At 36.9% G+C, this 219,662-nt stretch overlaps 12 protein-coding genes across 22 annotated transcripts; 7 read left to right on the top strand and 5 right to left on the bottom strand.

The window, feature by feature from the left end:
• The first annotated feature begins 4,939 nt into the window (after window positions 1-4,939).
• On the top strand, window positions 4,940-28,912 carry plekho2 (pleckstrin homology domain containing, family O member 2). Of its 2 annotated transcripts, XM_079842418.1 has the most exons (7): window positions 4,940-5,315; window positions 16,255-16,404; window positions 19,124-19,246; window positions 22,005-22,109; window positions 22,305-22,403; window positions 23,288-24,885; window positions 26,927-28,912. In XM_079842418.1, the coding sequence occupies exons 1-6, from the start codon at window positions 5,307-5,309 to the stop codon at window positions 24,881-24,883; spliced, it is 2,082 nt and encodes a 693-aa protein (XP_079698544.1). In that variant the 5' UTR covers window positions 4,940-5,306; the 3' UTR covers window positions 24,884-24,885; window positions 26,927-28,912. The 2 variants fall into 2 exon arrangements, with proteins under 2 accessions (XP_079698544.1, XP_079698543.1); XM_079842417.1 differs by having other exon boundaries at window positions 23,288-28,501.
• A 4,387-nt stretch (window positions 28,913-33,299) lies between these two features.
• On the top strand, window positions 33,300-51,454 carry ankdd1a (ankyrin repeat and death domain containing 1A). Its single transcript, XM_079810887.1, has 15 exons — window positions 33,300-33,488; window positions 33,903-34,006; window positions 35,211-35,309; window positions 36,886-36,984; window positions 37,154-37,258; window positions 39,507-39,605; window positions 39,795-39,893; window positions 39,970-40,068; window positions 40,161-40,259; window positions 44,625-44,723; window positions 44,822-44,920; window positions 45,027-45,122; window positions 49,377-49,578; window positions 50,276-50,407; window positions 50,740-51,454. Exons 1-15 carry the CDS (start codon window positions 33,449-33,451, stop codon window positions 50,799-50,801), a joined length of 1,533 nt encoding a protein of 510 aa, XP_079667013.1. The 5' UTR covers window positions 33,300-33,448; the 3' UTR covers window positions 50,802-51,454.
• Window positions 51,455-56,949: 5,495 nt separating this feature from the next.
• On the bottom strand, window positions 56,950-64,401 carry spg21 (SPG21 abhydrolase domain containing, maspardin). 3 transcript variants are annotated; one of them, XR_013816048.1, is made up of 11 exons: window positions 64,278-64,401; window positions 63,768-63,832; window positions 63,403-63,564; window positions 63,159-63,239; window positions 62,913-63,058; window positions 62,724-62,832; window positions 62,280-62,387; window positions 62,057-62,197; window positions 60,928-61,002; window positions 57,568-59,664; window positions 56,950-57,413 (listed from the first exon to the last, which is right to left on the bottom strand). XR_013816048.1 is itself a non-coding variant. In XM_079810456.1 (10 exons), exons 2-10 carry the CDS (start codon window positions 63,828-63,830, stop codon window positions 59,623-59,625), a joined length of 927 nt encoding a protein of 308 aa, XP_079666582.1. In that variant the 5' UTR covers window positions 63,831-63,832; window positions 64,278-64,401; the 3' UTR covers window positions 56,950-59,622. The 3 variants fall into 3 exon arrangements, 2 of the variants coding, with proteins under 2 accessions (XP_079666582.1, XP_079666581.1); XM_079810456.1 differs by having other exon boundaries at window positions 56,950-59,664; XM_079810455.1 differs by having other exon boundaries at window positions 56,950-59,664; window positions 60,900-61,002.
• A 1,174-nt stretch (window positions 64,402-65,575) lies between these two features.
• clpxa (caseinolytic mitochondrial matrix peptidase chaperone subunit Xa) lies at window positions 65,576-79,177 on the top strand. Of its 2 annotated transcripts, XM_079802141.1 has the most exons (14): window positions 65,576-65,949; window positions 66,554-66,705; window positions 66,860-66,977; window positions 67,415-67,569; window positions 68,480-68,642; window positions 69,350-69,391; window positions 71,669-71,845; window positions 72,071-72,235; window positions 72,352-72,440; window positions 72,773-72,937; window positions 74,136-74,438; window positions 74,840-74,932; window positions 75,049-75,155; window positions 77,727-79,177. In XM_079802141.1, the coding sequence occupies exons 1-14, from the start codon at window positions 65,895-65,897 to the stop codon at window positions 77,815-77,817; spliced, it is 1,875 nt and encodes a 624-aa protein (XP_079658267.1). In that variant the 5' UTR covers window positions 65,576-65,894; the 3' UTR covers window positions 77,818-79,177. The 2 variants fall into 2 exon arrangements, with proteins under 2 accessions (XP_079658267.1, XP_079658268.1); XM_079802142.1 differs by lacking the exon at window positions 69,350-69,391 and having other exon boundaries at window positions 77,727-78,774.
• Window positions 79,045-85,162, top strand: pdcd7 (programmed cell death 7). Its single transcript, XM_079802163.1, has 5 exons — window positions 79,045-80,714; window positions 82,172-82,310; window positions 82,527-82,757; window positions 84,653-84,740; window positions 84,835-85,162. The coding sequence occupies exons 1-5, from the start codon at window positions 79,749-79,751 to the stop codon at window positions 84,953-84,955; spliced, it is 1,545 nt and encodes a 514-aa protein (XP_079658289.1). The 5' UTR covers window positions 79,045-79,748; the 3' UTR covers window positions 84,956-85,162.
• A 541-nt stretch (window positions 85,163-85,703) lies between these two features.
• ubap1lb (ubiquitin associated protein 1-like b) lies at window positions 85,704-104,387 on the top strand. 3 transcript variants are annotated; one of them, XR_013818345.1, is made up of 7 exons: window positions 85,885-86,004; window positions 89,361-89,503; window positions 93,211-93,795; window positions 98,656-98,853; window positions 101,924-102,025; window positions 102,426-103,593; window positions 103,936-104,384. XR_013818345.1 is itself a non-coding variant. In XM_079841527.1 (6 exons), exons 2-6 carry the CDS (start codon window positions 89,372-89,374, stop codon window positions 102,558-102,560), a joined length of 1,152 nt encoding a protein of 383 aa, XP_079697653.1. In that variant the 5' UTR covers window positions 85,704-86,004; window positions 89,361-89,371; the 3' UTR covers window positions 102,561-104,387. The 3 variants fall into 3 exon arrangements, 1 of the variants encoding a protein (XP_079697653.1); XR_013818346.1 differs by having other exon boundaries at window positions 102,426-103,655; window positions 103,890-104,289; XM_079841527.1 differs by having other exon boundaries at window positions 85,704-86,004; window positions 102,426-104,387.
• A 2,837-nt stretch (window positions 104,388-107,224) lies between these two features.
• kbtbd13a (kelch repeat and BTB domain containing 13a) lies at window positions 107,225-109,419 on the bottom strand. The gene has a single exon (XM_079837196.1). The coding sequence runs from the start codon at window positions 109,330-109,332 to the stop codon at window positions 107,803-107,805; it is 1,530 nt and encodes a 509-aa protein (XP_079693322.1). The 5' UTR covers window positions 109,333-109,419; the 3' UTR covers window positions 107,225-107,802.
• Window positions 109,420-111,907: 2,488 nt separating this feature from the next.
• Window positions 111,908-118,471, top strand: rasl12 (RAS-like, family 12). The gene is made up of 6 exons (XM_079842606.1): window positions 111,908-112,151; window positions 112,251-112,363; window positions 112,583-112,639; window positions 113,470-113,543; window positions 113,709-113,899; window positions 117,881-118,471. Exons 2-6 carry the CDS (start codon window positions 112,252-112,254, stop codon window positions 118,212-118,214), a joined length of 768 nt encoding a protein of 255 aa, XP_079698732.1. The 5' UTR covers window positions 111,908-112,151; window position 112,251; the 3' UTR covers window positions 118,215-118,471.
• LOC307142065 (uncharacterized protein) lies at window positions 118,367-125,178 on the bottom strand. 2 transcript variants are annotated; one of them, XM_079842587.1, is made up of 6 exons: window positions 125,067-125,178; window positions 124,039-124,091; window positions 121,990-122,355; window positions 119,777-119,896; window positions 119,531-119,621; window positions 118,367-119,347 (listed from the first exon to the last, which is right to left on the bottom strand). In XM_079842587.1, exons 2-6 carry the CDS (start codon window positions 124,076-124,078, stop codon window positions 118,975-118,977), a joined length of 990 nt encoding a protein of 329 aa, XP_079698713.1. In that variant the 5' UTR covers window positions 124,079-124,091; window positions 125,067-125,178; the 3' UTR covers window positions 118,367-118,974. The 2 variants fall into 2 exon arrangements, with proteins under 2 accessions (XP_079698713.1, XP_079698714.1); XM_079842588.1 differs by having other exon boundaries at window positions 118,478-119,347; window positions 124,039-124,094; window positions 125,067-125,143.
• Window positions 125,179-133,324: 8,146 nt separating this feature from the next.
• On the top strand, window positions 133,325-180,816 carry abhd2a (abhydrolase domain containing 2, acylglycerol lipase a). Of its 2 annotated transcripts, XM_079810928.1 has the most exons (11): window positions 133,332-133,505; window positions 135,549-135,640; window positions 136,570-136,785; window positions 142,536-142,711; window positions 143,318-143,485; window positions 168,824-169,007; window positions 170,893-170,985; window positions 171,263-171,364; window positions 175,442-175,511; window positions 175,625-175,709; window positions 178,915-180,816. In XM_079810928.1, the coding sequence occupies exons 3-11, from the start codon at window positions 136,577-136,579 to the stop codon at window positions 179,127-179,129; spliced, it is 1,302 nt and encodes a 433-aa protein (XP_079667054.1). In that variant the 5' UTR covers window positions 133,332-133,505; window positions 135,549-135,640; window positions 136,570-136,576; the 3' UTR covers window positions 179,130-180,816. The 2 variants fall into 2 exon arrangements, with proteins under 2 accessions (XP_079667055.1, XP_079667054.1); XM_079810929.1 differs by lacking the exon at window positions 135,549-135,640 and having other exon boundaries at window positions 133,325-133,505.
• Window positions 180,817-184,346: 3,530 nt separating this feature from the next.
• rlbp1a (retinaldehyde binding protein 1a) lies at window positions 184,347-193,703 on the bottom strand. 3 transcript variants are annotated; one of them, XM_079839226.1, is made up of 8 exons: window positions 193,556-193,703; window positions 192,798-192,838; window positions 192,397-192,525; window positions 192,112-192,316; window positions 189,419-189,597; window positions 187,356-187,514; window positions 187,125-187,235; window positions 184,347-185,636 (listed from the first exon to the last, which is right to left on the bottom strand). In XM_079839226.1, the coding sequence occupies exons 2-8, from the start codon at window positions 192,804-192,806 to the stop codon at window positions 185,490-185,492; spliced, it is 939 nt and encodes a 312-aa protein (XP_079695352.1). In that variant the 5' UTR covers window positions 192,807-192,838; window positions 193,556-193,703; the 3' UTR covers window positions 184,347-185,489. The 3 variants fall into 3 exon arrangements, with proteins under 3 accessions (XP_079695352.1, XP_079695353.1, XP_079695354.1); XM_079839227.1 differs by having other exon boundaries at window positions 184,372-185,636; window positions 193,315-193,562; XM_079839228.1 differs by lacking the exon at window positions 193,556-193,703 and adding an exon at window positions 193,230-193,548 and having other exon boundaries at window positions 184,372-185,636.
• An 11,973-nt stretch (window positions 193,704-205,676) lies between these two features.
• On the bottom strand, window positions 205,677-210,735 carry slc39a1 (solute carrier family 39 member 1). The gene is made up of 4 exons (XM_079837038.1): window positions 210,194-210,735; window positions 209,294-209,424; window positions 208,906-209,211; window positions 205,677-207,603 (listed from the first exon to the last, which is right to left on the bottom strand). The coding sequence occupies exons 1-4, from the start codon at window positions 210,306-210,308 to the stop codon at window positions 207,250-207,252; spliced, it is 906 nt and encodes a 301-aa protein (XP_079693164.1). The 5' UTR covers window positions 210,309-210,735; the 3' UTR covers window positions 205,677-207,249.
• Between the last annotated feature and the right edge of the window lie 8,927 nt (window positions 210,736-219,662).

The following is a 219,662-nucleotide window of genomic DNA, read 5'->3' on the forward strand; positions in this document are numbered from 1 at the left end:
AAACACTGTAACAATTGTATTGCTCATTCTTAGCTCATGTTAGTTAGGCTAATACTGTAACCAACGTGTTCAACCTGACGCTGTGTTGCAGATAAGGAGGTGTTAATGTTGACGTAGGCCTATATTATTAATTTGCCGTTTGGGAACTGTTATTAAATGTCCAAGTTTAATATGGGAAGCTGTTGTGGTGAGGGGAGAAGGGCAGTGCCTCGCGGGTTCAAGTGCGGTTCTCTCTGAATAAGTCGGGGTGTGTGGGCTGTAGCCGACAACAGCCTTTAATAAACACCCTTTGCCTTCAAAACGCCTCGTCCTTGTCTTGAGAATGCTACAATACATTAACTAATGATAACAAACGAAACCTTATTGTAAAGTGTTACCATTTTTTTTTATATAACATTACATGTTAGATTAATGTTATAGTTCACCCCAAAATGAAAATTCTGTCATCATTTACTCACCCTCAAGTTGTTCCAAACCCATTTTCTTTCTTCTGCTAAACATAAAATATATTTTGAAGAAATACTATGGAAATCAGTGGGGTCCATCAACTATTTGGTTACCGACATTCTTCAAAATATCTTCTTTTGTGTTCAGCAGAGGAAGAAAAAAAAAAATTCGTACAGGTTTGGAACAATGAGTAAATGATGACATTTTTGGGTGGATGAATCATGAACAGATTATAAGTACCAGTAGGGGGCGCAATATGCTTCATAAACGCGAGCCAGAAAGATAAAGGAGGGTCTTTCTGTGCTTCCCCTGTCCTCTCACTGCGGATGGGTGCGGCTTCACATCGGTGCAAGATTCACCGCATATCATTTGAACGCATGCATGCTCACGTTTATCAAACCGCATGGAATAGTTAAAAGCAGTGTGTTATTTATGAGTAGATTGTTAAAAATGCATAAGCTAAATATACATATAAAGATATTAAAATGTCTTTAAGCAACATATATAAAGATGTTTTTTGAGGTATAATAAGCACTTCTTCGAAGAGCCTCCATTAATTGTGTTGTTGACATGCGAATAACTGCTGTGTTTTTGCAATGTGAAACAGGAACCCACACACTTTACAAGTGAAGCCACATAGCATGTTACTAAAATATTAACTTCAACCTGTGCACTAGTTGACAGTCACCATGCTATTACTTCCTCTTTTGTGGTACTCCAGTCTAAATGCATGAAACAATGTTGAGAATGGGCATTGATGCTTTAAAAAAAATACCTACATAGCCTTCCTGATAGCCCTCCATCAGAGAAACGCTGACACACTTCAAGAAAAAAAAAAAAAAAGCCTGAGGCTGAAAACAGAGCTGTGTGGTTTTAAAAGCAGCGTAAATGCTCATCTCAATGGGAAGAGTGTGTGGTTTGAGTGGTGTGGCTCAATGCTGTACAGGGGGAAACCGTGGTATCGAATACAAAGCAACAAAAGCTTTGTATTGAAGTAAAGACGGTGTAAATGTCCCATGCCATGCCAGATTTTGCATCCTTTCACTAAAAGTGTACTTATTCACATCTGTCATTGTGTTTGTTATGTGATGTGTGATTATTAGGAAACTGGTTGCATCCTCTTCCTATTCAGTAATGACACATTATGACACATATCTGCAGATATATCCTTTGGCCTGCTTGTGCAATCACAGGGAAGTATAAATTAAGGTTGTTTGTGCATCCTAAAAAATATTTTATGTAATTTTCTTTCTTTCTTTTTTTTGATAGTATACCAGTAGTTATATTTATACTGCATGTGTAGTTGTACTAGTTGTGCTAGTTTACAGTTGCATTTGCATCATGCAAACACAATTGTGCTTCGGTGAGAGTATTATGTGCAGCTTCTTTTTGTTACCAGTGGCACTTGTTTTGTTTTTTATGACACTAGTTTATTCATAGACAGCCTATATTTCCCTAATCTGTCAGTGGGTTCAAATTAAAGGTCTTAAGCAAATGCAAACATGTACATTTATAATAATATTTATTTAATGAATTGATAGAGTTCTTAAAAGACAGCATTTTTGGGCATTATAGCTTAGCAAGTTGTTTGAGGACCCCAATTTGAGGTCTGTGAAGGCCGTCAAAAACATACAATTTGAACGTATTGTTCAAGTTTATTTTATTTATAAATTTATATTCACTTTAAATGTTTTTTGGAACATTTCAGCAACCACAAAAGTTGTTTTACAAGTCAATCAGAGCAAGAGTGCATTTTCTCTTAGTGGTAGCCTACTAAAAGTCGCTTGACTGAGGAAGTAATCATTACAGTAGACAACTCCAGCATGTCGTAATTACTGTAAGGATTCTGAACTATACATAACTATGTTTTCAGTGGTTTATAAAGACCTAATGAACCGTTATGTTTTTATTACCTTAGAATGAACCATTTCTATCTACACCGGGGGTCCCCTTACAGTAAAGTCACCATTTTGTGCTGTCATGTTTCTACAGTAGCCCTAAACGGACAAACTGCTCTACAGAGTGCTAGCCAGTGGCGTAGGCAGAATTTTATATTTGGTCGGGCCTGGGCAAAACTGAGCGGGCACTTTTATGCAGGGTTGGGGGTGTCACTCCAGTCAGTGTCACTGTCAACATTACCCAAAACTGTAGCAACCTGTCCACATACAAGCAGCGGTTACAACACACTTTTGACCCTTTATTTCATAGACTGTAAAAAAATATGGACGACGTGTCTTCCGCTGAAGTAAGTGAAGCCTCCGGAGGCCTGAATATGGAGCTGACATCTTGCGCAGATTTGGGACAGAGTCTGCGCAGTAGTGATCTCGGGACCGGAATCTGCCCAGTAGAGAGCAGGAAGTAAAGGAGCAATATCAAAAGCTCGCCCACATTCTCGCAGATGCAGAACAATTCACTATGTTGGTGTGAAATAAACAGTTTTGGAGATGTAGAAATTAAAGCTAAATACTCTCCTCCCGAAAATCCAGAAAAAAGGCAGTTGGTGCCTCAGTTCACAACTTCACTCAGAGAAGCAATCTGTCAATCAAAATAACCAACTAAACTTATTTAAAAAATTAACACTTGAAAATGAAATCATTGTGATAACTGCTTAAAATGACAGAAACCAACTTTGGGGAAAAAATGATATGAAGTGTAATTTGATTGTTTAGTTTATCTCGCGTCCATTAGAATACACGGAGGGGCGGGTTATGACCTATACTGGGACCAACCACTTGGAGGCGATCGAGGCACGTAGGCTTCAGTTATTTACGAAAATATAATTTTTTGAAAATAAACGCCTTTCCGATCTGACATGTGATGGGAAAAGGAAGTAGAGTGAGTTCGGCAAAAGGCAGATTTGAACCTCAGTTCGAATTGCATCAAAACTTAATGCCACACACACACACCTTACCCCTACACTATCACTACTAACAGTTACGGTGTATTACCGGCTTTAAAGAATGCACTTGCAATTGAAAAGTCTTACAGTTATTTGCGGGCTGATGGATGGGTTCTCTCCATAGGTTCTCTCCCGCGTCAATGCGAGTTTTTAAAAGTAGAAAAAAGAATTTTGCATCGCTGCAGTTTATCTATCACATAACTGCAAATTATAGGCTAAGTGAATAGGCAAACACACTCCATGAACTCACAGGCGCGACAAAATAATATTTAAAATAATTTAAACAACTGTTAATAATAAACTGGGGGGGCCTACTCATCATAGTGGGCGGGCCCCTGGTGCTAGCTACTCTCATAGATATATATAATAAAGGCTAGATGTCTTACGGTGAAGTCTTTAACGTCATCACCGGCAGCCATCTTGTCACAGGCAAGCTTTCTGGCGGGCTCTGTGGTACCTGATGTAAGGTGAGTGATCTGCACGAACACAAATACTCTTATCTTGCTGAAATCTTGACGGATTTACAAATGGTTTCTTACAAACGTTATTAACGTGGCTATAATTCTGAATGCTTGAACAAATTATGAATAATTATTCATAAGTATGCAGTCAGTGTCATAACTACATCTCTGACGTTTATAACAAACCATACAGTTTGAAAATCGCTAGAAAATGTAGCAAGTTATGGTTATTTAAAAAGTACATGCACCATTAAAACACAATGTTACGAGTGAGCGAGCTGACTGTGACAAGATGGCCGCCAGGTGCGGACGTCGACCTCCATTGGCCAGCAGCGCGGACGAGACATCTAGCCTTTATTATGTATATGTATGGCTACTCTCTCAGACAATGACATCTTTATTCCGTGTCAGCCACCGTAGCTTCTCTATGCGCTCCGAAAGGGAGGGGTGAGCGGTGGTAATTCGCAACCTCACTTGACCTCACTGCTAGATGCCGCTAAAATTTACACAGTGCACCTTTAAAGGGTTAGTTCACCCAAAAATGATGTCATTAATTACTCGCCCTCATGTCGTTCCAAACCTGTCATCTTCGGAAAACAAATTAGATATTTTTGATGAAATCCACGGAAATCCATTTTTTCTGACCCCCGATAAACTGCAATGCTATTACCACATTCAAGGGCCAGACATTGTTAAAATGTCCTGGTTAAAAATGCTTATTGCTCTGGATTTAAATATTGTTGGAAACATTTGGTATAATGTAAGTACACAAGTCAACAAAATAAACATTGTTCTAGTGGTTTTTGGATATTTCAATATCTTTACAAAAAAATCTTACATATTGTGCCTTTAATTTCAGGAGGGAACACCACTGATCTAATGTATAGGCCTACATTAAACTGAATAAACATAAATACTGTCATTATTTATCACAACATTGTTAATTTTAAATATTATTAATAGCTCAAAAAAGACATTAGTGTTGTTGTGTTTAAAACAGCTTAAAAATATTTTGCTGCGCCAAATGGTGCGCGAGATAGGCTATAGTTCGATAACTATCGAAATAGTTCAATACAAATTTTAAAGTTTGTCCCCCTCAAAAATATAACGTTATACTTCGCACACTACGTCTGTCAAAGCATTTTTGTAAGAGAGCAAGAGCAGAGATGGAATTCTTGGCGTTCCAAGGCTATCTAGATAAGCAGCTCACTGTGTTGTGAGACGCGGCCGTGGTGTCTCTTGGCAGCGGCAGAGGCTTTTGGGGACTTACCGGAAACCAAACTTTTTTTCAAGCCTCAAACTTGTAACTGCTGAAGTCGAAAGAGGAAAAGAGCAGCTGAGTCCCGTTACATTTCAGCCTCACACACAGTTCCTTGTTTTTCATCGTCATGTTGGATGTGAGAAAGTTGAGACGAAGAGAGATCAACAGTTTTAACCCGAGATAAAGTCCTGCGTCGAGCGTTTTCTTTTGCACATAACAGGATCTTTGTTTTTATATCATGGAAGATGTGAGTATATCATATAGCTTTCTTTTTTTCGATATACATATGGTGTTTTACAATTGAAACTTAAAAACTGCATAACAAACTTTATTTAAATTAAACAATCTTTGTCACAACTTTTTATCAGTCATTGTTGGCGACGTGAAGTAAAACTCACTTTGACTCAGTGCAGATATTGTTATTCTCTCTCGGAAACTAAGTGTTAAAATGGTGGGTTGCATCACTTGTTTATTTGAAGCGTCTTTGTGCCCTGGGGAAAAAAACTCATCGTATAATGATCCAACAGAATCCGTGTCAGTTAAGAAGTATTAATATTCTGTTCATCAGATCGAGGTGATGTAGCTTTAGATCGTTACCAGGAAGTGAAGTACTTTAGCAGCATCCAACGCCCCTCTCAAGTCAAAGCTGGATAGATATATAGAGATAGATAGATAGATAGATAGATAGATAGATAGATAGATAGATAGATAGATAGATAGATAGATAGATAGATAGATAGATAGATAGATAGATAGATAGATAGTATTGACATGTTTTTGAGATATTTAGCTATCTCTCACTATATATCTGTCTGTATATTTATCATCTATCTGTCTGTCTGTCTCACATTTATGTATGTCTGTCTGTCTGTCTCATACATATCTATCTATCTATCTATCTATCTATCTATCTATCTATCTATCTATCTATCTATCTATCTATCTATCTATCTATCTATCTATCTATCTGTCTGTCTGTCTGTCTGTCTGTCTGTCTGTCTGTCTGTCTGTCTGTCTGTCTGTCTGTCTGTCTCATATTTATCAATCTGTCTCTCATATCTATCTATCTATCTATCTATCTATCTATCTATCTATCTATCTATCTATCTATCTATCTATCTATCTATCTATCTATCTATCTATCTATCTATCTATCTATCTATTTGTCTGTCTGTCTGTATTTTGTTTTAAACTAACTATAAGTGAAACAAAAGCGTAGATTTCTGCTAAAAGATCCTCTTATGTGAAGAAGTAGTTTCAGGAAATGTTTACTGAAATGAGGAAGTAACATGGTGGTCAGTGGTGCTGGAAGACAAGGCTGAACTCACATTGTTAATATGTAGTGTACACAGACATGGCTTTAATCTTTCTTTAGCTTTGATAAGATGAGACAGCATTACCTTGACATAAGTATGCCATCTTGGTCATCATTTATTAGAGCAGATGTGTCCTAAGTTGAAATGTGAATCAAGATGAATAGTGACAGATATTTGTGTCTTCATGGCAGCCTGAATGGCTTTTGTGTAAATCACAGCCAAGTTGATGCAATATTTGTCTGAACATAATGACAGCATGGAAAAACATTCCCAATGTAATGTGATGTTAAGACAAGTTGTGGTCACAGTACATTTTGGTTGTTGTGGGACTTCATCTGTGGTTTATATACTTCAGAAATACGTTTCACTGTTTACTGTTTTTAAAAAAAAATGAAGATCACCCAGTGTTTGCCTCGTAATGAAGCTCTTAATGAGGCTGCCCTCTTCTTTTTCAGCTTGTCATATACATTTAAAATCAGCAACAGTAAAAGAGCACTTGTATGGTAGTGTTAGTTATTTACATTTTCACTAGCAGCATAATGTCTGCAACACATTTGCAGCTTGTTTTGCTCAAGAACCACCCATTTACCATTATATAGAGGGACCAACCACAGTTCATTTAGTTTTTATGTGCTATTTAGCTGGTAAATATATGGTGGATACCACAATAAAAGGTCATTACACAATTGCACATCAGTATAAAAAATATAAATAGCAGAAAATGTTTAAGAATATTCAGAATTTCTGTCAATCCAAAAATAATTGGAGTCCGTATGTTTTATGTAATACTTTTATTCAGCCAGGATGCATTGAATTGATCACAAGTGACAGTAAAGACATAATGTTACAAAAGATTTATGTTTCATATAAATGCTATTCTTTTGAACGTACTATTCATCAAAGAATTACATGTAAGAATTACATGTCACAAAATTATTTTCAATATTGATAATAATAAATGTTTCTTGAGCAGCAAATCAGCATATTACAATAATTTCTGAAGGATAACGCGACAGCTTTAAATCACACTTATAAATTACATTTTAAAATCTATTTGTATAGAAAACAGTTATTTTAAATTGTAATAATATTTCATAATACTTCTATATTTGATACTATATTTTTGATTAAATAAATGAAGCCTTGGTGAGCAGAAGAGACCTTCAAAAACATTGTACCAACTCCAAACTTTTGAATGGTGTACATGTAATGGTAGTTTTTCAGCCATAAAAATGTTTGAATACGCAGTTCTGCTAACGCATACATCTAGTTTATTTGCTCATATGTGTTTCAAAATGTGTGCAAAATGTATCAGATGATCAGTGAATGGAATGTCTGAAGCTGAGAGCGTCCTGGGATTTGGTGACTTGCTAAAGGTTCCATGGTTCCACGTAGCTCTTGTCTATTTCCTTGCAGGCCTCAAACCAAGCAGCCTTTTACATTCTGGCCCTGAGTTTGAGCCACTACGCCACACCATACACCCTCTAAAAGCTGTAAGGTGCAAAATCACTTGCGCATTCCAATTGATTCCTTCTTTGTTAGGATTGACCTGGTTTCACGCTGACAGTTGTCCCTGCTGTACCCTTTTGTCAAGCTATTGCTAAGAACTAGTTTAGCGAGAATACTTTATTCCTGTAAATTCTCTAACGTTGGTTACTATTTCCTCTTTTATACTTCTCTGATTGGCATTCATGTTTTACACTTCCCTGATTGAGATTTAGCAAATACGCTACAATGATACTGCAACAGTTGTTTGAGTGGACAGATTTCCATTTGTCTTTAAGCAACTATTATTGGTCCATGGAAAGTTATATGCTCGCCAAAATTTGCAGTGTGAGTCTTTGAACAAGTTCAGTCGCTTTGGTCTCGATTGCAATGAGGTCTTGAGAAGAACCGCACAGATGATTCATATTTAGACGTGTGGTGAGTTGACACCGGCCAGGTCAGCGCACAGCATAAGGCTCTGATATTTGACCCAGATGGAGCTTTGTGCATGCATGGCCTTTTGTATGTATATGAAACGCATGATTGCTAAGGTGTGCTGCACCATACAATCATCCAAAGTAGTAGTTTATGAATTTTTGCATGGAACTTCTTGCATATTCTAAATTAGAAACCAGTTTTACAGCTTTTTCATTTAGGAACATTTTGGAAGTGTAGATTTCAGTGTCTGAAAGTCACTTATGTATTGTTTTTTTTATGTATTTGTCTTATGGTTACTGCTATAAGAAGCTACTTTAAAAGTAAAATTATTATTATTATTTAAAAGTTGTACTTTAATATTATTATACTATGTACTGTGGTTGTTTTTTGTCATCATGACTTGCGTAAACTGCCTTAAGAATGTACCTTTAATGCTTTATAAAATTATGATTTATTACTTGTATTATATAAATCGGGGGTAAGAAAATCGGGGCCAGAAATGTTCAAGTGGGCCGTTAAAAAAACAGGGTGGGCAAAGCAGAGTATGAAAACTGCACGCCAAATTACCAAGAAAAAATATATAATGCAGCATAGTTTAAGGTACAAAACCGCAAACAACAACCAATAAAAAAATTAATCTCAAAATTTCCACTTAACTTAAGTTCTGTTGCTTCTTTAATTCCAAAAATCTTATTGGCTGTACAAGTAATTTCAACTTAAGTTATATTAAAAGTGACTTATAAAACATATAAAACAATATAAAATAAAAGAGTCGAAATTGCTTCTATTATTTAGTAAAAAGTATGTTGCCATGACTTCACCTTATCATTTTTTACATTGCATGACAAGCACAATAAAATGGCTCGTCCTATTTTCCATCTAGTTTTCAGCATAAACATTATATAAATTAGTGTTTAGAATTTTTAGAAGTCAGAAGAGCCCAAAACTAAGGCTCTGATATTCTGGTTTCTTGATAGGGCTGGCTAATCATATTTCACTTTAGCACGAATGTGTGGGCCGAGGCACACTGCAAAATACAGTGGGTGTTAATGATCTGACCAAACCCCGGTGTGAGCTATAGCAATACTGATGCTAGCCTCAGCAGATACCACTAATGAAACTTCTCGCTTTCTTAAATTATCTCATCTAATACTGTGAGTTCCTGTTTGACTGAAGTGAGGTTAACGCATGTCTAACTCTTATTTTGTGCTTTATTATGCACTTTAAAACAGTGTATGCTCTGTCTCACTGTTTTCAAATGCGCTGCGCTTTGTAGGTCCAAACTGGCTCCACTCTGTTTTTTCACAATATAGATTTTTCCGTCCCACCCAAAGACTCTCTCTCTCTCTCTCCAGCGAGCGTGTTGTGATGGGATGTACCGTGCGCTTTGCTCCAATTTACACACAAACAGAATGAGAGAAACAAAGAGGCGCCCTCACACTCCATTCTCCTCCCTCAGCACAGAGAGTGTGAGGGCATGAGTGACCTGTTGCCCATGTTGGTTTCTGGGACAGGGCAGTGTGAGAAAGTCGTCCCCCTCCCCCCCATGGTACTGTGCTGCTCCTATTATTCTCCACCTGTACCTTCTATAGCACACGCTGCTTTTTCCAAAGGCCTAGTGAAAGTGGAAAAACAGCTCAATGACCCTCTAAAGGAACATCCTGAGGAATTTCCTCGCATTGAAAATTCCTAGGAGATTCCAAATACAGCTGCAGTATGGTGTATTTGATTTCTTAATTTAATAATATTTGCAAAACTTTATTCAAAAGGCGTACAACTATATTTGCCTGTATCTTTTTGCTCTTATAATCAACAAGATTTGGCTTGATAAACTAACTAAGAATGGCTCGTTTCCCACAATCTAAAGAGGAATGATCGGATGTAATTTTTCAACAAGACAACGCTCCTGTCCACACAGGGCTGGGCCCTAAGTAGAATTTTATCTGTGCCACCAATACGATTGACTATTGTAAATTCTTGATAATTCGCACACCCAGTATAAATTGTATTAGTTATTGCTGTGTTGCTTACATCATGTCTGGCTGTCATGTTTTTATCCTTATAAGGTTTTTAATTGTAACAGTAGCAAACCCACAAGAGTGCTCGAGTGTTAATATATTTAAATTCTTACAGTAAGTCTCACAATATAGTTCACACTGGGATATGTACTTGTTTAAGTAGTCTCTTATGCTGAATATGCTCACTTTTCCCCAGGATTCTTTGATGAATAGAAGGTTCAAAAGAACAGCATTTCTCTGAAATGGAAAGCTTTAAAAAAAAAAATCCTAAAATCATTGTTCAACACTGATAATCATAGATGTTTGTTGAGCATCAAATCCTCATATTAGAATGATTTGTGAAGGATCATGACACTGAAGACTGGAGTAATGATGATAAATTCAGCTTTGATCACAGGAATAAATTACACTGTACTATATATTCACATAGAAAACAGCTGTTTTACATTATAATATTATTTTACAATATTTCTGTTTTTACTGTATTTTAATCAAATAAATGCAGCCTTGGTGAGAAGAAGAGACTTATTTTAAAAACAAGAAATGTTGATTTCTTTCAAACATTAAACAGAGCTTTTATTTTGGCGGAAATACAATTTTATTTTTTGTATTCCATTCGACTGTATAGAAAGAACCTTTTTATTTTCTAAATAAAAACGTACAAAATGTAGGCTGCACAACTTATAATTTCAAGGGAGAAACTGGAAGCTATGCTGTCTACTCTGTCCAAAACATGCAGCATGTCAGGATATATTCGCACTAAACCAAATAGCGTATTCTCAAATCATCCATTCATAAAAAGGTTACCGGGCAACTGACGAGTACGTTTTTGCGCCGATTTTTCCGCATTTTGGACTTTGAACCCTGACTAACAAGCATATTGATTGCAATAATTGTTTAAGGCCATTTCGTGATTTCAATCATCATAAAATAACTTTGCCGGAGAGTAATTTCTTGTGCTCTTGGGGGCCCTCTGGTGGCCCTAAGCAGCCGCTTGGTTCGCTTATGTCTTGGGCCGACTCTGTGTCCATATTGTAAAGACAACCAAGAAGTGGCTTGAGAACAAGTCCATCAGGCTCATGTTTTGGCCTGGTCAGAGTCCAGATTTGAACCCTATAGTGAACATTTGGTCTCGCATTAAACTCAAAAGAACTAGGAGACTTTTTACAACCACTCATGAACAGTTTGAAGCCATTAATGGAACACTCCACTATTTTTGAATAGACTAAACTCTCCTAGAGTTAAACAGTTGAGTTTTACCTTTTTCGAATCCATTCAGTCGATCTCCAGGTCTGGCAGTAGCACTTTTAGCATAGTTTAGCTTAGATCATTGAATATGATTAGACCATTAGCATCTTGCTCAGAAACTGACCAAAATTCGAAATTTTTCCTATTTAAAACTTGACGGACGGACGGAAAATGAAAAGTTGTGATTTTCTGGGCCAATATGGCTAGGAACTATACTCTCATTTCTGCGTAATAATCAAGGAACTTTGCTGCCTTACCATGGGTGCAGCGACGCAATGATATTACGCTATTTAAAAAAAAATAGTGGCGTGTTCCTTTAAGATTGAATGGAAAACACTGACAATATTTGTTTAATTCTTGATCATTTCCTGACCAGTGATTTGTGATTTAAAATGGTTAAGACTATTAAAATACCAGTAAATATTTTGCCATTTTTGGCTTGGCCCATTTTTGCTAAGGATTGTATTTTCAATGTTTGTTTTAATTTCAGATAATTTTATAGTAAATTTGATATTTGGTTTTGTCGTTTTTATATATTTCTTTAAATTTTTCTATTTTAGTTTTTATTTATTTCCAATTAGTAATTTTAGTGATTTAACATTCAACAAGGCAACATTTTTAACTGTCAATTAGTCTTCATTTAGTTTTTAATCTAATATTTTTTCCCCCAGATGTATTTCATTTAACAAAAAGTTTAAATAGTTTTTAGTTAATGATAAACCTGATTCAATTAAATTTTTAAGGGAGTTATCATAAGTAATATTGCACCTACACAATTTTATTTTAAAGGTTAGAAGTATGTTTAAAGTCATTAACCCTAAACTATGAAAAATAATAAGAGTTGCCTTTGCAAACACCAGTACATGCTGAATAGGGGTGTAAATCGGACGGTTTATCACGATTTGATACGATATCGATTCTCATAATATTTTCTGATACCTCAAAAAGTTCTGTGATACAATTACGATTCGATTCAGGTATATCAATCAATATTTTGATATTATGATATTATGTGCCTATTTTACACAACCAGTTACATTTTTATTAACTCACAACTGCAACCAAAATATATAACACAAACATTTATTTCAAAATTTCACATCCTGCATCCTGATTGCTCACATCCACAAAAAATTCACACAGTAATCTAATGACAGCTTATGACATGACAACTGTCAAAAAACTGATAAACAAGGGTGGAAAATAATATATAAATACTATAAAATTAAAAGACATTTCTTTTAAATGTATAGCGCAGATTTCAATGAAGCAACAACATATTATTGGACAGAACAAGATATGCTATTAACCCATTTAATCAAAAAAATGTTTCATTTCTAAGGCTATAAAAATGTTACTGAATGATCTATCAATGCATTTCCAGCAGATATTGAAATTATAAAGGGTCTCAATGAAATATGTGCAGTGTTGCATGTTTACTGTAAATTGTCACATGACCAGAGCTGTTTACTTCCTGTTTGCGTCAAGAGAAGAGGATGGCAGCAAGAAAGCTCCCAAAGAAAAGATTAGTAAAGTATGTTAACATAAGGATGGAACATAGATTTTTGGTACACATCATGTTTAAGGTGTCTAGTATTGATATATGCATTTGCAATTACTCAACTTTGTTTAATGTGGTCATAGCACTCACAAACATGTCACCGGCAACAATAGTGACCGGTGGGATAACCCATTGTATCTACATGCTAATACACAAAGGCTAACTGTTCTACCTTACTTTCTGCTGCTATCTAACTTTCTACCTAATTTTACATAGACACACACACAGAAACACACACACACACACACACACACACACACACACACGCACACGGACCCTAGGAAGACTAGCTAGCTAGCTAATTCTGCTAGCTAATTCTGCTGCCACCTAACTTCCTACCTACTGCAACTGTCCACCACACACGCACGCACACACACACACACACACACACACACACACACACACACACACACACACACACACACACACACACACACACACACACACACACACACACACACACACACACACACACACACACACACAAAGACTAGCTAGCTAACTAATTCTACTTAACTTTCCACACACACACACACACACGCAATTACAGGTAGGCACACACACGCACACCACACACACACATGCAATTACAGGTAGGCACACACACGCACACCACACACACACACACACACACACACACACACAATTACAGGTAGGCACACACACGCACACCACACACACACACATGCACACACACACACACACAGACCCCAGGAAGACTAGCTAGCTAACACGATGCACCGGTTCCAGAGATGTCGCCATTGTGAGAAACGCACTACCTATGCATGTGAGAAATGTAAAGTACCACTGCACATTGAGTGCTTCAAGCTGTACCATGGAGTGTAGAAAAGGAAAAGAGAAAGACAGGAGAATGCAGTCGGACATAGAGTTTACAAGCATGCACACACACGCAATGGTTTTTATACCGTACATACCGTATATTCTATCCCCCTACACTGCCCCTGCCCCTAAACCTACCCATCACACACACACACACACACACACACACACTGCCCCTGCCCCTAAACCTACCCATCACACACACACACACATGTTGGGTTTCATGTTTTATGGGGACTTTCCATAGGCGCAATGGTTTTTATACCGTACATACTGTATATTCTATCCCCCTACACTGCCCCTGCCCCTAAACCTACCCATCACACACACACACACACACACACACACACTGCCCCTGCCCCTGCCCCTAAACCTACCCATCACACACACACACACACATGTTGGGTTTCATGTTTTATGGGGACTTTCCATAGGCGCAATGGTTTTTATACCGTACATACTGTATATTCTATCCCCCTACACTGCCCCTTGCCCCTAAACCTACCCATCACACACACACACACACACACACACACACACTGCCCCTGCCCCTAAACCTACCCATCACACACACACACACATGTTGGGTTTCATGTTTTATGGGGACTTTCCATAGGCGCAATGGTTTTTATACCGTACATACTGTATATTCTATCCCCCTACACTGCCCCTGCCCCTAAACCTACCCATCACACACACACACACACACACACTGCCCCTGCCCCTAAACCTACCCATCACACACACACACACACACATGTTGGGTTTCATGTTTTATGGGGACTTTCCATAGGCGCAATGGTTTTTATACCGTACATACTGTATATTATATCCCCCTACACTGCCCCTGCCCCTAAACCTACCCATCACACACACACACTGCCCCTGCCCCTAAACCTACCCATCACACACACACACACTGCCCCTGCCCCTAAACCTACCCATCACAGGAGACATTCTGCATTTTTACATTTTCAAAAAACATCACTTAGTCTGATTTATAAGATGTTTTCCTCATGGGAACCTAAAAATATTGGATTTTGGATATTGCCATCTTTGTGGGGACATTTTGTCCCCATAACGTAGGGATTACCAGTCCACACACACACACACACACACACACACACAGAGAGAGAGAGAGACAGAAACACACTCATAAACACACTGCACAGGTCAAATAGACCTATTCAGTCTGTCCAATGGTTGATACAACACAGTATCCCACCGGTCACAATTGTGACCGATCATAAAACACACTTTTTCACACACTTTTCCATGAAAATTTCAAAAAATTATGATTGATTGTTTCAAAGGGATACTAATGACACATGATTTGGATATTTTTGTGTCTGGGAAAAATTTGGGATTAAATGGGTTAATGTTCTTTCATTGTGCAAAAGTATTATAATATGAAAGAGCAATACAGAGCGGTTCAAACAAAGCATTTATGTGCATCCCGTGTGCAGAATGAGGCTCTTGAAGCAACACATAGTCACAGCCGCAGCGTTCCTATGCAGAAATTTGAGCATTTTCTTTTAACAGTTTCAAATTTCAGTTACTGTGTGTGTGTGAAGAACGATTCATAGTGCTCTATTCTATTTATATGCAAAACCATAGACCTTTATCTACTGAAGCACAAAAATAAGTAAATGAAGACTGAATTTAGTAGCCTATTTGTGTGCTGTCTGAGATGAGTGCGCGCTGGTTTATGAAAGGCTTTAAACACGAGCAAATTATAAACTTTCGTGAAGATTCAGCACTGGCCCGATCGGGACACTAACAGTTCCATCGACTGTCAAACGAGATTGCACGTATTGTTGATAAGATCAGATACATAGACTGACATAGTGTGAAAATGTTGAGAGTGTTAAAACAAATGTGCCTCTTAAATTTTTAAATAGCTGACAGGACCGATTTTTTAATGCGTTGCATCAATGCATTGTATCGTTAGATATTATTGATGTATCGATCTATATTGATGTATTGTTACACTTCTAATGCTGAATGATTAAATCAGATAAGATCCTCAAAAGTCATGAGAAGGCTGTGAAAAATGAAACACAACAGATGTGGAAATAAGGCGTCATCTTTTATTAAGTCTGAAAGGTGTTGAAGGTCACATGAAACCCAGACCGGCCAAAAATGATTATCAAGCTGCTACATACTTTGTCCTCCCATTTCAGGAATGCTCTCGCTGGACTCAGATCTCAATCCATGCCAAGTCAAACTGAAATGTTGGTTCACTAAGAAATGCTGATTCCTTCTTCCTTGTGAAAGCAGGGTGTGAAAGAGGAGCCAGCCAAGCCCACAGAGGTGAGGAGCGCTGGGAAGGCAGGTTGGTTGAAGAAGTCTTCAGGGAAGTTTTTGAGCAGCTATAAGGACCGGTACATTCAGCTGGAACGATCAGTCATTGAGGTCTATGAGAATGAGGTAAGTCTGCTAAATCATGGGGAAATCTAGACTAAAACGTCAACATAAAAACAACCCAGTTGTACTTCCATGTATTTCTGAGTAAAAGGTGATTTTGCACAAGAAAAAAGCCTGGGACTTGATTGTATATCCTATTGTATAAAGTTTTCATTCCTTTTGCTAAAACCCTTTTTATTTGTAGCTATTTGGCTGTTGGTTATCATCAAGCACAACACTGGCTAACAATAGCCTCCTGTGTCAACGGAAATGGGAAATGGAAATGGATTTTGTCCCCATAGGAATAATGTGCTCTCATTTTCTAGAAAGCTAGTTTTTGTTTTGGGATGGACCATTACTGAATTCCAGTCCAAATGCAAAGAATTTAGATTCATCGTTAGCCATCTATGCTTTATCAAGTCATTTAAATAGATTTCTTTTCTCCCCCAAGTTTTGAGTTGATTTTGGTGAAAGAAATAGTTTCACAGAATAAATCAATCACAACAGTGTACTAAAACATCTACCTTCACATGAAGAATGAAGCCATAACACCCCCTAAGAAAGCAAAATCACAAATGAAATCACTTAAATGTCTTTTTTTCTCTTAGACTGAATTGTATAGCTCAATACTCTTATGTGACGATGAACACATTTTTGTACTTTTTCCATTTTGTCTGTAAGGAATTGTATTTGACTAATTATGTTTAATTTATTTTTATTTCAGTTTTATTTTTTATTTTAATATAATTTGCTAATTTTAGTCAAAGTCTGCTTTATTGTCAATTCTGCCACATGTACAGTACATACATACAGATACTCTCAGTTAACACTAACAGTAGACATAAGAATACAAATAAATACAGTTTAATTATATGTTAATACAAAACTAGATGAAAAAAAGTGCAGGTATAATAATGAGTGTAGTGCAGATGAGCTTATACAGTCTGTTAAAGTGATAAAGTGCACAGAACAGTCTTTAATCCGTGTCAAGAGGTAGATTGCAGACAATGCTGGAGAGGTAGAGTTCAGTCCAATGCTGCACAAAGTGACTGGTGCGGGGCACAGTTGTAGAAGTAAGTGGGAGGGAGCGCGGGTGGGGGTGTGGAAGGTGGGGACTTTTTCAGTGCCTAAACTTAAACTTATTTAATTTAGTTGCCAAGGCAACACACTCAATTATTTCCATCAAATATTTATGTTACTTTATATTAGCTTTTGTTTAAAAAAATGAACAACATTTTTTTTTTAATAGTTACATTTTTAGTTAACGATAATTATGTGACACAAAGGTAATGCAGGGGTGAAAAACCCCCACAAAAATTCTTTCATTTACTCACCACCATCTTTTTAAATCCGAATGACTCTCCTTCATCTGTATAACACTTAAGTTATTTTTAGCAGAATGCCCCGGCTTCTTTTTTTTCATACAGTGTAAGTGAATGATGACCACTGTGGTCCAATTTTTGAATCTGTTTCTAACTCTCTTACACACACAAAATAGGACAAGTCATGATTATTTTTAGTCTTCGTGCAGTGTAAACATTGCTAACTGTTCTTCTCTGGAAGAAAGTCAGTCATACAGGTTTGAAACAACAGAGGATTGGTCTCCTCTCCACCAATCAGCTGGTGTGTGGTGGGCGTTCTGGCGCAATATGGCTTCCGTCACATCATCCAGGTGGATGCTGCTCATTGGTGGTGGTTGAGGAGACCCCCCCCCCCCCCCCCCCCCCTCTATATGTAAAGTGCTTTGAGTACCCAGAAAAGCGCTATATAAATGGAAGGAATTATTCATTCATTATGAATGGTAACAGAATTATTCTTTTTGGATGAACTATCCGTTTAAATAAAAAATAGCTAAAACTCTGTATGAGCAACTTCCGAATAATACATTTTGTTTTGATTTATACAACTTTTACAAATAAGCAGGGCCAGATTTACCTCATATTGTGACATAGGCAAAATAAACAAAGGCCAATGCCCACTGTCCCGCTGTCGGTCGCAATCCTCATATGACTAAAACGGCTGCTTTTCAGGAAATATAAAGAAAAACACTGTCATTTTTAAATGATAAAACACTGTGTTGTCAAAGTGTTGGTATTGTGGCTTTATATATGATCATATAATTGCATAAATGTATTAACATTTTCCCAAAATCAAACTTAAATGAAGGGTTTTTCTTTTCCTTCTGTCATTAGAACGGTCGCATCTGAGGCAGTAAGTGCATCGTTTCATCAAATTACACATTATAAAGTTTACTGTAGCTATGTGGCTGCTCAGTTTTCTTTTCTGTCATTTGGCCAAAAATATCATGTTAATAAAGATAAAGTGGTGCACACAGGCTATTTAAGACTTTATTGGCTACAACTTCAAATTCTAGATTGAGGCACTCTTCTCTGCTTCTCAAATATATAAAACATTAGCCATTTGAGTAAAGAAAAGGCTTATTCTACTTATACTTATTCAAAGAACCAGTTCTTGCATTGCCAATGAGCAAAGATGGTACAAATTGTGTGCGGCACTTAATTCGCAATAAAGGTGGGTGACCGAAGTTTGAGGATCCAGTGGAGTTAAGAGGTTTAGTCACACAGACATAAAGGGTGACCAATAGTAATGATTTATGAACAAAAATATTTAAAAAAAAATATATATATATTTCTCCTCATTGTAATTGGGCCACCCGGACGTCCAAGAATGCCAATGCATAAATCCGGCCCTGCAAATAAAAACACTTTTTCCTGTCGTGCAGGAATTAACAACATGCCTGGAGAAAGTGGACTTGGACAACTACGTAACGTGTCACGAGTTAAAGAGTCCTTTCAAGAAGAAACACAGACTGGTACTAATACGAAGCCCCAAGAGCGGTAACAAGGTAATAATAATGAACATTTCAGCACAGTACCATGTCAAATACATCAGTCTACCATTCCTTTTGTATGTGATATAAAGACTGGCTCACATTAGGATGACAATGCAATACACAGTTGTCGATGGCTGGCTTGCAGTCGTGACGTCAGTGGTTCAATATGGCACGCACTAGAGGCACACTAGGTCATTGTACTGAGTCTAATGAAACAGACACATAGCTGAACGGACACATGACCAATGATGAGCCAGTTACTCATGCCTCATGCTTGAGTGTCACTTCACTGGTTTCAAAGTTACTGTAAATAATGGCAGAAAGCGTATGTGAAAATCGGTGCTTGTCCCTGTGATTGGTGTGAAATATTGCAACACTTATAAAATGTAAGATAAGAAAAAATGATAAACATCCTGTGGTACAGGACTTCACCCAGGGTTATCTTGTTCCATGTTTCACATTTTACCTTGGGTTTGCAAATCATACAGTATGTTTTTGACACTGTACTTCACAATTAGCACCTCAAAGGTTTCATAGCCCAAGTTTATAAGTTTCCACATGTTTCTAACTCTTTGTTAAAAGTCTTCTTAACTCCGGTTTAAAAAAAGTTAACCCAGTCATCATGTGGAAAGCAAGTCAACCTTTAGCAGAGCATCATTTCCTGTTCTAGTCTTTATGTATTCAAAAGGCAGAGGCAAGATTTCCTGTATAACCTTGCAAATACTTGTGGTATATCAAAACAGCCGCAGACCATCGTTTTTCACTTTCTAGTGAAAAGTGGATTTTCCTCCATAGACTCTATGTAGAGTGTATGTATGTGAGGTGGATTTGATGAAATGTCAATCTTAAAATGCATGTACTATACCAAGTTCTTTGAAAAGTAATCTTTGTGTTCATTAGTTTTTGAAAACCTACTCTAACCATTTTCAAAAACGTTTTGATTTAATATCTCAAAAAATGGCAAATTAAATATGTAATATTATTTTTCTTACACTTTAAATACCAGTGTTATTATTATTCATATCATTTTTAAGTAATTATTGATATTTAAAATTTTATTTAATTTTTATCATTTCAATTTTAGTCATTTTATGTGCTTTTGTTATTTTTATTAGTTTTTGTTTTTAAATATTTGTATTTATCTTTATTTTTATTTGTTGTCTTTGTTTCAGTAATTTTAGTACTTCTACTTAAACTTATTTTTATTTCAGTTAGTTATTTAATTTTTAAGTTTCACTTAATTTATTTATATTTTATTCAGCTTGATTGAATAAAAACTGCATTAATTGTAAATAATAATAATAATAATGTAAATAATTATTTTAAAAAGAGTTCCAGGTGGTTTTACCAACTTATAATTTAATGTTAAGCCCCACAGAAATGCATTTTAATTCTGAAATTGAAAGCATGTTAATAATAGAAGAGGCGTTTTTAAGTCATTGCTTGTATGAATTGCATTATTAATGTATTTTTGAATAAATTAATAGACGCGTGAAAAAGAATGTCACGTAATTGACCCAGATACAGTTTTAAGGGCATTAAATGGTTTAAAAAATGTTAAGCATTCAGATACTTTTTGTTTTGACAAAAATATGTTTTTTTTTTATAGATTAGATTTCACGTTATGCTTGTAGACTATTGGATTGTGTTACTGTGTGTCAGAATGTTGTTTCCTGGCACATTATGGTAAATGGTGACTTCATCCTAAGGGGAGTGAAATGCACATGATATGTCATAACATTTGGACTCACAGTATGTGTCATACTGGTCTATGAGATCATATCTATTGCAAAAAAATCCAATTTGTTCTGTAAATATTGATATAATTCTTATATCATATATTTCTTATATCTGTAAAGTCAGTGTTTACTATACGTGAATCCATGTGCACTGAATCCAGGGAGCCTTGGAGGTGGGGAGAGGACTTAGAAATGCGGAAGATACCTAACAGGCGAAATATGCTTTATTACTAACAGATGACGAGAGCGAAGCGTTGGCGAACTGCAAAGAGCTCAGCAGATGTCAAGAGACTTCTCTAGAAGAGAAAATGTGTGTGCGCGCGTGTTTAAAGAGCAGCCAGACCAGCATGTCACTTTTTCCTCTCCTGAATACTGTGACCAGCCAGCTGAATGAGTCAGACACCACAGCCTAGTGTTTTATTTTATAATTAAACCTCACGTACTGTAGTTCTTGAAAAGAGTTTAAAGATTTAAGAGATTCCAAACCCTCCTGTTTCACTTTTTATGAATATTTTAGGCACACCCTACTCTAAGAACATAAATCTTTTCACTTGTAATTTTTCTTAAGGGTGAAGTGCACTTCGGAGGCTCATGCTGAGCCTGGCAAAATACAGGATGCTAGTAGACACACTTCATATAAAGCTAACACAGCTCAACAATGGGACATAAAAACAAACATCCTACGGACAAATCACTTTGTATTTTCCTGTTTCATTTTTCCAGTATTTAGGGATGTTCATTGCGAAACAGAAACTGGATATTTGATGATAACCTGTCAGATAATAATAAAGTGCAGAATGTATTTGTTAAAATGTGGTCTGTGGGTAACGCATGTGGTCCACCATAATATTAGGTGTGGGCAACATGACATTGAATCCAGCTAGGAGTATTTCAGAATTTTACTTTGTAAAGAAAAGTTAAATAGAATTAGCATGTGCAACTGAGGCTGTCGTTTTTTTCAGTGCTTCATTCATGTGTGTGCATATACTACTTTTTTATGAATAAATCTAAATTTGTTGTGTTCGTTTTAGGTCCAAGATGTCAAACTTCAGGCACAAACTCCTGAGGAGAAAGAAGCCTGGATCAAGGCACTCAGTGAAGGGATCAATAAGGCAAAGAACAAAATATTTGATGAGGTACTGTTCATTGTTCAGCCGTTGAATTTTACGGTGATATTTGAAGACATTTCTATATGAATAGAACTATACCATGCAAAAAAAAATTTTAAATAACAAACATGTACTAATCCTTACATTGTGTTGCATGAATGGCCATAATTACAATTACTTATATCAAGCTAGCTACTTATTTTTTTATGTTTTATATCTCAGGTAAAAGTTGATGAAGCCTGCTCATTAGAACATGTTACACGGACCCGACCTAAGGGGAACCGTGGAAGAAGACCACCAACAAGGATACACATGAAGGAGGTACGATATAATTGTTTCACACACACACACACACACACACACACACACACACACACACACACACACACACACACACACAAAAAAAAAACATTTTAACATTTATCATCCCTGTTGGAGAATAATTAGGGATGGATAGATACAATCCTGGCCAATAAATGGCTAATATTAAAATTCTATTATTTGTCTAAAACACATTTTTTTAAAACCTGAAAACTAAAATAAATTTATTAAAATTATTTAATTATAATAAATTAATAAATGCATTTTAAGTTAATTTAGGTATCACAACAGCATAATGTAATATAAGGTAATAAAGGAAATGAGCATGCACACTTAAGTATGCAATATTGAGATTTGTTTAATGTTTTTGAAGAATTTTTTTTATTTTCACCAAGGCTACATTTATTTGAACAATGAACATATTAAAAAATATTATTATTGTATTTTTCAATAAAAAAAAAATTCTATTGAATTGTATATTAAAATGCATTTTTCCCTGTGATACAAAGCTGAATTTTTGCATTATTACTCCAGTCTTCAGTGTGACATGATCCTTCAGAAATCATTCTAATATGCTGTTATTTTCAATGTTGGAATCCGTTTCTGTTTCATATTTTTGTGGAAACTGATTCTGTGGTGACTAGAAAGTTCAAAAGAATAGCGTTTATTTGAAATATAAATCTATATAAATACATTATATATGTCTTTACTGTCATTTTTTTTATGCAACTTAATGCATCCTTGCTGAATAAAAGTGTTAATTTCTATAAAAGAAAAAATCTTACTAACCCCAAACTTTTGAATGGTAGTGTATGTATTGTGAATCCCTGAGAACCATATTCCTGCAATAACCTCTAAATATACTATTCTGTCTGTTCTTACAGGTTGCAAATGTCTCAAGTGATGGAATATTGAGACTGGACCTTGATGGTGACGTTACCATACAGAATGGAACTCATTGCTTGAATACAGAAGGGGATAAACAAACTGAAACTTCTAAGCCAACTGTGAACAGCATTGCAGAGGAGGACATCAGTGAAGAGTCCACACCCCAGAAGAAAGTTACTAAGCCACCCATGCCGCCATCAAAGGACAACAAACCCAGTGAAATCCATAAAGAGGATGAGCCCAAAAATGAGGAAACTGCACCACAAAAGAAGATTCTTACGCCACCAATGCCTCCATCAAAAGAATCTAAACCCTGTGCATCTGTTGATGGAGCTGCTGTTGAGGAGAATATCTCAGACAGTAAAGTGGAGGTTGAAGCAGATGACTCTTCTGAACGAACCCCTTCCACCAAGAGCGTCCAGCCCCCTACTCCTCCATCCAAAATTATGAAACCCAACAAACCAGTAACACCAGCCACAGTTACAACAGAAGAAAAAGAACCTCAAGAGAAAAATGAAGAGGTTAACGGTGAAGGTACCAAAGTGGATGGAGCTTCAAGCGAGAAGGAAGACCAGAACAAGTCAGAAGAGGTAGAGACCTTTGTTGTATCCAAAAAGGTAATGAAACCCCAAGTAGTGATGTGGGATTCGCCATCGACCGAGCCTAGTGCTAAACAAGAAGTGAAAAATTCAAAGAAAGCCTCAGATACCACTGGAGAAGTGGCAACCTCAGTAGAACCTCACCAACTTAATCTTTCTCCACTTTCGACCCCTGAATCTGTAAAAAAGAGTCCCGGTCCCCCTGCTCCACCCAAGAAGAAGCCGTTAAAGGCACCTGCCAAAAAGGAAGACCCAATGGTCCTTAACAACACCACCGTTTTGTCTTCGGAAAAGATCTCGGAGCAGCCTTTAAAAACACATGAAATCAAATTGATGATAACAGAACCTAAAACTGAGCCTGTTGGTGATGTGTCAATCGAAGAGTTGGAGGAGAAGTCTTTAGACAGTGGTCAACACTCAGGGGAAGAGTCTGAGACTGGTGACCAAGTTACGCCATCCTCCGCAAAGCTCAAAGGAAGCTCCCAGGTACTAGATTTGGAGATCAGCGAGGATGATCTAGAACCATCCGACAGCAAAGCCGAGAGTTTGGAGGAGCCATCGTTAAAAACCCCGTCCACCACCCCAGAGACCTCAGCTCTCAATGCAAATCCAACCCCAAGCCATTGTGCCAACAATTCCCTGCACCCCACTACGCCTCTCAATCGTTCTTCCAAAACTCGCTCCGCATCCCTAGGAGACCTCCTTGCGGAGAACGCAGAGAAAGTGGAAAGCAAGGGAAAAGAGGTACAAATTAAACGGCATCGAAGTGACGTGAAGGACTTGCAAAGCAAAGTGTCTCTTGAGATAGAAGCGACGGGAGAGCTGCTGAATGCAATCGCAACTGGACAGAGTGGAGAGGCGGAAATGAAGGTGGAAGAGAGACCAGAGACCTTGCTCACTGCAGCAATGGAGAAGCTCAGGCAAGCTGATGAGTTCTTACGGGAAGCCAGAAGTCTTAAAGATCGTAACAAAATCAACAGATTTAGTTTGTAATGGTAAGTGTTGGTGGAAAGAACCTATAGGGATGATCTATGCTGAAAATGCATGCAAATGATCAAATGCAATTCTACCCCCAACCCTTTTCAAATCGCCAAGCTACTATTTAAACCTCGCAAGGCTAAGATGCCTTACAGTTTTGCTAATGTAGCTACGTAGCCTCTAGATCAGGGTTCCTCAAATCTTGCCCTGGATCTCGTGGGCCAGATTTGAGGATCCCTGCTCTAGATGATGATACCGCAGGCCTATGTATTGTTGCTAGGCTGACAAACCATTTTCTCTCCAAAATAAAAACTCTGAGCTAAATTTGTACATGCTACATTTTATTTTGTGGAGAAACGGTCAGTTAGCTGACCTGCTGTAATGCTTGCTTCAGTCTCACTTTAGGATTTTTTCTATTTCACAAATTCCTAATGATTTTGGACTTATATTTTGCTCTTTGTTCTGTAGATTTGAAGATTTGTTGTACACAAAATGTGTCAGATGACAAACCCCCATAATAACATGTGCACATAACCACTATTAGGATGTTAGCTTTTTACGCTAACATTTATGTTGTATTTTGAATTTTGCACTGTAACTCCTGTGTAAAAAAGGAGTTAAAAATGATGCGTGAAGTGACAGGCATTAAAGGATTAGTTCACTTTCAAATAAACTTTTGCTTATAATTTACTCACCCCCTTGTCATCCAAGATATCCATGTCTTTCTGTCTTCAGTCGAAAAGAAATGAAGATTTTTGATGAAAAGATTTCAGGATATTTCTCTATATAATGGAAGTCAATAGACCCCATACAGTTCAAGGTCCAAATGAGAGGTTCAGTACAGCTTCAAAAGGGCTTTAAACCACATCAAACGGTACCAGACGATCAATAAGGGTCTTATCTAGCGAAACGATCTGTCATTTTTTTTTAAATAAATAAAGTTTAAGTTTTATAAGCACAAATGCTCGCCGTGCTCTGTTCAGTGTTGCGCACTCGTGATGTCACGCAAAACGCAATTACATTGAAAAGGTCACGCTAGACGCAGGCGGAAGTACCGAGTCAGTGTTTACAAATGAGCGGAAGGAGGACCGTATCCACATATTCAAACGTCTTTGCTCCTGCGTCTAGTGTGACCTTTTCAACGTAATTGCGTTTTACGTGACGTCACGAGCGCGCATCACTGAACAGAGCAAGGCGAGCATTTGTGCTTATAAAACTTAAACTTTATTTTTTTTTTTAAAAAAAGACAGATTGTTTCGCTAGATAAGACCCTTATTGATCGTCTGGTACCGTTTGATGTGGTTTAAAGGTTGAACTAATCCTTTAAGGGCCAGATTTACTCAACAGGGAAAATTAGCCTGAGAGCGCAATTCCAAAAAAAGCGCAGGCGGGAGTGGAAATTTCTGTGCATGATCTACTAACGGAGCCAGATCATTTCCATAATGACCAACTTGTGCAATCTAAGCTCAAATTAGCATCTAAGGCATTCTTTTTTTGAGCCGTAAATAATGGTGTAAATACCAGTAAATGAACTAGCGCAAACCTTTTGATTTAAATGCGCTCCTCCCATAAATGTTGCGTCTGAAAGGGAAACTCATACAAATGCATATGTAATAAGATCAGCTGCCGTGTCCACGCCTTTTTCAGCGCTAATTTATCACTGCATGTCTTTAGTAAATCCTGACAGTAGTTTTTTAACTGCGAAAGAGGGTTTACGTTGAGGCACGCTGTTAGTAAATCTGGCCTTAAGTTAGTTAAAAAGATTATAAATCAATAAGGAGAGGTACCGTAGTGCTTTTTTAATAAAGTTGTACTTGTATGTATTGTTCACAAGCCCTACTTTCCCACTTTAAAAATACTATAAGCTATTGCAGCATTGCTGCTAACTAAACTGAATTAGACCACCCGTCCCTTTAACCACACGGCCTCTCTCCAAAACTCCGCCCTTCAAAGCCTTCTCAGCCAACCTGAATGTGCACAGGGAGATTTTTCTATTTGGCTTGTTTTCTGATTGGCTGCTCCCCTGACACTTTTTTCCTTTTTTTTTGCTGTTTACAGAGCCAAGACAAAGAGACAAGTGTGATATCTGAAGGAAAAAAAATAAAGCACCTTTAAACCTTGTTGATCATAAAATACCTTTATAATAAATAATGGTTAATCACATTTTAAAACAAAATCTATAGCATATGAATAGCAGTGTACAACTATATATTTCGTTGTGGAAAGTGCAGGCCAGAGTTTACAGTTCTGTTTTGAAGAATAGATTCTGAATGATTTGAAATGTATCATAGTAAAAGTAAATAATCATGACATTGTTAAAGAATAAACATTATTCCATGATCTAATGACTACCTAATCTAAAGAATATTCACATTATTATTAAAAATGTTCACCAATACAGTAACATTCTAAAGTTTGGTATTGGTACACCAAGACTGCATTTCTTTGATCAAAATAGAGTAAAAACAGTAATTTTGTTAAAAAATATTATTACAATTTAAAATAACTTTTCTATTTTAATACATTTTAAAATGTAATTCAGTCTTGTGATGGATATTATTTGATATTAGCAATGGCATCAACAGTTGTACAATGTTGAAGTCGTAATAGATTTTATTTTCAGGATTCTTTGATTAAAAGTTCACAAGCGCTTTGAAATAGAAATCTTTTGTACCATAATAAATGTCTTTACTGTGACTTTTGATCAATTTAATGCGTCCTTGCTGATTTTAAAAGCATTCATTTCTTTTCAAAAAATCTTTCTGACCCCAGACTTTTGAACAGTAGTGTAGGAGTTACAACTTTAAATTCAAAGTGTTTGCACATAGCACTGCGAAAAGACACATAATCATGCAAACACTGTTGGTATATAGTCTGTCCCTTGTGTTCTTTGTCATACTGTTGCTGTGGCCAGAGCGGTTCACTCTTCACACAGTCTATTAATAATCGACAGATAGCTTCCTGCTGCCGGGCTGAATCAGAATGTCACCTTTAGGGTTTTTTTACGCAGAGAGAGCTGGTTAGCACAGCCCATGTATAAATTTGGTTACTATGGGTAAACGGTTACTGAGTGTCTGTGTAGGAGATGATAACCTTTAAGTCAACTTATTCTAGGCCTAACAGAATCGAGAATATTCCCATGACGAAAAGTGTTTTTTTTGTGGTACCATTTTGTAAGATATAATCTTACATGTAAATAGTCCTTGATATAAAGTACATAGTCTTTGATAATGAGATTCTTCTTTGTCCTTTGCGCAGTACATTTCTTTTAGCGTTTAATTTCCTAATTTCCCTCTGACGTTTCGAATTGTATCATTTTTAATGCTTGGTGAATATTTGAACGTTGTTGTAAATAACACTGCTGCCAGTGAAATGCTTAATATTTAAGTTATTAATGTTCTGACATATTCATGTTTACTGTCTGTCTGAAACAAAGCTTAAGAACAAATTTAGAATGACTGTTTACGGTTAAATGTTTACTATTGAAGGCTGATGGTTGTATTGTCTTACAGTATCTGTTAATTGCATTCACTAACTGGACTAATGTTTTTTTATCTAAATGCATATTAAATGTGCAAAAATGGGAAATAATTGCTTTGCAAAGCATGTCTAAATAAAGACAGAATGTCTTTAATATTCACTTGTGTTGTCGGACTTTTTGTGGCTTCATCTGTCTGTTTTTAAATATGAAATATTATATGCAGGACTGTTGAAAAGTTTGTCATTTTTATGTTTTTTTAAGAAATTGGTACTTTTATCACTTGCATTAAATGAATCAAAAATGTTTCATACTCTGTTTCTCCAAAAATGTTCGACTTTCTTTATAAACAATGTTTTGCATGTTAGTGCGTTGGCTATTTCTAATGAAATCAACTGAGCCGCAACATATGATATACAAATGCAGTGTTCAAGCTGAATACATATACATATACAGTGGTAAACAAATACTTGGTCTGTTTAGAATTTACTAAACAGGAAGTGTTTTATATACAGAACTTTTTGCTTTTACCATGTTTTTTTGTGATGTCATTAAATGGATTACATAAACATAGTAAATGTGCGGTGTGTGCGTGTACATGTACACATGGGCTGGGTTTCTGTTTTTTAGCCTATAAAGAATCAGTTCCGCATCATGCTTTCAAAATGTGGAACTGATCAACAGAACGCTGGCCGCTTACACCACAACTACACAGGCTAAAGCTAGTCTACCCTTTTTACACATTAAAACAGCTCTAGGATGCAGTTTCAATGTTGCTTTGCAATGTCAAAAGTCAATCTGAAAATGTAACATTAAGATATAAGGAGCATGTATAGGTCGGTTGACCAATCCTGCACTTTATCCAGACATTTTCAATCAAGTTGGTATGTTTTGTTACGCATTGCATGTTCTATTTCCTCCATTTATAGAAGTGATCTGTATTTGTCCTTTTCCTTTTATGGTATCAGAATACCGTGTAGATAACAGGCCTTTGGCTAGTTTAAACTGAAAGCAACTTGAACTGACATATCTTAAAATATGTCAGTGCCTTTGTTTTGTCTCGAGATGTACATCAGTAAAGTTTTTTTTTTTTCTAAGGCACGTTTAAAAAGCTGCCCCCGGTTTCACAGACAAGGCTTAAGCCTATTCCAGACTAAAATGCATGTTTGAGCTTTAACTGAAAGCAACCTAAAATATCTCAGTGCCACTGTTTTGTGTCAAGTTGCACAACAGTAATGTTTTTTCTAAGGTACATTTATAAATGCTAAAATGCCCTAATTGAACTAAGGCCTAATCCTGGTTTAAACTAAACCCTGTCTGTGAAACCGGGCCTTTGAGTTTCACTCATCTCCCTCTGCTGGCATGATCGGAGTTGTTTTTTTGGAACAATGTCTGTTTTGTTTCCCTAGTGACATTTTTGGCATACTACAATGTCCACATGAAGTCAAATTTTGAACATATACATGCATACAGTATATATAAAAATGTAAGCAAGCATTGATGTTTTTGAGATGATAACTGAATGGCACGCTTACTATTTTAAATGTTGCAGGCAAACTGTTTCACAATCTATTTTTCAAAAGCTTGTTAAATATGGACAGTGTTGCTATAAGACAACATTTTATTGTTATTGGCAACATATAAAACATGTTAAATATTTGTATATATTTACTTTAATCACTAATCAAAACCTTGATGACTGCATTGCCACTTGCCCTTTGTCCACATTGGATGCTTCTCTATCCAGCATGCATTGCTTAAACATGTTATGCCACTATGCAACGAATCAACTCAACTCATGACTCACAAAGGTTAAATGGCCTATTAGCCCCAACAGCTGTGCATGGAAAATGAAATTGGCCAGAAATGAGTTTTTTGGAAGTGAAGCTAGCTAGAAACCATGACACACAAAGCAGTATGTGAGTCTGCAGCTCTCTCTAGTGGAGGTTTCTCACAATAATGCCACAGCTCTTAGTGTTCAAACAGGTCAACATTTGTCCAGCATTCATGTTGGTTTACCCAAAGCCAATAGGCAGACAAACAAGCTCAATTGCCTATTGTTGCACAACAAAGATCAAATCTGATAATAAAATAGATGCATCATAAATTAAGAATCAGCTGTCAAAGAAAATAGTCTGATAACAGTGAGTAATGGATGTAATTATGTGGAAAAGAATAGAAAATGAAAAGATGAGATCTCATAAATGAATAGTACCATGAGTAAATAAAAAAGAGTAGCCTATAAAAGTGGTATAGCACAGCATTTGTAGCTTACATTAAATCATATGTCCTTAAAATATTTTGTATTTATTTAGCAAGCAAATCAGGAAATCATTAAATAGGTTACTATATATATATATATATATATATATATATATATATATATATATATATATATATATATATATATATATAGTATAGTATAGTATAGTATAGTATAGTATAGTATAGTATAGTATAGTATAGTATAGTATAGTATATATTCCCCTTTAGGGGTACACCAGCTTGTCCCTGGGCAGTACCCTTAAAAGGACATCTTTGTACCTTTTTTTTTTTTACCACAAAAAGGTTCATAGTAGTATCTTAAAGGGATAGTTCATCCAAAAATGAAAATGCTGTCATCATTTAGTCACGCTCTAGTTGTTTCAAACCTGTATGAGTTCCATTGACTACCCCACCCCCCAAGGGCCTATAAAGCCTAATATGCACCTTTTAGGATGTACAAAGAAAACAAACACAAAAAAGGTACAAAGATGTCCTTTAAGGGTACTGTATGGGGGTAGATTTGTTGCATTATTCCAAACAAATAGATTGTTATCCACAAATAAATGTAAAGAGATTCACAAAAATGAAATAAATTCACAAATAAATAGAATGAGATCCACAAATATATGCAGGAGTTTCACAAAAATGAATTAGATTCACAAATAAATACAATGACATTTGTGAATAAAAAAAATATCCACACATATAAACATATGTGTGGATATTTTTTTTATGTCACAAACACAACTCTGCCTTGCATTCATTTGTGAATCTCTTCCTGTGCATTTGTGAATCGCTTCCTCTGCATTTGTGAATCGCTTCCTCTGCATTTGTGGATCGCTTCTTGCACATTTGTAAATCGCAGCACAGCGCGTGGATTTTGAAACATTTCTAGCGTCTACACTCAAACAAATCCACAAATAGGTAGACTCCACCCACCGTCTACTTGAGCCAATCAGAAAACGGCCATATTGTGCTGACCAATCGTAGCACATTCTCGCTCCAACCAATCACGTTTTGTCCAGAGCCGTTAGTTACCACTCCCATAGACTTAAAGAGTGTCATGGAGTGACCAATAATAGTTCCAACATTGAACCCTGAACCCCATTCATTTCAGTGTAGGTTATCTCAAGCACACTCCTGGCAAACTGATGAAATTTCTGCATATTTTGAGATTTTATGACATTAGTTGACCTCTCAGGAATTTTGATAGAAGATGTATTTTGTGAAGCACGTTAGAGGTAATGTTTAGTGTTATATAATATATCGTTAGACTTCAGTTAGATAACGTGAGCACCACTGCAACAGCTACTATATCCAGATGCTATCTGTCATTTCAACAGTTTTTAGATTCTCTGAGATCTTTCAGTCAAAAGCGTCTATGAGAGCTCCATGAACCACATGACCGCGCGTGCCGCTGGGAGATGAGAGCAGGTAGTTTTTCAACGCCTCTGACTTTACTCATCAATGCCACACCACTTTTTATTGTTTGAATTTCGTTTTAAAACTTAAAAAAATGTAAACGCTTAGACTTTGTTTCATATCAAAAGCAGGTTTGGCAATTTGAGAGCGAGAGACGCGCGTGAGTGACAGAGAGACGGAGGGAGAGCAGGGAAAGGAAATGCAGCTGAACGTTTTATATAGCGTTAAAAAAAAGTTAGTCTATGTGTGGGAAACACTGTGATTGGTTATTATTTTCAACAGAAATGCCCGTGATTGACTACAATACTCAACGATGTATATCATGTTGTACTGTCATGACCCAAATAAAATGACCAGATCACTCAAAAAAAGATTAACGTTGTCTTTTCTTTATCTCTCCCCAGAATAAAATGCTACTGTAAAGCCTAATCGAAGTCAATGCACATATTGTGTTAATATTCGACAGAAATCGCTGCAAATACAGTGAAAATGCTGTCTATCCTGCTAAATCCTATTAAAACAGACTGACAGCGCGGAGATGTTTAGAACTAGTGAGAGCTCTATGGCTTTAGTCAGCACAATATGGCCGTTATCTGATTGGCTCAAGTAGACGGTGGGTGGAGTCTACCTATTTGTGGATTTGTTTGAGTGTAGACGCTAGAAATGTTTCAAAATCCACGCGCTGTGCTGCGATTTACAAATGTGCAAGAAGCGATCCACAAATGCAGAGGAAGCGATTCAAAAATGCACAGGAAGAGATTCACAAATGAATGCAAGGCAGAGTTGTGTTTGTGACATAAAAACATATGTGTGGATATTTTTTTTATTCACAAATGTCATTGTATTTATTTGTGAATCTAATTCATTTTTGTGAAACTCCTGCATATATTTGTGGATCTCATTCTATTTATTTGTGAATTTATTTCATTTTTGTGAATCTTTTTACATTTATTTGTGGATAACAATCTATTTGTTTGGAATAATGCAACAAATCTACCCCCATAGTACTGCCCCAGTGACAAGCTGTTGTACACCTAAAGGTAAAATTCTGACTCATTTTTTCTGTGTGTGTAACTAACATTTTGTCTTTGGAACGTCACAAAGCAACGTCCACAAGTTATTTAATATTCATTACCTAACAATTCGCCATTGGAAATAACTTGTACACAATCTAATTAATATTTATAATCACAGCCTCCGCCATTGGAGGGACGCGAAGAAACGTCAGCATGTCGTATTTAATATTCATGAGGCTTCGTTCGCTTCAGCAGGATTCGTCATTTCCCAAAGCGGCAGGCTTGAGCAGGGCTGAGTGAGGATCACACAGAAACACAGACGAACATCACATCAAAAGATGAAAATGTAGACATATATCAGAAGATGCCCACTTCGGAGACATAACACACCATCATTCGATGACGATGGAAGACGGTCTGGTGTCCGAAGACGATATATGTGAGTGTTAAAAACAGTGAAGTGAAAGACTAGTGGCAGTGTTGTAGCCGTCCAAACAGAAACTGGGGCAAGTGAGAGAAGTATATTCAATGGCTAAACATGTATCATCTCAATGTATTATAAAACTAACTGTGGCTACTAAATAGTTACTATTGAAAATGTTACTATACTAGACAAATGAGAATCGTTTAGGGCTGAGCTGATCTGTCAATTACAACCAGTAGCCTACTGGTTATTTTCTAATAGTATTCATATGTAACTTGAATAGAAATAAATAATATCTGAAAAATGAACAGAAACATGAGATATGAATTTTGTTGATGCATGTGGACATCATGTATGCTGCTGAAGTTTGTACCTGTATACACCATACACATAAAACTCCTGTCACCTTCCACTTTAATTTCTCTCTAGTGCTTCGCTCAGAGAAGGAGTTTCATGATGCTGCGAAGAGGAATGACACTGACAGAATGGAGGAGCTGATAATAAGAGGAGTGGACATCAAAGTAAAAAATAAGGTGAGATATAGCCAATATTGAACCAATATAAATATACCTGAACATTGCAAATCTACAGGAACTGGTTGAGGACTGACACATGCACAGTTGGTTTTGTGCATTATGCACTATTGGCAAAAGTATTGGGACACCCCTTCAAATCATTGAATTGAAATCACTTCCATGTCCAAAGGTGTATCAAATCAAGCACCTATGCATGCAGACGCTTCTACAGACATTTGTGAAAGAATGGGTCGCTCTCAGGAGCTCAGTGAATTCAACCATGGTACTGTGATAGGTTGCCACCTGTGCAATAAGTCCATTCGCGAAATTTCATCACTACTAAATATTCCACCGTCAACTGTTAGTGGTATTATAACAAAGTGGAAGCCATTGGGAACAACAGCAACTCAGCCATGAAGTGGTAGGCCACATAAAATCAGAGCGGGGTCAGCGCATACTGAGGCGCACAGTGAGCAGAAGTCGCCAACTTTCTCAATAATTACAGACCTCCAAACTTCGTGTGGCCTTCAGATTAGCTCAAGAACAGCTTCATGGAATGGGTTTCCATGGCCGAGCAGCTGCATCCAAGCCTTATATCACCAAATGCAATGCAAAGTGTCAGATGCATTGGTGTAAAGCACACCGCAACTGGACTCTAGAGCAGTGGAGACGTGTTCTCTGGGGTGACAAATCACGCTTCTCTGTCTGGCAATCTAACTCCATATTGAGCCCTACGGATTAAGGATGGGATGTCATTAAAGCTCATGTGCATGTAAAGGCAGGCGTCCCAAAACTTTTGGCAATATAGTGTATTTACTTCTATTAAAGATGTTTATAAATGCCCCATGATGTGTGCTCCTTAACCAGATTTGGTCAAAATAAAATAAGTTTGGAATAAATATGTTCACACAAATGACAAAATAGACTATGGTGTACACTTCTGAACATGGTGACACGGCAAAGCACGCTGAACATACTGTACAGGAAGCTGTGTAAGAGGAAGTTATGTTGCCATTCACCATGCCAATTTCTCCGCCTGGAATGTTTTGTTTTTCCTAGATATACACCAGAGTGTCGGAAAACACGTTGTGATCCTCAGCACAGGATATGACCCTTATTTTACCCCAGACAACAGTATTATTCACCACTTAAAACCATGGCGAAGCATGGCTTGCGAGTTAGTGTGAGTGTTTCTTTTAATATTTGATTTTTTATTTTACAGATGGATCGTAAGGCCCTGCACTGGGCAGCTGGAGCTGGCAGTGAACAGGCACTGCGTCTACTGCTAGACCACGACATGGATGTGGATGATATGGACAGTGTACGTGTCAAATGCATTCCGTCTGTATGCTGCCAAACTGTAACAGGGAACAGGTTCAAATTCAGTTACATTTTAGGCTGAATGTTCTATAAAGTTGCATGTTTATTTACTGTATGAGCACAAATAATAGGAATATCGCTCCACTTTGTAAATCTTTAATGGGCTGATGTTCATTCACCATGTGGCCTGTAAATTGCTGGAGGCTATGAGCTTGTTACACCAACAACAATAATTGAAGAGACAAAGAGCGGCCCTGAAATGCAAGGCAAAACATTTTTAGATAAGTGAGTAGTGTGGTGAGTGATGGGGATTTTTTCCCCATAAAAATACTTTTAAATTGTAGATGAAAATGTATATACAATGTAAAGTGAAAGTGATTAGATGCTGTAACTGGTCAAAGTTTTTCTTCAAACCTTGTTTTTTTTTTTTTGACGTACACAAATAGTCCTGAGGGTGACAATTTATTTTATACTATGTACTAGGAGGTCATAAAAACTGTGCAGAATAATTTAATTATACAGAAAATTTTAATTATATGAAAAATACTGTTTATAAAAAAAAATCAAGTTAGATAAATTATAACATATCACATCAACTGGCCAGTTACAATCTGTCAAAGCATTTTAGTGTTATTCCATATGCATTTGGTGAATTGTTTTTGTGCACACAAGCTTGTCACACCAACAACACAGCGTGGCCATAAAATGCAAGAGATAATAAAGAAGTTGACCAAAAAATTAATTATTTTTTAGACATCAAAATTTGAGATTAAAATTAATGTATATGTATACATGAATGTGTATATTTTTCGATGCTCTAAATGTTTTTTTTTTGCAAAAACCACAATACACATAAATAGTCTGGAGTGGAGTGACATTCATTTTAAAAGTACAAATTTTCCATGCAGTCCCTCAAGTAATATGAGGTCATAATTAATGTAATTATAATGCATGCTGTTTTTATTTTATAAAATTTTGTAGATAATTTAAATAATATGAATATAATATTTTTTGTGAAGCTTTATTTTGCTTCGCCTTAGCTATGATAAAGAGGCATCCACTGTTGCATTGCGTATTCGTGAATTTTGGGGGTGGGGCAGTGAAGGGAGGGATGTGTTTGTTTGGATTGATTTCAAATATCAACAGTCCTCAACAATGATTCTCAGAAATCGCTTACTGCACCTTTAAGGAAAAGTCAATTTAGGCAAGTGTAAAGTTTTTATAGTTTTTGTTAATATCTCGGATTAGATTTTACTTTTATATTTTCTGATTTGATTTTAATTTTTACTTTTTTATTTAATTTTAATAAAAAAAAATAAAAAATAAAAAAAATTATATATATATATATATATATATGTCTATAGTTTTTATTAACTTTTTGATTATTTAGTTTCAGTTATTTTAAACTTTAAACTAAAATAAGTTATTTTATTTGTTATTTTGGTTAATGTTATTTTATTTCAAGGAATGGAAATGTTTTTTTATGGTAATAAATAAGTTATAATAAGCCTGCTTTAGGCTAGATTTCATTTTTCAAAAGTCGTGTGACCATATAGACATTCTTGCTTGTTTTCCAGTTTGGTATGAATGCTCTGCTCTTGGCGGCGTGGTTTGGTCACCTGTCAATCCTAAAGATTCTTGTCTCAACCGGGGCGAAGCTCACCTCTGAAAACAAAGTAAGACTCTTGGTAAAAATCCTTGACAAGTTTCAGATATCTTATACAGACAGTGGTAGCATCTCACTCGAGTGCTCGGGATTGTCCTGTGTACTGCCCTAGATACAGACTTCAACATTGATTTCAATGCATCACAGTGACTGAACTGTCTCATTTCTTTTGTCTTCAGAACGGCTTGAATCTTTTGCACTGTGCTGCCCAGAGGGGTCACATCAGTATTCTGGAGTATATCATGGAAGATCTTGAAAACGTGCAGCTTAATAAATGTGACAAGGTGAGAATTAAAAATGTTTCTCACATTAATACCCATGATCTTGAAGTGTAATGTCTTTTATTACAGAGAATTGCACCCTCAGTTCCCTGATATATGCTACATTAGAGAGTCCCGAAAGGGATTTGCTTTTCAATGTATTGCTACAAGTCACAATAAAATCAAAATAGATTTTTTTATAGAATGTTACATCATTTATTATATTATATGTTTCAGAATTTACATATTCACCTATGTTTGAACAATTTTTTTTATGCAGCATACACACAATGTTGTAAATGTTAACTGGTATATCGACACAATAAATGATCAACATAATAAATAATTGACAAGAAGCTAGAATAAATGTTTTTATCCAGGGTAGGGGGGTCCTGGAAATAATAATCACTCTGAAATGAAAATAAAGCCATCTTTTACTCATTCTGCTGTTGTTCTAATGCCATATGTCCTATGCCCTAATATATTTTTCGGACCTCAAAAGCAGAAATTTAAAAAAAATAGTCCTGCACGCGCTCCTTCCTATAATGGCAGTGAATAGCGACCAGGCTAAAACATTAAAAAAAATTATACAAAAGTATCATGCAATGATACAGTGAGACGCGCGCCATATATGGAATGTTCAGGAGGCATACTAAAAAGGTTTTGCAGGAAAGAAACCGTATTATTCAGTCAAAACACTGAGCTCGGCCGTTACTCTGCTCGTGTTCCTGTGATGAGTTCGAGCCGTCAGCACTGACTCAGCAGCCCGTCACGCAATGTTGTCATGACAACCGGTACGCAATATTCACTTCAGGAGGTTTTATTATTAGTATTATTGTGTTATTTCTTATCATATACCTTATAGAAAAGACGAGAGTCGCGTTTGTTTCTATTGAGCCTGATTTCTCAAAATGGTGTGTGTGTGTGTGTGCTTATCCTGGGTACCATGACAACAGTGCGAGTTATAGTAAGCATGAGCGCCGGCGCCTGCTGACGGCTCGCACTCTCACAGGAGCGTGCTCAGAGTAAAGACTGAGCTCAGTGTTTTGACTGAATAATACGGTTTCTTTCTCGCAAAACCTTATAGTATGCCTCCTGAACACTTTCCATATATCACTGTATCATTGCATGATACTTTTGTATATTTTTTGTAATGTTTTAGCCTGGTCACTATTCACTGCCATTATAGGAAGGAACGCGTGCAGGACTATTTTTTTTAATTTCTGCTTTTGAGGTCCGAAAAAAATAGAAGGACATAGGGCATTGGAACAACAGCAGGATGAGTAAAAGATGGCTTTATTTTCATTTCAGGGTGAACTATCCCTTTAAAGTGCCCTAATTTTAAAGGTTCCTAATTTTGTTTTGGAGGTCGCCTACAGCAGGTTTATATGCATCAAAGGTCAAAAAATACATTTTCCTTTTCTCATAATATACATTGCACATCACCATATTGGGACCCGCAGTGTATGTAGATAGAAATGGCTCATTCTATTACATTATTACATACATTATATTATTAAGTTGGCTTGAGAGAGCCAACTTACTGAAATCTTATTGTCTTCTGACCCTAAAATGTACATATCTCCTCCTAGAGCTTTAACTCTACATACTCCAAACTTGGCTCAGACCTTCAGACTGTTCTGACTTAGTGTGCTATATCTTTTCGAACTGATCGGACTTAAGAGTGTGTGTGTGTGTGTGGGTGGGTGGGTGTGTGTGGGTGGGTGAGTAAGCGTGAGAGAGAGAGTGTGTGTGTGTGTGTGTGTGTCTATCTATCTGTCTGTCTGTCTACTCACTTTCTTCAAACTTTCTGGTCCAGCTTTCTCAAGCCAACTTCAAAGTTTGTCTTGACAAATGTTTTTGTCTCATTATATTGCACTTCTGTCAATAGATCCTCATAAATATTACACACTGCACCTTTAAAACAAAGATTTGGAGCATTCTCTGATCTATTTTGTAAGTGCAGTGTAAGTTTTTGTAAGTCTTTTGAAGTCCTGAAATTATAGATTGTGGGACATTTATTATTTGTGAATTTGTGAATAGAATTATGCTATTCATTCATTACACACAAGTTTATGATGAGATTTGTGCTCTATTAGATGTTTTGCAAATTAAATAATTAATACCAAAATCACATCAAGATCAATATTTCATTGTGCTTTCTGTCGAAACTTTTTCATTACCTATTAAAATGTAATGTTAACAGCTGTAAAGTGCTTATGGAAAGTAGTACATTACGTCCTTTCTAAAGTGTCTCCATCTGTTGTGTCAGTCAGGTAAGACGGCATTTCATTCAGCCGCAGAGCATGGACACCTGGAGGTGGTGGAGTTTCTCATTGGTATGGGCTGTGCTCATGATCTCAAGGACAAGGTGAGGACCAGAACGAGTCACACATGCAGAGACGCCCCTCAGTGTGTGCTAATTAGATTTTCTCTACTACTAAACTCAGCAAAAAAAAAAGAAAATGTCCCTTTTTCAGGTTACAGCATTTTAAGTTGTGTGACACTGCCGTGATGATATGAGGTCAAAGACGTGAGCACTGTCAATATGATTCTGCAGGAGGAGAACACTGCACTGCATTTGGCAGCTAAGCAAGGCCACAGCGATGTCCTTCAGAAGATTATGGAGACCGTGGAGAACATTGATGAAAGAAATATTGTAAGTTTCACTCCAATTGTAAGAGCTCTTTTGGTTTGGTGTCGTTGATTTGCTTCACATTGTGCTCTTTTAACAGGACGGCATGACAGCTTTACATTTGGCAGCTGACGGGGGTCATTATGAGTGTATCAGACTGTTTCTGGAGGCTGGCTGCAATGTCAATGAACTTACTCATGTGAGTACAATGTGTTATATTATCAGCAGTCTCCATCTTAACTAATGAGAACTTGTTTTCAGTACAGCACATGGTAATGTGTTTTCTTATAGAGCAACAGAACGGCTCTTCATTTGGTGGCCCAGCATGGCTCAGGCAGAGAGGTCAGACTGCTGGTACAGGCTGGGATCAATCTGGATTCAGTAGACACAGTGAGTACTAAACAACTTCAGTTGACAGTCCAACACCACAACATGCTTGCTTTTCAAGAAGCTAAGAAGAAGTATAACATTTACTGTAGAGCAGGAGAGGATGTTGGAGGGCCAAATTCATTATTGTTAAACACTTGTAATAATTTCACTTTCGGGCCCACCCAGGGCCAATTATGTAGTGATTTTACCTTCGTCCATCCAAGGATGCTAAGTAAGGTAGTGATTGGTACTCACGTCACTGCTGACGTTGTGATTTTGGATCACACGTAAGGTGTAGTTATGAGTACATCAGATGACCACCTTCCTCCTCTCTTAATTTGGGACACTAGTCAAGGCCTTTTACCTTGGCTGTATGAGAACACTCCACATAGGAGGCTGTTCAATCATTTTAGATTGAATGTAAAGTGGGGAGAGTTGGTCAGCTGATTTATCTGAAAGATTGGTGAGATTTCTAACTTGTAGAGCCTTTTCTCTATTATCAGCACAAGTAAGACACAATTGATTTTATTAACAAAAGATAAACAAGAATAACTAACACAACTACTAAGTGAATACAATGAATGATAAAGGAATAAAGTGCATAAAATGCATAAAATACATGTGATTAAGTTGAGTGTGGCTATGGAAGAGTTGCGTTATCTTATGGAAAGATAAACTGTTGTTTATCTGGAAAGACAAGGTTTCTGGAAAGAGGTTTGGTTAAGTGATATTTATGTTCCACTTAGTTGAGTAAGCAGTCCGATGGAGGTGACTTCATCCACTGGTTATGCTGAGTGACAATGCAGTGGGAAAGGAGCTGGAATCCGTTTCAACGGTCTTGAACACGAAGATTTTAGGACACCAAAGGGTCCTAAAATCTGAAACATGCAGATGAGTCCCTGAAGAAGGTGCAGAAGGTCCTTAATCTGGAACACGCAGACGAAGGAACCTCGAAGTGAAGGTTTTGCTCTCCTGAGCTTAACCTTGTTGCAAATGTCTCTTTGTGTCTTCTGACTCTGTGGGTCAGATACTCAGGACTTGGTCAATCCGCTTTTGTCTCTCTGGCATGGAGACCCGGGACATGCTGTAGTCGTCTCGCTGGACTAAAACGCTGAACGTAGTGGTTGTTAATGTCTCTTTCCTCACAGGCTGGAGGCTCAGAACGTGGTCGTATCTGTTGCTGCCTCACAAGCTGCAGACTCAGATCCTCAGATCTTTTGTTGTTTCTCTGGATTAACCAGAGACTCAGAACTTGGTTGCTCTGTCACAGTCTCATCCTCGCCGGACAGACTCAGAACTTGTTGCTCTGTCACAATCTCATCCTCGCAGGGAGACTCAGAACTTGTTGAACTGTTACAGTCTCATCCTTGCCGGACAGACTCAGTACTTGTTGAACTGTTACAGTTTCATCCTTGCTGGGGAGACTCCGAACTTGGTGAACTGTTTGTCTCTCTCAAGGAGAAACTCAGAACAAGGTGTGTCTCTGAATAGGAGGAGATTGCAATTTGGCGCTTCTCCATTCCAGTGTTGCGATTGGCTGCAGGCATCAGAGGGGGCACATCGTGTGGCCCACCTTCCTTTCTCCTGTGGAACTCATTTGCATACTGTACACAGTTTTAAGTCTTTAAAGTGTCTTTAAAGTTTACCATTGCATTTCTCAGTTTCCAAACCACATTCAGAATACCTGTGGCAATATTCTAAACAAACAGAAACCAAACATGATGGAAAAAGATTGAAATGTCATGCATTCATTGATTTGTTCATTAACAGCTGAATCTGTGTAAGATTACAAATAGCTGTCACTGAGAAAACTTATTTCTCTGGATAAGTATGAAATGGATGTGTGTAGTTTACATCAGTCTTAAGTTTTAACATAGTTATGAATGGATTTGGATGTGGTCTTTCTTTCACCCACTACTGCTAAGGTCCTGTGGAATTTTTATGGCAGTAATAGACCAGGACATTAGAGATTTGGGTGAAAGGCAGAAACTGCATGTGGACCAATGAGATGTCCTGTCCTTCCTGGGCTTGGTACTAGAGGTGGTCTTTTTTGCCTCTAAGAGGTGTCTGGCTGTTGTCCTAGCAACTTTATCTGATGGCGTTGGACAGTTTGTTTGTGTCAGTCCACCAAGATCCAATCAAAAAGTAGCAAACCTTTGTCCACTGTTATGGACAGAGAGGGGCCCGGCCATAAACTGGGCCCTGGAATGTGCTGTCCGCTACACACCTTAGCATATGCATGGTGCTCACAATGCTAAGGCCACAGGTTTGATTCCTACCTGCCACCAGCTGGTACAGAAAGCTATTTACTCTTACGCAGGCGCAGAACGGATGTGCTACTTGGCCGTCAGATGTCGAGCGTCTGCTTGGTGTGTCAGGGCAACTTTGGACCCAGACGCTGCTGACGTGAGCCAACCTGAGCCAACTCAGCAGTCTGCTTTCGTTGCCACTAGTTGGTCGGCGTCGGTTTGGTGTGTTCCTTGGTTAAGGGCCCTATCATACACCTGGCGCAATGTGGCGCCAAGCAAACAAAAGTGTTTTTTGCTAGTTTCAGCCCAACGCATTTATCATTTTCAAGTCCAGCGCCACGTTGTTTAAATAGCAAATGCATTCGTGCCCATCTGTTTGCCCATGGGAGTGCAGGTCTGAAAACGAGGTGCGTTCAGGTGCATTGTTGGCACATTGCTATTTTGAGCTATCCACAGCGCGCGTACACCCTGCTTATTACACACACAGGGACGCGCAGCAGCACACAAACATTTTTAAATATTAAAAATAAAGGATTCCTCTCCAGGAGAAGGGTTCAGTCTTTCCGCCTGCAAATTCCACCATGTAAATAGCGAATCCGCCATGGCGCGAACGCAACTGGCGTTTAAAGGGAATGGGAGATGAGATTCTGATTGGTTTATTGCACGTTACGCCCAAAACACACCCATGACTCATTAAGAGAATAGGGACAACCCTTTTAGACCGCCGTCCATTTTTCCCGTTGTTAAACTAGCAAAAGTGAATTCGGACAAGCCCTAAGTGCACTTGCGTGTTCGCTTTAGACCATGTGCTCAGACCGTTAAAATAGGGCCCTTTAGTCACTTTGAGTTAAGTATCTGGCAGATGCATAAATTATATGTAAATGTACATTTCTTGTTGTGCTGCCTTCATTATGGAATCAGATCTTCTTGCCAACATTCGGTATAAAATAACATGATTCAAGGAATGCTGACTAGACATGTGCCGTTAAACAGTAATATGATATACCACAATAATGAACATGCACAATATTGTTATCGTGGGCACTTCAAAATACCGTGAATAATTATTTATTACGAATTATTCAGATTTTTAGAATGAATTTTAAGAATACTTTACCCATCAACCGTTTAAAATGAAAAACAGGTCAAAGAGGAACACGCACTGATGTAAATAGACCGTGCATGAGCCGAGCACATGGCGGAATGAGGAGACACGCTGAAGTGCACATTCATTCTTCGACAGCAGAGGGCGCTGACGGAACAGCAGAAATGCAGCCGTTTCCCCAGTAATCACATAACCTAATACATAATACTTAAAGACTTAAGGCTATTCATTTTCAAACTTGCATTTTATATTTTAATCTGGACTAAATTACATGCCCTAGATATTGTTTGAATATGTTCTGACTGTTGTTAAATCACACACTTTACAAGGCTCCAGTATTTAACATTAGTTCCTTCATCAACAAACTGACAATGAAAAATACTTCTAAAGCATGTATTAATCTTAGTTAAATGTACATTTCAGCATACCTATTGTTCTTTATAATTCTTTTGCACTTTAATCTGTTTTAAATATTTGTTTACTTTATACATTTTTGTGTATTGCTTTATTGTATTTAAATGTTTGGTTCTTTTGTTATAAGAAAGTGATTTAACCTGTTATAGTATGACAACACTTTTTTTGTGTACTTATTTCAATATCGTGATAATACCGTATACCGTGATAAAAGCTTCAGCAATTAATCGCAATATGAAAATTTGATACCGGCACATGCCTAATGCTGACGTAAAAAAAGAGTAAATCATAAAAACACGTGAATAAATTCCAGAGCAGATTCCATAATGCCCACATCCAGACAATAGACACTCCCATCTTCAGGACAAAATACAGAGATACAAGTAATTTGAGCAAGATTCTAATAAGTGAGGTTATCACAATGTGGAGCATGTGAAGAGGAATTGTGCCGTGCAAATTGTGGTCAGTGGGGCTAAAACATCACAAATAAGCATAAAAGATTACAATTTTTTGACTTCATGAAGTATGCCAAATGCCAAGACCATTTGCATTTTTAGATTCTGCTTTGTACTACCCATAGTATTCATTATTCTATACAATATGATTATTCCTTGCCAGCAACATATTTCAGCTCTACACCTGGCAGTACTCAACAACTCCACAGAAATAGTAAAGGATCTTATCGATGCTGGATGCGACCTGGACATCTTTGACAATGTGAGTGTGGTTCCTATCACATTTAAAAATGCAAATTATGTTGATTTCAGTGATTTATAAAAATGGCTTCCTAATTCATCAACAATTGTTCCTTACAGCGGCTTCAAACTGCTTTGCACATAGCAGCAGAACACGGAAGGCAAAACATCGCTGAGTTGATCCTGATATCTGGAGTCAACCTCAATCTACTCGACAAGGTGCAATTTCCTGTTATCATACTTCGGTGTGGATGATATATTTTCATATTGGAATACAATTCAAATCAAACAATTAAACAAAAGAAGTTTACTTTTAATGTTACAGCAGGGGAAGACGTCACTGGATGTTGCAGCACGAGGCAACCATGTGAATGTTGTTGACATGATTATCAAAGCTGACAGATTTTACAAATGGGAAAAGGTATGTTCAATGTACATTTAAAGGGATAGTTCACCCAAAAATGCCCTGGCTCATCCAAGCTTTATAATGGCAGTGAATGGCAGCCCAAAATTTAAAGCCCAAAAAAGAGCATCCATCCATTATAAACGTAATCCACGCGGCTCCGGGGGGTTAAAAAAGCCATTCTGAATCAAATTGATGGGTTTTTGTAAGAAAAATATCCATATTTAAAACTTTATCAATTAAAATAGGCCAGAGGAGAACGGGCACCCTGACTAAGCCTGGTTTCTCCTAAGGTTTATTTTTCTCCATTAGGTCACCTGATGGGGTTTTGGTTTCCTTGCCACTGTTGCCTGTTGCCTCTGGCTTGGCTTGCTCAATTGGGGAAACAAAATTTCACAAAATTTTTCTTAATTTTTTCAACTAAATATCCAAATAAATTTTCAATGTACATTTATGAAATGCACTTTCTGTAAAGCTGCTTTGAAACAATGTGTATTGTGAAAAGCGCTATATAAATAAAGTTGACTTGACTTGACTTGACTTATATCTAGCTTCCAGCGGATCGCCTTCCATATTCAACTTACGAAGAAAGTGTAACGCCTCTCGCAGTCAGTTGAATACGGAAAGCAGTCCGCCAGAAACTAGATGTTTTACTTTACAGGGAGTGCAGAATTATTAGGCACGTTGATTTTCTGATCATATTTTTTTTCCAGGCACATTTGACCAATTCCAAACCACAGTAATCCTAATAACTACTATTGATTTAGTATTTAATAATGTATAAGTGATATATAATTGTTAATGAAGGCTGGAAATGAAAATCACCTTATATTCAGGTGTGCAGAATTATTAGGCATGTTTTCTTTTACAGATAAATTGAGCCAAAAAAGAGATTTAACTCAGACTGAAAAGTCAAAAAGTATTAAATGCCCATGAGTAGGGGTGGGCGATATCTCGATATTTAAAATATATCGAGATATTTTTTAAACACGATATGGATTTTGACATATCGTATATATCGATATATTGTTTATATTTAATTCTGAATCCGCCACTTTGCTTGTTTGCCTTCTCTGGGCTGTGCTCGCGCCCGCTCGCTCGCCCCCCGCCTCCTTGCTTTTGTTCCCCCTCCCCTCGCGTGTTGTCATGGCGGCGTCCGCAACCAGCTCGGAGGCTGCAGAACTCGTCTTAAAAACAACTGGCTGCATTATATGGAGATACTTCGGTTTTAAGGCGTCGGACGAACAGCAGACAGATGTCTACTGCCATGAATGCCGACAGTTGGTTCTCAAACACTTGATCCAAGATACAGTTTACCAAGGCAGCATTACTTTGCGAGACAAGAACTCCCGCGACTGTACACTACGGCGAGAGAGCGGCTTGCTTGCTGGAGAAGGTTACTTACTATGCCCTTGATTTGAGTTGTTTTATGTTTGAATGAAAATTCATTATTTGCATGCGTTTTAAAGCCTTGCGTGTAGGGCACCATGTGCTTTCCCGAGCGCGCGCACTAAAAGCCTGTCAAACAAGTGTTACTGGACTAAATCTTGATTACTGGTTAACATAAACACAGTCGGTTATGTCTAAAGTGAAAGTAAAATCGGCGTGTGTTTGTATATTAGATGAGTGAACGTCTTAAATTGACAGCAGGGCAGCCTATAGTGAACATGCTGCCGCTTGTCCTTAAAGGGACAGTTCACTCTAAAATGATGTCATTATTTACTCACTCTAATGTTGTTCCAAACCTGTATTAATTTCTTCTGTTGAACACAGACAGCTGATGGTAGCGATTGGCATTCATATTATTATTTCCTACAATGGGGACCAGCAACTGTTTGGTTTCCAATATTCTTCAAAATATATGTTATGTCCAACAGAAGAAAGAACTTTATTCAGGTTTAAAACAACTTGAGCGCGAGTAATCAATGACAGAATTTTCATTTTTGAGTGAACTATGTCTTTTGTTATTTTATTAACCACTAAAGGAAAAGACAAAATCACTCACGGCTCCTGACTGAAAAACTAATACAGTAGCTTTAATAAGAATCAATGTATATTTTATAGGGAAGTCTATGTAGTGTTTTATTTTTACATTTATTAATTCAATTTCATACTTAAATGCTGCTGTACTGCTCTGAGCTGCCAGTGTAAATCTTTATAAATATATATTTATTTTATATTATACAGTACACTAGGAATGTGTACAAGGTTTTTTAAAAGTAAAGTTTTAAGTTTAAGTAAGGTTTTCAAGTCTTTTAAGTAAAATAAAGAAAGAGTATTGCAATAAAAAAATGTTATTTTTTCCTCCTTAAGCTCTTGATGTTCAGCTAAGAATAGAATAGCAAAAATCTGATACGACTAGCCATCAGAACCGAACCGAAAACCGTGGTAAAAAAAACCGAGGTATGTATTGAACTGTGGATTTACTGTATTGTTGCATCCCTACTTTGTTCCTACATGAACTGCCTAACTCTTTGCACTTCAATAAAAAAAAAAAGACTGTGGTATTTGGCACATTTGTTTTTGCAGTAGTTTTTGGGGGGTTATTTTTCCTGTAAAGATATCGAGATATATATCGTATATCGAGATATAGCAAAATATATCGAGATATATTTTTTGCTCCATATCGCCCAGCCCTACCCATGAGAAGGATGCAATACTAATGCAATACTAGACATTGCAGTTAAGGCATGACCATTGGACAGTGAAATGCTCGTTGGGTCAGCAGGATCTGACAAAAACATGTGGTGAAGAAAAGACACCTGTTAACTGCAAAAGAATTAAGAATTAAGGTGAAGAATTAAGGGTGAAACCATCAGGAACCCTTTAGTCTCCAGCGCCACCATTTTCCAAAGCTGCAACCTACCTGGAGTCTCCAGAAGTGCAAGGTGTCAGGATCTCAGAGACTTCAGTTAAGTAAAGAATCCTAAAAAATGACCCCCACTAGATAAGAATCACAAGCTGAAGTGTTGTAAAATACACGAAGAAGGTTTTTTTATAGGCTTTATGGACAGATAGGTTGAGAGTGACTCTTGAAGGACCAGCACCACATCCTCTAGTACCACTGTTTGAAGAATTCATCTTCCAGAATCTGGCAGTACGTTTTGGGAGTTCATTTTTAGTCCATCTCTGCAAAACGGACTTCAGGATGGACTAAAATGAACTCCCAAAACGTACTGCCAGATTCTGGAAGATGAATTCTTCAAACAGTGGTACTAGAGGATGTGGTGCTGGTCCTTCAAGAGTCATTCTCAACCTATAAAACCTATAAAGCCTATAAAAAAGCAGGCTTCATGTATTTTACAACACTTCAGCTTATGATTCTTATTTAGTGGGGGTCATTTTTTGGGATTCTTTACCTAACTGAAGTCTCTAAGATCCTGACACCTTGCACTTCTGGAGACTCCAGGTAGGTTGCAGCTCTGGAAAATGGTGGCGCTGGAGACTAAAGGGTTCCTGATGGTTTCACCCTTAATTCTTCACCTTAATTCTTAATTCTTTTGCGGTTAATAGGTGTCTTTTCTCCGCCACATGTTTTTGTCTGACCCTGCTGACCCAACGAGCATTTCACTGTCCAATGGTCATGCCTTAACTGCAATGTCTAGTATTGCATTAGTATTGCATCCTTCTCATGGGCATTTAATACTTTTTGACTTTTCAGTCTGAGTTAAATCTCTTTTTTGGCTCAATTTATCTGTAAAAGAAAACATGCCTAATAATTCTGCACACCTGAATATAAGGTGTTTTTCATTTCCAGCCTTCATGAACAATTATATATCACTTATACATTATTAAATACTAAATCAATAGTAGTTATTAGGATTACTGTGGTTTGGAATTGGTCAAATGTGCCTGGAAAAAAAATATGATCAGAAAATCAACGTGCCTAATAATTCTGCACTCCCTGTATAACGTATTAAATATGGATATTTTTCTTACACAAACCCATCGCTTCGCTTCAGAAGGACTTTATTAACTTCCTGGAGCCGTGTGGAGCACTTTTATAATGGATGGATACACTTTTATGGTCTTCAAATTGTTGGCTGCCATTATAATACTTGGATTAGCCAAGACATTTTTTAATATAACTCTGATTGTATTCGTCTGAAAGAAGAATGTCATATACACCTAGGATGGCTTGAGGGCGAGTAAATCATGGGCTAATTTTCATTTTTGGGTGAACTATCCCTTTAAGCTTAAATTAGTCTTATTTAATTATCTATCATAGTTAAAGATTGTGTGCTATATTTAATTTGTTAATTTGCCCTCCAGGAAAATGAGACGAGTGACTCTGACTCTCTAGTGGGAACGAGTCTTACCTTTAAGCAAGACCATCAACAGGAGACACAACATATCCGATCCGTCCTATGGAAACTTTCCACCAAGTATCTCAAACCAGGCGAGTGGAAAACACTGGCTCGGCACTGGAAGTTCTCTGAAGCACATATTCGAGCCATAGAGCACCAGTGGACAGGTACACCATCTAATGCTGTGATCTGCTGCTGATATATAAATTAGAGCTTTTATTTAGAAAGGGTGCATTAAATTGATCAATAGTGACAGTAAATTCTTTTTTTTTTTACTTTCTAATCATCAAAGTAATCATCGCGGTTTTTGCTAAAATATTAAGCAGCACAACTGTTTTCAACATTGATAATAATAAGAAATGTTTTACAGAACCAAATCAACATATTAGATATATTAGAATGATTTCTGAAGGATCACGTGACACTGAAGACTGGAGTAAATAATAAATCTAATAAATGCACTTTTGGGGAGCATAAGAGACTACTTTCAAAATCAGTTTTGATTTTTTAGTACAAAAAATATGATTCAAATGAAAAACATTATGAAATGTCACAGCATAACGGGATTGAAAAGAAAGTGACAATCAAAGACAATGCATATTCTCAGATAATACAAACAAATGGTTTACTGAAAATGCCAAATATCTTAATTTTAAAATATGTATAAAATGTCTCTAAATATATGAGTTCTGGAATTTGAAATAGACATTGCTTGGAAGTCTTCCTCACCACTACTACTCAGACTAAATGGAATATAGAAAGTTTAATTTGCATCATTGTTCTAGGATCATAGAGCAGGCAGCCTCAATGTGTCCGATGTGATAGATATGTGCCATAGTGATGACAAGCTCTGAATTTTAAAAGGTACAAAGAGCTACAAGGAGCATGGGCACAGAATGCTGCTCATCTGGCTGCACGGTGTGATCACCGCTGGAGAAAACCCCATCAAGGGCTTGTACGAAGGTCTGATCGGAATCTCAAGGATCGATCTGGCAGGTGAATTCATCATTACAGTTCATGTGTATAAGCTAGATGGAATTTCAATGCATCATATGTGCATTTCAGACTCAATCTGCCGATCTTTTAGGCAGAATTGCATGTCTTTTTGGAAGGCAATCCCAGAATGCATTGTAGTGAATTTGTATGCAAATTTTAAACAAAATCTGCCCCATTTGTAACTTATTTTAGCCAAGAACTGACAAAATATAGACATGTAAGGACCAACCAAAGTTTTTCATGCCATTTTGACTAGGATTGCGTTTTAGAAGATTGAAAGTTTCTCTGTCTTTCACCTTACCTCTTTTATAACTTTCTTTTCTTCCAAAAAGAAAGCATACGACGGCAGGCAAATGCGGACCCGTCTTCTGCTAAAAAATGCTCTGCAATGTGATGGGAGATTCATTGAGGTAATTCTGGATTGAGCGCAAACCAACCAGGAGATTGCTTTTGAAACGCAGAGAACTGAAGAAGCACAAATACTCCTTATCATACAACCTCAGTGATGTGACTAGGAAAACATTGCCTGTTCACAACAAGAGCAAATATGACTTTGGATTTAAACTATACATTTCTGTGGAAACATTGATATTGCGAAAAATTAATCTAATGACAGCGTTATTTTAGGAGAACAAGAAGATATTGTTTCTTTTCTTTGTCGAAAAACTCACAAAGCAGTAACATGTCAACTTTTTGGTCATGCTGGAAGAATTTTTTATGAATTTCAGAAGAATTTCTGATTCATTCTGCATGTCTTACTGTCCTTTATTTATTTGTAGATACAGTTTTTCTGCTAAAATAGTTATTTTTAAGAATAGAAGCAAATCTAATGCTAACACAGCTGCATTGCCCAGGATACTGGGAAACACATACTTTGTGTTTAAATGTGTCTAATATGCAGTACTGATCATCACCCTGAAAAGCCTAAACTTTTTATTGTGTAAATGTTTTATATGACTGTGGGACAAAAAAGAGAAGATTGTGGTTTGAAATTAAGAGAATAAACCACTGCAGTATTTTATGCAGATTATGGCTCGGTTAACAATACTGATTTCTCTATTTGAATCATTCTCATTTTGATATCCAATTATCCATTCACTAATTTGAAGCGTGCCTCACATCCAATAGATCACAATAAGCTTGGTGTTTTGTTAATTTCATGCAAAACAAAGTCTCAGCTTTCAAATGATGTCTATTTTATGATGAAATTCAAACAGTAGATACCGTTTGGCACTCTTAAATGTGGAATGACAGATTGTCAAGCAATGAACCGATCATCAGAAGGTATGTTGAAAGATACAGTACAACCAGGGCTGGAAATGGGGGGTAACACAGGGGGACAAGTGACTTTTATAAATGTATTTGTCATATAATAATTTATTCAAAAGATTTGTTCAAAATGACTGATTCATCCAGTAGTGAAACAAGTGAAGTCTTCATGAGTGAGTCATTGAAACCTTTATTGTGACCTGTTATATTCTGTATGCAGATTATGCAGATTCTTACGCAATATACACAGATCATTTTCTCCAAGAAGAGATTCTGTTGAATGAAGCGTTTGTGGCCACACACCATTCATAAATGTTGTTAATTGACCTTTCATGTGCTGTGACACTCAAGAAAAAATTGTTTGGGGGAAACATTAAATATGTTTAATGTTATTATAGATTAGGCCTATAGAAGATTTTATATTTAAATACACCTGAAAAGTCATTGAAAGTAAAAAACTAGAGTCCCCTCAGTGAATCTCAGCCATTGCCAGCCCTGAGTACAACTTACAAAAATGTATGTCTCATGTAATCGCTCAAACATTGTTTCAACAGCGGAAAGACGTGCAAATAATATGTTACGTAACGTTACATTTACACAAATCAATCATTCATATAAACGTAATGTCCTGCAGAGTTTAGCTCAGACCATGATCAAACTCGCTTACCTGCAATTTACTAGTAACTCTGAAGACCATAGCTGAACCCAAAATCGCCCCTATACCCTCAAATAGGGCATTTATATGAGGGGACAACCATTTATAGTGGTGTCCGAAACCATAGTGGACGTTATTGAGTGCTCTCATTCAATCCCACACTGCACCGCAATAACGAGTGTACAGCCGATGTACACTCAACGGCTGTCCGAATTCACTCACTCGTTTTCATTCACTCCTTCAAGTGAACTGTATTAGTGGACTAACGTAGGGAATAGTGAATGAGGGTTGGGGGGGGGGGGGGGGGGGTGATTGGATGCAGCCCATGACTAGCTTGTTCAGGTGTGTTTGATTAGCGCTGGAACTAAACTCTGCATGCAGGGCAGTGGCCCTCGAGGACCGGATCTGAGGAACACTGATTATTATTATTTGAGAGATTTTGTTTTTCTTTGAGAAAAATTGACTTGGGCTACTGTACCTGATATCCAAAGCAATATCGAATTGAAAACGAAAATGTACTGAATCTCAAGCTTGCGAATTGGAATCAAAATAGAATTGAATCGTGAAATTTGTGTCAATACCTGGCCCTAATGCAGATGTATTTAATTATTCATTCATAACTCATTCATTTAAAGGATTAGTTCACCCAAAAATGAAAATTAGCCCATGATTTACTCACCCTCAAGTCATCCTAGGTGTATATGACATTCTTCTTTCAGACGAATACAGTCAGTTTCTTCCAAGTCTTCCAAGCTTTATAATGGCAGTGAATGGCTGTTTCTGTTTTGTAGTCCATAAAAGTGCCTACAGTGAGGAAAATAAGTATTTGAACACCCTGCTATTTTGCAAGTTCTCCCACTTAGAAATGATGGAGGGGTCTGAAATTGTCATCGTAGGTGCATGTCCACTGTGAGAGACATTATCTAAAAAAAAATCCAGAAATCACAATGTATGATTTGTAACTATTTATTTGAATGATACAGCTGCAAATAAGAATTTGAACACCTGAGAAAATCAATGTTAATATTTGGTACAGTAGCCTTTGTTTGCAATTACAGAGGTCAAACGTTTCCTGTAGTTTTTCACCAGGTTTGCACACACTGCAGGAGGGATTTTGGCCCACTCCTCCACACAGATCTTCTCTAGATCAGTCAGGTTTCTGGCCTGTCGCTGAGAAACACAGAGTTTGAGCTCCCTCCAAAGATTCTCTATTGGGTTTAGGTCTGGAGACTGGCTAGGCCACGCCAGAACCTTGATATGCTTCTTACAGAGCCACTCCTTGGTTATCCTGGCTGTGTGCTTCGGGTCATTGTCATGTTGGAAGACCCAGCCTCGACCAATCTTCAATGCTCTAACTGAGGGAAGGAGGTTGTTCCCCAAAAACTCGCAATACATGGCCCCGGTCATCCTCTCCTTAATACAGTGCAGTCGCCCTGTCCCATGTGCAGAAAAACACCCCCAAAGCATGATGCTACCACCCCCATGCTTCACAGTAGGGATGGTGTTCTTGGGATGGTACTCATCATTCTTCTTCCTCCAAACAAGTTTAGTGGAATTATGACCAAAAAGTTCTATTTTGGTCTCATCTGACCACATGACTTTCTCCCATGACTCCTCTGGATCATCCAAATGGCCATTGGCAAACTTAAGACGGGCCTGGACATGTGCTGGTTTAAGCAGGGGAACCTTCCGTGCCATGCATGATTTCAAACCATGACGTCTTAGTGTATTACCAACAGTAACCTTGGAAATGGTGGTCCCAGCTCTTTTCAGGTCATTGACCAGCTCCTCCTGTGTAGTTCTGGGCTGATTTCTCACCTTTCTTAGGATCATTGAGACCCCACGAGGTGAGATCTTGCATGGAGCCCCAGTCCGAGGGAGATTGACAGTCATGTTTAGCTTCTTCCATTTTCTAATGATTGCTCCAACAGTGGACCTTTTTTCACCAAGCTGCTTGGCAATTTCCTCGTAGCCCTTTCCAGCCTTGGAGATGTACAATTTTGTCTCTAGTGTCTTTGGACAGCTCTTTGGTCTTGGCCATGTTAGTAGTTGGATTCTTACTGATTGTATGGGGTGGACAGGTGTCTTTATGCAGCTAACGACCTCAAACAGGTGCATCTAATTTAGGATAATAAATGGAGTGGAGGTGGACATTTTAAAGGCAGACTAACAGGTCTTTGAGGGTGTGAATTCTAGCTGATAGACAGGTGTTCAAATACTTATTTGCAGCTGTATCATAAAAATAAATAGTAAAAAAATCATACATTATGATTTCTGGATTTTTTTTTTTAGATTATGTCTCTCACAGTGGACATGCACCTACGATGACAATTTCAGACCCCTCCATGATTTCTAAGTGGGAGAACTTGCAAAATAGCAGGGTGTTCAAATACTTATTTTCCTCACTGTATATCCATCATAAATGTAATCCACACGGCTCCAGGAGGTTAATAAAGGCTCTTTTACAACAGTTAGCGCGTTCACGAGACTGGCGTTCCAGCGTATGACATAGGACGCTCCAGTGAGAATATGCTAGTTCTTGGGAAAAACCAAGTTTTGTTTTGCTCTATCCCCTACGTTTCCACGTTCGTCACCGGAACTTGCCTGCATCCTACACCATACGCTGGAACGCCAGTCTCTCATGAACGCGCGTACAACAGTTAGCAGAAGTAGGAGATTACAGTTTGTAAAGTTTTACATATGGATATATTTCTTACACAAATGCATCGCTTCGCTTCAGAAGGCCTTATTAACCCCCCAGAGCCGTGTGGAGCACTTTTATGATGGATAGATGCTCTTTTATGGACTTCAAAACAGAAACCGCCATTCACTGCCATTATAATGACTTGAGGGTGAGTAAATCATGGGCTAATTTTTCATTTTTGGGTGAACTATCCCTTTAATTATTCATTATAACATTCTGGATATGTTCAGCCTGCCTAAGCAAGAGATATGTAAATGTAGGTTGTGATGTTTTACTGAAACTGTTTGATTTGTAAGTGTACTTGTTTTAAAGTATTGGCAGAGTCACAGTAAGCAGCATGACTAGCGTTGTTGTTGTTTTTTAAATAAAATTATATTGTAGATTGCAGTTATCTTTGTTGTATCTAACCTACTGTATAATGGCTTTTCTAAGTGTTTTAGTGGATTCTGACTGAGCAGGAAATTTTGTGCTGAACTAAAGCAGGTCTTGTTAAAAGTTAATATTGACATATGAAAATGTTTTTGAGATAAGATGCAAATTTGCATACACCTGTGGTTCTCGGGTTTTACAGATGTCATTATGTACACAAACCCAAACGATAGGTGTTGTAGAAACCACCTAGTCAAGCATCACTGTTATGAGTTTTAAAAGAAGCTGTGCTGCCTGGGGCCCGTTCTTCATACATGGATTACTCCTTTATCTTATGGATCTTTATGGATTTTACTGTTTGACACGATGCAGGATTGTTAGGTTCTTCAAAGCTCACCCTGGAGTCCGTAAGCTCAAACCTGCTCGGGAGCAGGCTTATTTCATGCAAACGGGATTAGATTGCATTTTTGCTGTCCCAGCCACTTCAACTTTCTGTAACACTTTATTTTAAGGTGACGTAGTTTCATATTACTAGGCTACATTTACTTACTATAGTAATAACAACAAAATGCAAAATTACAAGCATTTAACCCTAAACCAAATCCTAACCCTAACTCTATAGCAAGTACATGTAGTTAATTAATATTACTCAGTGCTTATTTGAGTAAGTACAATGTAACTAAATCACCTTAAAATAAAGTGTAACCTTATGGACCCACTTTATATTAGGTGGCCTTAACTACTATGTACTAACATTTTATTTAATCATTTGATACAATGCACTTATTGTGTACATACATGTTTTTACATTATACTTACATTTTAAAAAATACCGCCATGTAATTACATCTGTAATTAATTTCTGTAGTTACATTTGTAATTACACAGTTGACACTTCCCTTACACCTAACCCTACCCTTAAACTTCAGCAAAACTGACAATTTGAACACAGTTAGTACATTGTACTTATTTTTTGATGTAAGTACATAGTACTTAAGGTCACCTAATATAAAGTGGGGCCAACCTTATATTATAATGTTTTGGTCTATCATAATGTAGACACAGCCAGTTTTACTCATTGAGGGATTTATTCATTAGGGAATAATTACCTAATAATTTAAGTGGCAGTTTGTCTATGCCGTGCATTAATTTGAACAGCGACCGCTATTATGGTTCGATGTAACACAGAAGATGCTGTCATCAGTGTCATGTATCAAATCTGCTTCACAGATCAAAGTAAATTAATTGCTAATTACAACATTGAAATAAAAATGCAAAGCCTTTACAAATACTAGAAAGCATGAAATAAAGGAAATAATCATGTAATAATAAGTACACATTTCATTTATCTATTATAACTTTTATGTTGTTTTGGTTGCTTGGCTGTTTCCTTATAAAGGTCCAGAAATCCGTCAGACGTGTGATGTTCTTTTTTAATAAGATGTCATTCAATGCTGTCTTGATGCCAGACAATCTCTGCATTGCTGGTCATAGTTTCGAGTATTAATGTATCTGTCCTTTCCAATGAACACAAGAACATGTAGTAACTTCCAGATATTTTAATCAAATCCACAAATTCGTTTGAAGAGCCAAATTAACCAGAGATCAGTTATGATGATTAGAAGATCTGAATCTGTCCAATCATCTCAGATATATTAAAAGGCTAGTTCACCCAAAAGTGAAAATTGTGTCATTAATTATTCACACTCATGTTGTTCCAATCCAAACCCGTAAGACTCTCATTCACCTTTGGAACACAAATTAAGATCTTTTTGACGAAATCTTAGAGCTTTCTGTCCCTCCGTTGACACTTACGCAACTACCATTTTGATGCTTCAAAAAGAGATTGTAAAGCTAAATTGAGCGGTTTAGTCCAAAGTTTCTGAAGAGACACAATCGCTTTATATGATGAACAGATTGAATTTAGGATTTTATTCACATAAACATTGATCAACTCACACATCAGTTGTGGTAAACCAGGGGTGTCCAATCCTGCTCTTGGAAAGCCACTGTCCTGCAGAGTTTTGCTCCAACCCCAATAAGACACACCTGAACTAGCTAATCTGTCTTACTAGGCATACTAGAAACTTCCAGCAGGTGTGTTGAGGCAAGTTGGAGCTAAACTCAGCAGGACAGTGACCTTCCAGGACCGAGTTTGGACACCCTTGTGGTAAACGGAAGCTCAAGCATGTTTGCTTGACATGCGAGAGCCAGTAAGGTTCCGTCTTGTGTTACGCAACACGTTTGAGCTTCTATAAAACCAATGAGGTTCATAATCGTGTGTTACGCAGCACCTTTGAGCCTCCGCAAGAACCAATGAGGTTCATTCTTGTGTGTTATGCAGCACATTTGAGCTTCCTCAAGAACCAATGAGGTTCATTCTTGTGTGTTATGCAGCACATTTGAGCTTCCTCAAGAACCAATGAGGTTCATTCTTGTGTGTTATGCAGCACGTTTGAGCTTCGGCAAGAACCAATGAGGTTCATTCTCGTGTTACGCAGCACGTTTGAGCTTCTGTAAAACCAATGAGGTTCATAATCGTGTGTTACGCAGCACGTTTGAGCCTCCGCAAGAACCAATGAGGTTCATTCTCATGTGTAACACAGCACGTTTGAGCCTCCGCAAGAACCAATGAGGTTCATTCTCGCGTTACGCAGCACGTTTGAGCTTCAGCAAGAACCAATGAGGTTCATTCTCGTGTTACGCAACACGTTTGAGCTTCTATAAAACCAATGAGGTTCATTCTTGTGTGTTATGCAGCACGTTTGAGCTACAGCAAGAACGAATGAGGTTCATTCTCATGTGTTACGCAGCACGTTTGAGCTACTGTAAAACCAATGAGGTTCATAATCGCGTTACGCAGCACGTTTGAGCCTCCGCAAGAACCAATGAGGTTCATTCTTGTGTTAAGCAGCACGTTTGAGCTTCTGTAAAACCAATTAGGTTCATAATCGTGTGTTACGCAGCACATCTGAGCTTCCTCAAGAACCAATGAGGTTCATTCTTGTGTGTTGCACAGCACATTTGAGCTTCAGCAAGTGAAACGTTTGAGCTTCTATAAAACCAATGAGGTTCATTCTCGTGTTACGCAACACGTTTGAGCTTCTGTAAAACCAATGAGGTTCATTCTTGTGTGTTATGCAGCACGTTTGAGTTACAGCAAGAACCAATGAGGTTCATTCTTGTGTGTTACGCAGCACGTTTGAGCTTCTGCGAGAACCAATGAGGTTCATTCGTGTTATCAAACACATTTGAGCTTCCGACAGAACCAATGAGGTTCATTCTCGTGTTACACAACACGTTTGAGCTTCTGTAAAACCAATTAGGTTCATAATCGTGTATTACGCAGCACGTTTGAGTCTCCGCAAGAACCAATGAGGTTAATTCTTGTGTTACACAGCACATTTGAGCTTCAGCAAGAACCAATGAGGTTCATTCTCATGTGTAACACAGCACGTTTGAGCTTCAGAAAGAACCAATGAGGTTCATTCTCATGTGTAATACAGCACGTTTGAGCTTCAGAAAGAACCAATGAGGTTCATTCTCATGTGTAATACAGCAAGTTTGAGCTTCAGCAAGAACCAATGAGGTTTGTTCTCGCGTGTCAAGCATGTTATGTTCACTGATCAATGTTTATATGTGTATAAAAGACTAAATTAAATCTTTTCAACATATAAAGCGATCACCATTTGTGTTATGAAGAGGAACGAAAGTCTTTAACGGGTTTGTAATAACCTAAGTGTAATTAATGACAGAATTTAATTTTTTTGATGAACTATCCCTTTAAGCAAGTTAATGGACCCCTGTTCTCATTCCATCTACAATCAACACCAACTGTATTTGAGGAACGTGCAGCTATTTTCTTTTGGAACGATGTTGCAAACTGTTTCCAAGCAAAACGAAAAACTTTTTTTTCTTTATTTTTGTTGCCAGGTTTCCTCCCAAAATAAGTATTAGTGGTGTTTGCTAAGGCATTGCTCATTATAAGGGTTTTGAACAACTGCAGCATACGTCATAGACACACAGAGCACCTTAGCCAAAGTCAGCATGAAATGGAAGTTATGATAGTCTTTTCTTCCCTATTGTGACGTATGTCCGAGTGAAACAGGTTCTTGAACAAGAAAAACTGTAGGGCAGGACTTGATTTTGTCCATTGGGAGATGATTGGTTGTGGTTTGCTATTGGTTGATCTCATGTGAGTGACAGGTTGTCCCGCCCTCACGCCAGTAAACACATCATCAGAGAAGAGAAGAGATGACGCTGCAAGAGGGAGAAGTTATTTTGTTTAAAGATTATAAAGGCACATTAATAAAAAAAAAAAAGATGTGCATAGATGAATCATTTATAATAAACACTGCAATATTCCCTAAAAAAAAAATAATAATTGTTCGTTTTGATTTCATGCCGACTTTTAATGTGATGGCTTCTTCAAAAAATATTGTGCCGTATGAGATGATAATATCATGGTACTCAATGAATACTATATTCATTTACCAGGATATTCAGATGATACTGGTCCAAAAAACATGCTTGTACTTCAAATTGGATCAATAATCTAAATTACTGTGGTATAGACTTGAATTTATTTGCATGCCATAAAATCCAAATGCATTGATCTGATTCTTATGTAAACACTCTGATATGACTTGAATAAATAATCTATAGCCATATAACAGTGTTTGTATTGTATAGTGCTTTAGTTTAGTGGATCATGTGATTTATAAAGGTATACTTGGGTTAACAAATGCTCCTTGTAAACTGAAAGGCAGATTTGCGCCCATGCAGAATTATTATTAAATATAAATGACTGATGAGTTTAACAAATGCAATACTTGTAACTGATTTACAGTCTTTTAAATTAGTTGTAAATCTATAACAATTATCAATAACTGGCTTTTGTGGTTAAACAGCTTTATTTTAAAGTAAATAATGACACATTTTGATTTGTTTCCAAATCAAGAACTCCTGAAAGGCCATTTGGAAAAAGTGAAAGTTTTATACAATCTGGTGTTGAAATGAGTTTCATTTTATAGCAGTGCATGACTCTAACAACCAACAGAGATAATGACACTGACAACATTCATACAAAAAACTAATACAAAACAGAAAATAACACCAACATACAAAAGGCAGAAAATTAATTTCAACGAGTAAAAAGTGCTCAATTCAACAAAGAAGTGTGTTTTATGTATATATTGTGTAAGGCAGCCGGGTCAAAATATGGCATTCTATGAAAGCCCTAACTATCAATTTCACTTATTTACAGTCATAATATTATATCAAAATATTGTTTATTGTCCATAAAGTAAAAATATGCTCTTTAAAGTCCATTCACATTTAACCGACTATAAGGTAATAGAAAAACAGGAATACCGTGAATAACGTGATCTCTGAATGGTGTGTAGCTAAATCAGGTCAAATTCAGGTCCTGATTCATCTATTCATCATTCAGAAAATGTTTACATGAAGCCTCTATTATTCATCATCACTCTCACTGTTGTTGCTCAGATTTGTCTTTTGCACCTCCAGCTCCTCTGCGCTGACCATTTCTGGATTGATGGCGGCGTACCGTGTCCCATGAAACTGACGCAGGTGTATCTACAGAGTAAAACCAGAGTGCAAATTAAGCACCTGAAATCACAACAACACTAGATATCATTTGTGTTGAAGCTGAAGTATCATAAAAGTGCTCCATGTCTTCCAAAACAGACTGAAATTTATGTTTTTATTCACTAGCTTTGTTTCCGTTTAACTTGTGCGTAAAACTGGAATTTCACTGGAACTGGAAATAAATCACTGTTTCTTCTCCAATGTGTTCAAGAGAACAAAATCATCACTTTCTGGGAAATTGGCAAAAAAATATCTGTAATAAAAATAGAAGTTGCTGCAATCGGAGAAGCCAGTCATTGAGGCTCTTTTTTCCTACATTATAAATGACTTTCGCCTCAGAGCGTGCAGATGAAATGCAATAAACGCTGTCATGTTATCTTGTGTTCGGAGGCAGATGACTGGTGTTTGAGAGCGCAATCGTGTGGGACAGTTCTGGAAGGTCATTATACCAAATCATTCGGTTGACAGACTTTGGCTCAGGCATTTCAGAATGATCAAACCAACATTTGAGATGCTGTGCAATGAAATTGGGCCACTTAATCCAGTCCAGTCCAATCACATCCTCCAGTTTTTTGTTGCACATCGAGGATTTATTCAGTAAAAGCGTTTCCACCATACTTTATGCACGTCAAGGTCCAGCGTTTTTTGTGATAAACCAAAATTCACATAAAAATAGTTGGATGGAAACAAAGCTACTGATAATCTTCCCCTCTTCTGCAACAATTAAGTCATCGTGATTTTGCAAATCCGAGAATAAATCATTCAGACCAGATTTCTGAATTAGATCAAAAGAATGATTTGTCCATAATTGTAGTCCATAGTTTCTCACATAAAGCTATCGTATGGCTAAGATTCGGAAACAAACATGACTACTCTACAGGGTTTTAGCTTCTTTTTTGAAGCTTCAAATTTTCTTCACACAAGTTCCACAGAAGAAAGAAAATCATTGGGGTTTGGAACAACACAAGGGTGAGTAAATACTGACAGAATTTAAAATTTAGGGTGAAATATTAATTCAAACAACTTGAAACGGACGACTCACTTGTATGTACAGGTTAACTTCTGCGCTTCTGCAGAGATAGGGGAAGTTTCCGCCGGTTTTGAGATGAGCTCTTCTAGCATTTGGGTACAGCTTATACATCTCTTCCTTTGCCTCATGTGACAGGGCACTCTGATCAAAAACCTAAGAGAAAAGAAGGTCAAAATCAACTGTTCTTAACAGTTCACTTATTTTTGTTTTCTTGCATATATATAAAAAGACCTACATCCATTATGGTGACAGCAACATCCTTTATCTTGTGAGGTTCCACGTAGGAGTTTTGGCAATTCAATGTGAGTCGAGAAGCCAGTTCACTCTGGTTCAGGCTTTCCAGCTGAAGCACAGATAAACAGAGCACGCTTTGTTGACAAATGAGCAAAGACTGAGACTAATTTACCTTCACACATCAGTACAAGATCTATTACTAACTACATCAATTCAGCTTAAGCACTATATTTAGCTTGATGTATGTATAATAATAACATATTTCAGTGTTAGCACACTTAAACGTTTAACAAAATCTGGGTAGTATTTCATGTTCATAATAAATGCCCTTACGACAAAAAATCTACATGGATATTTTTATATTTTTAAATTTTTTTCTGTGGCCATTTTTTAATGGAGTTACACTATTTAATTATGTCATAAAAACAGTCAGTATAGTACTCACTCTGTCAACCATAAAGTCAATTGCATCTGCCATTTTTGGGTCCACGGGTCCTTTGGCAAAGTTGCCAAGCACAATCTTTTTGAGCATGAACGCAGGCATCAACCAGAAACTAGAAAAGAAAGACAATGAGAAAAAGTCCACAAGGATGGAGACATTACCACAGGACAAATTATCAGTACATGTCCCTACCTGTTTGACGTCCATGTCTGGTTGAAGATCGATGTGTCACTAAATGAGTTGCAAAGGATGAGAGAGTGAACTCTGGGAGATTTATGCGTGACTTCAGCAAATTTCTGAGCCAGGAATCCACCGAGGGAGGCGCCAAACAAGTGCACCTGCACAGAGACAGACGGAACGATAGAGAAAGGAAAACAGGTTGTGAAAGAGACTTGTGATTTTCCATGTTGCATGCATAAGATAATACATTTTTCATACCTTGTCCAGTTGTAAGTGGTCTAAAAGCTTCCTAAATCCATCACAAAATTCCAGCAGATCCCAATAGACAGGATACTGCAGCTGAATATCAAGTTACATGTCATGGAAGAAAGCAATAATGTACAAGGGCATGTTAGTGACATAAATTCCCATGTTTGAAATGTCAAGCAACCGAATAAACCTATTAATTAACAAATATCTTTACCAGCAGGTCTGTCTCTAGTTTATGTGTGAGAGAACATACCGAGATGACGCGGTAGCCCCATCCAGAGAGAGCCAGCACCTGCTGGAAGAAAACCTCTGCGGTGCCGCTTACGGGCGGGAGGAAGATGATGGGACATCTGATATTTTTCGGCCCAGCATCATACAACGACCAGACTTTACTGTCATCATCATCCACAATTATCTAAAGAAGACACAGGCAGGAATTCTCACAAATGTGTTACAATATCACTGAAAAAAATACATATATTATTATCATTTACAGCAGTTCTATCATTTTAACTTTCTTACATGTCAATTAACAATGACAAATGACAATTAGCATCCTGTTTTCTACCTTAATTCAAATTAAAAAGATGAGATAGATAGATAGATTTTTTTTCTTACTCTTTTCAGAGGTACGGTGCTTCTGAACCAGTTATAATCAGGAGATACTCTTATCTCCTCCATTGCTGAAATGCAAAAGAAATGTCTGATTAAATAAGTGCAAGTCTCTCATAACAGTTATTCTGATGCTTGCAATTTAGATGAAAAGAAGAGGCATTTTGTGAAATTTAGTTTCATGTAAAAGAATAATTGTCGATCTATATTGATTTTACACCCTTTTCAAGTATTTCACCATAGAAAACATGTGACTGGAGTACAGAATGGTCTTGAGTTAATGCGACAACTGAACGCTCATACACAATTCCTGCAATCATAACACTATATACAAATGATGGTGTATCTCTAAAATAATCATTAAGACCTTCATACGAGCGTTTAAGATGTTCAAAAATACAGCATATGCCCCTACACAACTATTGTTTGTATACGTTTCACAGCGACGCAAATCAGGAGACCATTTCGAGCAATAGATGAGAGAATGTTACCGTGTTGATTCATGAAATAAATCACCTTTTAATGCCTTTCATCCACAGGTTTGAAAAAACATTGTATCCTTTCGCTGAATCACATGACAGCAGCTTCCGCAGCCAGAAAACGATTGACTGCACTCGATCACAACAGCCAATCAGCGACTGCTAACTACGCGCGTGCGCGGCGGAGAGCGCTTTTAAAGGGACAGTTCACCCAAAAATAAAGGAAACATAAATCTTTTTTTCACACTCATGTTGTTTTATTTTTTTTAAAAAATCATTTATCAGGATATTTGTTTTATGCTATGTAGATTGCAAAGTGTAATTTATTTTTAGGTTGTTTAATTAATAATTACATTCACCTTGAATAATCCCTGATAATGGCTAGTGTGCATTCACATGTACACCTTGTTCTTTCTCTGTCCACTGATTCACTTTCTTTAGTGATTTATCGATTCATTTGATTCACTATGGCTGTGTTCGAAATGGCATACTAACTTACTGCTTACTGCCCAGTACACAAAGCATAGCCTACTGCTACTTTTTTTTTTTTAAAGAAAAATGTGTGAAATAGTATACAATATGCAACAAAGAGTATGGTACAGTTTCAGAGTAGTGTGCTACAGTGTTGTCACATGACAAACATTGGACATTAATTCTGCACAGCTGTCCAGGTTGTTACCTTACAAAATAAATGTGCTAGGTTAGCTAATTTTAAGGGTTTGGGTAACAATAGAGCTCCTTACAGGCCAACCTACCACTGTTTACAGTGTAGAATACATAGGTAAAAAATAACTCATTAGAGCAAGGTTTTCCAAAACATCACAAATAATTAGCTTATAAGATGTACGGTAGATTATGTGCCATTAGTAGGCTATATTTTGTCAGCATAAAATTTATATGATAAAATATGGTTTTATTTGTCAGTTAAGAATATTTCATATGACTGACTCAACCCGGCCAGCATCAGAATTATAATTTGAAGTTTTACATACTTTACATTGAAGCGCACATTTTCCCAAAACAGATTGGTTGTCAATACGAAACCTGTAATTGTTGTGGGAATATATCATTACAGATGCTGGCAAATATAGTAGGTCATGTGGGTATTTCGTTCAGAAAATGTGCATACTACATACTGCAGAAATAGTACGAGTATGATAGTCTGCCATTTCAAACACAGCCTATTCGATTATTTCAGTGACACAATTTTTTTTCATTGATTAAGCGATTCACTGATCAATGATAGTTTTGTTTTGTAATTGTTGTTCAAGCATTCATAATAATAATAAAAAAATGACCCTAATGATTCGTTGAATCTTCACAGATTGATTCACTGACACAAATGATTCTCTGTCAGAATGATTCGGTGCCTCAAGAGTGTCATCGGTTGTTTACTTGTATTACAGTGCCTAGTTCAGACAGCAGTGTGTGTTTAGTTCAGCTGCACATAGCAGCTCCCAAAATAACGCATTTCGTAAATTAATATTTTTGATTGATTTTCATTTAATTCACAGACTCGGTTTAAGTCATTTATTATTGTTGGGCCTGTGTTGAATGGCTTTCAGTGGGTTAGCTCTCAGCTAGCGCTAACCGCTCAGCGCTCCTCAAAACCAACCGATTCAGTTCATCAACAAAAAAACAACAACCCTGAAACATGTCGTGTACGTGTGCTTCAGCAGCGAGAAAACTCATAAATTCTGCTCATAAAGGTAAGAAGAAGGTCGTATTTCGAGAAATATTGGAGTTTGTTTCTTAGCCTGGTTAGTTTTGCTAGCGCTGCTGCTGGTGGGCTAACAATATATAAACAAACCACTATGATGTATGATACGAAAACATTTACATAAACCCTCATAGAAAAATAGATATAAGTAGATGTTTTATAAAGTAAAAAACACACACACACATTAGAAAGTTCTTGACAAGTGCATCTATTGCTGTACATTCTCTATATAACCACATTGTTTATTAATATGTTAGACATTAATGGTTTTATTTAGCGATTGTGATGTTGTTTAAGGTGTCATTTTCTTACATATATAGTTGTTACTTTGGCCTGGTTGTTTTTTTGAAAGCGCTTTTAAGATTCATAATATGATAAATTAATGGATTTTTATTTGTCAAGATCCCATAGTCTGAAAAGAAACATTATTTTAATGGTTGGATATTTGACTTCTGTTCTAGTAAAGTTCTACTACTTTTGATGTCCTGTAGAGGCACTCTAAACAATATGATAATGATTTCGGAACAGGCGTCATGTTATTGTTATTTGGGGTGAATTTCTTCCTGATGGTCTCATGTTTGTGTATGACACAGGAATTTCCGGCTCCAGAGTCCAGTTACTGTCACTGAGCCACCCGGGAGCTCGGGAGGTTCGTCTGGCACGCCGTATCCCCGTGAGGTCGTTCTCCGAGACGGCTGTGTATTTTGCTTCAAAAGATGGGATGAAAGATGGAGATGGTGGAAAGGTATGATGATCGATATACATTGTTACTTGTCATACACTTCCTATTCTCTGACAACAAGGGTTTAAGAAGGAAATGACAACTTGCCAATGTAATTCAATTCATTCTCTTCCTGGAAATGTTTTTAATTTATTTTTTATCCTCGTCTTCCTTTAAGAAATCTGTCGGTGAAGGAAGTGGAAAGAGATCCAGCTCTAGTAATTCTGGCAAAGGAGGAAGTCAGCTGAGATGCCCTAAATGTGGAGATCCTTGCACACATGTAGAAACATTTGTTTGTGAGTACTTGATTGATTTTCTATTTTTTTTTTTTTTCACATAATTGTTTGTTTTATGTGTGTAATATGGAATCACTCGAAATTTTTTTCATTACTGACCTTGTTTCCAAAGAGTTATGGTTTCTTTTGGCCTTGTGCATGTTTAAGTAGGCCAAAGTGTTTACTGAACGAACTGTTCAATGCTAAAAATAAATCACACACAAGTTGCTTTTTCATCTGCTGGTGCTTTAATTAGTAACAAGGTTTAAAAGTTGCTTAGTTAAAAGTTAAAAAATTGAGATCGAAACGTAAAAAAAAAATATTTTCTTTTTTTCTCATATTATTGAATAAAAATGTATCATGCAGCTCTAGTTAAAGTGAGCTGAATGTGTATATCAGTCCTATTATTTTAATAAAATAAAAAAATTATTAAGATGATATTTCTTTCTCTTGTGTAGCATCAACTCGCTTTGTGAAATGTGAAAAATGCCACCATTTTTTCGTGGTGCTTTCCGAAACGGATACTAAGAAGAGTTTGAGTAAAGACCCGGAATCTGCAGCAGAAGCTGTCAAGTTGGCATTCCAGCAGAAACCCCCTCCGCCACCTAAAAAGGTATATATTCATTTAATAATTGGATAATAATTGGATTATTCACCCAAAAATGAATATTATATCCCATAATTTACCCTCCCTCACGCCATCCTAGGTGTATATGACATTCTTCTTTCAGACAAATACAATCAGAGGTATATTAAAATATGTCCTGGCTCTTCCAAGCTTAAAATGGCAGCCCAAAATTTGAAACCCCCATAAAAGAGCATCCATCCATTATAAAAGTGCTCCACACGGCTCCGGAGGGTTTTTAAAGGCCTTCTGAAGCGAATCAATGGGTTTGTGTAAGAAAATTATCCATATATAAAACTTTATAAAATAAAACATCTAGCTTCTGGCGGATCGCCTTTTGTATTCAACTTACGAAGAAAGTGTAGCGCCTCTCGCAGTTCAAAATGCTTGCGCTACGTCCGACATCCTACATTGCACCAGTTACTCTTTTTTTACACTACGTCCGGCGTCATACGTCGCATCAGTTATGCTTTTTTCCGCTACGTCCGGCGTCATCGCCGTGGCAGTTACGCTTTTTCCGTAAGTTGAATACGGAAGGCGGTCCGCTGGAAGCTAGATGTTTTACTTTGCTTCAGAAGGCCTTTATTAACTCCCTGGAGCCGTATGGATTACTTTCATAATGGATGGATGCTGTTTTTTGGACAGCCATTCACTGCCATTATAAAGCTTGGAAGAGCCAGGACATATTTTAATATAACTGATTGTATTCGTCTGAAAGAAGAATGTCATTTACACCTAGCTGGCTTGAGGGCAAGTATATTATGGGGTAATTTTCATTCTTGGGTGAACTATCCCTTTAACTTTGAGATTTTAGAGCAGTAAAACACCCCGTGACATGGTTATCTAGCTGGTTGTCTCCAGCTTTGTATTTTATCTCTCTGTTTTTGTTTTCTCACAGATCTTTGCTTATCTGGATAAGTATGTTGTGGGTCAGGAGCATGCTAAGAAGGTTCTGTCAGTGGCCGTTTACAACCATTATAAACGCATCTACAACAACATGCCGACAGGCTCCAGACCGCAGCAGGTGGAGGTGGAAAAACAGGCCTCCCTCACTCCTCGAGGTTTGTGCTACAGAGCGTGTGTGTGTGTGTGTGTGTGTGTGTTTGTGTGTGTGTGTTTGTATAACAAACATAGAAGGTAGGAACAGGTGGTCTTATGTAAGAGAATCATATCCATTAGGAAATTAATCTGTTACAGGATACAAATTAAATTCGCGTCCTCAGAAAGCCAGGTTTCACTCTGTCAGCTGAGAGCAAAATAAAGAAGTGACCCTTTGGTAAAGCACACAGATTTTTGTGCTTCAAAGACAATATCAAATTAAACGGGACCCATACAGCCATTTTAAATGTACATTTATTTAAATGCATATCAACGTTTTAGTAGTTTGTTCAAATTCCGGAACCTAAATTTGAGCAGTAGTAGTATTGATGATCACTGCGACTCCTATTTCCACCGAATATTTTGTTTTATTCAGAAATATGCCACATTAGTTAAGTGAAATTGTCTTTTTAAGCATTCTGGTTGTGCCATGTTTCAAATAAAGTTTTCCATTGTGTACCTTCTTGCCTCTTCAAATCTTCTCCTTCAGAAGCCAATATACAGTACAACCTCCATTGTTATGTGTACTCTGTCCATTAGTATCTAATCCAACAGCAGCATTTTACGATATCTGTCATCTTTTGGCATTTGTACAATTCAGAAGCATTTTTGCAGCAGAGTTTACTTAAATCAGTCAAGGTTTCTTGTAACTGCCCTCCTTTCTCTGTAGAGCTAGAGCTAAGACGACGAGAGGACGAATACAGGTTTACAAGTAAGTGTATGTCAACATCCATAATCTTATTGTCCATACAGTATGTCATTTAAACCATTTATTTTTCAAAACAAATCTGTTTTATGTTGTTTCAGATTGCTCTGATTTATGTTGGGTGTTGTACAAATGCCAAAAAAATCACATAGTCAGTTTCCTTCATTTCCGTTAACCTTTTTCATTGTTGAAGCGTTCTATAATTGATAAATTTCGTAAGTGGCAATGCATGTGTCAGAAAGAATGCTGTCATGTTTTACATTTGACTGCTAGTTCATGTGTCCCTTTTGTCATATGCTGCTTTCTGAGGTTCTTGTCACAGGAAATCCCTGTAGATCCTGTGATTAAAGCAGCTGTGCACACTAAGCAATTTGACCTTTCTTGTTAACGGTGCACGATGCAACTAGTCTTTACTGAAGAAGAGAGTAAACATTTCAGTGCTGTTATTTTAGTGTTATTCATGTACTTATTTGGGATTTACAAAATATTTGTATTTAAAAATTTTGAGCATTTAGTTTTATATTTTCAGTTTTCATTTAGATGTAGAACGTTTTAATGTTTTCTACAGTTTTTTATGTGCTTTTGTCATTTTTATTAGTTTTGTTTTATAATATTTCTATTTTAACTATTAGTTATGTTTTGTTTCATTTTTAGTTTTAGGAATTTTAGTACTTCAAATTAAACCTATTTTATTTCAGTTATTTGCCAAGACAACATATTTAAACATTTTTTTTTCATATTTAAAAGGTTTTCCAAGTCTTTTTAAGGGGTTAACAAACATTTGAGTTTTTGGATGCTTTAATTCAAACCCTCCTTGAAGGTCTTACCCTATAGACTATAGACCATTGTTAGTGCATTACTGTAAACATGTAATTTTGTAAATATTATACGTGAGGTGTAGAAATTGTGGTAATCAACAGTATGTCACTTAAAAGTTTAAAAACTTGTTAAAAATTCATTTTAAAGAGACCCTATATTGCCAAAAGTATTAGCACACCCCTCCAAATCATTGAATTCTGGTGTTCCAATCACTTCCATGGCCACAGGTGTATAAAATCAAGCACCTTTGCATGCAGACGCTTCTACAAACATTTGTGAAAGAATGGGTCGCTCTCAGAAGCTCAGTGAATTCAAGCGTGGTACTGTGATAGGTTGCCACCTGTGCAATAACTCCATTCGTGAAATTTCCTCACTACTAATATTCCACGGTCAACTGTTAGTGGTATTATAACAAAGTGGAAGCCATTGGGAACAACAGCAACTCAGCCACGAAGTGGTGCCACGTAAAATCACAGAGCGGGGTCAGCGCATGCTGAGGCACAACAGAGTGCGCAGAAGTCGCCAACTTTCTGCAGAGCCAATAGCTACAGACCTCCAAACTTTGTGTGGACTTCAGATTAGCTCAATCACCAAGTGCAATGCAAAGCGTCAGATGCCACTGGACTCTAGAGCAGTGGAGACATGTTCTCTGGAGTGATGAATCACGCTTCTCTGTCTGGCAATCCGATGGACAAGTCTTGGTTTGGCAGTTGCCAGGAGAACGGTACTTGCCTGACTGCATTGTGCCAATGGTAAAGTTTGGTGGAGGGGGGATTTTGGTGTGAGGTTGTTTTTCAGGGGTTAGTTCCAATGAAAGGAACTCTTAATGCTTCAGCATACTAAGACATTTTGGACAATTTCATGCTCCCTAACTTTGTGGGAACAGTTTTGGGATGGCCCCTTCCTGTTCCAACATGACTGCACACCAGTGCACAAAGCAAGATCCATAAAGAAATGGATGAGCGAGTTTGGTGTGGAGGAATTTGACTAGCCTGCACAGAGTCTTGACCTCAACCCGAAAGAACACCTTTGGGATGAATTAGAGCAGAGACTGTGACCCAGGGCTTCATCCAACATCAGTGCCTGACATCACAAATGCGCTTCTAGAAGAATGGTCATACATTCCCATAAACACACTCCTAAACCTTGTGGAAAGCCTTCCCAGAAGAGTTGAAGCTGTTATAGCTGCAAAGGGTGGACCAACTCCATATTAAACCCTACTGATTAGGAATGGGATGTCATTAAAATTCATGTGCATGTAAAGGTAGACGTCCCAACTTTTGGCAATATAGTGTATTATGTAAACAGGACTAATTGCATAAGAACTAAGGAAATAAAATGTTCATTAAGATGAGTTGTTCACAGATACATAATGAAGATTCCTTGAAAGTCCGGGATCATTCGTGCATGCCCTATGCTTCAAAAATTCATAATTTATGCTTGTTTTGTTTTTTATTTGTTCAGAGCTGCTCCAGATCGCAGGGATCAGTCCTCATGGAAACGCTCTGGGTGCCTCCATGCAGCAGCAGTTGAACCAGCAGGCAGCTCCAGAGAAGAGAGGAGGAGAAGTGCTAGACTCCACACACACCGATATCAAACTAGAGAAGAGCAACATAGTGCTGCTGGGCCCCACTGGCTCTGGTGAGACTGAAACACACTTTCGGTGTTGTGTACGATTTGATAGAAGTCTAATTTATTAAATGGAGCAGACAGTACTTTCAGCAAGGACACATTAAATTGATTTTGATCAAATAAATGCAGCCTTGGTGAGCATAAGAGACCTATTTCAAAAACTATTTTCCCACCCTAAACCATTTAATGTTAGTGTATGTTTTGAATGTGGTAATATGGAAAGTTATGTGATAGGGAAAACACTTCTGGCCCAAACGCTGGCCAAATGCCTGGATGTTCCCTTTGCAATCTGTGACTGCACCACCCTCACCCAGGCGGGGTATGTGGGAGAGGACATAGAGTCAGTCATCGCAAAACTTCTGCAGGATGCCAACTATGTGATCGAGAAAGCTCAGCAAGGTAACAGTTCTGGGAGACTTCCGTTGACATTTACCCACATGTATGAAATATCCAAAACCATGTTTTGCAAGAATTAGTTAAATGAAATGTTGAATTGCATGTTGAAATTGTTTTAGGTATCGTGTTCTTGGACGAAGTGGACAAGATTGGCAGCGTTCCCGGGATCCATCAGTTAAGGGACGTGGGAGGAGAGGGAGTGCAGCAGGTTGGTAGTTAAAAATGAAGCAGATTCTCTGTCCTAGATTACAAACTTCAGATGTGTCACTGATATTCAGCTAAACTTTGACCTAAATCACAAGAACGCTCACATGGCTGTTAAAGATTTACAGAAACACGGTCTGTTATTCTTGGAATCTCACTTCTGTATTTCTGGTGTACTTCTTTAATCACCAACAATATCTTGTGATGTACTCATTTTTGCAAAATTACAGATTTTTTTTTTGTCATACCTACAAATATGATGTCTTTACAGAAAGATATAAAAAATTGTGATTGTGCTTTTGTTGTGATGAATAACATGTTACATTATTTTTGTAGGGTTTACTTAAGCTACTGGAAGGCACTATTGTTAATGTTCCTGAGAAGAACACAAGGAAGCTGAGAGGTGAAACTGTGCAAGTTGACACCACCAACATCCTGTTTGTAGCATCGGGAGCATTTAATGGACTTGACCGTATCATCAGCAGGAGAAAGAATGAGAAGGTAATTTCTAAAAGAAGGCTTTATTCACAAAATGATGAAAGACTAGCTTGGTTATCTTAAATTTAATATTTCATTTCCTTCAGCAAAATGAATTTCTAATAAAACAGATTAATAAATTGACCAAAGGCCTTAAGAAGCATTTATGTTTTTGTATAGGGTTGTCAGGATTGTTGTTTTGGGTTAGTAAGAGGGTTTTTTTTCTGAGAAATTAATACTTTTATTCAGTAAAGATTAATTAAATTGATCAAATGTGACTGTGAAGACATTTTATAATGTTACAAAATAATTAAAAATAGAATATCATAAAAACATGTTTTGTTTTCAATAACACCTCAATAATAGTAACTTTATTAGGCCCATAGACAACTAAAAACAAAATGCTACAAACAATAAATAATTAGCAATCTGGAATTATTTGTGGATTTTGTTCTCTTTTGCGGCTTATTGCGCTATTAATATTTATTTTTAATATCAAGCACATCCCGCTCTTTACTTTCTCATTCATCCATGCTTCTTTATTAATAACTTAAAACAGTCCCGCCCACTAAAAGCTGCATGGATTATCATACGGACATAAATACGATACATTTATAGGACATAAAATGTCTCTGCATCAAAAGAGGACAGACCTGGTGAAATGTTTCCAATGTCTCTTGGCACAGCAGAGCACCAATTTCAATAAAAGTATATGTAATAGTTATTAAAATAAAAGGATATGTTTCTGTACAGTCATGTTTTTAATACACTTTTTCGCTGCTGTTCTAAAAATCTTTCATTTTCGCCGTGGTTTGCCATTGATTACTGTTGTGACACTGAACATGCACTTTGTCCGGTACAACTTGAAATATATAATTTTTTTATACTTTTCATAATTTCGATAAGCTGTACAACAAAGAAATTTTAATTGGCTGCCTTTTCTGCAGAATGCAGATCGATGTGTCTAGTTTTTTCATAGATCATTTGTTGGTAAAAGGTGAGAGACCTGGCTTGCGAGCCATAGGTTCTCAACCAGTTTTAAATTGTTATAATATTTCACAGTATTACATGTTTTTACTGTATTTAAGTAAATGCGTCCTTTGTAAGCATAAGAGACTTATTTCAATAACATTAAAACAATCTTACTGACGCTAAACTTTTGAATGGTTGTGTGTACATGTGTATAAATAATGTGCACATTACCTTTATATTCCATATCTAGTACCTTGGGTTTGGAACACCGTCTAACATGGGGAAAGGTCGAAGGGCAGCGGCAGCGGCTGACCTGGCTAACACCACAGGGGCAGAGGTGGATGCAGTGGCCGAGATTGAGGAGAAGGACCGACTTCTGAAACACGTGGAGGCCAGAGACCTCATTGAATTCGGCATGATTCCTGAGTTTGTGGGCCGTCTCCCTGTTGTGGTTCCTCTGCACAGTCTGGATGAGGAGACGCTGGTGCGGATCCTTACGGAGCCACGCAATGCTGTTGTGCCACAGTATCAGGCTCTCTTCAGCATGGACAAGGTTCGTACCTAATATAAACTAGGGGTCTTGTTTAACACATTTTATTTGCACATAAACGGTTTGACATAAATTACGTTAATGATGCAATTCTGCATGCTTCAGTAATTTATGTTAATAAAATAATAAATAAAAATAAAACAATAGACCCTTTTGCCCTTAATCTCCTTTTGAATTTTTTTTATCATTATTATATATATTTTTTTTTTTTAAATAGATAAATATTATTAATATTATATTTATTTGTTCATATAAGCAGATGGTTTATAGTGCTACAAATTGAGTAAATATATATTGAGTAAGTATAAATATATATATACAATACATAATGTAAATAAAATATGGCATAAATTAAAAGAGAATCATTAAGTGTTTCTGGGTGTGCTGTCTTTCTTTTGTATTAGTGTGATCTCAACGTGACGCCTGATGCCCTTAGAGCAATCGCCAGGTTAGCTCTGGAACGTAAAACCGGAGCCCGAGGGCTTAGATCCATAATGGTAGGAGAATGCCGTTTTTGTTGCTTGTATTGTATTCAGTTTCAGTTCCTCAAAGGCATGCTGGTATAATTACGTGTGCTCTTGTGATGTCATAAGCTGCAACTATTTCTTAACAGGAAACACTGCTGCTTGATCCCATGTTTGAGGTGCCACATTCAGATATTGTGGCAGTGGAGGTGAAGAAGGAAGTAGTTCAAGGAAAAGCACCACCTCAGTACATAAGGTGAGAGCTCACATGACCTAGTTTGTTATTCTTGTCATTTTTATCTGTCCAAAATTTAGATTAAAACCTATTCTGACACACCTGGAGCTATGGACTGTTTTCAGGCCTTAATGTATTTTGTTTTTTTTTTCTGAACAAATGTACTGAGAAGCTATTTTAAGAAAAACATAAAATTAAACTACTAAAATAAAAATAACTTTTTTCTAATTGGTAACACTTTACAATAAGGTCTCATTTGTTAACATGTAATAACTAACATATACTATATTTTTACAACATTTATTTATCTTTGTGAATGTTAGTTCATGGTGCATTAAAGCTACACTGTGTTATTCTTAGCTAAAAACACTTAGTTCTTTCAAAAATATATGTGCTCATTAATGTATATTTACTTCTTTCAAGTAATAAAGTATTCTCGTAAGTTTATAATATGCCATTGAAAATACATACGGGTGAGGGGTTCGAATGCCGGTCGCCATGTTGCCCCTCCATCTTGAAAGTACATTAGCCAAAGAGGGACATACCAGTAAATTCAAGCTTCGCCTTTTGCGTTTTAACACTCGATGGCACCGTGTCGAATGTGGACGAGGTCGAACTGGAAGCCATGTTAATCTTGGACTAAATCGGCCACCGTAGGAGTTAAAACGAAATCGGAATTGAGAGGAAGAGAAACTAAAATTCACTGGATGGTCATATACCTTTTAACCGCTAGATGGGGGAAAATATCACACAGTGTAGCTTTAACTAATGTTAACGGAATGCTTTGGATTTTTAAAAATTTATTAGTAAATGTTGAAATTAACTACATTTTACATCTTAGTTCAACAAATGTAGTCGACAAATGAAACCTTATTGTAAAGTGTTAGCAAAATTTTTTGAAGATGCCTTGATCTATTATTTATCTACAAAACCGAGATCCAGAAAATTTGGGACATTTTGTAAAATGTAATAAAATCAAGAATCTGTGATTTAATTCTCTTTAACCTTTAACAAGCTGCAACAAACTCCACAAAAGTTGGGACAGAGGCAAAATAAAAGTGAAAAGACTATAGAATATCCAAGTTAAACTGTTTTGAAACATCCACAATTAGCAGGTGAACTGGTGTCGTGATTGGGTACAAAATGAACATCCACCAAAGACTCTTGTGTTTGCAAGCAAAGATGTTTTTAATGGTTTATCACGTTGTGCCAAATTTCATGAGAGAATTGTCAAACAATTCAATTCAAATTGAGAATTGTCAAATCACATTTCTCAATGCAAGATTGCAAAGAATTTAGGTCTTTCACATCTACCATACCTAATATTGTGAAAGGATTCAGGGAATCCAGAGAAATCTCAGTGTGTGTGTGTAGGGCAAGGCAGGAGACCTCTGTTGAATGTGTGTGACCTTTGAGCTCTCAGACGGCATTGCATGAGAAACCGTCATGCATTAAATACACGGGCTCGGGTGTACTCTGAAAAACCGTTGTCATTTTAACACAGTCTGCATCAAAAAATGCAACTTGAATCTCTGTTACGCAAGATAAATCTATACAATGTGTTCAATGCAGAGATGCCACAGAGTTCTCTGGGCCTGAGCTTATCTCAGATGATCCAAAACACAGTGGAAATGTGTGCTGTGGTCAGAGGAGTCCATGTTTCAGCTTGTTTTTTGGGAAAAACTGACTTTGAGTCCTCAGTCAAAATTACGGAAAGGACCATCCAGACTTTCATCAGCGACAGGTGCAAAAGCAAACATCTGTCATGGTATTGGTCCGGCCCATCATGACAAGGAGAGTCAGACAACGATGACCATGAACTTTTGAGCAGCTGTCTTGTATCAGGCGACAGTTGTAAACATGCCTCTGTCCCAACTTTTTTGGAGTGTATTGCATCCATCAAAATGTATTTATATTTACAAAATACACTTAAAGGGATTGTTCACACAAAATTAGCCCATGATTTACTCACCCTCAATCCTAGGTGTATATGACATTCTTCTTTCAGAGTTATATTAAAATATGTCCTGGCTAATCCATGCATTATAATGGCAGTAAATGGCTGCCCAAAAAAGAGCATCCATCCATTATAAAAGTAATCCATACGGCTCCAGGGGGTTAATCGATGGGTTTGTGTAAGAAAAATATTAATATTTAAAACTCCGAAAGTAAAAAATCTAACTTCCGGCGGACCGCCTTCCATATTCAACTTTGATGACGTTGGATGTAGCGTAAGAGTTTTGAACTGTGAGAGGTGTTACACTTAATAAGTTGAATTTACTTTATAAAGTTTTAAATATTTTTCTTACAAAAACCCATCGATTCGCTTCAGAAAGCCTTTATAACACCCCCCCCCCCCATCTATATTTAAATCATTTTTTTTATCTGCTCAGTATAATTTTTTAATGCAAACAAATAATTGTTCCTCATTGTGGAAATTACTTACTGAACTGTCGTTATGTTTGTACATATTGAGAACTATCTACTCTAATTAAAGTAACACACGTTGCTTTCCTTTTGAATTTACTGCCTGATTAGTTTAATGGCACTTGGTGGTCATTTGAATTAGTCTTTTTTGCTCTCTCCACTCAGAGCTGCACCTAAAGACCCCTCTGAGGAGGAGTATGACTCTGGAATCGAAGAGGAAAACTGGACAAGACAGGCTGATGCCGCCAAGAACTGAAAACTACTCAAGACTTTTTCTTTAGTTGATTGTTTGCCTCCTCAGTTCTCCTAAGGGTCCATTTCTCACTGTATGCTTGTAATGATTGGTTACTCGCTTTGGAAAATCATATTCTGGGAACTTATGCCATCTCTACCCCGACGTTATGTAATCATGGCTTAGAGAAATAAGTTTAAAGTCCACCAAGTCTGTGGGAAGTCTCCCCTGAAACTATCCCTCTAATGATATGTGAAATGTAAAGAATTTTATTTTATTTTATTTCATTTTAGTTTCTCTTTTCCCTACTTGGAATAAAATTACACATTTGTGTCACACTGGTCATGTGCTGGTTATAGTTACTGTAGCAGACATTGATATAAATCCTGACAGCTTTCATAAAGTCTCCAATATGGCTGTGGTAAATCAATTTTTGTGATCGAACCATGAATAATAATAATTAGAACCCCACCAGAATATGTATCTGTTTGCCTCTTTATGAGCCGACTTTAAATTTGGCACACAATTTTTTTCCGTCATTCAATGCTGTTGATTAAAGTGGGATTTTTAGATGTCCCGTTTGCAATTACACCCAAGCTGCTATTTGTATTATGTTAAGGGACAAGAAAATCGGTAACGTACTGGAACTTCGAGGACATGCCTATTGTCACCCTGTCAATGTGTTGTCACAATATTCACAAAGTGGCCCAGCAATGGCAGATTTATTTGTTTCGGCCAGTTTGAAACAACCAAGTGACTGTCTCTGAGAAAGTTGCACATCAGCATCACTTCACAGAAATGGATTTCTTTTTCTTTTCATCTGCATTGTTAGAATATACTCCCATTAATGCGGTGGGAAGGGGTTACTATTTGCATAGAGTAGAAACATGTACTGTATGTTTTTGATCCTCACCCATCAAGTCAAAGGATTGATGTACAAAAAAATATATATGTAGGAATAAAATGTAAATATTAACACTGAACAATGCAGGTCTTCTGTTGTATTTCAAAGAACACAAAGAGCATTAGATAAAAACAGACAAACTAAATAGGACAAAATACATATAACACTGCATAAAATATATTATGAGACACTGCATTATTAAAAGGCATAGTTCACTCAAAATCTAAAATCTGTCTTATATTCACACATGTTTAAAACTAGCATTATTTCTATTATTTTCCATGGAACCATTTACTTTCACTGTATGACACATGACAAAAGTTAATGAAGATTGAGCCTGTCATTTAGCAAAACCTCTCCTTTTGTGTTTCCCTGAAGAATGAGCTAAAAGTTTATAACAACATGAGGAAGAATAAATGATTTTTGGAATTTTTTAGTTCATTTTTATTCATTTTAATACAATAAAATGTTAGAATAATGAATTAAATAGGCCAAGACTATTTTTTTATTAAACGAAGAAGGATATTATTGACTAAATCAAATATATAAATGTGTAGTTAAATATACTAACAAATGTTTTAATTAATGGATAAAAATTTAATTAAATACGCTTGTTTTCTAACAAGTCTCGTATGTTCATCAAGGCTGCATTTATTTGGTCAAAATGCAATAAAAACAGTAATATTGTGAAATGTCATTACAATTTAAAATGTTTTCTATTTTAATCGAATTTAAAATGTAATTTATTCCTGTAATGGCAAATCTGAATTTTCAGCGTCACAGACAGTGATCCTTCAGAAATCATTCTAATGTCGTGATTTGTTGCCATGTTGAAAATAATTGTGCTGCTTAATTTACAATCAGATTATACATTTCCCCCCGCGTCCTAAATGTAATACTTTCCATCCTGCTTTAACTTTGAAGGGGATTTTATTTTGAAGGCTTGTCGACCGGAAGTTCTTTCTTCATAACTTCCGGTTATACGCTGTTCTCGGGACGTTCCTCACAGCTGCGCGCTTCAACAACAACGAGTTGATTTTAGCATTAAATAATGGATAACTCTCAGCAGTTCGGATATATGGGCGCTCCGCCTCCTCCCTTCAATGCTCCTGCGTGTACAGACGGCACTGTTTATGCAGGAGGAGGCGCGGGACCACCGCCGATGCATCCTCCAGCTCCAGCGGGACAACCATGGAACATGTATCAACTTCCACCACCGCCAGTACAGCATCACTGGCCCCAATTTCCACCCTTCGACCCGAGCAGACCACCTCCAGGCCCTTTTGAACCTCCTCAACACAATGAGAACCCAACTCCGCCCTGGTCCCAGAACCAGTGGAATCCACCTGAACATAATTTCAGGGGACAATTCGCACCAAATCAACACCAATTTCCAAATTTAGAACCACCATCATATCAATCCAACATCAGGCCGGATAATTCAGCTCACATGTACACCTCCAACCGCCAAAATTACTCATTTACCGACCAGTCTGCGAATAGATCCTGGCTAGATGACAACCAAAACAACCGTCACACATCAGCTTCTGATGAGGAATCCAAGCAGAGGTTGAGAGATGAGCAGTGGGTTCAAAGTCTCTTGCTTAAGAGAATCGGTAAACCCAGGGAACCTAAACAAACCGACTCCAACCCATCCATCTCCCAGTTCAAAGAAAAGCTGTATGGCACTGTTAAAATGCTGTCTGAGTTAAATATCGTGTGCCAGATGCTAAAGGATAATTTGGAGAACGAAGATGTTTGGACTGACTTGCTCGCAAAAGCAGCAGAACTGAAGAACAAGCTCCAGGAGAGCCTGGCGGAGCTGAAGGACCCGGACTGCGTCAGCGGCGTCAAGAGGAAGTTCCTGCAGATCAACAAGAAGCGAGCCAGGATGAGGAGAAGAAAGATCGAACAAAAGGAGGAAATGCTGGAAGAGGAGGCTAGACGTGCTGAACGAGAGGCGGTGGTTGACAAATGGCAGATGAAACGCCTTCTAGAAGTGGAGGAGAAGAACAGAGTGAGGAAAACTGACGCATTATATCAGGGTCTTCCAGTAGGGGGCGCTACACGCCCAGTTTTGGTTTATCCGTTATGCATTGCATTTTCATGTCTCCATATATTAGGTTGGAGGTTAACCAAAAATTAAAATGGTCATTTACTCACCCTCAAGTTATTCCAAACCTGTATGAGTGTTTTTTTATTTTTTTTTGAAAAATGTTGTTAACCAAACAGTTGATGGACCCCATTGAACTTAAATAGTATTTTTTCATTCTGAAAATAAAAAAACAGTTTGGTTTCCCATATTCTTCAAAATATCTTATTTTGTGAAGAAAGAAATTCATACATATGTCCCATTAAATATTATTATAATATATTACAAAATATTATACTCATTAAGATGAATTCGTATTATACTATATTCATAGTTTTGTTATTAATTATGATTATTATATATAATTATATATATATATATCTTACTATATGATTTATTAAATTCTATATTATATAATTTTAATTAATTTATAAAAGTATGCTATTATATAAATATTATAATTATATTTTAAAATAATCTTACGTACTTTTCTTTTATCAAAATCTCAGTTAATATGGGGCCCATCAACTGTTCTTCAAAATATATATTTGTGTTCAGCAGAAGAAAGAAATTCATACATATGTCCTATGAAATATTATTATATTAAAATATATTATACTTAAGATGAATTAGTATTATACTATATGAATAGTTTTGCGATGAATTAAGATATATATATATATATATATATATATATATATATATATATATATATATATATATATATATATATATATTTAAATAAATGTTTTATTATATATTAATAATATCTTATTATATGATTTATTCAATTCTATATTATATAGTATTAATAATTACTAAAAATATACTATTATATAAATATTAGAATTGTTAAAAAAATATTTTAAATAGTATTCTTTTATCAAATTTTCTCAGTTAATGGAGCATACTTAAAATATATTGTGCATTTAAATAATTTCCCTACTTTGGTTAGGTATGAAAAGATGTTGCCTTTTTTGACAAAATGCCTGAATGCTTCACATAAAAATGGCAATTAATTTAGAACATTATGTTATTTTTATTTTTACCTTTCTGCAATTATTACCTTTCAAATCAGGCATGTTTTTTGGAGGGTAATATTGATTTATAATCAGTTTATTTTTGTTCCTTTGCTGGGTGTGCCCTTAATATTACTTTCCATTCTGCTAGTCTTTATTAATATCCCTTTAACTAACAAATGTTTCTTAATGACCTGTTCCTGTACAATAACTATTTGACATCTCTTATATGTTGACTAATTTTAGTTTTTGATATATATTTCTCCAGGTAGGCTATATATTTCAATATTATGTGTATTTCCTCTACTATATGAACATTTGTGAGTTTTTCATGCATGATCTAATTATTTTGTTGTTGTTCAGGAGAAAGAGTTGAAAATGGCCGCCGATGCTGTTCTCTCAGAGGTCAGAAAGAAACAAGCAGATTCCAAAAGAATGCTGGACATCCTCAAATCACTGGAAAAACTCCGGAAACTCAGGAAAGAGGCTGCGTCCAGGAAAGGTAAAACATAAAAATAAGATTTTATTTGCATGTTATAATGTAAAAGTTGTCCCTGAGAAATTGATCTTGACAGTTTATGGTTTTTATAAGCATATTGTTCACAACTTTTGGAGAAATCAGTCGAGCATTTGCTTATTTGTAGTTGTTTCTGTATGTTAAACTGATTACTTCATCTTTAATGCCTAATTTCCTTTCATTTATTTTCTATTTTAACAGGCATGTTTCCGGGAAAAGCGAGTGATGACATATTTGAGGGTCACTTGGAGCGGTTGAGAAGTCTGATCTGTAAACGCACGGCCGTGTACGCGGCGGAGGAGAAAGCTCTGAGAGTCATGCTGGAGGGAGAGCAGGAGGAGGAACGCAAACGAGACCGCGAGAAACGACTGAAGAAAGAAAAAGAGAAGCTCTTGCAGAAGAAGCGAGAGGTGGACGCAATGCTGTTTGGAGGTAATACTGGGTTTGAGGACAGACAGACAGACAGATTAAACTTTTTGGAATCATTATGATTTTTAAAAATGTTTTTGAAATAAATGTCTTTACTACGGTGGCCGAGAAGTGCAAAACAAATAATCATTAGGAAAACAAGTGAGGAAATCCTAAAACAAAACGACAAATTATAAACACAACAACATTTCCGAAAACAAAATAGAAAGTCAGAAGACACAACAAGAAGTCAGACAAAACAGAGATGGCAGGTATATTTTGTGAATGGAATATTGCCACTGATTGGACGAGACATCTGTCAATCAAGACTGGCCTCGGCAGTAGAAAGTAGATTCGCGTATGCATGTGTAAATATTAGAGCTGTATCGTCTAAGATAATAAATGTTGTTTTAACGATGTGCGAGCTGACGTTATTGAGTTTATCCACTTTGCAAAAAACAAACAAAAACACACCTTGAGACGCTCTCGCTGCACGTAGATTGCAGTTAATGCCCCTAAAATTCCAGATATGGGGGCAAAATGCCCATATTTTTGTCTTATGGTTATATTATATGGTATATTGTTGTTTTGTTTTTGGATTTGTTCATTTGTTTTCATACTTGTTATTTGTTTGGCACTTCTCGGTCACTTCTGCGTCCTTGCTGAATAAAATGAAAACGTCTGTATTTTGTTTTCCACATTGATAAAAGTAATAATACGGGCCCTATTATACACCCAGCGCAATGCGACGGCAAGTGTTTTTTGCTAGTTTTCGCCCGACGCATTTATCGCGTCCAGCGCCACGTTGTTTAAAGTCCCTGTAAAGTCAAAATTAAGTATGTGTTCTGAGTTTGTCAAACCACAGAAGAATGTGTTATTAACCACCCAGCCAAATTTGAATGATAAAAAAAGTCGCCAAGTAAATAAAATAAGCTATCAAAATCTTGAAAAAATGAGCGGTATTCTCTGCTCTCAAATGCACTCGGCCCATCTGTTCGCCCATGGGCGTGCTGGTCTGAAAGCGATGCGTGTTTGTGCATTGTTGGTGCGCTGCTATTTTGAGGCAACTGAAATTACCTGCGCCATTGACCAACAAAAACCTGGTCTAAAGTCAATAACGCAGTATTTTTTGTGTTATTTAAAAGGCGCGTTAGTTATGAGTCTATAGGCGGGTGCACAACGGTCATCATTGACCTCATTGGCACGCCGACTGTTTTTTTCCATCATTAAACTAGCAAAAGTAGATTCGGACATGCCAAAAGTGCACCTGTGCCATGTGCTTCAGACCATGTGCTCAGATTATTAAAACAGGGCCCTAAATGTTTTCTTAGCCTCAAACCAGCATATTAGAATTTCGGCTGACAATTCAGCTTTACCTCACAGGAATAAATTGCATTTTTAAATATACTAAATTCGCAAAACAGCTATTTTAAATTGTAATAATATTTCACAATATAATTATTTGTCACTTTTTTGATAATATAGATGCAGCCATGGTGAGCATAAGAGAAAACTTTAAAAACAATTGTTATGATTCCAATCTTTTGGCTGTTAGTGTGTATAATATATCTGCTATGGGACAAACACATCCAGGTCCAAAGCAATTTTCCTGATCATTAATCCATTAGGGTTGTTGTTTCTCTGAGGACACCACAAGTTGGCAGTATTGCTGTGTTACAGTCCTTGTACTATTTCAAGTTAGTGTATAAATAGTGCAGCACATCTTGAAATAGTACAGAATAAACCTATGCAGATCTTTTTGTTCAGTGGTATTTATATGGCGCTTGTTCCCCTATTTTTAGCGTTTGTAAATGCTGTTTCATAAACACCATAGCACAATAAGGAAGACCTAGGTTCATATGCAATGAAATGTGCAAGTGTTCAATTACATACATGTAAACTGTTTTCTTTTTCTATAGGTGAATTGCCACCTGATCACCCTCTTACACCGTTCCATGATTACTACACACAGGCTGAGCGCTCCCTTCATGCTCTTATTCAAATAAGGTCTATTTTCAAATCAGAAGTAACCTCTAAAAATAACTCTGTGAGAAAATGTGATAAAACTCAAAGAATGTTCCTATGGCATTTCTCCTGACAGGAGAGAGTGGGATCAGTTCCTGGTTTCTGTCGAACACCCTGACGGTACATCGGTTCCTCAAGGCTGGGTTCTGCCCGACCAACCGGCTGACGACGTCTGGGCCACGGCCCTGGAGAAATGACACTTTTAACCCGAAAGACTGTTCATTCATCTGGGGAAAAAAACATTTGGTGCTTGGCCAGATTAAGTGATGCTAATTTTGGTGAATTTTATGAAAACATTTCACCCTAAAACCAAAGAAATTATACTTTTGCATTTGACGACCATTTGGATTTTTTTTTCATGACAGTTAAGTGCATTTTCCCCATATTCTCATGAATATATATATAAAAATAAATAAATAAATGCGGTCAAATGATCAATCATGATTAATCACATCCAAAATAAAAGTTTGTGTTTACATATGTGTGTGTGTGTGTAATTATTATGTATATATAAATACACACATGCGCATATATATTTAGGATATAAATGTTTTAATATTTATATATTATATAAATAGTATATAGATGCAAATATTTCTTCAATATATACATGTGTGTGTATTTAAAAATACATAATAATTAACAGTACACATATTATGTAAACAAACTTATTTTGGATGTGATTAATCATTTGACAGCAGTAATATATATATATACATACGTTAATGAGAATAGGATGATGTGCTTAATTGTCATGGAAATAACTACAATTTCTTATTTCTTTTGGGGTGATATATGAACTGTACAGTGTATTGACTGACATTCACTCATTTATTTGGAGGATGATCAGTCTATTAGTAGTCCTTCAAAAGACGTCACATGCTGACTTCTGTGAAAAAGACCAATCACATCGGTGATTTCCTGTGATCTGCTTAATACAGCCATGCTGATTGTGGCGTTTCTTAATGAAAACACATCAAGATATGTTCTGATACCTTATCTGTGTGTAATATTTCACAAGACAAAATAATTCTTCACTTGTCAAGCGTAAAATAAAGTGTTCCCATGATGGTTTTCTAAATGTGGATGCTTCAGGTTGACTTCCTGTAGGTGTGAACGGCTCAGGTTAACAGCCAATGTCAGTGTGTTGTGTCTTTGGATTAGTGGAGCAAAGGTAGTCAACACACAGAGTGACGGTAACACAGTCCTCATCACACCACTGAGACGAGACACGCTCTGGAGACAGGTGAGGAAACATTATTAAAACTCTGTTGGTTTTTAGTTAAGTGAACTGGCTAATATATTTTAAATGAATACATTTTTTTATAAACTCAATGCTAGCTTAATGTTGGGTGTGGATGATTTAAAAAGTAATTATTTAATAAATGAATTGGCAATCTTTTGTACGTTATAATGAATGTCATACATGTCATTGTTTATCATGTTTCAATGAAGGCAGTTACACTGAAATTGGTGTGGGATTTTGAAACAATTTTCCCTCAGACAGTCATTTTGACAAGCCATTACAAAGATTTGGAAGTAACGCTGAATTAAACATGACATTTTAAAAGACGGAAATAGTATTTTCTTGTGAAACGTACTTCAATTTACAATTTCGAAAAAAATTACAGTGTGTATAATATAACATTAGCATATGATTTAAAGGGATATTTCACCCTAAAATTAAAATTCTGTCACCATTTACTCTCCCTCAACTTGTTCCAAACCTGAATGAGTTTCTTTCTTCTGCTGAACACAAAAGAAGATATTTGAAAGGTTGTCGGTACCAAATAGTTGATGGTCCCCATTGACTTCCATAGTGTTTTTTTCCTACTATGGAAAAATTAAAATAACTTTTTTTGTGTTCAGCAGAAGAAAGAAACTCATACGGGTTTGGAACAACTCGAGGGAGAGTAAATGGTGACAGAATTTCATTTTAGGGTGAACTATCCCTTTAATTGTTTTACATATTTATAAATGTTTTATAGTAATTAAAGAAATATCTAATATAAAACATTTTTAAACCAGTATAATATACTGCATCCTCATTTTAGCATAATAAAGGTTTACAACCAATTTTAAATAATAATTTTTGCTAATTTCTTATAAATGTTTATTTGTTTACGTTGTACACGAATCTATTCTGTTTTGTGAAATATCTGTGTAGTTTACTTAAAGGGATAGTTCACCCAAAAATAAAAACTCCATTTTACCCTCCATTCCTCTCACCAAACTTGACTGTCTTTCTCCTGTTGAACACAAAAGAAGATATTTTGAAGAATGTTGGTAACCAGACAGTTGACAGTAGCCATTGTCAACTGTTAGATTTTTCAAAATATCTTCTTTTGTGTTCAACAGAAGAAACTCATACAGGTTTGGAAAAACTTTAGGGTGAGTAAATGTTGACAATTATCCCTTTAAGCATTTATTTCAATAGGGGTTTGACTGAAAGCTGTTTTCTCTAGCACCAGGATAGCACATTGTACTAGACCAGATCTTTCATCTTTATTGTACAAAAGACCTCATACCATCATGATGGATTACTTTCTCACACCCAGTATCTCCTGTCTGTTCTACAGCAGCTTATTGAACTTTTCATTGTTCTTTCCTACACGAGATGGAAAACAACTTAAGAGCTTACCAAGCATCTGGCTGTTAAGACTCTTCTCAGTTTGAAAATCTAAAACCATCTGGTGTAAAAGGTGCGGAGCAGCATATTAGGATCAGATCTGAGCAGCTGTTCCAGCGCTCTGCCATAGTGAAGAGCTTCAGCAGGCCGTATGGAGCAGAACACATCAGACTACTATAGGAAACTTTTTCAATAACATTGGGCTAGGTTTTATGCAGATAATTTCTATAACCACTCTCAGACAAACCATCTAGAGAAAAATGCACTTTTCCCACTAAGGTTTCTGACAGGTAAACATATGATAGAGCATGTGTCATGGCACATGGCGGTGACGTTGAGACAGTCAGGTGGTCAAGTCTCAGTAATCCCTCTCTTTAATCCCTAATCCTCTAGTCTTCTTACTATTGAGTAACAGGTAAACAAATATAGAGAAGTTTCAGTCGAACGTGGAACAAGATGTTTTCTGAGAAGATAGAATGGGGGGGGGCAGTTGCAGCATGCAACTGTTGTTTTTGTCATGCATTGTTACTACCGAACGTTTGTAATAATTAGAGAACTGTTTTATATTCGAATATGTTTTAAAATGTAATTTATTCCTGTGATTCAAGGCTGAATTTTCAGCATCATTACTCCACTCTTCAGTCACATGATCCTTCAGAAATCAAATGCTGATTTGGCGCGCAATTATTGGTCCTTGACTATTAATAATGGTGGTTCTTATTATTATCAATGGTGAAATTTAAAATTTAATTGCAATAATTTTTCCCAATAATACTGTTGTACTGAATTTTTTATCAAATAAATGCATTCATGGTGAACATGAGACTTTACTAAAAAAAAAATAATAATCTTAATTATTGTAAACGTTTAATCAAGAGTGGAGTGGAGTATGGCAACCCATACTCGGAATTTGACAATACTCATTTGAACATACTCATTTAACAAGTTAATGCAATTTAGTACATACACATTAAGAGCAGTGAGTATTGAACCGTGGACACACACCCGGATCAGTGGGCAGGCATTCACTGCGGTGCCCAGGGAGTGTTTGGGGGTTAGGTGCCTTGCTATTGAGAATCGAACCCGTGACCTTCGGGTTACAAGTCCGACTCTCTAACCATTCACGCCTCAGTCTTTTCCTGCCGGTATTGAGAATCAAAACCGCGACCTTTGGGTCCTACAAGTCCGACTCTTCTCACCTCAGTTGTTTCCGGCCGGTTTTGAGAATTGAACCTGCAATCTTCGGGTTTAAAGTCAGACTCTCTAACCATTTGCACCTCAGTCCTTTCCTGCCAGTATTGAGAATCGAACCCAGGGACTTTCGGGTTACAAGTCATACTCCCTAACCATTCGCACCTAAGTCTTTATCTGCCGGTATTGAGAATCGAACCCGCAACCTTTGGGTCCTACAAGTCCGCCTCTCTTCTCGTCTTAGTCGTTTCCTACCGGTTTTGAGAATCGAACCTGCAATCTTCGGGTTACAAGTCAGACTCTCTAACCATTTGCACCTCAGTCGTTTCCTGCCAGTATTGAGAATCGAACCCAGCGACTTTCGGGTTACAAGTCAGACTCCCTAACCATTCATGCCTCAGTCTTTCCTGCCGGTATTGAGAATCGAACCCGCAATCTTTGCGTCATACAAGTCCGACTCTCTTCTCGCCTCAGTCGTTTCCTGCCGGTTTTGAGAATTGAACCTGCGACCTTTGGGTTACAAGTCAGACTCTCTAACCACTCATCTCAGTCATTTCCTGCCGGTATCGAAAATCGAACCCACGACCTTTGGGTCCTACAAGTCAGACTCTCTCACCATTCTCGCCTCAGTCGTTTCCTGCCAGTATTGAGAATCGAACCCGCAACCTTCGGGTTATAAATCCAACTCTCTAACCATTAGGCCACGACTGCCCACAAAAGTTGGTTGGTTGGTCAGTTTGGTTTCAGATGTTTCTTTATTTGCATGCAATTTCTGTTTTCAGATAGGGGTGAAATGTCCTGTCTGGATGAGGTGCCCTTCAAGATCCCTCTCGGCGTCCTTGAGGATGCAAAGGAAGAGGTTGAGCTCCTCACAGCTCCAGAAATCACTCTGCCCGATTACCTGAAGATACTGCAGGAAACTGAGGTCTGACTTCCTGTCTCTAAACTGCATGTTTCTGACCTGATGATAGCAGGTGGCTTTAAAACTTTTTTGGACACTTATCACACTTTTAGCATCTTCAAACTATTGCAGCTATTCTTTTCCCAAGCCAGTTTTGGGATTACTTTAGCTGGCTGGTCCCAAGGTGAAGTCAGTTTTCTTCAGTGTCTCACCGATGTAATAAAACTATTAATGTTCGACAACCTGAAAGCATCCATATACAAATACCTTTCGAAGAGTATATCAACTTTTTTCTACTAAGATTCCTTGGGAGAAATATATACTCTATATTGTTTAAAAGTTTGGGGTCGATATGATTTTTTAAATATTTTTGAAAGTCGTCTCTTGTGCTCACCAAGGCTGCGTTTATTTAATAAAAAATTTAGTAAAAACAGAAAAATTGTGAAAAATTTATACAATTTTTTTATTTTATTTATTTTATTTGTTTTAATGTATTGTGTTTTAATGTAATATACTGTGATGCAAAGCTGCAATTTTCAGCATCATTACTCCAGTCTTCAGTGTCACATGATTCTTCAAAATTTGTTATAATATACTGATTTGCTACTCAAGAAACATTTCTTTGTATTGTTTGCTTGATTATAATGTTGAAAACAGTTGTGCTGTTTAATATTTTTGAGGAAACTGTGAACCTTCTTTCGGGGTTCTTTAATAGATATTTTAAAGTTTTTTTTTTTATTAAAAGGTAGTGTACTTTTTGCAGTCTGTATCACATTAAATATGTTCAGAACCGATCGAGAGGAGGAACTTCTCACAGGAACTCAGAGTTCTTTACTAATACTAAATTACTGTATGTGTTTCTGAGATCTTAAAGACCATTCCCAACAGAGCATCTGTGACTTCCATAAAAACCACATTAGGTTCAATGTAATTTGCCAATAGCATCCAGTGATTACAGTATATAATTACTTAATGTAATTTTCACTAAGTGCAGGCTGTCACTAACATGGTCATGGGAAAATTCAAAGACACTTGGTGTAAGTGTACCCCTGCTACCTCTGACCTATTCACATCTGGGATTACTCTCGAATTACACTGACATATGAACTTTCTAGTATGCTGTTCATTCATCCTGGAGGTGTGTAGTCAACATGACCCTGTCAAAAATACAGTATAATTCCATCTCTGATTACGAAAACTTAAACGATAAGGATGAACAAAGTTATTGGCTGTCGGCAATCTATGTAATATTGTTGATGCAATTGGGATACAATCCAATAATAAGATCCATAAGATCCATTTGGGATAAAATTCCTAAGGGTTTGGGTGTTACTGGTCAAGGTATTTGCAAAGAAAACATATTGCTATCAAAGGTTATTACAATCTAATCAGAAATAAGCTAATGTGAACCTTTTATGGCTATGTGCTGAACTTGAGTTAAATTCTTAGTCATGTGTCCCACGTCTTTCCAAGAACAACATTCTGTACCTGCCTTGGAGCATTGCATGCTTAATTTTGCATTAAGGACTTGAATCAGATGCAAATTGTTGTGTAATATTTGGCTGGTGTGTTTTGCACATCTGTTTTATGCTTCTCTATGATCCATAATGCTGATAATGGCAAATGTTACCAATCATAGGGATTCATTTTGCAATAGCTCATAGCATACATTTAGATTATGCTATAGTCAAATCTTGGGGCTAGTCAGTATTTATGGGGAATTATTCCTTGTTATGTTGAACCTAAATGTGTATGAATTAATTTTTGTTATGTTGATGTTAGTGGTCTTTGATTTTTTACTGACACCTAGTGGTCTGGATGCAGAATTAAGCAAAAGCTCGGTGAACTGTGCAGTCAGCCATGATTCATTTATTTACCAAGTCAAGTAGCTGTAACTACTGACTGTAAAGTGTACAAGTGTTTGTCATTCGTCTATAACAGTTATAGGGTCAGTTTTATAAACAGCCACAATGTTAAGACTGTGTCTTAAGAATTGTCTGACCAAGTAGCAGTTAGCCAAGGGCAAATCAGTCTGACTTTTCATATTCAAATTTGACCAATACTTTTTATGTAACTGAAAAAAGTTGACACGTCTTGGGGGAAAAAATTGATGACTGACTTGTAAGAGTATAAGTTCACTGTAAACCCTAACGTTCAAAATAATTAATTGGTTTGAGTAGGGAAAACTCAAATTAAACAAATTAGTTCATTCAAATTAACTTTTAGGAGTATTTAGAGCTTTCTTTTTCTTTTAACACTGACACATTTTAAGTAATCTAATTTGTTGTATTGGTTTGAGTACTATGAACTCGTTTCTTTTAATTTAGACAATCTTAAATTTACCTAAAACTGGGCTATTTCCCAGCATGCTTTGCCATGGCACTTGAAAGGGAGAGCAAATGCTAAAATTAAGTGTTATATGTTATAAGCTCTGTATTGTCATACTCTTTCAGCAATTGCAATTCTATGCTTGTGTTATCAAAGCATTGTGCTACCAATTAGCATTTGCTGAATTAGCTAGTTATAGCTACATTTCCACTACTAATAATATTTTGAATTGAGTTTGCATGATAATTTTAAGTTAAAGGGTTAGTTCACCCAAAAATGAAAATAATGTAATTTATTACTCACCCTCATGCCGTTCCACACCCGTAAGACCTCCATTCATCTTCGCAACACAAATTAAGATATTTTTGTTGAAATCCGAAGGTTCAGTGAGGCCTGCATAGGCATCAATGTAATGTACACTCTCAAGATCCATCCAGTTCGGAGCGCCAAAGTCACGTTATTTCAGCAGTTTGGCGGTTTGACATGCGAACCTAATCATGATTCGACTCGCTGATTCGTTTCCGTCCGAAGCTTCATGAAGCAGTGTTTTGAAATCGGTTATCACTATCTAAGTCGTTATTTAGTTTTGGCGCACAAAAATATTCTCGTTGCTTTATAATATTAATATTGAACCACTGTACTCACATGGACTGATTTAAATATGTTTTTAGTACATTAATGGATCTTGAGAGTGTAAATTACATTGATCACTATGCAGGCCTCACTGAGCCTTCGGATTTCAACAAAAATATCTTAATTTGTGTTCCGAGGATGAACTGAGTAATAAATTACATTATTTTCATTTTTGGATGAACTAACCCTTTAAATATATTAATTAAGTTAAGAGCGATTAAAATGTTTGAGCACAAAATTGAGATCTACTTAAACTTGGATTTTTTTTACTTAAAAAGTTTGATGTAACTGATTACCTCAATTTTTTGAGTTTTGCCAACTTTTGGGTTTACAGTGTAGCCAATAGAGTTAGCAAAGGCCCATGCGGAACAACGAAAATGTTTTTCTTTCAAAATTGTGTTTATGATATCTAGAATGATACTGTTATAAACATTTAAAAAAAATTCTGGTCTTTAGATTCCAAGAAAAAATGTAGATATCTGGGTTGCAAGTTAAATATACATGATGTTTTTTTTTCAGAACAGGGTTGCCGTTCCCATTTGGCTAATTTTTGATGTAGTGTGTAAACTGAGAGTTTAAAAGATTGTTTTAGATGTCTTAACTGACTTCAGCTGGACCACAGCCAAAATGAATTATTTTCCTGTTATCACTGTAAAGCTGCTTTGAAACAGTCTATGTTGTATAAGGCACTACATAAATAAAGGTGACTTGACTTGACATTACTTGAAACTCAAACCTAAAGATGTCTCTTTTGTGTTTTGATGTTTCAGTATGTGTTCAGCCTGGAGAACTGGGTTCTCACGGGTCTCCAGGGTGGCTATCCAACCCTCAATCCGCACTCTTCCTGTGAGCTGACGGCGACCTGTCCTCCATACTGGATGATGTTCAGCAGTCCTCAGGAGAGCAGGTTAGCCAGCCGCTGGAGCAGTGACTTCTGGGAACCCAACCCACGTCCCCGCAGCCGAAGCTTAAACGCAGACCACTACCGCGCAATGAACGCTCGGGTCAAATTCACCATTTCTGACTCTGAAGATGAAGAATTTACAGAAGAAGATGGGGCCGCTCTTGGTGACGGTGAACCACAGCCCACGCGGCGTGATTTTGCTTTGCCAAGACGAGGACAAGGGTTGAAAGACTTGCACAGTTGTGTATCATCAAACTTCCTCAACTTGCCTTCATCTTGCAGCCTCTCCGCACAGCGTCAGGCGAACATCAGACAGTCTTCTCTCTGCAGGCTTAACTCATCCCGAAGGAACTTCCAGAGGAGTCAGAATTCTGCTGGCTATACTAACGCATCTCCCGCAATCTCCACCAACTGCTTGCCGTTTGAATGCATCAACAGATACGCCCCAAAGGTACAACATATTTAATTTAAAAAGGGGCCTATTATGCCCAGTCTTCATTTTGATTTGGGGGCTCTACTAGAATAGTTTTTCATGCTTGATTGGCTTAAAACATCTTTTTTTTTATACATTTTACATTGTTGCAACACCTCCCTTCCGAGTCTGTCAGAAACGCTCTTGGTTTGTTTTCTCAAAAGCATTGTGAGCCAAGTTGATCGTAGGGAACATTGGTGGAAACGCAGACCTGTTTAGTTCCGGTCTCTATGAAGCCCCCTCCTTCTGAAAAGCGCAATGTTCTGATTGGTTGGATGGATCAGTGTGTTGTGATTGGTCAACCGCTTTGTGCATGTTTCAGAAATGTCGCTCCCCTTACCATAACCCTGTTAGTTCTGGGGTGCAAAAAGGTGCATATTAGTAGCCTGGCTCCGCCCTCCTACGTACTTCCGCCCAATTTTCATTTTCCTTCAGTACTCCGTCTGGGATTGCTGTATATTCTTTGGTTTTCTCTGATCAAATTTTAACCGGTCCAATCAGCGAACAGAGAGAGTGTCTGAGAATGATGACACTGATGTTGTGCGCTAGTTTGAGATGACATGCGTCACGACCAAACGTTAGCGATATGGCAGATCCAGAGTGGCTCTGGGCAGATCCAATAGTTTTAAACTTCAACAGAGTACCCGCCTTCAAGGAAGTTAACGCTTGTCAATGGAGAGTGGCCAGACTCTCTGTACAAATGAAATGTACGAGAGTCTGGTAGGACCAGGCTAGCATATTAGTACCTTAGAGTACATATACGTACCATTATGAACCTTTTTGTGGTAAAAAAGGTACAAAGATGTCCTTTTAAGAGTACTGCCCTAGCAAAAAGCTGTTGTACCCCTAAAGTTACAATTTTGACACCCTTTTTCTCTGTGTGTTGGACATGGCGACAACACACTGTAACCGTTAACGAAACTCAACCAGGCCTCGCCCACTTTATTTTGCGTATGTCTTGGGATGGAATTATTTAAATGAGGACTTGGGTATTTACTGACACTTTAGACCTGTTGCCATTTGCTGACATCCTCTTGCGGTCCTCTTTCAAGTCTGCACTTTTGTTATAAAATGGGGTGCATCAAAGACGCATAGTTAGTTAATGCAAAGGGAAAGCTTGTGAGCACCCTTTTTGAATCCTAAAATTACAAATGGGACACCCTATGATCTTGTAGACTTCACAGATGCGCATAAGTAAAGACCACAATGTTCGCAAATCAAGTATACCATTTGAGACCTTAACCTTAGTATTAAAGGCAGGAATACACTACTTAACTTTTGCCCAGATTTCTATTCCAAAATAAATAGCTTGTATAGAACTGTCTGCCAGAGGGAAAGTGTCTACTATTTTTGTGATTGTGGCTTTGTAAACTCAAGCGACAGTATTTTGTACCCACCTATCTATCAATGACAAAAAAATAAGGATACACCCTACTCTCAGCGTATAGAGCTAATGCTTAGTTGATACCAAGTTCAATGAAATAAAAACAGAAACATGGTTCATCTAGATGCCAAAAGGTGTGGTTCAAATTGACTGCAAATAGCAGGTCATTAGTGGCTCTGAAACAATAAACACTTTAAATAAACGACACTCCCCTTTACTGGACTTGTTAGTTTGGATAAGTTTTGATGTGCCAGGAATTACAGTCTGTACTCTTTAGGGCTATAAATACAGACAGTCCAACACAGACAACTCATTTCGGTAATCTATTTGCAAAATGTCTTATATGTCTAAGAAGACCTTTTCACAGTTGTCAACTCACTGACGTTTTTAATAGTTCAGAGCCCACAATAAGAGTTGCCCTTAGAAGGCAACTGTAGACCCTACTATAAATGGCTTTAACTGGCATGCCTCCCATAAGTCCAGAAAGGTATTTTAATCACTCGAGGAAGAGACATCAAAGTCCTTCTGGTGATCCAGAAGCATTTAGTCAGTTCTCACCTCTTTCCATACGGAATCCTGTGTTGATATATCACACTGTGACTGCAGGGTATTTTGTTGCTCCTCATGAAATGACCGTCTGAGCATCTCAATTAATTCAGATATTAGACATGAAGGACTTCTAAAGTACTTCTGTGTTTTTTTTCTTTGGGTGCACATTTCTTTAATGTCTCAGAAGATGAACTAGCTAATAATAGTGAGTGCTAAGTCTTCTCCTGGAATCTTCCCAAGCTGCAACAAATTCGTCTGGATTAGCAAGTGGAAGTGCTCGGGAAATGTCTTTCTCAGCAAAGCTACGATTCAAGGTTACGCCTTTGTTGACAGTCTAATCCAACTTGTTATTAATGCCCATGACATCATCTCCCTCGAGGCTCACGGTCACGGTGCACTGAAGATGGCAGGGTGCTTGTCGTTTTTCATTACACTTAGAGTTTTAGAGAATTAAACGCATTTTCCAGAAAAGTTTCCTGGCCTTTTCTGATGTTTTTATTCCATGGTTAGATATTTCTTCCAGGCTTTATTTAATTCCGTTTTTTGTCCCTGTATAGCTCAGCTGGTAGAGAATGGCATTAGCAACACCAAGGTCATGGGATTGATTCCCAAGGAATACTGATAAAATGGATATCTTGAATACACTAAGGGCCAGATTTACTAACAGCTTGCTCCAGCGCAAACACTCTTTTGACTTTAAAAAACTACTGACAGGATCAGTGTTGGGGGTAACGCATTACAAGTAACTTGAGTTACGTAATAATATATATTTTCAAGTAACCAGTAAAGTAACGCATTACTTTTCAAATTTACAACAAAATATCGGAGTTACTTTTTCAAAAAAGTAACGCAAGTTACTTTTTCACATTTGACTGACAGCTCTCCTGCCCCCATGTTGAGAAAAATAAGTGCTGAGGCGTTGCTTGTAAACATGAGGGTTATTGTAGTTCTAGACTAAATGTGAGCATTTATTTATCTCACTTGCACAATAAAGATTCTGTTCTCCACAAAATGAATAAAATCAGTCAAATGCAAAATCAGAGTACTATGCAAACCTCAAATAATTAAATGTTAAATAAAACAACAATTTGTTATGCATAATCTACCTTTATATTTAATTTACCAATGTCTTGCTGCTTACCTTTGATGATGAAAATTACTAGATTTTTTGTTTTTATTGGTCAAACCTTTTTCTCCTGCATCCTATTCTACCATTATCCAGAATGGCAGCACAGCAGAGCTGCGCCCTCTACTGTTCATGCGTGAATTCGCATTTTTACCTCAGCCTGGGGCTTATTATTTCAATTTTGGTATGAAGAGGTCTTTACAAAAATATAACTTTTTTGTTATAAAAAAAACAAGCCCAGCCCAGGTGAGAAAAAGTAACACAAAAGTAACGTAACGCATTACTTTTCATAAAAAGTAACTAAGCAACTCATTTAGTTACTTTTCAAGGGAGTATTGCAATATTGTAATGCATTACTTTTCAAAGTAACTTTCCCCAACACTGGTCAGGATTTACTAAAGACACACACTGAAAGTTTAGCGCTGTAAAAGGCGTAGACAGTTATTTTCGGCTGATCTTATTACATATGCATTTGTAGGCGTTTTCCTTTCAAGTGCAACATTTATGGGAGGAGAGTATTTCAAGGATTAGTTCACTTTTAAATAAACTTTTGCTGATAATTTACTCACCCCCATGTCATTCAAGATGTCCATGTCTTTCTTTCTGCAGTCGAAAAGAAATGAAGGTTTTTGATGAAAACATTCCAGGATTTTTCTCCATATAATGGACTTCAATGGGCCCCAAATGGTTCAAGGTCCAAATGACAGTTTCAGTGCAGCTTCAAAGGGCTTTAAACAATACCAAACGATACCAGACGATGAATAAGGGTCTTATCTAGCGAAACGATTAGTTTTTGCGAGAAACCGAGCAGTTATGCTATTATTTTACCCCTTATCAGACGATCACGATGACGTGATCATCTCTGAGCTCCACCATAACTTCCGCTAAGTGAGGTCAAAATACGAGCGTGGTCATAGATGTATACGTAGATACCTCATTAGCGCCTGCACGAATCAATAGAATGAGGCATCTACGATCGATATATCTATGACCACGCTCGTATTTTGACCTCCCTTAGCGGAAGTTATGGCGAAGCTCAGAGACAATCAGGTTTGTCTGTTAAGAGGTAAAATAATAGCATAAATACTGCTTGGTTTCTCGCTGAAACTGATCGTTTCGCTAGATAAGACCCTTATTCATCGTCTGGTATCGTTAAAGCCCTTTGAAGCTGCACTGAAACTGTCATTTGGACCTTGAACCGTTTGGAGCCCATTGAAGTCCATTATATGGAGAAAAATCCTGGAATGTTTTCATCAAAAACCTTCATTTCTTTTCGACTGCAGAAAGAAAGACATGGACATCTTGGATGACATGGGGGTGAGTAAATTATCAGCAAAAGTATATTTAAAATTGAACTAATCCTTTAAATGAATCACGCAACACGGTTTACTAAGGTTTGCGCTAGACAATTTACTGGTATTTTTGCCATTATTTAACACCTCAAAAAAGCATAAAACTATATTATTTAAACTAGATGCTAATTTGCACTGCTCTTGGTCAATTATGCAAATGATCTGGCTGTGTCTGTTCCTTAATGTGCGTCAGTAAATCACCTGCAGAACTTTCCTCTCCCTCTCGCGCTAATTTGCCCTGTTTAGTAAATCTGGCCCTGAGTCGTTTAATGTTTCCAGAACACATTTAAATTATTGTTTTTAAGTCTGGTTTAAACCTTGCACCAACAATAGTGTGTTTATCATTCTAGATTTTCTTAGTATTGTGTTTCCTGCCCTTATCTCTCAAGGGTACTGTGACCATGAGGCACTGTTGTTGTTTTTTCCAGGCCCAGGGTTCATCCTCCCCCTTGGCCCCATCACGGCCTCTCAATTCCCACGCTGCCGTCCTGGACTCTTCGGTCGAGCTTCTCTCCGCTCTCAGCCCAGAAGAGAGGGAGCTGCTGGCGGCCGTGACAGAGCAGGGCTACCCTCTCCGTACGGCCATCATCGCCCTCCAGAAAACTGGCCAGCAAAGTCCAGAGCAGGTCAGTGAGGGAGATCTGTTACTGGGCTTCACTGTGAAATGTGAGCTGGGATTCGTTTGGGGCTCAAGATTCTCTCCAACATCCTTGGTGTGTCACAGGGGAAGGTCAATGAAGTGCATGCTGGGATGCCAGTTAAGAACATACACCAGTTGGACACAACCGACCACATTTATTTTTCTCATAAATGCTTGAAATGAGTTTTGTAGATAAATATAAATTGAGCCTGTTTGAAACCTTTATAATACTAATAGTTTAATATCATTGTTTTTTGTGTTGTTAATTGAAACAAATCTAATGTAAAATAAAATTTAAATAATTAATAAAAAACTTTATGAAAATGGAAATTAGAAATGTTGTATTGGCAAATATTTCAAATAAAATCAGTTGAAGCACTAAAAATATTAAAACTGAAGTAAAATTAAAGATAAATATAAAAAATGTAAGTGCACATAAATATCAGAATAAAGACTATTATAATAATAAATACTATAATATTATTTAAATAATGCTAAAATAACACTGCATTGAAATGTATTAATTGGATTGATTAATGAAGCAGAAATCAACAACTGAAGTTGATTTAGTGAATGTCCGAATTGTGCTGGAAGAAAAAGCTGAATTATCTAATATTTTGTATTATTATTTTTACTCTATATGTCACTATATAGTTGTCATACTTCCATTTGTGTTATTACATAGTTTTGATGACTTTTATGTTACTCAAGCATGAGTACTTCTTTCAAAAACATCTTAAAAAGCATCTAAAAAAAATCTTACCAACCCAAACTTTTGAATGGTAAAGTATATGCTGTGTAATATTCAGCCCATACCTATCGCTTAGATTTTTATGGTGGTGTAATTCAACTGTTTTGTTTCACTCACATCTGGAGCTTGTTTTGAAATTATATTAAATTCTATTCTTTATTGAGTTCACTACTACAAGTTTTGCAACAAAATGTCTGTGAAGACATTTGTCCATCGAGGTCAGCGAAGAAGGTCTGGTTGAAAATCGCCTGCTCTGTCATTTTTTATGTGTTCTGTATTGATCTGGACAAACTTAAGTTACGTCAGAAATCATTGCCAGAGGTTTCACTCTCAATCCCTGTGTGCTTTAGTTTTAGCTCTGTGTCACAGCAAAACATCTGGTTCCATCCTCTTTTATCTCTCTCTTTTAAAATCAACAAAAATAGACACCAGATCCCAGTGAAGTTTCCACAATGTGCTAGCATCTAGTTCTCAGGATTACAAAGGTTCCCTCAGGAGGACACTTAATCATTAGCATGAAGCCAATATCATTAACGTTGTTGGGCATTGTGGGAAAATTACATTAAAGTTTATTTAAAAGGGGCCATGAGAAATGACTTGCAGTAAATCGCGTTTTGAAGGCTGGACGGTGGCAGTGGAGCTAAATACAACCTGAGAAGTTTGCTGTAGAGACATTAAAAGATGCTCCGCTCTTGATTGATCTGTGTAAAATTATATTAAAGGGATAGTTCACCCAAAAATGAAAACTCATCCTCAAGTTGTCCCAAACCCATATGAATTTATTTCTTCTGCTGAACAGAAAAGAAGATATTTTGACAACTTGAGGGTGAGTAAATGATGGCAGATTTTTAATTTGGTGAGCTATCCCTTTAGGTGATTGGATAGATTTTTAATAATGATCCAATAATTTGTAGCATAAAAATTCAATATTTGCATCACATCTTGTCTGCTAAGATGCCTTCATTCATTTTTGACTGCATATGATATATGATAGGTAGAGGTCTTATTTAATAATGAATAAATTAATTATTAAATAATTAATTATTTACACATTTATTCATTTCTTAATATTATTTATTTTAATTAATGTATTTAAAAGGTTAATAATAATATTACAAACTATAATTTATTTATATTTATTATAATAAATGTCACTAAATAAAATTGGGGTAGGATTTGATTTGAAATTATTTTAATATATACATGCTTTTATTTCTTGTAAATTTCGCAAATAATTACATTTGAACGACATGTAACACATTGAATTCAACGTGAAATTTTGTCGGCGTACTCTAATAATCTTTATTTACAACTTTGAAAAATCAAGGTGTGCCAAATATTAAGCATTGTAATCATTAAATATTTAGGATACTCTTTATAGTGTCATTACAGTGAAACTATGCATTTAAGTACTAAGTAATATTAATTAACGAAATGTATTTACTATATAATTAGGGTTAAGGTTTGGTTTAAGGTTAGTTGCATGTAATTATGCGTACTTTACTGTTATTACTACAGTTAGTACATGTAACATATGTAACAAGGGCACTGTAAAATTAAGTGTTACCAATATTCACTTGGCTGTCCAAAATGTACTTGAATTTGTTCTAGATCATTAGATTACTGGAAATCCCTGAAACGATGTGAAGATGTGTCTGTGAAGTCATTGACTGACTGGGCAGCGAGACTTGATTCAGTTATATTTGGCTGTATCCTCAGTTGCCCAGTGGCCCGCTCAGCATGACAACGTCAGACAGCTGGTGGGAAGGATGATCAGATTTGAATCAGTCAAGCTCATTTTGTTGCACAGATTAATCAGACCATCCGGTCCTCCATCGCTCTTATCCACACGTTTCACACCGCTCCGCTTTCAGTCCACTCTGAACCTGACACTGAATCTCATCATGACTTATGATAGATCAGATTCATCTAATGATCATTCATGAGTCCATTTCTAAGATGAGGTACTGTTGCGTCAACAGCATGCCTGATAACACGATCCGTTTATCTAATTACTTAGTGTTACAGGATAAACCATCTTCCCCAAAAGTCCATTACAACTTGGCCTTGTTTTCATTAAGTGTCAGAGAATCTCAGAGGGCTTTTCTTCAATCACGTTCCTGTAGTTAAAGTGATCTATGTGAAGTTGCTCTCAGACAAAATCTTCTGATCCTGAACATGAAATGTCTGTCCATATAATGTCTGTCCTGCCCATAATAGTATGAACACAGGTATTAATGATGTCCTCGGTTAGTGTTTTTGTGTTCATATACAGTACAAAGGAATTTTGCTTGTGTTCTTACAGATCTTGAGTTATCTGGTGGCGTGTGATCGGTTATGTGAACTCGGCTATGATGAAGCTCAGGTTGAAGAAGCTCTCGAGATGTTTCAAAACTGTGAGACCAAGGTATGGATTGAGCCAATTCAACCTTTTATTCTTCAAAAAATACCCTAATGTTTTCAAGCATTCATAGCAATAGCATTTTGTTTCCACAAAAATATTAAGCAGCACAACTCTTTTCAACATTGATAATAATAAGAAATGTTTCGTGAGCAGCAAATCGGCATAATAGAATGATTTCTGAAGGATTATGTGACACTGAAGACTGGAGTAATGATGCTGAAAATTCACATGAATAAATTACATTTTCAAATATATTCAAATAGAAAACAGTTCTTTTAAATGGTAATAATATTTCACAATATTACTGTTCAGACTTCATTCAAAAAATGTTTTTTAACTTTTACCGACCCCACACTTTTAAATGGTAGTGTATATCGTAACCTTAATTGTTCCTCTATTTCAGGCTGAGGAGTTCCTTCACCTTCTTGCTCAGTTTAATGAAATGGGCTTCCAGCAGAACGCCATTAAAGAGGTTCTTCTCGTGCATGAGAACCACAGAGAGCGAGCCCTGGAGGAACTCATGACCCGCGTGGCCTGATCCAGTCAATGATATGACGCCGTGAATTATAGCTGCGATCATGACTTGTGCTGTTCACAGAGCTCATAAAGCTGTTGCTTATTTATCATATGCTTAACTATGTTTATTCAATCATCATTCTAGACATGATGTGTTGAGGCCTTGGGGAGAAGCCCAGTTCTAATCTACACCAGAGAATGACTCTGTAAAAAACACATTTCTACAGTGTTTTCCATGGTTATCAAACTTTTGTTTTATTTATATTTGCTTTATTTATAGAAATGTTAAGCATGGGATTTTTTTTTTCTCGGAATTCATAAAATTAATTAACTTTTTGAAATGCATTAGAATTATGTATTGTTATATGTATATGTATATGAATGAATGTGTGTGTATACTGTATGTATTTACATATTTTACATTTTTATATATACTGGTGGCCAATATTATTAGAACACCTGACAGATCTGAAAATATTAACCTTTTTTTCATTTCATAATGTTCATGAAACATGCAGATGGTTGCTCTGACCATCAAACATCAGGTGAAGTGAGTAACTTTAATATTTGGTATGTCCACCTTTTGCAGCAATTACAGCAGCACATCTCTCTGACTTAGTGTCATTATATTTCCCCTGAGAACTTCAACACTAATGTTATTCCATGCCTTCTGCAACTGAAGCCAAAGGCTTTCCTTTGAATGTACAATAGATCTGTCCAGTTTATTTTCCAAGTTGCCCCAAATGTGCTCGATGGGGTTGAGGTCCGAACTTTGAGGGGGCCAGTCCATCATTTTCAATGTTCCAGCAGATTCCTTCTGTCACAGGTAGTTTCGGCAATAGTTAGAAGAATGTTTCGTGTCATTGCACTATGTAAAATAAATCCAGACCCAATAAGACGACTCCCAGATGCCAAGTGTTCTAATAATTTTGTCCACCACTGTATACATACACAAGATGAAATATTTATTTGTTTTTCTGCATGTCATTTTAACCATAGATATACATAACAAAGGCTAGATGTCTCGTGCGTGCTGCTGGCCAATGGAGGTCGACGTCCGCACCTGGCGGCCATCTTGTCACAGTCAGCTTGCTCACTCGTAACATTGTTTTCATGGGTGCTTGCACTTTTTAAATAACCATAACTTGCTCAATTTTCTACCGATTTTCAAACAGTTTGGTTTGTTATAAACGTCAGAGATGTAGTTATGACACTGCATACTTATGAAAAATGATTCATAATTTGTTCAAGCATCCATAATTATAGCTACGTTAATAATGCTTGTAAGAAACCAAACCATTTGCAAATCGGTCAAGATTTCAGTGAGATAAGAGTATTTGTGTTCATGCAGATCACTCGCCTTACATCAGGTACCACAGAGCCCTGCCTGTGACAAGATGGCCGCCGCTGAGGAGGTTAAAGATTCTGCCGTAAGACATCTAGCCTTTATTATGGATATCTATGATTTTAACAGTGACCAACATTAAGAGAATATCATGTATATATATTCCCTGAGATTTTAAATTAATATTTCAATAATTTAACACATTTGTATTTATTGTTCTCTTTATGTTGGTTAATGGTCAAATGACATGCAGGAAAACAAATAAAATATTTAATCTTTTTGTAAGTGTTTTATTTGAGATGTTTTTATTTTGAATGATTTATATATAGTGCTGCATGATTTGGTCAAAATTTTTGGTATGTATTATGATTGTTATTTGAACTGCGATATGATATACTCATAAGAATTTTTTTTGTATTTTTATTTATCTATTTATATTAAGTTAAATTAAGGTAAATAAACTAATGTAATTGTACCTTCAAATAAAGTTTATATTTAATCATCCTAATGATTTTATTTTACAAAACATGTTACAATACTAAATTCTTCACTTTCAAGTGTTAAAACCTTGAGCTTATATTTTGGAGGAAAACTGCAGGGACACCTTTAAGTCTGTGTTTAGTTGACAAAAGCTGAAGTTGGTTAAAAATGATCCAAAATCAGTTTTGGGGCAATAACCAGCCAATGTTCAAAACTATCTCCTTAATTTAGCCTGATTCACAACGGTAAGCTTGTAATGATGTGTTATAATTTGAGTTATACTGGTGGATTTCCGCTGGAAATTCGAGCATGTCTTTGCATCATTAGTCACGTCTGTATACATAAAGAAGTCCGGCTATAGTAGGCTAGTAGTATCGTATGTGAGGATGCTGCAGGTGGCGGATCCTTTATAGCATTTTCTCACAGCAGCTGGAATAATTAAACTATCATTTTGATGGTGGATTGTCATACAAAAAGTTCTAAATAACAATCATCAGTGACAACTGGAGATTCAATCTTAGTCAAAAGTGAAAAATTTGACACTACAACATTTTTAATCTACAGGTAACGCTAATACACACTAAATACATGTAGTCACGCAATGCTGATGTTGTTAACATTAACAATTTGAGAACAAAGTATAACAATAATAATAATTTGCACGGTTGATGTGATGTGAGCTAAGCGATGATTAGATGCAATCACTGTTGGTAGCACAATTAATTGTAATGCTTTTTTTCTCTGTTGGTCAGAACAAAAGTGGCAGACATGTTACCTACTTGTTTAGATTGTGAGGGGAAATTTCTTATTTTGGTCATACCTCCAAGACTTAGAATCTGTGATATGAATCTCCAGTTTTTGATATTAAAGGGTTAGTTCACCCCAAAATGAAAATAATGTCATTTATTACTCACCCTCATGCCGTTCCACACCCATAAGTCCTTTTTGTTTTCAAATTTTTGTTGAAATCCGAAGGCTCAGTGAGGCCTCCATAACCAATTTCAAAACAGCGCTTCATGACACGCGATCCAAACCACTGAATCGACTCGCTGATTTGATACACTCTGAAGCTTCATGCAAGTTTTTGGAAATCGGTATCACTATATAAGTCGTTATTTAGTTTTTTTGGCGCACAAAAAATATGATCGTCGCTTTATAATATTAATATTGAACCACTTTACTCACATGGACTGATTTAAATATGTTTTTAGTACATTAATGGATCTTGAGAGTGTAAATTGCTTTGCTCTCTATGGAGGCCTCACTGAACCTTCGGATTTCAACAAAAATATCTTAATTTGTGTTGCGAAGATGAACGGAGGTCTTACGGGTGTGGAACAGCATGAGGGTGAGTAGCCTAATAAATGACATTATTTTTCCTTTTTGGGTGAACTTAACCCTTTAATACTACTATTATTATCATCATTAATATTATTGTCATCATAATTTTTAACCATTGTTATGTCTGTTATACATATCTAGATGTTCCTTTGTTTGTATACTTCCACCCCCACACCTACACAGTTACACATACTCCTCAAAACATCTCAAAACATTAGATTCATCCTCGCTGAGTAGCTGTGCTGATACACAACCCACGTAAAGATAATAATTCTGCAATTGCAGGTTTCAAACAGAGATGGTGACAAAGAGGCAAAACTTAAATGAATCTCGTTACAGATAAAATACTGGAAACTTGTGTTTACAAAAACTAAGCCATATCGCAATATCAATTTTATTTTGATTGCAGCCTTATTTAAATTTTACATTTGATGATTTAATTATTATATTTTGATCAACTCACGAACCCCCGTTTGGGAAAACCTTATGTAATGTATAAATATTGCATTAGGTATACGTGTCAGGCAATGTGGATGTAATAAAGCTATTTAAGTGGTTCAGTGTGTTCAGCTGAGTTCCAACAACAGCAACCTGAGAGCTTTGCATTTGTCTGATGCATTTTATTACCACTGTAAACAAAACAAAAAAAGACCCCAAAAAAACTCAATATGAAATTTCAGTTTGGAATGTTTGGAAGAAAAAACAATTCTAAACAATAATACCCACATCACAATTTTCTTGTTTCAGAAAAAAACTCTAGTATTTGCATTGGTCAACACACTTTCATCTGTTAGTTTCAATTGGTATTTGTGAACATTATTGTATGGTTGGGAATGTTCCTATAAAATGTTACTTTCAGTGTTAAACAGCTGCCAGACACCATGAGCGAATAGCAACGTCCTGCCAAGATCTATACATTCTGTTGTTCGGCTGCCAAAGGTTGGACACAATGTTTTCATTGTGGTAACATGATTAGTTATCAGTGTGTCTTCAGGTTCCCATGTAATGAGTGGACCTTCTACAATAGTTACGAAAGCATGCAGGAATGTCTGGATATAATTTGAGTGTTTGAACAGTCAAAGAGTCTCCACGCGGTTACACTCTAACCATTTTTTGAGGTCATAAATGACTGTATGAATAAAGTATCATTTGTGATGATAGTGTTTCTCCCAGCTGATCCTAAACTTTCTCTCACAGTCTTCAAGGTTCTGCACTCTTTCCTTGCGGCCTTGTCTGACCCCGACGCTTCTGGTATGGATACACCAGGGATTGAGTTTTACAGATGGCTTGTTTGATATAAAAACAGGAAATGTTTCTATATTTTGGTCCTACAGAACCATGGCAACATGCACTTTAATGACCATCAGTCATGTGTAAAACAATGGTGAAGATTAATAGGGCCTGTTTATTTACCATCAATCACACCACATTTGCCTCCGAATGGTCTGTGTTGTTCTGGCAGTGTAATGTTACTCACATTTAACATAAATGAAGCGTTAGTTTACTAATCGAATGAACTGATTTGATCAACTTTTTATTGAAGGAAAGAGAGGCGTGATGCTACAAACGCCCATAAAGGGATTGTTAGGATGTGGTTTGTTTGATGGGAATTCATATACAATTTATGCAGAAACAGAAATCCTGACAACATGACAGCATGCATTAATCCTAATGTAAATTTATTCTCAAAAGTCAATATGAAGAAATTAATACTTTTATTCAGCAAGGACCCATTAAATTGACCATTAAACATTTATAATGTTACAAAAGAATAAAATAAATATGTTCTTTTAACATTCTATTCATCAAAGAATCCAGGAAACTTAAAAGTACAGAGCAGTGTTGCCAATTTTGCGACAAAAAAAGTGACTAGCGACAAATCTGAACTGCTCGTCAACATGTCAGTCACTATATCATACTTGTTCTGTTGTCTGACAGAAACTATGTAAATGAGCTCTATAAACAGCTCTATTGGACATTCAGCTTATACTGTGTTGAAATATAGTATGTGAACACTAATTAGGAGAGAGAACAACTGCAAAGTGCAGACAGTTGGCGCATTATGTTATCTAGCGACATTTCACAACACAGGCATTAGCTACTTTCCATTGAAAATAGTTGGCAACATGGGTACAGAAGCACTTGAGCTGAGGTCAGATGAGATCTCAGCTCCATTATTTTTCTTTTGTAAAAGCTCTTTGCTTTTCATTGGCAGTCTCAAGAGGAAAGTCCACATGGAGCCGATTCTTGGAAACCCTGTCATTTCTTTTTTTGTCCTCCATTTGTTGTCCTCAATAGCATATTCCACTGTCGCCCTGCGGTTCACCGTGAACACAGAGTCACCTCGCACTACTGCGGTAAACAAAGCCCCCTTGCTGTTCTCGTACTGCCCGGGCATGGCCGTCCACTGACCTGAGGTCAGATTGTAACAGTCCATCATGCATTTCAAAAAATCATCCGATGGCCCGTTCCTCATGACGTACAAATTGTCCCTGTGGGCTACCATGCAATGACCGTAACTTTGATGCCGAACAAGTGTTGTGATTAACATCCATTCATCCTTGTTCGCTATGTACTCATAAATCTCTGTAGCGTCTTTAGGTCTCCAGAGGCATATGAACAATCTTCTCATGGCTTTGGCACAAGTGACGGCGGATGCAGGTCTTGGGAGATGGGCAGCAACGCTCCAGGTGTCCGAGGAGACTTTGTACTTCTCTACAGAGGACATTACAGTCTTTTCATACTCTCCGCCAATGACAAAAAGGTCGCCCACATGGCCAACAAGGGTGCAGTTGTAGCGAAGTTGCTGAGGGCTAGAAAATGTGCTCCAAGTGTCTGTAGACACATCATAGCAGAAACCAGTATTCACAACTTTATTGGTAATATCATAGACTCCTCCAACAATGTAGAGCTTGTTGTCTAAAACCGTAACTCCTGCCATGGTGGTGCTGGCGTTGAGAGGCAAGTGGGTGAGAACCTTCCAGTCTTTCTCGTCCTCATCAAGGTAACAAACAGTCCTCATGAAATCCTGCAACAGCTTGATGGTTGGCGAATGACTTCCCACCATGATGTACGTGCTAGGAACAAGAGACTCTATGTATTCAATCAAATCTTCTGGCAAGCACTTCACATCTTCTTTGAGGTCTTGATAAATGTCTCGAATGAACAAAGATGCACCCCTGAGGAGCTTCAATGACCCAAAGGTCGCCGCTGTGTGATACATAAGAAGGCAGTTGTCTGAATTGATAATGTTTATGAGGTGCTCAGTTAGAAGCTCTATGTGAAGGAACGCAGTACATTCGATGGCGTCAACGATTTCGTCACTGTTCAGCATGGGACTTTCGCCATGCATCACACGGAGGGCGACCAGGAATCCACGAGCGCTCGGCACCTGAAGACAAACCTCATCCTCCTGGCATTCCTTCATGCCAGACTGGAAAAGTGCTCGAAAGTATTCACAATGCTCCTCCAGGAGGCTTCTGTCCACCGTAAAAACACTTGAATCGCCAAATTTCACTGTCACTGTTTTTTTCATGAAACCCATCGTCTGGTAAACCTCCTTCCTCACGTCCATCTCTGAGCCAGCACATCTGCTTGTCTCCATCAGATTACCTCCTGTCATTTTCATCTGAACTCCAGAGAAATGCCCACACAGTCAAACCTGCCGTTGAAGACATTCACAGAACCACTGACTATCCATGATGTGTTCTAAAGTGACAGTGTTGACTTGAGTGTGCAGCATTTGTATTACTAGCAACTACGAGAATAGAATCAGCTATACATAGAAGTGAAAAGTGCGTTAGCATTATACCGCTAGGAAAGCAATGGCAGATAGCCATCGCCGTAGAGGGCAGCCGTCATCATGGTTATTTATTACCTTTTGTTCTTGGCAGGCATTAAAAGCAGGCTGAAAATTTCATCTTCTCTCTTTGATGAACAGGTGAACTGCCCAAAGCTGTAACAATGGTATGCCTGTAAGGGTCACCCTTTGTTGTGGGTCAGCATTCCAGGTGAACATGTGACTGCTTAAAATAAAATCTGGAAAAAATAAGACATGATATATTGCAACCAAGTTTTCGTACTGGGGATGCCTATTTCAAAATCATAGTTGATTAGCTTGCACATAATGGACAAGTTTAATTCCTTTGACTCCAAATACTCTTTGAGTTATATTCTTTATATTCTATTCTCTGAAGTCAAAATAACATAGATTACCCTCCCGGGACCCAAGAATAGACTTTTGTCCTCTGTAGTGGACATTATATTTTAGTGAATTTTTCTCTTCATACATGTCACAGTTTTAATTTATTCTGGATGTCCTGTAAAGAGCACATTTGGGGCTTTGCAGAAATACCAAATGTTTGGAGGTTTCACGAGGACAACAACTTCTTCTTGGTCTTTAAAAATGTCTGACATTAACGTTTAGCACTCTTACGGAAATATGATATTTTGTAATTATATGTAGCCTAACTATTAAATATGATTAATTTTCAAATTGTTTGTTATAAATTAAAATCTCAGGAAAATGTTATGGGGTTTCTAATCAAAATATGACTTTCTGTTACAGAACAGGGCATTGATTTCATAAATGTCCACTGTAGTGGACACCAGGACTTCTTGAATCATCAATCATCATCAGGCATTTTGGAGACACAAGTGAATAGGGAAACAAACATATTAATATTAATATTCCTATGAAATATGAGATATTTTTATGAAAATGTTGCAAATCATTACTCCCATTATTTCACTTCTATTTTTATTACATGTTGCACCAAGAACACATATATGCAAATTTTAGATTGAATGGGAAAATCCAATTATGGCCATTTTACCAACATATTGTATGAAGTAAAAATCCATATCAATGCATTATGTTATATCTTTCATAACATAGTTCATCAACTTTAAAGTTTGTTTAAAAAAATCCTTTGTAAAGTAATATCTAGCTTCCGCCAGACCGTCTTCAGTACACAAACGCATCGATTCGCTTCAGAAGACCTTTATTAACCCCCCCGGAGCCTTATGTATTACTTTTATAATGAATGGATGCACTTTTTTTGAGCTTCAAACTCGTGAGCCCCATTCACTGCCATCAGCTTGGAAGCGTTGCCTACGGATATTTATTAATATAACTGATTGTGTTCATCAGAAAGAAGAAAGTCATAACTAGGATGACTTGAGGGTGAGTAAATCATGAGGTAATTTTCATTTTAAAGTGAAGTAATCCAGGAACAATGATAATTCCTATTTATTATTTGAAGAGTTTTGCTAAAGGTTAAAACTCAACAGAACCGTAAGAAACAGTGGTGGCGTCAAACATTATTGGTTGTCGCGTCTCGCGTGTCTCGTGACCGATCATGACGCAAATTGCGAAACGCGTTTGAACGTTGTCAGTTGAACGCAAACAATTATTATTATTTTTTATATTGAAGGGGCTATATGCGTTTTTCTGAAATTTAAACTCGCGACTGACACCTGTGGCCAAAAAAAACAGAACTGCTCTCATTTTCTGCTCGCTCTCGCAGCGGTGGTGACGTCACATCCGCAGACAGCGCGGGAAAAGACGACCCGCCAGAAAATAGGAAAAATAGGAGGCTTATAGGTGCACCCACTGTGAGCGGACAAGGTGTCAGTATGCTCATCAGGAGATGTTTGAGTCATAAATGGTCAAATAAAAAGGCTATTGTTACGTTTATTTTGGGGAAAAAGTTGCATAGGCCTATAGCCCCTTTAATTAAGGACTTACATTCGGGTCTTTCATTACATTTTTAAAATATTAAACGGTACCGTTTATTTGAGCAACCACAAAATTAATGAGGCCGTCCATTTCCAGGTGAAACACAGCAACAGTAACGAGCACTTCTGGTCCATTTATGACAATTTTTTGCCTAAAAGTTTGACATGACATAAATACTGTTATTATATATTACTTCGTTTTAGATTAAAACATCACAAATAAGCGTTTTATAAATACTGTTATTATTATTTAACTTCGTTTTAGATTCAAACATCACACGCGTTATTTGTTTAAAACGTCTTTAAGTCGTTGCTAAAGGTAGTAACGTCGAATATCAAAAAACGTTTTCCCTGAAAAATTAATTGAGTAATGGCACACTGTTAAAAGGAGGGGCATTTTAAACGAATTTTAAAGTTGTATGAGTGTGAGCTATGAAGATTATTTTTATGTGGGAGGCGGATTCACTGGATAGATTCAGTCATGCTCCAGCCCACCGAACTCAAAATATTCCTGCATTTCACTGTTTATTCCCCTCTCGCAACATCCTCTCCGACTGGAAGAGACTCCCAAAGCACAGAGAAAATAAAAATAGAAAGTTTTTCTACGTGCATCTGTGGTTGTGGACATGTCGTTTATACTGAAGTTTAAAGCGACCCAGCTGTTTTGCAGAGAGCGCTGGTGAGAAATCAGGCGGCAGCATCATCCAGGTAAAGAGCAAACACACTTGTACTGTGTGCCTAATATGGACTGTGTGATTCGGATACTCTTCCTCATGTGTCCATTCTTCTGTCTTATCACGTCTTCAGGATGTCTCTGATGTTTGGGAAAGCAAGAACTTGCAACATTGTCACAGTTCCTGAGCATGAGCCCTCGGAGTGTAACATAGTGATTTTGGGAGCTATGGGATCTGGAAAGTCAGGTATGATTACCACACATTGAAGGAGAATAGTTAATGCACACTGAAATTGACATGACACTTTGTTCATGGTAGATTTGTTTGCAAAAATAAGGATGTGGATTTGTATTTCTCTATACATTTTCTGTTACATTTTCCATCGTCATGTTGGGATGCTCCTGTTATGTAATTGAAAATATTTCTGAACTTAGACTTACAGGAAGTTTGTCTGTCCCCCTGCAGCACTTACTGTGAAATTCCTCACGAAGCGCTTCATCAGTGAATATGACCCAAACCTTGGTGAGTTTCCCAGCTTTTACTGCAATAATTACTGGAGCATTATTGGAATTAGTTCCACACAGATATAACCAATAGGAACCCATATGTGTGACTTTAAAACTTAAAAGGGTTTTACTTAGAGACATAAAAGTCCTTGTAAAGCTTCATTCTCATTTTTTTTTTCTTTGGAAGAAGATGAAAAGTGGAGGCTTATACTGACAGCTTTTACGGTACTAAATGACAAGTTTTAGTACTCCACATTTTAAGACTTGCAGGCTTTGCCAAACCACTTTAAGACTTTGTCCAGCACACATTTTTGTTTTTTCAAATTTCTATCACATTTTCATCTTGTTCTAATGTAAGTCTTTCATGAAATCATTAAAACTGCTGTCTGTAACTTTTTTTGTGTTCAAGATTTTCAAAGACTATATAATGAGGATTTACAACATGAACTGTGTTTTTGTCTTACCCTGAATCATTATGGTACACTTATAATAAGTGTCTATATTGGGACTATTTCAGACTGGTCTGGTAGGAACCGCTGCGGAGGAGCACAGTCCCTGCGTGACTCGCCATAGACATAAACAGAGAGAAGTAGCTCCGGCTGCAAAGTTCTTCCGCAAGACGCATGCAGTTCTGTTTATTGACCGCTAGAGCGCAAAAAGTTACGGACTGCAGCTTTAAATAATAAAATAATGTATAAAACGCACATGGATGTCAGGACTGAAGAACTGGATGAAAAGACAAAACACACTATGCAGCTGTCATGTAACCTGAGCTGGTGCGATGCCAGTAATAATGTTTAATTTCTTCTCTTTTTTTTATTCTTCTTTTACGTTTTAAATTTTCAGAAGATACTTACTCTTCTGAAGAAGTTGTGGACCAGCAGCCAGTTCTAGTCAAAGTGATGGACACGGCTGATCAGGTAATGTCCATTTGTCTCTTTTAAGAATTTTTGCTTTATTGACCCCTGATATTTGCATCAGATCTCCTCATAATGCTTCATATTCTACTTTCATGTAATGGAAGATTGTTGCATAACCTTGGCAGCTTGACAGTATACAAACAAATCTGTCTTTATTTAAATCAGGATGGACCAGTCAACTGTGAGCGCTATTTAGGCTGGGCCAATGCCTTCATCATTGTCTACAGCATTGACAACCGGAATAGCTTTGAGGCCTGCCAGCAGTACATAGAGACTGTGACCCTTTCCTCAAAAGGCCTGCAGCCAGAAGCTCCTGTCATTCTTCTCGGCAACAAAGTGGACATGGAGAGATACAGGTTAATTAAACATCCTTCCTGTTAATTTTTTTTCAAACTTTTATAACATACAAGCTGTGTTGGATATCACCTCCTATTCCCTCATTAAATATTCCTCCACTAATAGTCCACTTAAAGGAGTGAAGGAAAACGAGAGTGAATTCGGACACTGACTGTGCCAGAAGGGCTGCCGCTTTTGTTTGTGCTTGCTGTTTAATAATCATTTAACGGCACAGAGAAAGTATATATCAGAATGATTTTATCCAGCTGACGAACAAAAAAAACTTTGAATCAGAACGAACTTGAGCAAGTGACAGATAAGCACATGCTTAGAATAAACAGAACAATATCGTCTGCTGGTGTGGATGCTAATATAGATGTCTTTATAGTTATCGGTCTTGGTGTGAACGGGCCTTAAATCAGTTGTACACTTGCTATTGCGGTGCATTGTGGGATTTAAAGGGGTCATGAACTGGCTTTTTATTTTTATTTTATACTGTTGTCTGAGGTCAACTTATGACGTTCACGTGGTTTTTACATTCAAAAAAACATCATAATAAATAATATATAGGCTATAGGCTATTTTCTGCCTTGGTTTTGAGGCTCTCTGAAGAAACACTTGGTTTCTATGGGCGTACCGCACTGAAGACTTGGAAGTAAACACCCACGGCTAGGATTGTATAAGATTTGCATATTTAATGAGCTTCAGCTCCCCTCAGTACATGTGGGAATTTTTTGAAAGCGTCTGGGGAATCGCTCACAGGACTCGCAAAATATCTTTATCAAACAAACACAATGATTCATCTCTCATCCACCCACGATTGATTGGAATGTTATTTTTTTATTACTTGGCCGGCCCGATCAGTGAATATAACCGCGACCCGTACACACACACGTGCGTGCAAGAAAGGAATGTTATTTCATTATTTAAGATAACCCGTTGGCAGGCCGGGTGATATGTTTTGGTAGTCCGTCTGAAAAACACATAGTCCCGGGACGTTGGGCTTTGCGAGTCCTGGCCCGTTACAAGTCCGAGTCTGATCACGAATGATCCAGTAACCCCTTAAATAGAGGATTCTCCAGCCTGACAGCGTGCTAAGGTATGTAATCAATAGATATCAAACGATCTGTAACAATGCAATACTAACACAAATAAAAAAACATGTTTTACTCACATAAGTGTGTTGCACCGTTCCTGTCGGATCCAATATAAAAGGCACAGCATAGTATATTTTAATCTCAATATGTCTACAAATCCAGTCTCGACCTGTATCTTGTTTACAATCGATTCCGTGGGGAACTGAAGCGAACAAACACGCAATGTCTTACGCACCTGAGCTGGAACCGGCATGTTTATTGCTCGGTAGCGCGACCCGTTTAGCTCCACGAGTCGGTGGGCGGGCTTGAGGCGGCGCTTCTGCATTCTGTGACGTCAATGGTCGACATATTCTGAGATCTCTCGTTTTCTGGGCCTGGTGTCAATAAAAGCTTTTCTTTGACTAACAAGGACATTTTCAGCTCTGAAACTTACAGGATATTCTTATATTACGATTAACTTTTATATATCAAAGGCTCAAAGGAAAATGTATTTCTCTATTCATCACCCTTTTAATGAGTGCACTCGATTATGATTTTCCACTATGGTTTTGGACACTACTGCAAATGGCTGACCCCTTAAATGGTGCCTTATTTAAGGGTATAGGGGGCGATTTCAGACACAGCCACAATGATTTGTCTTATAGGGGACTACTATGCAATTTTTATGTCTTGATTTTGTTTTTGGGTTCTCCTAGAATGTTTTCATGCTTGATCTTAGTTTCACACATTTTACATTGTTCTCTTCCCAATCTGTCAGTTTTTGTTCCTGTCTATATGTTTTCTTGGAAAGCGCAATGTGCTCTGATTGGTCGGCTGAAGAAGTTTGTTGTGAGTTATTGGTCAACCGCTTTGAACATGTTTCTAAAATGTCTCTTTACGATACCCACGATTTTCAGCACACAATGCAACCCAGCCAGGCCTTTGCCCCCTTTTTGCGTCTTGGGCGGGAATAATGAATATTGATGAATATGAGGAATATGAGGAATATTGTGACATGTACTCTACGTTCCCAGAAGAAAACTCAAGACTACACTGTTCGGAAACAGTGCTTACGGATGTAAAGAATTACTCCCTTTGGAGTGACTTTATGCGTTGTACTTTATAGACCTTTAAACATTGTAGACCTTTTTCATGTTCAAACAGCAACATTTACACACCAAAGAAAGTTGAAAATATAAATGGACCCCTTTAAGCACAAATCCTAAACAGCCAAATTTCCTGTGTTAGAGTGTTAGTCAAAACCACAACCAAACATAGCAAAATAGTGCATTTACATTTTTGTATGAATGTCCTTTTGTTAGTTTAACTGGAAAAACATATGACCTGTGAATAGCTAAATTACAGCAGTTATGCCATGTACTACCGAAAGTTATTTAGATTTCAATATTTCATGATCCTAAATTGTTTAAGGAAGGATTGAATTGGTCCAGGAAATGACCATTTATTGCCTTTTTATTTTCCTTTCAGTATGCAAACACAGTGCATAAAATGACCATTTAACAGCTGGACTCAATCCATTTTCAATCTATTTATGAAACTACAGATTTATGTGTGCTTCTTTGCCAGCCATGCTTTAAATAAAAGTTTTAACTGCTCATCCTCAGTTTTTTATGCTGTGCCATTCCTATTACATTAGAGTCTTTAACCCTTTCTTTAACCCTTTATTGTGCAATTTTACCTTAGGCTGCAGTTATCATATGCACTTTTTAATTTAGATTTTTCTGTTATTACTTCCTTACTTTCTACACACTACCATTCAAAAGTTTGGGGTTGGTATCATTTTATATATTTAAAAAAAATCAGCAAAAACAGTAATATTTAGAAATATTATTACAATTTAAAATAACTCTTTTCTATTTAATTTTTTTTATAACATGTCATTTATTCCTGTGAGGTAAATCTGAATTTTCAGCATCATTACTCCAGTCATCAGTGTCACATGATCCTTCAGAAATCATTCAAATATGATGATTTTTGCTGCTCAAGAAACATTTATTATTATAATTATTAACATTTTATTATGCTGCTTAATATTTTTGAGAAAACTGTGATACATTTTAATAGAAACAACAGCATTTATTTGAAATCGAAATATTTTGTAACGTTATGTCTTTGGTGTAGCTCTTCATCGATTTAAATATTCATTCCTATCCAAAAAAATAAATCATACTGACTCCACACTTTTGAAAGGTAGTAGTGTAAATGTAAACAATATCAGTCAATCTATTATTTAAATACAAAAATGTCTTATAAATTCAGTAGCATTGTTCTTTTACATGTATTTATTATATTATTAGCCAATTTTATTGACTCATTTAACTACACGAATTAGATTATTTATAATAATTTAAATAAACAGAACATCTTTAATGCATTTCTTTCCACTGTTGCACATCAGCATACCAGAAAAGGATCCTATATTATAATTCAGAATTTATTTTTGATTTTAGTGAAAGGCCCTAGACTGGGTAAACCCAGCCTGACCTGCCGGCGATTTGATTTCGCCCTACAGCTCAGTCTGGAAACCCGTGCAGTCATTTCTACTGCTTCTGTTACACTTTTGCGGTAACCAATCACAGTCTGGCTTATCCAACTGGCTCGCTATTGGAGGGTTTGACACGATGACGGATAGAGAACCAATGGGTTGTTGCGCGTTGATCACGCCTCTTGTGGTCTGATTGGTTGAAGGACTATCCAATTGCGTACTGAGTCATTTGAATTATGCTCGTTGATCACGCCTCTTGTGCAGTAGAAAATACAGAGCAGACTCCCCAGACCAATGTTCAATCTTAAATTGAGCTTGGTCTGCTGATAGCCAGACAAGAGAGGCCCATTTTACAAAAGGAAAGTGCATTTAATGGTTAAACATCGTTGCAGTAATATCTCTCTCTCTCTCTTTCTCAGACAGGTGAGCAAAGCAGATGGTGCAGCCCTGGCCTTGCGATTCGGCTGCCTGTTCTTTGAAGTTTCTGCCTGCTTGGACTTCCTGTCCGTTCAGCACATCTTTCACGAAGTCGTTCGGGAAGTGAGGCGAGAGACCGAGAGGAGTATCCGTCCGCTCTTCATCAGCGAAGACAAGTCCGCAATCAGCCTGTCCTCTGCCCCTCCCCTCACCGCCTGCTATAAAGAGCTGCCCACACCAGCCACCGCAAAGCTGGTTACCGTTAAGTCCTCGAGAGCTCAAAGCAAACGCAGAGCCCCCACGCTTACACTGCTCAAGGGCTTTAAGATCTTCTGATGTAATGCCGCCCTCTTCTGATACTTGAGAGGATCTACAAGAGGGAATGCTTGTCTCGATGTTATAGAACAGGACCTGAAGGAGAACAACGTCTCTCACATACTTGAGAATGCAGTAACATTATGAGAATGGACAATGTGCTAAATATATCAGAGCTCCAATTAATGCATTTGTTAGCATTTCTGTTATAATTTAGATTTGTTTTGCACAAATAATATACTTGTATTTTGTTGTGATAAAACCAATTCCCACTTTCCAATTTCCGAGGATTCATGTTTTTTTTACACAGCAGAACATAAAATCGAATCATGCACTGAATTCCAAAGAAAGTTTCAGGACAAAATAAGCACATTCATCTGTGTTTGTTGCTGTTAAACTGTAAAAAAAAATATGTTAATATTGATTAAACACATTATAATGACCAAGTTTATTATATTGCATCACATCAAGTGAGATAGAAGAGAATAACTTACAATGCTTCGGTATGGGCAGCATAGAAAGAAAAAATAGAAAGATGAAATTTTGTATGGTACAAAATAGTTTGTATGCCATTTTGGTTTGGAAAAATTCTGATGAATTTTCACACAAAAATATTATTATAACAAATAGTACAACTTGCTTTTTGAAATATTACTACAACACTATAAAACTTGAATATATGTGTGAATATGAATATAGACTGATTGGTTGACCCAAGGCTATAATAAGCATATATTTTGGGCTTTTGGACCAAGAGTAATACGCAAACAGTAGGACTATTTTAAAACGTAATAGCCTCAGATGAAGCTATTACTTGGGGGAAGTTTTGAGTCTCTTCAACTATGTTGTGGACGTCCTCTTCACCTTCCCCCTCCGATACCGGTTCAGGATACAAAGTAGACACATTTCCGTCCTTCCAGGTCACCACAATTTCTCCAGGCTTCATTTCATCTGAGGCTTTGCTGTTGGTTGAAGGCTCTTCCCAATCTCTCTGGCTGTTGTTTGTTGAGATGTGTTCGGATGAGATTGAAAGGGCTTTCTCCTCTTTGACCTGTGAAACCTTATCAGTGACGATGACCTGCAGACCCTCCATTTCAGGGTCCACCTCTGTGACTTTTGTGGATGCTTTGTACTTGGCTATTTGCTTCCTGTTCCTGTATGGGAGACATGGGAGTTATATTCCATCCCACTTATCTGTTGATACCAATACCCTTCCAGAAAAAAGAAAACGTATATATACTATAAAATACATAGCAGTTATAAAACTGCTGTATGTTACCTATGGTCGTAATGTTCGTTTGTACTAACCTATTGTGTTACTTGTGTATGTCACTAACCTATTAGCCATCATGCCCATGACCAACAGCACGGCGCCAATCAGAAGACCCAGAAAAGCAAATGCCAGCATGCCAAACTTCCACGATGTTGCTGTTAAACAAGAAAAGCAGGGCATTTGGACTGTGAGTATTAATGTGATACAGCCATGTCCAAGTGTGCACTTAAGCCATTTCATGGATGGGTATATTCAATTCTGTAAACATGAGAAACAAGAAGAACATTTAGTGCAAGCTTGGCACACTCACGGTCCTCTGTGCGGTAATACCACTGTAAAAACTTCATCTGTGCCTCTGTCATTCCATGTGCAGGCGGCCCTTCAGCAAAGTCAAACTCATCGGCCTCTAAATCACTGTCTCTTCTGGCTCCTGTGAGAATGAGTGAAGATATGATAGCATGAGACCATGAAGAGTTGAAGCAAGGAAGGTCAGTGGAGTTTCTTTACATGTTTTAAAACATGGCAGAAATCGCTTCTGCTCTCTTGTGATTGGGAAGCCAGACATTGTGCATTGTGACATTATTGTCATGATAATGAAGTACATTCCCACTATAATTCACATTACTGTAATGCAAAAAATATTAAATAATACAATTGCATTTTCTATTACTTAGTGAAATATATATGTGTGTGTGTGTGTGTAATAACATAATAATAATAACTATATATATACATACATACACTCACCTAAAGGATTATTAGGGACACCTGTTCAATTTCTCATTAATGCAATTATCTAATCAACCAATCACATGGCAGTTGCTTCAATGAATTTAGGGGTGTGGTCCTGGTCAAGACAATCTCCTGAACTCCAAACTGAATGTCAGAATGGGAAAGAAAGGTGATGTAAGCGTGGCATTGTTGGTGCCAGACGGGCCGGTCTGAGTATTTCACAATCTGCTCAGTTACTGGGATTTTCACGCACAACCATTTCTAGGGTTTACAAAGAATGGTGTGAAAAGGGAAAAACATCCAGTATGCGGCAGTCCTGTGGGCGAAAATGCCTTGTTGATGCTAGAGGTCAGTGGAGAATGGGCCGACTGATTCAAGCTGATAGAAGAGCAACTTTGACTGAAATAACCACTTGTTACAACCGAGGTATGCAGCAAAGCATTTGTGAAGCCACAACACGCACAACTTTGAGGCGGATGGGCAACAACAGCAGAAGACCCCACCGGGCACCACTCATCTCCACTACAAATAGGAAAAAGAGGCTACAATTTGCACGAGCTCAACAAAATTGGACAGTTGAAGACTGGAAAAATGTTGCCTGGTCTGATGAGTCTCGATTTCTGTTGAGACATTCAGATGGTAGAGTCAGAATTTGGCGTAAACAGAATGAGAACATGGATCCATCTTGCCTTGTTACCACTGTGCAGGCTGGTGGTGGTGGTGTAATGGTGTGGGGGATGTTTTCTTGGCCCACTTTAGGCCCCTTAGTGCCAATTGGGCATCGTTTAAATGCCATGGCCTACCTGAGCATTGTTTCTGACCATATCCATCCCTTTATGACCACCATGTACCCATCCTCTGATGGCTACTTCCAGCAGGATAATGCACCATGTCACAAAGCTCGAATCATTTCAAATTGGTTTCTTGAACATGACAATGAGTTCACTGAACTAAAATGGCCCCACAGTCACCAGATCTCAACCCAATAGAGCATCTTTGGGATGTGGTGGAACGGGAGCTTCGTGCCCTGGATGTGCATCCCACAAATCTCCATCAACTGCAAGATGCTATCCTATCAATATGGGCCAACATTTCTAAAGAATGCACCTTGTTGAATTAAGGCAGTTCTGAAGGCAAAAAGGGGTCAAACACAGTATACAGTACAGTATATATATATATACAGTATATATACACACACACACACCAAAAGGATTATTAGGAACACCATACTGAACTGAGTATGGTGTTCCTAATAATCCTTTTGGTGTGTGTGTGTGTGTGTATATATATATATATTACAAAATTATATATATATATATATATATATATATTATATATTATTATATATATATATTTTATTTATTTTAATTTAGGGTGAAATATATTTAGTATTGTACTCAGTAGATTAGGGATAATTACTATACCATTTAAACGTTTTAAATAAATCAATACTTTTATTCAGCAAGTATACATTAATCAAAAGTGACAGTAAAGACATTTTTACTATGACAAAATATTTCTAAATAGATTCTGTTCCTTTGAACCTTCTATTAATCAAAGAATACTGAAAAATATTGTTTCCACAAAAATATTAAGCAGCACAACATTTTAAGACATTAAAATAGAAAACTCTTATTCAATATGACTGTTATTATTGTATTTTTGATATAAAAAAATGCAGATTTGGGAGTGAATGTCAACCGAGATAAAATGAACGTGGCAATGAATGTAAACACATAATTCAAATAAAGAATCAAATTATTCAGATGTTTTTTTCGAGCTTCTACTCACTCAGTTTGTTCTGGCAGATATCAGCCGCATCCAGAGATTTCCAGATGTTGTGTTCACCACTGTTGAGTCTGAGTTCTCCTCTCTCTGAGCTCAATGCCAGGGCGTTTTTCAGGCTGATGAGCTGTTGAGCTTTGCACTGCCACTTGATATGTTCACCAGAATCACAACTGACAGTCTGGACTGGGTCACTGTGGATGGCTGAGAGACACCTCAGGGTGCCTTTGTTTACTAGGAACCAGTGATCGGTCCACATCCACTGCTGCAGGACTGAGTCCAGACTGCATGTCTTTAACTCAACTCCTCCTTCAGGCGAGTCTTCTAGACACAGATCTTCCTTAATGTCGTGGATCGTGAAGCTGAATGTGCCTTGAAAAAATTGACTTTTAGCACATTATAACTCTTTCATATATATTAACTGAAGCCAGATAATATATATGATTAAATCATACAAATCATCTTTTATATCTGGAAAAAAAGAGAATTAATGGGAATGATGTCTTGCACATGATAGAAAACTATAATTTAACCAGTAATATATTGTTTTTGTGAGATTATGTGGTCTGTAGTTCACCCTGAATCTCACAAAAACATGTCATGGTCACATTTCTTCCCAATATCAAAAAAGAAAAAGAAAAATTCCCCAACTATTATCTGTATAGCGCGGCGATCTCTGTTTTTAATGTCATATTTGTATATTATCATGCAAGCGGAGCGAAACAATAGCGTATAGCTCTGACAAATCCAATTAATTTCATTGAATCTGTTCATCCTAACCATTCTCTCTCTCATATAGTTTTGGAAAATCGGATTAATTCTAGTGAGTCGCTTTGTTCGGAAGGTTCTTAATGAACAGATTTACAAATTCGAGTCCCATATGGCATTTGAGGTCTGTTTAGTAGGTTAAATTTAGTTCATAATTATGTCTAATTAAATATTCTAGCAGTATTCTAGGTTTCATGTATAAGTTATAAGTCTCTCTCTCTCTCTCTCTCTCTCTCTCTCTCTCTCTCTGTCTTTCTGTGTGTGTGGCTCAGGTAAACCCCAAGTTATGGGGACAAACCCCACTAAGATGGCAATATCCAAAATCCTTGACCTTATGAGGACATTTTTTAGTCTTATAAAGCTTATAAATCATACTAAAGGATGTTTTTTGAAAATGTGAAAAAAAGTTTTCTGTGATGGGTAGGTTTAGTGTAGGGGGATATAATATACAGTTTGTACAGTATTTACAGTATTATGTGAGGGGTAGGTGCAGTGTGTTTGTGTGTGTGTGTGTGTGGGGTGGGGTGGGGGGGGGGTTACAATATACAGTTTGTACAGTATATGTCTATGGAAAGTCCCCATAAAACATGAAAACGCAACGTGTGTGTGTGTATACATAGTAGACAAAAAAAAGTGGACATTTCTGGCCTCGCCACTGCCCTGCTCAGTTGTTTACTTTAGTTAATGCATTGATTAACATGAACAGTGAGCAATGTGTTTTTTTTGTTGTTGTTTTTTTACCTTTGTTAATGTTAGTTAATAAAAAATGTTATGTTAATGTTAGTTCACAGTGCATTTACTTATCAGATACAACTGTTGAATTTAAAAATGTATTAGTAAATGTTGATATTAACATAAACTAAGATGAATAAATGCTGTAGAACTATTGTTTATTGTTGGTTCATCTTAACTAATGTAGTTAACTAATGTTAACAAATTAAACCTTATTACCAATATTTGTTCTTTCTTTCTTTCTTTCTTTCTTTCTTTCTTTCTTTCTTTCTTTCTTTCTTTCTTTCTTTCTTTCTTTCTTTCTTTCTTTCTTTCTTTCTTTCTTTCTTTCTTTCTTTCTTTCTTTCTTTCTTTCTTTCTTTCTTTCTTTTGATTTTAGAGTGGGCTGCATTTCTCAAAAGTGCTGTAAGCCTATAGACCGTTGAAATCATTGTCACCAATAGTCTCTTGGATTAAGTTTATAATGCTTTTGGAAGACGCAGCACTGGACATGTTTTCAGACAGGATTTGTAAAATTCACCCAGCAGATTTTCTGAGGTTAAGAGTGTACTATACCAGGCCATGTGAGAGAGAATGCTATCCACAGCAGCAGCATCGCTCCTGTAATACTGCTTAAACACAAGACACAATGCAGAGGTCCAAAACATGTGTTAATACTTCCAAATATATTCAAAAACAACATATCAAGTTTCGTTAGCCTTGCGTTTTCATTTCTTAGAATCCCTCCCCCACATAATATCTGAACGCAAGCTTGACTAAAGATGCCATAGAGTAATATTTTCAACTTTCCTATAACGAGAGAATGAGATATCATGCCTTGACACAAACCAGATGTCGAACCACACCTCAATGTTGATTCATTCTTTTATTTATTACTGCAAAACCCTCAAATCACATTTTCATTCCAGTTATTTTTGTTTTACCGCCTTAAAAGTTTGCAATTATAAATTAATTTTTGTAAATTATATTTTTGTGTTCTTATGCATTGTAGTTATATACATTTGTTAACATATAAATCAATTAAAAGTCATAACAATGTTAAATATGCACAATATTAACCTGTTAACTGTCACCCCCTTTTTTGAGCATAGAAATGAACATATGGTTGCAATTCATGAATGCTTTGGAATACAGACCTTGGTCTCTTTTTTAAGAAGACACTCAGATTATTGCAGCAGTAAAAGCACTTCTATTTATATTTTATGCAAAATATATATTTTACAAAATAAGTTGGCCTCTAAAACTGAGACAATCATAGCTATATGTCTAAATAAGTTGTGTTTTAAATTTGAAGTTGATATCACAAAAATGAAGACCTCTATGTCCATTTTTAAAAAGGTTTTAACAGGATGAATGTTGAGTTTGACTGCTTTCGAATTATAACTATTTAAGATGTTTACTAAATATGTAATAGGAAAACAGGGACACTGACCGTTAACAGGCTATTATTGTAACAAAAATGATGAGATGCATTAACATAGCGATTCTTATCAGCAATTCTTATCAAGACGAGAATAACCCAATGGCATACTTCAGAGAATGATCTATGCTTATTATAGGGTACATGTATAAATTCAACTCACCTGCAGTGCACAGCTTCAGAGGCAAACGTGGGACAGAACAGAAAGAATGATTACACATGTTGGAAACGCTTTACCATGGCAGAGAGTTTCCAAAGTTCAAATGGGAGGAGATTCACTCATGCAATTCCTTTCCATTTTATAGGGCAGTTTGATTTCTTTATGGACTCAGAGGGGAATGTTTCAGGTGATGATGATGAGGGAGTTAGTTTGCAGCTCATATTCTTTACATAATTAGGTGAAGCTGTGAAGTTATTGTGTGTGTATATATATATATTTAGTCTAACTTCTTTTGTACAAATCTTGGGCTGAAATAGGACATGTTTATGTACATCCAGGAAATACAGTAGAACTAGGCTATTGAGATAAATACAGGCAATAAATTAATTTGCCAAAGTCATTCTAGACACTGTTTATGATTGGTTATTTTCTGTAAGGCCGTTTTTTTTCTCAGTGTTTGTATAGCCTTGCTCCAACCTTGCCATGTTAATGTAGCAGAATACAGATGAGAGGGACACAGTCTTTGACTCTTCGGTCAAGTACCTGTCACATGTGTGTATGTTTGCTTGTGCAGACAGAGAGGTGGGTTTTATTTCTTTATAGCAAGTGCTTGGAGCCGCTCGGGGTGAATGAACGAGGTGTCACTTTCATTGTCGCAGAGGCGAAGTGATAAACGGCATTCTTTACAGCAGTATCTTTATACTGAGAATGTTTTCTTTCTAGGTCCAAAAAATCGTGATGGATTGCTCTATATATTTTTGTACCAATCCTAAAGTGATCGATCATCCAGATGATCCCGTAAAGTTAAAAAGGAATATTCCTTCCATCCAGTGGAATTTTCAAAGAATCTACTTTTATTTCCTCTTTAATCAATTATTTGTTCATTTGTGATTCTTTGACGAATTCAAGGTTCGTAGAATTTGAGACTAGGGCATGGCAGTGACCTTTGACCTTTGTTATCACATGCTTTTGTCTATTATCAAGAAGACATACAGTGGGGAGAACAAGTATTTGATACACTGGCAATTTTGGAGGTTTTCCCTCTTACAAATCATGTAGAGGTCTGTAATTTTTATCATAGGTACACTTCAACTGTGAGAGACGGAATCTAAAACAAAAATCCAGAACATCACATTGTATGGTTTTTAAGTAATTAATTTGCATTTTATTGCATGACATAAGTATTTGATACATCAGAAAAGCAGAACTTAATATTTGGTACAGAAACCTTTGTTTGCAATTACAGAGATCTTACGTTTCCTGTAGTTCTTGACCAAGTTTGCACACACTGCAGCAGGGATTTTGGCCCACTCCTCCACACAGACCTTCTCCAGATCCTCCAGGTTTCAGGGCTGTCGCTTGGCAATCCTTTTAGCTCCCTCCAAAGATTTTCTATTGGGTTCAGGTCTGAAGACTGGCTAGGCCACTCCAGGACCTTGAGATGCTTCTTACAGAGCCACTCCTTAGTTGACCTGGCTGTGTGTTTCGGGTCGTTGTCATGCTGGAAGACCCAGCCACGACCCATCTTCAATGCTCTAACTGAGGGAAGGAGGTTGTTGGCCAAGATCTCGCGATACATGGCCCCATCCATCCTCCCCTCAATGCGGTGCAGTCGTCCTGTCCCCTTTGCAGAAAAGCATCCCCAAACGCTTCACAGTTGGGATGGTGTTCTTGGGGTTGTACTCATCCTTCTTCTTCCTCCAAACACGGCGAGTGGAGTTTAGACCAAACAGCTCTATTTTTGTCTCATCAAACCACATGACCTTCTCCCATTCCTCCTCTGGATCATCCAGATGGTCATTGGCAAACTTCAGACGGGTCTGGACATGCGCTGGCTTGAGCAGGGTGACCTTGCGTGCGCTGCAGGATTTTAATCCATGACGGCATAGTGTGTTACTAATGGTTTTATTTGAGACTGTGGTCCCAGCTCTCTTCAGGTCATTGACCAGGTCCTGCCGTGTAGTTCTGGGCTGAATTCCTAGTGATCATTGATGCCCCACGAGGTGAGATCTTGCATGGTGCCCCAGATCGAGGGAGATTGACCGTCATCTTGAACTTCTTCCATTTTCTAATAATTGCACCAACAATTTTTGCCTTCTCACCAAGCTGCTTGCCTATTGTCCTGTTGCCCATCCCAGCCTTGTGCAGGTCTACAATTTTATCCCTGAAGTCCTTACACGGCTCTCTGGTCTTGGCCATTGTGGAGAGGTTGGAGTCTGTTTGATTGAGTGTGTGGACAGGTGTCTTTTATACAGGTAACGAGTTCAAACAGGTGCAGTTAATACAGGTAATGAGGGGAGAACAGGAGGGCATCTTAAAGGTCCCATGACATGAAATTTTCATTTTATGAGGTTTTTCAACATTAATATGAGTTCCCCTAGCCTGAACATTGTCCCCAAATGGCTAGAAATTTTGATCTGTGTAAATCGAGTTCTGGCTGTCTTTCTCTGCCTTTGAGAAAATGACAGCCCAGACGAGCTGATCTTGAATTTTCCTGTTATGACGTCATAACAGGAACGGTTACCTCCCTTTCCTCCGCCCAGAGATTTTGGCACGCCCATGTGAGCGCCATGTATGTTTGTCCTCGAGAGATCACAGCTTGTGAACGAGTGAATGCTGGCAGTTTCTCAGTGTTTGGATGTACAAATGAAAACAGAAGTCTTTTTTCAGTTCCTTCTGATCTGTGATCAGTGATTTCTGATGTGTAGCTAATTATTCAAGTTCACACAGAACTTTATTATTCGTGCACACGCTGCGGCTTCTCTCTCTCCCGACAGAACAGTGTTTTCATGTTTTCTATCTTGTGAGTCAGTGTTTTTGTACGTCCTCGTCGTGTCCATCTGTTCTGAAATGTGCATACAGTCGTGAGTTTCTGCTCAACATCGGCAGAGTCACATCTTTAGAGATAAACCTCACGCACACCGAGGCTCAGGCTGCACTGACCGGTCGGCCTTCAACATCACCGACCCCCAGTACTGCATCTGGCCCACAGCGGAGGCACCATTAGCGGCGCGAGATTAAGCAGAAGGGGGGTAAGCATGAGCGTATCCAGGCTAGGCTAGCCAACTGTCCCCACAATAAACTGGATTACATTCGATTACTGCTGTTGTGTCTTTGTTTGCGCTGTGTACTCAATGCGCGTCACTGACGCTTTTCATATGATAGGAAAATATCTAAAAATAATGCTATAATCAACACTTACTCGTAACTCGTTCATCTCCTGTAATGGTACATTACATGTGTTACAAAGTTGGTAATAAGGACGAAGACAGGCTCGGCGTGACTGGGACTCTCAGATACAAACAAAATAAACTCGCAATGACATCGCTCTCACAACTCAGTGGTTACAATAAATAACTTTGTTAGCAATCGCTCCGTCTCTGGTCCATTGATGTCCGGTTGTTCACATGTTTTAGTGAACCGAATCAGTTCACCAAATCGGACTGAATCTTTCTAAACGGTTCGCGTCTCGAGTCAGCGCTGATCCATCATTTACTAAAGTTACTAACTTTCTGATATGAGTGACAGTCCCTCCGACTAGAAATAAACGAATAACCTGAAGTATATGCTAGTAACTACAACAGTTCACTGAACTGAGATGTGTTGAGAACTGATGAGAAGTGACATCCGTCTCTCTGGCACAGTCTTGTGCCTCGTAGACCTTGTTAAACATTTCAAATGCAAAGATGTCAGCCAATCACAACAGTGGGCGTTTTTACTGAAGTCTTACAGCAGACACGCCTCTTGAAACAGGGCATTCAGCCACAGGGCAAACATCAGTATAGAAAAAATGCCTTTTATTTCTAAATTATGACATTTTATGATGCAAAAAATCATACTAACAATATAAGTACACCTCAGAATACATTATAAAATAAAATAAAAAATCCATCCCATGGGACCTTTAAAGAAAGAGGTCTGTGAGAGCCGGAATCCTTACTGGTTGGAAGGTGATCAAAAACTTATGTCATGCAATAAAATGCAAATTAATTATTTAAAAATCATACAATGTGATTTTCTGGATTTTTGTTTTAGATTCCGTCTCGCACAGTTGAAGTGTACCTACTTCTACATGCTTTGTAAGTGGGCAAACCTGCTAAATCGTCAGTGTATCAAATACTTGTTCTCCCCACTGTATTATAGATTGTAAAATGAAAAGATTATATTTATTTACTAAGGGGACAATCACCCTGGATTAAACTGGTGTTAAAGGCCCTGATACATGGACTTCAATAGAGTTGTAGTCCATGGATGATCCCTTCATCGCCCCATCACCATTACATTTCTGTTTAAACACTAAAAAAATACAACCCCAAATCAAGAAAAGTTGGGACATTTTGTAAAATGCAATGAAATCAAGAATCTGTGATGTTAATTCTCTTTCAACTTTTTTAACTGACAAAAGTACAAAGACAAGTTTTCCAATGTTTTCACTGAACAACTTACATTTAATCATTTAGGAGACACTTTTATCCAAAGCATCTTACAAATGAGGAGAATAGAAGCAAACAGAGGGGGAGGACAAAGAAGAGAAGGTTTTGAAAAGGGTGCGAGAGTCAGAACAATTGTTAATTTTGTAGTGGAAGTACACTATACTGCCAAAAGTATTGGGACGCCCCTCCAGATCATTGAATTCAGGTGTTCCAATCACTTCTATGGCCAAAGTATAAAATAAAGCAGCATGCAGGCGCTTCTACAAACATTTGTGAAAGAATGGGTCACAGGAGCTCAGTTAATTCAAGCGTGGTACCGTGATAGGTTGCCACCTGTGCAATAAGTCCATTCGTGAAATTTCACTACTATGCAAAGATTCCACGGTCAACTGTTAGTGGTATTATTACAAAGTGGAAGCAATTGGGAACAACAGCAACTCAGCCACGAAGTGGTAGGCTACGTAAAATCACAGAGCGGGGTCAGCGTATGCTGAGGCACAACACAGTGCGCAGAAGTCGCCAACTTTCTGCAGAGTCACTAGCTACAGACCTCCAAATTTTGTGTGGCCTTCAGATTAGCTCAAGAACAGTGCGTAGCGAGCTTCATGGAAAGGGTTTCCATGGCTGAGCTGCTGCATCCAAGCCTTGCATCACCAAGTGCAATGCAAAGTGTCGGATGCAGTGGTGTAAAGCACGCCGCCACTGGACTCTAGAGCAGTGGAGACGTGTTCTCTGGAGTGACCAATCACGCTTCTCTGTCTGGCAATCCAACCATGGACGAGTCTAGGTTTGGCAGTTGCCAGGAGAACGGTACTTGCCTGACTGCATTGTGCCAAGTGTAAAGTTTGATGGAGGGATTATGGTGTGGGGTTGTTTTTCAGGCGTTGGGCTTCGCCACTTAGTTCTAGTGAAAGGAACTACATTTACATTTATTAATTTAGCAGACGCTTTTATCCAAAGCGACTTACAACTGAGGAATACAGGAAGCGATCCGTTGCGAAGAGGCGAAAAACAGTGCCTGAGATACTAAGTTTTGGAAGAATTTCAAGTTAAGCTAGAATAGGGAGGGAATTGAGGAAAATAGTTTTCATTAAAAAAAATAATAATTTAAGATGAGATTAAGTGCTCACGGAAGAGATGAGTTTTCAGCAGTCTTTTGTCAGTGATTCTGCATTCCGGATGGAGGTGGGAAGATCAGATCGTTCCACCAGCAAGTAACAGTGTATGAAAATGTTCTGGAGAGTGATTTCAGGAACTCTTAATGATTCAGCATACCAAGACATTTTGGACAATTTCAAGCTCCCAAGTGAGTGTGAGGTGAGTCTAGGGTGATGTTCATGCTGATCTGGATGAAAAGGGGCAAGTGTTGTCTAAGCAAGATGTTAGAGTGGAGCAAAGAGTATCAGTAGCACTGTTAGTGTCCAGTGCTGAAAACTGAGCAGGTGGAGGAAGTGAGGATGAAACCATAGAGGATAGGCGAGAGGGAGAGAGTGAGCGTAGGTTAGGCCGAAGGTGATTGTATTTTGTAAATATAAGTAAATGTTGATTTTGATGGCTGCAACACACTTCAAAAACGTTGGGACAGAGGTAAAATTAAAGTGAAAATCTTTCAGTTTAACTCTTTTGAAACACAATAAGTAGGTGAATTGGTTAAAGATGAGGGTGTCGTGATTGAGTGTAAAAGGAGCATCTCAGTGTTTTCAAGCAAATATGGTTCATGGCTCATCACTTCGTGGCAAATATCATGAGAGAATTGTAAAAAAGAAAGAAAAAAAAACACATTTCTCAATGCAAGATTGCAAAGAATTTAGGTCTTTCACATCTACCATATATAATATTGAGAAAAGTTTCAGGGAATCGAGAGAAAAATCAGCGTGTGTGTAGGGCAAGGCAGGAGACCTCTGTTGAATGTGTGTGACCTTTGAGCTCTCAGACGGCATTGCATGAGAAACCGTCATACTCTGTTAAATACAGCCACACGAGCTCGGGTGTACTCTGGAAAACCGTTGTCACTTAACACAGTCTGACGCTGCATCAAGAAATGCAACTTGAATCTCTGTTACGCAAGGAGAAAGCTATACACGTGTTTAATGCAGTTCTCTGGGCCTGAGCTTATCTCAGATGATCCAAAACACAGTGGAAATGTGTGCTGTGGTCAGAGGAGTCCATGTTTCAGCTTGTTTTTGGGAAAAACTCATTTCGAGTTCTCAATCCCAAAGACAAAAGGGACCATCCAGACTTTCATCAGCGACAGGCAAAAGCAAACATCTGTCATGGTATGGAGTGCATCAGTGCAAACTGTATGGGTGACTTGCATGTGTGTGAAGGTACCACTGATGTGGAGGCATATATTGGGATTGTACAGAGACATTTAATAGCATCAAGATGACATCTTTCCTGGGAAGCCAGACAATGCCAGGCCTCATTCAGCATGTGCTAAAACAGAGTGGATTCTAGACACTCTACTACACCATAGATTGGACGTGCTTGACTGCCTACAGTCCAGACCTGTCTCTTATTGACCCATCATGACAAGGAGAATCAGACATCAATGACCACAGACTGCTGAGCAGCTGTCTTGAATCAGGCGAGTCACTTGCAAAACTACAACAATTAGCCCAATTCCCAAACATTTAAAAAGTGTAATTAAAAGGAAAGGTGACACCGTGGTAAAAATGCCTCTGTTACAACTTTTTTGGAGTGTGTTGCAGCCATCAAAATAAAAAAAAAATTATATTTACAAAATACAATTAAGTTGTAAAAACATTGAAAATCTTTTCTTGGTACTTGTGTATTTGAAGGAGAATTAACAAATCACAGATTCTATATTTTTTTTGCCTTTTGCAAAATGTCCCAATTTTTCTTGATTTGGAGTTGTACCTAAATGCAACATTTTTGGGGAGTGTTTAAATGTGCCTTGGTCTACAGGGAATGTTTACAATTTATTTGTGCTCCGCCCTCTACTGGAACATACAGGAGATGTTAATGCAGAATCTTTATTTTGCTACTTTTCTACTTTTTAAAGTAACTGTAATATATATATTTGTGTGTGTGTATATATGTGTGTGTGTGTGTGTATGTATGTATGTGTGTATATATATATATATATATATATATATATATATATATATATATATATATATATATATATATATATATATATATATATATATATATATATATACATGACAACAAGTGTTAATATTAAAATAATTTTCACAACAACGTTATAGGCATAGATCAGCATTTCTCTTCTGAACAATGACAATCTATATTATCGATACTATCTAGCCAAGAGAAGTATAATCTCCGTAATGCACTTCAAAAATATTGTATGCTGTTTCACACGGTGGAGCTAGTTTGCAATAAATAACAGCCAATAGCATCAAAGGCCTGGAATTTGTACTTCAGCTGTTCAAGATAGATCAACCTTTGGCATTATATACTAAACACCACTTAAGAGAACATTTGAATAATACAGCAAATTGAGATACAGCAAACAAAAACAAAACCACAACAACAACAAAAAGCATTATTTTTTTTAACATTATTCCTTATTTAGAAGCATGCCTGATTGGGGGGACAAAAGTAAAAAATGTTATGATCAAGATAAAACAATACTGTAAGAAGGTAGAAGACATTGTGGTCAAATACAAAATACTCTGTGTGACTCCAGATGTGTATCCAGTATCCACCTCCCCTCATTTGCAGCCAGTACATGCTGCTGACACGTGCTCTCGAGGAGCGGTTATAAAAAGGAGGCGGTGCTCCATGACGCTACTGCGTTATTTAGCCAATAGAGCGGCCCATATGTAAATGAGTTCGTCTAAAGCAGGAAGTGCGTTGCGACTCTCCCTGTCTGTAGATGAGACGAGAAGGAAGAAAATGCTAGAAAGGGGACCGCGGATAATACAACGCTAAATAAACACACCGTGTCCTAACGAGAGAGCACAAATCTGCGTTTGACCAATACAGAAAGGGAGCTGTTTGTGATCGATTGGGGAGCGAGGTATGATGCGTTCATCTGCACTGAATAGATGCGTTTTTCCTACTAACGTTACTGTAACTATATGTAGGGGTGTCGTCTCATTTTCCTGTTTACACTGCTCGTCTAAACAACATTGTGCTGTTTTTAACATCGCAGCCTATTTTTTTATTATATCAGCCTGGTGTTTTTTTCATTAGCTATGTCTTATGTGGATGTTTGTATATATGTCATATATACGCAACGTTGTCCATCACACTAGCATCATTGACAGATGATTCCTGTTTTACCCTTTGACATCTGCAATGCCCACTTGTTTTCCATAGACATGCATATTCGCAATGTATATAAATATTAAAACCATAGGATATATGTCAGTATGTGAGTGTGTTTTGAAGTAAAGGCAGATGCTGGGCCTTATTTTGCAGGATACACTTACAATCACCACACTGTCACGATCACCATAACACCATCATGAAGTGTGTTTAACTGTTTATATGCTGTAATACTACTGATTTTCGTATTTAACACCATGATCATTTCAATGACAATAATCCCCAATAATGTCAATGTTATTTATTTTTCTTTCTAAATTGAATATATATATATGTGTGTGTGTGTGTGTGTGTGTGTGTGTGTGTGTGTGTGTGTGTGTGTGTGTGTGTGTGAAAATGAAGTCTGTTCTTGACAGCACTTTGATGACAATTAATCATATTTTACCCCTCCATTCTCATTACTATAATCCAACCTTGAGTTTTTACTTTTACTATTTCCATTATTTTTAATGATGATTCTCATTGCGTAATATAGTAGTTTTAGCAATCCATTACACTAATATGGTAATACAATGTTTTTATATACATACATAAAAATAGAGAAGTACAGCCAATGCTATATACGTACTTTCAAAAGGTGTGTGTATATACAAACATCATATATTTACGCTGACATGTTATATTATAGTTTCCATCTATCTAAACATATTTAAATAGGAATTTTATGAACAGTAAGCAAAGTTTTATGATGCTGACGTGTTTGAATGATATATTGACCTGTTAAGCATTATGCAATCACGTTTATTGATGTTATTAATGGCATTTGATAAAACAAAGTTGTTGTATATAATATATGTTTAATTATATTTCACTTCAAGGTGATTTCTTGATTCTCACATAATTTCATATGTGATTACATGCAATATTTGGGTTGTCTTGGATCGGTGAATGCTGTTGGGCTCGCTGTATTTGCTTTGTAATTTACTATTGTATTAATTTTATTCATTCCGATTAATTTCTCAAAGCGCAACCTCATGGATAGATACAAAACAAATACAGTCTTCGACTTTAAATCAAGGGACACAATTCCCATGTAATGCATTTGTGAACTTAATGCATGTTAAGACCAAAATGAGCGTGGTCTCAGGGAATCAAGTTGACAGGTGCATTTCCTCACAATTAAAAATTGAAGTGTTCCTGAGTTAGCAGGGCTAGATCACATACCATGCACCCTGTGCCCTGTGCCTTAAGATTATGTAATTGGAATCAAGAAATTTCCTTTAATTTAATTTAGCACTTACATTAATTAGACTCCTTTGTGTTCCACTGAAGAAAGAATATCATACATGATTGAAATTAGATGAGGGTGAGAACTGCTATTTTTGGGTGGATTATTCCGGTAACACTTTACAATACGGTTCATTAGTTAACACTAGTTAACTACATTAGTTAGTTAATATGAACTAATAATGAACTACACTTATAAAGCATTTGTTTATCTTTGTTAATGTTAATTTCAACATTTACTTATGCATTATTAAATTCTTGCTAACATTAGTTAATGCACTGTGAACTAACATGAACAAACCATGAACAGCTGGATTTTTATGAACTAACGTTAACAAAGATTAACTAATGCTGAACAGAGGTGTTGTTCATGGTTAGTTCATGTTACCTAATGCATTAACTAATGTTAACTAATACAACCTTATTGTAAAGTGTTACCATCGACCTTATCTAATCTTATCGTTTCTAATGCGCGTCACTGTTCTTTCTTTTCCCTCCTTCAAAGAATTGACCAATCACTGTGACCGAAAATCCACGCCCATAATATCCTCAATCTTCATCAGAGATCACATTCAAGGAACCCATCCAACCTATAAAGTAAGTGACTCCATCAGTTATTATTATCCACTAGCTAAGGTTGTTTGTATGGCTGCCCCCTAAAAGCCCATTCAAATCAAGAATGATAACTATAACAATGACTATATTAAGTGTCCACAACAACGCATAATATTGTTCTGTTTATTATAAGCGAGCGCTTCAGATTTGTCGTCTGCTGCTTTAAATGCTCAAGCTCTTTTAAAGTAGGATGGATTCTGATTGGCTGTCAATGTTTTTATCGTTCATCAGCTGGGAAAGATCGTTTCATCATTACCATTATAGTCGTGGTGTGGACTCTGCAATTCTTTTATATTTAGATGGGTTTCTAGAACTGTGTCTTAATCGTTATAATTATCGCCCTTCGTGTGATTTATTAACACTAGTTGATGAGGAGAACCAAATTTGAATTAGTCGGTTTCGTTAACACGGCTGGGTCTGTGTGGTAGTTATGTCGGGCAGGAAATCCAAACGTTTGCCTATCGTTCATTGACCTCAAACATGGCTAATGCCACTTTACATGGCCGCTCGCGCTAACATTAATCTAGATGATGTGCACTATTATTAGGTGCATATCCAAGTGTTTGTGCCTGAGTGTTAGTATTTCTCTGTAATATTTCACTGTATTGTAGCAATGTTACCCCATCCCCCCCCCCCCTCCCAGTATATTCAAGTACTGATATTAATATCATAAACGTGTGACTAGTCGACTAATGGCTTTAAGGAATGACTCCCAGTCGACTAGAAAAATCTTTGGTCGAGGGCAACCGTGCTGTTTTCTACTTTTCTGACTGCACATTGAAATAGTGTAAACCATATCTTGCCAAATAGATCCTCATATAATGACCTCATAGATCGTCCTTGTTTCTTCTTCATTGTATTGGGATTTTCGTCAAGCATAGCATCAGTCACCTGTTTTTGTTTATTTCCAGCGCAAATATGAACCCTCACGAATCGGAGGTATACACGGTGGCACCGGAGATGCCCGCGATGTTTGATGGCATGAAGTTGGCGGCGGTGGCCACAGTTCTCTACGTCATCGTCCGGTGCCTAAACTTGAAAAGTCCCACAGCTCCACCAGACCTCACGTTCCAGGATACAACACTCAACCACTTCCTACTCAAGTCCTGTCCTATCCTGACCAAAGAGTGAGTATGACAGTTTAGATTATCATTTCACTGCAGTATCTACTGAGTAAACCACATCTCAGAATAGCTTAGAGGCTGTTCCTGTAACTGCGCTGCTTTTAGCACGTGGTTGCTAAGACTAATGCGGTGCTCCAAGAATCACTCGCATAAATATACACTACCATTCAAAAGTTTGGTATTCAAATTATTTTTTTTAAAAGAAATTAATACTTTTATTCAGCAAGGACTCAATTGACCAGAAGTGACATTTATAATGTTAAGTTTCTATTTCAAATGAGGGCTGTTTTTTTTTAACTTTCTATTCCTCAAATATTTTTAAATGATCAAAGTTTCCACAAAAGGATTGCGCAGCACAGCTGTTAATAGTGATATTGATTTCTGAAGGATCATGTGACACTGAAGACTGGAGTAATGATGCTGAAAATGTAGCTTTGCATCACAGGAATTACATTTACAGTTATTTTAATTTGTAATAATACTTCACAATATTACAGTTTTACTGTATTTTCGATCAAATAAATGCAACCTTGGGGAGCATAAGAGACTTCTTTCAAAAATATAAAAATCTTACTGAACCCAAACTGTTGAAGTCCGAACCTATAATATGCATTTCCATAGTTTAATTCATAGCTTAATAACCAAAAAGTACCATGGTAGTACCATGTTTTCGTACATGGCTTCATGGTAATTCCATGTTTTTTAGACATGTATCAAGGTGATACTGTATTATTCTTTGAATTAATCATGTAAACAGCATGGTATATGAATATTATAAGCATCAGTACCATGGTTTACTGTACATTTCTTATTTATAGTGTTTATTAATATTTTGAATTAGCTTAGATTTTATTTTATATTTTCAGTTTTCACTTTAATTTAACTTTAAGTTTTAGCAGAGGCGGACAGTAGAGAAGTATTTTTACATTCTACTCAAGTACATATTTCAAGTATATATATACTTTATCACTGTTTTTCTTTAGAAAACTTTTACTTCACTACATTCCAAAGCATTGTCGTACTTTTTACTGCACTACATTTCATAAATTAAAGTTTTTTTTTGTTTTACCCTTAATACTTATTTACAATAAAAATGTAGCACTTTCTTATTTGTCCTCAGGTAAAACTTTGAATTACTTTTACGTAAGTAAAAGTATACAGTACTACATTTTTAATGTAAATAAGTATTAATTGATATTCAATATCAAACGTAGTGCAGTAATAATGACAATATTATGTTTTGGAATGTTGTGAAGTAAAAGTTTTCCAAAGAAGAAGACTGATAAAGTACATATACTTGAAAAATACAATTACTTGGAAAGTAAAAATACTAAGTAAAAATAAATTTCCGCCTCTGAGTTTTAGTCATTTTGTTGTGGACTTCTATAATTTTTATACATTTTTTTTCTTTTTCTTTTTAGGTTTAATTTTATTTGAGTTTTAGTCATTTTAATTTCGGTTAGTTGCATTGCAACATTTCTAATTTTCATTCAAGTTTTATATTTAATTTTATTTGAGATTTATTTCATTTATTTTAAAAACACACTTTAATGATATGTAGGCTTTTTCCATGCTCGAAACGCACAACGACTCATGTTCATGCAAACAGTGAGGTTTTGCTTCAAGAATTTATTGTGAGCTGAAACGACATATGGTTATTATACTGTTTATATTTGAGGCCAAGACAAAGCGTGTATTTCCAATAACATCAGCAGAAATGTTTGTGTACCTGCACTGCTATTGTGTGGTGTGTAATACACTTGACAGGGCAATTTATCAAGCCACTGTTAGTCTTGGCAATATTAATGTTTCAATTCCACGTGATAGTTATCGTTCATTTACTTGTTGTAGCACAGAATCTGGAATTAAAATGAGAAACATGTCTTCTGGAGGCCGTTTTGCCCACTTTGACCTCAGAAGTTGCGATATGCATCGCATATGTCTGTTGCACTGTGCGGGTGGGTGTTTCTTTTGTAATCCAAAGTGACTCCCGGCTGGTTATGTAATCTTTATTTTCCAGTACAGCTACTACACTAGGGCCCAAAAGATCAATCGACATAAAAAAGCAGCCCATTGTCCGCACTTATCCTTATCTCTTCAGTGCCACAATTAACTTTTCCCATGTTTGTTTGGCTAAAGGATTGTCCAGCAAAACGCCTTGTAAGAAAACAACAGCTGTAGGCCGTTCAGAGTTTGAAGATTAGAAGGTTAGTTTTCTCGCATTGGTGATAGTCGTGCATGCCTGTGATGTTGCATTGTGGGTCTGGACTTTGGAACATTATTAGGTGTGTCACGCCAACGCAGCCCTACCGCTGCATGCTTCCTTGTTTTTTTTATCTTTCATGCCCGCGGATGATTGCAGCTCAGTCAACAAAGAGAGGAATGTTTCAAGATGAAGTACAGGGAACAAAAAAGAGCCTGTTTCTAGACGGTTCTGTTGTTAGTTAAGTAACACCCGAGCCTTGTTTGTCAACATTCCTGGTTATTTAAAGCAAGTTTGTATTGTGTTGCTTTATTTATGTGCCCTACGGTTATCTGAACTTAACTCACCTCAAATGTGTTGTTTTTTTTATGGTAAAGCTCTTTGTGCTCAGTGGGCTGATCCTCTTGGAAATATGTGGAAGGTCTTATTTGACCGTGTCACGGTGAGCAGATTAAACCAGCCAGGCTTTCATTCCTCACATCTCTCAACCAATATTTTAAGGATAATCACATGCAATAGACACTGGTTATGTAGCTACGCTTGAGGCTGTATCGTGAGAGCATCTTATGTAATACTTCAGGAGGTGTGGAATTGATCGCAGTGACAGTGAGAAAGGAAAGATGTGGAAGGTGATCAGTGTGCTTTGTTTACTGCTGTTTTTAGCCTCACTTTGTGGAACTGAATATGGTTTAAGTGGTCTGGAGACCTGTAGGCTTCAGAGAATGTTGTTGAAGGTTACAGCTCAAAACAGTGATGCTCTAAGAAATTAGATTTGCGTTTCTCCACACAGTAATATTCTAGAATTTTTACCTCTCATAACAATGATACTCTGAAATGTTGTCTCATGTGATATTCCAGAAAGTTACATCTTCGAACCGTAATATTGTAGAGGTTTTGAGATCACTTGGTTATTCGAGGAAATCTGCTTAAAGGGATAGTTCACCCAAAAATGAAAATGATCCCATCATTTACTCGCCCTCAACCTCAAGTCATCCTAGGTGTATATGACATTCTTCTTTCAGACGAATACAATCGGAGTTATATTAAAAAATGTCCTGGCTCTTCCAAGCATTAAAATGGCGGTGAATGGGAGCCTAAAAGTGTATCCATCCATAATAAACGTACTCCACACGGCTCCGGGGGGTTAATAAAGGCCTTCTGAAGCGAATCGATGGTTTTTTTTGTGAGAAAAATATCCATATTTAATATCTGCCAGAACGCCTTTCGTATTCAACTTACGAAGAAAATGTAACGTCTCTCACAGTTCTAAACGCTTATTCTATGTCCAACGTCATCCTCGTGCCAGTCCAGTTACTCTTTTTTAGTTTTTTAGTTTTTTTGATATCATATGTCAGCCATTATTCACAAATAAACATTTATAACTTCAGTAATGATCCCTGCATTCGCTGCAATGTAAAGTAATGTAATATCGCTTGATAATCATGTTAAAAATATTAGTAAAGTACAATTTTTGTAGTGCTTTTGAAAGTCTCTTATGCTCACCAAGGCTGCATTCATACAAATACAGTAAAAACAGGAATATTGTGAAATATTATTATAGTTTAAAACCGTTTCTATGTAAATATATTTACAAATGTAATTTATTCCTGTGATGCAAAGCTGAATTTTCAGCATCATTACTCCAGTCTTCAGTGTCACATGATCCTTCAAAAATAATTCTAATATGCTGAATTGCTGCTCAAGAAGCATGTCTTACTGTTATTGTCGAAACTGAGATTTCGTTTAATTTGTTTTTCAAAATGCTTTAATAAATAGAAAGTTCAAAAGAACAGCATTTATTTGAGAGCTTTGTAACATTGTAAATGTCTTTACTGTCACTTGATAAATTTAGTAAAAGTATTAATTTCTTACTGAACAGTAGAGTGTTATTGTATTATGTATTAGTTATTTATGAATTGAGGTCATAGTAGTGGCGATTGCAAGTAACTATGCCCTTCACAGAATCATACAGACCAATATAAATTGTTCACTTATTATAATTACTTAAAATGTATTATAATTCATATAATTACTATGAGGTTTTTTCAGTTGTCAGTTGTCTCTATTTTGGTCCTCTGCCGTTTATATCACAGTAACTGTATAATTTCTTATTTTATTTAAAGACAAACAGCTGATTTAAAAGGCTTTGCACTGTTTTACTTCATCCTGCCCACACAAGTGTAATACCCATGATCACTTCATGAGCACATTTCAGCATTAATCATGTTGTTCACAGATATATCCAATTAATTTTTATGAGACCGACAACCTACAAGCTTAGCAAAGGGTCAGTGTGTAATTGGTTTAAGCCTTATTGGTGGGCGGGACTGTTACATAACTGCAGCGTGCACCTCTGTCATGCCGCATGGTGACCTGTCCCAGGGCCTGCTGTTAGTATACAGACCCAGAAACAAACCTAAAGCACTGCAGAAATGTGGGCACGACACTAATTCTTCATAATCATCAGAAAAATATGCACACTCTGTATGTTTTCTTTTGATGAAACATGAACCTAAAATCTTAACCATTGCATTGACAGCAATTTATTTTGTTTTTCAAAATGACCCTCTGAGCTGATATAGGCCACCTTGTTGAAGTTTTTACAGTGCCATTCAAAAGTTTTTGATCTATGTTTTTAGAAATAGTCTCTTATGCTCACCAAGGCTGCATTTATTTGATTAAAAATACACAAAAACTGTAATATTGAGACATTTTAAAATGTAAAATAACTTTTCTATTTGAATATATTTTAAAATGCAATTTATTTCTGTGATGCAAAGCTGAATTTTTAGCATCATTACTCAGTTTTCAGTGTTACATGATCCTTCAGAAATCATTCTATGATTTGCTGCTCAAGAAACATTTATGAATTATTATCAATGTTGAAAACAGTTGTGTAAAAATATTTTTAGGATTCTTTGATGAATACAAAGTTCAAAAGGACAGTATTTATCTGAAGTAGAAAGCTTTTGCAACATTATACTACCGTTCAAAAGTTTTGGGTCAGTAAGATTTTATTTTTTTGGGAAAGAACTTAGAGAAATTAATACATTTATTCAGAAAAGATGCATTCAATTGATCAAAGGTGACAGTAAAGACACAATGTTACAAAAATACTGTTCTTTTGAACTTTCTGTTCATCAAAAAATCCTGAAAAATTTTTTTTACACAACTGTTTTCAACATAATAATCATAAATGTTTCTTGAGCATCAAATCGGCATATTAGAATGATTTTTGAAATATCATGTGACACTGAAGAGTAATGATGCTGAAAATTCAGCTTTGCGTCACAGAAATAAATTGCATTTTTAAATGTATTCAAATAGAAAACTGTTATTTTACACTTGAATAATATTTCACAATATTAAGTTTTTTTTTTTATTGTTGTTGTTTTTAAAAAATAAATAAATAAATGCAGCCATGGTGAGCTTAAGAGACTTCTAAAAACATAAATCTTACCGATCAAAAACTTTTGAGCGGCAGTGTAGTTGAGCACAAAATCAAATCATGTACCACTGTGTAAACCTGACATTTTGTTTCATATTCTAGGTACATTCCTCCTTTGCTATGGGGTAAAAGCGGTCATCTGCAGACGGCCCTCTATGGAAAATTGGGTCGGGTCAGTTCACCACACCCGTTCGGCCTGCGCAAATATCTGCCCATGCAGGACGGGGCCACGGCAACTTTTGACCTCTTTGAACCCCTGGCGGATCATCAGTCCGGAGGTCAGTGCCACGTAGATGGGTGCATTTAGTCTGTAACACTACACTGCTATGTGGAAACCTGATAAATGAAAGTCTTGCGTTCAGGTTCAAGGAGGAAGTATCACTTAAATGACATTTGAATAGTTTGCTTACTCATCGCTCTTCTGAAAAAGAGATATTAAATAAATCAACAGTCATGAAAAGATCAATGTGAAATGCCATTTGCAACCATTTTACTTTTGTAATGCGAGTGAAACGGGATATTATTTAGAAAAAGAACTTGCATAAGACCCTTTTTTAAAGAAAGTAAATGTTATGTTGATTTTAAGATAAATGCAACACAGAAAGTAAATTAATAAAATATATAAGTTAATAAAACATGCAGTATGTGTTGTTGCATTATGTCAATGCATTATAAAGTGGAGTTTATGCAGCTATGTTGTTATACAAGCAATGTTTTTTGCATTTCTTTGCTCTGTGCCAGTATTGTGACCATTACGTGGAAAAGAAAAGATAAACACTGCATATGTTTGTTAATAACTCAAGCATTTGTTATTAAATAACATTTGCATGTATTTGTCTACATGTGTAAGCGAGTGCTCTTAATGTTTTGTGTTGGTTTCACAGAGGACGTCACCATGGTCATTTGTCCTGGCATTGGGAACCACAGTGAGAAGCACTATATCCGCACCTTTGTGGACCATTCGCAGAAACAGGGTTACCGCTGTGCTGTGCTCAATCACCTCGGGGCCTTGCCGAACATTGAGCTCACCTCCCCTCGCATGTTCACCTACGGTACGAGACTTTTAGGGATTATAACCCTATTCAGACGGTTATTGTTTTTCTCACGTTAGAGTTCGTAAAAATAAATGTGCATGCCACCTTAGTGATAAAACTCGGCCTCGAATTGGTAATTCAGATTACCGATGGATGGTGGGAGAAAAACACTGACATTCTGGATTCGGACGACAATAAAATCACTGACAAATATAGCTGCAAGCAGCAATACCGGGGCCAAGCGCAAAGAAGAAGACAAGACATGCCAAAATGGCTGGCAGTGTCAGATCAACTGGAGCAATGAGCAATTAATCACGTTTTAAGATGATTTGAAGCAAAAGGCTGAAAATGCATTGTAGTCTGAGAGTGTCAGACCAACTGCAACAATTAACAATTATACAGTTTAAGAAGATTAGGCAAAATGGCTGAAATATCATATATTGAGTCACTGATAATGTAAGTTAATGGTTTATCACTTTTGACCAATAGGTGGCACAGATACGAAATTGATGTGGTGTGGTCAGAATAAGGGAACAATGACACATGCAAAGTTTGATGCCAATATGTCAAAGCATTGCAGAGATACAGCCTCAAGAGTCATTTTGGCATAATGGCTCAACTTCGTCGTTGCGGTTTACAAAAACGGTTTCATCTATTGATGCAAAATCCTTAACTTTTTGTTGACACAGTCTGAAGATGATACGATTCGATTTTGGTGGAAATTGGACAAATGGTCTAGGATGAGTTTGAAAAAGTAGGTTTTGATCAAATAAGAACATTGAGGACAGGATGTTTGACCAAATATGGAAAAATTAGTATCTCTGTTCTCGGCATGAGCCATTGACTGTATTATGACCAGTTTCATTAAACTAGGCTAATTTAATCAAAAGTAATTAGCATGTTTGTAAATTTTGTTATAACCTCTGACCACAAGGTGGCACTGCCCCAAAACGTTTTGAGTACCTTCAAAGCATGGTGCGGAAGACATGATTTTTGGACAAACAGTTCAAAAGTTATAAGCAAAAATAGCCATTTTTTGTATCTCCGGACCAGTAGGTGGCGCTGCGCCTAAACGCTGCATTTTGCCTCAGGTCATGCTTGTGATGACATCTACCAAGATTGGTTTGAATACGATAAAGCGTTGTGGAGATATAGGCTTATGAGTGTTTTTGCAACCGCTACGCAAAATTTGTGTGCACGTTTATCAAAAACGATTTGACGAATCAACTTGATTTGCAAGATTTTTTGTCAGCATGGTCTGAAGATGATATGGTTCAATTTCTGTGCAAATCGGACAAACCGTCTAGGACGAGTTCGCAAAAGTAGGTTTTTTGGAAAATTAAAAATGGCGGGGAAATTATCATGACCGAAAATGACATCATAGGATGCAATTGAATCGGCATGAGCCAATGACTCTATTATGACCAGTTTCAATATACTAGGCTAATTTAATCAAAAGTTATTAGCATTTTTGTCAAGTTTGTTATATCTTTTGACCACAAGGTGGCACTGCCCTAAAACTTTTTGAGTACCTTCAGGGCATAGCATGGAAGTCACATACCGAGTTTAGTAACAATATACTAATGCATTTGTAAAATATAGCATTTTTTGACAAAATTCAAAATGGCCGACAGCCAAAATGGCCGATATGGTAAAATTGAATATCAGACGACTCGGCATGCCGTCCTGAATGTAACGAGACCACTTTTATGATTTTTGGACAAACAGTTCAGAAGTTATAAGCAAAAATAGCAATTTTTCGTATCTCCGGACCAGTAGGTGGTGCTGCGCCGAAACGCTGTATGTTGCCTCAAGTCATGCTTGTGATGACATGTACCAAGTTTGGTTTGAATACGATAAAGCGTTGCGGAGATATTGCCTTAAGTGTGTTTTTGCAACCGCTACGTAAAATTTGTTTGCGCGTTTATCAAAAATGATTTGACGAATCAACTTGATTTGCAAGATTTTTTGTCAGCATGGTCTGAAGATGATCTGGTTCAATTTTCGTGCAAATCGGATGAACCGTCTAGGACGAGTTCGTAAAAGTAGGTTTTTCGGAAAATTCAAAATGGCGGGGAAATTATCATGACCGAAAATGACATCATAGGTTGCAATTGAATCGGCATGAGCGAATGACTCTATTATGACCAGTTTCAATATACTAGGCTAATTTAATCAAAAGTTATTAGCATTTTTGTCAAGTTTGTTATATCTTTTGACCACAAGGTGGCACTGCCCTAAAACTTTTTGAGTACCTTCAGGGCATAGCATGGAAGTCACATACCGAGTTTAGTAACAATATACTAATGCATTTGTAAAATTAAGCATTTTTTGACAAAATTCAAAATGGCCGACAGCCAAAATGGCCGATATGGTAAAATTGAATATCAGACGACTCGGCATGCCGTCCTGAATGTAACGAGACCACTTTTATGATTTTTGGACAAACAGTTCAGAAGTTATAAGCAAAAATAGCAATTTTTCGTATCTCCGGACCAGTAGGTGGTGCTGCGCCGAAACGCTGTATGTTGCCTCAAGTCATGCTTGTGATGACATGTACCAAGTTTGGTTTGAATACGATAAAGCGTTGCGGAGATATTGTCTTAAGAGTGTTTTTGCAACCGCTACGTAAAATTTGTTTGCGCGTTTATCGCAAATGATTTGACGAATCAACTTGATTTGCAAGATTTTTTGTCAGCATGGTCTGAAGATGATCTGGTTCAATTTTCGTGCAAATCGGATGAACCGTCTAGGACGAGTTCGTAAAAGTAGGTTTTTCGGAAAATTCTAAATGGCGGGAAAATTTTTATGACGGAAAGTGACGTCATAGGGTGCAATCGAATCGTCTTGAGCCAAGGAATCAGAGGAAAAAAGAATTTTGTTTCTAGCCCTTATGGTTCAAAAGTTATTAGCATAAACATGAGTCAAATTTTGGACTGATGGTGGCGCTAGAGGGATTGAGTTTGAGACTCCAAATTTGCGACGGTGACATTTCAGACTGTCCTCTATTAGTGTGCCAAATTTCACAACTTTTTACCATACGGTTCTATGGGCTGCCATAGACTTCGTGGCGGAAGAAGAAGAAGAAGAAGAAGAAGAAGAAGATGAATAATAAATATAGCTGCAAGCAGCAATACCGGGGCCAAGCGCAAAGAAGAAGACAAGACATGCCAAAAATGCTGGCAATGTCAGATCAACTGCAGCAATGAGCAATTAAAGACCTATTAAGGTGATTTTAGGCAAAATAGCTGTAAAATGATAAATACAGTCAATAATAATGATTTAATGATTTATCACTTTCAACCAATAGGTGGCACAGTTACAAAATTGATGTGGTGTGGTCAGAATAAGGGAACAATGACACATGCAAAGATTGGTGTCAATATATCAAAGCAGAGTGTCAATATAGTGTCAATATGTCATTGCAGAGATATAGCCTCAAGAGGCCTTTTCATTATAAGTATGGACCACATGGCGGTGCTGTTTTGAAACCGTTTAAGCAGCTTAAAGGCATGGTGCTGATGGCCAATTTCAAGTTTCGTAATGATACACCAAATCATTTGTGAAGCATAGCATTTTATATCATAAAACTGCATTGTAGTCAATGGGAATTTCATGTTTTGTTCTATTATAGCGCCACCAAGTGGCACAATCCTATCATTTTTTTGTGTCCTTGGAGTGAGCCCATACATGTCTGTGTCAATTTTGGTGAAAATATCTTGTTTAGTTTTGGAGTTATATACATTTATATGAAAAAACACATGAAAAATGACTGACACCTGACTTTGATTGGATTTTACACCCCCTTACTATCAATATTTTGACATTTGGGCATTGTTGTATAGCTATCGACCTATGTTTCCGAACTTCTGATGCTGGTTTCGTCTCGATCGGACTAGCGGTTTCGAAGATATCAGCTAATGTTTTTAAAGTGCTAAATTACAACGCTGCACAAATAATACACCGAAACCTGGCAAGTCTGGTATCGTTGAACTCGGCGAGGATTCAGGACACAAAAAAAGTTACTCTCATGAAAATAAGTCAATCTCACCTAAAGTTATAAGCATTTGAAAAAAAAAATTCTCCACTAGGTGGCGCTGTTTCGAAACTTCTTGGGCTCATTCAGGGCACCGTGTTGATGACCCAAACCGAGTTTCGTAACAATCCGTTTATGTGTTCATAAAATACAGCATTTTAGCACATAATTCAAAATGGCCGGCAGCCAAAATGGCCGATATGGTAAAATTGAATATCAGACGACTCGGCATGCCGTCCTGAATGTAACGAGACCACTCTTATGATTTTTGGACAAACAGTTCAGAAGTTAGAAGCAAAAATAGCCATTCTTTGTATCTCCGGACCAGTAGGTGGCGCTACGCCGAAACACTGCATGTTGCCTCAAGTCATGCTTGTGATGACATGTACCAAGTTTGGTTTGAATACGATAAAGCGTTGTGGAGATATTGCCTTAAGAGTGTTTTTGCAACCGCTACGTAAAATTTGTTTGCGCGTTTATCGCAAATGATTTGACGAATCAACTTGATTTGCAAGATTTTTTGTCAGCATGGTCTGAAGATGATCTGGTTCAATTTTCGTGCAAATCGGATGAACCGTCTAGGACGAGTTCGTAAAAGTAGGTTTTTCGGAAAATTCAAAATGGCGGGAAAATTTTTATGACGGAAAATGACGTCATAGGGTGCAATCGAATCGTCTTGAGCCAAGGAATCAGAGGAAAAAAGAATTTTGTTTCTAGCCCTTATGGTTCAAAAGTTATTAGCATAAACATGAGTCAAATTTTGGACTGATGGTGGCGCTAGAGGGATTGAGTTTGAGACTCCAAATTTGCTACGGTGACATTTCAGACTGTCCTCTATGAGTGTGCCAAATTTCACAACTTTTTACCATACGGTTCTATGGGCTGCCATAGACTTCGTGGCGGAAGAAGAAGAAGAAGAAGAAGAAGAAGAAGAAGATGAATAATAATAATAAGAACGGGAACGGTTTCAATAGGTGCCTTCGCACCTTCGGTGCTTGGCCCCTAAATATAGCTGCAAGCAGCAATACCGGGGCCAAGCGCAAAGAAGAAGACAAGACATGCCAAAATGGCTGGCAGTGTCAGATCAACTGGAGCAATAAGCAATTAATCACGTTTTAAGATGATTTTAGGCAAAATGGCTGATATATTATATAAAGATTCACTGATAATTTAAGTTAATGGTTTATCACTTTTGACCAATAGGTGGCACAGTTACAAAATTGATGTGGTGTGGTCAGAATAAGGGAACAATGACACATGCAAAGTTTGATGCCAATATGTCAAAGCATTGCAGAGATACAGCCTCAAGAGTCATTTTGGCATCATGCCTCAACTTCGTCGCTGCGGTTTACAAAAACGGTTTCATCTATTGATGCAAAATCCCTAACTTTTTGTTGACATAGTCTGAAGATGATACGATTCGATTTTGGTGGAAATTGGACAACCGGTCTAGGATGAGTTTGAAAAAGTAGATTTTGATCAAATAAGAATATTGAGGACAGTATGTTTGACCAAATATGGCAAAATTAGTATCTATATTCTTGGCATGAGCCAATAAATGTATTTTGACCCGTTTCATTAAACTAGGCTAATTTAATCAAAAGTTATTAGCATTTTTGTAAATTTTGTTATAACCTTTGACCACAAGGTGGCACTACCCCAAAACTTTTTGAGTACCTTCAAAGCATGGTGCGGAAGACCCATACCAAGTTTCGTAACGATAGACTAATGCGTTTGTAAAATATAGTATTTTAGCACATAATTCAAAATGGCCGAGAGCCAAAATGGCTGATATGGTAAAATTGAATATCAGACAACTCTGAATACCGTCCTGAATCTAACGAGACAACTTTTATGATTTTTGGACAAACGGTTCAAAAGTTATAAGCAAAAATAGCCCTTTTTTGTATCTCCGGACCAGTAGGTGGCGCTGCGCCGAAACGCTGCAAGTTGCCTCAAGTCATGCTTGTGATGACATGTACCAAGTTTGGATTGAACACGATAAAGCGTTGTGGAGATATAGCCTTATGAGTGTTTTTGCAACCGCTACGTAAAATTTGTGTGCACGTTTATCAAAAACGATTTGACGAATCAACTTGATTTGCAAGATTTTTTGTCAGCATGGTCTGAAGATGATCTGGTTCAATTTTCGTGCAAATCGGACAAACCGTCTAGGACGAGTTCGCAAAAGTAGGTTTTTTGGAAAATTAAATATGGCGGGGAAATTGTCATGACCGAAAATGACGTCATAGGGTGCAATTGAATCGGCATGAGCCAATGAATGTATTATGACCAGTTTCATTATACTAAGCTAATTAAATCAAAAGTTATTAGCATTTTTGTCAAGTTTGTTATAACTTTTGACCACAAGGTGGCACTGCCCCAAAACTTTTTGAGTACCTTCAGGGCATGGAGTGGAAGTCACATACCGAGTTTAGTAACAATACACTAATGCATTTGTAAAATATAGCATTTTAGCACATAATTCAAAATGGCCGACAGCCAAAATGGCTGATATGGTAAAATTCAATATCAGACGACTCGGCATGCCGTCCTGAATGTAACGAGACCACTTTTATGATTTTTGGACAAACGGTTCAAAAGTTATAAGCAAAAACAGCAATTTTTTGTATCTCCGGACCAGTAGGTGGCGCTGCGCCGAAACACTGCATGTTGCCTCAAGTCATGCTTTTGATGACATGTACCAAGTTTGGTTTGAATACGATAAAGCGTTGCGGAGATATTGCCTTAAGAGTGCTTTTGCAACCGCTACGTAAAATTTGTTTGCGCGTTTATCGCAAATGATTCGATGAATCAACTTGATTTGCAAGATTTTTTGTCAGCATGGTCTGAAGATGATCTGGTTCAATTTTCGTGCAAATCGGATGAACCGTCTAGGACGAGTTCGCAAAAATAGGTTTTTCGGTTAATTAAAAATGGCGGGAAAATTATTATGACGGAAAATGACGTCATAGGGTGCAATCGAATTGTCTTGAGCCAAGGAATCAGAGGAAAAAAGAATTTCGTTTCTAGCCCTTATGGTTCAAAAGTTATTAGCATAAACATGAGTCTAATTTTGGACTGATGGTGGCGCTAGAGGGATTGAGTTAGAGACTCAAAATTTGCTATGGTGACATTTCAGACTGTCCTCTATTAGTGTGCCAAATTTCACAACTTTTTACCATATGGTTCTATGGGCTGCCATAGACTTCGTGGCGGAAGAAGAAGAAGAAGAAGAAGAAGAAGAAGAAGATGAATAATAATAATAAGAACGGGAACGGTTTCAATAGGTGCCTTCGCACCTTCGGTGCTTGGCCCCTAAATATAGCTGCAAGCAGCAATACCGGGGCCAAGCGCAAAGAAGAAGACAAGACATGCCAAAATGGCTGGCAGTGTCAGATCAACTGGAGCAATGAGCAATTAATCACGTTTTAAGATGATTTTAGGCAAAAGGCTGAAAAATGCATTGTAGTCTAAGAGTGTCAGACCAACTGCAACAATTAACAATTATACAGTTTAAGAAGATTAGGCAAAATGGCTGAAATATCATATATAGAGTCACTGATAATATAAGTTAATGGTTTATCACTTTTGACCAATAGGTGGCACAGTTACGAAATTGATGTGGTGTAGTCAGAATAAGGGAACAATGACACATGCAAAGTTTGATGCCAATATGTCAAAGCATTGCAGAGATACAGCCTCAAGAGTCATTTTGGCATAATGGCTCAACTTCGTCACTGCGGTTTACAAAAACGGTTTCATCTATTGATGCAAAATTCCTAACTTTTTGTTGACATAGTCTGAAGATGATACGATTCGATTTTGGTGGAAATTGGACAAACGGTCTAGGATGAGTTTGAAAAAGTAGGTTTTGATCAAATAAGAACATTGAGGACAGGATGTTTGACCAAATATGGCAAAATTAGTATCTATGTTCTCGGCATGAGCCAATAAATGTATTATGACCAGTTTCATTAAACTAGGCTAATTTAATCAAAAGTTATTAGCATGTTTGTAAATTTTGTTATAACCTCTGACCACAAGGTGGCACTGCCCCAAAACTTTTTGAGTACCTTCAAAGCATGGTGCGGAAGACCCATACCAAGTTTCGTAACGATAGACTAATGCGTTTGTAAAATATAGTATTTTAGCACATAATTCAAAATGGCCGAGAGCCAAAATGGCCGATATGGTAAAATTGAATATCAGACAACTCTGAATACCGTCCTGAATCTAACGAGACAACTTTTATGATTTTTGGACAAACAGTTCAAAAGTTATAAGCAAAAATAGCCATTTTTTGTATCTCCGGACCAGTAGGTGGCGCTGCGCCGAAACGCTGCAAGTTGCCTCAAGTCATGCTTGTGATGACATGTACCAAGTTTGGATTGAACACGATAAAGCATTGTGGAGATATAGCCTTATGAGTGTTTTTGCAACCGCTACGTAAAATTTGTGTGCACGTTTATCAAAAACGATTTGACGAATCAACTTGATTTGCAAGATTTTTTGTCAGCATGGTCTGAAGATGATCTGGTTCAATTTTCGTGCAAATCGGACAAACCGTCTAGGACGAGTTCGCAAAAGTAGGTTTTTTGGAAAATTAAATATGGCGGGGAAATTATCATGACCGAAAATGACGTCATAGGATGCAATTGAATCGGCATGAGCCAATGAATGTATTATGACCAGTTTCATTATACCAAGCTAATTAAATCAAAAGTTATTAGCATTTTTGTCAAGTTTGTTATAACTTTTGACCACAAGGTGGCACTGCCCCAAAACTTTTTGAGTACCTTCAGGGCATGGAGTGGAAGTCACATACCGAGTTTAGTAACAATACACTAATGCATTTGTAAAATATAGCATTTTAGCACATAATTCAAAATGGCCGACAGCCAAAATGGCTGATATGGTAAAATTGAATATCAGACGACTTGGCATGCCGTCCTGAATCTAACGAGACCACTTTTATGATTTTTGGACAAACGGTTCAAAAGTTATAAGCAAAAACAGCCATTTTTTGTATCTCCGGACCAGCAGGTGGCGCTACGCCGAGACACTGCATGTTGCCTCAAGTCATGCTTGTGATGATATGTACCAAGTTTGGTTTGAATACGATAAAGCGTTGCGGAGATATTGCCTTAAGAGTGCTTTTGCAACCGCTACGTAAAATTTGTTTGCGCGTTTATCGCAAATGATTTGACGAATCAACTTGATTTGCAAGATTTTTTGTCAGCATGGTCTGAAGATGATCTGGTTCAATTTTCGTGCAAATCGGATGAACCGTCTAGGACGAGTTCGCAAAAGTAGGTTTTTCGGTTAATTAAAAATGGCGGGAAAATTATTATGACGGAAAATGACGTCATAGGGTGCAATCGAATTGTCTTGAGCCAAGGAATCAGAGGGAAAAAGAATTTCGTTTCTAGCCCTTATGGTTCAAAAGTTATTAGCATAAACATGAGTCTAATTTTGGACTGATGGTGGCGCTAGAGGGATTGAGTTAGAGACTCAAAATTTGCTATGGTGACATTTCAGACTGTCCTCTATTAGTGTGCCAAATTTCATAACTTTTTACCATACGGTTCTATGGGCTGCCATAGACTTCGTGGCGGAAGAAGAAGAAGATGAATAATAAATATAGCTGCAAGCAGCAATACCGGGGCCAAGCGCAAAGAAGAAGACAAGACATGCCAAAATGGCTGGCAGTGTCAGATCAACTGGAGCAATGAGCAATTAATCACGTTTTAAGATGATTTTAAGCAAAAGGCTGAAAATGCATTGTAGTCTGAGAGTGTCAGACCAACTGCAACAATTAACAAATATAGCTGCAAGCAGCAATACCGGGGCCAAGCGCAAAGAAGAAGACAAGACATGCCAAAATGGCTGGCAGTGTCAGATCAACTGCAGCAATGAGCAATTAATCACATTTTAATATGATTTTAGGCAAAAGGCTGAAAAATGCATTGTAGTCTGAGAGTGTCAGACCAACTGCAACAATTAACAATTATACAAAATATACATATTCAGGCAAAATGGCTGAAATATCATATATTGAGTCACTGATAATATAAGTTAATGGTTTATCACTTTTGACCAATAGGTGGCACAGATACGAAATTGATGTGGTGTGGTCAGAATAAGGGAACAATGACACATGCAAAGTTTGATGCCAATATGTCAAAGCATTGCAGAGATACAGCCTCAAGAGTCATTTTGGCATAATGGCTCAACTTCGTCGCTGCGGTTTACAAAAACGGTTTCATCTATTGATGCAAAATCCCTAACTTTTTGTTGACACAGTCTGAAGATGATACGATTCGATTTTGGTGGAAATTGGACAAACGGTCTAGGATGAGTTTGAAAAAGTAGGTTTTGATCAAATAAGAACATTGAGGACATGATGTTTGACCAAATATGGAAAAATTAGTATCTCTGTTCTCGGCATGAGCCAATGACTGTATTATGACCAGTTTCATTAAACTAGGCTAATTTAATCAAAAGTTATTAGCATGTTTGTAAATTTTGTTATAACCTCTGACCACAAGGTGGCACTGCCCCAAAACGTTTTGAGTACCTTCAAAGCATGGTGCGGAAGACATGATTTTTGGACAAACAGTTCAAAAGTTATAAGCAAAAATAGCCATTTTTTGTATCTCCGGACCAGTAGGTGGCGCTGCGCCGAAACGCTGCATGTTGCTTCAGGTCATGCTTGTGATGACATATACCAAGATTGGTTTGAATACGATAAAGCGTTGTGGAGATATAGCCTTATGAGTGTTTTTGCAACCGCTACGCAAAATTTGTGTGCGCGTTTATCGAAAACGATTTGACAAATCAACTTGATTTGCAAGATTTTTTGTCAGCATGGTCTGAAGATGATCTGGTTCAATTTTCGTGCAAATCGGACAAACCGTCTAGGACGAGTTCGCAAAAGTAGGTTTTTTGGAAAATTAAAAATGGCGGGGAAATTATCATGACCGAAAATGACATCATAGGTTGCAATTGAATCGGCATGAGCCAATGACTCTATTATGACCAGTTTCAATATACTAGGCTAATTTATTCAAAAGTTATTAGCATTTTTGTCAAGTTTGTTATATCTTTTGACCACAAGGTGGCACTGCCCTAAAACTTTTTGAGTACCTTCAGGGCATAGCATGGAAGTCACATACCGAGTTTAGTAACAATATACTAATGCATTTGTAAAATATAGCATTTTTTGACAAAATTCAAAATGGCCGACAGCCAAAATGGCCGATATGGTAAAATTGAATATCAGACGACTCGGCATGCCGTCCTGAATGTAACGAGACCACTTTTATGATTTTTGGACAAACAGTTCAGAAGTTATAAGCAAAAATAGCAATTTTTCGTATCTCCGGACCAGTAGGTGGCGCTGCGCCGAAACGCTGTATGTTGCCTCAAGTCATGCTTGTGATGACATGTACCAAGTTTGGTTTGAATACGATAAAGCGTTGCGAAGATATTGCCTTAAGAGTGTTTTTGCAACCGCTACGTAAAATTTGTTTGCGCGTTTATCGCAAATGATTTGACGAATCAACTTGATTTGCAAGATTTTTTGTCAGCATGGTCTGAAGATGATCTGGTTCAATTTTCGTGCAAATCGGATGAACCGTCTAGGACGAGTTCGTAAAAGTAGGTTTTTCGGAAAATTAAAAATGGCGGGAATTTTTATGACGGAAAATGACGTCATAGGGTGCAATCGAATCGTCTTGAGCCAAGGAATCAGAGGAAAAAAGAATTATCTTATTATTCTTTTAAGAATTAAAAGAATTACCCTTATGGTTCAAAAGTTATTAGCATAAACATGAGTCAAATTTTGGACTGATGGTGGCGCTAGAGGGATTGAGTTTGAGACTCCAAATTTGCTACGGTGACATTACAGACTGTCCTCTATTAGTGTGCCAAATTTCACAACTTTTTACCATACGGTTCTATGGGCTGCCATAGACTTCGTGGCGGAAGAAGAAGAAGAAGAAGAAGAAGGTGAATAATAATAATAAATATAGCTGCAAGCAGCAATACCGGGGCCAAGCGCAAAGAAGAAGACAAGACATGCCAAAATGGCTGGCAGTGTCAGATCAACTGGAGCAATGAGCAATTAATCACGTTTTAAGATGATTTGAAGCAAAAGGCTGAAAATGCATTGTAGTCTGAGAGTGTCAGACCAACTGCAACAATTAACAATTATACAGTTTAAGAAGATTAGGCAAAATGGCTGAAATATCATATATTGAGTCACTGATAATGTAAGTTAATGGTTTATCACTTTTGACCAATAGGTGGCACAGATACGAAATTGATGTGGTGTGGTCAGAATAAGGGAACAATGACACATGCAAAGTTTGATGCCAATATGTCAAAGCATTGCAGAGATACAGCCTCAAGAGTCATTTTGGCATAATGGCTCAACTTCGTCGTTGCGGTTTACAAAAACGGTTTCATCTATTGATGCAAAATCCCTAACTTTTTGTTGACACAGTCTGAAGATGATACGATTCGATTTTGGTGGAAATTGGACAAACGGTCTAGGATGAGTTTGAAAAAGTAGGTTTTGATCAAATAAGAACATTGAGGACAGGATGTTTGACCAAATATTGAAAAAATAGTATCTCTGTTCTCGGCATGAGCCAATGACTGTATTATGACCAGTTTCATTAAACTAGGCTAATTTAATCAAAAGTTATTAGCATGTTTGTAAATTTTGTTATAACCTCTGACCACAAGGTGGCACTGCCCCAAAACGTTTTGAGTACCTTCAAAGCATGGTGCGGAATATATGATTTTTGGACAAACAGTTCAAAAGTTATAAGCAAAAACAGCCATTTTTTGTATCTCCGGACCAGTAGGTGGCGCTGCGCCGAAACACTGCATGTTGCCTCAAGTCATGCTTGTGATGACATGTACCAAGTTTGGATTGAATACGATAAAGCATTGTAGAGATATAGCCTTATGAGTGTTTTTGCAACCGCTACGTAAAATTTGTGTGCACGTTTATCAAAAACGATTTGACGAATCAACTTGATTTGCAAGATTTTTTGTCAGCATGGTCTGAAGATGATCTGGTTCAATTTTCGTGCAAATCGGACAAACCGTCTAGGACGAGTTCGCAAAAGTAGGTTTTTTGGAAAATTAAATATGGCGGGGAAATTATCATAACCGAAAATGACGTCATAGGATGCAATTGAATCGGCATGAGCCAATGAATGTATTATGACCAGTTTCATTATACTAAGCTAATTAAATCAAAAGTTATTAGCATTTTTGTCAAGTTTGTTATAACTTTTGACCACAAGGTGGCACTGCCCCAAAACTTTTTGAGTACCTTCAGGGCATGGAGTGGAAGTCACATACCGAGTTTAGTAACAATACACTAATGCATTTGTAAAATATAGCATTTTAGCACATAATTCAAAATGGCCGACAGCCAAAATGGGCGATATGGTAAAATTGAATATCAGACGACTCGGCATGCCGTCCTGAATCTAACGAGACCACTTTTATGATTTTTGGACAAACGGTTCAAAAGTTATAAGCAAAAACAGCCATTTTTTGTATCTCCGGACCAGTAGGTGGCGCTGCGCCGAAACACTGCATGTTGCCTCAAGTCATGCTTGTGATGACATGTACCAAGTTTGGTTTGAATACGATAAAGCGTTGCGGAGATATTGCCTTAAGAGTGCTTTTGCAACCGCTACATAAAATTTGTTTGCGCGTTTATCGCAAATGATTTGACGAATCAACTTGATTTGCAAGATTTTTTGTCAGCATGGTCTGAAGATGATCTGGTTCAATTTTCGTGCAAATCGGATGAACCGTCTAGGACGAGTTCGCAAAAGTAGGTTTTTCGGTTAATTAAAAATGGCGGGAAAATTATTATGACGGAAAATGACGTCATAGGGTGCAATCGAAATGTCTTGAGCCAAGGAATCAGAGGAAAAAAGAATTTCGTTTCTAGCCCTTATGGTTCAAAAGTTATTACCATAAACATGAGTCTAATTTTGGACTGATGGTGGCGCTAGAGGGATTGAGTTAGAGACTCAAAATTTGCTATGGTGACATTTCAGACTGTCCTCTATTAGTGTGCCAAATTTCATAACTTTTTACCATACGGTTCTATGGGCTGCCATAGACTTCGTGGCGGAAGAAGAAGAAGATGAATAATAATAATAATAGGAACGGGAACGGTTTCAATAGGTGCCTTCGCACCTTCGGTGCTTGGCCCCTAAATATAGCTGCAAGCAGCAATACCGGGGCCAAGCGCAAAGAAGAAGACAAGACATGCCAAAATGGCTGGCAGTGGCAGATCAACTGCAGCAATGAGCAATTAATCACATTTTAAGATGATTTTAGACAAAAGGCTGAAAATGCATTGTAGTCTGAGAGTGTCAGACCAACTGCAACAATGAACAATTATACAGTTTAAGAAGATTAGGCAAAATGGCTGAAATATAATATATAGAGTCACTGATAATATAAGTTAATGGTTTATCACTTTTGACCAATAGGTGGCACATTTACGAAATAAATGTGGTGTGGTCAAAATAAGGGAACAATGACACAGGCAAAGTTTGATGCCAATATGTCAAAGCATTGCAGAGATAAAGCCTCAAGAGTCATTTTGGCATCATGCCTCAACTTCGTCACTGTGGTAAACTAAAACATTGTTTCATCTATTGATGCAAAATCCATAACTTTTTGTCGGCACAGTCTGAAGATGATACGATTTCATTTTGGTGGAAATCGGACAAACGGTCTAGGACGAGTTAAAAAAATACTACATTGTAGTCAATGGGAATTTCATGTTGTGTTCTATTATAGCGCCACCAAGACGCACAATCCCACCACTTTTTTTATGTGTCCTCAGAGTCCATACATATGGGTGTCGATTTTGGTAAAATTCTTGTTAGATTTTAGCTCAGCATTTTATGTAATGGATCATAAATTATTGCTGGATAAATTGAAATGTCACATATGTACTTCTTACTGTCTGCATTGGTTTAAAAGTTATCTGTTTAATATGTGACAATGTTTATGTTATTAAGGAAGTTATTCAGATTTTAAAGAGCAATGTGGTGTTCCTCAAGGAAGTTGTTTAGGACTATTATTGTCATCATTATTTTTCCAATGATCTTTCTCCTGTTTTAAAGTGTGCACGGACTGTCATGTATTTTTTTTTTTTTAAATCACTGCAGAACAATGGACTATAATATATAGAGGAATGAAAATATGGAATGATTTACTATCAGATATTACATATTTTAAGAAGTAAAATTAGTTTTAAATGGAAGGAACATTTAATGGGATTTGTATGTTTAATTTTATTGTTGTTGATTTAATTAGGGCCCGAGTACCGATGGCGGTCTACATGCCAATATTCAGTTGGTTATAGTGCCACCTGTGGGTAACTCCTCATTAAGATTGAACCAGAATCATATTTCGTCAGTCTAATCTTAAGCCTTAGTGATGTTAAATTTCAAAGATCTTGAGTTTTGTTGAACGGCGTGTCCGCGGCATCCTGACAAATTCTGATGTTTTGCCAAAATTTTAGTTAGTCATAGTGCTACCAGCTGGTAGCAGGAAGTGTGGCAAATACAAATGATTGATTTAGTCCTCCTATTTTTATATACTTAAATGCATTTTGCCCACCATGCTCTGTGTTCCTAAAGCCCACAAGGTGGTGGTGGCCAGAGTATGTGAGCGGAGTGGAGTGGGAGCGGAGCGAGGAGTCGAGCGGCGTGATTTTTTAAAAAGTCTCCACTACCGCTCCATCACAAGTGCAATTATTGTCAATGGCCCATAATAAAACTGCTTTTTTATCCACAATACACACACACGTTAAACACGTTTAACTAGCTTCAGTACTGCCGCTTCCACCACACAGATGGATCATTCAAATCAGAAAGAATGTAAAGGTTATGATGACGACGACGGACATGAGCGGGATGTTATAGTTCAAGGAATTTTTTGTACCTTCTACATACTGAATATGATCGGGTGAAAGCACATTTTAAACAGGTAGCACTTATTCACACACACAAGCATTCTCTCTAATGCATTCAAACAAATGTAGTCTTACAGTGCTCATCTGCTTATCTGGATCTTATTTTGAATGAGCAGAAATCTGTAATGTATAGTGAGCCGTAGATAAAATAACGGATGAAAACGTAGTACTATTTTCATGATTCTCAACTAAATTTGCACTGCAAAAAGCAGCAATGATATTTAACTTTTAATGCTGATAAAGCCTAATGAGCTTGGCATGTCGTTTTTTTTTTGTGCACACAATGTTCCAATAAAGCACGTTGAAACTATCGCCTATTATTATTTTTTTTTTTTCATTTAATGAATGTTATAAAGCAAATTTTTGTGACATTTCTGAGCTTACTTAAATAGACGCAAATTTCCTCGGAGCGAAGACGGAGCAGTGTTTCTGATATCAGTGAGCGAGGAGTGGAGCTGGGAGTGGGAAATGGTGAACCCGGAGTGGAGCTGGAGCGGAGTGATTATTGTACGCTTAGAGCGTGAATGGGAAATTGATGCCGCTCCACTCTGCTCACATACTCTGGTGGTGGCACAGGAGCGAGGACCCTTTCATTGCTCTTGCAGCTTTAATGTAGGTTTGTAGTTTTTACTTTTTGGGACCTCAGGAAGAGTAGTCACTGCCTAGTTGTTGGCTAATGAGGATCCAAAGAAATAAATAAACTTAGATCAAAGATGGGAAAGAGCATTCACGGCAATACAGGCAATTTAACTAATGAAAAATATGGGTTTTTTTACAGTTATAACACATCTCTGCTTTTTTTTAGGTGTCCTCAATGTGTGCCCATAAATATGTGTCAAATTTGTTGTAAATATCTCATTTTGTTTTGAAGTTATAGCCACTTATATTTATGAAAGCATGGGCTGCATTAATTGGATTTTTTTGCCACTTCCTTCCAAAATGTTGGCTTTTTGTCATTATTGTTTAGCTATTGACCTATGTTTCTGAATTTGCTGATGTGGTTTTGTTTTGATCGGACTAACTGTTTCGAAGACATTCGCAAAGGTTTTTTAGGTGCTAAAGTACACCTTTTTACAAATCGTAAGGTGAAACCTGGCATGTTTGGTATCATTGGACTCGGCAAGGATTCAGAAGTCTAAGGAGGTGAATGCTGTGAAAAACGTAGGCTTGAAATTTCTCAGGCTCCTTCAGGGCATTGTGGCAATGACATATAGAACGTTTTTTGAGATACACCAATTTCCTCATAGACTATCATGGCACCCTGGACGAAGACAATGAATGCCCATTTTCATCTGACTAATGTTTGGGTGTGTATATTGCATTTTCATGTGTTTTTCCCCTAATATAGCGCCACCAAGTGGTCAATAATTGCGATTTTTTTCATGTGATCTCAGATTGAGCTCATACATATGTGACCTGAACTTGGTGAAAATATCTCATTTTTTCCACGAGTTATAGCCATTTTAGTAAAAGAGGTCCCGGTCACATCGTACATTTTGGCTCCTCTTACCAATCATGAATCAAAATATGATATTTTTTTTATAATTATTGATAAGCACTCTCCAGAGAACATTTCTGCAGTGGTTTGGTTCTGATCAGGCAAAGAACCTGGGAGTAATTTGCAAAAGTAGGTTTTACAAAAAACCTAAAATATCTCGAAATTGGCGCCTGAAGGGCGAGCAAATCCGAGGCATGCATTTTGTCCGCCTTGAGCCAAGGATTCCAGCGATATAAGGCACTCGAGGCTACGCCTTACGGTTGAGGAGTTATGAGCCGTTTCGTACTTTTGATCGCCATTTCGTACTTTTGATCGCTGTAGCGCCCCCGTCAGGCCGATCGGGGCGGGCTTCGGTGACGTCAGTAGTCGTTGTGAGTACTACCAGCCCTGCAAGTTTCAAGTCTCTACAACTTACGGTTTGGTCTGCCCGATCAGTTTTAGCTGGAGAATGATGCATCATGGGAAAATGAACAGTTACAATAGGGTTTCAGCCTGACACCTGACTTTGATTGGATTTTACTACCCCTTACTATCAATATTTTGACATTTGGGCTCGCGATTGTGCCTAACGACCTATGTTTCCGAACTTCTGACGCTGGTTTCGTCTCGATCGGACTAGCGGTTTCGAAGATATCGGCAAAAAAGTTTTAAGCGCTAAATTACAACGGTGCACAAACCATACGGCGAAACCTGGCAAGTGTGGTATCGTTGGACTCGGCAACGATTCAGGAGTCCAATGAGATGAGTTTCGTGAAAACAAGTCAACCACACCCAAAGTTCTGAGCATTTTTAAAAAAAAATCTCCACTAGGTGGCGCTGTTTAGAAACTTGTCAGGCTACTTTGGGGTATCGTGGTGATGACCCATACCGAGTTTTGTAACAAACCGTTCATGCGTTGACAAAATACAGCATTTTAGCACATAATTCAAGATGGCCGACAGCCAAAATGGCCGATATGGTAAAATTGGATATCCGTCGACTCGGCATAACGTCCCGAATCTAACGAGGCCCCTTTTATGATATTTGGACAAACGGTTCAGCAAAGAAAAGCTAAAATAGCCATTTTTCGTATCTCCAGACCAGTAGGTGGCACAGCGCCGAAACGCTGCATGTAGCCTCGAGTCATGCTTATGATGACATGTACCAAGTTTGGTTTGAACACGATAAAGCGTTGCGGAGATATTGCCTTAAGTGTGTTTTTGCAAACGTTATGTAAAATTTGTTCGCGCGTTTATCAAAAACGATTAGACGAATCAACTTGATTTGCAAGATTTTTTGTCAATATTGTCTGAAGATGATCTGGTTCAATTCTCGTGCAAATCGGATGAACCGTCTAGGACGAGTTCGCAAAAGTAGGTTTTCCGGTTAATTGAAAATGGCGGGGAAATATCCAAGATGGAAAATGACGTCATAGGGTGCAATCGAATTGGCACAAGCTCAGAAATTAGAGGAAAAAAGAATTTCGTTTCTAGCCCTTACGGTTCAAAAGTTATTAGCATAAACATGAGTACACATTTGGACAGGTGGTGGCGCTAGAGGGATTGAGATAGAGACACCAAAATTTCCATGGTGACATACCAGACCATCCTCTATTAGTGTGCCAAATTTCACAACTTTTTACCATACGGTTCTATGGGCTGCCATAGACTCCCATGGCGGAAGAAAAAAAGACGGGAACGGTTTCAATAGGTGCCTTCGCACCTTTGGTGCTTGGCCCCTAAATATAGCTGCAAGCAGCAATACCGGGGCCAAGCGCAAAGAAGAAGACAAGACATGCCAAAATGGCTGGCAGTGTCAGATCAACTGGAGCAATGAGCAATTAATCACGTTTTAAGATGATTTTAAGCAAAAGGCTGAAAATGCATTGTAGTCTGAGAGTGTCAGACCAACTGCAACAATTAACAATTATACAGTTTAAGAAGATTAGGCAAAATGGCTGAAATATCATATATTGAGTCACTGATAATGTAAGTTAATGGTTTATCACTTTTGACCAATAGGTGGCACAGATACGAAATTGATGTGGTGTGGTCAGAATAAGGGAACAATGACACATGCAAAGTTTGATGCCAATATGTCAAAGCATTGCAGAGATACAGCCTCAAGAGTAATTTTGGCATAATGGCTCAACTTCGTCGCTGCGGTTTACAAAAACGGCTTCATCTATTGATGCAAAATCCCTAACTTTTTGTTGACACAGTCTGAAGATGATACGATTCGATTTTGGTGGAAATTGGACAAACGGTCTAGGATGAGTTTGAAAAGGTAGGTTTTGATCAAATAAGAACATTGAGGACAGGATGTTTGACCAAATATGGAAAAATTAGTATCTCTGTTCTCGGCATGAGCCAATGACTGTATTATGACCAGTTTCATTAAACTAGGCTAATTTAATCAAAAGTTATTAGCATGTTTGTAAATTTTGTTATAACCTCTGACCACAAGGTGGCACTGCCCCAAAACGTTTTGAGTACCTTCAAAGCATGGTGCGGAAGACATGATTTTTGGACAAACAGTTCAAAAGTTATAAGCAAAAATAGCCATTTTTTGTATCTCCGGACCAGTAGGTGGCGCTGCGCAGAAACGCTGCATGTTGCTTCAGGTCATGCTTGTGATGACATATACCAAGATTGGTTTGAATACGATAACGCGTTGTGGAGATATAGGCTTATGAGTGTTTTTGCAACCGCTACGCAAAATTTGTGCGCGCGTTTATCAAAAACGATTTGACAAATCAACTTGATTTGCAAGATTTTTTGTCAGCATGGTCTGAAGATGATATGGTTCAATTTCTGTGCAAATCGGACAAACCGTCTAGGACGAGTTCGCAAAAGTAGGTTTTTTGGAAAATTAAAAATGGCGGGGAAATTATCATGACCAAAAAATGACATCATAGGTTGCAATTGAATCGGCATGAGCCAATGACTCTATTATGACCAATTTCAATATACTAGGCTAATTTAATCAAAAGTTATTAGCATTTTTGTCAAGTTTGTTATTTCTTTTGACCACAAGGTGGCACTGCCCTAAAACTTTTTGAGTACCTTCAGGGCATAGCATGGAAGTCACATACCGAGTTTAGTAACAATATACTAATGCATTTGTAAAATATAGCATTTTTTGACAAAATTCAAAATGGCCGACAGCCAAAATGGCCGATATGGTAAAATTGAATATCAGACGACTCGGCATGCCGTCCTGAATGTAACGAGACCACTTTTATGATTTTTGGACAAACAGTTCAGAAGTTATAAGCAAAAATAGCAATTTTTCGTATCTCCGGACCAGTAGGTGGCGCTGCGCCGAAACGCTGTATTTTGCCTCAAGTCATGCTTGTGATGACATGTACCAAGTTTGGTTTGAATACGATAAAGCGTTGCGGAGATATTGCCTTAAGAGTGTTTTTGCAACCGCTACGTAAAATTTGTTTGCGCGTTTATCGCAAATGATTTGACGAATCAACTTGATTTGCAAGATTTTTTGTCAGCATGGTCTGAAGATGATCTGGTTCAATTTTCGTGCAAATCGGATGAACCGTCTAGGACGAGTTTGTAAAAGTAGGTTTTTCGGAAAATTAAAAATGGCGGGAAAATTTTTATGACGGAAAATGACGTCATAGGGTGCAATCGAATCGTCTTGAGCCAAGGAATCAGAGGAAAAAAGAATTTTGTTTCTAGCCCTTATGGTTCAAAAGTTATTAGCATAAACATGAGTCAAATTTTGGACTGATGGTGGCGCTAGAGGGATTGAGTTTGAGACTCCAAATTTGCTACGGTGACATTTCAGACTGTCCTCTATTAGTGTGCCAAATTTCACAACTTTTTACCATACGGTTCTATGGGCTGCCATAGACTTCGTGGCGGAAGAAGAAGAAGAAGAAGAAGAAGAAGAAGAAGATGAATAATAATAATAAGAACGGGAACGGTTTCAATAGGTGCCTTCGCACCTTCGGTGCTTGGCCCCTAATTATACAGTTTAAGAAGATTAGGCAAAATGGCTGAAATATCATATATTGAGTCACTGATAATGTAAGTTAATGGTTTATCACTTTTGACCAATAGGTGGCACAGATACGAAATTGATGTGGTGTGGTCAGAATAACGGAACAATGACACATGCAAAGTTTGATGCCAATATGTCAAAGCATTGCAGAGATACAGCCTCAAGAGTCATTTTGGCATAATGGCTCAACTTCGTCGCTGCGGTTTACAAAAACGTTTTCATCTATTGATGCAAAATCCCTAACTTTTTGTTGACACAGTCTGAAGATGATACGATTCGATTTTGGTGGAAATTGGACAAACGGTCTAGGATGAGTTTGAAAAAGTAGGTTTTGATCAAATAAGAACATTGAGGACAGGATGTTTGACCAAATATGGAAAAATTAGTATCTCTGTTCTCGGCATGAGCCAATGACTGTATTATGACCAGTTTCATTAAACTAGGCTAATTTAATCAAAAGTTATTAGCATGTTTGTAAATTTTGTTATAACCTCTGACCACAAGGTGGCACTGCCCCAAAACGTTTTGAGTACCTTCAAAGCATGGTGCGGAAGACATGATTTTTGGACAAACAGTTCAAAAGTTATAAGCAAAAATAGCCATTTTTTGTATCTCCGGACCAGTAGGTGGCGCTGCGCCGAAACGCTGCATGTTGCTTCAGGTCATGCTTGTGATGACATATACCAAGATTGGTTTGAATACGATAAAGCGTTGTGGAGATATAGGCTTATGAGTGTTTTTGCAACCGCTACGCAAAATTTGTGCGCGTGTTTATCGAAAACGATTTGACAAATCAACTTGATTTGCAAGATTTTTTGTCAGCATGGTCTGAAGATGATCTGGTTCAATTTTCGTGCAAATCGGACAAACCGTCTAGGACGAGTTCGTAAAAGTAGGTTTTTTGGAAAATTAAAAATGGCGGGGAAATTATCATGACCGAAAATGACATCATAGGTTGCAATTGAATCGGCATGAGCCAATGACTCTATTATGACCAGTTTCAATATACTAGGCTAATTTAATCAAAAGTTATTAGCATTTTTGTCAAGTTTGTTATATCTTTTGACCACAAGGTGGCACTGCCCTAAAACTTTTTGAGTACCTTCAGGGCATAGCAAGGAAGTCACATACCGAGTTTAGTAACAATATACTAATGCATTTGTAAAATATAGCATTTTTTGACAAAATTCAAAATGGCCGACAGCCAAAATGGCCGATATGGTAAAATTGAATATCAGACGACTCGGCATGCCGTCCTGAATGTAACGAGACCACTTTTATGATTTTTGGACAAACAGTTCAGAAGTTATAAGCAAAAATAGCAATTTTTCGTATCTCCGGACCAGTAGGTGGCGCTGCGCCGAAACGCTGTATGTTGCCTCAAGTCATGCTTGTAATGACATGTACCAAGTTTGGTTTGAATACGATAAAGCGTTGCGGAGATATTGCCTTAAGAGTGTTTTTGCAACCGCTACGTAAAATTTGTTTGCGCGTTTATCGCAAATGATTTGACGAATCAACTTGATTTGCAAGATTTTTTGTCAGCATGGTCTGAAGATGATCTGGTTCAATTTTCGTGCAAATCGGATGAACCGTCTAGGACGAGTTCGTAAAAGTAGGTTTTTCGGAAAATTCAAAATGGCGGGAAAATTTTTATGACGGAAAATGACGACATAGGGTGCAATGGAATCGTCTTGAGCCAAGGAATCAGAGGAAAAAAGAATTTTGTTTCTAGCCCTTATGGTTCAAAAGTTATTAGCATAAACATGAGTCAAATTTTGGACTGATGGTGGCGCTAGAGGGATTGAGTTTGAGACTCCAAATTTGCTACGGTGACATTTCAGACTGTCCTCTATTAGTGTGCCAAATTTCACAACTTTTTACCATACGGTTCTATGGGCTGCCATAGACTTCGTGGCGGAAGAAGAAGAAGAAGAAGAAGAAGAAGAAGAAGATGAATAATAATAATAAGAACGGGAACGGTTTCAATAGGTGCCTTCGCACCTTCGGTGCTTGGCCCCTAATTACTGTCCAAATAGGGCATGATGAACAAATTTGTTTATCCAGGAAACGTCATATTTCTAGAGTGATACTTCAGCTCTATTCGGACGGGTTTTTCCAGGGGGGTGTTTGAGAAATTTATGTTTCACAGACGTACTTTGCGATTTTAATCTTGTCCAAATCTGCCATGTCTGTGTTTTTCTTACACAACCTCATTAAAAATTCCAGGGCAAATTACCTACTCTTTTTCAAACTCAATGGTCCTCTGAGATATCCTCTGAGATATCGAATCCCATCCGAATACGAGTGTCTATATATATATATATATATATATATATATATATATATATTAAAAAAGGGTTTGTTTTCAATCAAATAATCTAGTGGTTAATCTATCGATTATTTTCAGAATAAATGAATCCTTTGTATAATTTACCATTAAATAATAACTATTGTATGAACTAAAAGTACTAACTAAAAGTATGAACTTTTAATTTTACTTTATAGATTAAAGTAGCTGCTTGAATATGTTTATTCAGCTGTATGATCAAACAGTTGAAGTCACAACCTACTGAACTAACCAATCATAGCCATAAACATAGCGACAGTATCAAACATAGCAGTATCCATAAAACCGTGAAGTTTGACCACAATTGACAGTAAATGAGGGTAATTAAATAAATGAGTTCAATCAAGGCGTGAGTTCATCCATTTGGATATCTTAAATAACCAACAACAGCGTTAAATGCTTTGTAGCCGGTTGCCGAGGGTATGTTTGAGCTGCACGTAAAAAACAGAATGCTGTATGAACGCAGCAAAATATGAGACTGATAACCGTATTCTAGTGCTGTGTAAAAGTGCACTGTAATAGCCCAAGCACTTGCGTTGCTGTCTCGCCTTTTTAAAGTAAGAGAGCCCTGGGAAGTGCATAGAAGTTGTGCTGTTAATTTGCATAATCGATGAAATTGATTACATCAGCCCTAATATATATCGTCGCTGCCCGATGAAACTCACGTATGTCCAAAACGGTTACTTTTCAGGAAGTGAAAAAAACACCGTATTTCAAAAGCAGTTGAATGTAGCGTTGTCATACTTGGTACGGCATCTTTACATGTAACCATATTCTTGCCAGTGTAATGATATAATCCACATTTGACCAAAATTGAGTTTAAATGGACATACGTGCATATTTTACAGTAACGGTGATCGATACGCGTTCTTCCGATCTTTAATTAAAATGGCGTTTCATATTGACAGAGGAATATGCTCAGTTTATTAAATAGCCTACGTCTTAGTTTATTAAATACGCTTAGTTTATTTAATATTAATTATACATTTATTAAATGTCTCTTGCAAACTATGAAGGGACAATGAATCAATACACTGACATGGTAATGCTAGACAGATACTTTGTTTGTACAGTCCTACCGTAATTTTGTCACTCCTAGACGTACGTCTGGCGTCAGGGGGGAAACGTTTACCTCGATGAAGGGAAGTCATTGTCTCACCAGGCTATGTTTCACGAGACCGGCGAGATGCTTCCACAGGGCGGGAGATACGCGGCGTGATTGACAGCTTTGACACCAAATGGATATACGTGAAAATCAGATGACATGATTTCACAACTTTTCATTGGCCATTTAGATATGTGAAGCATACTGTATACGGAAATGAACCTGGACATTCAATCCGTCGAAAAATCTCAAAATCGGCAAAATGGACATACGTGGTTTTCATCGGACAGCGACGATATATATATAGTGACTAAATATTTGTTTCTTTCCGCAGGTTGTACATGGGAGTTTGCAGCAATGGTGGGCTTCATCAAAAAAACATATCCCCAAACCAAACTTATTGTTGTGGGCTTCAGTCTGGGGGGAAATATCGTCTGCAAGTTCCTGGGAGAGAACCGTACCAACCAGGAGCGGGTTTTGTGTGCTGTTAGCGTGTGCCAGGGCTACAGTGCACTAAGGTGAGCCGCTCTGTTCTCTGACGGAAGCAAAATAATACCTGATGTCGCTCAAGAGGGGTGTGGAACAGGGGTCCATGAAGCCAGGGTTGGGCGAAATGCCCAGATGAAAATGCTGCCAGATTGCTTTGGGCACGAGTTGGACTATTTTACTACCGCTGTCAGTGGACTCTGACTGAACTCTCGATAAGAACTAACAGTGTATACATTGTACTTAGTTATTTAAAAGAGGCACAGATGGTCTAAGTATTGTGTCCACCTGTTTCCTCCGCTTGACATTTGCATATTGCATGAAACTCGAGCAAAGTCAACACACACTGTTTGTACATTTGTGTCAGCATATCTCCGTTAGCCTAAATTGTGCCTCCCTAATGGCACTCTTAAAAAATTGAAGTGGTATAAACCGTGTTTTTCTAGGGCACGTTTGGAACTTCCAAAAGGAAGTCAAATGTACGAAGCACCTTTATTTCAACATTAAATGAGGAACTTTTCGACAAGCATCATCTGACCATAAAAGCTACATGTAATTCAAATGTTTGGAGTCATTTGGAGACATTAATACTTTTATACACCAATGATACATTCAATTAATCGAAAGTTTCATTTATAATTTTGAAAAGATTTCTATTTCAAATAAATGCAGTTCTTTTGAACTTTTAAACAGCAGCAACTGTTTTTAACAGTTTAATTCAGAATATTAGAAAGATTTTTGAAGGATCATGTGACTCTGAAGACTGTAGTAATGATACAGTATTAGTTACAGACTTAAAGTTTGCATGATATGTAAATCTAATTTGATAACTATTTAGACCCACAAAAAAGTAATTGTATACTTTGCCAACTGGCTATAAAGATGTCAATGTTGACATGTCAACACTAAAGAGCACCATAGCAACTGGACTAACAATTACACGCGGAACATCACTGTCAGAGAATAAGCTTGCGATGTCCGTTCCGCTGAGCAGAAGCAGCTCTGGAATGCGCTTCAATAAATCTGAAGCCACACCTTTGCTGATGTTCTGTTTGCCAGCAGCTAAGCTGGGTTTTTCTACAGTGTGTCAGCACACTTGGCTCTGCCAAACAGTCTAGCTCTGCCTTCAGACAGGATTACTGAGTCTATAAAGCCCCTGCTAATCTGCTCTCCCCGATTATCTGCCAGATTATTAGATTCAAGATCCCTTTTAATGCACTTAATGAATTTAGCTGGAATTGATATGGAAGGGATATGCATATCACAATTGTTGATATTTTATATATTGTTTATATTTATATTACTTGTTTATATTTTTTAACATATTATTTTTTATTCTCAAGGTCCACTTAAAATGTAATTTTTCTTTTTAAATGATAAATTTAGTTTTTCATGAAGCTAACCCACAGAATAAAAAATAAAAAAGGTTATTGCTGCATATATATATATATATATATATATATATATATATATATATATATATATATATATATATATATATATATATATATATATATATATATATATATATATATATATATATATATATATATATATATATATACTCAATCGCAAGTCATAAAGTCAGATTTATGAGATATAAACATGCAATTCTTAAATAAAAGTCTAAATTGTGAAATAAAAAGTCGCAGTTAACTTCTTTTTATTTTTTATTCCGTGGGGGAAACAAGCATCCATTTTTTTCAGTCGCTTTTACCTAAATCACTAAATAATAATCAAATAAAAAAGTTTAAAAAAAATTATTAAATAAATAAAAATGGATGAATAAATAAATAAAAATAAATAATTATTATTTATTTATTTATTTATTTATTTATTTATTTATTTATTTTTATTTATCCATTTAATGAAATTCAAATGTGAAAGAAATACTTGTGTGTGTGTGTTTTATTATAGGGCTCAGGAGACGTTTCTGCAGTGGGATCAGTGCCGTCGTTTCTATAACTTCCTGATGGCTGACAACATGAAGAAGATAATTTTATCCCACAGGTACTGTTCGTCCTGTCCTCGGCAATGAATCTTGCCAGACGTCACTGAGAGCAGTGTTGAGTGGCCGGCTGTGATATTCACTCTTCCCCTGAAACTGTTATGAGCTCACATGTTCTTTTGCAATTAAGTCATTAGGAAACCTCAGAATAACTTACAGTTTGATGACACAAACACAAGATAAATTTACTGCCTTCTGAGTGGTAAGAGTATACAAATCTAACCACTGAATTGTCATTTGATCAGAGTCAGCAAAGCGTTTCTTTTTTTGGTTCAACAGGAGCGTCTTATTCGGTGTGGGATCCACTAAAATGGTGGATGCAGACCTGAGTCGGCTCTATACTGCCACATCCCTCATGCAGATCGATGACAACATCATGAGGTGAGTGCAGGGAAATTGCAGGGAAGTGAGTTGTGTCATTTTTTTTGACGGTCTTGTGAAACCGAGACTAGACGTAGTTGGGACTCGAGAACACTGACAAATAGTATGTACTATTTTTACGGGTTATTTTAAGTCACATTCTCTGAAAATGAATAGTTAATCAGCATTGTCAGAATGTTTTGTGCTGTTATTTATAGAATACCATATTTACTTTAGCTATTGTTAACACAATAAAATTGTGCTATTAATATGCTGTGCCATCACTGAGATTTAATAAGAAAATGTTAACAATTTACAACAAAGTTAAATGCACTAACAATGGATCTAGTTTAACTCTTTCCCCGCCAGCGTTTTTGAGTTGCCAACTACCACTAGCATTTTTGATCATTTTAACAAAAAATTTCTTGGCCCCCAGAATATTTTGTTGCATAAATATCTGAACATGCAATATATCAAAAGAAAGAACAAAAATGTTTTATTCTAGCTTCATGCATTCTTTTTTTCTATCAACACTTGAATGTGTGGAAGTTCCATAACAAAAGCAACATTTTAACAACAAAAAGCTGAGATAATTAAGTTTTTTCGTACATAAACAATGATTTTATCACTTGTTTCTGCTGCTTTTTCATCTGTGTTTTGATCAGTATTCTTTCAGAAGATGTGTAATAGCGCCCACTACCGTATAACAGTGAAAACACAGAAAGCAGGAATATTCCGCCAATAGCCTATGAACTCTTTCCACGTCATTGACAAAATGTTCCATCATTTGTGAGACAACAGCTGCTTCTCATTTGCATTTGAAAGGCTGCATACGTCATTGAGGCGGTCTCATTTAAGAAAAGTAACTGTAATAAAATGTACTGTTATTCCTTGTGAGGTGTAAAATACTGTCATTTAATTTCATACTGTACATTATCACCTTTTGCCCAATAGACCGTCATGAGTGGACACGGAAATAAATGCTTATAAGCAAATTTCCCTTCCAGCACTCCTTGCAGCTAAATTACAGTTAATTTCTTTTACTTCGGTTGATTGCCCAGTGGTGAAACACTCGTTGAGGATTATGGCCCAATTCAGGAAATCATTTGGTTTTCAGGATCCTTCTCTTCTCAGCCCTGTTGTCCGTAATCATGTTTTCTCGCCTTCAATGCAAGATGGAAGGGGATAAAATGTTTTTTAAATACTGTAATTTCTTTCTTACTTTGTAATCTAAGCCTTCAAATGCGACCTCCGGAGGATGCAGCCTTCAAAAACGAGACACAGCTGTTGTCTCATAAATAATGGAGCATTTCGTCAATGACATGGAAAGCGTTTAAAAAAAAAAAAAAAAGTTTTATCCAAAGCGACTTACATTGCATTCGAGGTACACATTTTACATTTTGTCAGTTCTTGCTTTCCCTGGGAATCAAACCCATGACCTTGGCGTTGCTAGCGCCACACTGTACTGTTTGAGCTATAGGAAAGGAAAGTTGATATAAAATTTTACATATATACAAATATGTTTTTAACATTCGAAAACATTAAAGTCCCTGTTAACTGGAAGTTGCAACTGACTTTAGTGTTGTGGCGTATTTCCAAGTGAAACGGAATATTGAATAGAGGGATTTTTTTTCTGGGTATTTCCAGCATTTCTGGGTACTAGTAATGTGTGCTAACAAAGTAAATAGGGTCAGTTTTGATTTTATGATGACTTTAAAGGGTTAGTTCACCCAAAAATGAAAATTCTGTCAGTAATTACTCACCCTCATGTTGTTCCAACCATGTAAGACCTTCGTTCATCTTCGGAACATAATTTAGTATATTTTTGATGAAATCTGAGAGCTGTCTATCTCCTCCATAGGCTTTCAGAGGGAATGAAACTTGATGGCCCAGAATAGTAAGTAAAACGTCATTTAAGGAGTCCAAATAACTACAGTGGCTCTGTATTAAGTCTATCATGCGACGAAAATACTTTTTGAGCGGAAAAACAACAAAAATAACGACTTTATTCCAATATTATTGTTGTTCAATTTGAGCCTCTGACGAGAGTTTGCGGGAGTGCCACGACGCATGCGCGAGAACTGAGATTAAAACCTACTCCGAAAGAGTGAGCAGCCAGTAACAAGTAGTAGTAGAAGAAGAACGCCGTAATCTCAGTTCTCGCGCATGCGTCGTGGCACTCCCGCGAACTCTCGTCAGAGGCTCAAATTGAACAACAATAATATTGGAATAAAGTCGTTATTTTTGTTGTTTTTCCGCTCAAAAAGTATTTTCGTCGCATGATAGACTTAATACAGAGCCACTGTAGTCATTTGGACTCCTTAAATGACGTTTTTACTTACTATTCTGGGCCATCAAGTTTCATTCCCTCTGAAAGCCTATGGAGGAGTGAGACAGCTCTCAGATTTCATAAAAAATATACTAAATTATGTTCCGAAGATGAACGAAGGTCTTACATGGTTGGAACAACATGAGGGTGAGTAATTACTGACAGAATTTTCATTTTTGGGTGAACTAACCCTTTAATGTACTTTGAACATTAATATTGAACACTACATCCTAGATGGATCTAATATTTTTTGCCATTTTCTTTGCACACTCTACCTCTAATGCCATTTGCATTATATATATATATATATATATATACCTCATTGATTATTGTACTTGTTCATTTGCACCTTATGTGTATTCAGTATTTATATTGAGCTGGTTTATATCTCACTACTTGCACTATGTATAATAATTAGTGCTGGGCATCGATTCAAAATTTTTTACTAATTAATCAAAAAAATTTCTGTATTTAATCGCAAGTTTTTAATATTTTGATATTTTAATAATTTCAGTTACTCTCCAAATTAATGTATAAACAATTTAAAGACAGCATATTTTAAATATGTGTTGTATTGTCATGTTTTTATGAATGAAGGCCAGTATCACTGATACTAAAGTCTCTATGAAACATTAATGACGTTACATTACAGCATAACTGAAAGCTCCCAATTTCAACATTTATTAGGTTTTAAAAAAAACAACTTTTAATTTAAGTGAATTTAAAACAATCTTTACATAAACCCAAAATAATAAATGTTATATTTACCCATGGCCTTCCCTGATAGACATCTACAGAAATGTAAGTTATCAAACACCTTTCTTAACTGCATAACTAGTAAATTAAATATAGATTAATCATCATTAGAGCTACAATTTTCTCTGTTCCCGTTGTTCTTTGATTAGCATTAATGACAGGCATCATCAGTGCTCCTATCACTTTAAGAACAGCCACAGCCGAACATGACGCGGATTTGACGCGCTGTTCCGCGCATCTCATTTCCTCACAACTCTTTAAGTTCATTTAAGACGTTATTTAACTAATTTAAGACTCCTAATATGAGAATACTCAAAATCCTCTGTGTTGTTGTTATTGTTTGTTCAAAAGAGAACTCGATGTGAGCAGGAAACTGACGCGAGTCTGTCTATGCGTCGAGTGTGTGTGTGTGTGTCAGAGTGTCCCTCGATTAGCTGACATGAGACGCAGCCACACAGACAGGACACTGACACACACACACACACACACACACACACACACACACAGGACATTGACATACAGCGCGTTCTCTTGTGTCTTATCGCCCTTGGAAGTATTTACATGAATAGGAGCGTGATCATGTAACGCTAAGCAAAAATGGATATAAAAACGGACGCTGCGTTATTTGCGTTAAATATTTTTAATGTGTTAAGCTGAAAAAAAATTTATCGCCCGCGTTAACGTGTTAATTTGCCCAGCCCTAATAATAATGTATATATACATACATATTACATATATTTATTTTATATAAACTGTATTTGCACTTCTGTTTAGATGCTAACTGCATTTCATTGGCTCAGTACTTGTACTCTGCTCAATGACAATAAAGTTGAATCTAATCGAATCTAAAAAAATATATAATAATATATTATATAAAAGAAATTATATCTGATGGTTATGTATTAAATTTGTAAATTAGAGAATAAATATTCAAATTTACAAAAGTTTGCACGTGCTGTATGCTAGTAGGCAGTATATTCCTAGTATAGCAAGATGTCAAATTTGTTTTTTAGAAAATTCCATGGTCACAACTCTCTGAAGGAATACTACGAGAAGGAGAGCTGTGTTCATTACATTCATAATGTGAGTAAAATGATGGAATTTAGTGATACATTTTAGAGAGTCTGAGGAAATACCATTATACAGTGTATGTGTGTTGGTTTCCTGTTTATGATGCGCTTGTCTTGCTGTTGCAGATAAATGTGCCTCTGCTGCTGGTGAACTCTGCTGATGATCCGCTTGTGCACAACACGTTGCTCACCATTCCTCGCACACTCGCAGGTACAGAACTGCACACCAAATGTTCATAAGTTTGAAAAAGGCATTTGAAAAGACATGGGGAAAACCAGTGTAGTTCTTATTATACAAAAATAATAATTATTCATTTTATCCAGAGGAAATCTGCTTGACCACGAAAAATATGCCACCAGACACTCCCTCGCTGTCTTTGTAGTCTCTGCCGTGTGTCACTATATGAGGACACGAACACATAAACAGTCACTTCATGAGAATTGACCGTTTCATATCATGAACACAGACACTCAAAGGTCTTCACAGCAACCGGTCAAAATAAAAGTAAAAACATTTAAAAACATTGAAATTGGCAATATATTAGGCTACTGTTGTAGCCTACAGTAGATTTAGCTACGTCTCTATGTAATAATAATACGTCTCTACTAATAATAATAATTATGCCTAGATGGTTGATTATTTTTCACTTGATCTTTTTTTATAAACAAGGTTTACTTTTAAACAGCATACAGCCTTTAAATGTTTATGTATTATTTACTTATAATGATTATCATCATAAATAATAAACGTAATATTTTTTTTTTAAATAGTTAAATAAAAAACAACAACAACAAAAAAACATTTTGCTGTGGTACCGAAATTGGTACAGAGTACCGTAACATTTTTATGGTATTGGTACCGACTACTGGAATTTTGGTTCCGTGACAACCCTACTGCATAATAGTTAAATTGATAATCACGATTATTTTGCTTAAAATTATAAACACAACAATTGTTGTTATTTGAGAAATGTATTGTTACGTTTCATCAGAAATATTGCTCTTTCATCTATAAGCACAAATCAAGAGTCAACTCATACGCATGCTTTATTTGACCTCATCTAGTGTACTGATTTATAGGCTGTTTATCATGTAAATTAACATACTCTCTACATTATGAAAACTGGTAAAAAAAAGAAACTTCTCTTAAATATTAAAACAAGGAAATTCCTAATAGTATTGTGTAAATGCATCTATTGTGTGACCACAATCACAAACAATATAGTCGAGATCCTTTTTTGGATTTATCACCCAGAAGGTTTGGTCTTAGTAAACGGCGCAAGTGGCTCGTGGCAGATCACATTCTGCTTAAATAAAGGAGTCATTCAGCCAGTCTATCTCAAATGGAGATTACCAAACTCCAGCTTGCTTGTTTGTCTGTGTTTTCTATGGCGGCGCTTGAGGCAATGTAGACAGAGCGTGTGTGCATGGTTGCCAGATTGCAAAGATTAAAACACTAGGCAGGAAATGTCCAAGTATCATTAACTTAAGTTTACAACGTGTTTTGACGTCATCCCTGCACCACTGTATTTAATGTGTTGCTAGGTGTTCTCCAGGGTGTTCTGGGTGACTAGGGTTACTTACTGGCCCATACCAAAATAATTCTCCCAAGTCTCTATGATTGCTTAGTAAATTAAGTCAATATAGTCTGTAATGGACTGAAATGTTTGCTTTCCTCCCATTGTGTTAACTTTTTTGTTTGTCTTCTTATTTACCACTGTGTATATTTGATATTTTCAGTTACACTTCTTATTAATAGATTTGACTTCTTTTGTATTTATTTTCTTTTTTTAGTGTGCAGATTACATTTATTCCTTCAATTTATATATACATTGAATCAACGCACCCAACAAATACTTTGAGTGCATAAACTGGCACAGTACATGATTGCATTTTTTGCACCTCTCTCCCCAACAAGCTGCATGATTTGAGGCATCATTCATGTCTGATGCTTAATATTTAGTTTGATATATCAAATTTCTATCCTCAAAGGGATAGTTCAGCCAAAAAGTAAAATTCTGTCATTAATTACTCACCCTCATGCCACTCCAAACCCATGAGACTTTCGTTCATTTTCAGAACACAATTTTAAGATATTTTGATGAAATCTGAGAGCTTTTTGTCCCTCGGTTGACAGCTACGCAACTGACACGTTGATGCTTCAAAAAGTTCAAAAACAGAGGTTGAATTGAGAGGCTTAGTCCAAATTTTCTGAAGAGATTCAATTGCTTTATATCAGGGGTGTCCAATCCTGCTCCTGGAGGGCCACTGTCCTGCAGAGTTTTGCTCCAACCCAATGAAACGCAGCTGAACCAGCTAATCAATGTCTTACTAGGTATACCAGAAACTTCCAGCAGGTGTGAGGCAAGCTGGGGCTAAACTCTGCAGGACAGCGGCCCTCCAGGAACGAATTTGGACACCCCTGCTTTATATGATTTAAACGTTGCTCAGCGAACATAAACAGAAGCTCAACTGAACCTGCTTGACGAGCAAGAACAAACCTCATTGGTTCTCGCGAAGGCTTAAATGTGCCGTGTAACACAACAATGAACCTCATTGGTTCTCGCACGTCAAGCGAACATGCTTGAGCTTCCGTTTGCCACAAATGATGTGTGAGTTGATGAATGTTTATATGCTGATAAAAGACTACATTCAATCTGTTCATCATATTAAGCGATCATGTCTCTTCAGAAAATTTTGACTAAATCGCTCAATTCATTAGTTTTACAATCTCTTCATGAACTTTTTAAAGCGTCAAAGTGGTTGTTGTGTAGCTGTCAACCGAGGAACAGAAAGATCTCAGATTTCATCTAAAAAGTCTTTATGAACAAAAGTCTTGCGGGTTTGGATTGACATGAGGGTGAGTAATTAATGACTATAAATCCCTTTAAGTAGCAATATTGAAAGTGATGCTTGCCTTAAACACACCACCTAATTCCCTTTTGTACCCTTTTTTTGAAGTGCTCTAATTTCTGTCCACTTCACATTGCTTCTCCTACTACTTCAGCATGCCTACATTTCCACAGTGATCTTTTATTAGATTCTGACTCATACCCAAAACGCCCATAATTACTACAGAGCCCCACATAAATGCTTGTGACATTCATGAGATCTCTACTTGTTTAAACATACTCGTATGTTTATAATAAATATCATGTGTCATAAGGCAAACTATGACAAACTCTGATGGTCAACATTGGTGTTTTGAGCTCAGTGGCAGTGTGTCAGGAAGTCAGAGGTGGAAACCTGAATGTTTTATTGTGTGTGACAGAGCTCAGTATTGTTGATCATTACCGTGATATAAAATGACTCATGTCGTCATAAGTTTTTCATCACACCTCCTACGATAGATGCTATTCTCTGTATTTGAGTTGTTGCAATTCTGAGATCCGTTGGTTCATTTTCCCACCTTCCAGAAAAGAAAGAAAATGTGATCTTCGCACTGACACTGCACGGTGGACACCTGGGTTTCTTCGAGGGCGCGGTGCTGTTCCCTCAGCCCCTCACCTGGATGGACAAGGTCATTGTCGGCTACGCCCATGCCATCTGCCAGTGGGAGAAGCAGAAACCACCGTGCCTAAGTCAAGGCGCACATTCCAACGAAACCAAATGCCAAGACAGTAAATCCTAACCGACCCCGTCTCCGTTTCACCTCCACTGAGACATTTTCACCGCGCACACGAGGGATCGGACAACCATTTTCAAGCGTTCACTGTCAGCGAGGAATATGTGTTTCTCTTTTGTATCACGGTTTATGAATCGTAACGACTTTTCAAAGGAGAAAACGGAAAAGCCACTCGATGACCAAAAACAATCAAATAACCTGTGTAGCGAGGACACCCTTTTATATTTACTGTAGTTTGTAGTTATTTAGATACAATCAGTATCTCTTGCCCTTTAAATAGGACACTAAAAACTGATTAGTTTATCACTGCTAAATAGGATCTAACAGAGCTGAGTGAATCTCACGAAAACATCCAAAGTCAAAAAAGGAAAAGAGGGGGAAAAAAGGGGTGGGGGGAGAGTAATATAGTCAATATTTTGCTTAAATAGAAAGAAGCCTATTTTTTTGGGAAAATCAACCAATATCACATTACTGTGACCAGTAATGTTTTACTGTAATATAAGCATAAACTAAAGTAGTACTATGATTATAATTCAAAAATCCAAAAGAGAAGATTTTATGTCAAGATAATGGCCCTTATATATAAGCTCAGTTTTTTAGCTTTTAGCTAAACATTTCCTTCCTTTCTTTTGTTTTCTTGACCTCTTTTGTGAGATTCACCCAGCCAGCCTCATCTTATTAAACAGACCCGGCGAAACTTCGCTGTACATAACATACAAATTTATGGGAAGTGAGTGTTATGCAGGCACTGTGTGCTTCTGGATATGACCGGCACGCCGTTTGAGTGCATATTGACGTTTGATATTAAGCGTCTCTCTTCGGTTTTTTTGGTCTGGTGACTGTTTAAGCACAGGCTAGCATTCACGTCGCTCATATTTTAAAACTAACTAGACATCAGAGTACGATGAGAAACTTGGTTGAGCGTGAATCTATGTACCAGGCCTTGTCGGTTGAATCCAAGTCACATTCCTAATCGATCAGTTTTTGTTTAGCACTTTTATATAACGTTTGCCATACAATCTGTTATGTTGTCGTTAAGAGTCTTTAGGGACTAGTCGACCATGTTAAAACTAGAGATTAAAAATGAGAACAAGAGTGAGAGAGAATCTTGACTTAACGCCTCATGATTCCTCCTGATCACAAGCCCACTATGATACCACAAGCACTACGGCCCAGTTTTAGATGGCAAATCCCATTGCGTTCAAGTCCTGCTGGAGAACAGCAGACACTGTTGCTGCAGTATTGATCCGTGTTTGTGGAGAACCACTGAAGTTGGTAGAACTAGACTGTGTAACGTGTTGATTTGGGACCCAGTGGGAGACAACAGTGCATTGCTAGGTGCATGTCTGTGAAAACTGGTTACTTAAAGGGATTTGTGTTATTGTATCGTTTTAGGTTTTTATCTTTTCTTTGTCTTATTTTCATTTCGCTGTTTTGTGCAATTACTTGATACGTTTATGTGTTTCTTTACTCTTGGTATCAAGACTGTCTGAAATGGAACTAATATTTTTTTATAAAATATATTATAAGAGATGTTTAAATTCGAAGGGAGCATTCAAAGTGTTGTTTCCAAAGGCAATTCTCCAGACTCTAAAACCTTTAACACAGCGGTTTAGTGCAGTTAGTTTTGTTTCAGGGAAACATCACATAAAGGTGCATTTCACAAAATATCCAGGTAATATTTCACCCCCCCAAAAAAATAAAAAAATAATGTCTTTATTATTATTTACATTACATTATTATTTACATTTTGAATTTTTCATTGCAATTATGCAGTTTCCTTAGCATTTTTTTGTGCTCATCAAGGCTGCATTTTTTGGGGGGATCAAAAATACAGGAAAAAAAACAGTAATATTATGAAATATTATTACCATTTAAAATATTGTTTTTTCATTTGAATTTACTTTAATTTTTAATTTATTCCTTTGATCAAAGCTGAATTTTCAGCATCAATATGTCACATGATGCTTCTGAAATCATTCTAATATGATGATTTATTATCAATATTATATATATATATATATATATATATATATATATATATATATATATATATATATATATAGTATAACTTGTGATGCTTTTTCAGGACTCATTGATTAATACAAATTAAAAAAGAACAGCATTTATTTAAAATAGAAATCTTTTGTAACATTTGGATTGTCTTTTTTCTTTCTTTTTCTGAAAGAAATTAATACTTTTATTCAGCAAGTGTATGTTAAATTGATTTTTTTTTAAAGGACAGGATTTATATTGTAAGAAAATATTTATATTTTGAATAAATGCTGTTCTTTAAAAAAATTTCCATCAATGAATGCTAAAAAAACTTCCATCAATGAATGCTAAAAAAACTATCACAGATTCCAAAAAAATATTAAGCAGCACAACTATGTTTCCAACATTATTAATATCTCTGCATATTAGACTGATTTCTGAAGGATCATGTGACACTGAAGACTGGAGTAATAATGCTGAAAATTCAGCTTTGCATCACAAAAATAAATTATATTTTAAAATACATTAAAATAGAAAACCATTATTTTAAATTGTAATAATATTACTTTTTTTTCTGTATTTTTGATCAAATGAAAGCAACCTTAGTGAGCATTAGAGGCTTCTTTCAAAAACAATCAAAGGGTGACATTTACAGAACATTTTATGTTTTTTTGATTTTGGGATGAAATATTACTTGGCCATTTATTGACCGATTTTGTGAGATTACATAATCTTTATTGATTATCATCATGCTGCAGCTGTGAAAGAAAATGACGAATCTTGTACACAAAACTATTTGCGTTTCCAATGGAGAAAATGGAAAAGCCATTCGATGACCAAAAAAACAATCAAATAACCTGTGTAGTGTTTAGTATATTGTTTAATTAACAGTTGAGTAAAGATTTGTCACCAATTGCCGGAAACCCTCAGTCCTATGTTGTGAAAAATGTGCATTTCTTAACATACGTATTGCCTTTATTATTATTATTATTATTATTATTATTAGTGTTTTGTTGTCAATAGCGATGCATCTTCTTAAAGGAGAGTGTGTCATCAGCACTTTTTAGTGTTATAAGTGTCAAAAGACAAGACTGTTTTACCAGTTCGCAGTTGAAAGACGCCCCCTGTGGGTTAGCGGGTGTAAAAGCACTGAGGTGAACGTGCACTTTCTCACTCAACAGCTCTCAACTGTTCCAGTTTAGAAAAACCCATCCAGATATTTAGTATTAATTGGTTTAGCGAGAGCCTTTAACTCCCCTCCGTTAGGTCTTGTTGTGTGACGTTGTTCTTGTCTTATTTCTTGAACCTTTGGAAAACAGCAAAATCGTGTTGTAAGTCTAAAAAGCTCCCGATTGGGTGTCAGTGTTCGGCTGTTTCCAGTGATCGGATCTGTTTGGCCTTTTACACCAGCACAAATTCAATCTCTGCTGTTACTCGATCCAGTTTTGCCTTTCAGAATGTCGCTCACTTACTTTTTGCACAAAAAAAACCCCCTCATGCTTATGTTGTACATCCTCAGCAAATGTTAACCAAATTTGTTTGATTTGTATTTTACATTAATTTCAATGTTGTTATTTTTATTCTTTTATGTACAAAAGTATGATTGTAAATGTGTACGTTAATGTTTGCATCATATCACCATGTCTGCTTATGAAAACTACCAACAAACTTGCATTGGCTGGTAAAAAATATAAATGTTTAGTTGAAATATATTGTTTATGGAAACCAAGGAACATTAATTTGTTTGATGATCAGCAATAACACTCTGAATTATTTTCTCTTTTTCTCCACGCCAAACCGAGATCATTAGCTATTGTGTCAAATGGAGGTTAGAGAAAATGTATTCATGCTGCAGTCACAAATAGGAATTATGAAAAGAAAGTGAAAGGCCATATATATATATAAAAATATTTGTCTATTTGCAGAATATAGAGTATTCAAGATTTCAGATTGACACTGCCCAATGTCCCTGTAATCTCACTGTAAGGGATTATTTCACTGAAGAGCACTAAATTTTCCTATTTTGACCCACATTCTCATTACGGTTTAATGCGTTTGATGGCTGGTTTTTGAATGTGTCATTTTCAGGACCTCAAAACCCCATGCAGCATAATATCTCAATCACTGGTGTGTTTTTGATTTGGGAAAAAAATGGTGTGTGATTGAATAATTTATTATTATGAGAATGGTTATTGTGTTCCAGAAATAAATTATTTTCTTGTTTAAAAAACAAAGTTGCTGTTACATTCTTATTCTCAGGCAGATTCTTTCCCTTTTAAATATATAGGTATTATCTCTTTAAGATAAACCCACCTTTAAACTATTATACTAAAATATATATTTGTGTGTGTGTATATATATATATATATATATATATATATATATATATATATATATATATATATATATATATATATATATATATATATATATTTATATTTATATTTATATATATATTTATATTTATATTTATATATATATATATATTTATATTTATATTTATATTTATATTTGATTTTTTATTACAATTTTAAATAACTTTTCTATTTTAATATATTTTAAAATGTTATTTATTCCTGTGATGTCAAAGCTGAATTTTCATTATCATTAATCTAATTCTTAATTTGTGTCATTATATGCAGTACCGGTCAAAAGTTTGAAAACTTTACTATTTTGATTGTTTTTGAAAGAAGTCTCTAATGTTCACTAAGGCTGCTTTTATTTGTAGAAAACATACAGTATATTACAATTTCAAATAATGGTTTTCTATTTTAATATACTTTAAAATAGAATTTCTTTTTGTGATGCAAAGCTGAATTTCCAGCATCATTACTCCAGTCTTCAGTGTCACATGATCCTTCAGAAATCATTCTAATATACTGATTTAATGCTCAAGAAACAATTACTATCATTATTATTATCATCAATGTTGAAAACAGTTGTGCCGCTTAATATTTTTGTGTAAACCGAGATACAATTTTTTCAGGATTTTATAACATTAGAAATGTGATGCTTTTGATCGATTTAATGCATCCTTGCTGTATAAAAGCATTCATTTATTTCCACAAAAAAATCACACTGACCCCAAACTTGGATAGTGCTTATTATTAATATTATTATACTAGTAGTTCACATACGTATTTGTTCTGTGATGACCCTTTACCCAGACACCAAATATATATATATATATATATATATAAAAAGAAATTGTCATTTTGCTAATTTTATTGAAAATGTTTTTATTTTTATTTTTGAAAATGTCAATTACACTTGACACAAGGCTAAAGCTCTGGGTCTAGAAGAACCAACACGGGTTAAAACCAACAGCCACAACATTATATCTACATAAGCCATTCAGTCGAAAACAGCAAAGCAAAAACAAATAAAAAACAACAACCATTATTTCTTGGTGAAGACTTGTAATCAATTATTTGATTCTCTAAGTATTACACTTATTTTTAATACACAACCAGTAAAAAACTTTCCGGCCACTGTTTTCAAGGAAATGAAAGACACTTCAGCAAAGTTTTTCTTAAGTCGCATGGGTATATTTATGGAAAAAGCTGTACAATACATTGTATGGGTCAAAATTATAGATTTTTCTTTAATGCCAAAAATCATTAGGATATTAAGTAAAGATCATGTTCCCTGAAGATATTTTGTAAATTTCATACCGTAAATATATAAAAATGTATTCTTAGTACTAGTAGTAACATGCATTGCTGGACTTCATGATAATACATAAATGGAAAGCTTATTTATTCAGCTTTCAGATGATATATAAATTTCAATTTCAAAAAATGTATCATAATGACTGGAATTTGTGGTCCAGGGTCACAAATATCAAATAAGTCGAACATTTCAGGTATGGGCCATTGATTTGTGTTCTATTTCATCCATACAGTACTGTACATCTGTTAACAGGAGCAGCTTCTTGTTCTTTTATTGTAATACAGTGGTTAAAAGTATTAAACTATACAACTATACATGTAATCATTTCCTATATACACTCTTAGAAAAAAAAGGATAATTGGGGTTAATATATGAGGTTAATATATAGAACCCTAGGACCAAAAAGGTTCTATATAAAGTCTTAAATGATGCATATTACAGTCATGTTTAATAGGTTATTTCGTTTTTTTTCTAGTGATGAAGTATGTTTACGAGCTGCTTAATTCATAAAATGTAATTAGAATAAAAAAATGAATGGATTAAAACGAATTCCATAAAAAGGTTCCATGAAGTGCCTTTAAGGTATATATAACCTTTTCTTCTAAGAGTGTAGTTTCTATAAAACATTGTAATTATATATTAAACAAGCAAACAAAAGGTTGCTGTCTGTCCCAGTGTTGTACTATTGGCTTGCGTCTTTTAAAGGGCTGTATCTTCAGAGCCAAACAGCTTGATCGCCGTCTCTTTGCCGTCACAGTTGGGACCCGTCCCATCGAAATCCGGAGGAAGGATTTCAGTACCAAAGTCCTTGAAGTAGCCATCCAGCTCGTCTCCATGAACAAAAACCTAGATAAACAGGTTCAAAGTTTTCATTTAAACATTTTCATACACCGAAAGTGCACATAATTAGTCATGTGACCTCAATATGGCGTGATTCTTATGTAGAATAAAATGGTTTTGTGAGTGTTTCTTTTTTTAGGTGTGCAAGGTTTAAGGTGCACTGTAAACCCTAACGCTCAAAATAATTAATTGGTTTGAGTAGAGCCAACACAAATTAAACAAATTAGTTTAAATTAGTTCAAACAGAACTATAGAGCTTTTTTTTGAGTTCTCAAACCTGACACATTTTAAATAATCGGAATTGTTTTGAGTTTTATGAACTTGTTTCTTTTAGTTTAGACTAACTTAAATTTATCTGAAACAGCTGGGATTTCTATTTTCTAGCATGCTTTGCCATGACACTCAATAGGCACAGTAAATGGCAAAATAAAGTGTTATATAATAAATATTTTTGTGCAATATTAACGTTAAGTGGGAGATTTAGTAGTGTTTAATGTTTTATGCTAGTTTAGAAGAGTTTCAGTCACATTGTTTTTTTGTACCATCATGGTGACGAGTGGAGCACGAGTTTAAGTTTGAGAATAGATATATATATTATATTTTATATTGCTGTCCTCATTCAGCAAGTGCTATGCTATGCTAATGCAACCAAAGCATTGGGTAACCAATTAGCAGGTGGCATTTATTGAATTAGCAAAGATAGTTACGTTTCCACTACTGAAAATATGATATTTTTAAGCAGTGTTGGGGAGTAAGTTACATGCAATTCGATTACGTAATCTAATTACAAAATAAATGTAACTGTATTCAGTTACAGTTACTGAGAAAAAATATGAACTTAATATTTAATCATATTAATGATTACAAAGGGGGTTACATCTGTTTCTGTAAAAAGCTAGGATATGTTGAATAATACACAAAGCATGATGTCTCCTGCCATTTAAAGGCCATTTAGTAAAGCAATGCTATTCTGATGCTTTTGATTGGCTCTTGTTTGAATTTGCAGCGCACCACGTCTGCCAATTACATCACTCCACATTGCCGCTGAAAGCTTTAGGCTACAACCCGTCTAAGAGTTGCCACCACGGCGAGTGATAAAATTGTGTTTCCAAAAGTAATCAGTTACATTACAATTATTACATTTTAAATAGGGTAACTTGTAATCTGTAACCTATTACATTTCCAAAGTAACCTTCCCAACCTTCTGTTTTTAAGTTTAAGTTCAGAGCATTTAAAATGTACGATTACAAAATAAAAATCTGCAAGTTCTGCTTACTTAAACTTTACATTTCTTAACTTAAAATATGTGCCTCAATTTTTTTGAGTCTTGCCAACTTATTCAAGTTTACAGTGTATATAAAGTAAAAAAAAAGATTACTTCATCCACCTCCTTTTGAGTTCAATAGTGAACATCTTAGCACATCGTAAAGCTCTTTTGTGTGCCCTGTTCAGATTTTTTTCCACAATCCTCTCTTCAGCCTCCCCCCCACTCACCCTCTCCAGCAGTTTGCTCTTCATAAAGGGCTTCACCACATTATAGGTGGTTGTGAAGTACCAGGGCTGGTGGATCACGTGCACCGCCTTGAATCGGGCCGGGAAAGAGTCCTGTATCATATGGACAGCACAAGCTGTATGTGAGCCAGCACTTTATGATCTTCTTTGTGATTTGAGTGTTTTAAGAGTTGTATGAAATTGTTGTGGTTGAAAGGCAGTGTAAGCTCTTACCTGCAACATGTCCACCATCTTCTTCAGCTCGGTGTGTTTGATGCCAGACGCGTGCTGCATCGTGAAGCCCTTGAAGTTCTCAATGAGGACAAAGCCGTTGATTTGGGTCTCTTCGTTCTCTAAAAGTTTCTCGAGGATTATGCAGTAGGCACGCAGAGTCTGCGAAAAGAGACAGGGTTACTATTGTTAACAACAACTAATGACTGATAATGTTTCATTACTTGAAATAAAATATTTTATTCAGCCAAGGCATTTTATTTTGTTTTAACTTGAAGTAGTAAAATAGCTAAAAGTGAAATAAAATAAGAAATATATACAAATAATCATAATGACAATAACACAACAAAATTACTTAAACTAGAGCTAAAATGAAAACGAATTAAAAATATTAATAAAACTATAATGGTATATCAGCGGTACTAAAACAACACTTGTTTGAGAGAATGCCACTGTAAAATATTGTAAGCACATTTCTATTTGTTTTTGTGCACCACACAGTGCAAACTTTCTTTTCATTTTCAGTGATTAATCTGTATCATTTCAATGTATATCTGCATAATGCTTGCAGATGAATTTCAGATTTCAGTGTCTTTCCTAGAAAGCAAGACTTTGTTTGGATGCTTAGCCTAGATAAGCTAAACGGCCACAGCAATCTGACAAGTGTGTCTTTCATTTTCCTAGCAAAATGCAATAATTAATTTTGTGATGACCTCCAAATATTCTTTTGGGTTGTCTAATGACTTTTTGGCTTGACTTGGGGGCTGTTTACATGACACCATTTTCAACAAAAAAACGTGAGACTTTTTATGCGTTTTGGCAATTCATTTACATGACAACGCGTTTTGGGGCCTGAAAACGCAAACTTTTGAAAACGGGTTTCAAAGGCCAAGTTTTTGAAGTTTAAACTACAAAAACACAAATTTGTTTTTAGACACGTGATTTTTCTTTACAATGTGACATCACAAACTACTGGCCTGGCATGAATAATACAGCGTTTTAGTCGTTTTCGTGGATCTGTGTGATCGTTTTGACAATGGTGTCATCTATATGCGAAAAATGCAAATGAAAAACTTAAATTTTTAGTACATTGTTGTGTAAACATACCTTTAACTTATGAATAAATATACAAGGTGATCTTAAAGGGTCAGTTCACCCAAAAATGAAAATTCTGACATTCCTCACCCTCATGTTGTTCCAAACTCATAAGACCTTCGTTCATCTTCGGAACACGAATTAAGATATTTTTGATGAAATTTGACAGCTTTCTGACCCCTCCTGATTACAGTTCTTCAACCTTCATTTCATGAAGCGACAAGAATTATTTTTGTGCGCAAAAAAAACAAAAATAACGACTTTATTCAACAATGTCTTCTCTTCCGTCAGTCTCTGACACTGTTATGTGAGCTGCACGACGCATGTGTGTGTGATGCTGACGCAGGAGCCGGCCACTACAGAGTAGGCATTCTGCCTTAGAACCTGGAAGCGCTGCACTGTGTTTACAGTGTGGACAACATCAGAGACTGAGAACATTTTTTTGAATAAAGTCGTTATTTTTATTTATTTTTTGCACGCAAAAGTATTCTCCTCGCTTCATAACATTAAGGTTGAACCACTGTAGTCACATGGACTATTTTAACGATGTCTTTACTACCTTTCTGGCCCTTGTTGCAGTCTATGTGGGGATAGAAAGCTCTCAAATTGTATAAAAAAGATCTTCATTTGTGTTCCAGAGATGAACAAAGGTCTTACAGGTTTGGAACAACATGAGTGCGTCTAATTAATGACAGAATTTTCATTTTTGGGTTAACTATCCCTTTGAGTAAACTGGGCCACTTTTTGCCACTCATCTCACCCTGACAGTGGCCTTATTTACCTGGATTCACTCTGTGAATTCCTTCATAATATGAAAATTGAACTTTGACGTTTTATACAAGCCTATATTTCATAAAAATCCTATGCAAATGGTCCTATGCAAACTCAGCTTTTATTCTAGTCATCAGTATTTATTAAAAATACTGATGGGACAGTGGATGGAAATCAGGCTATACAAATAGCACACATACTTCATCAAAAGTGACCTCCTCTAGATCCCAGTTCTCAATGTTGAACAGTAGCACCACTCGGCCATACTTGTCCCTGGTGGAGAGGATTCGTGGGTAACCGGCCTCAATGGTACTACGCACGGCCTCCGGGGTTAAATTCTCAAACAACTCCGGATAGTCTCGTCTAAAACGCACATAACCTGTCAAAGAGGGAGAAAAACAAATAGACTAATCATGATTTATAAGTGAAAATGTGAAAAATTTGTAAATAATTGTAAAAAAAAGAATCCCTAGTTTCAGAAGAGATCATTCTCACATTTGCCAAGATACCAAAGTCGGCAAACTACAGTCATTGTATTCATCAAAGACCAGGTAATCTGAGCTGTTACCCAAAATATTTTACAGTTATATAAGACAATAATTTACAATAGTGACCAAAAGTGATGTCCAGCCTATAGGAAAACTGACATATTTACCCTTTATTTAAACATTATAAAAAAATTGACATTCATCAAATTGCATAGTTGTGCTTGGATTATTTTATTTGTGATAAACCAAAGAAACATGCCAAATTGTGCTGACATAATATTAATAAGTGAATCTGATTATGCTGTAGTCAATGTATGCTTTTATGCATTTTTTGGCATAGTAAAATAAAACCTGAAAAAAATAGGCCTATGTAAAAAAAATCTAAAATATTTTCCTCATATTTTAAACTTCATTTAAAACTAATATCGCCTCCAGACATCACTTTTGGCCACTACTGTATGTGTAGTATTTATTTTAATTTATGTCTATTTAAATAAGAAATTTCAGGGGCTATGAAACAGCAAGCTTTAACATTTTCTTCTGCATCTGTTTTGTGACCAGTGTTGGGGAAAGTTACTTTTAAAAGTGTGTTACAAAATTACGTTACTCCCTAAAAATTAACTAATTGTGTTGCTTAGTTACTTTTTATGGAAAGTAATGCAATTGTGTTACTTTTGTGTTACTTTTTCTCAACTGGGCTGGACTGGGCTGGGTTGTTTTTTTTTTTAAAGATGATTATTGTAGTTCTAGACTAAATGTGAGCAGTCATTTACTCATCTCACTTCCACAAAAACAGATTCAGTATTCCTCAAAATGAATAAAAACTATGAAATGCAAAATTTTGAATATAACGCAACCCTGCAATAATTAAATATGTAACACTTTATGTACTTTAAATATACTTTATGCATTTAGTCTCACTTTATTAACCAATGTCTTTGCTGCTGACCTTTGATTATCCAGTTCAACCATACTAATAAGCAAAAAATAACTTTAGTTAAACATCACATTTGTGTTTCTTTTTTTTGCTGAAGTACACTATATTGCCAAAAGTTTTGGGAGGCCTGCCTTTACATACACATGAACTTTAATGACACCCCATTCTTAATCCATAGGGTTTCATATAACAGCTCTCTCAGTCAAGTTCCTCCAAACCAAACTCTCTCATCCATGTCTTTATGGACCTTGCTTTGTGCACTGGTGTCATGTTGGAACAGGAAGGGGCCATCCCCAAACTGTTCCCACAAAGTTGGGAGCATGAAATTGTCCAAAATGTCTTGGTATGCTGAAGCATTAAGAGTTCCTTTCACCGGCAATAAAGGGCCAAACCCAACCCCTGAAAAACTACCCACACCATAACCTCCCCTCTACCAAACTTTACACTTGAAACAATGCAGTCAGGAAAGTACCGTTCTCCTGGCAACCGCCAAACCTAGACTCGTCCATGGTTGGATTGCCAGACAAAGAAGCGTGATTGGTCACTCCAGAGAACACGTCTCCTCTGCTCTAGAGTCCAGTGGCGGCGTGCTTTACACCACTTCATCCAACGTTTTTGAGCTAATCTGAAGGCCACACAAAGTTTGGTGATCTGTAGCTATTGACTGCAGAAAGTTGCCGACTTCTACGCACTTTGCGCCTTGATTTTAAGTGGCCTGAAATTTGCATTTCATTCAAGCTTATTAATTTCATTTTCTGTGTGAAGGGAACTTTACATTAGCCAAAAGTATACACACAGTGCACACAATGCCTCTGCACCTTTACTCCTGATTTCTCTCAACATAGAGAGGTGTCCGTAAATAAATAGCTAAATAAATTAACTTGTATTACTTATTTGAAAAAGTAACTCATATTTTGTTGTAGATTTCAAAGTAATGCGTTATTTTGCTGGTGACTGGAAGAAAAGTAATCCGATTACTAGTTACTTGTAATGCTACACCCCAACACTGGAAGCATGGGCATTTTTACGGGAATAATAGCAATACTGTTGCTGTCATTCTCTCTTAGTGTGTTTTGCCCCATTAATGCAGTATTGCTCTTTTGCAGTATTGTGTCTTCTTTCTCATGCATTGAAAGGTTCAGTCATGTGTGCAAGTGTTTCTGTGGGCCGTGCATGTGTGAAATACGCAGAACATCAAAGCCCAGTCTGTCTGCCTGTTCTCAGCCCCACTGAGAAAGAGAACCTGCCCTATTTGTGCACAAAGGGTCTCTTTGAAAGTTTCGCTAAAGCCCCAATTAAAGCAGAGATTTTTTCCGTCCCAGAGATGAGCAGGTCTGAGGATGCATAGATGAAGACAAAAGCATGTTTAGATGGCCGCAAATACCCGGTCTAGCAGGGAAACAATGGAGCTGCGTCCTTTAGCAAATGTGTAAATGCAATGATACCACGATAAAATAAAGCGTTGTACCTTTCATAAGCTCATGTGCTCTCGTCAAGTCAAACTTGCGTGCGCGTATGAATCTCAGCAGAAGGGAATCTGGTTTGTCCCCGAATTTTTCTTGCACAGCTCTGGCCAGATCGTCCCCTTCGCTTGCCTTTTCTTTAATCATGGCCCTCAGTTCCTTTATAGAAGACACTTTCCTCTCCTCCGTTTCATTTAGTTCATCTTTAGCCTTTGAGATAGGAAGGTGAATTTACATTTATGCGCAACTAAAAGATAAATGTGTCTTATAGCAGCATAGTGTAGTGATACCTTCTGTTTTGTGTGTTCCGGCACTTTCTTACAGGGTCCGTACACAGGGCCATGGTCCTTAACAGTCAGATGTTCGAGCTTAGCACGTAATGCTTGCTCCTCCTCAGACACCATACGAAATGTTCCGGTCTAATGGGATGAAAATGAAAAGAAAGCATTATATTATGTGCCGGGCACAGACAAGAGGGTTTAAGAAAACTAATCCGGTGTCTACATGACCCTGCTGTGGAGACCCACAACTCTCAGTAAATCAGTGACTATTTAATAATCCCCATCACATGACCTACAAGAACACCTTGAGAAACAAGAGATTAGTTCATCCCACCCAGTGCATTTAACAGTGGAGGTTAATGCAGTCTTTTAAGTGCTTATTATGGAAGTGGAAATAATAGTGTACTTACAGCAGCCATAATGCTGAGATCCTCCAGAGGCTGAACGGAAACTGTTTAAAAAAAATCATTACATATTAAATTTTTAGATTTAATCATAATATTGCTTTAAATGTAATATTTGAGAATGAAATAAAGACAATAGTAGCATGTAGATTCTTTAACTTATAAATAAAGCAAAATATTATTGTGTAAAAAAAAGTCACGGTAAAGTTCACGTTTAATTCTCTAAAAAAGCTTTTCCAATTATCTGCGAAAATCCTCAATTTATTTGTCAAGATCATTTTTTATAACTCCGTTTCAATGTGGGCATCAGTAAAAATGTATATTAATTGAATTAATTAAGAATTTGAATTTTAAATCTATGTAAAGATTGATGAAAACATAAACATTCCGGGATTTACTGATGCCATTACATCTGAAGTAATTATTTAAATAGTTTACCTGCAAATGTAATTTAGCCATATTTCAAACTCCATTTTAATACTTTTAAAAGAGAATATTGGTTTGAAAAAAACATGAAATTTGCCTGATCAGAGAACAGTAACTTCTGTGATTTTCCTCTGAAACAGTTACAATAAACACTTGAAATGGCTGCTAATGGATTAAGATAAAGATCTACATTCTGTCATTTAATAAATGAATGAAGCAATAAAAGCATGTTAAGGATCAGCAGTGGATTCTGAATCCAGCTCAGCATCCTCTTAGCCTGTCAGTTCAGGGACAGCGCAAGCCTGCAACTTTAATAACACTCAAAGACTGTGACTTACCTCAGCCGAGGGCGATTCAGAAGTGACTCGGAGAAGAGCTCAGAGAGGAGAGGGGCGATGAGGGCTGCAGGCGGCACAAAGGGGTGAGGCGTTGCTTACTGTGAGATTAACCTGTCACACCCCATAACTCACAACAGATTCATCTAATCTACATAATAAACATCCATTAGGGGAGCGGCCGAACGAGACCAACAACAAAATCATCAGGTGGACAAAAATGAGTGTGGCTTGCGTAAGATCTAATCTCAGTGCTATACCTATTGTTGCTTTGATGAGTTTATTATTGTGATGAAGTAGTATGCAAATGTCAGTAGCCTATAATAACTTTTATTGATAAGAAACAGGATGTAGAACAGATTAGTAGTTCATGTACTCATGATGACATTTCTAACCATTTGAATCTATATGAACTAATGAACTGCTAAGCATTTATGTAATTACATTTTTACACAAAACTCAACATCAGATGCAAGGGTGTTTACTGTACAAAGAAAATCTTATACTCAGTATTTTTGTTCTGTTTTTCAGTACAGTACAAATAATTAAACATTCTTAAAGTCACAATATGTAATTTACGCTGCTAGAGGTCACTTATTCAAAACAAAGCTTGATGACGCTTGATTTTGTGGAATCATGGGGGTTGTTGTCTTTACCACTACAGCTGGTAGAAAAAAATCAGACGGGACCGAAATCATGGATGAGCTAATGTATTAAAGAGCACCTATCATGGAATTTTGAAATTTACCTTTCATGTAGTGTGTAACATATATCTAAGTGAACAAAAACATCCTGCAAAGTTTGAAATATGACAGTGCACCGTATATATAGTTATTTTCTTTCAAAAGTAAGAGTCGACTCTGAGTCATTTTTAAGAATCGTTGGAAGACCGAAGCTTTTTCTCTGACTAGATGACGTCAACTTGTCAAGTTATTTGAATACGATACGCCCACTTATTGCGCTCCAAGACGCCAGTGAAAACTATAAAACATCATGGCGATGAGACGCTGTGTTCTGAAGTGCGACTCAAAAGCAAACTTTTTTCATCTGCCCAAGGATGAGCATTTGAAGACTAAGTGGCTTGAAGACAAACCATACATCGTCGCGATTGTGTGTTTATTAGTCTTCAAATGTCTCTATTTGCATGTTTCGCGATCTCAGGAAGCTTTTATTATGGTCTTCTTCGTCTGTCTGTACCATATATGGACTACATGTGCACAGAGCGCCCTCCGGCTGCCAGTATGAATTGAAAACAACACATAAGAGACTCAATCGCTCATGATTACGCTACATCTGCGCATTTTGACAGAAATTTGACACAGACATATGAGAATCTATCAATATGTCTCCTCATCTGCACACTTTTGAACTAAAAGCCCTGAGGGATGTTGATTTGTCGCGAGTCTTCGTGAGGAGAATAGAGAAGTTTTTTTATGAATGAGATCAGCTGAGGCTCATATTACAATCAAACGGTACCGACGCGGTTTTCATTTTCATAACTCCTGACTAGGGTTGGGTACCGAAATCCGGTTCCAATATGGCACCGGTACTTATATAACCGGTATGTACCGGACCGAATCAGAACGCAGATTTCGGTTCCTCATTTCGGTGCCAAAATTCAAACGTGCTTTCGCGCTTTGGCTGAGCCAGAGACAGACGCTCAGCGCTGGTCACATCACAACTCATGACAACTATTCAGTGTTTTCAACGACATCATGTTTATTTCAGGTTTCAGACATTTAAATGCTCATAAGTAGGCTACTAGCAAAAAAACACACCCTGATGTCTATGAAAGCGGCTATGACAATCCTTTCAGACGATTATAATTTGACTAACGTTACATGTTTTATTCACATCAGATACATGCACATTATATAGTAACTATAGCATTTACTCTTTTCTTCTTCCAGTTCACTGGTCACTTACTTTCATGTATTTCGTGAGACGAGAATGAACTCAAGTGTTGTCAATCCGACAGATCCGATTCTGAGGCGCAAACTAACATGGCGCCGCCCATTGCGCTTTATAGATCAACTAACACACATTCACTCACACATTTGAACATCAGATAGTTCGTCAAACAGTTAAGAAGTTTGTGAATATTTTGAATAAAAATAAAAAACGAAATAAACCCGATACAGCTGAGCTGTCAGCGCTATTGCGGATGCTGTGTGTCATGTGAGAAACATGACGCGTCGCCATGGAAACATTAAGGCGATGCGTTCTAAAATATTTAGCCTGAGAATATGATCATATTTCAAAAAAGAGCTGAAGCTCGAAGCTGGTTAGTAGCATACCAAGAATACAGACTACTGCTGTTATTATTGTAATTAAGAGTTATATTAGGCTTGTTGTAGTTGGGTTAGGTGGCTTAGGTTTTACTGTGAATTTGTAAATAAGTCAATTATAATTTGTAAATAAGTAAATTGTGTTTTGTATTTATTTATATTCATACATTTAAGTATACATTAAACTTTTAATAAATGGTTCAATTTAAATAAAAAATAAATAAATAAAAAGCCATTTAATGTCATCCACCTCGTTTTGTGGCCTTTTTTTAAAAAAAAAGTATCGGTTCAGGCACCGTTTAGGCACCGGAACCGTTTTAAAAGTATCGGTTTGGCACCGGAATCGAAAAAAACCCAAACGATACCCAACCCTACTCCTGACACATATTAACAAATTACTGTCACTATAAGACTTTGATGGGCGTTCCGTTTCCGAAAATATCTGCACAGACTATACCAATCACAACTGACTGGGTCATCGGACCAATCACCGCAGATTAGCGTCACGTAAAGGCGGGGTTTTGAAAAGTGAATCATTAAAGGAATCATTTGAGAATCGCTGTCAAAACAGGTAAAAATAAATGCATATTATAAGAAAACTAAAGTCTTTTTTGTCATTGCATGCATGCAACACTGTTGTTGGGGACTTCTAAAACAATATTTGGAACATTTTAAATGCCATAATAAGTGCTCTTTAAAGATTTTGTAACGTTACTGTAGTATGAAGCAGGGTGGCGAGGCCGCTGGAGCGATTGCTAAGAGTCAAGTGCAACTCATGGCCCGAGAGCAGTGGAGCTTTTATTATGCCGCAGACAATCGCTTCTGCTTCTTCCGCTCATGTGTATGTGAGGTAACGCTGTTTTATCATATTAGATACATTGTTTGAGTTGTTTTAATGCTACTCTGTGCGTTCGCTCGGCGGCTACTATGAGACACTTGTTGCACACTGCAGTAGGGATGAAACGATTACCGGTTTCACGATAAACCACGATAAAATTTAGTGACGGTTAGTAATATCATATAAAAAAAATTTATCATTAAAACCGCGTGTGATTATCACGGTTGTGAAAACTCGCGGTAAATCTTGTCCAGTCAGCGTCAGTCTGGCGCACCGCTGTTTTCTGAATGAGAATAAATGGCAGAAAGCAGTGACAGCACTTGGGGGATTGTTCTGCCTTCTAAAAGGACCAAATCTGAGGCGTGGTCATATTTTGGCTTTTACATAAATCCTGAGGGAAACTTAATCTAAGATGGTCACCTTGTCTGCAGAACATGCCAGAAGAAAGTCGCTGTAATAGGGGGAACACTTCAAAACTACGAACGCAAGGCTAGTGGACTTTGACCTCAATACCAAACCTACGTCTGGCAAATAATAACGTGAAGCGAACGAACAAATTCAGACAAGGCTAGGGTGACATTTAAGGGATGATAATCAGGGCTTGACATTAACAACCGCCATTTGCGAGTGTAACGTTATTTCGGCTGCACACTAGTCACTCTGGCTGTTGAACTTATAATAGTCTTCTCAAAAGCCATCTGTTATAATCGCGTTGCGCATTATAAGCACTTACACGTGTTTCTATTGAGTTTATGAATGCAATGTCTCAAAATCAGAGGCGTTCAGACTAGCGGAGTTTTGTTCAGAGCGCGCGCGCCGCGCTCACTCGCTGAAATCTGCACTCAGATCAGAGATAAACGAGCGATGTATGCAGGAGATTCATTCATCATACAGTGGATGACTGTTTTTGTTCTATTTCAGCAGCGACAATGGTTTAAAAAAAACACAGCAGAACCACAGAGCATCTGATATGACTGGCATAACGCAGGCGAATTTAGGGACCGTCTGTAAAGTTACATACAACATTGGTAACGTTATACACGTTTCAAACTTCAATAGCATTTGAAGAGAATGACAGTCATAAAAAGACTGTAAAGTGTTCATCTAGGTGTCAGGTATGATGCACACATTTTGATATTTAATAAAATAAACTGTCAAATCATATGGAAATATGGATATGCATTATTTCACTAGGATACTGTTTGGGCTCTAACACAAAATATGCTAGATTTAAATGTGTCTGATAGAACACTGATGAGAATATTGCTTGGGAATATATTTACAGTGATAATATTAGAGATTATATTTACGACAAATTATTATTATTTATGTGTTATGCGTTGCTATTGATGACGGCCATTAAGGAAGGAAATCCCACAGAATCTAGCTTAAAAAAGTGCTTAGAGCTGCTTTAGTTATTTGTTGTTTGTTGAATTTCAAATATAAAACTTGTTGAAATGTTTTAAGTGTGAGCATCTGTTCTTTTTGAACACTTTCATCTCGTTTGAACAAAACCGTGATAATATTGATAACCGTGATAATTTGGGTCACTATAATCGTGATGTTAAATTTCCATACCGTTTCATCCCTACACTGCAGTAAGCTAGAACGATATTAGGCATGGTAAAACTACTCGTGGTAAATCAAGAAAATGAGATTCAAACAATAAGACTAACTGTGTTGAGCTATATAACAATGTTTAGTTTTCTGTCGATGAATGTATCCAAACTAGAGTTGCTCACCTGTATAATAATGGAAATCTTACATATTTTGCCTTTAAATCAAGATACATTTACTTGAGAAGCAAAAAGATTTAAATCTTATTTTTTTCCCCCTGAAATATTGATCAAGATAAGGTGTTAAAAACAAGAAAGAAAAGGTCAGTGAGGTAAGAAAAATAAGGTGCAATATATGATCTTCTACAGAATTTTTTTTTGTTATGCTGATTGAAAGTCTCCTCATATCCTGATAGCAATCACTATGTTCAGCGGTCTAAATGTATTTGAAATATATATCCTTTTTGTGGAAGGCATAAGACCATAAAATGTTCGTTCAATCATTGTATTCGGTCCAAATTAAATAATATCATGTGTTCCCTGTCAGTCAACGTGTGTTTGCTGACCCCTGCGCAGCTTGTTCATGTAGATATCATACGTCATAAGTTTGTTATTGTAGCACTGCTACTGACTGTACTGTAAAGTTTTCTCGCCACCGAATGACACATCATGTAATACAATAACGTTCTCTGATCGTCTCGCTTCTGGTCTGTGTGCGTTCATGTGTTTTGGAGGAGGCATGGCTTTGGACGGCGATTTGCAGGGAGGGTGGGATTGTATGCTTTCAATGCAAGCAGGCTAAAGTTAGCATTTCCCAGATCAACTATTGCACCTTTAATTCAAAGGGAAAACAACTTTTTTTTTTCTTACCCCACTGATAAAACATGAACTTATGATTTAGTATCTTAAATAATTTTGCTTCAATCTAACTTGATTTGAATGTACACTATAGTGGTTAAACAAAACTGTATGCATTTTGCGGAAGAACATTGTTTTGGTTGTGCTTCTGCTCTGCGTGACTGTGGGGATGAATATGGTTCTTTCTCAGAGAGAGTGAGAGAGAAGAATCCTACTGCTCATAAAACATTCACTATATATTACCAGTTTAGATAGAAAGGACGTTACTGTAGCTATAATCATTAAGACACGGTACTTCCTTGAAAATAAATTCCAGCACAGCACGACAACAATCACAATGAAATGACTATGGAGGGAATTTGGTGCCATAAATGACCCTTCACAATAGATCATTTTTTATAATAAACTCTGTTAGAGCTTCAAATGGCAATTCATCTGTTCAATAAAATACCTTGCTCACCTGAGTAATAAAAACGTCATCTCCGCTTCGCTTTTACAACATTTCAATGCTTATTCTCGTTTTATTATGAGCTCTGTCACCTTCTCTTTTTTTTATTTTTTTTTTAAACTGGTTATTCCCCCGGAGGATGGAGATTTAGCATGATCCATGTCAACCTTTCTGAGAGATTAAATGCCACTCCCACACCATACAAGTGTCAAAGTAGCCGGAGCAACTGTTCTCTATTTACGGACAGACACGCACGGGCGAGTGATGCATACACACAATTTCCCAGGAAAACCATCCCATCAGGTCTAAAATATAGACAATTATAATAGGCTTACCATAGTGAATCAGGGTACAGTAAAAACAGGTTTTGGAAGAAGGATTGATGTATTATTTCAAGTTTATTATTTTTGAACAAAAAGTTACATTGTGTACCTTTACGAATGTTTAGATATTGAAAAATAATGAGTAAAAATGCTATGTGCTTGCTAGGATGTTCTGCATGCCTTCCAGAAATAAGATCAAGTCATTTATCTAGTGACCTATGAAATTACATAAGCCCTTTATACAGAAGCCTCTGTCCGCTGAATGAAGATGCACAGAACTATTGAGAGCAGAGCAGGGATGCGGTGCTCAGTGAGCACTGAACACATTCTCTGTCACGCTCCATTTTGTGTATCATTGGTATTGTTCACAAAGAATATGTAAATAGATTACATTAGCAATGTAACAAGTACTACATCCTAATCACTAGTGTTGGGGGTAGTAACGCATTACAAGTAACTTGAGTTACGTAATCAGATAACTTTTTCAAGTAAAGTAATGCATTACTTTTAAAAGTTACAACAAATATCTTAGTTACTTTTCAAATAAGTAACGCAAGTTATTTTGTTCTCCCATTTATTGACTGTCAGCTCTCCTGTCCCAATGTTAAGAGAAATCGTAAGTGCAGAGACTTTGTGTGTAAACATAATGGTTATTGTAGTTCTAGACTAAATGTGAGCATGCGTTTACTAATCTCACACAAAAAAGATTCAGTATTCCTCAAAATGGATAAAATCAGTCAAATGCAAAATCAAATACATCAAACAAAAATTTGTATGTATTTAATCTCACTTTATTGACCAACTTGCTGCTGATCTTTGATGATTTAGTTAAAACATAAGCAAAAATTACTTTAGATTTTTTAGTTTTTATTGGTGAAGTAAGTGTTAAACTGTTTTCTCCTGTCCTATTCTTGTGTTATCCGGAAAAGCAGCACAGTTAAAAGGTTTGCTTGAGCTGCGCCCTCTACTGTACACGTGTGAATTTCCATTTCCTTCAGCCAGAGGCTTATTTCAATTTTGGTGTGACTGAGTCTTTACATTTGGCCAAAAATAAAAGTTTTTTGTTATAAAAAACCCCCCACAAAAGCAAACAAGTCCAGCCTAGGTGAGAAAAAGTAATGCAAAAGTAACGTAAAGCATTACTGATGTGATCTTTCTGCAGGTTTTAAATGTTTGCAGTTTAGAGAATGGATGGATTTGATAATTTCCGACTCTTTTTTTTCAAGTGCCTATGAAAAATAGTAGAATAAAATTGATGTATAATTTTGTATTTTTCCATCATTTAAAAAAATGTAAATGTACTATATAATACCTTATAAGTTTTGCATGGGCAAGAACCCCTTTTAATAAATTAAAATTATATGATAACAAAAATACCTGCTTGCAACAAAAAGCAGCATAACAAACTATTTTGTACAGATAGAATAACTGGAAACGAATATAACAAATGTACGCTCTTATGTTAATGTCAGCATGAAATGGAAGTTGCGATAGTCTTTTCTTCCCTTTTGTGACGTATATCCGAGTGAAACGGCTTCTCGAACAAGAAAAACTGTAGGGTGGGACTTTATTTTGTCCATGGGGAAATGATTGGATGGTTGTGGTTTGCTATTGGTCAAGCTCATGTGAGTGACAGGTTGTCCCGCCCTCAGGCCAGTAAACACATCATCAGAGAAGAGAAGATGCTACAAGAAGGAGAAGCTATTGATTAAAGTTTATGATTTTTTTTTAAATAATGATGTGCACAGATACCATAAATAATTTATAATAATTACTGCAATATTCTATAATAAATAAGAATGGTCCATTTTTATTTCATGGTGACTTTAAAAATATAGTGTTTGAGGTTACCAGAAGTAGTCAACAGATGCAGCTGGTGCTTAAAATGTCATTTCAAGGAGCAAGATGGAAGCCAAATCCTTAGAGACCATCCCATCTACCCCATCCATACCTACACTAGAATGTAAAGATTTAGCTCTGGTGATCTGGATTATAGCCTTGAATCTCCGTTTGATTTAGTCCCAGACTAGACTAGATCAACAGATACAAGCTGCAAATTCAATAAAGTTATTTTTATAACCAAATAACAGGGAATTCTTGATTTCCTTAAAACCATGGCAGCCCAAACCAAGCACAAAGACGGAATGTGATCAGAAAGGAACTAATCCTGTGACCATTGACTGAGTTTCACAATAACATTATTAAACGCATTTTGTAGTGCATTGGGTTTATACTTTATAATCCTCAATGTGGTTCCCTCTTTATTATGCAGCGAGCACTTTTTGTAATTAAAGTTTTGGTCCTGCAACCAAAAATAGCCTATATTATAAATAAAGCGGTAGCCTAATAAAAAAATGAAACGATTTAGCTACCATTTACGAAATTGCGGCCCTGCTTGCCCTCGTTCCATTCATAATTACAGTGACTACTAACGATTCAGTGTGAATGGGGTTTTCTGCATGGCGGCGGGGTGAATTTAGGACAAGCGACAGGTCTGCACAGATACCATCCATTCAGGCATGTGAGCAAAAAGCCGATAATGAGCAGTGGAGGAGCAGTTCTTGTACGTGTCCGTCACAAAAACCTGCTGCTCTGCTGCACAGGCACAAATGAACGACCTTCCTGGCAGCCCGTGTCATTGTCTACAGAAAAGCTCCTCAGTACATAGCAATTCACTCATTAGAGCTGGACTTTGTTATTGACCTTTTTATTTTGTGATTCTTTTCAAAGATACAGTGGGCCCCAAAAAGTTTTTGGACACTTGTATGCCATCCTTAATGCAAAGGCCCACTTTTTTGACCCACTGCACAGGTTTTGGACTATAGCATATGCAGCCATTTGCTAGCCATTCTGCTGTTTATAAAAAGTTCAGTTTTATAATTAAAAGTGCAATGTTTTACACAGATTTTCTTTCATTTTCACTTAGTGAACAATTTGTTGTAATTTTTTTGAACCATCTAAAGCCAAATTTACACTGCAAAGGTGGCGCAGATGTGTTTCTGAAGTGGTAATAAGGTATCTTTACGCTGCTCAGAGGTGGCATAAATGCATTTACACAATTTGAACTGCATATTGTTATACTAGGGGCTGAGGTGGGTTAGAGCATGCATAATTTAGTCTGGCTTTTATGCCGCATTGTGCATATACACATAATTTTGAGCAGGCACAGAGCAGCCTTAAAGGGGTCTTATAATTCCCCTTTTTACATGATGTAAAAGTCTCTGATATCCCCAGAGTGTGTATGTGAAGTTTTAGCTCAAAATACCCCACAGGTATTAGATTATTTTTATAGCATGTTAAAATTGTCACTTTTTGGGGACGAGCAAAAACGAGCCATTTTTGTGAGTGTCCCTTTAAATGCAAATGAGCTGCTGCTCCCCTTTCTAGAAGAGGGCGGAGCTTTAGCAGCTCCGATTACCTCACGCAGACACGCAATGAAAATGTCAGAAACTATTCAGCCTTTTATGTTCAAACCAGAGTCGGACAATGATGGAGAGACTCAAGAAGAAGTGACAACATGTAGAATGCAACAGGACGTTTCTGAATGGTTAGTTGATGAATTTATGTAGCTGATTTGCAGTGTTGGGGGTAACGCATTACAAGTAACTTGAGTTACGTAATAATATTACTTTTTCCAAGTAACTAGTAAAGTAATGCATTACTTTTCAAATTTACAACAAAATATCTGAGTTACTTTTTCAAAAAAGTAACGCAAGTTACTTTTTCACATTAATTTGACTGACAGCTCTCCTGCCCCCAGAAAAATAAGTGCAGAGGCATTGTGTGTAAACATGATGGTTATTGTAGTTCCAGACTAAATGTGAGCATTTATTTATCTCACTTGCACAATAAAGATTCAGTACTCCTCAAAATGATTAAAATCAGTCAAATGCAAAATCAGAGTAGGCCTACTATGCAAACCTCCAATAATTAAATGTTAAATAAAACAACAATTTTTATGCATAATCTACCTTTATATTTAATTTACCAATGTCTTGCTGCTGACCTTTGATGATGAAAATTACTAGATTTTTTGTTTTTATTGGTAAAACTTTTTCCTCCTGCATCCTATTCTACCATTATCCAGAATGGCAGCACAGCAGAGCTGCGCCCTCTACTGTTCATGCGTGAATTTGCATTTTTACCTCAGCCTGGGGCTTATTATTACAATTTTGGTATTTACCGTTGCACAAAAATATAACTTTTTTTTATAAACAAAAACAAGCCCAGCCCAGGTGAGAAAAAGTAACGCAAAAGTAACGTAACGCATTATTTTTTTTTAAAAGTAACTAAGTAACTGAATTAGTTACTTTTTAAGGGAGTAATGCATTACTTTTCAAAGTAACTTTCCCCAACACTGCTGATTTGGAGTTAACTCTTCTAGTTGATTAGTAGGGGAGAGCGGGGCACAACCTAACGCTTTTTGACTTTCTCAGTTTGTGTAAATCCACTTGGGGTTCAGAGTATTTATTTTTTCCCACATTAATTGCACACGTGTCTAGTACAATTATGTGGTTTTGTTTCATTAATACAGTGTATACTTTTTTCTTGATTTACCCCGAAAGAATGGAAGTGAAATGTCATAAAAAATATAAGCATTTTTGAGTTTGACTACAAACATATCGATAAATACAGCTATACAGCATAGTTCAAAACATAATAATAATGAATAATTTCTGAACATTAACTCTGTCATTATTCACCCTTTTCTCATGGTTTCTCAAAAGAATTCATAAAAGTATAGAATATAATGGCATATTTCTAATAAGCATATTTCATTGTAACGCAGAGTTACAACGCACCCTGTCTGCGCAACTGGGATTTAAATCGCTGCTCGTGTCTTCTGATGGTTAGATCAGCCCTAAAGAACGATCTCAACTGTTAAATAACAGATATAAGATTACAATAATATCGGATTTGTCTTATTTTAAATAAGCACAAAAAAACTGAGATGGTTAAATCCATGTTCAGTGACATCTTCCAGAGATTTTTTAATTTCGGCACTATTTTTTCTCTAAATAATGTTGATATGGCAACTAGTAAATACACTAAGTTTCGTCATTCTGGCATATGTGGAAAGGGTTAAAACATGCGTGTTACAACTAACCCCGCGTTAGGTTGTGCCCCGCGCTCCCCTATATTCTGTCATGAGAATCTATAAATCACTCATGTGGGAACTGTTGTAAGATGCCTTCAGAGCCAGAGCATAAATGCAACATGAAGATAGAACATGATAGAACAGGTATAGTTTAGTTTAATTATGGTTATAAATTATGTTGTCATCTTGCTTTTATGACATGCACTTGTGTTACGTATTGTATTGCAATAAATGTTAAAAGACGGATAATCGTTTTGTTAGATAAGACCCTATTCCTCATCTGGGATCACGCAGAGCCTCTGGAGCCCATCGAAGCGTTTTGAAACTGCATTGATTTGGACCTTCAGCATTTTGGTTGCAACTGAAACCTATTATATGATGAAAAACCCTGGAATGTTTTCTTCAAAAAACTTAATTTCTTTTCGACAAGAAAGACGTGAACGTCTTGGATGGCATAGGGGTGAGTAAATTATCAGGAAATGTGTATTTTGGGGAACTAATCCTTGAAGTCTGTGCTCCAAAGCATTAAAGATGTATGACTGTTTAAGTTGTTAATTTCCTAATCATGGTCAAAAAGTGAATAAATTGATTAAAACTACAGCATTAATATAATTTAGTACCATAAAATCCCCTAAACATATTAAATACAAAATATTGTCGAACTAAACTATAGTACAATAATTTCATTGAAATAAAAGAGAGGGTTAAATTGTTGTGGACAACCACTCATTTAAAGCATGATACAAAATAAAGACCAAGAAAAATCTCCCATAGAGCAATACTGTCACTTATCCTGAGCCAGGAATATGGCGTGGCTGTGTTTGGAATTGAATACTAGAATACTGCAGTATACACTGAGTATTTAAAAAAATATATATAAAAAGTGAAACAGTATGCATTATGCAGCCACATACATTCCATATTATGCTAAACAGTTGTGAGATAATGAGTGGCATCCAGTTATCATCTGGAATATAAAATGTTGCATTTTTAAATCAGTTTAAAAATACCTTTGGGAAGTTTTGTTAAATAACAACACAAAAGAGATGTGTATAATGTATATTTTGGGTTCATTCATCACACTGGAAAAGGGAGGTTGAGCACACTCTGCATGGTGGGATATCTCATGCAGTATGTTCTGGTTATATTCTGTACAATTTGACAAAAGTTGCAACTCCTTGCATACTGAACATGTACATACTGAAATATACATATTATATACTGCAAAAATAGTACTAGTATTATGCCATTTTTAAACATTGTCAATACTTTACCGACATTGTGTGTAGAAGTCTAACATCTAGAGGCTAAATCGGGTATTGCAAGATAAAGTCATGTTTGAACCAGATCCTACTGCTTTTCTGCTACTCCAAACAAAGCATGTTGAATCACAGAACTCGTTTTTTCCATTCCATTGCATTACTTTTCCTTTGTTTTTCAATGTTAAACATTAAAAATGCATGTCATTTGTCGTTTCTCTTTCTAATAAGGCACAATAGTCTACAGAAAGAGGTCTGCACTAAAATATCATGCTCTTTCCACTGGTTTGAAATGCAGATATTTATACGGTCTTAATAGTCTGCATAATCATACATTTAATATGATTATTGAACATATACATTTGTGTTATTTAATGAACACACCACATTTGGACTCATTTTACTGTGGAATCTCATAAAATCTTTTATATGATCACGAGTACAAATTGTTCAAACATTTGGCTGCTCGGCAAATTTACCGTGTGCAGGAAATGTGGCACACAAAGGGTGAAAAACCAGTATGTACATGGTACACAACACTATTAAAAATACAGAAATATGGCAGTTAATGTTCATAATGTAAATTAGTATTTGAGTATATATATATAAATTAGTATTTGATCAGACAACTGGTGCTTTTATGGATAGTGTTGTGCAAGTCAAAGAGAAAACACAAAAGTGGCATGTGACCAGTTAGAAAAAGGCAAAACAAGTTCAAGTAAAAATATTTGTAAAAGTCACAATTTGCACGCAAGATACTATGTCATTCGATGCTGAAATCTGGTCAGCAAAAGAACGATAAAAGTAATTTAAAACACTTTGAAATGATCTGGTAAAAGTTTGTAAAAAAAAAAAAAATCACCATCTTTGTTCTTGTAAAAAGCAAACTCTCAGTTCCTCTATAAAACGAGTAGTGAATCTTTCATTTTCCTGAAATTGTGTGCAGTTTGGAAGTCTTTTCTCACTGGGTGTGATTACCCAGAGGCTCCAGTTTTCTAGCCAGAGATCACAAAAAATGAAAAGGGTCTTTCAGCCCATAAAACACAGACCGGCCATTACAGAGAAGCCACAGAGGAGGAAGAATACTTTGAGCAGTGGCCGCTCAGGGGAGTTCAGTTCATGGGGAAGGATCTCTAAGAAGGTGATATAGACAAACGTCCCGGCTGCCAGCCCCTCCAGCACCGCCTGTATAAAAGCACCGTCCTCCAGCTGAGCCTCGATCACTAGAATGCCGATGCCAATGCCGAGAGGAGACATCACAGCGAAGACGGACACGTAGAGCCCCACCCACATGGGCTTGACCGCGCTCTGAACCAGCTTCACCGACAGACTGAAGACAATGATGCTCTTGTGAACCAGGATAGCAATGCAGATCTCCAACACCTGAGCAGAAAGAGGAGTGGAAAAAGTGAAACTTGTCTTTGTTACATTCATCACTTTCTGGCTGATGTCACCAAGCACTCTTATTTTCCATCATAAAAGATAAATTCCGGATATTCGGTTTCATATTACGAAAGTAAAATAGCTTGGGAATTCTGCTTTGTGCTGACTTTGTAAAGTGTAATTTCTATGCACTTTACAATTACTAGAAGCAAAAATTCTGACAAAATATTTGCAAACTATTTCAAAATGAAAATTCTGTCATTTACTCACACTCATCATGACTTTCTTAAAGGGATAGTTCAGCCAAAAATGAAAATTCTGTCATCATTTACTCAAGTTGTTCCAAACCTGTACACATTTCTTTGTTCTGCTGAACACAAAGGAAGACATTTGGAAGAATGTTTGTAACCAAGCAGATCTCGACCCAAAAAAACGAGCGTTTAAGGAGACAAAAGTGGATACAGGCAATAAGACGTGAAGCATCAGCAGGAAGAACGGGTGAATTTTGGGATCCTGACACTCAGTATGCCTATGGGTGCAGTAAAGATTTTGTCACTGTTAAGTCAAATATCCAAATGTCAGTTTTATATATTATATTTCCTGTCGCTGATTACGTTCCCCTCCAGTGGGCGCAGTTCTCAGTGTAATATAACATGTCGCGCTCTGTCTCAATTGCCTTTATCCACTTTTTTGTCCTTAAACGCTCGTTTTTTGGGTCAACAGTTTATAAAAACTTTTTTACGTTCTGGGTTGTTTAGCTTGTTTGCTCTACACCTTGTCACATATCAGCTTTTATACATTGTTCTGTTTTTTTTTTTACAATTCAAAAATGACAAATCGACCACTTCAGGCAATACAAAGTCAATGGAGACAGTTTAATTATTTCCCCCCCCGGTGGGCGTGGTCTTCAGATTATGACGCGTGTCGCTCTGTCTCTACAGTATTTTTTTCCTACTGTGGTAGTCAATGGGGGCAGAGATCTGCTTGGTTACAAACATTCTTCCAAATATCTTCCTTTGTGTTCAGCAGAACAAAGACATTTATACAGGTTTGGAATAACTTGAGGGTGAATAAATGGTGACAGAATTTTTGGGTGAACTATCCCTTTGGCATTTATCTAAAGACTAAAGTGCTTTGGCACCCTAGGGACATAGGACAAAACCCAACAAAAACAGCATGATTTTGAGTCACAATGCTAAACCGAACTATAAACCTTTGGACCTAAAACTTTATCAGTTTTCTAACAATGTCAGCACAGTGACTCAACACAGATGTCTTGTCAAACAAAACTCACTAAATCACCTTAGTGTCCGTGGTCTGCAAGCCAATGGCCAAACCCTCAAACACCGAGTGGAGAGAGAGAGACAGGAAGAGCATGAAGGAGCGGAAGGATGAGTGCGCGTGAAAATCCACATGGATGTGGTGACCACTGCCCTCCAGATCATTCAGCGAGTTCGATCCGTGGGCATGTCCGTGACCCGCCGGAGCTAAAAGAGGAGCCGTCTCCTCATTTCTGAGGCCCTCTGTGCAGCTCAGAACCATTTTTTCTAAGATTAAGACTGTGAAGAAGCCACACGCTATGATGAACTCTGCGAGCGGGAAGCCCTCCTGGAAGATGAGGAGAATTGGTATCAGAAACATGGAATTACAGGAACATATTGACTTTAATTTGAACATTCAGCGAGCTCACATCAAGGCCTTGTTTTTTTAGCACTTCCTGAATGTCGGAGAGGTAGTCTGGGATGATGTCTAATAAACAGGCGGACAGGAAGACGCCTCCTGCAAAGCAGCTCACAAAACTCAGCACGGCTCTGTGGATTGCTGGAAACAAAGAAAAACACAAATCAAAGTCACGTTACATTGATTAATGGTGCTGCTGATTGACATGAATGGTGCAATCTTTCTCTAATCACTCCTTTTAGCTTATCAGCCAAAGTAAAACGTTTCGCCACATGGGATTTTAATCAGGAGCCCAGAAATAATTAAAAACACATCATAACGGATCATTTTATTTACTCACAACCTAATGTTTAGGCATAACTGTAGCCATTTGATTAAGCAGAGCCCTACAACTCAAAAACAAACTAACCAAAGCGTTAATGACATTTTACTAAACTGATAACTCATAACCATGTGAAAACCACATCCTATTCTGGTTGCACAGGCAATTATTTGTGACATCTGTGTCTATTTTTTAATTTTATTTTTGTGTGTGTGATTCATAACACATTTGGGTTACTATAGATTACTGTGGGTCATGTTTAGTTTTGCTTGTTTAAGCTTTTTTGTTCAAACACCAGTTTCACTTCCACCCTGATGCATTGTTAAACGTGTGTGAACTGAAGTCTCCTCATCAGCTGACTCTGATATGTTTGTTGTATAAAGCAGAGCAAATTCCAAATATAAATAAAGACTGAGCAAATTCCACATAAATACATACGCACATATATACATAAACACACACTTGTACATATGTGAACAGATGCACAACATGCAGTACATAAATACGTTGCGATGAGGCGATAAATGAAAGAAAACATCATGTATTGGACAGTAAAACACCCCCAAAAGCACTTAAATGATTATTTACCTGTTCCACTAGTGACTTGAAACCATTTCATCCGCGCTGGGATGAAACCAAAAAATAGAGTTAAGAACAGCAGCCCAAATAGAGCTCCCACTTTCACCTGTAGCAGGTAATCCATCTCGACAAAGTGATCACATAAAACTGAAACTAAATGTAAACAAACAGTAGAGAGAGGACAGGCGCCTCTGCCAAACTCTGATTAATAAAATATAGGTAAATGTTCTAACGTATAGCGCTGTCTTTGAACGATGAACCCCATGATTTTGATGTTCACGATAGTTTAGCGGTTCATTCTGATCAGGTTTAACATCTGACGACTTGCCAATGCATGTTTGTCAGTCGTTCGTCCCGCCCCTTGTTTCATGACCTCCAGCTACTTCCGGCTTGATTTAACCGCTCGACGTCCAACTTAACGTCTAATGCCACTGAAATATCCACATTTTCAAGTTATAGTTAATATTTTAATTACAATTATGATTAATGTACATGTCTAGAATATAAAATCTGAGGGTATTCCAAAAGTGCATTTTGTTTTTTGAGCCACCGAGCGCCCCTTGTGGAAATAATTTGTTACTTCAGCATGATAGTAGCCTATTTATTTCTATTTATTCCAGTTCAGTGATTTGACTGCATGGCATAAAGCCGTGGTTCCCGGTATGACTAAACCGCACATGACTGGCTTGTGACTGAAAAAAATAGTCATATCAGCATTGATGTACAATGTAGATTGGTAGCTGCGTGTTCTCTATTTCATTTATATTTATTTTACAGAGGAAAATAGAGAAGATGCAGAACTTGATTTATTGCGTATTTGTCAAAACCTGATTGAGTTGGCACAGTGGTCTTTCTACTTTTAATATTTTTATTCTTTATCTTTCACTCCTACCCAATTGGCTAATAGATTACCAATCCTATACATTGCATTTTTCCCATTCACATGCCAAAAGTAAATCTATTTATTATTTTTTTATATGCAATAATTCCAGTCATCGAATCCGAGCAGCATTAAGTGTCCCTTACTAAGCAATCCAGAGGCGACAGTGGCAAAGAAATCAACTTTTTATTTATATAGCGCTTTTTACAATGCAGATTGTTTCAAAGCAGCTTCACGGTGTTAAACAGGAAAATAATGCAACAGAATTTTATTCGGCTGTACAGCCGCTCTGGAGAAAACGGTGATTCATTTCAACTAGCCTATCATATAGTGACAATGTGGGCATTAGATCAGTAATTTAGTTTATATGATTAATTTAGTTTACTTTAGATTTATTTGGATATTTAGTTGAAAATGTAGTGTTTAGAACCCACGCTTCATCAGCTGACATCATTCAATCAATCAATCAATCAACATTTATTATACAGCCCTTTACAACACTCAAAGGGAACCAAAGTGCTTTCTAATAAAACAAAACAATAAGACAAAAATTGAAAAACAACAACAAGAAAATACATAATATACACAAAATGCTTCACCAACTGCTAGATATTAAAAGCCAGTCTAAATAAATAAGTTTTAAGCTCAGCTTTAAAAAGGCCCAGATCAGTGATAGTGCGCATATCAGCGGGAGCTTATTCCAGAGTCTGGGCCTCTGCTACAGAAAAAGCCCGATCACCCCAATGTTTGTACCGTGACCGTGGGACATCCGGGGGTTGATTTGTTGACCTAAGACTCTAAAGTGGTGGAAATAACAGATGATGGACACAGCACCAAAACAGACATATACAGTTAAACCCACCACAAATGTAGCGTGCAAACTCTAAACACCAAAGTAACACAAATCAGTTTAAATAGATGTGTTGGGTTTCAGTGATGTTTAGATAACTATAAAAGAGTTCACATGTTCCCTTGAACATGTTTAGCTATTAGATAATTACTTCAGTTAGTTTTTTTTTAAACAAATTGAAGCATTTAAACTGATATAACTATCAGTTTATATACTTCCATAAGTTTTTATATTATATTATAGGCTATTATAATTTTATTATAGTGTAAGCCTAATAAAGAATTGATCTCACAAGGGGATTGTTTAGGGATCCTTGCCATTAAAATGTTTGAAAACCCCTGATATAGAAAATCTTGGAAATTCATAAGCAATAAACAAACATTTAATGTTTGTTTAATAAATGACTGTACAAAAACACATTAAGAACCACCGCAGTGTAACTGCTTAATTTTTTTCACATAATATTATATTATAAAGAATTGAACTGTCCTGGGGGAGATTTTAATAGTATTTCTTGGTAAAGAAGACTATAACAGCACTGTAAAATGTGCTTAATTTAGTGACTTCTAAATTAACCGTTTTTTATTAAAAAATTGTATTTAATATATCGCTACGTTACATCAATGGTTAAATAAAATAGAAATGGCACATTAAAGTTAAAAGTTATAACTGCATGATGAAACCCCTTTTTTTGTGTGCGTTTACATACGCTGTAAAGAATGTTTTTGCTCAGGTGACCAAAATGTTCACCCAATAGAGAAAAGTTTTGCTCAGCGAGAAAAGAAATTGGAGGGAACATTGCCTAAGAGCCCTATTTGGCTGACGCAAAGCCAGCATCTCAGTTATATAAGGTGGGGCAAGGCCATTTAGAGCTTTAAAAACCAACAATAGAATCTTAAAATCAACTCTAAAAGAAATTGGAAGCCAGTGGAGCGAATAGAGAATTGGAGTTATATGCTCACATTTGCGTGTGTTGGTTAAAAGACGGGCTGCCGCATTCTGCACCAGCTGAAGGTGCCTGAGCGACGACTGTGAGAGACCAGCGCATGACAATAATCTAATCTTGAGCTGATAAAAGCATGAATAGCTTTCTCAAGGTCAGAGCGATTCAAAAATGGTTTGACCTTGGCCAAAAGACATAACTGAAAAAAAAACTAGCTCTAACCACATTGTCAATTTGTTTATCAAATTTCAGGCCACTGTTACAACCCCAAATCAGAAAAAGTTGGGACAGTATGGAAAACGCAAAAAAAAAAAGAAGTGATTTCTAAATTTACTTTGACTTGTATTTCATTGCAGACAATATGAACACAAAATATTTCATGTTTTGTCTGGTCAACTTCATGTCATTTGTAAAATATGCATCCTTTCCTGTCATTCAGACCTGCAACACATTTCAAAAAAAGTTGGGACAGGAGCAATTTAGGGCAAGTAATGAGGTAAAATGGTTAAATAATGATGTGATTTGAAACAGGTGATGTCAACAGGTGATTGTAATTATGATTTGGTACAAAAGCAGCATCCAAGAAAGGTCTAATCCTTTAGGAGCAAAGATGGGCAGAGGATCGCCAGTTTGCCAACAAATACGTGAGAAAATTATTGAAATGTTTAAAAACAATGTTCCTCAAAGAAAGATAGGAAGAGATTTGGATATTTCACATTCAACAGTGCATAACATAATTAAAAGATTCAAGGAATCTGGAGGAATTTCAGTGCTTAAAGGACAAGGGCGCAAGCCTAAGCTGAACAACCGTGTTCTCCAATCCCTCAGACGGCACTGCATCAAGAATCGTCATTCATCTATAAGCGATATCACCACATGGGCTCAGGACTACTTTGGCAAACCTTTGTCAAGTACCACAATACGTCATACCTGTCAAGTTTTGGATTTGAAAATAAGGGACATTTTTCGGCGCCCACCGCAAGCAGTCCCACCACCCCAACCAAGCTCCAGTATCCCTTACATTTTAAGACAGGTGTTATAGCCCAAATGAAAACACAAAAGGTTATATATGATGAGCATTTATTTAAAGGCTTATTTGCATATTTTCTGTTCATTAAACATTGCTTGTTACATTTTATTTTCATTCCACACATTCTTTTCATTTCATATTGCTTTTCTTTTACAGTTTTTCTTTTCATTTCACATAACTTTTCTTTACTCTTTTAGTGAGTTATTGTACAAATTTGTTGCAGACTTTGCATTCTTTAAGACTGTTTTGGAAGGAGTGTATTTGTGGGCTGGGCCAGAGTGGTTCATTTTACATGAGAGTAGAGCACAAACTGTTCTGTTGTCTAATGTCATCCTATTCTCTGTAACAATCTTTCGTACCATAAATACCCTTTCTGAACTTGCATTGCTATGGGCAGGGCTCGACATGAACGCTTGTTGAGTGAAAAATAATTTTACTTGCCCAACGGACAAGTATCCTGAGTAAAATGTCAAAACAAAAAATAACTAGGGAATCACCAAAGTGCAATAATGATTCTGCATTCAGTTAGTGTAAGTGGCGATCGGTAGTGGATAATATAAAACGAACTGACAAGGTTGTGCTGTTGAGGCTCGCGCAGCCTCTCGACGAGAAAATCGAAAACAAATGAGCGCCACTCATACAAAGAAACTCAGTTAACATACACGGTTAAAATGGTGAAGTTATTATATTTATAACATATGATACAGTTAAGCAACATCACACTAACAAGAGTGTTGTTTTCCTGAATACCATCACTACTGGAAATGACACTGATTTCATATGCCAGTTCCATAAACAATTAATTAACATTAAGTCACTTACATTTTATAATTAAATCCGCTGTCCCATTGATCACGGTATTGACAATAGGGTTTTTTGTTGTTGTTGTTGTTGGCAGGAGTGCCTTAATCCGTCTCTATCGTTACGTCCATCATCCGTGTCTGTTTTTTTTTTTTTCCCGCGTTGTCACTCGTCATCTGACCTCACACACTAACCTCGCGACAACTGACACCTATACTGTAGGCTACTGCAGATGGGAGTTATCGCGAGGCTAGTTACAGAGCTCAGATTGGAAATGTTTTTGTTTTTTTACTCCGGTATTATTGTTTTTTAATAACGCAGGTTAAAATACGGGAGATTTACAGGAAAATACTAATACGGGAGGACGGCGGGAAAGAAGGGTAAAATACGGGACTTTCCCGGCCAAAACGGGATACTTGACAGGTATGCAATACGTAGTTACATCCACAAATGCCAGTTAAAACTGTACTGTGCCAAAAGGAAGCCCTATGTTAACAGTGTCCAGAAGCGCCGTCGACTTCTCTGGGCTCAGAGGCATCTGGGATGGACCATCACATAGTGGAAACCTGTACTGTGGTCAGATGAATCAGTATTTCAGGTATATTTTGGGAGGAATGGACGCCGTGTGCTCCGGACCAAAGAAGAAAAGGATCATCCAGACTGTTACCAGCAACAAGTCCAAAAGCCAGGGTCTGTCATGGTATGTGGTTGTGTCAGTGCCCTTGGCAAAGGTAACTTGCACTTCTGTGAAGGCACCATTAATGCTGAAAAGTACATAGAGATTTTGGAGCATAATATGATGCCTTCAAGAAGACATCTTTTCCAGGGACGTCCATGCATATTTCAACAAGACAATGCAAAACCACATTCTGCACACATTACAAAGTCCTGGCTGCGGAGGAAGAGGGTACGGGTACTTGACTGGCCTGCCTGCAGTCCCGACCTGTCTCCAATAGAGAATGTGTGGCGCATTTTGAAGCGCAAAATGCGACAACGAAGACCCCGTACTGTTGCCCACCTTAAGACTTGTTTGCAGGAAGAATGGGACAAAATTACACCTGAAACATTTCATCACTTGGTGACTTCAGTCCCTAAACGTCTTTTAAGTGTTGTGAAAAAGAATGGCAACATTACAAAGTGGTAAATGCTTCACTGTCCCAACTTTTTTTGAAATGTGTTGCAGGTCTGAATGACAGGAAAGGATGCATATTTAGAAATGACATGAAGTTGACCAGACAAAACATGAAATATTTTGTGTTCATATTGTCTGCAATGAAATACAAGTCAAAGTAAATTTAGAAATCACTTCTTTTTTTCTGCGTTTTCAATACTGTCCCAACTTTTTCTGATTTGGGGTTGTAAAAGTCACACCGAGATTTCTACTGTTGGTCTAAGCTTTGAAGTCAACACATCAAAATCAGAAATTTCAGACTCACCAAATAGAATATATTTTGTGTTTTCCGCATTTAAATGATGGAAATTTTGCTCTAGCCATAATTTAATTTCATAAACGCAATAAATTAGTGACCCGACTGTGTCAGCATTTTTTGGACTCATAGGCAAATAAATCTGAAAATCATCAGCATAGCAGTGATAAGCTATGTTATGCCTGGCTATGATGGAGCTGAGAGGCAGCATATAAAGCGAAAACAAAACAGAGAATAGAATAGAATAGAGCCTTGTGGCACCCCGCAAGAGAGAGAAGTGGTGGAAGAGGACGATTCCCCAATCACTACAGAAAAGGTTTTGTTGGTCAAATATGACAAGAACCACTGAAATGCAGTACCCTGAATGCCAACATAATGATTAAGGTGAGAAAGAAAGACTTTATGGTCCACTGTATTAAAGGCCGCCGTGAGATCAAGTAACACTAGAATAACAGTGCTCTTGGCATCAACAAACCGAGCAATATCGTTATGCACCTTTAACAGTGCAGACTCAATGTCGCGATCTGAATTATTTTCAAAAAAATAATGTAATTGTATAAAAACAACTTTTTCTAACACTTTTGAAAGAAAGGGCAGGTGGGAAACGACTGAAGGATCAAGATTTTTTTTTTTTTTTTCAGAAAAGGCCTAACCACAGCATGTTTGATAACAGCAGGGACAGATCCTAAGCTAAGACATGTATTAATGAAAACCAACAAAAAGGCCCTACAGTGGTAAATACCTCTTTTATCAATTTGGTTGGTACAAGGTCCAAGGGGGAATTTGTAATTTTCATCTGTTGCACTAATACATTAAAAAATGATAGTGAGACTGGTTCAAACTGTTCAAACACCTTGGAATGTGCTGCAATGACAGCTAAATCAGATTAAAGGCTCTCAGTCGTGAGTTGTCTGACAGACTCCACTTTGTTAATAAAAAAGGGAAGGAAATTCTCACAAGTAGAAACTGAGGCACCTGTCAGAGAACAGACATATCTAATTTATCCAGCCTAACAATCATTTAAATGATTTGGATAATAGAAATGTAATAACACTCTGTCCAAACTTTGTGGCCTTTGAAGTCTGTGTCCTTCGATGGATGCAGCCTCTGAATATATGGGAAATTGATTTTGAACGATAACTTTTAAATCTTTAAAGAGAGATCTACTGTGAACAATGAGGTTGTTAATCTATGGTATTTGCTTCTTTTGATGCCTTTAGTATTATTTCAGCTTTTTATTTTTTATTTTTTAATCGTATTTAACAGCAGAATTCCCTGTGAAAAACTACATTACCCATGATGCTGTACAGAAAATTACACCAATCAGTGAGTTGAAAAAAGCAACATGCGCCAAAATAGCTCTTTAGCTCCGCCCACTGCAAATGTAATCGCTAAGCTCTCAAAATACTTATATTTGTATATATGTTGTATTAATATAGTTTATAATAGTTTATTATTATGTTATATATTTTTTAATTTGATTGTGCTGTTCACAATGCTATATGGAATCGTAGTTATTTCCCCCACTAAAGTCGTTATAAGTACCTTTGTCATTTTGTCCGATTTGCAAAAAAGGGGGTGGAAACTGTTAAAAAATCTATTGTGCCAAAAATGTAAGTTGCTCAATATTAACTTGTTTTTGGAGCTGTTGAATAGAAGCAATATAACAAACATTTTTAAGTTACCAAAATATTTTCTTATAAGAACATATAAAAGCATCTGATTGTAAACTGTGCTTTGTCAATTCAGAACTTTTAATTTACAATGGGAATTCCTAACAATATATTTGTCCATATTTACCCCTTTTAAGTAGTGAACAGAGATAATTTTTTAATGTAAAGTATGGATATGGATATGTTAGTTTAATGACATTAACGGTCATAGGAGAATTTGCTTTTTTTTTCTCAGAGTATGTATTATGTAGCCAGTGTTGTGTTGTAATACTTCATATTTGAAACAACCCCAAAAAAAACATTGGATACTTTTCTGGATTTAAGACATTAGTCAAGATGCTTATTTTAACTTTAGGGTACTAATTGTGATATTTAAAAAAAAATTGAATTCTTATTAAGTTTTGTATTAATAGTCTTAAGAAAACAAATGAGACACTCTTGCTTGTGTCATACAATTTTGATTAGTTATGTATTTTCTTGAATTCTAAAAGTTAGTTGATCTCTTTCTGAGTGTCCAGTTTTGTCATTACGATTGCTTGAAACCTCACAAACAAAACATATGGAACTTATGTACACATGTGGATTGCTAGCCTTTTTCCCCCACTGCTTAGAACAGGCTTTTTACAGAATTATTTTACGTAAGCAGGAATTAATTGTCTCGTATTATTCAGAGATGTGAATATAAGGGCCTAAAATGAACACTCTGCAAGTGCTGTTATATAGTGCTGCTATATATGTCTGACAACACATTATTTTGGAGAACAAAAATATGATATGTGGAGGGAAAATTATCATTTCAATGCTTTTGCGTTCGCTCGCAAAATATGCGTGTTCCCCCAAGACCCTTTGCTTGCAAAGGCATAGAAATGTAGTTTTTCCTCCCATCTCAAAAGTTATACTTTGCATGACCATATTTACTTGATATTTTGCACATTGGACTAAAAGATGCTTTGGTACTCTAGGTAGTCTAACATGTGTAAATAAGTTATGATAGACTTAAGTTAAGGCTCTTGTCTTGAGATATTCTACATTGGATCTACTTATTCTACTTATATTAATATATATATATGCCACATATATATGTCATATATATTTAGCATTGTTTTTAGTCATATGCATGTCAGAGCAAACAAACAAGCTGACTACTGTGTGCGATTTAGGTGCAGTTAGTCAAAGGCATGAGGAGTAAAGTTTCTCATTTAATATTCCTGCAGCCAACTGAGCTCCATGCTGCCGAGTGACCGCCGCTCCCTCAGGCATCAATAATACAAGAGGAAGTTATTGTTCCGCTGCAGGCGACAGCAACACAGAATTAAAAGGCTTGTGGGGAGGCTGTACTAGGCCTTTCACTCAACCCACTCAGGTTTCAGGTGCTGTAGACAGACCTCAGACAAGAGAGAGATGATTTCAAACATCAGTGAAGGGACTGATTGTGTGCCGACGTTGGCTTAAGGACACTTTTGTTGTATGACAGCTGTAGGCGACCTGCTGGCTGCCACATAAGAAAAACAATACCCATAACGACAAGGGTAGTTTTATGTCAGTGTTGGCACAGGTGAATATTACCTCATGAGATGTCAGATTGAGGAATAAAAGTGGGCGCATAGTGATTCAATTATGAGGGGTGGTGAACTCCGGTCCTGGAGAGCCTCAGTCCTGCAGAGTTCAACTCCAACCCTGATAAAGCTCACCTGCCTATAGCTTTTTAGTAACCCTTTAGACCTTGATTAGCTTGTTCGGGTGTGTTTGATCAGGGTTGAAGCAAAACTATGCAGGACTGTGGCTCTCCAGGACCAACGTTCGCCACCCCTGTTTTAAGAGGAAAAATATGTTGATACTAAATGAACTAAAATGGAAACTATTAATAAGCACTA

This window comes from Gobio gobio (assembly GCF_949357685.1).
Source record: "Gobio gobio genome assembly, chromosome: 2".
NCBI classification, from domain to species: Eukaryota; Metazoa; Chordata; class Actinopteri; order Cypriniformes; family Gobionidae; genus Gobio; species Gobio gobio.

Excerpts from the sequence above, each read along its gene's own strand:
- plekho2 (XM_079842418.1), top strand. Across the intron at positions 16,405-19,123 it reads TTGAGGTCTATGAGAATGAG|GAATTAACAACATGCCTGGA; the intron begins GTAAGTCTGCTA and ends CCTGTCGTGCAG. Across the intron at positions 22,404-23,287 it reads CAAGGATACACATGAAGGAG|GTTGCAAATGTCTCAAGTGA; the intron begins GTACGATATAAT and ends CTGTTCTTACAG.
- abhd2a (XM_079810929.1), top strand. The coding sequence starts at position 136,577 with ATGAACCCTCACGAATCGGAGGTATACACGGTGGCACCGGAGATGCCC. Across the intron at positions 136,786-142,535 it reads TGTCCTATCCTGACCAAAGA|GTACATTCCTCCTTTGCTAT; the intron begins GTGAGTATGACA and ends TTCATATTCTAG. Across the intron at positions 175,512-175,624 it reads GTGTTCATTACATTCATAAT|ATAAATGTGCCTCTGCTGCT; the intron begins GTGAGTAAAATG and ends TTGCTGTTGCAG.
- slc39a1 (XM_079837038.1), bottom strand. The coding sequence starts at position 210,308 with ATGGATTACCTGCTACAGGTGAAAGTGGGAGCTCTATTTGGGCTGCTG. Across the intron at positions 209,425-210,193 it reads TCAAGTCACTAGTGGAACAG|CAATCCACAGAGCCGTGCTG; the intron begins GTAAATAATCAT and ends CTTTGTTTCCAG. Across the intron at positions 209,212-209,293 it reads TAAAAAAACAAGGCCTTGAT|GAGGGCTTCCCGCTCGCAGA; the intron begins GTGAGCTCGCTG and ends CTCATCTTCCAG.
- LOC307142065 (XM_079842587.1), bottom strand. The coding sequence starts at position 124,078 with ATGCTGCTGCTGTGGATAGCATTCTCTCTCACATGGCCTG. Across the intron at positions 122,356-124,038 it reads ATTCTCTCTCACATGGCCTG|GCACATTCAGCTTCACGATC; the intron begins GTATAGTACACT and ends AATTTTTTCAAG. Across the intron at positions 119,348-119,530 it reads ATGGGCATGATGGCTAATAG|GAACAGGAAGCAAATAGCCA; the intron begins GTTAGTGACATA and ends TCTCCCATACAG.
- kbtbd13a (XM_079837196.1), bottom strand. The coding sequence starts at position 109,332 with ATGAAAATGACAGGAGGTAATCTGATGGAGACAAGCAGATGTGCTGGC.
- rlbp1a (XM_079839226.1), bottom strand. Across the intron at positions 192,317-192,396 it reads CGGAACACACAAAACAGAAG|GCTAAAGATGAACTAAATGA; the intron begins GTATCACTACAC and ends CCTATCTCAAAG. Across the intron at positions 187,236-187,355 it reads AGATGGTGGACATGTTGCAG|GACTCTTTCCCGGCCCGATT; the intron begins GTAAGAGCTTAC and ends CATATGATACAG.
- ankdd1a (XM_079810887.1), top strand. The coding sequence starts at position 33,449 with ATGACGATGGAAGACGGTCTGGTGTCCGAAGACGATATAT. Across the intron at positions 39,894-39,969 it reads ACATTGATGAAAGAAATATT|GACGGCATGACAGCTTTACA; the intron begins GTAAGTTTCACT and ends CTCTTTTAACAG. Across the intron at positions 49,579-50,275 it reads CATAGAGCACCAGTGGACAG|GTACAAAGAGCTACAAGGAG; the intron begins GTACACCATCTA and ends GAATTTTAAAAG.
- ubap1lb (XM_079841527.1), top strand. The coding sequence starts at position 89,372 with ATGTCCTGTCTGGATGAGGTGCCCTTCAAGATCCCTCTCGGCGTCCTT. Across the intron at positions 89,504-93,210 it reads AGATACTGCAGGAAACTGAG|TATGTGTTCAGCCTGGAGAA; the intron begins GTCTGACTTCCT and ends TTGATGTTTCAG. Across the intron at positions 93,796-98,655 it reads TCAACAGATACGCCCCAAAG|GCCCAGGGTTCATCCTCCCC; the intron begins GTACAACATATT and ends TGTTTTTTCCAG.
- clpxa (XM_079802141.1), top strand. The coding sequence starts at position 65,895 with ATGTCGTGTACGTGTGCTTCAGCAGCGAGAAAACTCATAAATTCTGCT. Across the intron at positions 68,643-69,349 it reads GGCCTCCCTCACTCCTCGAG|AGCTAGAGCTAAGACGACGA; the intron begins GTTTGTGCTACA and ends CTTTCTCTGTAG. Across the intron at positions 72,236-72,351 it reads GATCGAGAAAGCTCAGCAAG|GTATCGTGTTCTTGGACGAA; the intron begins GTAACAGTTCTG and ends AAATTGTTTTAG.
- spg21 (XM_079810455.1), bottom strand. The coding sequence starts at position 63,830 with ATGGAGGAGATAAGAGTATCTCCTGATTATAACTGGTTCAGAAGCACC. Across the intron at positions 62,833-62,912 it reads CAGACATGGACGTCAAACAG|TTTCTGGTTGATGCCTGCGT; the intron begins GTAGGGACATGT and ends TTTCTTTTCTAG. Across the intron at positions 61,003-62,056 it reads AAGTTAACCTGTACATACAA|ATACACCTGCGTCAGTTTCA; the intron begins GTGAGTCGTCCG and ends TTTACTCTGTAG.
- pdcd7 (XM_079802163.1), top strand. The coding sequence starts at position 79,749 with ATGGATAACTCTCAGCAGTTCGGATATATGGGCGCTCCGCCTCCTCCC. Across the intron at positions 80,715-82,171 it reads AAGTGGAGGAGAAGAACAGA|GAGAAAGAGTTGAAAATGGC; the intron begins GTGAGGAAAACT and ends GTTGTTGTTCAG. Across the intron at positions 82,758-84,652 it reads GGACGCAATGCTGTTTGGAG|GTGAATTGCCACCTGATCAC; the intron begins GTAATACTGGGT and ends CTTTTTCTATAG.
- rasl12 (XM_079842606.1), top strand. The coding sequence starts at position 112,252 with ATGTCTCTGATGTTTGGGAAAGCAAGAACTTGCAACATTGTCACAGTT. Across the intron at positions 112,364-112,582 it reads TATGGGATCTGGAAAGTCAG|CACTTACTGTGAAATTCCTC; the intron begins GTATGATTACCA and ends GTCCCCCTGCAG. Across the intron at positions 113,544-113,708 it reads TGATGGACACGGCTGATCAG|GATGGACCAGTCAACTGTGA; the intron begins GTAATGTCCATT and ends TATTTAAATCAG.